Source organism: Dipteris shenzhenensis, chromosome 5, assembly GCF_047967505.1.
Source record: "Dipteris shenzhenensis isolate YYH24624 ecotype China chromosome 5, Dip_SZ_1.0, whole genome shotgun sequence".
NCBI lineage: Eukaryota > Viridiplantae > Streptophyta > Polypodiopsida > Gleicheniales > Dipteridaceae > Dipteris > Dipteris shenzhenensis.
This window is the reverse complement of record NC_141600.1, coordinates 54,872,700-55,117,108: the sequence shown is the minus strand read 5'-3', so window position 1 is coordinate 55,117,108 and position 244,409 is coordinate 54,872,700. Positions and strand designations below refer to the sequence as shown.

The 244,409-nt window shown below is 44.5% G+C and overlaps 1 protein-coding gene across 1 annotated transcript; it reads left to right on the top strand.

The window, feature by feature from the left end:
- The first annotated feature begins 57,557 nt into the window (after nucleotides 1-57,557).
- LOC147902213 (long-chain-fatty-acid--[acyl-carrier-protein] ligase AEE15, chloroplastic-like) lies at nucleotides 57,558-241,168 on the top strand. The gene is made up of 18 exons (XM_087374865.1): nucleotides 57,558-57,715; nucleotides 58,002-58,184; nucleotides 85,530-85,644; nucleotides 117,343-117,430; nucleotides 117,755-117,969; nucleotides 122,676-122,794; nucleotides 122,979-123,128; nucleotides 123,350-123,417; nucleotides 153,848-153,953; nucleotides 179,452-179,610; nucleotides 179,769-179,822; nucleotides 180,014-180,094; nucleotides 204,316-204,453; nucleotides 204,560-204,719; nucleotides 217,814-217,893; nucleotides 232,004-232,131; nucleotides 239,696-239,753; nucleotides 240,946-241,168. The coding sequence occupies exons 1-18, from the start codon at nucleotides 57,569-57,571 to the stop codon at nucleotides 241,039-241,041; spliced, it is 2,145 nt and encodes a 714-aa protein (XP_087230991.1). The 5' UTR covers nucleotides 57,558-57,568; the 3' UTR covers nucleotides 241,042-241,168.
- The last annotated feature ends 3,241 nt before the right edge of the window (nucleotides 241,169-244,409 follow it).

The window sequence follows — 244,409 nt, the reverse complement described above, 5'->3', positions numbered from 1 at the left end:
CATAGTGGTCATTAATGCATGACTCACATTGAGCCTATCCAGTGCCCTTTGGATGCTTATAGATCTTCTGAGTCCTTCCTCACAAGTTGAGGGTTCATCAATAACCTCACATTCTTTGAAGGTTTCATGAAACCATCTTGATATGATTCTTGACTCAGGTTCAACCTCACTAGGATCTTATGAAGGTTCTTCAATAGTAGCAAATGGTTTAGTCTCGCTTTCTATCACTTGCTCGGTGATAGGAGAGAACAATGTATCTTGCTATGATTACTACCTTGTAGGACTCAGGTTCATCACTATAGCCAACAAATAAACCTTTTAATTGATTTATTATCAAGATTTCTTTTGCTGGTATAGGAATACGAGCATAAGTCGTGCAACCAAGTATCCTTAGGCAATCTACTTTAGGCTTTACACTTGGAAAGGCCTCTTAGAGTTTTTTAAAGTATGGATTTATAGAGAAGCACATTAAGGAGTTCTGGGATAGGCTTGAAGACGTCATATTGGATGGGGACATCGCGGAGAAGGAGATAGCAATGATGCAAAAGCCTCTTGAAGAATAGAGATCTGAAAAGGAGGCTCTTTACAAATGGCTCTACAACATGCAGAACACATTGAACATTGAAAAAGACCTAAAAAGGGAGAACTCAAAAACCAGAGTGGTGATGCAAGAGCTGCGAGAGAGGTTCAAGGCCAAGAAGGATAGGGCAAAGAGCAGCCATGATAGAGAAGACAATGAGACAGCTCTCCAGGCTAGGAAGGATGCAGAGAGAAGGATGCAGAGAGCGGCCACACAGTGGAGCAATTCGCAATAGCCACAGTGGGGGTTGTTATCTAGAACCACTTTTGCAAGTTCAAAGATTAAGCTACAAGACCCTGGAACAAGATTATGATAGAGTTGTGCATGAGCTTGTAGCAGCTTTCGAGAGTTTTGAAAAGCAGTCCATCGTCATGAGAGATTTCCAAACTAGAGTGGAAGACTTGGAAACGGCCCATGTTGATGCTATGAGCAATTTAAGCAGTTGCAAGAGATGCTGAGGGAATTGGTTGAAGCTATTGTATGGAGTGAGCAAAGAGTGGAGAAGATGAAGGAGAACATCTGTAGCCTTAGGATGAGGGAGGAAGGACAAACATTGCTCTTGTATTGTTGTAGATAGCTTTCATAATAACTCGATTATGAAGGTACATAGCTGTATTTACTACTTTAGCCCACAAGTAGTTTGGTATTTTATAGGATTTCAACATAATTCTACTTTTCTCATTGAGTGTATGGTTCATGCGCTCAACGATGCCATTTTGTGGGGAGGAGAATTCAATAAATTTTGCTGGCTTTTAATCTCCCATTTATCTGATTTGAGTGCCTTAACACACTTGCTAGTTTGGTTTTTTAACCATGGCAATGAATTCCTTATACTTACGAGTCTTCGTCTTCTCGTTCAAGATGTACACCCATGTCTTCCTAGAATAATCGTGTATGAATGTTAGGAAGTAAACCTTACCTCTTGATTTGACATTCATAGCAACACATAGGTTAGAATGCCTTAGCTCAAAGATATCTTTTTTGCTTGAACCTTTCGTCCCGAAAACTTTTCACGGTTCTACTTTCCCATGATACATCCTTTGCAAATCATCTTCGCTTGATGAAGATGAGGCATTCACAAAACCTTTCTTGTCCATTAGGACTAGGGTTACATGTTCAAATGGCCAAACCTTTCATATCCTAGATTTCTTTCTTTCTTAATTGAGAGATCTAGGCCTTGAAGTCAAGTATACATGATGCTAGTTTATAAAGTCTTTCTTCGTCAATTCCCATTGGCCTTGTCTTGAATGAGACATTCACCTTCATCAAATTTCATCTTCTTTTTAGTAATAGTACCAACAAATAGAAGGTTCTCTTCAAACATGGAACTTTGAAAACATATGTTTGTATCATATACCTTTATTCAGAATCATATTGATATATTTACGAGTACCGTTGATTTGATGAAGTCTGGAGTCTTGTAGTTCTACATGGTCACTATCACTTTTTTCGAAGTGAGAGAACCACTCCTTGTGTAGAGTGAATTGGCTCAAGGCTCTGGAGTCAATGATCCATGACTCCCTGGCTTGGCCAGGCTTATTTGGTTTTGAGATAGTTAAGGTTTCTCAACATTACGAGTCTAATGCATCGCTATATTAGACGTTTTTTCAGCACTACATTTAAACCTGTGTTTAGCTAATTTTGCCGTTTTCTTGACATTCAAAAAGCAAAGCGACCAAGCTTCCAAAAGCAAGGTCCTTTATGCTTTGTGTTATTCCATTCATAATGATCTTGTTTATCATGTTGACATTGAGAAGTAAAATTCTGCTTTGGTTTAGGACTAGATCGAGGTTTATGATTTTGTCTTTTATTTTTTGCCATAAAGGTTGTATCATCTTGAGTACCCATCTTCTTATTTTCCCTTTTGATTTCCTTAGTGATAAGATAGCCACGCAATTGAGTTGAAGTGGGAGGATGCTCTTTATAAGAGAGTGCGGTGACAAAATTGTCCCACAAATCTAAAGACTATTGAGAAGAAAATCGACTACTTATGTGGATCAAGCATCTTCTCAAAGTAGCATTGCTAGTTGATCTGTCAAATCTTTGAGTTGATTCAAATGTCGTCTATATTTTTTCCCTCTCACATTCTAGCCGTCACAATTACTTTTAATGACTAAGGCTTTTTGGGTACTAGCTTCTTCATAGGTGGTTTGTAATGTCTTCCATGCTTCAATTAGAGTTTTTAGGTTTTAAACAATAGGGATTATATTATCCTTGATTCTCAAGATTATGAGAGTATGAGCCTTATTGGCTCTTCTCATCATAACTCCCATAGTTCTCCCTTGGATGTTTTTTAGTCCCATCAATTATACCCCACAACTTTCAAGCTTTGAGACTATTCTCAAGCTTCAATTACCAGATGCTATAGTTGGCTCTGCCAAACCTAACACCCTCTAAAAGTAGACATTAATTGGCTCACTCATCATGCCTTAGTTGGCATATCACATAGACTATCTGAGTGCAATTTGAATTTTGATAGGATCAATGAAAATAATGACGGCCAAGCAAATGATTGATAATTTCTAATTGAAGCACAATTGACCTAAATGCCAAATAGAAATAAGCGTTAATCCTTATCTCTATTCAATGTCAACTAGGAATGATGATGATGCTTCCCATCAAACGCCAAAGCACCTTCAATAAATTGGTGCTCTTCTCTTAGTGTGAGAGGATCTCCTAGATATCATAAGCCCTCCTCTTAGTGTGCTTTGTGCTGGTCTTCTTCTTTGAATTGTTGCATAGGCTTTCTTTCTCTTGTTCAGGCTTATAGAGGAGCCTCAACAAAAAATGTAGCATGCAACTAAAAATGTAGCAATTGAACTATAAATGCACAACAAACACCAAATGAAGTAAACCAACTGAGGAAGTGTAGGTGTGAGGAAGTGAGGAGGGAGAAGCTTCCCAATGGTTTCTCATGGAAGCCATCACATTGACATAGTGTACCCAATCAAAACACACCAAACACATGCAGAGAATCGAGTGCACAAGAGAATAGTGGATAACCATAGAATCAAATGCACAAGGCTAGCTCCTCCCAAGTTATTATACGGCATAGCTAGTGGATAACCATAGAATCGAATGCACAAGGCTAGCTCCTCCCAAGTTATTATAGGGCATAGCTACAATCTAATACTATAAAAAAGTGGCCCTTATAACATCAGTTTAAGACTGAGAGTCTTTGGGTTTGGATTTGAAGTCCCTAATCGATGCTTCCCCATCTCGATGAATTGCTCATATACCTGCCTTGCATGCTTCCTTTACTTTACTTTGAGCTGGATTGGGGTGAGATGAGACATTCCTTCCATGTTTAGGGTGGGTGTATGACTTACTTGGGTCATCGTAGCTCTAGTCCGATGCAGGGATTTTGCCAGGAGACCACGTTGCATAGTGCCACGGATATAGTCACAACAGTCTATCTATGACTTTATGTTACTTCTGCCTCATCGGGCGCTATGTCCTTCATGATCTTGCATTGGACTCCCTGGTGTATTCTAATGATCTGTGATGATAGTAGTGATGATGAGGGACACACTGACATGGACATTATGCTTTGGCTTTGTGTTGAGGTCTTTATGACTATGTAGCATGTACCGTGTAGTATGAGTTTTGATTCTCGCGTAGTAGCTCTACCCTTTCAACTTGTTTGTATCTATTTTCTCACAATCTCATAGACCCATCGCTCTTGCAAAGACTCTAAAAATCTCTCTCTCTCTCTCTCTCTCTCTCTCTCTCTCTCTCTCTTAGCCATTCATGGGCACTGAGCCATCAACCTCTCTAGTTCCTAGCCATCTCATCTCAAGTCGTCACCATAGCTCGCCGCGGCTCAACTCACCGCCACAGTAAGGCTCACAGGTTTACTCCAAAGTCTAGCCTCTAAGGTCCACAAGGTGCCACCATTTTAGCTTTCATTAACCCATCTTCTCTCATCATGTTTTCTCACAATAGTTAATTGCCCCTTTACCACTTGAGTTCACACACATTTAGGTTTAGGTCACTATAGGTTTGGGCTAACCCCTAGCCCAACCTCGAGGTTAAGTCAAGCAAGGGGCACTCAAATCTATGCAAGCCACTATGGAGTTCCCCAAGGTGATATCATTTGCCTTCTCAACACCCATGTGCAAGCCCTTGTACTCGGTCATTGCAGTGCAATTGACACCCCCCCCTATGCAAAGACACAAAGACAAAGGATCATCTTTGACCCATAGAAGAAAATATATTATTTGCAATAAGAAATTAGGATCCCAAACTTCAGCTTGTAGCCCTCAAGAATAATAAAAAGTAAGAAATTATCATGCAGGCCACTATGGAGTTCACCAAGGTGAAATCATTTGCCTTCTCAACACCCATACGCAAGCCCTTGTACTCAGTCATTGTAATGCGATTGACACCCACCCCCTATGCAAAGACACAAAGACAAAGGATCATCTTTGACCCACATAAGAAAATATATTATTTGCAACAAGAAATTAGGATCCCAAACTTTAGCTTGTAGCCCTCAAGAAGAAAGGATAGGATCTAGAGAGTAGCAGAAAGTGAGAAATAATCATGCAGGTCATACATAATGTATTGCATCTCCACCAGCACCAACACTTGTCTCCATCGTTAAGGATATCATCCCAATCAAGTGAGCTCAATCTAGCAAGAAATGGCAGCAGCAACAGCAGCAGTCTGATGCCAGCAACAAAGTCAATAAAGAGGATCTCTATACGGAAGTAAAAGAGCAAAAATCTAGAGCACGAAATAAGACGATCTTGCGCATTGGGGGTGTGAAAGATGGTTGCCTTTATGATGATGAAGAGAAATCCATTGAGGACATAATCATATGTCTTAACAAGTCGAATGGGATGAAAATGATATTTGCAATATTAGTCAAAATGGCACACAAGCACAGGTCTACTTCAGAGGGAACATAGCAAGAGTTAAGATTTTGAGACAAACACATAAGATGAAGGGTACAAAGATTTGGATATTTGAGGCGTATGGTGATAGCCTATGTGATTTGGTTGGAAAAAATCTATCATCGTGCTTAGGAGCTTGCCAGTGCATCTTGTTCCTACCTCCGTAATCTAAGTAGGTGCTCTTGATGTCTAACTACCTCATGGATGAAGGTGGCCAAACATCTCTGGTTTGGGAAGGCGAGGAAGTGGGAAAGGAACTCAAAGTTGTCTGTGAAGAGTCAATAAAGCAACTTCAGATCTCATAGTATATTGGAGACCTGAAGATGAAATGCTCCTCTGATTCAATCTCCTGTAGCTCACACAGAGTGCACATACGCCACTCCCTAGGTACTCCCTTGGCTCACCCACTCTCAATGTAAAGTCGGTGCAAAGAAACCCAAATTTTCCCAATAGAGATCCTCAATGAATGGGGGAGTTAGGCGCCGGTATATTCAGAAGGATCAATAAAACCCTTATTAGAGAAACATAGGCAGTGATCTTACAGCTTCACTAGGAGTTCCTCCAAATATAACTAGGCTCAAAATGTGTATAGCTGCTGCAGAAGGCCCTTGCATTATAATTTGGTTAACCTCTAAGGCACATCGATGTTGCTGGAATGGGGAAGTTTATCCATATGGAGTCCCAATCTCTCAAACCACCCGCATGTGTGCACATAGTACCAACATCTCTAATCATTCTCATAATAGCTAAAGCCATAGAGAAGGACAATGCCAGCCATGGCAATCTGCGTCATCTTAAGGTGCAGTCTCCATGCCCCTTGATATGATATAGATACATGATGACATGGATTGCTACATCAAGATATAGTAGGGGTGATCCACACTCGACCTGAATAATCTAATGAGGAACCGATAGCTTACTACAAATCTAATCTGACAACATGAGGACTTGGAGATGCTCCACTCGAGCCCTCTCTACCTCTGAAACACATCCCCCAACTAGGGTTGCCATACACGCCATTTGGTCAGACCCTTGGTCCAAGGGTCCTGAAAGTGTGAGTGGAAGCACTGCCTCTCTAATCTGGCTAGAGAAGCATACCCTCTACTGAGAGGGTATGCATAGCTAGTCTCATCATGAAAATAGGGCCAAAGAAGAGAACCCCTAGGTATGTGTAAGATGGGACAATCTTAACGGACGATCCATCAAATGTGAACTCCTCTCTATGCATGGCTAGCTGGGAGGTATTGTACATCATAACCTTGGTTTTGCCAATGTTGACCTTCAAATCATGTGACTCACAAAAGGACTATAGTGCATCTAAATGTCTTTGAAGGCATGAAGAAGATAAAAGCACCACATCATCTGCATCCAACAAGATTTGAATTAGAGTACCAACGAGAGAGCATCTAGCCCCATTGTGAGTCTGCATAAAGGTCTCAAGTTCATCTATGTAGAGGCCAAATAGGTTGGGTGAAAGAGGACACCCTTGTTTGACCCCAATAGTGCTCATGATCTCCTCTGTCCAACCAAATTGACTCTGGCTGAGACTCACTCGTCAAGTGCCATGACAACCCAAATGATCTCCTTGTCATAACTCAAATCCTGTAGCCATCTAGTAAGGCGGGCCCTTGGTACTGTACCAAAGGCTTTGCAAAAATCCACAAAGAGAAAATAAACCTTCCATGCCCTAGCCTCCTCAATGATACATCTGAGTGTGAGTATGTGGCCCATGCTTCTATCCGTCATGTTGGAAATTGGATGCCTCTCTGCCCTGAGCCCCTACATCTCTACAAAGCACCTGATCTCGTGACCTTGGTATCAAGTATTAATGCATAGATCTTGGACATGGCATGTCGAATCATGATGGTCTTGTAATTCCTCGATCCATGGGATCCTTTGCCTTGTGAATAGGTGAAATGGTGTTAAGGGTCTGGGTGCATGGGAAGCTAAGGCAAATAGCTTCATTAAACAACTTATCTAGGATCAAAGCTAGGATGTTAATCCCATATGCAATGAATTCAGTGCATAAATCGTCATGATCTTTCACTCATCCATTATGAAGCTTCATCACGGCGTCCTTAACACCACCCTTAGTGAAGAGGGTGTAGGGGGTGTATGTGAAGAGAGAGAGAGAGAGAGAGAGAGAGAGAGAGAGAGAGAGAGAGAGAGAGAGAGAGAGAGAGAGAGAGAGGGAGAGGGAGAGAGAGAGAGAGTTTATTAAAGTATTGAAAAGATTGAAGGGTCCATGAGACTGAAAGAATCGAGCATTCTCAGAACAAGAATCTACACCTAAGCAAGCACACACACTCAATATCTGAACCTATGGGGAGAAGGGAAGATCTATAGTGTAGTATCATTGTGGCGCTCCTCTGTATGATGTTGGAGGAAGACCCCACAGGGCAACTAAGAATGGATGGAAGAGGGAGGCTCTAGTGGTGATTGATGCTGGGAGGACGTGAAACCATGATAAATCATTTACGTCTATCATGATAGATCATTCACGGGAAACCATGATAGGTCATTCACATCTATCAATCTCTGTGGCTCCTAGTAAGTAGCTCCCTCTCAAACAAGTGCCATTTTCACCCTGGTTGATTGTGTCTCTATGCAGGAAAACATGGAGGAAGATGCCTCACCTATGCATCCGATACACTGGCCATTCTATCCCTAGGAACTAATGATTCATGCCATTCCATTGGAAAAACTCAATGATCATGCTTTGTGAGTCTGGTTGAGCCTCCTGATCTCATCTCTGTTTCTTGAGTAGCTAGTCTTTGTGTCGTGCAATATCATGAATGAAGATCACTAAATGTCTTTGATTTGGATGGATCAAGAGGCTAGAGAGGGGTTTGATTCTATGTCTGAAAAGAAAGTGGTGATGTTCTCATATCTCATAGTACACATTGACATCTGAAGGCAAAGTGCTCCCCTAACTCAATCTCGTGTAGGTTACATAGGGTGCAAATGCATCCCTCTCTGGGTATGCCCTCAGCTTGTCTAGTCTCAATTCATAATTGATATGAGGAAACACAAAAACTACTTGATTGAAATCCTCAAAGAGTCGAGGATGTGGACCGTGTGTAGTTGGCATGTCAATGAAGCCCTCCTTTGATATCTATGATAAGGCATGTAAAGCAATGAAGGGATGGCCTTAAGAGGCTCATGAAAGGTTGAGGCTTGAGGGTAAATGGGTTGTCTACAGAAAAGAAAGGGCTTGAAAACCCTGCCCCCAACCCCCCTCATCTTAGCTCACAAATAGGTATGGATTCTTGTGAGACGATTATTTTTTTATCAATTGAGCTTTAGAAGAACAATGGGAGCATATGGTCCTCATGCAAAAATTTCACAGAGACTGTCCTCACTCCACAACTTCATAGACTAACCACATGAACGATCTTGTTATATGCTAAGATACATCGAAGCCCAAAAGGGGTACTATTTATAGTACAAGGGTACTCATGGTTGTTGGCACATCAAATAGAGACCTACATAGACAAAGGGGTGTTCGGGTTAGGGGGAGTGGAAATACTATTCCATTGACATCCTAGTCACAAATCACTATCACATGGATGAGCATCCTAGATAGATGTGGATTCAGTTCAAGAGGTCATTAGCCAAAGACGTATTCATTACATCATGCTACTTCCCTCTTATGCATCTTGTGTAACAATAATTCGGAATAACTTTGGATGAAACTTTGAGAAAGATCACCATGTCCTATCCATGACCCTAGTCTTTAAAGGACTTTGTAGATATGATTATAACGGCGTTTGTGTGACAATCCACACGTAAGCTAGAGGCCATCCCCTATGCATGTTTGTCACCATAGGCCACCTAAAGAATCCATTAAGAATTTGCAAAATGACATGGTCAAGGATTGTCGGGAGGGCCTTCAAGCAAAACTCTTAACTCACTAATGAGAGTTCTTGCTCCAATCTTGGCTTGTCTCTTCAAATGAAGCCTTTGCAAAGTCTTTTCCACATAGGGCCACACAAACACTACCATTCTTGTTCACAAGGTCAAAGAACCCCATGGATGTAGACAACTAGACAAACTTGGGTTAGATCTCAAAGTAATATCACTGGTACACAGTGAATACATTGAGAGCACAATTATGCCACTACGGCTATGCTTAGTGAGTACAATGAGAGCATAGTGATATGAGTGATTGGGTAGGCAGGTTTCAGTCGAGATCAGAGTCCGAATTGGAAACATATAGTATACAAATGCTTTGCAAATTTTTTGAAGGCCTTCCATTCAACATCATCGGCCCACCATAGGCTCCCCTTGTTGCACAACATTGAGCCTTGTGTATTGCACATGGTGTTATTTGGGAAATCATGCCTTTACATGAGAGTCATAGGCAAAGTGCACACCACATATGGAATGTGTCAAATGAAGTGAGCAACACCATTGGAGTGAAAGATGGGCACCCCTTATCTCCTACTCTCTTTGGTCTCTACATGGAGGAATTAGCCTACTTTTTGGACACATGAGGTGGCCATGGATTGCTCTAGAAAAGATCCTCATACCTATTTCATTTTTACATGAAGGTTAAATATGATACAACAAAGGTCCTATAAATTCATTTGATTAATCTATAGACCTTGTGAGATTAAGGACCTTATGTATATTTTGACCTTATGTATACTTGGGATGTATTTGTGTAGGTTCCAAGTTAACCACATGAAATTTAATGGCACAAATATGCTTGACTAGAGGGTATGCATTGATCAAGATTAGAGAGATATAGCTTCTAGGCACACATCCAGCTCATGAACACAAAATCCCTCGTTTTTTACTTTTTGGTTTGACCTCCTCTCTATATGTAAGTGCATTTGTGGAAGTAGACCTTAGAGAGAATGAGCAGACTAGCTTTGAGAGATTTTAGGAGAGATAGTGCTTGTAGGAACACTTCCAATCAATTAATTGCTCTATACATAGATGCATTTTGGGCAATAAATTTAAGAGAGGATGAGTGGACTAGTTTTGAGAGATTATAGGTCATGATGCTATCTTACATGATTCTAGTGAAGAGATGCACTCCACATGGAAACTCTCTTGGCCAATTTTGCAATAAGAACCCTCTATATGGATGCGTCATTCCAAACCATCATATACTTGGATTGAGTCATGAAATACAACATGATAGCCATGGGTTGATAGATACTACCATGGAAAACTCTCCCATAATCTATGCAACTTACATCCGAGAATGATGAGAAGTGTTCTTATGTATGAGCCACTAGATCGAATTAGTAATGGGGAGCTTTAATCTATCATCTACCCCCATATTAGAATTTAGTAGATATCCCTTATTGCATCTACATACCAAGAAGTCCACTCAGTCATCCATTCAGGTCATCCAAGATGACCTATGGAAGGTTTACATTCACAAAACTTGGTATCCCTTCAAGGAACATTTCCTCTACTTGAATGAGGATGGATTCATTAAAGCCCCGGGATACCTATAGGTTCACCTCTCTATGTAGTGCAAAATGACCATGGGTTAGCTATGGCCTTGTCCCATCTATTCTAGATCAAGGCATGATGTGAGATTGCAACCACACACCATAGAGACTTGAGACCTTTCACTCTTTGTGACATAGAGACAGAGGAGTGTCTTTTGTTGTAATGCCCTAGAAACTATGAGATCAATGGGAGCTATCATTGTCTTTTCAATCATGGCTACATAGATATGAGTAGAGTTATTGATTGCCTTAACTAGGGTGCCCTACTTACCTTCTACAAGTCATAGGTGAAGTAAACCCAATTTGCAAAAGATCCTACCAAAGATGAGTTTCATCATTTTTGTGGTGTCACAATTGTCAAGAGGTAGTAGCTCATGAATTTAAAGAATGAGTTCATGGACTGATGGTTACCCAATAAGTACTTTCATTAAGTCAGGCAACCGAGAAAAAAGAAAACAAGAATAGTAGAGGGTCTCATGAAAAGGTCAAAGATCTATTCAAGGAAAAGAATGAGTTGGAGAGCCAAGTGCATAGGTTGATGGAGGCACATATAATCATAATGATCAAGTATAAGGAGAATAAGAAAAACTATGAAAAAATGCAAGGAAAATGTTATATTTTCTCATTGGATAAGCTTTCATGGCACATGGAAAAGCACTTATTATCCTAGATCACCTTATAAAGTAGACTACAAAATATCCCTCTCCAAGGAAAAAATGAAGGATCTATTCATTAACTTGACTAACCATGTAAACTTAGCTTAACAACAATGCCTTTATAGAGAGGGGATACCATTCTTTGCCAGTAATGCCAACTCTTTAGGGATTGATAAGGAGTTAGAGGAGCAAAAGGACAAAGAGGAACCAAACTCTCTAATGTAGTAAGATAATGCCTCCAGTTTAGCCAAAATATTCAAAGGCCAATATTTCAAAAGGAAGCTCCCCAAGTTAGTAGACCAATAGAATATCATCTAATCCACAAGACCAAGAGAAAGGTTATTAGTGCAAGCCTTGATTGAGATACAAGAAGAAGAGAAGGAGGTCTTGATCATAATGTAGGCACTTGCGTAGTGAGTTAGAGCCAATAATAGAGTTTTTCAATGAATTTCCAATCCAAACAAATGAATTATAAACTACTGAGGGCCTAAAATTAGTTCCGACAATTGAGATAGCTCGGTATATGAAGGAACTCTAGTACCAAGTGAGATGAATGTGTGCTAGAGAATAAAGAAAAACTAATGTCTATGGAAGGAAACATTTGACAACATGGACATATTAAAAGACTTTGTTCTAGCACCCAAGAATTGGTTAGCAAGCTCGCACCCTTATAGAGGAAGCCTTGTTAGTATTTATTCCACTGTTGGTGACAACAATCGATTGTACACTTTAGGATAAATGTAGAAGAGGTGATTTGTATTGTAATTTCTACAATGGCCTACATTAAAGGTGTCATGGCTTGGTAGAAGCTAGAACCTTAAGCTTTGCAAGATCACTATAAATATTGCAACTTGCACCAAGATAATCATTATACACATTTAGGATTAGCTAACAAATTGTGGACGAAGCTAAAGGGATTCCCAAACCTTTCTTCTTATAAAAATGGATACCCACATTGAGAGGCTCCGTGGTAGAAAAGACCTAATGGCCAATGCATGAGACCTTTTGGGAATTGAGGAAGATATAACTTGAAATTTGGGCGTTGAGGAGCTTATAACCCAAATTTTGGGTGAAGTTAATGGGCTGAATCAATGGGAATGGAAACATTCATTTGACATCAAAGATTGTAGTTTCACCTTAAATATATGCAATAAGGCCTTATGCCTAAATGGAAACCATGAGCAAGTTTATGTAATCCTAAAGTGAGGACATGACATGATTGGAATCCAAATCATAGAATGGACCCCGCACCTAGTCCTATATACCAAGAACAAGTAGCCAATTGCAAGTAGGACAAACCTCACTCAATATCTTACAAAGGTGCATTTTCATTATCACCTTTATAAGAGGATTATGATCACTATCTCTATACTCTCAAGGAGCATTGTGAATTTTCACGCCATATGTTCGCCACTAGGTCTTTCTCATTACGATCAATGGTCAAATAAATGCTCAATTTGTTCCATACCTTGGAACCCATTCTAAGTTACTTATCCCAAATCCAATGGTAGCATAGTGCATCCAATGAGGCAACAACCAATGTTGTAGGAGACAAAAAGGCACTAAGGCCATGTGTACATAAAGGTCTTAAAGATTCATGTGCACTTGAAAAACCATGACATCCAAAGAAGAATTGTCCTCCAATCTATGGTCTGGTGGAAAGGACATAAGCATCATTAGATGTGGGGGTGATTCAAGGGTGTTCTGACTCTGATCCCTTTTATAATAGTAAGATGTTTACCGTGAAAAAAAAAAAAGATGTTTACCGTGAAGACTTGGAGGTGTCATGATCATGTGTGAAATACATCTATGTCACAATAAGATCACTAGAATATAGGCATTTTAATGCCTAAAACCTTTTTTAAAAGCTAATACTTAACTTTCTTATGCTTGAGAATAGAAAAAGGCATCTCCAAAATAGGAAAAAGTTACAATAGCATAGCAAATAATTTTCAAAACACTTTTATTTTTCATCTAGAAATCACATATTTTGGAGAAAATTTATGAGAGTTCTTAAAGTTTAGAACTCGCATAAGAGGTTTTTAGAGTGTAAGAAATGAACATAAATATCTAGTGTAGGATACATGTATGTATAGAAGCATATATCATGGCTTATAATCTTTTGGGTGGTGCTAGCACCACACACCAAACAACACAAGAAAAAACACTTATAATGGTACATAAAATTGCATACATGTGATTGTTTGGACCATGCTATCATCATATGATGAATTAGAACAATCAAAAAACCATATTGGCACCACAAATTGTCACTCATGAAATTAGCTAGGTGATCCTAGCATTACCTAAATTCTTGCACCTTTAATCATCTAGGTGATGCTAGCATCCCCTACCTAAAGGAAGAAAAAGAATCTTTTCACAAGGTCGATGCTACCATTAATCTCCTATGTTGCAAAAACAAAAAAGGTTTTATGATCTCCAAGTCGATGCTAATGACAACCAAGAGAAAAAATCCCCCCAGAGTCCTTGCACCCCTCTAACTTTTTTGTTTTTTAATAGAGTATAATTTTTAACGACCTTATACTGTCTTAGGCAATGCTAACATTGCCCAATTTTATATAGAGCACGAAGTTTATTGCCTTAAACTCTCTTGGGTGATGCTAGCATCACCCAAGAGAGTCCAACAAAAAAAGAGAGGAGGAAATAGGCCATGGGTCAAGAGAACAACATTAAAATATGATTTATAATTGCCATTTTTGCAAATTTTCAATGCAGTATTGGCAAATAGTAACAATAATAATAATAATAATAATAATAGTTTGTTGGTATACCTGCTTGTGGATGCTACCATCAAAGAAGTGCAAAAATAGCACTTGAAAAACTTTTCTATTTTTCTTCTCTTGACTTGCACATTTTTCCTCTTCTTTGTTTTGGGTTTGTACTCTCTTGGGTAATGCTAAATTGCCCAAGAGAGTACACTAGCATTGCCCAAGAGAGTACAAGGCAATAGAAATCATGATGTACATAAAATTGGGTGATGCTACATGCCACTCCTATCTTGCAATGCTAGCATTTTTGCCTTCTACATCATAGTTTGTAATCAATGCTAGCATTGACCAACCTTTTACATTTGCCCTATATTGCTTGCAAGAAGAAGTTCCAAATGGCCATTAGTTTTGGGCATAATCTCAAACTAGATCATGTAGTTTCAGACTACACAAAACCATGATGTAAATTCAACGTAGCTTGAAAATAAAAGATTGATGTCATCAATCACTGTAAAGATTTGCAGCCATGTGTTGTAGAGCAAGATGAAAGTAGGTTTGTAATGTAGTAGGTCGATACTAGTATCGCCGAAAGAACCACTTCTATTTTAGATAGCACTAGGAGGAGGATGTTGATTCCTTCGATGAGGAGGAAAAACTATGAAAAAACCTATTTTATACCAATGCGGTACAAAACTTCATGTTTTTAAATAAATAGGATATACTACCTTGTTTGCCTCAGAATAAAGCAAGGATTTTCACACCATTTGCAAATTTTAGTACTTTACGAAATGTCATTTTTTAAATGCAGACTCTAAGTTGCATTTCAAATGTAATGTTATTATAAATTAGAGGGTTTTACCAAATCTAATCTTTTCAATAAAATTATTTAACACAATCAAGGAGATAATCCTTGTATCATTATTATCAATCTCAAGCATTTCAACACACAAGACCCAACTTTTAATGATTTATGATATAGCGCTTCCAATATTTAATCATGAAAACAAACTTGTCTATTAATTGAGAGGCTTAACGATGTGAATGGGGATCCTCTTGCACCCACTCACTTGGATGTTTCCTAAAAAGGGTTGCAACATCAATAGATGTAGCGATGTGTACATTTTGAAACATTTGAGATGAAGCACATTTAACGCTGATTCACTTGAGAGTTATCAACACCAACATGTATTGGACCCACAGTACCAACGAGAGTTGATTTCTCCTTGGGAAGCAAATGTCATGCACTTTGTGACTTGTGACCATTGTGAGTGTTGGATTCAATTATTTGGGCCACTTGAATGGCCTGCAAACGTGAACATTTTATTGACCATTGTGAGTTTTTTTTGGGCCACTTGAATGGCCTCATGGATTGCTAGAGAACCTTGATCCATGGTATGTCACAAGATGCAAAAAACTTTACTTCCTCTGACATGAAGGTCTTTCTCTCAAGAGAAGTTGATTCAACTTTACAACAAATAGTATGACTAGTTCATCAACATCTTGTTGTAGTGAGTAGAGTTGTTGAAGGCGAGACTATGTGACATTTTGTTGAGCAAAAAATTAAACTAAAAGCATTCTAAAGGCCTTATGATATGAGAGGGGTTTTGTGGGAAATTGTATTTCCCATATGCCGAAAGGGGAATTTGGTGGGAAATTCATCCTATGTGGCAGGTTGTAATTTCCCACCTTTCCCCCCAGCATTTGACCTTGGTGTATTTGTGGGAAAAGAGTGAGGGCTTCCTCCTTATGACATGCAAAGATGTCCACATTATAAGAGTCTGGAAATGGTGGGGAATATTACTTTTTTCCATGTTCCCAATTTCCCACCATATCATTATCCCTTAACTATAGCCAATTCCGCTTGATTGCATCATTTGTTGAACATACCATGTTTTGTGATGTCTATAAGCATAATTCAGACTTCACATGTGTGTCACTCCACAGACCAACCATGATAACTAGAAACATTGTTGAAATAATTTTAATATCTTCAGATGGGAGACTTTGAAAAGACTTGGGCCATTCTTTGTCATCAACTTCCCATTTACTTATTCTAAAGGCCTTTAATGTCGACAAATTATTCCTACATATAACTTGACCTCAGTTGAATCCTATGGAGAAATTGATTTCTTAGATGAAAAGGTGGGGATAGCCCAATTAAGGTAAGGTCAAATGGATCACTTCAAAACTTCATGCAAAGGGGAGATTTTGAACTCAAGACACCAATGGACTACATGAGAAGTGAAATTTTAATTGTAAAAGGCGTCAAAAATAAGAGGAGAGGGGGCCCTTCCCTCATAAATAGAGGGACATCCTCAGTGTTCACACTCCTTTACAATCCCTCCTTCCTAAGGCCTCCCTTTCTCCCTTTTCCAATTTTTGAATTATTTTCTATTGGTAGACCTATTTGCGCGGATGAGGATGATTGGGTGTTGAGAGAAGTGACAACATTGCCTGATGAGTGCAAACTTGATTGAAAGGTTATTGATAGGATGTATGTGTTAGGATTGAACATACATGTACACATACGCACGCATACACATACATGACATGCATAGAAATGCATACGCATATGTGTACCTATACATATTTACATGCACATACACATACACATACACATACACATACACATACACATACGCATACGCATACGCATACGCGTATACGTACACGTGCACACGCACATGCACAGACACATGCACATAGACACATGCACACGTGCACATGCACGTACACGTACACATACACATACACATACACAAACGAATACGCATACTAAGGGGCACACTCCTCCTGTTGATTCATCAAAACTTGGGGAGATGAACTTGAGAATTATCTAGATTCCATGGCATCTCCATAAGAAGTAGTAACAAAAAAAGGAGTAATTGTATTAACAAAAAGAGGGGGGGTCAGTCCCTAAATGCAAGACCCATTACAAAATTTGGTCAAAGAGAGGGCATAGCCCTTGACCTACGTTGCAAGCGACCTGGCCATACATTCGTGCCGCCACTTTGATGGCAATTTGGGAAATCAGGAACAACATAGTCTTCCGTCAGAATGTCAATTTAGGGTTTATCTTTAGGAAAGTTAAGGGGTTCCTAAAATTTTGGCAGATAGAGAGCATGTGTTGTGTAGTGCGCTTTGTGCAATGGAAGCGTGTCTTTTGGTAGGATCTCCATAAGAGAAACTTTAATGTGATGATGTACAAGATGGAAGACCAAAACTTGTCCTCATGACTCTTTGACCAAAAGCCCCTCATAGTGTGATTAAGGGCCAGTGAACACGAGAAGAAAAATGCGCAATTCTGAAGGAGAGACGAAGCAGATGATTTTGTTCACACGGGGAAAAACAAAACGCCATTCAGGAATTTAATCAAGCTCTGACTTGATTGGAATGGACGTCTGAGTACTTGCATTTTGTGAAGAGCTGGGCTTGTTGATTGGCCTACAGATCTTCATCTCTACCAAACCCAGAGCATTGAAGGGATTGGAACTCGATATAGCTCTAGATGGCAGAATACGATTGGCTGGAGAAGTGATGGCGCTTTGGTGCGTAAATCCTCACCCTAAAAATCCGAGTTGCAAAAACGAGCACCATGCGTGCTTCACCTTGTCTCGAAATTCGAGCTATTTGCCAGTGAATCGCCACCAGCTTCGCATTACATGGAGCTTGTGCACTGGCTCTAAGCACGAGTTAAAAATTGTCAAGGGTACAAACTCAATCTCCACCGTCGGATTCCATATCGAAAGCATTTCTAATTGACACGTACACATTCCACCACTTCGAAATGGGCCCTTGATGACATTTGCACCATGTCATCATCTACCGCTCTACACCATCTGCTTGCTCACACTCTGTAGACTTTGCCCGCTCTGCACCATGCAGTCTGCCCAGTCTGTGAGTCTGCCCAGTGCCGCGCACTGCAGTCACATAGCAGTTGCCACATGTACCCATCGCCACATCCATCGTGCTAGAAACTCCCAGTCGTTACCTCCCATTTAACCCCCGGAACCCTCTCCTGGCACCCCTTGACGCGGCCAGACAAGGACCTTGGTCGCCCTTTCCCGGTCGGGAAGCCGCCAAAGAAGGCGCCTGCTGAGCCGCTCGCTCCCTTCTGGGTGCTGCCGTCCAAGGAAACGGCTCCCTTTCCCTCCAACCTTACTGCCTTGTGTTCATCCCATATGTCGGAAATGCAAAGGAAATCAAGTTTTAAGGGGTCGTGAAGATTCCGGTTTTCAAGGGAATTGTACTTTGAAATGAGACAGGATTCAAGGGAATTGTAGTTGGGTATGAGTCAGCATTGTAGGAATTCGACATTTTCTCAATGTGGGTGATCGCAGAATAGGAGGATCACGGGATGCCTTGGATAAACAGGGAGCACCCACTTCTCCTTACGCTGTAGATTTGTCTTCTGATTGACTGTCTTTCACATCTCCTTGAACATGGTGCGCCTCGGTTGCTACATTGACGAGCAGGATGACCAAGGCCACTGCAGTCAAATCGTCGAGCAGAATAACCTATGCATCGCTGTTACAGCGGTGTGGGAATGCGCAGCTTCTCTCAGAGGGCAAACGTGTTCATGCAGAAATCGTCAAAACTGGAAACGATCAGGATCAATATGTAGGGAACCTCATTGTTCAGATGTATGGGAATTGTGGAAGTCTGGACGATGCACGCAAAACGTTTTACAGAATGCAAGAACGGAATGTATTTTCATGGAAAATTTTGATGGGAGCATACGTACAGAATGGGCTGTGCAACGAGGTTTTGCAAGTCTTCCAGCAGATGCAGCTCGAAGTGTCGATGCCAGATAGAGTCTCCTACCTCATTCTGCTTTCTGCATGTGCCAACCTGGCAGCTTTGGCACAAGGCCGAAGAATTCACACATGCGTTTGGGGGGATAATTTAAATTCAGATGTTGTCGTGGGCACTGCCATCCTGAATATGTACGGGAAGTGTGGCACCCTTGAGGATGCTCAGAGGGCATTTGATGACTTACACGAACGGAACGTCGTTTCTTGGAATGCCATGATTGCAGCCAATGTTCAGCATGGACGGAGCATGGATGCCCTTCAACTGTTTCAACAAATGCAGCTGGAAGGCAAAGTCCCAGACAGGGTTACTTTTGGCACAGTTTCCTGTGCTTGTGCAAGCTTGGCATCCCTTGCAGAAGGCAGGCGTATTCACGTTTACGTTACATGCAGTAAATTGGAGTTGGATGTTACTGTTTGTAATGCATTGGTCAATATGTATGGTAAGTGTGGTAGTTTGAAAGATACATGGATGGTGTTTAATAAAATGGCTGAAAGAAATGTGGTTTCATGGAGTGCCATGGTTGCAGCATGTGCCCAGCATGGGAAGGGAAAGGAGACCCTTGAACTGCTCAATCAAATGCATCTAGAAGGCGTCATCCCTAACCAAGTGACGTACATCAGTATTCTCCCTGCATGTGCCAGCGAGTCAGGCTTGGCTGAGAATAAACGTCTGCATGTACGCATTGTTGGTAGTAGCTTTGAGTCAGATGTCTTGGTGCAGACTGCCCTTCTTAGCATGTACAGCAAGGGAGGGAATCTACAGGATGCTCGATCTCTGTTTGATAAAATGTCCAGACGGAATGTAGTCTCATGGAATGCTATGATTGCGGCATACGCACAGCACGGGCAAAGCAAGGAGGCTCTCCAGCTTTTTCCACAAATGAAGTCAGAAGGCGTGATCCCAACTGCAGTCACATTTGTGTGCATTCTCTCTGCATGCAGCCACACTGGCCTGGTGGAGGAGGGTTGTGAATACTTTGTTTCCATGAGTCGAGATTATGGCATTATTCCAGGGATAGAACATTATGATTGCATGATTGATCTTTTTGGGAGGGCAGGGCGTTTAGATGAGATAGACAAAGTAATAACTAATATGCCATATCAACCTACAGCTACGTCATGGACGACGTTGCTTGGTGCTTGCAGAATGCAGTTTGATTTGCATAGGGGAAAATGCGCTGCAGAACGTGTCGTAAAATTAAATCCAGGTAATGCCACACCATATGTGCTGTTATCAAACATTTATGCTGCAGCTGGCAGGTGGGATGATGTAGAAAAGGTAAGAAACTTGAAGGGAGATAGGGGCATGAAAAAGCATGATGGCTGCAGCATGATTAATTTGCAGAGTGGGGTGCATGAGTTTACAGCTGGAGACAATTCCCATGTGTTGTAGGAGATATGTGCCTGATACAAGGTGGAACTGCCTGATCCTATTAATAAGGTTAAGGAGCAAGGGCTTTAGCACATTCCTTCCTGAGGATGCTTTAATCTAGACTGCTTTACGGGGTGCTATTCGTTTCTATTACTTCAAAGATGGGAGATGCTTATGTGCAGTTTATTGGTGATGCCTGTTAGGTTAAAGAGCTAACCTGATGAATTCTTAATGCTTATGAGCTTAGAAGAGCTTATCACATTTAATATTTGTTGGAATGCATGACTGCATGTGTGCTGTTTAGCGATGTTACCACATACCCGTTCAATCGATTTGAGAGGCTCCTGTTGAGCACAGTAATCAACATCAGCTTAACGTGTGCTATGTGATGCGAGCATGTGACCATATACCAGCATAAAACTCTCATCAAGCTCTATCTCAAACATTCTTCTGCACTACTCACTGAAATGTTTTTGGTAGAATTATCAAAGCGTTATCTCAAACACTCATCTGCGCTACCCTCTGAAAGTTTTTGACAGCATTTTCAAAGCATTTATGACGTTTGTGGTGCTTAAAACTGCCAGAGCAGCCTAAGGCTGCCACGTGTCAGCAGCTGGTGCTGGGGTCCCAATCCCTGTCCCATAGCCACGCCGCACCTCGAGAGCCTGTTACTCCGTCAATATCTAGCCAATCTCAACCGATCATGAATGGGGACAGTTGACGGCTCTCTGCTGCAAGTGGATCTCTTATGCAGAGCTCAAGCCATGTGGAAAGAGGCATCCCGATGGCTAAGGTTAAGTGGAGTTGGCCGGGTTGGCCAAAGGGGAGTTATATTTTTTTTAATAGGAAGGATCCTTTCTTACAATGAGCTCAGAAGCCTACGGAGTTTGAATGCTAATTGCCTGCCAATATTTATGATGTCCAGTTTCTTGGCCAGGGTTTCTTTCTTCTGCTTTGTGTTTGAAGCCATCTGAAATGGACTGGTGGGTTTTTCCTTCGTGTTTGTTGGTGTAGCTATACTCATTTTCCCTTGGCATCCTTATTTTAGTATCGATGAATTCTTTTGCATGAATGGCGAATGTCGGTTGTGTTCCCCGGTCTTCCCCCATGGCTCGGTGACGTGTTGGAGCATCTTGCATGTTCTCTTGGGAAGCTTTTGCCCATTCCTCTATCAGCAAGGACTCCTCAAGGGGTTAAAGGATCTTGGATCCCACATTGGATCTAGCCATTGATACAGTGTCGTGGTACTTTGCAGCAACAATTTATGCACTGGTTCCTCTCTGTCTTTGTTGTTTTTACTTAGCAGCTAGATTTTTGATCTTTAGAACAACAAAATTTCTAAATTTGTATGATTGGACTTATTCTAGTCTTACAAAGGTATATAATTGCTTTTTTTTTTTTTTTCAAGAAAGAGACTCCTATTAAGTAAGAGAAAAAACCTGCGAGAGCAAGCTCAAAGCGGAATACATCATGAAATCATGAGGATAAATAAAAAACCCCCTCAGAGTGAGGTGGAAAACAACCAAGGCTGAGGCTGAAAGTGCCACCTCAACCCTGTAGTAGTCTCAGAGAAGAAAGGAGAATCCTTCCATTCCCTGAAGAAAGAAGCCCTCCTAGCTGAGGTTGCACGGGAGTCTCCCTGCGTACCCGTCCATATGGCCATCAAAGTATGTACGGTGTCTGTCCAGATACTAGCCAATGTGTGCAAGGGATGAACCTGAGTATCCTCCAAAGCCTCTGTGCATCTGGCTCTCCAGATATGTCAGGATGCTACTCCCAAGAAGTATCCACAGAGGCATGTACAGCTGTAAAAGGAAGGTGTGGTACCACATCCAACGAACAGGACTCAGTCCGATGACGTCGAATCGAAATGGCCCGAGAGGAGTCAAATCTCTCATAGAATACCTAAGGCCCTGTAAGAGAAAGCCAAGCCACTGAGCCCCATGTCATAAAAAATGGGGAGTGGGCCAAGTGATTGAAAATCCTGGCTACCCCCATCCAAATCATCCTTGCCTGATTTTCTTTACAGCTTGTATGAGTGTACTTCTCATACTCTCTTCTAGAGCCTTTTGCATGCTCATGTCTTGCTGTTTTTGCTTTGTGATGTTAGTCTTAAGTAGTAGATCTCTCTTTTTTCTCGCTATAAGTTTATCTAGAGGAATGAGATAATTAATCTTTCCATTTCTCTTTGCTACTGTTATAATGCCATACTAGTGAATCGTTTTACATTTGTTGGCTGTGATGCTATATGATTTGAAATTGGTAGGCTTCCTTGCCTGTATTGTTGGTAGAAATTGCTTCTATACACCCATGGCGGATCTTGTCCCTCGCTGTGTGTCGTCTATTTTGTTGCTGTTGGAATAGTGCATTAATAGCCTCAGTGCCAGTCTCCTCTTGCACAGTGCGGGGGGATGCAGTGTGCATTACTGCCATTTCCATGTGGAATAACATTCTACAATTGCTCTTGGACCTAGGTCTATGGTGGTCCTTGCGGTAATAGCTCCAAACTGGGATTCAGTAGGTGGCTCTTGTTGTTGTTGGAACTCTTCCTCCTAGATTTACATCAAGGTTAATCAGGGTCTCTGGTTTCCATATAGGGGACATTAGGATATCTAATTTGCTTTAAGAAGCTCTTCAATCTTAGCTATGGTGGAGAAGTTATGCTCATTTGTATCACGCATGCTCATTTTGAGCTTTGTAACAAATTTTTTGATATTTGTATGAGGTTCTCTAAAGAGAGAGAAAAACTTAATCTCTATTCGCTAGTTTCTCTACTCTTTGGCTTGGTTGAAAGAAGACTCTTCTGCAAGCTTTAATGCTGTGAAGTCGTGGGTGTATACACAACAGAAGCCAAGCCTTCTCCGAAGGAAAAGTCATGAATTGTCTACATCCTTACATCTTCTGATATTCAATGTGGAGCTGCAATGAGTGAGGCATGAAATCTTATTGCCTCTATGACAGCTGCTATCGTTGTGGTAGACGAATAGTTTGTCACTTTGTGGGAACCCTCCTTAGAAGATTTATGTGACAGCCGACACCAACAGTGATCTCACATGGGTGAAATGTTTTTGTTTCGATGGAAGTTTCAATCCTAGGAGTTCATCATCCTAGGGGGAAAAAAAAAAGAGGGACGTGGTAGATAACACTGACATGCGCATCCATTACATCTTGCCATGTAGTAAGATAATGTAGCCACAATGTGTTGCAACATACATGGCAGATAAGGTGCCACCAACATCTACCATGTGGAGTGATAATACAATAACCTATAGCAACATCCACAAAGGACAAGGTGATGAGTTCAAGGCCTTGATGGGTCTTCCCATAAGGAATTCATTCAACCAACATCCACAGCAATAAACCCACAAGAACCTACTCATAAAACAGGAGTAGATCCACAAGAACCTATTGACGGAAGATATTGGAGACCTTAACAACACGTTGCTACCATGGAAAGAATCTCCTCAGTGAGAAAGAGTCTGCAAACCAAATAACTTCATCAAGGTCAAGGGCCAGTCAAAGATACATCAACCCCGGTGTCCCAAGGCACTCCTCCACATACAAAACAACAAGTGGTCCTACACTAAAAGCTCCAAGGGATGAGTTTGATTGCAGGGTGAATTTGATGACATAAAAAACGAGTCTAGATGAGCTTCTTATGATCCTCAAAGAAATTTTTCACTTTCATTTACTAACTCCACCCTTCATTAACTAAGTCTAAATCTACCTCCTCTTTTTATTTGTCTTATTCTTATTCTGTTTTTTGCTTAACACTAGTACTCACTTAACCATTTGAGCCTCCCAATGTAATATCAGTTGTAATTTAGAGGACTTTCCTAAATCAAGATGCTATAAACCCCTTCAGCCATAGTACTCATTTTAGGAGTTTGAATGGTGTATTATTAGACTCCTCTAGATTTGATGCCTACAAACAACTAAAGCTCTAGATGGTGCCACAACCTTATTGGGATAAAGAAAACTTCCAAGCAAATCCCTCAATGAAATATAATCCATGAAATGGATTTCAAAAGGACAACTATGCAGAGAAGCAAGACAAAATGTCATGCACAACTCCAGACATTCAAACATGGCATGTCAAAGACATAGTCTTAGAGAATCCAATAAAGTGCCCACTCAAAGTAATTATGGGACTTAAGGAGGAGCATGATAATACATTGTACTTACTCTGCTAACACTAACACGTCTTACTTTATCAAATGTGTTGATAAAGTAAATTTTTGAAAGACCAAGAAATGGCATAGCTATGGGTGTGTTGCACCTTGTAAAGATTTTGAAACTATTAGGTACCTCTTAGATTTACAGCAAAATGTGAGTTTTTGCTTGAATTTGGTAGTTGATCATTGGTTGCACCTATTCCCCTACCTTAACATTTTTGTGTTCCAAAGATCCTTTGTTTGCCAAATTTTTTGTGTTGGTATTCTTCCTTATATTTGCTTTGAATTTATGAAATTTCTTGCTATGTGTGAGAAGGGTGTGATTTTTTGGTGAGCTTTTTGTCACAAGCCCTTTTTCAATTTTCATGAATTTTTCAAGCTCTTCATTCACAAAAGAGAGAGAGAGAGGGGGGGGGGGGGGCGGGAGCTTTCATGAAATTTTCAAGCTCTTCATTCACAAGAGAGAGAGAGAGAGAGAGGGGGGGGGGGGGAGCATGGAGTGGGGTGGGTTGAAAGTTTGGGTTGTGGTTAGGAGGAGAGAGGGGGGGGGACACGGGGACGAGAGAGGTGAGATAAAGGAAATGGTGGGGAGGGACGGGTGTAGGGATAAGGTGGAGATGAAGGAAAAGGAGAGGGATGAGCGCATGGGTAAGGTGGCATGGAGAGGGGAGGGTCGGGGAGTTGGAATGTATATTCATTATGATAGTGGAGAATGGAGAGGGGGAAAGAGGAATGCAAGGAGGAGAGAGAGGATGAGGAATATGAAAGTTATGTTTATCTTCCGAATGTGAAGGGGAAGGGAAAGAATGTGGGAAATTTGTTCATTTTCAAAGTGTATTATTTGAAAGTTTTGACCTCATATTTGGATTCCTTGTTGAATTCCGGTCATTTTGAGTATCAACATGACCATATTCCGATAAAATTTGAAAAAATGGAGTTTTTGTCATGAATTCCGTTTTGGTCATTTTGGGCCTATTTTGAGTCTGCACTAGGCCCAAAATAGGCCAAAATGACAAAACCATCATTTTTTTCATTTTTATCGGAATATGGTCATGTTGGTACTCAAAATGATCAGAATTCGATGAGGAATCCAAATATGAGGTCAAAACTTTCAAATTATACACTTTGAAAATGAACATATCTCCCATAGTTTCTCCCTTCTACTTTGAATATAAACATACCTTCCACAATTTGTTCCCTCCTACTCCCACTCATATCCCCCCCCCCCCCCCCCCCCTTGTGCATAATATCCACTCTTCCACCCCTCCCACATGCTATGAAGATGAACATATCCTCTATCCTCTCCCCCTCTTTCTAACCTCCCCATCTTTCCTATAGCAAAAACACATATGGATTTCTAAAAGAAGCTCGCAAAAACAAAGAAAATGGTAAAAAAGCTCACATTAAAAAGCTTGCCAAAAGATTTACCCCATGTGAGAAGAGGTCCATTTTCTATGGATGTTGGCCTCCCAAGCAATGGGTCCTGTGCACTGCAAAATTCTTCAAATCCCTTTTGGTCCCAACACAAATTTTGGTGATTCTAGCTTATAATTGAGCCTAGTCAAGTATAATTCCACCATTCTTGTTCTCACTCTTTCAAATTCTAAAAGTGACCCAACTTAACTTTTTGGTATTCACCCACCTTTGTTTTTTTAAATTAGCCTCTTGCTTTTAATTAGTTTAGAAGGGTCCATTTTAAAAAACTCCAATACCATTGTCATGCATTGAACCTTCTAAAATAGTATTATCTACTTCTATTTCCAAATACCAATATAACTTTGCACCATTGCCTTTGATTATTGCTTCTTTAGGATCATCATCCCACTCAATGTTAATCATGACTTGTCTCTCTTCTAGCTCAATTTTGGTCACGTTTTAGCTTATTATTGGACCTAATCAAGTATAATTCCATCATTCTCTTTTGCACTCTTATGAATTCATTAAAGTGATCTAACTTTAACTTTTAGCATTTCCCACCTTTGTTTTGTTTTCTCAACCTTTTTCTATTGATTTGTTCAAGAGGGCCCATTTTGAAGAACTCCACTTCCATTGATATTTGGGGAATTTACAAGCCATTTTCATGTACTTGACCTTTATTAACAACCATTGAGCATGCTATCAGATCTGGCCCACCCAAAACCCTACGAGTTTTGAGTCACAAATGGCTCAAGATCAAGGTAGTCATCAGGATCACCCAAATTAGCAACGATAACACAAGAGCCATTTGGATTGCGCATATAAATTAACAAAAGATCCATTTGAAGAAAGAGGGAAGGTTGTGAGAATTAGCATATTCCTTGGCACCATATGGGCCCAAGTGGTTTGTAACAAGAGAGAGAGAGAGAGAGAGAGAGAGAGAGAGAGAGAGAGAGAGAGTGGTATAAGGAATAGGGTTGGCCCTCCCTTCAGAAGGTGACTTGTATAAAAAGGAGGGATAGCTCTAGGAACATATTATTTGACCCCCCCAAAAAAAGGAGGGATAGTCTAGGAACATATTATTTGACCCCCCCAAAAAAAGGAGCTGAATTTGAAGTAGCGTGTACCCTCGCAGTGATCTCATACATGCACTTGAGGTCTGAGAGAATTTTGTCCAAGGATCTGGAGCCCAAGGACAGCATTTCAAACTACTCACAACCTAACTTTCGTCCAGTTTTGGTTCAACTAAAAACAGGGAGTTCAATCCCCACTTAGTGTTAGGGCCCCAATGTATTGATCCCTCTAGTTAGGACGATACTGAGAGCTTGAACGAGGAAATGCAAGAACCCACTAGGCCAAGGGCTTTCAAAGCCCCCTACACCAGCATAGATCCACCTCATTCCCCTGCTCCTTTTGTAGCCTCCAGATTAAGGGGGACTATATCCAACATGTTTGGATGGTTAGGCCGATTGGATTTAGCAGAAATGGAGTACCCTTTTGCAAGCATGCCCACGCAAAGAGGAGGCTAGCACATCTGGTTTAAGCCACAGGCAGGGACTAAGGGCATCTTTGTGGACTCAGGTCCCGCAGTCTTCACGGAGCACCCTAACTTAGAGCACATGGAAGATGAATAACTGTGGATGAGGGACTTTGTGAGACAAAACCCCGGCCTTGGAAACTCACAGGATTTCCAAGGGGGGAACTCTTATGAACCTTCAGCCTTCCACATGCCCCCAACATTCACTAGCTATGTGCCCTTGCAAGTTCTACCTTACAAACCAATGCAAGGAGCGTCCATGAAGATGCCTGGTAACCCGCTTTCTCTTGAAGCCTGACAATTTACTCCCATAGTTATGGCCTCGATGTATGGGGGAGTAGGCTACATAGCCCCAATGTCGGTACTAGTACCCCAATGGACTTCGCTACTTGGGCAAGGCTTGAGGTCGTCTCTATGCCCTATTAGGCCCACAACAATGCAGCCTCCACAAGCTTCCCAAACAGTGCTATCGGATGAGGCGGTGCGCATCCTGGTGGATGCACTAGGAAGGGGGCGTCTCCACCCTCGGTTGTACATGTATTTTCCGCAGGGATCACCAATCCCTCTAGGAGTTGACCCATAGCCATATCTCGGCTAATAACTAAATTTCTTGGGGAAGGAAATCCGGTCTCCCACGTGGAGCAATTCGAGCAAATATGTGAAGCATTTGGTGCTTCCAAAGATTTAGAAATGTGTTAATGCATTCGACCTCAGCCTAGATGGCAAGGCAAGTTCATGGTATAAGGCCCTCAGCCTGAAGGAGAAAGTCAACTGGAAGGTGTTGCAGAAAGCCTTCATTGTAGGGTTCACCCCAATGGTCACAAATGGAGTCCGATTAATCAATTGTATGAGGTAAAATATAATGCAAAGGAATCCCTTCAAGACTACATCGCTAGGATCAAACACCTCAAGTCCCGCTACAAACCGCATAAGAGGATGAGCGAACGATTGTTGTCATGCTTCCTCATTGGATTGGCAGGTCCAAAGCCGGTGCATGACCACATCATGGTTATGAACCCCACTTCTTTTGAACTCTACAGCAAGGTAGCCATCCGTATAAGTGATAATATGATGGATAAGGATGTCAAGGACCAAACTATAGCGCCGTCCGAGGTATCACCATCAGTAAGGTCTTCCAGTATGGATCCTACCACAAGGAGGAGGATAAAGAGTCCAAGGGGTTAGATATGGGCAAGTTGGCCTCTAGTCTATTGAATCAATTGGGCCAGCAGTGGAAGGCAGGAACCTCCAAGGAAACACCAAGTAACCCCCACTTATTCTCAAGAATTGACAATGTGCAGTGTGGGGTATGCAATGGCAATCACCCCTCAAAAGAGTGCCCCCACCTTAGACCAAGGCAAGCCCTCTCTTGTGCACATTAGTATTGATGGGAGAACCATGATACTTCTCAATGCCAATTCCCAAAGGTCCTTCCCCAATCGATCTACCAGTTGAGGCCCTAATTGGCCTTGATGGCTCCACCCAACCCAATGAATGCTCAAAGAGCCCCTTTAGCCAATCCATGGCAATATATGGCACACCATGCTCCATTACCGCCACCCATACTAGGTTCACAATCACCCCCACCTCATATAACTCTAGTCAACCAAGTATTGGTGGAAGAACTACCTAATGATTGGGAAGAGCCGGAGCATGATCACAGACATCCCGACTATTGTCCTTATGAGGATGGGAGTGGCATCATAAGCCACTACCTTTTACATGAGGATCAGCATGTTCCAGTATATCAAACAGCACCCAATATCACTATGAGCTTTATTGGAAGTATAATACCTCACAATGACTTCAACACACCTACTTTTAGATGTTTGACATGCAATAGTGTATCAACAAAAAGGTCTTGATGATTAGATCAAGTACATATACTCCATTTGTAGATATTTCATTTCTTTTAAACGATATGGCTTTACCATTTTATATACTAAAAATTTGACATATCTTTGATCATGTCATCAAGGGCTTGATGTGTGATACAATATCTTGTAATTTAGTATATAATGCATGAGATGATTAGAGATCATCAAAATTTCTACACAATTTATGATTTGAGGAATAATTTATAAGTTACCTTGTTATTTGTTTATTTTATGTTCATTTCAAAGGGGACCAATAGTGCAATAGATAGATAGGTGGATGCCCACAACTCCTTGAGGCTAGATCGGGTCTATGTAAACATATGGGCTTGCAAAATAGAGGAGGGATGTAGGCATTGTTTTAGCTTCTACATTCTTTATTCATTCTCCCACCGTGATCATCATTTTAGAGAAAAATAGAGGGGATCCTTCAACTATCATGATTCTTGTATGCCTGAGGAGGTTTCTCTTAGAGAGCTCATCGAGGAGATTTTGAGATCAAAGGGGATCAATACCTCAAGATCTAGACTACTGCTTATAGGAGTCCAGTGCACTGCTTACAAGATTCGTAGCATTTCTTATGAGAGATTAGTGCACTTCTCCACTGTGAGGTTGAGACCAAGAGAGGGGGCACTTTTGAATAGAGAGGGCCTCTCATGCAAGCTTGGTATCCCTACAAAGATTGCAAGGAGTCCTTGGGTGGTAGAGAGGATGCTAATTGCTAGAGCAGAGGGCATCACTAGATCAGAATACAGATTTCATGCTAGTGTTTCTTTCTAGACTGCGAGTGGAGATTGAGTTACCAGAGACTTATTTTAGACTATAGGCTCTAGACATTCAAGGAAGGTCATCAAGATATTGAGGAGGCTAGATGGCACCATTGCAACTAGCCCCGACTGTAGGCTTTTATAGATCACTACTTGGCACTATTGCTTGACCTCATAGATACTTGGTAGCCAGGGAGGAGGTTTAGAGGAGTGCAAGGAGAGTGTTCATGGAGGAGACTAGTACTAGTCTTATAAGTCCTTCCACTACTGATGAGATCAAGAGAGTGATCATAACTCTTTCCCAAAATGTAAGTGTCTAGGAGAAGATGTTTTTACCACCACTGGTCCTTTTTCAATCTCATTGTAAGTGTCTAGGAGAAGATGTTTTTACCACCACTGGTCCTTTTTCAATCTCATTGGGAGATTATGAGATCATAAAATTTTCAAGATGTCATAAATACTGTGATTATGCCAAACAAACTTTTAGACGGCCGATTCACCTTATTCCTAAGGGAAATGGAGATAGGCTTGAGATTTCACAATGAAGGCACATTGCCTTGATTGGCTCAGCTTGCAAGATCCTAGCTAAGGCCATCAGCTTGATATTTTGTCCTTTCTTACTAGACATCATTCATTCCACCTAGACAAGATTCGTATGAGACCGAAGCATTTTTTATAACATCTTTACTTTTTGGGAGCCCATGGCATTGGCACAGTTCATCTAGGAGGAGTTATTACCGACCTACTGTCGATTTTTATAGCCCCAAGCAGGGCCTATATAAAGCCCCCTCTCCCCCCCTCATTTCACAGACTGCCTTGCACACAAGAAAGCATGCAAAGGGAGAGAAGTGGCTCAACACTTGACAACAACCTTTGGCTATTTGTACATGCTCACCCGGTGAGCTTTTGTTTGCCCACGATTGTGGAAGAATATATCTGAGTTTTGACTATCTCTTTCTCTATCTCTCTGAGTGATGTATGAGCTAGATTGAGAGTGAGGTGTGAGTGATTCTATCCTATATTTCCAACATGGTATTACAGCTAGGTTCACAGCTCTAGATCGGAGTACCTCTGCAAAAAGGCAACTCCAATCAACACTCAGGTTTGCTGCATGGTCAAGTTCTGTGCTGTAAGTTAAGTTTACTATTCTTTATTACAGCAAGGATGGAGGACAAAGATTCTTTTGTTGCCTTTTCAGCCCCTTCTCTTCCTTCCTCCTCCTCCGAATTCCTCTCATTCATAATCCCAAACTTCGAAGAGTCAGGGAAGCTAGACAGGTCGAACTACCCGATCCGGAAGATGAAAATATGGAGGCATCTTCTGGCCCGAAAGTTGTGGAAGCTAACAATGGGGGTGGAGGCAAAACAGGAAGACTTGCTAGACAGCAAGGGGAAGATTGTCATTCCAATGGATGGTGAAGAGCTTGAGAATTGGGAAGAGAGAGATGCCCACTCCCTAGCATTAATCATTGGGACATCAGACTCTATTCTTCCGCACATCCAGATAGCTGATATGTCTGTAGAGGCATGGGCTATCCTAAAGTATTTGTATGAAACTGAGAATACATCTCGAATTCTGATGCTCCATCAACTATAAAATATGGACATGATTGAGACAGACAATGTTGATGACCATCTGACAAAAGTCAAGGTGGTAAGGGACCAACTCGCGAAATTTTGGTCAGGAGGTAGATTCAAGTCAACTGGCACTGTTGATTTTACACAAGCTACCTCGAAGCTTTAAGAGTTTCGTGACTATAGTCACTGCAGGACAGAGGACCAAGCCTCTCACCTTTGAGGAGCTTGGGCCTTTACTATTACAGGAAGAGGCTCAACAAAATTTTTTAACTCAATTAAATGAGAAGGCTCTCATGGCAAGGTACAAGCCCGGCAAGGGTAAGTTCAAAGACTCCAAGAACAAAAGCAAGAGCAAGGATGCAGAGAAAAAGAGGCAGATGAAGTGCTTCTACTGTGAGAAGCTTGGTCATTTTGCTAAAGAGTGCCGCAAGAAGAAGGCAGACCTCAAGAAGAAGGAGTCCAAGTCCAAGGAGGAGCCAAAGATCGAATTGGCAAATGTCACGACTGGTGCTCTCTTCATCATCACTGAGTACTGCTCCGCTTATGCAATCAATAAAAGAGAGGAAGGTTGGTATGTGGACAGTGGAGCTTCAAAGAACATGTCCAACACGAAGGAGTGGTTCAAAACCATGAAATATACTCATCCTGATTCCAAGTTCACTGTTGGAGATAACCGATCATGCCCTGTGAAGGGTGGTGTCGATAGTATTCCATTCATCATGATTGTAGGAAAAGAGGAGTTGATTTCCAGTGTACTGTATGTACCAAATTTGCGCAAGAACCTATTGTCTATCAGTCAAATGGACAAGCACAATATGTCCGTCTTATTCGACAACGACAAGGTCACTGTCACATCCAAGGCAAACAGTTAGGTGGTGGCTAAAGGTGTCGAGGAGCATGGGCTATATCGGCTCAATGCCCTGTTGGTGCACGAGGACCATGGCAGATCTAGATTATGGCATGAGCAGTTCAGTCATGTCAACTATGGCACTCTCTCTGAGTGAAGGTGCAAGAATGGAATGGAAAGACATAATGAAAATGCTAGAGCAAAGCAAAGATAACCAAAGTACTCACATGATGGAAAGCTTGATGTAGATGTAGACTCCTCTGATTTGACACAAGGAAGTACAACACTCTTATAGAGTGCACACACAAACTAAAGTACCTAGTGTATATGGGATAATTCCCAATATGACACGTGGCACTCTCACACAAATACTAGTTCCTAGTACACACTAGAACACTCAACTTGACTTCATGTTCTAACACCCCCCCATGAAGGAAAGGTGAGTGATAGCATGAGTTCATAAAAGATGCAATTCCTTGATATTCCCAACAAATCCCCCCTCAAGGAAATGCCTCATACTGCAAGGATAAATCATAGGCTCATGGTCTCTCATGCCAGGGTCTCTGGTCAAGGATAAATCCACGGCTCTAGTCTCTCATGCAAGTTGGACATCCTTGGGTAGGTACATAAATATGGGATATACCAGGATAAACACACAAACATAATAGATACTTCTGAGAGGTTCAAACAGATAAGACAAGATACCTTTGCATACTCATAGCGGTTGCAACAGGTTTACAAAATCCTTTTTGGAAACATGATCCAGGCAGGGAACCCTAGAAACAAAAATCTTTATCATCTACCATATATGCTTTTTCATTACTTGTGTCCTCCACCATATTTGCTGGATTTTTCTTTGAGAAACAATTATTTTCAGAGTGGCCATTCTTGCCACAAATCCCACATGGCTTGATGCGAAAACAATCTTTCTCATCATGATTGTTTTTGCCACAATGTCTACAAGCTTTAAAATTCATCCTTTTGAACTTGGTTGCCAAAGCTAGTTCTCCCTCATCCTTCTGTTTCTCTTTCTTCCTTTCCTCTTCTTGCAATGCACTTATGATTCCTTCAAATGAAGGATTAGGACCATATTTCAGCGTGGTTACCAGGTTGTCGTATTCTTTTGGCATGCTTTTGAGAAGCACTGCCATAGAATCATCTTCTGTCACCGGTGAATCAACCGAAGCCAACTGGTTCATGAGACTTCTCATTTTGTTGATGTGAGCATCAAGAGGTGCTCCAGATGTAGCTCTAACTCAAAGAACTCAATCTTGAGTGACAGCTTAGAATGCTTGCTACTTGCACCAAATAAGTGGTCAAGCACAGCCCAAGCTTCAGCAGGATCTTCAAGATTGGCAATGTGATGCAGATAATTGTCTCCAAGACCCAATGCAATGATTGTGAATGCTTGCTCGAGATGTTGAGGTTCCTTTTCCCTCTCCTTTGATGAAGAAGTTCCCTTGACCAGATTCCACAGATTGTACTTCATCAAGTGGAACTTGATCTTCATTTGCCAGGTGTGGAATCCTTGGCCATTGAACTTTTCAATGGCAACATGAGTATTCATCATGATCAAGCTAGAAAGTACCCCAAACTCGAAGTGAAGATCATCAATATGCAACTCCCATGCACGCAGACAGTGAACTAAAAATGGCGGGCAGATTCATGGAAAGACAACGAACATAATCAGCACAATTTGGGGCAGATTTTGAGCAAGACATGGCGCACAGATTTCAGCAAGATGTGGTGCAAAAATTCAGCAGAGAATGGCGCAGATCTGAGGCAGTTTATGGCAAGCAGAATGAGAAGAAAATGGCACAGATTTTGAGCATAATGTGGCGCTCTTTTTGGAGCTAAATGTGACGCAGATTTGGGGCAAAACATGGCAAGAATAATGTGCAGAATGGCAGGCAGAATGCAGCTGGAAATGGCAAGGCAAAGAAGGATGAAATGGTGCGCTGAATATTGGAGTAGATCGTGGGCTGCAATTAGGAGAAGAACATGGCAAGATGATGGCGGGCAACTTCAGGAAGATGGTGGGCAGAAGTAGATGGAGATGGTGGGCAACTCATGTTGAAGATCGAAGGGAAGGGGAGCTCCATCATAGAGGAAGAGGGCAACTTCCTTTTCAGGCCACCCTCATCCTCTAGGCTGAGCTAGGAGAAAGGGAAAGGAGGAGAGAACATGGCTCTGATACCACATGAAGGTGCAAGAATGGAATGGAAAGACATAATGAAAATGCTAGAGCAAAGCAAAGATAACCAAAGTACTCACATGATGGAAAGCTTGATGTAGATGTAGACTCCTCTGATTTGACACAAGGAAGTACAACACTCTTATAGAGTGCACACACAAACTAAAGTACCTAGTGTATATGGGATAATTCCCAATATGACACGTGACACTCTCACACAAATACTAGTTCCTAGTACACACTAGAACACTCAACTTGACTTCATGTTCTAACATTGAGATGTAGAAGACAAAGATGGTGGATGGACTTCCACCGATTGCACACAATGATCGTGTCTACAGGGCTTGTGTGGAAGGCAAGCAACACAGGGATAAGTTCCCACAGGAGGCCTCATCATGGGCCAAGAAGCCACTCGAGTTGATTCACACCGACATCTGCGGCCCAATGTTTGACAAATTCATTCACAGATTCATAGTGTTCTCTCTTATTAGTGGATGATTGCAGTCGCATGACATGGGTATTCTGCTTGGCCAAGAAATCTCAAGATTTTGAGAAATTCAAAGACTGGAAGGCCCAGCTAGAGAAGGAGAGTGAGGAGGTAATCAAAGCCTTCTGCACCGACAGAGGGGGAGAGTTCACTTTTACTAAGTTTAATGGATTCTGCAAGAAGCATAGGATTAAGAGACAGCTCACTATAGCTCGCACATCTCAGTAGAATGGAGTTGTTGAGAGGAAGCACATGACCATCACAGAGACAGGGTTGACCATGTTGTGAGGGAATCTCTCGAAAGCCTACTGGGTTGAAGTCGTGAACACTGCCATTCACATCCTCAACAAAAGCAAGACCAAGGCTATTGATGACAAGACTCCATATGAAGCTTATTATGGTAAGAAGCCCATCATATCTCATCTAAGGGTTTTCGATTCTAAAGCATTTGTGCATGTACATAAACATGAGAGGACAAAGCTAGATCCCCATAGTCGAAGCTATATCTTTGTGGAATATAGCAAAGAGTCCAAGGCCTATCATGTATTTGACCCGCACAAGAAGAAGATCCTTATCAGCAGGGATGTGATCTTTGAAAAGACCGAGCCACAGCCTGTAAAACAGGTTCCAGAACTTCCAGCGTTACCCCCACCCAAAGTCACCATCCGAGAGGTGGAGCCAACTGAAGACCTTGAGGAGGAGGAGGAGGAGGAGCATGCCATTTCGGAGCCAATTCCCAACTCAACTCCATCAAAAGCACCTCCATCTGAGAAGAAGTTACCCCAATGGTATTTGAAGACGTTAGTGGACTCACGGGTCACGGACATTCCCAAGAGCAGTTCTAGAGCACGGCGGTCTCAACAAAACATGAAGACTCCCCCCGTAAACTATGCTTTGGTAGCACAACTTGCGGAGCCTCGTTTCTTCCAGGAGGCGAAGGATATTCCAGAATGGTAGGAAACCATGCAGGCAGAGGTTGGATCCCGTTTTGAAAAAGGAAACCTAGGATTTAGTGCCCAAACCAACCAAGCAGAAGGTCATCGAGACTAAATGGGTGTACAAGCTTAAGTTCAAGTTAGATGGGAGCTTGGACAAGTACAAAGCACGATTGGTGGTGAAAGGCTATGCACAGTCAGAAAGACTTGACTTCGATGAGACTTTTGCCCCCACAGCTAGGATGGTGACTATTCAAACAGTCATTGCCTTGGCTGCTCATCATAGTTGGCCTACTTTTTAGATGGATATCAAGTTTGTATTTTTGAAATATATATATCCATTGTTGTAAAAAACATTGCTTGGTATATTAAATCAAAGCATGTTTAGCCACCTTACATGGATGTTCAATGCTTCCATTCAATGAAAATTGCTATTATATCCACGTGCCTTTCCAATAAGTTTTTGATCTATAGAAGAAATAATAGTCATCACAAGGATGCCCCATTGGGGTCTCATGAATTCGCTTGTCATAGATATTGTGGCTCTGCTTAGCATGTGACTCCAACTTGAGAAAATCCGCCCCCAATTTCTCCAACAAAAGGTGATTGGTCAAAAAATATGATAACACAATTACATATCCATTTCAAAAGCATTGTGGACCCAAATCTCACGTCCCTAAACTATTAATTTCTCATGCATCCTTGCAATTGCAATAAGCAAATCATTAGTATTTTATTAGAATAATTACTTTAAGAATATTAAATTAAAAGAACTACATCTTTCTTATGTCCACTCATAGGAATTCGTATGCCTCATCCTCTCTCTCTCTCTCTCTCTCTCTCTCTCTCTCTCACACACACACACACACACACACACAGAGGAATCGTGCCCCCCCCCCCTCTCTCTCTCTCTCTCTCTCTCTCTCTCTTTCTCACACACACACACACACACACACATATAGAGGAATTGTGCCCTCCCCCCCCGCCTCTCTCTCTCTCTCTCTCTCTCTCTCTCTCTCTCTCTCTCTCTCTCACACACACACACACACACACACACACACACACACACACACACACACTATTAACTAGAAAAGAAATCAAGGCATGAGGCTAGATGCTAGGCATGGCGATGCTCGAGAGCCATGGAGGAAGAGGGAACATGAGGGGAGAAGCATTAACATAGGTGGGGAAAAGGGATTAAGAGGGGTGGGAATGAAGAGGGAGACTATGGCACAAGGGGGAAGGAAGAGGAGCATGTACATGATGGGAGGTGGAATGTAGAGATGGAGACATCAAGGGAAGAGAGTCATGCTTTATTTGAAAGGAAGGATGGGGGGGAAATCAAAGTACTAGCTAGGTGGCTTTACAAGAATGAGCGTGTTACATCAAGGAATAGCCCCCTCCTTTTATAGCCAAGAGAGAGTGTCTCTCCCAATAAATGCATCCTCCCACATGCATGGTGTGTGTGGAAAAGTCTCCCATGTGGGCTAGAGGTGGGTACGCACTCTCAATTGTGTGCGACAACCCTTTGCCTCATTTTTCCACATAAATCGAACCCCATATCCCAAGTCTAAGATACTCGCTTGGTCTACTCCCAATTTTATAATTTATTCAAACATCTAGGAGGACAAGTGGAGGGTTGGCACAAGAAGTCTTGCCACCTCATCCTACTTCCCCAATTATTTAACTTGCATTCTTTGACTATCTACACCCCCCCCACATGGGCCTATCCTACATGGAGGGAATAATCCAATATAATATCCATCTTTGCTTATTTTATATTACTTCTCCCATGGTCCTTGGTCCATGTCTCACTAAATGCAGGCATGGGGCCACCTAGGTGGAGGGGTGGCACATGGAGGAACCATGCCACCTTAACATTTTATAATATTACCACCATGGATTATGTACAACACACCTTATGGGTCCTCTTACGTGGAAGGGTGGCACATGGTCATGCCGTGCCACCTCAACCTTGGGCCCTATGCACAACATATTGTATTATATTGTTGCCACACATACAAGCACACACATATATTTATGCCTTTTACCTTGGTCAAATTTATCCATAACAGTTCCCCCCCCCAGGCAGGAAATGCACACCATTTCCATGCCTGGGACCATCACGAACAAAGAAGGTCTCGAGATAACGCTTGTTGATGACCTTCTTGCCATATGGCTCATGCAACTCTTGTACTTGTACAGACCCATTGCTACATTCCTTGATGACTCTGTATGGACTAGTCTAGAGTGGAAGGAACTTTTTATCCATCTGGTGGTCCAATCTATTATCAAAGCATAGCACAACATCCCCTCATCAAAGTGTCTTTCCCATCCCTTGCAAATCTTAGCATCCATGCGGGCCTTTTGTCGGTTCTTTTGTATTTCTATTTGATGGAGTGCAAGGCATCAAGTTTCATCTAGCTTCTCAAGTTGTACCAATTTGGCCTCTACATGTTCATCTTTTGTCATCCTCTGTTCTCGTGCCAATCTCAAGGCTGGAATTTCTATCTGTAGTGGTAAAACTACCTCAGTACAGTACAACTCAAAAGGATGTGACCTGTAGACATTTTATGGGTGATGTTGTAAGCCCACATGGCTTCAGTGACCTTCTGATCCCACTGGCTCCTGTTCCCCATGGCCATTTTCCCCATGGTTTTACAAAGGAGGCCGTTGGTCTACTCCGTTTGTCCCATGGATGCTGGATGATAGATGCTAGAAGTAAGGTGATTAATACCCATGCGATCCATGAGCAACTCCATTGCTTCATTTAAGAATGGACTCCCATGGTCAGATACTATTTCCATGGGTGTCCCAAACCTTATGCAAATACGTTCAAATATGAAATTTGAAACTGCCTTACCATTTGCAGCAGGGAGGGCGATAGCTTATGCCCACTTAGTGACATACTGAGTGGCTACCAGAAGATGGATGCACATCACTAGGTGATGTTGCCTAGGATGCAAATCCTTCCTACCAAATAATTGGCATGGTTCACAAGTTTTGCAATACATAGTGACATCCTTGAATAAGGTCGGCCAATAGTACTCAGCATGTAAAATCTTCTTAGCTGTATAGTCACCGGCATAGTGGCCTCCACAAAATCGATCATGATAATGCTTCAATACCTTAGGTACTTCATCTGCATCAATGGCCCGTCTTAGCACCCCATCCATGCCTTGATGGTACAACACCCCATCGAAGAGAGTGTAGTGCCTACTATCTCTGTGAATCTTCTTTCTCTCATAGCTAGTACTTTCTGGAGGAAAGGAGAAAGCGGTCAGAAATCTATAGATACCACCATACCATGGATCCCCAAATTCTATGGCCACTACAAGGGTTACATCGACGCAGTTCTCTAAATCAATCAAAGTATTCTTTAAGTTGGAACAACCCCCTTTTACAATTTTGAAACAAAAATCATATTCTTGTAAAACTGCCAACCATTTGGCCAACCGGCCCATGGGATTTGGTGATTGAAGAACCTGCTTTGCAAGACCATTGCTACAGATTATAATGAAGGGCTTTCCAGCCACATAATGCTTAAATTTCTCAATGCAGAACACCAAAGACAAAGCATGCTTATCAGCCTTAGAGTAGCATCGTTCAATTTTGAGCAATTGTTGAGAAGCAAATCGAACAGGATACATGAACCGATCCTCCCCTTTCTAGAGAAGAATACATGCTTGAGTATGCTCACTAAACCCAGGATTGATATAGAAAGTCTTTGACCAATCAGGATTGCATAGAATGGGTTCTGAAGCCAGATCACTCTTGATTTGTACAAACCCATGATCACAATCCTATTCCCAACAGAAATCAATCCCATCTTTTAATAGTGTGGTCATGGGTCGCATCAAAGCAACATATTGATCAATGAAGCGGCGATAGTATCCTACTAGATTGACAAATGAGCGTACCTGACATTTGGTTGTTGGTAGGGAGAGCTTGAGGATAGCTTCTACCTTCTCGGGGTTAGGCTTGACACCCTCGGATGAGACAATATGTCCCAGTAACCTCCCTTAAGTGGCCCCAATGGTGCATTTATCAAGGTTGAAACTGCCATTCACATCATTGACCCTTTGGAAGGCCAACCTAACCTTCATGGCATGCTCCTTACGTGTCGAGAATATACGGAACTCATCTAAAAACACCTCCAAGAAAACCCCCAAATAAGGAGCAAACACCATCTACATAAATCTTTGAAAGGTAGCAGGAGCATTGGTGAGGCCAAATGGCATTACTTTGAATGCAAACGTCCCCAGGGTGTCACAAATGTGGTTTTAAGCACATCCTCCTCAGCAATTCTAATTTGATAAAACCCGGAGTACCCATCACAGAAAGTATACATCTCATGACCACTTACCTTCTCAAGAATGAGGTCTTGAAAGGAAAGAGGATGATGGTCCCTCTTGGTGGCCGCATTGAGTTTCTTATAGTCGATGCAGACCCACCACTTGTTTTTCTTTGGGGTGACTACCACTGGTGGAACCCATTCAGTATTGTGAACCGGAACAATAAACCCAGCTTCTACAAGCTTCTACAACTCTGAGCGCAAAGCATTGGTCTGTAGGGACCCTAACCTCCAATACTTTTGAGCCACTAGCTTAGCATCAGGCTTCAGCTCTATCTTGTGTTCTATGGCAATCACATGGCGAAGGTGGTGGTCGCTAGTTGTGAAGAGGTCAGGGAAATCTTTGAACATTTCTAGGAACTCATCTTTCTCACTCGGAGTGAGGTCAGGGGAAAGCATAGTTTCAAGCTGTTGAGGACTAGTTGTTACATTTTTTTTGTGGGTGGTGGGGTCGGAGACACCCCCATCATGTAAACTTCTTCTTCTGAGAACTCCTCCCCCCCGTCTAAATCTTCCATTGACTCAGACACTGAGGATGAGCAAGTATCACTGTCTTGCTCCTCTTCTTCTTCTGGTTCAGTGGCACCTAGTTGCACAGGGATCTTCTCCTTTGAAGCGCCAAAAGAAATGTGTCCTGTCTTCCAATAGCTAATTGCATCACTCTTTCTCAACCACGATCTCCCGAGTATGGCTAAGTAACTCTTGCATGTATCTTCAATGTCCACTATATAGAAATTAATAGTGGTGGTCAACCCATTGATAGTGATGGGTAAATCCTTAATGACTCCCAGGGTGGCGAATCGTCGACCATCTGCTACCTTGATTTGAGTGGAGGAACGCCTAGTGCATTTCAAATTCAACTTCTTCATGATACGGGGCACCATGATATTACATGCAACTCCCCCATTAACACACACACTTTCGACACAACAGTTATCTATGATGACATCTATTGTATGTGGGTGCCAATCAACTTTCTTAGAGATAGAAGAAATCTCTTGTACCTTTCCCTTTTCCTTGCTCTTCCTTGTTGAGAGCCCCTGCTGCAGCTCACATCTCACCTTAGGGCTTAATGCTATTAGTTGAGGAAGCGTGATGCCCAAAGACCGATGAGCAAGGTCTTGAACGACTGAATAGTCATCTTGCCTTGAGCCGATAGGAAAATCCAAGGGCGACCACTTACTCCTGCAAGATCTTTTAGTCTTCTCTGTTGGTGGGTTTACCATCTCAGCATCTGAGGGCTATGAGAAGGACACCTTCTTCCTGGGGCGGCAACCCAGTCCATGGTTTAGAGAGGGGTCCGAGGTGGTTCGACTTCTCTTCCCGAGGTCAAGGACTTCTATGTCAGAATCCTCGGTGCCTGATCCACTTAGAAGATTCACCCTTGGAATATTGGGACATTCGGTGCAATAATGACCCTTCTGGTGGCACTCGTAGCACGCAACATTGGCACGTTCTCTTGGAGGGTGATTGGCTTGATTTTTGATGCCTACCACCTCAAGCTGAAGATCATTCAAGGCCTTGGCTAGGTCATTGACTCTGGGTTCTTTAGTAGGAGGGGCCGGGGGAGTAGGAAGGAGGGGGGCTCGTGGGAGAGGCTGGGAAAATCTTCAAGGCGGAGGTTGAGGATATACTCCTTGTTGAGGGTAAGCATCTAAGGAAGGACCATATATTTGAGGTGGAGGCAGTGGATACATCCCTGATGGGGGGTGGGGGTATGCCCCTGCGTTGGACCCCCCAGGTTGTTGTTGCAAGAATTGAGGGGGTTCTGGAGGGACAACCGTCTTCTTTGAAGCAGGGTCAGATTAAACTTTATCAAACTTTTGAGTAATCTCATGTGCTAGCACCATGGTTTCTGGATTCTCCCATTTAAGCTTGAGGCGAAATTCATCACTTGCTCCTACTACGAGGTAGCCCAGCACATGCTAAGTCATTCCAGCTCAAAATTCGGCATTGTCCTCTTGTGTGGCAACTAAACGGTCCAGGAGCATAGCCACTCGATCCACATATCGACGGGTCGTCTCACCTTTTAACTACTTTAGGTTTGCCACCCACATGTACACATTCTCCGGCTCCTCTTCTTTGCCGAAATACTCAATCATAACTGCTATCAACCTCGGCCAACTTTGGCGAACGTCTTCGGCTTGCTTCTCGTACCACACTTCAAACCCTCTAGAAATGTGGGAAGAACCAATAGCCATCTATCTTCAGTAAGAAAGTTGAGAGAAACACAATGGCACTTGAAGGCCACAAGATACTCATTTGGATTTTCTTCAACCCAACCACAGAACATGGGAATGTCAGCCATGCTTAGAAAATGGAAAAGAGAGAGACGAAATGAGGCTTATCTATTGGCAAACAATGGAAAGAGGTAGCTTGAACTAAAAATCAGGTGAAGATACATCCACAAAGCACACATAGGCAGGGTAGGGTGTGACTGGTGTATTGTGAAATACTACACGGGAAGAATCTTCAGCATAGAATAGCTCATATACAATCTTAAAAGGACCAACCCTCATGATATTGCATCCATCTTTACAAGCAAGGGTTAGAGATGCGGTGCTGCATGAGGTTGTTCATCAAGGCAAACAAGAATGCCATGACAAATGTCAAAAATTGGAGAGCTTGCACGTCACCTTCAACTTCTTCCAGTTCTTGTAGCCGCCATGCTCCATCAAATTGGAGAATCCAAGATGTCATCACACCAAGACTAAAATTTGGACAACCTAAGTTTCTCGGTAGTCCAAGATAGGTAGAAGGAGAGGGTGGGGAGAATTCAATACTTGAGCAAGCCGTTCAGCACCAAATAAACTTGCAATCCTTTGTTGATAGTTTATCTTTAGACCAAAAAGAATTACAACTTGAAGCTCAAAATGTGGCACAAAGGGTTGATTAAGTACAAAGGGATTCCTTGGTCGAAACATTACCGACTGTAGCCGAGCCCTAGAAACCTTTGTAGTGAGGTCAAGAAGAAATCATTCAAGACGAGCTTATCCACAGGAATTAATAAGCAGATGCGCCAAATCTTCCCCCAAGCTTGGGAAACATCCCACCCTTCAAAGAATGTCACCCTTTTAATTACCTCCGATGCAGCAAGTAGCTCGATCACCGCACAATGAGTAGAATTGAAATCAAAGTCCTCCGAGTGTATCACTAGTTCTTCCCCTTGAATCATCCACGATGTATCATCCCACCCATCGTCTCCTTGAGCAATGCATTGTACAATCAGTTGTTGAAGATCAACACGAAGATCAAGAAAGAGATCTCACCAATTGGTAGCCGTAATGAGCGGAGGACCAAGCACCAAATCCTTAAACTCGTCGAGAAGTGACATAAATATCCACCCTCCTCGTGTGGCATGCATCCAAGGAGTGAAGTTCAAAATCTGTGATCTAGTATGAGATATGAATAGAGCACATGAAATGAAGTACTTTTGCTTTTTATAGCAAGAGTAAAGTCCCTACGATTAGAGAGTTACAATTCATGAGATTTCACCATATAAGCAATATCATTACACTTGCATCACTTCCTATTTGCTGGCCCATTGGTAAGTCTTCCTTTTGTGAATGGGGACGTCTTGGGTTCCCACTCCTTAATAAAAAGAGAGGAGAGAAGAGGAGAAGAGAAAGAGAAGGAGGAAGAGGATAGGGGTGCGAGATCTTTTGCAGAAGCCCAAAAAGTCTGTCGTGATCTGTTCGCGAAGCGCAGATGTGTCAGAAGACGTTGGAACTCAGAAAAACAGTCGTGATCTATCCGCAACACGCAGATGCGCCAGCTACAACCAAGGGGCATGGAGGTGTTGCAGTTTTGCAGATGCGCCTGGTATGACCAAAAGATTTGCCAGCCAAAATATGCGCAGATGCACGGAACCACGAGCAAAAGGCATGCAAACTGGAGGTGCAGAAGTAGAGAACCGCACACGAAAGGTGCTGGCAGAACTATAGCCAGCTGTAGGAGTAACGAATTTTATGCCACTAGCCATGGAGATTTTGATCCCAGTAGCCACACCAATTCTATTAACTAGAAAAGAAATCAAGGCATGAGGCTACCCGCTAGGCATGGCGACGCTCGAGGGCCATGGAGGAAGAGGGAACACGAGGAAATAAGCGTTAACAAAGAGGAAGAGGTTGATAGCAGGAAGAATGGTTGAGAGGGGGAGGCTAAGAGGAAGTTGAGAGGAGGCTAAGAGGAGGTTGAGAGGAGGTTGAGATGAGGAAGAGGTTGACTATAGGAGGTTGAGAGAAGGAAGAGGTTGAGAGGGAGGTCGTGTGTTTAACATCACATGCCTCTATGCCCATTCTATTGACATCACATTCTAAAGGAATCCATGCCTCATCATTTTTTTCCAACACCTACATCTATACCTCATCTAATAGACAACCTAATACCCAATAACTACTCCCACCCATGCACAATCTAGTACACTTCATCAATGATTCACATTATAAGAAAAAGTTAGCCTAGCTAACTAAATACAAAAATTATCCTAAAGTGGTACACTTTGAAAGCATTAACATGAAAATTCACTCAAATTTCATTTAACAAAATATAGATGTCTTTGGTTGTAGAAAACATTACTTGGTATATTAAATCAGATGTTTGCTGACCACCGTGCTGGTTCAAGCAATGATGTTGGCATGGAGAGACACCACATTGGTATGAAGACCACCGTGGCATGTCAATCTCTAAAGGGGACCCCTCAAGGTCTATATCCGCAACCACCGTGTTGAATGTTGGAGCTATTTTAGTTCTAAACCAAGGAAAATAGTGTTATTTGGGAGATATTTTAGTCATATTACTCCTTGTGCAACAATTTCTCAACCATTGCATATGTTCTTGGAGCTATTTTAGTTCCAAGCTAAGGAAAAGGTAGACATTTGCAATTTACTATAGTTTCCTTGCAACCACCGCGCTGGTTATTGGAGTTATTATAGTTCTAAACCACAACATTGGTTATTGGAACCATTTTCACTATAGTAACAATAGTTTTTTCAACAATTTCTTGTGCAACAAATTCCTATGGTTGTAGTAAAATGTAAATGAGGGCAAAAATATGCCATTTGTTCTTCTTTAGAGCCACTTTCACTACCGAAGTAACAGTAACAATAGTTTTGGCAATAATGGAACTTAATTGAAATTGAAACAAAAAAAATTACATTTGATACTTTTTGCAATAATAGTATAACATTGAAATTGAAACAAAATAAATTACATCTGAAGCAAACATTTAACAAAATAGATTACATACAAAGATGCTAGCACTTTGTCTTTATGACACTTCTTTAAACACTTTTAGCACTTGTCAACACCACCACTGTGGCAAGACTGGGTGTCACATTTTTGCCCTTGTTAGCACTTTCTTACACTTTTGATCTGGTGCCTTGTATGCAAGGGACAATACGAGCACCTCATAGTGCTATTGTAGGTATGACTTTCTTACAATTTTGACCCGGAACTCCTCGTATGCAGGGGAGAATACGAGCACCTCGTAATTGAAATAACCTTTTTCATAGCTGGAGGTGAGCTCAATTGAGGACAACATTTGACAGCGGACATGGAACTCAATATGGTGGTGAGCTCTAGCACATTGACGCATGCTCTCAATGTGTTGGAGCTAATCACCAAGTTGATTTCCTTCCCCAGTGCTGAAGGTTGTGCGCAATTACGAGAGGCTCAACACCAAGTTGAGTTCTCTCAGTGCCTAACAGAACAATGACGACCCGTTTCCCTTGGCTCCCCATCCTGCAACATGGTTTCCCTTGGCTCCCCAACCTGTTTCCCTTGGCTCCCCATCATGAGGTTTTTCTTATGTTTAGCCAACTTACATGGATGTTCAATGCTTCCATTCAATGAAAATTGCTATTACATCCACGTGCCTTTCCAATAACGTTTTGATCTATAGAAGAAACTTAGAAGAAATAATAGTCATTGCAAGGATGCCCCATTGTGGTCATGAATTTGCTTGTCATAGATATTGTAGCTCTACTTGGCATATGACTCCACCTATGAGAACTCCCTCCCCAATTTCTCCAGTAGAAGGTGATTGGCTTGAAAATATGATAACACAATTACATATCCATTTCAAGAGCACTAAGGACCCAAATCTCATGTACCTGAATGATTAATTTCTCATGCATCCTGATAATTGAATTAAGCAAATCATTAATATATAATTAGAATCATTAATTTAAGAATATTAAATTAAAAGAATTACATCTTTATTTTGTCCACTTAATTTAAGAATATTAAATTAAAAGAACTACATCTTTATTGTGTCCACTCATAGGAATCCATATGCCTCGTTCTCTCTCTCTCTCTCTCTCTCTCTCTCTCTCTCTCTCTCTCTCTCTCTCTCTCTCTCTCTCCCAATTCTTTTCACAACACCTAACCTCTCTCCCTTGCACATCCCTTCTGAGCAATCAAAAAATGTCATCCTTCAAAATGTGCTCTACACAAGATTGAAGTGTTAGATTTGGTCTAGGGGAAGGGGGGTGCTTTACCAACGTAGAAAGAGTCAGAAGAAGGGCTAAGAGGAGGAGGTCGAGAGGAAGTTGAGAGGAGGAGATTGAGAGGAGAAAGAGGTTGAGAGGAGGAGGACATTGAGAGGAGGAAGATGAGAGGAGGTTGAGAAGAGGAAGAGGTTGACAGTAGGAGGTTGAGAGGAGGAAGATGTTGAAAGGAAGGTCATGTAGATAGTTTGGTGGAACTCCTAGGAGGTGGGGACACTATTTGGGTCAACATTTGCTTGGGTGTAGCCAATTGCGAAACTATTTTTGGAGCAATTTTGGGGTGGCGACACAATGCACTTCTGGGTAAATATTTGAATTTTGTGCGGACCCATGCTCTCGCTAGAAATTTTCCCGACATCATGAAGGCACACTGGCATAATAATGAGACACAATCTTATCATGGTCAATAGCGCAGAGCTCGACACATGGAACCATTACTCATGAGAATAGAGACTGTTGCTTTGCCTCTACATCACACAACCTTTGCCTTGCCTTGTTTGCTTGTGCAGCTTTGCCATCTGTCACTATGCAACACAATCTTTCATTGCGTGTTGGTTCGAGCACAACACGTTGGAGTGACTACAGCACAAAACGTTTGCCTTGCTACTTGTCATTGCACAGCTTTGCCATCTATCGCTGTGCAACACAATCTTTTGTTGCTTTGACTACTGTACTGGTTCAAGCAATGATGTTGGCATGGAGAGACCACCATGTTGGCACAAAGACCACTGTGGCATGTCAATCTCTAAAGGGGACTCCTCAAGATCCATATCCGCAACCATCGCACTAGATGTTGGAGCTATTTTAGTTCTAAACCAAGGAAAGTAGTGTTATTTTGGAGATATTTTAGTCGTATTACTCCTTGTGCAATAATTTCTCAACCATCGCACACATTCTTGGAGCTATTTCAGTTCCAAGCTAAGGAAAATGTAGACATTTGCAATTTAATATAGTTTCTTTGCACCACCACGCTGGTTACTGGAACCATTTTCACTACAGTAACAACAGTTTTTTCAAAAATTTCTTGTGCAACGATCCCTATGATTGCAGTAAAATGTAAATGAGGGCAGAAATATGCCATTTGTTCTTCTTTAGAGCCACTTTTACTACCAAAGTAACAACAACAATAGTTTTGGCGATAATGGTACTACATTGAAATTGAAACAAAAGAAATTACATTCGATAGTTTTTGCGATAATACATCGAAATTGAAACAAAATGAATTACATCTGAAGTAAACATTTAACAAAAAAGATTACATACAAAGATGCTAGCACTTTGTCTTTGTGACACTTGTTTAAACACTTTTAGCACTTGCCAACACCACCACTGTAGTAGGATTGGGTGTCACATTTTGCCCTTGTTAGCACTTTCTTACACTTTTGACCTGGTGCCTTGTATGTAGGGGACAATACGAGCACCTCCTAGTGCTGTCGTAGGTGGGACTTTCTTATAATTTATACCCAGAACTCCTCATATGCAAGGGAGAATACGAGCACCTCGTAATTGAAATACCCTTTTTCATAGCAACTTCTTTCAAGGCACTGGAAGAGGAAACTCAACTTGGAGGTGAGCTCAATCGAGCACAACATTCGACAGGCGAACAGGGAACTCATTATGGTGGTGAGCTCCAGCACACTAACATATGCTCTCAGTGTGTTAGAGTTGATCACCAAGTTGAGTTCCTTCCCTAGTGCTGAAGGTTGTGTGCAATTATGAGAGGCTCAACACCAAGTTGAGTTCTCTCCCAGTGCCTGATGGAATGACGACGACTCGTTTCCCTTGGCTCCCCATCCTACAACATGGTTGGTCATGAGCTTTTTCTTTCAAGTCTTTCAAGGAATTGCCTTCGTCATAGCAACTTCTTTCAAGGCACTGGCAGAGAGAACTCAACTTGGTGGTGAGTTCGATCGAGCACAACATTTGATAGTGGACAAGGAACTCAATCTAGTATTGAGCTCCAACACACTGATGCATGCTCTCATCTTATCACCAAGTTGCATTGTCCTTCCCTAGTGTCGAAGGTTGTGCTCAATCACAAGAGTCTCATCACCAAGGTGAGTTCTCTGCTAGTGCCTGATAGAACAACGATGACCCCTCGCTTCCCTTGGCTCCCCATCCTTCAACTCCCTTGGTCATGGCTGTGGTTGGTGGAGTGTTGCAGGATGGAGAGCCGAGGCAAACAATGGATCCCATGAATTGGACAGCATTATGAAGGGGCATCAAGGTTGCAGTTGAAGATTCATCATAGGGGTAGAAGGGGGCTTGGGGAGAGCATGGAAGGGGCTAGGAGAGAAATTTTCCTAGGTGTGGTGAATTGTTTCTCTACCCTTAAGGGATTTATATAGCTAGACTTGCCGCCCTCCCACTCTTTTCCCCTTCATTTCTTATGTCAGTTGTGCGACTCTGGGTGCCTATAACTACTAAGGGCACACAATCCACTTGCTGGATGCTAGTTCTCATTCTAAACTATTATTATTACAGCCTGATAAACTAACTGAATGCTAATCTAAGCTTGCGAACTAGATGCAAAGTCATTGTTATTACAGCCTGATTCTAGCTCAATACTAATCTAAGCCTATGAATTAGATGGTCCCTCATGCACAATCATTGTTATTACAGTTTGATTCCGACTGAATGCTAATCTGAACCTATGAATTAGATGGTTCCCTCGTGCACAATCATTGTCACTAAAACAAGCTTAGTGGTTGTTTGGGATTAGTATACTGTTTGGGATTTACATTTTCCCTTGTTTGGAATTTACATTTTTCCTTGTTTGGGATTTATTGATTGGGATTTACCGAAACAAGCGTGGTGGTTATTTGGGATTTACTAAATGTTATATTTTATGGGGTTTGCTGTTAATCCTAAGCCAAGAAAAATGCATTTTGTTGCTAGTGCCTACCTCCTCTAGCCTTAACTGGTGTTTGAGCTGACCCAATCATGATTGCATGATGTTCCAACCACTGAGCTAGATTAGGACAATCACATCAAGTCCAAGCCAGCTTGGTTCTGGTGTTTGAGCTAAACCAGCCACACGGTTGCATTATATTTCAACCACCCAATGGGTTTAGGACAATCACATAATTGGTGTTTGAGCTAATCCAACCACGATTGCATGATGTTCCAACCACTGACCTAGTTTAGGACAATCACATTAAGTCTAAGCCAATCTGGTTCTGGTGTTTGAGCTGAACCAACCACACAGTTGCATAATATTCCAACCACCGAGTTGGTTTAGGATAATCATGTAACTGGTGTTTGAGCTAACCCAACCAGGATTGCATGATGTTCCAACCACCGAGCTTGTTTAGCACAATCACGTTAAAGCCAGCCTAGTTTTGGTGTTTGAGCTGAACCAGACACACGGTTGCATGATATTCCAACCACCCAGTGGGCTTAGGATAATCACATTAAATCCAGGCCAACCTAGTAAACTATCCCAAAGGTCAATCACAAACAACCACAGGGCTGGTTTAGGCAACCACTGACTTGCATTGTTTCAAGAAATGAAACAAGTAGACTATCCCAAAGCTCTATCACAAACAACCATCGGGATGGTTTATGCAACCACTGACCTGCGTTGTATCAAGCATGTTATGATGTGCTCATTAAACATCTTGCATCCCGTCTGCTTTCTACAAATGTCCTTGTTATTTGGAGAAACTCTTGAGAGATGCACAAAGAGTGGAAGCAATGCCTGATCATCCCGATTCAAGTAGTCTATGGGCTTCAATAGATGCAAGAAAAGGAGGGACAGCTTCAGTGCAGAAGTCATTGCATAGTGGTGACGTTTTGTCACAAAAATACAAGGTGTTGGTAGGGTTGTCACTCTATGAGCTTTAGGGTGTAGGCTAAAGCTTGTGAAGACTCGAGACTAGTATTTACCTAAATGGCGTGATGTTGCTTCCTCGAATGCTACCACCAATCGTGACATTACTACTCATTTTCTTTGCTCTGATGGCAATGATCAAATGCGTGCATCTGCAACAATTGCTTCCTATTGTGCTGCTCTACAAGGAGTCTTCTATTCCTTGCGCCATAACCAAGTTTTTCAGCTTTTCTATCTCACAACCTCTGTTTGCTTCTCTTGTAAGCCATGGTGAGCTGCATGTTGCCATGGTGACGATCAGTGAAAGACGACAATTCCAAACCAAAATAGAGAGAAGCTAGCTTGTGAGGCAAGCAAAGAATAGAAGACAACTTACCTAAAAGATGACAATGGCAAACCCAAGTCTGTGCAAGGTCACGTCAAGGTGCGTGTGGGTTGCAGGGCATTTGCAGGGTGGGGGTAAGTTGCAGATGACAAAATATGAAGAGGGGAGAGGAGAAGAGTGGAGATGAGGAGAGAGGGCATAGCTAGAGAGCACACCACAAATGACTAACTGTACACTAGAATTAGTTGAAAAAATAGAATATATACAAACCCTTTTAGGGTTAGGGTTAGGGGATCTAACCCTTTCCTTTATAGCACTCTATAAGGTTAGTGCTATGCACATATGATCACGTGATGGTGCTATGCACACATGATCACATGATGTTGAGCGTGAACTCTCAACACCTTCCCTCAAGATCAACATCATGAAGTAGGCCTTCCCTCAAGATGATGATTCGGGGGAATCGAAGAAGGACTGAGCATTACATTCCATCACACCCCTTTAATGGGAATGTCCTTCCTCTGCATCAAACCAAGAGCTAGTCGGTGTTGCTCGAATAGCTCTTTACCGAGTGGTTTGGTAAAGATGTCTGCAACATTTTCTTTGCTATCACAATGCTGCAGGGTGATGTCACCAAGTAACACTCTTTCTCTGATGAAGTGCTCTCTGACATCAATGTGCTTTGTCCTGGAGTGATATACTGGATTTTTGGCCAATGCTTGAGCCGATTGATTATCACAGTATATTGTTGTTGGCTTTGACTCATCAAAGTAATCTGTTTCTGACAATAGTCTTCTGAGCCATATAGCCTCACATGCACCTGTAGTGAGTGCTCTATATTCTGCTTCAGTCGAAGACAAAGAAACAGTTGGTTGTTTGTTTGACAACCATGATATAGCACCTTGACCAAGGAAAAATGCATATCCCTGTGTCGATCTCCTGGTCTCATGATCTCCAGCATAGTCACTTTCACAGTATCCATGCAACCGTGGATGACTTCCTTTGTATTCTATCCCAAACTATCTTGTACCTCTTATGTATCTCAAGACTCTTTTGGCTGCATTCCAATGAGATTGTTTTGGATTTGCCATAAACTGTGCTAGTGAGCTTACTGCATAACAAATATCTAGCCGTGTGATTGTCAGATATATAAGAGATCCGATGAACTGCCTGTAGTATCTGTCATTGACTGTAGGCTTTTCTGAATATTTAGTAAGTTTCAAACTCTATTCCATAGGAGTGGTTGCAATCTTGCAATCTGCCATATGAAACTTCTTCAGGAGACTGTCAACATACTTGAGCTGACTCATGAATGTGCTATCTGAATCTCTCCAGAACTCAATTCCAAGACAATAGTGCATAAATCCAAGATCTTTCATGTCGAACTCTGTAGATAAGTCTTGTTTCAGTTTTCTGATGAAGCTATCAACTTTGTAGTAGAGAGTAAGATCTGCATTGGACTTAACGTATCCCAAATCAGCAAAATACTTGTCGATTCTGCTGTACCAACTTCTGGGTGCTTGTTTTAAGCCGTAGATACTTTTCTTGAGATGGCAAACCTTATTTTCCTTTCCTAGTTCAACATAACCTGCTGGATGTTGCATGTAGACTTCCTCGTCTAGAGAACCATTGAGAAATGCATTAATGACATTGAGCTGATACACATTCCATCTGGTGAGTGTCGTTAGTGATATCAAGAACCGTATGGAATCCATCTTTGCTACTAGAGCATAAGTCTCATCATAGTCCTGACCATATTGTTGTGCAAATCCTTTTGCAACTAATCTGGCTTTGTATCTCTGAATACTTCCATTTGGATTGTACTTCACTTTGTATACCCATTTGTTTGCTATGGCCTTCTTTCCTGGTGGAAGGTCGCATAATTCCCAAGTATTATTCTTATACAAAGCATCCATTTCTTCATTCATAGCAGTTTGCCATTCCGGCTTGTCTACTGTGTCTTCGAAGTACACTGGCTCTTCTGTAGCCATGATGGTAGTCGTAAGAGCATAGTTGGTGGTTTCCACCTAAATTGCTATGCCTTTTTGAGCATATATCAATCTGGATGGAGGTCTTCTTTCCCTAGTAGACCATCTGAGCTACTGTGGCTCTACTTGGGGTGTTGCTGGCAATTCTTGCTCTTCTTCATCAACCTGTTCTATAGATGACTGTGAAGTCGATGCGTCTATCTCCTGTGTAGGTGAGGTTTTCCATTCTAATTCCTCATCAAAGATTACATCTCTGGAGATAATGACTTTGCGGTTGATGGGATCATACAATTTGTGTGCTTTGCTTTCTTCATTGTAGCCAACCATGATGCATTTGTGTGACTTCGCATCCAATTTCTTGCAATGATCATCATGTATGTGGGCATATGCTATGCAACCAAATATGCGGAGATGCCCAATGTGTGGCTTGTGTCGAGTGAATGCTTCATAAGGAGTCATATCCTGTATTGGTTCAGTAGGAAGGCGATTAAGCAAGTAGTTTGCTATAGCTATTGCTTTTGCCCAATACTAATTCGGAAGATGCTTTTCACTAAGCATTGCTCTAGCACTGTTTGCTAAAGTCCCATTCTTCCTTTCAGCTCTTGCATTCTACTGAGGAGTATCTGCACATGTGAATTGTCTTCGAATGCCGTGATTTTTGCAAAAGTTCATGAATGCTGAAGACATGTATTCATCTCCTCTATCTGATCTCATGACCTTGATCTTTCTGCCTGTCTGGTTTTCTACCATGGCTTTGAATTCTTGAAATCTTGAAAACACTTCAGATTTCTCTTTTAGAAAGTAGACCCAGCAATATCTATTGTAGTCGTCGATGAAAGTCAAGTAGTAAAGTGAACCATTGATGCTGCGGGTCTGGGCATAAACCCATACATGTGTATGAATTAAATCAAGAATACCTCGTGCACGGGAGGTACTTCTGACAAAGCTGGTTCGCTTTTATTTGTTGAAGCAGCGTGCTTCACAAACTTTTCCAAGAAATTGTAGCTTGGGAATCCCAATTGCCATATTCTGATTCCTGAGATCTATCAAGTACTTGAAGTTGACATGACCATATCTCTTGTGCCATTTTGCAGATAGTGGCATCTGTTGCGGTTGAGCTGACATGGCAACTTGATAGCTGTAATCCTCTTTGGGATTGAAATCAGTGTCTAGGTACACTATATCAATTTGATGCAATTCCTCGCTTGCAAGAAACATATTACCATGTTCATTTGCAAAATGACTATGACTAGAATGTCCACCATGATGATTTCCTCTACCTCGAGAATTCCCTCGATTACTGCTGGATTGACCACCTTGATCATATTGCTTCTTGCGGCAATTTTTTTCATAGTGTCCAAACTTGTGACAGTAGTTGCACTGAATGTTTGACACATTGGTGGATGCATTCCCTTGTCCTTGGAATCTTCCTTGATTGGAATGATTTCCTCTTTGCTGATTCTAATGTTGTTGAGGATGATGTTGATGTTGATTCTGACTTTGATTTTGTTGCTGATGATGACCACTTTTCTGATATGATCTACCTCTGCCTCTACTTCTGTCTAAAGCTGTGAATGCCTGATCATTAGAATGACCTTTACGTGCTTGAATAGCTTGAGTCCTGAGTTCTTCACCAAGTAGGACTGACTGAAGTTCTTCTATTGTCGGAATTTGCCGATGGATGGCAATACTCTAGAGTAGATTCTCGTATCCCTCTCCTAGTCCATTCAGAATGACTTGAACCATTTTTGCAGGGTTCATAGTCTCTCCTACTGTTGCAAGTTGATTGTTGTAGTCTTTTATGTGGAGTACATAAGCATGACCGGTTTCACTACTGTTGCGAAAACTCTGGTTGATATGGTTTCTCAAGGTGAGAATCCTAGATGTGTTCTTGGACTCGTAGAGAGCTGCAAACATATCCCATGCTTCTTTCGATGTCTTGACTGTATTGAGCTGTCCTAGCATGACATCTTGCACATTTTGCTTGATCAAATGATAGGCATACTTGTCTTTCTTATCCCATTCTGCTTGAGAGCTTGGGCAATGGCAGGATCTGCTACTAGTGCAAAAACTATTTGTGTAGCTGTAGATCCCGATGTAGATCCTATTGCTGGTGCTGTGACAACAGATGGAGTAGAGCTCCTGGTGGCTGGATTGTCCAATGGTCTAGGTGTAGAACCATCGACATACTCCCATTTGTCCTGAAGTACAAGAATGGTCTCCATTCGGTATTTCCATGTACCATAATTGGAGTTGTCTAACTTAGCAGATGCCTCTAGATTGAGGTTGCTAGTCAACATGGTGTAAGAAATGTACTCAAAAGTGTCGTGAAAATCTCTGTATGAAGCAACTGCAAATACACTAACTATGCCAAGTGAAATCTCTGAACTGTTGGTGAAGATAGAACTACAATATATAAAATTTGATCTGTATTACAAGGCTTGTGGCAATGATGTTGGGAATAGCCAAGAGGCTTTACAAGGCTGAAGTGCACGATGCCGTGAGATAGCCGAATAGGCTTTACAATGGTGGCATGTGTGTGTGAAATCAAGTCCTATCTGCCCACTAGATACCAATACCAACAAATATCAATGTTTTGAGACCACCATGCAGTAGTCCCACTAGTTTGGATTCTAAATTTTCAATCCGTTGGTTTTCAATAAATTAAAAAAAAGTTATGGAGAGTGCCCTCAAATGGCATCACTTTAGCACAACATTGGAGGCCCTTTAACCCATGCCTAATGTTCTCATTTAGGTGTGCCTTAGGTTGAGGAGAAGCTCATGTAGTGTAATTTTGAATGATTACTTGGTTACATGTATGTATAGAATAAAATTTTAATGATTTTGAATAAATTGCTATATCCTATAGTCTTCAAGATGTATGCTTCACATGCAACATAGCACTTATAATGCTTTAACGGTCTCGTTCCAAATCCTTATTCCATAAATTTTGCTCTCATGTTCAAGTTTGGAATGTGTACTCTAACTTCAAGACAAAGTTTATTTCATTGAGCAATGCATAAGTTATGGGCCATGCAAGATACCTATATATAGAAAAGTCCCTGAACCTCACCAAAAATGGCTACACCCAAGCAAACAATGACCCTTTCCAAAAAATTAATATTTTTGAAGAAAAAAAAACCGCGATTTGTGAAGCCTGCCAAGAGAGGGAGGTGTGTAGGGGGGACCAGTCAAAGTCAAGGGGGGGAGTAAATGCCCTAGGTAGTGGTGGGGGCAAGAGGGAACCTAATGGGGATCAAGGGAGGTCTCTACATCAATGAGAGGCCAATATGGAATCCTCCATCCTTTTAATGCCCAAGCCTTTCCATTAGCTCATTTGCTAATCACAAATCTTAAGGGCCTAATCCAAGAGGCTATTTTTGATCCAAAATCTCCCTAATGGCAACCTATTTTGGACCGCTTTAGTGCCTCATGTTAATAATCATTTTGGTTTCGAGTTTTGTTCATTAGTTTATTTTCAATGGTGTAATTGTTACGCCATGACAAAAAGCACATAGTCTGTCTCAACTTACTTGCCCTTCCAAAAAAATTTGTCAAAATTAAAGGGCTTGGTATTTTTACACATTAAATATGTAGCCTTAAATCCATGCATGAAAGTTTGTGAATTTGGTAAGCTCTACAAATAGACTACTTGTGTAAATTTCAAAACATATGAATGCTACCTCTGATTGTATACCAACTATATCGGTTGTCTTAAATTTCAAAGGTTTTATGTATTCGGAATGTAAGAGCAAGCCAAAAGCATATACTAATGTATATAAGTACAAAAGCCAACCAACTAGCTTTGGAAATGCCAACAATGAGTGTAATATACGAAGAGTAATAGGAGCTCATCCCAAGCATTTTCTAATGCATTGATACAAAAGCCAACTAGCTAACTTTGGAAATGCCAACAATAAGAGTGTAATATATGAAGGGTGCTAGTGTTTGGAATTAAGAGCTCTCAATCAGATTCTAAGAGAGAAGTACAAAAGCCAACCAACTAGCTTTGGAAATGCCAATAATAAGAGTGTAATATAAGAAGAGTGCTAAGAAAAGAGGAGCCAAAAACGAGGAAAGATAAACCACACTGTGATCACCACATCAACCTTCGCCTAGTCTTTAGTTTGTGGGAGCTAACTTTGGAAATGCCAACCAACATGAAATATGAAGGATACACTGAGCTGCCACCTTCATCTGGAGAGCAGCTGCGCCAAAGATCACCACCATCATGCTCTCCTTGGCGAAGATCCACGTGCTGCCCCTTGCACATCCTCCGTCCGTTGCACCAAAATCATTTTTCATCTCGCCAGCCTCCCGTAGCCTTCTACTTCAACGCCCATCTCCTCGCCCACCCGGCTGCACCATCCAGGTGGTGGTAAGTTTTGTCCTGCCACCCTTAGAAATGCAATGCATACATACGCTTGCAGCTAAACGATTCCTTTGCCGCTTCCTTATTAAGGGAACACGACAGATTTTGCTGGCCTGCATACATCGTAACATCATATCGTGCAAGTAGAACACGTCGAAACGCAATGGATACACTACGGATATGCATTTCTATACTACGGATATGCATTTCTACGTCATATTAGTTGCGTTGGTCATGCACGTCCGCTTCTCTGTGATGCAAGTACTCTTAACAACGACTGTCTGCTTCGCAGCCTTTGCAAAAAGTGGATAAGAAGAGGAAATGTTCCCCTTTTCTGGAGGGTCGGGGTGCCGGGGATACAGGACAATGGAAGACTCTGCCCGACATCTGGAGAAGTGCTGCCGAAAAGTACGGAGATCGAATTGCGCTTGTAGACCCTCATCATGATCCTCCAATGGAGATGACCTTTAACCAAGTAAACCAATTCAGTCCTCTCATGGAGTAAGATCTGTTACATGTCGTTTACTGTTATTTGTCTTGATCTTTGGAACTTAGAGTCCTCTATTTAAATAGCCGTGTGTGTATTGATGGATATGGAACAACTCGAGGAGGAAGGCTGCTTTGAAGTGACGAAGCTATACATAGACCACTAGATACTACTGCCTGACCCGAAGCATGTACTCCAATGGCTGCATGTAACGAGCATCCCCTATTATGTTATATGATCGATTGACCGTAATAATTAGTTAAGAACTTTCCTGTGGCATGCAATATTTTCAGATCATCTCGACTTTTGGGAGCAAGTGACAATTGAAGAGGTTGAATCATTCTAGCAAAGGTTGCTCTCGATGACCCCTGCATGCTCGCCCAGATGGCCATCAAGGTAGGTATAGTATCAGTCCATATGCTGGCCATTGTTTGAGAGGGGTGAACCTGGGATCCATCCAATGCCTCTGTACATCTGGCTCTCCAAATATGCCATGTTGCAATACTTAGCAAGAATTTCCCATGAAGTGTCTACAAAAGCATGTGCAGCTTTGAAAGGAGTGAATGAGACATCCTGGAGACAACATGACTCTACTGTCGTCGAACGGAAAGAGCCCCATCTGAATCATGTCCCTCAAAGAAGGCCTGGGGCCCGTAAGAGATAGCCAACCAACTAAGCCCCAGGTCTTTTTTTTAAGAGTATGTAGGGAATCACCTTTCTTCTCTGAGTATGACTCAAGGTTGCGTGGCATTTTCAGCCTCAACCCTGGTTAATTGCTAGCTCTTTTTGAGCTTCGGTTTTTCTCATGCATGGCATGATGTACTCCCGCATTGAACTTGCTCCTACGGTTTTCTTTCATACTTAATAGAAGTATTTTTTTGCAAAAAAAAAAAAGAGGTCGAGTCATTGGAGATTGATCTGCCAGTGTCTACTAATAGGGTCCTTTCCCTAGACCTTTGATTCGATTGAAGGCAGGCAGGACAGTATCGGCAGCTTGTATCGCTAATTTATTCCTGGTTGTTGGATTCTATGAAGCCGACAATTGTACCTATGAAGATCTTGCAACAATTATTGAGGACCTTGATTCTTCAATTATGAGTCTCGAGTTGTTGGACTGAGCAGAATCTGCTAGACCTTGGCATTGTGGAATTGCGGAGGCCTATGGCTTATTATTCATTCCTAATGAGATGATGATCTTCAAAGAAAAGTGGTTATTCGAGAGAGGGTTGAAAGGATAGAAAGGGAAGAAAGGGAAGAAGAGGTAGTGGACATCACATGATGGTGTTGGGCCCATGAGATGAGAGCACAAAATGGATTGCTTATGGCAGTGTGCAACTATAATGGTACTCTCTATTTTGACCCAAGATGTTTCTCGGAGACCTACATCGACAGAGGTGTAATTTTCTATGTTGAGACATAGGAGAGCCCAAAGAGGGGACTACCCGTAGTGACAAGATACACCTGGGAGTCAGCTCATGGGAGGGAGATGCTGTGATGCGGAAGGAGGAGCGTGCATGCCATATGTGGAGACAAGTTCAGTTGCCTGAGACTTGTAGTATGCTACTTCCTCCTGGACACATCATCATATGCGCATGAGGTCACAACCAATACAAGATGATACATGGTAATATCATGGAGTTCTCTAGGCAAGGGAAGATCCTCCTCCTAGGCGACTTCAACAGGTTGGTTTGCTTTTTCGGATCTAACCCCCTCAAAGTACCATAGATAGATCCAATAGAGATTGGGATAGTAAGGCAGTCAGAGGATGCACCACAAGCCATAGGGACATGGCCGACACTTACTGGAGACTGGAATAGTGCATGATTTGATCGTATATATGGTCTTCACAGATGGCAAATTATTTGGAGGGCTCACTTGTTTTCCACATGGAGGGGAAATGAGTACGGTGGACTACTTGATGGGCTCCCCAGCCTTTGTGTTGCATGTAAATGATCTTGCTATCCCTTGCTCTCCCACTCAGCTCTAACCACTTCTATCTGGCATTCAACATCTCGACCGTTCCTCCGGTCCCCACTCGTGTCCAAATCTACTTCGACCATGTCCTTGATGTGGTTTAAATAAGCCACTTGTCTTGTGAGCTACCGACCCCCCTCGAAGATGATGCAGGCCTCGCCCATGCCTCAGACACTCAAGTATCAGTAGTTCAGGATCTGGCTGCTAGATCCTTCCCCATGGCTCATTCTACATAATGCTCCCTAGTTCGGAAGATGCCCCAGAACCCATAGTTTAATGATGAGTTTTGAGAGATGAGATTTACCTCATACGTGAGTGGGGTTTGGGGTACCTTACGAAACTTGAGACATGGCGGATATCACGCCGCTGGACACATTCTAATAGGCAGGCTTTCCTCTTGCATAGGATGGAGAAGTGATCAGATATTTTGGAGGAGGGTGTCCCACTATTACATGGGGGATTCTCTCTGAGGGTAAGTCACCCCTCCCCATCATAGATCCGGGTGTTTGGCACACATACACAACCTTGCTCTACGACATCCCGCTCCAAGTAGCACTTGATATGTCTTCTTTGTCCAGGTCCACCACATCCATCTTATTCACTGCACAGTGTGCGAGCTGCATTGTGTCGGCTCCACGACCAGAAAGCCCAAGACCATTAGGGGTTGTGGATTGAGTATTTTGCACATGGACAGGAGTTCTTGGCTCCAATCATAGCACAAATGTTCAATCATGGCATATGCTGCAGCTTTCCCCCCCTGCTTGGAGAGTACCACCACCATTGTGTCAATACACAAAGCAGGAGATCCCATGGACACAGGGAACTACCTCACCCTCATGATTGGCCGCACACTAGCCAAGATCTATGGATCAGTACTATAGAGGGAGAGATCAGCTCCTACATAGAGGCACACGGGCAGCGGGCCTTAGAATAGCTTGGTTTCCGGAGGTAGTACTCCCCTCTTGACCACATCTTCACCCTACGGGCCGTCATTCAGGAGGTGAGATCGAGATCCCAGAAATTCCACGCTTGCTTTGTAGACTTTCGGAAGGACTTTGACACAGTCCCACGAGCACACATGATCAAGAGACTCCAGCAGTTGAAGATCCTAGGAGACATGATTCGACAGATGATGAGCTTATATGATTCAGTTAGAGGGAGATTACACGCCCACAAAGGCCTGCCAAATTGGATTGAGAGCACGATCGGAGTGAAGCAAGAATGCCCCCTCTCACCGAACTCTTTGGGCTCTACATTGAAGTTTTATTGATCGCCTAGGAGGGGAGGAATCCTTGTTTGCTGATTTGATGATACAGATTCTGTTGTATGTCCTCGTATTCTCTTCGGCGGGGCAGGCCTATAGAGAAACCTAGAGGCCGTAGGGGTGTTTTGCAGGGAGGGACCTTTGACAAGCAACCTTGGAAATACCAAGGTTATGATCTTTAACACCTCACAAGTAGTGTGTCATCGACAAAGCTTCACTTACCGAAGGGAGCCGGTTGGAATCATCATACACCTATATTGGAGCAATCCTCACGGGACCAGCTTTCACGATGATTCATGCAGCTAGGGCACGACTTACACAAGGGCAAGGAGCTCTGTCTCGACTAGAGCAACAATTCTTTCAAGCACATGTCCAGGACCCTTTGACGAAGGAATGGCTTTTTGGTATACTTGTGATGCCGACAACCATGTTTGCAACACTCTTCTGGGTGAGCGACGGTCCTACGATAGCACTCAAATTGATGCCTTCTTTGAGAGGGTGATATATCTTCACAGGGTTTGGGCCTTGCCTAGGTGGAGACTAGTGAGGTTGGAACTAGTCATCCAGACGATGCTTCCCTAACATGAAGAGTCAACTATTTGGCTTATATGGGAATTCAGAGCATGAGGTTGGCGCAACTCACGCTGAAGAATTCTGAAGATTTGTCTAAGCTACAAGACATGGGATGCAAGTTTGATGTTGAGGTTCTCATTGGACAACGATCTCAATATTTATCATTTGGTGGTGAAAAAGAGATTCAAATCCTCAAACATCGTGAGAAGGAGGTTAATGATAAAGTTATGATGGCCACATTCAGGTTTGATACGAACTTTATCTTGGCATAGTATTTATATTTTGATTAAATCTAATGAGCTAATGTTTGTTTATTTTTTGGTGCAGTACAACTATATCTTGGTTTCCTACAATGGTAGGGAAGTGTGTATATATCATAGATTCCCTACTTTCTACATGGCTCAATAATAAGAAAAAGTCCATAGGAGATGTTTGTACTAGGCTGCGATCTCTCAATATGCACGACGTATGAGTTATCATTATGCCATATCATGAGGAGTAAGTGGCACCGCTTTTGCCAGAGGTAAAATGTAGTCAAATAATAAAGATTCTTAATTGGCCATGCAAGAAACATTGGAGTTTGGTGATTGTGGACCTTCATGCGAAGATATGTTATAATGGTAAAATGTCATGGAAATGTGTTAGCGTAAGGGTACTCTTAATGTCTTCTAACTTTCATGGAAATGTGTTAGCGTAAGGGCACTTCCTATGTACTTGCCCAGTCTACGATGCAATTCCTATGTACTTGCCATGTCTACTATGAGATCCCAGGACAATACCATTGTCTCTTTCGTAGGGGCAGGTTTTGGGTCACTCTCCCGACTAACCTACTTTCATGACCAGGTTTACGTTGGCCTCTATCTGATGGAGATGCCATGACATAGAGAGAGACTATTGCGGGAGATCGGACATCAGGAGGTGACAACACCACAGGAGACAGAGATAGATCGAACAGAGTGACATGTCACATATTTCTATGCATTCGAGTAAGCCCTGAGAAATAGTGGAGTAGAGGAGGTGGAGTTAGTTGACACGAGAGCAGAGTGGATTAGCGTAAAGTGATGACATGCAGTAGCTGAGCCAGAGACGCAGAGACCCCACACAATGCAGACCAAAGCACACTTGATGGAGATTCAGCTCTTCTTAGAGGGGACCGGAGCCGATGTGTCACTCTTAATATGGACCACTGGATATAGAGATCATGGAGACCATGCCCCCTGCCACAACAAGAGTTGACTTGTTAGACACAGATACAAGAAATCTTCCACATCCCATTGGAGAGCCACCATGGCACCTAGATATGTATTTTGAGCACTAGTTTTGAGGGTGAGGTTTTGAGATCATTAGCATAGCACTCAGCAAGGGCCTTAGCGAGCCCTTTGCCTCAGCCCACATGGACTTGTATCAGTCCCCTTTTGATTGTACTTTTGACTCATGGGCCCGTGAGGCCTCCTGAAGATGTTAATCTCTCTCTCTCTCTCACACACACTTTTTTTTTTTGGGGGGGTGAAATCCATGTTTTTTAAATTACAAGAGGTAGTCCCCACAGTGGAGACTAGAAATTACAATATCAAAAGGTTTCATTGTATGACAACTAAACAGTGTAATCTATTTGGCGAACAGACAAACAATCATAAAAAGATTGCGTGAGCAACATGCGGAAATAGTAGAACATGGACGAAGTAGGCTCTCCAAATACTTTGTGGTTCTTGACTTTCCATAGATTTTAGAGTTCCCAATGCGACCCCATGCAAAGAAAAGATCAAACTCGGGCTTCCGTGGGTGAATGCTGAAGAGCCAAAAAAGCTTGCCAAAGCAAGCAATAGGGAAGCGGGCCTGGAGGCACTATTGAAGAAATAATAGGAAGTCACGGGTGACAAGGAAAAGCTAGAAAATATGGAGCAAGGTCCCCTGAGAGCTTGACATCTATGACATAGAGCAGGAGCAATATGCCTCCGTGCCAAAAGTTGTCCAAAAGGAATAACACCAAGCATCACTCGCCATAAAAAAACATGTCGACGAAGAGGAAATTTGCAGGACCAAAGTTGCTGCAAACTTTTTCGTGACCATTTGACAGTGCGATTGAATGACCAAAGTTGATTTCCTCAATCTAAGGTGGATGCATCAAAATCCTGTATAAACCAGCCACGGAGATATCAGCTAGGCATAAGGGGCGAGTAGCAGAATCTTGGCAATGAATGGTCCAATCAGTAAGACGATAAGTAAGCTCCAACTTGGGCAATGGTAAAAGGCAATGAAGCATTTTAGAAAGATAGTGCCAAAGGGGCTGATAATGCATCCCCAATCCAAACTATTTGGCCGCCAAAGGAAAAGATAGCAAAGTACCATAAGCATGAAGCACATTACCCACTAAAGTAATCCCTTTGGATGAAATAAAATAAGAGTGCGTGGGTTCCTACAAGGGGACAATCAAACACCTTGGTCCAATGCATACTCTCAACATGCAAGGAATTCCCATCCAGAGAGTCGCGACCATGCCTTTTAGGATATTTTGAACCTGCCTTTGATAGTGTAAGCTTTTAAAGAACTCTTTAGAGGAGCAACCTTTATCTAGAAGGGCTTTTTGCCTGGGTTTAGCTTTCCATTTGACAAATTTCCTATGATCTTTTTTCTGTAATAGATGCTTTGCATGACATACGCATGCAAGCTCAGGCTGAGTTAAGTCCCTAACATGGCTGAGTTCTGTCAACTTTTGACAATTGACTTTAGTATCAACAACTGATTTCTTGAGGTCATGCAGGTAATTCTTGCCATAGTCACGAATTATTGATTGCATTCGAGAAATAAAAGCATTCCAGGCATAGTCAAGATCAATGTGGCATTGTTGTCAAAGGGGTACAAGGGCATTACCAACCATTTTCTTATACTCATTATGTTCCACATAACTATTATTGCCTATGAGGAATCTTTTATCTGGCAACCTGTCATGCGGCCACTCATGAAAAAGACAACCTTAGCCATAATGGAGCATGATCAGAATGAGGAAAGGCATAATCCATCCACATGTCACAAATAAGAGCATCATACTGCTGCACATTGACCATGTACCAACAGTCCAACCTGGCCCGATATGCAGACTGGGCATTATGCCGGAAAGTATATCTCGAAAGCGTAGGCTTCAAAGATCCACAAGATCAAGCTAAGAGATTAATTGGGACCAATGTTGGTGTTACAATGTCAGCATGAGTATTACCAGAACTATTATCTCCTTGTTGAGGTGCATTATCAAAGTCTCCACAAAGAAATGTGTGTTGCCTCCAAGGATAGTGCTGCATAGCTCCCCGAATTTGTGCCCTTCAATAAGAAGATTGGGGAGCGTAAACACATGCAAATCCAAGTATTTCACCCTACATAAGACACTCACCATCTTCCTTATCATTTAAAGCCACGACAGGGTGAAGAGCATGCCTCTCAAGAAAAAGAATACTTTGCAGCATACAAGATATCATACCCAACAAATTGACCTGCCTTGCCTGAATACATGTGCTGATTGTGCTCTTGCAAAGCCACTATATCAGGCGGCAACTCATTTACGTAATGCCCACACAAGCTTCCATTTTGGAGTGTCACATAAACCCTCTACATTGAAAGTCAAGCACTTGATTTGTTCAAGCATATTTACAGATGCTGTATATAGCTATGTACAGCTGAGGATTTTGGGAGATAGGAAAATGGATTAAGTCCGCATGCACCTCAGGGTGTGGGCCTCTTCTCTGAGGGGACACCACAGCCTGATGAGAAGACAACAAGCCAACAACTTCTTCCTCTGGAAATAGTGTACAGCTCGCTGTTACAGCAGCCCAAGTACTACCAAAACCTGAATTTTCAGCAGGAGTATGACCGCTGGAAGAATTACCATTCCATGTGTGAGGAGGAAGAGGTCTCCTAGCTGATACAAATTTCCTCGAAGTCTGCCAGGTTTCAGCAGCATTATTTTCCTTAGCTTTAGGCTGAGACATAGAAGGCACTGAGCCAGAGGCATTCCCATTATTTGTGATTGGAGCCTTTCCTTATCTAGGGCTGCATTCACTGTTTTATTCCCTTTATTTTTTACACTAGAAGCCCCAGGGGCATCCTTGTTCTGTAGTGGAGGAGGCATGGCATCCGGAGGCATTTTATTCAAAACCAAAGGGCATTGCAAAGCCATATGCCCCAACTTTTTGCACTTAAAGCAAGCTCCTACAAAAGACCCCATTTCAGCTTATAAAAGGTGTAGGCCATCTCCCGGTGGTTCTAGTGATGCCCTATAGGCCATGGTATGTGCCTTGTAGGCATAAATATAGGCACTTGTAGTGTTAGTGCCTTTTAGGCCACATAGGACACTTAGTCCTATGTGACACCTAGGACACTTAGTCCTAGGTCTAGGTACAAGTACCTTGTACTCTCTATTTCCATAATCTTAGTTGATGTGACGGCACTATCTATCAACTCTTTGTACCTTGCTCTCTCACTCTTTCTATTCATCGATCCTACAGTGGTATTAGAGCAAGGTTTGACTCGTCTTCTCCTGCACTTGGACTCACATAAGCTCCCTTCAGCTTCACTGCCCCTTCATCCGTACAGTCGTACGGTACGGACGACCGTACCTACAGCCTGCTCCGTACTTGCTTAGCCGTACAGACCGTACTCTGCCTGCACACAAGGCGACCGTACTTTGCCAGCTCCGTACTGCATTTAGTACTTGCATCGCCGTACATCGTACTGTGTGGTATCCTTACCCCATACCTGCATCGATGTACATCTTCCGTATAGGCATACGGAAGGACTTGTAACTGGTTCATACAGTCTTCATACTTTGTACATGTACCGTACATTGGATTCACGTACTTGCATCAGTATTGCCGTCGTACATCTTCCGTACATGCCTCCGTACAACCGTACACCCTGCATCCGTACAATTGTACATTGGATTTCGTACCTTCGTCATACATTTTGTATAGTCAGCGTACTCTGCATCCGTACAATTATACGCTCTGTACTTGCTCCGAGATTTGGTACAGCCTTTGCACGTGTGAAATGATTTGCAGAGTATTCTCAAAATTTGGGGCTTTTGAGGGCTTTTTCTCTCCTTATCTTCCTTCTACTGTTTGAAATCTTCTCAAGCCATTTCAACAACTTGGAAAGCCTACATATTGAGGTCCATACTTTGGGACAGGTGCACTTTTGCAGACAATTTGTGGACAGCAAGTCCTAATTTTGCAGTTGCAAGCCTTGAGGCTATTTTTGGGATTTGGTCTGCAATTTTGCTTTTGATTGCAATGCATTGGGACAGATTGGAGAACATTGAGTCACGTTTGCAGGACATTGAGTCGGATTTTCAGACATTGAGTCAGATTCGCATACATTGGGTCATATTTGCAAAAATTTCAGCAAAATTTGGGGCTTTTCTGCATTTGCCCTCTTCTTGGCCTACTTGCCCTCATTAAATTCGGGGCTTTTGCCAGATTTGCTGTTTTTGTAGTGAACGTTGCCTGACACAATAACATTTGGGTCAGATCTGCATTTGCCCTTTGTTTTGGGTTGGAAATTTGCAGATATTTGCTGTCATTTTTGGACAGCCAGCTTTTTGCAGTGATAGCCTTGAGGCTTTTGGGTTTTCAAGTCTCTTTCAGGGTATCACATTTGCTATGGCTGGGAACAATCAAGATCTATTTGGCGTTCTTCGTGAAGATGATAAGTTGGATGGCACCAACTATCCGATGTGGTCTTATCTCATGAAACATATTCTTGTTGCAAAGCATTTGTGGAATATTGTTTCTGGGGTTGATCTGAGGCCAGCCAATGCTACAGTGGTTGCCTCTACTGCTGATCCCTCTGCAGGGGGTACTCCTCCTGATGCCTCATCCTCTAGCACTCCTGTTGTTGCTCTTCCAACTCAGGAACAGTCAAGATGGGATGCAAGAGATGCAAATGCACATTCATGTATTGCTTTATCATGCAAGAGAATCATTATTCCACACATCCGGTCTTGCAGGACAGCAAAGGATGCTTGGGATAAATTGGCTTCTCTCTATCAAATTCGCAATGAGGCACGTGTTGCATATTTGAGAAGGCAATTACAGGAAGTCATTATTTGAGAATCATTATTCCACACATCCGGTCTTGCAGGACAGCAAAGGATGCTTGGGATAAATTGGCTTCTCTCTATCAAATTCGCAATGAGGCACGTGTTGCATATTTGAGAAGGCAATTACAGGAAGTCAGCATGAATGAAGGTGACTCTATGGATGCATATCTGACAAAGGTCAAGGACCTCATGGAACAACTTGCCAACATTGATGAGGTGGTGCCAAATTCACAGCTTGTCAGTACCACATTGAATGGACTGTCAGATACATATCAAGGGTTTGCTACAACCCTTCGATTAGTGGCCATGGGTAATCCAGACCACTATTCTTTTGATCAACTAGTTACTTTTCTTTTGCAGGAAGAGCAAAGTAGAGCTAATAGGCAAGCCATTATTCCTGATCATGCATTTGCTTCACAACAGATAGGAAGAGGCAAGGCTTCCAAGCCTATGGGCAAGCCAAAATCTGCGCATAGCAGCTGCAATTCCTCCCATGCATCTAAAAATACAGCAGATAAGTCAAAGAAGAAAAGATGCAACTATTGTCGCAAGCCTGGACATGACATTTTAGAATGCAGAAAGCGCATTGCTTCGGAGAAAAAAAAAGCAGGATTGACAGTTAATGCCTCTCATGCTATTGAATCTCCCATGAGCCAGAAGATGCTTCACATGCACATGCTCTACAGGATGATTGCGCATGGGCTGTCCATTGCTCATTTGATCCCTCCAAAGCTGATGCATTCTTTATTGCTAATGATGCTCAATCCTGGTACTTTGATAGTGGTGCTTCCAAGCATGTCACATCTTGCAGACAGTTGTTTCATTCTTTAGCTGATGCACCTCGAGGGGGGACTGTCACGTGCTAATAATGCTTCATATGCTGAAAAAGGAATTGGAGATGTGCAGCTCACATCCATTTCAAGCCATCCTGTCACTCTGACAAATGTTCTTTTTGTGCTTGGAATTGAAGTCAACTTGATTTCAATTTCAGCAATTGCTACTTCAGGTTTTAGAGTGATTTTTGATGGCTATAGATGCCTAGTTTATGATCTTCGTGATGACAATGCCATAGTTCTCACTAGCACTTTGCAAAAGGGACTTTATCACCTTGATCACCACTCAGCTGCACTTTCTATTGAAGCATTTGCAATTTCAGATTCACAGCTTGTTGAAACTCATCTTTGGCATGAGAGAATGGGTCATCTCAAATATAGAGCTCTTGCAAAGCTACATTCACAGTAGATGGCAAATGATGTACCTCAAACTCACACAGTTTCCAAACATGTGTGTGAGGGTTGTCTTTTGGGTAAGATGCATCGGTTTCCTTTTCAAAAGAAATGTCCAAAACTCTCACAAAGGAAATTGCAGCTAGTGCACAGTGATGTCTGTGGCCCAATGAGGACAAATGGCATTGGAGGGTACAAATATTTCATGACTCTCATTGATGATTTCACAAGATATTGCTGGGTATATCCTTTAAAAGCCAAATCTGAAGTTTTCTTATGCTTTCAAAGGTGGCTGAATATGGTTGAGAATGAATCAGAATGCAAGCTTGTCACCCTCAACACAGATAGGGGGGGAGAGTATATGTCAAAGGAGTTTGATGCATTTTTGTCTTCACGGGGCATTATTCACTCATGCACTACTCCTTACACTCCTCAGCAGAGACCTGTTTCTGAAAGGAAAAACAGGTCCACAATGGAGATGGCCAGATGCATGCTTAAGGCCAAGTCTTTTCCCAATAAATTTTGGCTTGATGTAGTGATGTGTGCCAACTATGTGCTGAATAGATCACCTACACGGGCATTGAAGACTGTTACACCTTATGAAGCATGGAAGGGAAGGGAGGAAGCCTTCACTTCCACACATGAAAGTTTTTGGTCTCTTGCATATGTTCATGTACCATTGCAGCTGAGACATAAGCTTAATGACAAGGCAATCAAATGCATATTTATTGGTTACAGCCAGGAGAGCAGAGGGTATCGGTTATACCAACCAAATACTAGGAAGATTGTTGTCAGTAGAGATGTAATCTTTGCTGAACATTCAGCTTCTCCTCTTGTGGACTGCAAAGCTAAGCCAGATGTTGACATGTTTGATGCCTTTGAATCTTGGTTACCTTTGCCTTCCTTAGAAGAGAGACTTTGACCAGCAACATGAGCCTCCTGCAGGCCCTCCACAAAGCAATAATCAGCCACTACCCCATGCTGATTTGCAGGTTTCTCTTCCAGCACAAAATGATCCCACTATTCATGATGCAGTCATTGAAGAAAGAGCTGTCAATAGATAGCAAAGGCAAGTTCTCAGATGGCTTCTTGATACATTGAGGGACAGCAAACAAGATCAGCCTTTTGCTGCCCGGACAAGATCAGGGAATAGATAGCATGGTCACTTTCTTGAGTTTGCACTCCTTGCTACAGCTTGCAATGAAGAGCCTCTATGCCATAAAGATGCTTTTGACAGCAAAGAGTGGATGGATGCAATGAGAGCTGAGTTATATTCCATTGCTAAAAATGACACATGGGAATTAGTAGATCTCCCTCCCAGCAAGCATAGATCGATACAAATTAAAAAGGAAATCAGATGGCAGCATAGATCGATACAAAGCCCGTCCTGTTGCAAAAGGGTATGCCCAACAACAAGGCATTGACTTTGAGGAGACATTTGCTCCCACATCTAGGATTACTACCATTAGATGTGTCATTGCCATTGCAGCCCATCATCATTGGCAAGTGCACCAACTTGACATCAAGACTGCTTTTCTTCATGGGGATCTGCAGGAAGAAGTATATTTGCGCAAAAAGTAGTGCTAGTTATATTGCTTGAAAACGAGAGTACAAGCGGGCCTAAAGGCCAGCGGGCTGTAATCACAAAACGGATACAGCCCGTGGTAACAAAATAGTAATTACAAGCCTCTCAGGGCATAATCATCGGAGTGTGGACAAATAGCCACGGTGGGGGGGAGTAATGCCACTGAAGACTCTGAGCAGAGTGCTGGAAGAACAGCTCTTGATGGTCCCAGTCGCGAAGGAAGCGCCGTCTCTTCTCCTTCCCTGCCCAGGACTCCCCCTGAATCTGATCCCACTGACCCTTGAGCGTGTGAATGATCGTGCTCCAAATGTCTGTTAGGGTCTGGGTAGCAGAAGAAGCCTGATCTCCTAAGGTCTGCGCGCATCTGGAAGTCCAGAGATGCCAGCCTACAATACTCCCTATGATCTCCCAAACTGGGTGCCGAGTCATTACTGCTGCATCTGTCTCTATGAGATGCCAAGGGAAGCTGTCCATGTATGCCCAGGTGGCGTGCGTGATGAAGAAAACTGGATCCTGCCTAGAGAACTCATAAGCCAAGTGATGTCCCATCTCGGTGCTGCACCAGCAAACGGCTCCCCAAGTGACTAGTCCTAGCTCACGGATGCAGCCCTCGCTAAGATCCCCATGACTCCGTATCACACTGTCTGAGATGCGCGCAGCTCCAAAGGCGGTGCTTCAGGGACTCCTCATCCTGAAAACACATCTGGCAGTGCCCCTCCTGCCCCATCTGCCTCAGCCATCTGCCAAGTGGTAGCCCCTTGTGGGCCACCATCCAAAGAAAGTAAGAGATCTTCCTCGGCCACCAGCTTGCCCAAAGAGTCTTCCAGAATGTGCGAAGAAAAACCAGAGATATCCTTTGGGCATACCAACTATGTGCCTGTGTGGGTAGCCTGTGCTGGAGAGCCCCAAGAGCACGCCTGCCAGTACGCGCACTGTATGAGAAGAAGGGGGTAGGGTTCTCTGAGGTCTCCAGTGGTGGCCAGTGCCACTTCCCTGGGTCCCACTCCACCTGTGTCAAGGAACGGCCCTCCCAAATCCAGAGTTTCCAGTCCTGGTCCTGCATAATCAGGGGGTCTATATGCCACGTTTTCCCTTGCAGCCCTATGATGCGAAGGCGCTGCCAGGGAAGCTGGGGGTCGATCACGGCCTCTCTGCTCTGGAGACGGCTACCATCGGCGACGGAGAAGAAGTGAATCGAGGAGTCTGAGAAAAGGCCTACAACCACCAAAGGAATGCCACGGGGTGTGAACTGCCCTAGCCACCTCTCATCTCCCGGGAGGAGCTGTCTAGTGATCATGGGAATCCTCCAACCTGCAGGAATGGCAGCATCGATCTCTGCTCGCCGAGCCTAGATCCCACGTGCCGTACCTACTGCTGCTGCCAACTCGCCTAGGCTCAACTGGCTATAGACGTCCCTCCAAACCCGGAGCGAGCGCGCAATCCCACGTGCCCAGAGTGCCCATGGGATATGGGATCTCTCTCCAAGCTGGCGACCTGTATCATCTGTCACGTGGCTGCTCCAGATCAGGGGTTGTCTGTCTATCTCCTCTCGGCAGCTGGGGGGAACCTGAGAGAGGCTGTGCCGCAACTTCCTCCAGACCGAGACGAGGCCACGGAGGAAGGGGGAGCGGGGCTGAGTCAGTGGGGCTGAAGTGAAAATCCACCGGATAGACGGCTGCCAATCACCCCCTCTCTGGGGGATACACGCACTGAGACCATGCTGAAGCAAGAGCTTCCACATCTTCCCTCCTCCTGCGGTCAGATTGCGGATGACTAACTTGCCAAGTAATGCATGACTCTGCAGTTTTGGACCCTTTGTCTGGGGAAGAATGACCGTCTGCCAGGCGACCCGGGCTCTAGTGGTGCCGCAACCATCTGAGCCAGACCAAAGAAAGTTCCGCACCAGTCTCCTCAGCTGGGCTACACACGATCTTGAGTAACACCAGCAAGATGCCACGTACCAAGCAGTGGCAAGAAGGACCTTATTGACCACAAGGGCCCTGCCTACCAAAGATAGCCGAGCCGTGCTCTAGAAGGCTAGCTGCCGTCGTATGGAGACTAGGACCGGTAAGAACTGCTGAGCCGGCCTGATATCCATATCCTTCCAGTCTTTGCGTGTGTCTTCAAAACCTTCATGCATTGCATCAAATACCAAATGAGCTTCATGAGAGACTTGTATAGGGTCATCCTGACCCAAAGTATGCTTTTGTTTTTAACTCTTATAAGCCTCGTCATACTGAGGTGTCATATGCACCAGGGTCAAGCCCAGGTGGCAGTGGCAGTGGCAACTAGCTGCCTATTCAGCAAATTGTAGCGTATCTGGCAAGCTTTGGGGGCTCCCAAGGGCAGCACACAGTGCGGACGGAGGACAAGAGGGGCACCCTGCATACACAGCCCCAAGGCCTCCTTGAAATGGCCCAAAAGGGCATGGTTTTATAGGCAAGGGCCAATAGCTTGGTTGGCCAAAACCGACCAGCCAGTTGGTTATACTGGCCCAAGGTTAGCTGGTTTCCAGCCCTGTATAAGGGGACTTCAGCCCCCTTTTCACTCACTCAGCCTTCCTCAGTTTAGGACTCGGCTCCCAGCCTCCAGCTATGCTTCCAGCCAGCATATGTGTGAGGTTTGGGTGTCCTATTCCAGCAGCATAGTTCCATCTCCCACATTTCGTAGTTAGGGGATTGGTCTCAGCACAGTTTTGTATGCCGATTTGGCAATCATGTATATCTAGGTAGATCTCTTGTGTCTCTCATGCTTGAGTTCTCTAATGTTCCGCTCAGCTAGTCCTACATGTTACATTGGTATCAGAGCATTATGGTCCCTTCTGATTAGAGCCAGGTTGGAGGGAGTCCTGGTAGCAACGCTTAGGTATGGGGACTCAGTTAGTAGAGGAGGGAGCATGTTGTTGGGTGTTGGAAGCAATGGAAGCTCAAAAATGGAGAATTCTAGTGTCATGGTTGCACATGTTCGTCCTATAGGATATAGCAACCTATGAGTGTACAGAGTACAACAGATCAAGTTACAAAAGGTACTAAGTTTAAAGCTTGACAAAAAGCCTCAAACTTAGGTCGAGGTAGAGCCTTTGTAAAAAGATCTGCCAAGTTGTCTTCAGTGGGAACATAAGACAACTCAATATCACCTATTGATAATCGCTCTTTGACATAATGATAGTGAACCTCAATGTGCTTTGTGCGAGCATAGAAAACTGGATTCCGTGCGACAGCCAAAACACTCTGACTATCAGTGAAGATTACGGTAGGAGCAGTCTGACATGCACAAAGATCTGCAAGTAGCTTCCGAAGCCAAACACACTCCACTGTAGCTGTAAAAGCCGTTTTGTACTCAGCTTTACAGCTAGAAGTAGCTACTGTACTCTGCTTCTTGCTAAACCAAGAAACACATGAAGTACCAAGCATAAAACAGTTGCCACTATGTGACACACGAGTGTCAGAACAACCAGCCAATCACTATCAGTGAATCCATGCATGACAAGTGAAGTATCAGCCCCATAAAGAAGGCCTAAATGCTGAGTGCCTTTAAGATATCTGAAAACATGCTTCGCGGCATGCCAATGGTGCATAGATGGGCTGTGCATATATCTGCTCAACTGTGAGACAGCATACTGTAGATCAGGTCTCGTATGGCATAGGTAAATCAAACAACCAACTGCCTACTAATAGAGAGTGGCATCACATGTACCGCTGCCATCCTCAGAAGAGAAGTGAAAACCAGCCTCTAATGGTGTGGATACTAGCTTGCAATCCTCAAACTGAAAACGCTGCAAAAGCTGTCCAATGTACTTGGATTATGACATCAAAATGCCCCTAGCAAATTGAATGCCTAGATAGTAGTGCAGAAGACCAAGATCAGACATCTGCTACAAATCAATTTTAAAATCTACAATTTGCTGAGCATGTGTCCCAGTTACAAGCATGTCATCCACATAAAGGACTAAAATCAGCAAATCTGTCCCACGTTTGCGGATGTAAAGAGTAGCCTCTGTAGGGCTGTTCTGAAAGCCAAGTGTGAGCAAATGAAAATGAATTCTCGAATACCAAGCCCGAGGTGCCTGCTTCAATCCATAGAGGGCCTTTTTCAAGCGGCATACCTTGCTTTCAGAACCTTTAACCTCAAAGCCGGGAGGTTGGGAAACATAGACCTCTTCCTGCAAATGCCCATGAAGGAAAGCTGTCTTAATATCAAGCTGATGTATCTGCCAATGAAAGTGGGCAGCAAAGGCAATAACAATGCGAATGATAGTGATCCTGGAAGTGGGAGAAAAAGTCTCCTCAAAGTTAATGCCATGCTGTTGAGCATAGCCCTTAGCAACAAGACAGGCTTTGTAACGGTCCACTGAACCATCAGCTTTCCGTTTGATCTTGTAAACCCACTTAGTTCCAATTGCATTCTTGCCATAAGGCAAATCACACAACTCCCAAGTGTCATTCTGATGGATAGAATCCAATTCAGCTTGCCTTCATCCAACAATCATTGAAAGGCATCTTGATGACATAATGGCTCTTCATTGCATGTTGTAGCAACCAAAGCATAAGCAACAAAACTAGCATGCTCTTTCCGGACAGCTGCTCTCGTACGGGCTGGCAGAGGAGTGTCTTGTTTGCTGTCTTTTAATGTGTTCAGGAGCCAATGGGGTACCTTTTTAGGCTCCTGAATTTCTGTTCTTTCTTGGTCAAGAGCCCAGTGCAAATGATCCTGATCAATGATAGGTATATCAGGCTGAATTTCTGCATGCACATGTGGCTGCAAAATGACCAACAGATGGAGGAGAGAAACCTCAGATGGAACATCATCCCGAGCATCTGACGGAAACAAAGGCATCAAACTGTCAAATATATCTGGGGCATCAACAACGGGCTGTTTTTCATGGTCCAACAAAGGCATAGTGGAAGATTCATCAAACACAACATCCCGATTGACAAAACACTTGCCCGTGCGGGGCTGATATAGCTTATAGCCCTTGCTCTCTGAACTATACCCAAGAAAAATGCATTTAATAGCTTTATCATCCAACTTAGTGCATCTCCGTGAAGGCACATGAGCATAAGTTAAGCATCCAAAAGTCCTCATGTGGGAAATGCAAGGCTTACGACCCGGCCAAGCCTCATAAGGTGTGATAGTCTACAATGCCTTTGTAGGACATCTATTCAAGATGTAATTTGCACACATGACCGCTTCCAACCCCAACTTATTAGGCAAATGTTTGCCTTTCAACATGCATCCGGCCATTTCCATCACTGAACTATTCTTCTGCTCAGCCACGGGATTCTGTTGAGGAGTATAAGGAACCGTGCATCAATGATTAATGCCATAGAAAGCCAAAAAAACAGCAAACTCCTTCGACATGTATTCACCCCCCCCATCTGTATTAATGTGAGCAATGTGTATTATCTAATTCTGTATTTTGTGCCTACCCCAGACTAGTGGTAGTACCATACTCCATTAGCCTCTCCCCCCAAACCTTCATTGCGCATTGGGCCGGCTCCCATCTTCACCCGTGTGCGTTTACACCTTGTGGGGCAAGGTTAGGGGGGAATTTTTGTTTCCTCTGGCAGTCATTATTGCAGCAGTTGATGGGTCTACTAGCCTTCCATCAGTTGATGAGAGCTGCTCTACTAGACCCGTCCAGTAGAGCAGCTTTCAGGCAAGCGTTGAAGGAGCAGGATCATCTCCTTGAGCAGAATATGCTATTTTCTGAGCAGCTCGAGTAGGACAAGAAGACAAAGGAGGATGCAACGACATTGGACCGTTTCCGGCTTTTGTTGGAACAAGAAATACTTGAAGCGGCTGTGCAACCATCCAGACGTCGTGCCGACTTGGCAACATATGAGGTCCAATGCAAGCGAGACCGAGAGCAGATGCTTGTACAACACCAGCAGTTTCTCATGGCCTACTCACAGTTCCTCTCCTCATCCGCAATACCCACAGACCGTGCATCAGCAGGAAGTCCTTTATCTGCACTGTAGTCTTCCATCTTCTAGCACAGTTCAATGGATTATTTTGTAGCAGCTTAGACAGTGGTTTCCCTTGGATCTACCAATCCAGGGGATCATTCAGTTTCCATAGTCTCGCTAAGTTATGCTCAAGCCGAGATAACGTGACCTCAAAAGGGTCAATGGACATTTTCCTTTAGAGGACCAACTATCATATTTTATTTTATAGCGCTTCAAGTATATGTTTAAAGGAATTAATGTCAAGGTCCTTGGTAAGAACGAATTGGTACTGATTACATGGTTCAAAGGTCAGGGGCCTACGTGTACCAAAATGTGTAATTGCCAAGGAGAAAACGGAATTAAGTGATACTCTAAGAGAGGGGTAAATGGTACACCTAAGGATGGCCCTAGGAATGTGACATGTGGCATGTAGAACCATCAAGGGAGTTGTGGGCTTTGTGTACAACACACAAGAAAATTAACATATGATTTAGAATCGAGCTTGTTGACACAAAGGTTGGTTGGGAGGATTAATTGAGTGCCATCGGCCGTGATTTGTAAGGAGAAATCGGGTTTGTGCGTACCATTTTGCAGTTGGTTACATTGTTTGTTTCATTTGGTATCAGAGCAGGTTGTTGCAGTAGTTGACGTGGTTTGTCATCACCGGACGTGATTATGTAACATGAAGGTTGAGATGTTGGCATTGATCAAGAAGCGAAACGCCATAGTGACGAAGATGAACTCTATTGTTGCATGTCTTTGCGCACTTGACGGGTAGGGCTTTTTGACAACGTCTTAGATTTGGAGACCCGCCATCAAAGAAAGTTTAGGACTCTGTCGTGAATTCTAGTTATGGATTTGTCAAGCATAGAATCCACCTTGTTAAGCAATGAGACCGATCGGAAAGGGTTTTAGATTTTATTTATGCTTTTGAGGTTCTCGTTAGCGACGCTGAGGTGTGTGGTGATACCATCTACGATTTGTGTGAGCAGAGCAGCCTTCCACCATTAAGTTTTTGTGTTTTGGAAGGGGTATACTAGTATTGTTGGGAACGTTGTCCGAGACCATAACCCCGGGGGAAAGGCCAAACCTATGCAAGGTATACCATAGCGGATGGTATGCTGAAACGAAATGCCAAGGTAGTAGTACCTAATTAGAATGATCTCAGGCAGAGAGTCATTCAACAGTGCCATGATAGTCCATGTGCGGGACATCCAGGAGTTGAGAAGACGTATGATCTTGTAAAACGAGATTTCTTTTGGCCAAAAATGAAAAAACATATTCATGAATATGTGACACATTGTTTTTTGTGTCAAGTGAGTAAGGCAGAGCGGCTGGAGCCACCTGGACTTTTACAGCCCTTGAAATACCACTAGGTAGGTGGGAGAGCATTTCCATGGACTTTATTGTAGGTCTGCCTACAATGCAAGGTGGATATCATTCTATCCTTGTTGTGGTTGATCGTCTTACCAAGATGGCTCACTTCATTGTGACTAGGGAGTCTGTTAGTGCCTCACATATATTTCGTCTGCATGGATTACCGAGATCCATAGTGTCTGACAGGAATGTTTAGCATTCATTTTTGGACTGCAGTGTTTGAGGCACTAAGGACTGAGTTGGAAATGAGTAGTGGGGATCATCAAGGAAAAGGATGGTCAGACGGAAATAGTCAACCAGACTTTAAAGGACATGCTTAGAGCATATGTTTCATTGAGGCAACAAATGTGGGACAAGTGGTTGCCATTGCTAGAATTTGCCTACAATCATAGAAAACATTCCTCTATAGAAATAAGTCCGTTCAAGCTGAACTATGATTATAGACCAGCAAATCCAACTACGGTTGGAATATCTCAGAAAGTGCCTAGTGCCGCGAACTATGCAGGAGATGCTAGCACTTGCAAGAGCTAACATCGGCGAGGCTATGGATAGAGCTAAGGCATATGCGGATGAAAATAGATCCGTTAGGGAATTAAGGAAGGAGAAAAAGTTTTCTCAGAATTCCTTCACACTTAAGTCTTTGACTGCAGGAGAGTGTGCTAAGTTACCACCTCGATATTGTGGGCCGTGGTTAATTCTTAAAAGAATAGGCAAGGTGGCCTATAAGTTGGAATTACCACAGGGCTGTAAGGTGCACCCAATGTTTCATGTTTCTCGTTTAAAGAAGCTTTTGCACCCAGGTGACTCACTAATCAATGGTGTTGTCTTGTTTCAGAAGATAGAGGATATTGCAAGGCGCAAACCAACAAGAATCTTGGATCGAGGAACAATGCAAGTACGCAATTGGAAGATACCCATGGTGTTGTCTATCTAAGGCTACTTGGGAATCCGTGTACCAAATGCAGAGAGCATCTCTAGATTTTATCATCGAGGACGCTGATGCTTGAAGAGGGAAGGAATGTTATGCTCAAGCCGAGATAACATGGAAGGGTCCGTGGACATTTTCCTTTAGAGGACCAACTGTCGTATTTTATTTTATAGCGCTTCAAGTATATGGTTAAAGGAATCAATGTCAAGGTCCTTGGTAAGGACGAATTGGTACCAATTAGATGGTTCAAAGGTCAAGGGCCTAGGTGTACTAAAATGTGTGATTGCCAAGGAGAAAACGGAATTAAGTGATACACCAAGAGAGGGGTAAATGGTACACCTAAGGATGGCCCTAAGAATGTGACATGTGGCATGTAGAACCATCAAGGGAGTTGTGGGCTTTGTGTACAAGAAGCGGGAAAATTAATGCATGATTTAGAATCGAGCTTGTCGACACAGAGGTTGGCTGGGAGGATTAACTGAGTGCCATCGCCTGTGATTTGTAAGGAGGAATAGTGTTTGTGCGTACCATTTTGTAGCTGGTTACATTGTTCGTTTCACGCTATATGTAGTGTCTCAGGGTTTTCCACCCATGGGGGGTGCTGCAACCATTTCCACAGCGTGCTCTCAGGGGTCTTCCATCCCTGGGGTGAGCTTAGCTCATTCCGCACGCCTAAATGATGAGACTCTTGGGTCTACCACCCACGGGGATCATCCAGCTTCAACAGCCCATTCTCTTGGAGTTTCCACCAGAGAGGATCAGTCAGTTCATGCAATTACGTTGGATGTGTCTTTTACTCGTCCAATAGCTTTATCATGTCCAGGTAGTTCCTCTGGGTCTTCCACTCTGGGAACTCAGTTAGCTGGATCAGCTTTAGTAGGGGAACAGATGGTTTTCACAGCTATGAGGGATGGGTCTTCCACCCTTGGAGATATCTCAGATTCATTAGCATATGCCATAGATGAGCCTCTTGGGTCCATTGCCCAAAGGAGTTGTCTATTCCCCATAGTTCCCTTGGGGCAAGGGGACACCCCAGATGCAGCAGATAGGTGTGATTGGGCTTCTACCCATATCAGGCCTCTTCATTAGCTCCGGTCAGAGTTCCTATGGGGCTTCTGCCCTTGCAGGTTAGTTGGCCACATTAGTTTTAGTCAACATGACTCACATTTCACCTTCTCATGATGAGGAGTGTTCACGACTAGGGGGCTCAGTTTCTAGTCCCGCTAGGCATGAAATGTCTTTGAAATGATGCTACCCCAGACAAGTGCAGTCCCGTTACTCCCCGATAACTACGATAATGTTACTCTGCTGTTATGCAGTCCGGTACAGCTCGTAATCAGCCTATTATGACTGATTTACTGCCAGCACATATGCCCATGGATGAGGCAGGTGTTAATCAGGCAGTGGACGAGGAAATGACAGCCATCCATGATCCAGTCATCCAAACGGATGCCTAAATGGCTGGTAGATACACTATGGGACAACAAGCTAGAAAATCCTTTACCTACACGGACGCGTGCAAATCCTTGTCATGCCTTTGATTTGCTCATTGATTATGCTTTTGAAAGCACATGCAGTGAGGTCTCCTTTGAGGATGCAGAGGAGGCTCCATGTTGGCAGGCAGCAATGCAAAGTGAATATGATTCCATCATGCAGAACAATACTTGTTATTTGGCTGATTTGCCTAAAGGCAAGTAGGCCATAGGTACAAAGCGGGTCTATAAACTTAAACGGAAAGCTGATGGTATAGTAGACCGTTACAAAGCGCAAAGGGCTATGCTCTTCAGAAAGGCATACATTTTGAAGAGACCTCTGCTCCCACATCACGCATGACCACTATCAGATGCATGATTGCTATGGCTGTCCATCATGGTTGGATTGTTCATCGATTGGATATCAAGACTGCCTTTCTACATGGGGATTTGCTTGCCAGAACAGTGTCAGGCCTAGCAAGAGGGATTACCCTCATAACTGGAGTCGCAGGTATAGCTATCACCAGTGCGGAGGTTGATGATTCCTCAGTAGTTTGTGAGGGTAGTCATGTAGCTCCCTCTGCAGCTTCCCTTCCTCAGCACTTTAGGGAAGTAGCAGTTGCACTACCAGTCAGTAGAGAGTTGACGAGGCCTTTCCATTATTGTGTCCTACACTCCAGGAGGCTAGTCAACAGTGTCCTCTCCATCAGATCGCGAGCCACCAGCAGTAGGAGTGACCGGTGTCTACACCGGCAGTTCCCTTGGTGATGACAGCAGCTCGGTCAATTCATCAGAGGTGTGCTCAGCAGCCTTAGTACTTCCTCAGTACCTCAGGGGGACATGCTTAGTCCCAGTATCCCGTTAGGAAGAAGCTATGCCAGCCATCTCTCACTTCTTTCAAGAGGCATACCAATCATTCATGGTAGACGAGCTGTTCTCAGCAGTTCTGGACATTGCACAGTTCTTTTAGGTAGCATCCCTTCAGTTGAGACATTAGAGGGGTGCCCATCCGCTCCTCGGTTCCTTCGGACAGCATCCAGTATAATCTCCTCCTTGGAAGGGTGCTCTATAGTGCCAGTCATCGCTGCTCAGCTCCTTGGAGAGACAGCCACAGTTCCATCTCTCTCGGAGTTTCTCAGTTGAATAGCTACAGTTTCCACAGCTCCCAGCATCATGCAGGTTCTTTGGGAGACATTTCCATCCACAGTTCCAAATTCCAGGGGGGTGGAAGAGTTTTTACCCTCAGCAGTTTTCACACCAGCAGGGGAGGCAGGTTCATAGCAGCTTTCCCTCACTGCAGTCATACAGACAGCAGTAACACAATTTTCAAGAGTGCATGTGAGTATTCTGGAGTTCCCAGGTGTTCAGTTTTGGTTGCCTAGCTTCAATCGCTTTCTCATCACCCCAGCAGTTCCCGCAGTAGCACTAGCATTTCTGTCGGCGGATCTTCCGCACTAAGGAGAATGCATGCCAACAGTTGGCAGCCAGTTTTATGCCATTGGACTTCCAGAGTGCAGTGCCTCCACATTAGCAGCCAGTCCTCAACAGGTTACGAGGACAGTAGTCAGTTCTTATGTCGAGGAGCCTTTCAGAGTGCCGTAGCACCGAAGGATCAGGAGTTCGCAGTAGTAGTGTGGTGGGATGACTGGCCTCAGCAGTTCGGTTTCCAACCTTCATGGCAATACCGGTTCTCAGGAGTTTTATTGAGCCACCGTGTTATCATAACAAAACATTCGTTCCTCAGTCTTTTGGAGCGGTGCCAGACTGTTATTCCTTAGTTCTTTGGGAGGACAGTCAAGTTTTGAGCAGCAGTTGGTGGGCATGATCACATTTTCTTCGCAAATTCACTCAGTCCCTCAATAGCTATCATCATCTAGAATTTAAGTAGGAGGGAATGCCTCATGCACACCTACACTAGGGAGCATGGTGACACACTATCAGACCCATTTGTCGTACGCCGCAACCCTGTTGTGAGCCCTAGTCCAAGGACGAGTCAAGCACAAGCTACGGCGCTCCCTTCCCAGTTCCCAAAATTACAAGCCACGGCGGAGCAGTTCGGGTCCCCATGGCAAAGCGTTGCGAGGTATCCACCTAGCAACAAGTTCAGAAGAGGGGAATGTCACATGCACCAGGGTCAAGCCCAGGTGGCAGTGACAATTGGGTGCCTAGTCAGCAAATTGCAGCATATCTAGCAATCTTTGGGGGTTCCCAAGGGCAGCACATAGTGTGGTTGGAGGGCAAGAGGGGCACCCTGCATACGCAAACCCAAGGCCTTCTTGAAATGGCCCAAAATGGCTTGGTTTTATAGGCAAGGGCCAGCAGCCTGGTCGGCCAAAACAGACCAGCCAGTTGGTTGTGCTGGCCCAAGGTTGGCTGGTTCCCAGCCCTATATAATAAAGTAGTATACTATAGTTAGGTAGATCTCGTGTGTCTCTCATGCTTGAGTTCTTCTGTATGTTCATCTATGTTTCCGCTCAGCTAGTTCTTGCGTGTTACAAGCCATGTTGGAAAACTCAAAGTTGAGCTATGTAAAGAAAGGGATTAGAATATAAACATTGAAGGAAAGAGAGGAGATATTTATACACAGCACTAAAGATCAAGCAAAACATAGAGATGGACAAAGGAGAATAGATATACGACCAAAAAGCAAAGGCAAGCATAGGAGCTAGAAGGGGAAACTGCTGGGTGTAACATAGAGCGGAAAAAGGGGGGAAAAGCAGTAGCGCAGAACTCCTTTGAAAAAAAGCCAAGAAAGGAGCTGAAATCACACACGTAGACACATAGGGGGGAGCAACCACAAATAGGAAAATATTATGACGACGAATTGTATGCAAGAGAGAAACACTGCAAGAGTAGAGCATGCAAGGAATGATCTCGACCAGCAAGAAGCCTTTCCACCAGAGGTCGTTTGTGTGATAACGAAGGTTAAGAAGGCTTTGGAACAGGTCGCGACTAACGTAAATATGGCTCTAATCAATGCTGATAGAAGTGGCGAAAGGTTTAGAGACACCGTAGTTTGCATTTTGTGGGATATGGTGCACCACATACCTTCATGTTTACACATTGATTATGGTTTCCCGCATCCTTTTCGCATTCTCCTACAGTTTGCTTATTTCCCCAATGCGTGTTATAAATATAAACAGATTGGTCATTTTGCTCGGTATTGCTCCTCACCCTCACATGCAACTCATACTGTGAAGGGCTCTTTACCTCTCCCTTCGGCTTCTCCTCCTCTCCATTCTAACAAGATTGAGCATCCCAAACATTAAAAAGAATGGAGACGAGTGCATCCTCAACAGAAAAATTTTGTAGTGTCTCGAGTGACCTTGTCAAATCCTACTCAAAACAAAGAAATCCTCCTTAGGGAGATGTAACACTCTTCCCAACAAAGATGCAATAGAAGAAATATGTGGTAGAAGAGGTACATGCAAGGCCTTCAGAGTAACCCATACTGGACAGAAATTCATAAGACGCTTAGCTAGGTCAAAAAGAGGATCCCAAGTCATAGCATACGTAAAAAAACTTGTACCATGGACCCCGTCCATAGTCACCAACTTGTACACAGTGTCCACATGAGCACATTGCGCATAGTAAAAACCTTTGCCAAGAAAGACAAAGGACTGAATATGATCAGTGCCAATTGTTGTAGACGTCCATGCACACAATGACGATTGACTCAAAATCCTGCCCATGAAGTATAAGCAAACTCCAAGTTGTTGTGCCTGAGCGATGCTATGAAGAAGAGATTCTGAAGGGAGACCCCGACACAACGGTGTCCCCAAATCCTGAACCTCAGAAATAGAATCCGCACATAAACGTTTGAGAAGCTCACGCTACAACGTTAGGGACGAAAAATTCTCAGAATCCAACTTAGGCACTTTATTTGGCTAAGAGGAGGCGAAAAAAAGAGGTGGCCTTTTTTTTTTTTTTTTTTGCAAAAGCTATCGTGCCAGCAAGTGGAGCCTCAACCGATTGGAAAACAAACGGAACGGCGAGATCAGCACATGAAAACAAAGATGATTGCAGCGCAACGGTAGAAGTCTACAATATGGCATCAGACGGATTGATGAGAGGCTCTGTGAATCAGCGAAGGATTCAAACGGAACGTTGGGCGAAGGTGGCAAAGGAACTTTGGGCAAAGGTGGAAACAGAACAGACGAGGGAGGGACCGGAACCTCAACGAGGAAGGCAAGCTGGAGGACGGACTGTCAAGGTCTATCCCGAAGCTACACACACACACACACTTTTTTTTTTTGTGAAATCTTTGATTGATTATATTATATGAGTAGCAACCTCAAAACAAGGTGCTACAATTACATCAACTGAAAATTTCAGTATATGCCAAAAAGACCTCATGATCTATGCAGCGGGTCTGCAAGCAATCAAAGAAAGATTGCTACAGAGAACGCCTAAAACAGCCAAACAGAGAGAAAGTAGGATCACCAAAGACTTTACAATTCCTATATGTCCATAAAGTCCATAGTGCCCAGTAGCGAACCCAAATGAAGAAAAGATGAAACTCCGGTCTGGATGGATAAAACCCAAATAGCCAGAAGCTACACACACACACACACTTTTTGTTATTGTTGTAAAAGTACCTTTCATTAAGAAGAATGTACATTCATAGCTGTCCCAAAGTGAAACAGCTACTACTCATAAACTAGCAGAAAGTGAAAAAAAGAGAGTGTCATAACAAAGGCTACATATTCATGAAGTTGGTCACACTTGTTATTTTGTCTGCACAGGCATTGCTTTACGACTTAATAGTTTAATAGCTATATGCATGGTTGTTCTTTGTAGTTGGTTTAAATCTAGATAAGCTTGAGAAATTTTGTTAGTCCCCTTGTTTTGCTTTTTTTAATTAGAGTGATTTTGACATTTTAAAATTGATAATACAGCTCAAGCAAGGGATTCTGGAGTTCTCTGAAGGATTAAGGCAAGCAGGAATATCTCCTGATGAGAAAGTTGCACTTTTTTCTGATAATTCTTGTCGATGGCTCATTGCAGATCAAGGTACTCCGCAATTATGTACATGCTATTTACTTTTGTATAACCTTTTACATTAAAGTATGATGTTTCTGCACCAAAATAATGCTGAGACTTTAGTGCAAATCATCATTTAATATGCAATGAAAAACTCTTTGTCTGAGAACCCTCACAGGGTGTAAATGTGCATTGTGGATGGCATCCTCTCTACCGCCGGAATGAATATTGACAGTTAAGGTGTTCCCTCCTCTATTCCATAAAATGGTAATCATCTGGCAGGGGATGCATGTACCTGAAGCCTATCCTCCAACATTTGTGATCTACTTTAAAGGGATGGCTGCATCAATCTGGATAATCTTCATGCTGCTGCCTTTGTGATGCTGTACTGTGTGAGATCTCTAATCCTCAGGAAGGTCCATAAAGTCCTTCCAAAATCCCACTGAGAGATGGGACCTCTTTCTCATTTGGACCACTAAATGTATCTTGAAAAACCAAGATGCATACCCTGATCATCTAAAACTGCATCATTCCACACGATAGGTTATCAACCATTTCATCCATTTTGGAAGGAAGAACCTGCCTCAGCAAAAACCTGAAACTTTTCCAGGATTGGAGTATAGCTGTCATAAGTGGAGTAGAAGGCAAAAGTAAAATTCCATGTACTGCTGTCTATCCAATCACCAACTGAGGTAGTAAAAGAGCGAGAAATCCTTCCAAATCATCTCTTGGCATCAAATCCCTGACAACTATCTTGCAAAGCAAGGCTCTACTATAAATATCTGGATCAATGATATTCAGCCCTCTCTTGTTAGTAGGAATGATTAAGGTCTCCCAATCCACCTTGGCTCTGGCATCCTCCAAAGCCATCCCAACCCAATCCAAAGAAAATTCAGATCGACCTCTTGAGCTGCGAAATGCATCCTTGTGGGTAGTGACGGGTTGTGGAACCCCCTTCTAAAGGGCCTTGGGATCTTGGAACGCTGGATCTATGAGGTGTTTCCATCAAATTTTTGTGATGGGATCCAAGAGACTGGGAGTGGATTTCAGCATTTGACCATTCCAACAAATCCCATCCCTTCTTGGATCTTATAGTAAAAAATGCCCGGGAAATCCGGATTTATGCTAGATCTGGAGACCCTCTAGAGAATTACAACGGGAGGGATTTCAGATCTCTTTGGATTTGCAGTGTCTTTTCTGGAGGAGGCTGTGGAGATCTCTCAGGCACAGGAATATTTCTCTCCTCTTTTGGCTTTCTATTCATGGCAGCTCCATTGCAGGTGCAAGCTCCAAGAGTACCTTCTTAGCAAAACTTCCCTCCATCCTCTCATCTTACTACATGCAATGGCTTGCTCTCATGTAAAAGGTGAGGGAAATAACTTGAAAGCCTTTAATATGATTAAGGCTCTTTCTACAAACTGACACAAGCAAAACACATACATGATTATGACATGTCATTTGGGGAACATCTTAGGCAGAGTACCCAGACTCACACACATAAATGATTTAGAAAACCTATTCATCTCATCAAGAGAAAGACCATGAATTTTTACGGGGGCTGTTATCTCCTCTATTTCTTCTTCATATACTTCTGATGCAAAGTGGGCATGGTGCTTTCTTATTCCTGCTGTTCCATTTTCTTGAAGCATTGAGCTTCTTTGTGCCCAAGTCTCTTGCAATAACGACACCTGATCTTGATCCCTTTCTTCTCTTTCCATTTGCTTTTCAAGTACTGTTAGGATCAATGCTTGTGTCTCCTATCCTCTTTGAGCCTCGTGTCTTTTTCAATAAGCAATGCTAATATGTCTTCATAAGATGTATATTCTGCTAACCGGAGAACAATTGGCATTTGGGAGAAACATGATACCTTTTGTATGCTCTTGAGGAGCACAGCAATCTTATCAGCATCTTCAACAACAACTCTAAGGCTGGAGAGTTGCTGAGTGACTGTGAGACTGCATCAAGGTGGATGAAGGAGAGCAACGTGGATGAGGAGAAGATAGGCGAGAATGGAGCAAGCTCAACTTGGTCATTCCAATAGACCAGAGTAAGTGATTTATAGCCTCACAGGCTTGTCCATCCACCTTACTGCTTAGGTCACCCAAGCTTACATCACCCACTCAATCTTGGCCATATATAGGCTCAAAGATCACTTGACTTTTCATACACTCCAATCCCACACCACACAATATCACTTACAAGACCATTCTCAAACAAACAATATAATACAAGGGATCCCTTGCACAATCACACATATAGCTCCGAATTCCTAACATTAGCTTCAGCAAAAATGGGATCATTTTGACAAGCAACAAAACAAGATGCAAACCTGAGTAGCCTATAAGTCATCCTCAATGTCGTCAAAGGGGCCAACCCACATTGATAGTTCACACAAGCAGATTGACAGTACACACAGAAAGTATGCAGCAATGATGGTAGGAAGGTAGCTTGAGAGGAAGCTCAAATGACTGAGCAATGTGAATGGCTGCAGTCATGCTCAGTAAAACGGAGGGAGCGTCCGTTCTCCCAATTCTTTGATAGAGCTCATCAAGCCCTTTCAGCAGGGTATTCCTGAAGGCAAGACAAGGCTCAACAAGCCAACGCTAGAGCTCCAGTTAATGCTCCAGCACAGATAATTGAAAGGTATAATGCAAGCAGCCTGAAATATTCAAGGAGCGATAATTCTTATGTGCAAAAATGACTTGGTGGGCACTTGGTCCATTCATCACTCAGCAATTTTTTGCACATTTCTGCATTTCAGGCCTGTTTCTGTAGACAGCCTGTTAAACTGGTATGAGTGATTGATTTGGTTCATGCTTTCATGGCTGGAAAGTGCTTCTAAGGCACTACTTGCTAGTTGATTTTGGGATGAAACAAAGCTTGGGAGAGGGAGATTTTAACCACCACACTGGTTGACCGCTTATCCAACAAGTAAGGTGGTTGATCGAACCAGCGAGGTGCTTGGTTGTTGACTGAAAATCAGCAAGGAGGTTGTCAACGAGGGAGGTGGTTGTCAATAAACAAGGTCATTGTCAATAAACAAGGTGGTGGTGAACAAGTGAGATGGTCGCCAAAGACAAGTGGCGTGGTTGACATCTGGGTCATTGTGCATGCAACTACGTGCCAATGGGCTGAAATTCAGCATGCTGGATGAAATAAATGGGTTGCTTGAAAAATTGAAAGAGATTTTCTACGAGTCTGCAGGTTCATTTCTTCTTCATGGAATGGTATCAGAGTGGCAGAGCAAGTGTTGTTTTTTTTCTAGTCCTACATCAAGACACCTCCATAAAGACAAACCCTCCAAGAGGAGACTAGAGGGATGTCATGTGGAGGGGTATAAATACCAGCCAAAAGCCAAAAACCCATTGGCTAATCAAATTTTTTAGCCCTCCCTTTGGGATGAATGAGACACTCTTTGTTGCAGCAAGGCGCTCTTGAATCTAAGCATCTACATGCCACTTCTGTTCTTTCCTGTGTACTACTGACGTATGCCAATGTCACCTCTCAAAATCTCACGTCTCTAGGTATTTGCAGTAGAGTGAAAGATCAGTAATACTAGAGAGAGTTGCTGCCACATGTGAAGGTGAAGGCACACCACTGTGTATATGAGATAACCCATCTATAATACAAACTCTAAAAGATCCCTCTATGCATATTGATAATATATGAGATACCCATCTATAATATGACCTAAAGGCATGACTGAAAGGCCTCCTAGGCATACAAAGCATAAGAGTCTCTACCATTGAACTGGAAAAGGGAAGCATCCCAGGCAACTCCCTTAAGAGAGTGAAGCTCTCCTTTTTTTCCCTCTTTTTTATCCAAGGGTAACTCCACCTTGTTGAAGTCACTCCCAATAATCGATGAGTCTACAATGTGACCTTAGGATAGTTGTTCCTTCCAAAAAGGCACGTTTCCCTCTATTATTGGGCATGTAGAGGTTGAGAAGACCAACCTTACGGTCACCAAGCAAAGGTAACATCCATTGTTCTCTAGAGGGAGTGATGATACTATGTTCAACCACTAGTAGAAGAAACAATCTGAAACCAAAATACAGGTCACTCCATTAGTGCCAAAAGAGAGAGATGAAAGAGTGTGACCTAAAAGCAATTTACTTGACTTTTTGCAGTCTGTCCAACTTGTGTTCTTGGATAAAAAGAATGAAGATTTGACCCCTAGTAACACCTAAATGAAGCTAATATGAATCATCGGCCTTCAGCCGCAATGAGGAATACCACTAAGGTCCTTAATGTTCCAACATGGGACACCCTTCAGACCTAGTAGCAGAAGCAACTCCCCCGTATGAAGAGGATCTCATGGTGTGGTTAAGGGGAGCGAGGGAGGACACCACACTAGGGAAAGGTTTCCCAAACCTGTGGAGGTCAATGCTCAGTCAATGTGAACTGGACAACAAAGGTGAAAGGCACAACTGTGCCAGGTCTCCACAATCAACCAATGGTGAAAATGTATTATTATAAACAAGTTGAAATGGAGCTAAAGTCCATAAAATCCGTGCCCTGGGAAAGGGGGGCCCACCCTAGGTTCTCAATCAAGAGTGAGGACCTACTGTGCTAAATGAGAGGGGGGCTACTCAGGTTGAGATGGTGGGTCAAGATTTGGAGGGGCAGCTTCTTAATATGCCAGAAAGTGTTCATAGTACTTGGCTGAGAACCACCGCTTGGTCCGAGTTTAACTATTCTTGGTTATTGTACTACCATAGGAGTGAAAATAAGTATTTTAGCTATGGTTGTCAAGGCTTGGTCAAAGTCCTCTTTGAATCATGAGAAGAAGGAAAAAGCAAGACAAGAGTGATTATGCTTTAGATGCCTTCAGCCATATCAGTGTGGGAATATTTTCAAATAAATAAAGGATGGTGCATGGCAGATGCTGATCTCAGAATGCGATGCGGAGATGAAGAAGAGTCTTGAGGCTAACGAGGTTCACATTCAGCTAGCAGGATCTTCTCACAAGGCCGGTTCTATTTTGTTATGTGCACGAAAATAGATGATGCACCTGAAAATATCCTTTCAAAACCTGTAGTTATGGGAAATCCTTTGTGGAGACCAAATTAATAAAGATGAAAGGGTAGTTAGATGATCATAGTGTAATTGTGTTGTTTGACTCTGCATCAACAGACAATGTTATTAATTCCAAGTTGGTAAAAAGCTTGAAATAAAAAACGTGTCCACCTGACGATGTCTACATGATTAGGATGGCAGATGAAAGTCTAACAAAAAGTGTATGACAAGAGCATCACACAGTCAGAAGTATCTAGGACTGTGTGAAGAGGTCGGATTTTGAAATGACCGTCTAGCCCGCACGGATATAGCTCTTGGTATGGCGTGGCATTGTAAGAAGAATCTAGTCATCAATTGGCAGAAACACATATATACATTTGTGTTTAATGGTGTGCCATATATATTACAAGTTGAAAAGGATCGAGGTCCTTTAATTTTGTGTATGGAGATAAAGAGGACTCCAAGAGAGTTTTAATTCCTTTGTTGTTTATCAATGGACTCATGTGAGATGCACCAACAAATTTCTTAGCTACCCAAGTTGGGAAGATGGCCTTGTTAGCCAATCAGGTTTTTTATGAGTTTCTTGATTGTTGTAGAGATGAACTATCTTACGGCTACCTCCGAAAAGAAATGCTCAACATAAGCCTATGATAATACCTCCGGAAGAGACCAGACCTCCCCTCTGACAAGAATGCAGCAGGATTTCACTTGCGTGGTGGCTGCATTGCTGATGGAGGGGGGTCATGCCTTGGCTATAGGATCCATATGCCATCACCAAAGAGCATTTCACACTGATAGAAGGTGTCACCATTGCGTGGACAATGATCTCGAGACGATCCCACACTTTCTATGAAGTTTCCTTGAAGCATAGAGGATTTGCAAAGAGTCCCTCCAGATCTTGGCTAGGACACAGAGGATGCAACGAGACTTCACTTGGGGGTATGGCAGCTTGGCTGGCAAAGGGGGTTCAGGCGTTCTTCATGGACACGGTTACACGAACTTACAAGATAATTAGGCCTTGTGAGTCCAAAGCCTTTCCATTTGCCAAAATTTTCAATCCCTCTCTCTGCATCGTTATGTGATAATACCATCTATGGCCTTGATGGCGAATCGTTGGTTGGCCCCTTTCCTTCCTCTTCTATCCCGTTGAGGTCCTTAAACTTTAGCATGTCTTCCCATGCCACTTTCCCCACAGGTGATTTGGTTTTGTGTAGCTTTTGGAAGAACTTTCTGGTATCTTTTTTAGCTCCTCAAAATGCTCAAACTCTTTTTCTCTTAAGAACCTTCTTTTCTTCTTTCTTACTAGCTGCCTGTATGCTCTTTAATTTGTTTCTGTTCCTGCTGTGTTTATTGTGTTTATGATTTGTTGGCTGTTTTGCATTCTTAATCATAGCAGCGGTTTTGCATTCCTCATCATAGCAGCTGTTGCAAGGCATCCAGTTGCTGCTTCCTTTGTTCTTTGTGAATATTGTGGGATGTTTTCTGCATGATTTATGTCATGCATTTGTTGATCCCTTACTTTGCATTGGGATATCGCCTATCGCCTTTTCTATTCCTGCTCATATATGTGAGCCTTTTTATAGTCTGTCCTCGAATGGATGCTGTGTCTACATCCAGTTGTGTTCCTTCGATCTTAAGAGATATGACCCTGGTCGGACTCTAATGTCTCATCATCAATCTTGCGGTACTTCATGATATGCCTTGTGGATGGACTTATAATTGTGTGATTGACCCTTGTGTAGTTTTACATGCACAGCCTCCCTTCTCTTGAAAAAGGGAGAGCTATTGCATATTTGAAGTCTTGAGCACCCACATAGAGTGACAATTGTTTTCTCATGAAAGTGGCTTCTCTTGCATCTTCTGATGTCTTCTTCCAGCCCTTCTTTCTTCACTATCCTCTCCATTTCTTCCATCCAGAATGAGTTTGATCAAGTAGCAAGGTCACTTAGTCAATCCATGAAGTCATCCTTGCACCATAGGTCATTGTCTCTTTTGGTCAAAGACGTCAACGCATCCCTTATAAAAGGTTTTTTTTTTTTTTTTTTCAAAGAAAGGAACCTTCTATTATTGAAAGATTTTCATACAAGACAGCAGCCCTAAAGGTGCTCAGTATGGAAAAAAACTGGAAAAGGCTGAAAGAAAAACCAGCCTGTTCTAGAGAAACCCAGCTCACTGCCTAGGGGATCTCTGGAACTGGGGCTAATAGCCAAGTGGGGGGACTATACAGCCAGCGAATCCCTTGCGGAGTGAAGATGTAGAAAACACCTGCAGGCCAAGCCTTGCAGGAATGAGCACGCCTCTCGATAGTCGCCCTAGAGCCTGGAGTCCTATGCTTCCACGTGGACCGTAGAGTATAAATGATATCCTACCATATGGCAACGAGGGTAGCCGCGGGTGGAACCGGGTGCTCACCCATCACAAGACTGCAGTGAGCCACCCAAATGTTCCAAGCCGTGATGCTGGCTACCACCTCCCAAACGCTGATATAAGGTTTCTTATGATCAGGGTCTTTATTTATTTATTTGGGCAGAAAAAAAGATATATTATATTATCATGAGTAACTTTTGTACATCATCAGAGATCTTCCAAAAGAAGAGAGCTGTCCTAAGACAGAATTAACCTCTTATAAAAAGAGAAGTAGCATAAAAAAACAGTAAAGTCCTCAGTAGTTGTTGAGAGATGCATCAGGAACATGGAAGGAGAAGTTGGTAGACTCTTCATTGAGGCCTGCTCTGAGATCAGCAAGGTCAATAGCAGGAGCAGAAACAGCAGGATTAGCATCAGGAACACCATGGGCAAGATCTAAAGACATCTCTTCAGTAGCATGAAGAGCACCATCAAATCTTTGATCAGATGGGAAAAGGGTGGAAGGGCCAGCACCACAAGCAGCATCACGGTAGGTATTAGCTGAAGTAGTTCCTTCTCTGCAGGAAGTGAGGAAGCTTGGTGTGTTCATCAGAAATGAAGCAGGATCGCTTGTGCTTTGCAATGTCAGCATTCAATCTTGAGTGTTCGAAGTTGTAAGCACTTTTCTGAAAATCAAGTCTCCTTTTTTTCTGTCCCACCATGAAGCAAACAAGGCATCAATACATATATCTTTATGGTTGAATTGAAAATATTTCTAGAGATCCATATGAACCATAGATCATGTGCCCTTATTTGGAACCAAGGCTCATGCCTTATTTTGCAAGCATCTCCTAGCAAAATAGCTTTCCAATTAATGGATTCTCCACATTCTATCTGTATGAATTTCCAAACTCTTCTGGCATGAGGACAAGCAACATAAAGATGAAAAATATCCTCCATAGTGTCAAAGCATCTGTTACACTTTCCATCTCCCTTCCCTATCCTAAGTCCTCTGGCATTAGTCCAAACTGCTTTGTGAAGTATAAGCCATGCAAGACAAGACATCTTCTCTGGAACTTGTTTAATTCATAATTTGTCAAACTTGACATACCATGCATCTCAACCATCCTTCAGCTTTCATCTAACATTAAGAGTTCTGAAAAGGTTATCCATGTTAGCAGTTGGAGTTGGTATAGGAAGTATAGAAGAGCACCCTAAGCAACTAAACTCTTTATGTATAATTAAGACAAAGCCACCCTTCCAGCTAATATCTCCCTTCAATCTATTCCTGATAAGTCCCTAGTTTTGATTTGTGAGAGAAAATTCCCTTCTGATTTCTTGCCATGTCTTCCATTTGAAAAGGTCTTTGTTCCAAATCTGACCCCCCTTCTTAAACAAAGAGGATGCCATGCTAAATTGCTCATCAGTTAGAATAAAGTTTTTGAAAATTGTTGAAGCCCAAACCGAGTCAATGGCCATGAAAGCACCTTTGTCAGAGAACTGCAGAAAGGCTTTTATCTCCTCAAAAGCACCCCAGATGGATTTCCACAGTGAGCTTCCTTTTGTTTTGCAAGGTTCAGGATTGAAAACAGCTGAAGTTAGAGGGTAGTTCCTCCATTAAGGAGCCCTGCAGGGTCTAATATGTTTCATGTTTCTCAACAACAGCTGAGCCCAGTCACAATCTGGGTTTAAAAGAGATTTAATTACCCATGTGGCAGAGAGCTTTTTAGCAGTAGCTGAGATATCTATAACACCTAATCCCCCTTCTTCCCTAGTTTTAATGTAGTAGCCCCATCTTACCCTGGAGATTTTGTTGTTACCACCCCCCACAAAAAGGATCTACACATCCTGATAACTCTGTCTAAACCAGTTTTAGAGAGAGACCAGCACGACAGATAAAAAATAGAGATAGGATAAAGGCAGTGGTTTAGCACTAATCTTCTCCTTGCCAGATTTGCCTGAAAGCTTCTCCACTTATCTAACTTTTTTTGAAACCTGTCAAGGAACCACTCGCATCTCTGTTTCATTGTTATCTCAAAGCCCATAGGGATCCCCAATAGTCTGAAAACCGTGTCCTTTTTAATTCAGAGACATCCCAGATCCTATAGTATTAGTTGATCTTTGCCACTTAACGTATCATAGCCTACTTGGAACGATTAATCAGGGCACCTGAGGCTTTGCAAAAAACATCAAGACAGTCCATAAAACATCTGACATCCTGCTCATTATTTCATGGGGTAAGTGTGGTGTCATCTGCAAATTGCTGATAGACTAATTGTTTACCATTTAACATCTCAATTCCCTGGAGGCTACCTTCTTGAATTTGATTTCTGAGCAGCCAACCAATAGCATCTACTGTTATGGCAAAAAGTAGAGGGGCTAAAGGACATCCTTGCTTGATTGATCTTTTCAAGAAGAAAGAGTCACTCATCCTCTCACTAACATTCACTTTAACTGAAGCATTGGTGAGTAAGAGCTTGACGCTAGAAACAAAGGAAGGACCAAGTCCCATGTCTTGCAAGGATTGTATTAGAAAATCCTTTCTAGCCTATCATATGCCTTATCAAAATCGATTTTAAGAAAGCATATATCTTGTCTAGTTTCTTTGACATACTCACACCCTTCCCAGATGTTTATAATGGCTTCAAGAAGATGGCGCTCTTTTATGAAACCCTTCCACTCTTTCATCTTACTTGGTATTTAAGGGTTAGAGCCTTTGCAAAGATCTTGTAACTGCAATTTAACATTGTTGAGGGCCTCCAATTTTTAAGTTTATCTTTGGGTCCCTCTTTTGGAATAAGTTTGATTATACCCCCATTGATATGATAGGGGAGAGCACCCACCCTCAGGATTTCTTGCCACAATAACAAAAGGTAAGGGCCAACCAGATCCCAGAAAGTCTTATAAAACTCAATAGGCAGCCCATCTTCTCTTGGTGTCTTACCATCTGCCATAACTGTAACTGACTCATTTAATTTTTCAATTATAAAAGGTTTCTCAAGAGAGGGTAGATCATACTGTTTAGCAGCCTTATCCCTAATGATTTGATAGAGCTTCCTGACTCTCTTCGTGTCCTCATTTGCTTGACCACAGAGGGCTCAACCTCTTCAGTCTTGCCCCTCTTTAGGGACAGTTCTGACTACATGTGTGGAAAGACCACACAGAAAACATGAGTTTGGCAGATTCTTATAAGGGTTGCTCCCTATAAGTACTCCCATTTCTATTAAGAATAATACGAGTCTTAGGCATCTCCTTAGCTATATCCATCTTGATGCAAATTTGATGATTATCCCTAGGATTGATGAAGTTCTCCTGCTCTACTCCAAGGACTTCTCCTAGACCACAACACAAAAAGGCAGTTAATTACAAAGATACAGAGGTAAATCAGGGAGTTCTACCCACACTGTAATTCTGGTAAATCTAGGGGCATCAGGGGAAAATTCCTTAGACCACCACTCTAGATATAATGGTTGATTCCTAATAGTCCAGAGACCATGTTGCATGGCTCTTGCAGCCATTTCAGGTTTCTCAAATAAAAAGGCAAAAAAGCCTTTCTTTAGAAACCTCACATTGAGCACATTCATTCCCTTCCTGACCCAATCGGTTCTTATCCAAACTGGATAAAGGCCAAAGGGGGTCTAACACCAGGGAGAAAACCAACTAAGGCATGAGTGCGCAGCCACATGATAGAGTCATTTAACAAGGGATCATCCAAAAAAGCCATGACTGTCTTACCCGCGCAAGTAGCTTCACCCGCTTCATCAGACTGTTGTGCTCGATCAACATCTTGTTGTGCAGCATGTCCAGATTCCTCGTTTTTCTGTGGCGGGACACCTTTAACTTTCTGTTGCCTGGTCGCAGGGAGCCTCGACTCACTCGGAGAGGGCTCATTATGCTCGTTTTTTGTTTTTCTGCTACCTGCTTGATCGTCTCTTGGAGAATCACCACTTGCTGAGGTAGGACTGGGCTCTGACTTGATCATCAGGTCCTCCAGAGGTTCCCATTTTTACGTTTAGTATTGCATCCTCCTTTACGATTGCGCACAGGTTCTGTGGCAGCTCTACTCCATTCTCCACTATCGTTTTTGCTCTCGCCTGATTGGAAATTACCAACTGCCTTGCCAGAGGTTCCCGAGAGTGTTCAGTTTTTACCAATACTTCCATACTCGTTCTTGCACTGGGAGAGCCAAAAGAAGAATGTGATCCTGGGGGGAGGCTAAAGAACCCCTCCCCCCCCCGTGGCTTCCGAGCTGCATGAGAGTATGAGGGACGTACTACACCCCCCCTTCCTCCTCGACCTCCTTGGATACTGTCCAAAGCTCCATGTCTAGGTGGGAGTAGAGCGCTCATTAGCCTGGTTTGGTGTAAGCGCAGGAGAACGAATCTCGTCCAAGGTATCCAAATCGTCAAACTGACGCAGAGGCAAACGATCCAAAAAAGATCTCGTAGCAAAGGGAATCTCCGTCAGGAAGTCGTGTGTCACATGCAGGTGAAAAGGTATAGCTTCAGGATGAATTGACATTGAGAGGTGAGGGTGATCTGAGTGACCATCACCCTCAAAAGCTCTATCCCCTCCGTCACCGTCACCATCATGTGTTTCCATCCGTACCCTCGATCATGATCATGGTTTTAGGTCATCCTTGTAGTAATGAATGACCTCACTCCATCTATGGAAATAGGAATATATAGGTTAGCACCTGAAATTTCATTCCACTTCGATATTACCACAACCTTTGCGGGACTTTCAGCTTATTGCTGTATCACATTTGAGATCAAGTTGGAAACCCATCTATGGAGGGCCCCCTATGTCTGAGAAAAGGTCTTGTCCCTTCCAAAGGTATTACCAAAGAACAAAGGCCATTGGTGTGAGGTGCGAGTAGTGCGTACTACTTGCAACTGTGGCTGTTGATGCGATACTACTAGTGACTGAAACTGGCCTTAAGGCCAACAAGAGGGCGATAAAAGATGACTAACCATCCAATGCTTTCGCATTTAAATACTCAGCAAACATTTCAAAAACAAATTGGAAGCTAGAGTGCTCCTACTCAAGAACAAGGACACAGATTGGCCCCAAACCCTTGGCGCCCCTTTCGGTATTTCTTTATTAACTGGAGAAACCAGCAAATAAGATACCCAATGGAATCAATCCTACTTGCATTCAATGCATTTCCGACTCTGAATTGGCCTCGGTATTCCAAACATTCTGCTCTCACACCCCAATGACAATAGGCATCCATTTTGGCCCATGCGGGGTCACACTGTTAAAGTGCGAGGAAGCTTGCTGAAAAATGAGATCAAAGAGAGAGAGAAGGAGAGGAGCGAAGAGACACGTTGAGAAGCCAAAAGAGTAACTTACGTTAAAACTGAAAACTGCATACATACATAGGGCGCCTAATGTTAGGGCCTCATTTATTCATACCACTCTTTGTACCTTAACAATTGGTACACATTTATTGTACTACCCTTCATTTATTTGCTGCCCCCTTGCACATTAGATTGACATCATTATTTTAACTCTCACACCCCCCCTTAATGATCAATCTGTTCTCTTTTACATTCATCATGTTTCTGAATTTTTCCAACTTATCTCGAGACAATGCTTTAGTAAGCATGTCTGCTGCTTGATCTTCAGTAGAGCAATAAACCAGCTCTATCTCCTTTGCTTGCACCTTCTCACGAACATAATGATAATGAATTTCAATATGCTTCGTCCTTGCATGGAATACTGGATTTTTAGCAATCTGAATACAGCTTTGATTGTCACAATAAATCACTGTTGCACCTGCCTGTACTTCATGTATTTCAGCCAATAAGCACCTCAGCCACACTGCTTCACAAACGGCACTTTTTGCTGCAATATACTCAGCTTCAGTAGAGGATAAAGCAACCGTGGGCTGCTTCTTACTCTTCCATGAAATAACTCCAGAGCCAAGTGAGAAACAATATCCTGAGGTAGATCTTCTGTCATCAACATTGCTGGCCCAATCAGAATCACAATAACCAGCCAGCAATAAATCACAAGATGCAACAAATTCGAGACCATAATTATAAGTGCCCTTCATGTATCTCAACAACCGCTTTGCTGCCTTCATGTGGCTTTCCTTTGGATCTGCCATATACTGACTTAGAGCACTCACTACATATGAAATATCCGGCCTCGTGATAGTAGCATAAATGAGACTGCCAACCAGTTTCCTATAACTTGTGCCATCCACTTTCTTTTCATCTACACGTGAGGTTAGCTTCTCATTCAATTCCATGGGGGTGTGCATTATTTTTGAATCAGTCATTTCAAATCTTTCAAGTACATCTTTCACATACTTGGATTGGGTAAGAAACATACTGTTTTCCTGCCTCCAAACTTCAATACCAAGACAGTAATGAAGCTGTCCCAAATCCTTCATGTCAAATTCAATTGACAAGCTCTTCTTTATGCGCTTAATCAATGAGGTGCTGCTTCCTGTGATTACCAAATCATCCACATAGACAATGATCAATAATAAATCTGCATTTTCATGAAAGACATAAAGGTTGGAGTCATTCTTACTCCTCATGAAGCCATTCTTTGTGAGATACTCATCAATCCTTGAGTACCATGCCCTGGGAGCTTGTTTCAAGCCATACAACGCCTTCTTAAGCTTGCACACAAGCCTCTCCTTGCCTTTGATTTCAAAGCCTTGGGGCTGTTGCACATATACCTCCTCTTCAAGAATGCCATTGAGAAAGGCAGACTTGACATCCATTTGTGCGACAGACCACCCATGATGAGTGGCCACTGCCAAAACCAATCGTATGGTTGTCATTTTTGCAACTGGAGCAAATGTCTCCTCATAATCAATCCCTTCTTTTTGCACAGAACCTTTAGCAACCAGCCTTGCCTTGTACTTGTCCAAGGTGCCATCTGCCTTGTACTTGATCCTGAAGACCCACTTAGTACCAATGGCCTGCTTCCCATGAGGTAACTCAACAAGTGTCCAAGTGTTATTCTTCATGATAGAAGAGTATTCTTCTTCCATTGCTTCTTTCCATTTGCTGTTTTTGATTGCTTCAAAAAATGAAGTGGGTTCATCATTAGAAAGAACTTTTGCCATCAAAGCAAAGTTCACATGTGACGTACCTTTGTCCTTGATTCTTTGTGATCTTCTCAGCCCATCATTGCCACTTTCAGCCTGCTCCAAAGTACTACTATCTTCAATAGTTGTAATATACCATCTGGGCAATTTCTTCACACTTTGTGGATTGTCTGCATCAACACCATTCATGGGAACCACACTTGGAATATTTGGGACTGTTTCATGCACATCTTGAGGCGGAATGCCTTCATTGATACTTGCTGGCCTGTTTTGAGCTGCCTTGAATCCTTCATCTTTCTTGTCGCCCGTCATCAACCTCAAAGAAAATGAGGGGATCTTCATCTTCTTCCACCAAATGAAAATCAGCGCTGTTCTTTGTCTCATCAAACAACACATCACGTGTGATTATAACTTTCTGACTCACAGGGTCATAAAGTTTGTAAGCCTTTGAACATGTTGCACATCCAATAAAGATACACTTAATTGATTTATCATCCAATTTTTGCCTGTTTTGCTTGTGCACATGAGCATATGCCAAGCATCCAAACACACGAAGATGAGACACATTTGGTTTCTTACCATAATAGACTTCCTCAGGAGTCATACCATCAAGCGCTTTTGTTGGAGATCTATTCTGCAAATATATGGCTGTGTGGACAGCCTTTGCCCAAAACTTACGTCCCAATCTTGAATCTTTGAGCATGCATCGTGCTCCTTCCACCCCAGTGCGATTCTTTCTTTCCGCTACTCCATTTTGTTGAGAGCTATAAGCTGTAGTAAGTTGATGAAACATACCACTTTCATTGCATAACAAATCAAACTCATTTGACATGAACTCACCTCCTCTGTCTGTGCGGAGAGTCTTCACTTTCATACTTGTTTCATTTTCCACATAAGATTTCCATTGCTTGAACACATCAAGAGTTTCACCCTTACTTTTGAGAAAATACAGCCAGCACTTGCGTGAATAATCATCAATAAGGGACATAAAATAATGTGATCCACTAAGTGAATTCACTTGAGCCGGTCCCCACAAATCACAGTGTATCAATTCAAGTTTTTGCGTTGCTCTCCATGAGCTTGCTTTTGGAAATGGAGTCCTTGCATGCTTGCCCAAGGCACAAGGCTCACATACACCCGGTATCTCACCAATCTTTGGGATTCCTGTGACCATGCCATTGTCAAATAAATACTTAAGTGCTTTCATATTTAAATGACCATACCTCCTATGCCAAAGCTGAGAGGTTTGCTCCGTTTGAGACATCAATACTTGCTGGTCACTCATAGTAATTAGCTTGTACAACCTGTCATTGCTGCGTATGCCACGAGCAACTTCTTTTCCCTCATTCTTGAGGTCTTTTATGATGAAGTACTCCTTGAAAAACTCAACACTCATGTGCTGATCTGTTATGCAGCCCACAGAAAGCAAATTTCTTGCCAAATTAGGAATCCACAATACATTTTTAAGAGTACCAATCTCACCATTTTTGAGCTTGATAGGTATGTCGCCATATCCGCGAATGTTTTGTGTGGAATCATCACCCAAAAACACTTTGTTACTGCCTTCTTCATCAACATACTGAGAAAACCAATCACCATTGCCGGTCATGTGCGCTGTGGCACCCGAATCGACATACCATTCCCCACGATAGTGGGACTGTTTTGTATGATTAGCCATCAACAAAAACTCATCCTTGCTATTTCTTTCATTATTCTGATTTCCTTCTCCCGCAAAGTTGTTGCTATTTTGCCTTTGCCAATTTGAGAAGCCTCTGCCTCTCCCTCTTGATTGTTGTGCATGCTGTTTTATGCGACATTCACTCTCCACATGACCATCCTTCCCACAATAGTAACACGGGCCTCTTCTTGAAGTGTAGGAGCTGCGTCCTCTTCCACGAAAGTTGCCTCTATATCCTCCTCTTCCTCGAGGGGTAAATTGCCTTCTTTCTTGATAGGAGGAGTTCGAATCTCCCCCTTCTTCATGCCTGCCCTGATTTTGCCTTTCATTGTTTCGATTCCATCCACCTCTTCCACGGCCACGCCATGGTCTTCCTCTCACGGTGAATGCTTCATCTTTGTTCTTGGAACTCTTCGTCCCGCTTCCTTGTCTTCTTAACTCTTCTTGTAGCAAGAGAGCACTCAACTCCTCAAAGTTAGAAGTGGTCTCCCTCACCATTAGGGAAGTCACCAAATGTTGCCATGGTGAATTGCTTTCATTCATAGTAAGCCCATTCATGGTTATGCTTACCATATCCACATCTGTTACAACCTCATCCACTAAGAGCAATTGGTCAGTGATATCTTTCAAACGAGTCAAATAGGCAGTGATTTGCTCATTTGGTTCCTTCTTAAAAGCATGCAACTTTTGTTTAAGGAACAACAACCTTGTTGTATTTACTGATTCAAATAGAGTTTGAAGAGTTGTCCATGCTTCATCTGGAGCTGTAGCACCACTTATTTGAGGAATGATGCTGTCCTTCACATTCATGTTGATGTAACAAAGAGCTTTTTGAGCTCTTTTATCAAATTTTGCTTGAACTTCAAGTTCTTCTTCATACCTTTTATCCTCAGCCCTCTTTTCTTGAGGTGTCATATTGGGCACCATTACTGGCTTCATCACATCAGGCCTTTCATCTTTGCCTTCTACAATCTCCCACAAGTCTTTCAACTTTAAGAGATTCTTCATCTTAAACTTCCAAATTGGATAGTTTTTGCCATCAAGCTTCCCACTTTCTGGGAGCACAAAATCAACCTTGCTGTCCGCCATTTTGACTGAATTACAGCAAGCAACAAATTAGAATAATCACCCCAAAATATACTTCAAATACGCAGCGGATACCTTATTGTTTTGGGGTCTTTAAATCCTCAATTTTAGAGGTCTTTGGCTGGTCTTTTGGGCTGCAAATCTTCTTCACTTTCATGCCTTCATGGCACTCAATCTTGGGCTGTTCTTGGCTGGTCTTTTTCTTCATTCATTGACACGTGTTGCAAACACATATGGGCTGCCCTCTCTTCGTGGCTTCACCTACCATAGGGCTGCCCCTTTTCTTATGTACTTGTTTCTTGCTTGATCTTCAATCAAGCCATGCGGGCTGTTGCATCTCTTCCCTGGAGTCAAGGGCTTCATTCTTCGTCACTTGTGTGGCGTTTCTACCCATCAAACTTGGGCACTTTCTCGCCATAACAGGGCTGATTGCTTTCTCACCTTCTTGGGGCTGATTCGCACTTCGTTCATGGGCTGGAAATTCAATCCAACATGCCCACGCTGTTCCACAAAACTTGTGGCTTCAAAATTCTTCACAAACAGGGCTGATTTCATCACAAAAGCAGGGCATATCTTTTCTCCATCATCTCGGGGCCATTTGCTTCCATTTTGGGGGTCAAAACCAGGGCTGAAACCCTAATTTCGAGATAGTTCAGATCCATTTACTGATTTCTTCCACTTGGGGCCTGATTTTTCATCACTTTTAGGGTTGGAAACTGCGCAAAAACCCTAATTCCGGGATCTTTTACCTCCTTGGGCTGATTCTCTCCACTTTTAGGGTTGATTTCAAATTTATTTCATAGCAAGGACCTTCTCCTTTGTTGCTGAAGCAAAACCCCTCTGATTTGGGGCTTATTTTCATCAATTTTATTGCAGAAACCCTAATTTCGAGATTTTCTTCAAAGTTTTTGAAACTTTTTTCAGAATTTCTTCTTCAATGTTGGTCGTTTAGCCTCATAGACTGCTGCTGAACAAGGGCGACCTAAAAACGCCTCCATTTTTAAGGTCAAAATGACAAAAAACCCTAATTTCGAGATTTTTCAGATTTCGCCCAAATTTTTTTTCTGACTTTTTCATACTGTTTTTGGTGAATGCTGATGCTGAAGACCTCTCCTACAGGGCAGCTACAATGCGATTTCAAAACGCTTGGTTTTAGGGCTCGAAACCCTAATTTTCGTCACTTTTTGGGTGCAAAATTTCTGCACGTGTTCTTCCCTTGCATCGCTTCACTTGGGCTCCTCCTTTCCTTACTTGTAAACTGAATTTTCTGATCAAATAACAGGCTGAACACGCAAAATCTTCATATCTTCGCTTTCTGGAATCCTCTTTTAACTTTCTTCGCGTCAAACCATGCGCAATCGCGAGGGGATCGCTTCTATCCAACTCTCATGCACTCTTCCTGCTCTGATACCATGTTAAAGTGCGAGGAAGCTTGCTGAAAAATGAGATCAAAGAGACAGAGAAGGAGAGGAGCGAAGAGACACGTTGAGAAGCCAAAAGAGTAACTTACGTTAAAACTGAAAACTGCATACATACATAGGGCACCTAATGTTAGGGCCTCATTTATTCATACCACTCTTTGTACAATAACAATTGGTACACATTTATTGTACTACCCTTCATTTATTTGCTGCCCCCTTGCACATTAGATTGACATCATTATTTTAACTCTCACACACACAACTTTCCAGAGTGCCACAAGTGTCCACTGATTGACAAAACTACCCAGGCAATGGGTGAGAGCATAGTTAGTCTGCCCACAATCCCTAGAAGCAGAACTTGAACTGCAAGCATCCATAGTGAACCACCCTTGCCCACAAATACCTCCAAAAACAACTCACAGCTGAAGGCAATCACAATGGGGCATGTGAGAACTCTCAATCAACCCGGAGTTCAAACCAAGCTCATTCACGAGCTAATGCATACCCATTTTGAAGCACACTTTCCATCTTGCTTCACAAGTAGCTGTTTGTACAGCCAAGATTCTCTTGGGCATCTATTTGCTTAGATCAGAGAGAAAGAAATCTTGTTTACCAAGAGGGGATTACAACAAGAAAAGAACCAGCCAATGAGAAGACTTCTCGCAACAAGAGCTCCAATGAGACCAGCCAGCCCTTCCTTGTCAATTCATTGTTAGAGAGGGAAGAGAATCCGTGTGCCCAGCCCAGCTCTCAGCCCTGCGTCTACCTATTCTCAGCCATACATACACAGATCATACACCCAGTCTGTACACAAACAATACCTCTGCAAACCGTACACAGTCCGTGAGGAGCACTCCATATGTACAGTCCATACACTGGCATCCGTACTGCCTGTACATACACTCCGTACATAGGCGTCCGTACCCGCAGCCAGCAATAGATTGGCTTCACCTTCACGTGATGACTCCCAGCCTGCACCTTAGCTCCCGTACCGAAATCCTCCTAACCAGCTCTCCGAGCTCACACCAACCCAAGTACAGGATCTCTTCCACGCCTACACCAAAATCACCTACAAAATTCCAGGTGCTTCCAGCCAGCCCTGGTGGCATGCACGTAGCCTTAGCCTTTTTACTAGGTCCCACGTGGCACCTACGTTTCATTTTTCCCCATGCCCCTCTAGTGGGGCACTTTTTAAGTTCAAACCAATGGCCAGCCTAAACTTCTAAGGTCCTTTGGCCTCCCTTGGGCATAAACCTCGCATTTACCCCCGAGGCAAATCCCCTAGGGGGAAATCTTGCACATCCACACCCCGTGGCCTTGCCAACTAGTTTTCTAGGGTTGTGCCCACATGCAAGTACAAAACTCACGCCCTAGTGATAGTGACTTTGTCGTAAGTCATGGTGTAATGGATCGCGTGGTGATGGTGTAACTAAGGAACCGTTGTAGAGTAGATTGTGATGGTGTAACTAAGGAACCGTTGTAGAGTAGATTGTGGTGTCGGTGGTGGTGCAAGTGCAGGATTGAACAAAAAGAAGAGTTTTGGAATGAATCATGAAGATCACAAAGAAAGATCGATGCTCGTGCATGTAAGAACTACAACATGGATGCACGTGCCAGATCGAAATAGAATGAGAAGTGGACAGCCAAGCTGACCAGGGTACATAGGTCCACTCCCTCCCAATACAAATGCTCGCTGACCATCAAAACTTTTAACCTCCTACCAATCGTGATGAAGAAAGGAACCAAAATGATATTTCTAAATGATAAACTATGAAAAAAGGAAGCCTTTGTCTTACTTGTTAGTCCACTGATTCATGCCTTAAATCAGGGATTCCAATGGACCTCTCTACAGCAATTGGTTCTTGACAACTTGCATGCCGTTTTCTACAAAAAGTAGGAAGGAACCAGTAATGGGAGCACTGGCATTGAAATCGGTGGAGTGAGGAGTGGGATCAAAATCCCCTATTCTTTTTCTATCTCTTCTCTGTGGCCCGCCCCTAATTTCTCATCGAGGGAAATTGTTGACCATGGTATGACGAGCCAAGGTTACCCATACTTGATTAGACAAATTCTGATTCGATCAAAGTATAGTATCCTATTAGTAGGTGCACCTAAGCTCTTAACAAATTTGGATACCTTGCCTACTTGGCAAATCTTATTGCTAGGTGCACCTGGGTCCTTCAAAAATTTGGATCCTTGCCTACTTGGCAGAATGTGGCGAAGAGCTTTCTGATCCAGTCTTGGAGAAGCTTTCTTAATTCCAGAGAGGAATCGCTACATGAGGTGCAAAGCCACAGTGTAGAAGAGAGCTTTTTGGGCTGAAGAGAGCCCTTTTGGAGAGAGTGCTTTAAGGGTCCTTCATTTCCCTCGAATCTCTGTGGCAGCTACAAACCCTCCTATGTGTTTATCTTAGTTTGCATTAGTCTTTTCGGTTGTTCCTGGTTTCTTCAAACATGTGAATTGCTGTTGTTCTTGATGTCTGATGGTCCCCTTACGATGGACTGTAATACAATCATGTGTGTTCGCTCAAATTATGCAACTCATAAGTGTTGCATTACTATGGTTGAGTAGAGCAGCTATTGCAAGTATGTTATTGATTATTTTTGGGGTCTAAAATTCAGGATGGACCTGGTGAGCTTGTAGTCATGTTAGGACAAGAATTTCCAAGTCTAGCTCCCATTGGATTGGTGACATCTGACTCGATAGGACAGCCAATTTGGAGATCACGATCTCCAAGTAAATGACCTGAGTTGGTGACCTGAATCTCCAAATGAATTGTTAGGCATCTACATTCATCTCTGTAAGGTAACTAGGGTGGTTAGTGTTGGGGATAGTGACCCCAATCTCACTAGTGAGTTGGGGATGGCGATTCTGATCTCATTAGTGAGTTGCATCCGTGTCTTTGTGAAAGAGGACTTCTTGGTAATGCTTTGGGAATACAAATGGATCATCCTGGTCATAACACATTTTAGAAGAGTCAATGTCTAGTATTGGCGATTGGTCTAATGGAGGTCAGCCCATTTTCCTTCTTTTTTGGCCACCTTTACCTTTGCAAGCTCTGAGGTCTTCGTCTGATCTTTTGTAAGTTCCTTTGCCATCCACACGCTTAATCCTTTCAGCTTATTCGATTGTCTGACAACCTGAGTTCTTTCATCTTTTGACTCAAAGGTAAGGATTACATGTGCTCCTACTTTCCAATATTAAACTCTAGGTCTTCCCATTCAACTCCTGGTAAAGCTTTTTTTATTTTCTCACGAGTCTCTTCATAAGAGTATTCTTCTATGAACCAATTGTTTGGAAAACCTTCAATCCTGAGCATTCTTGAGTTGCATAGTCTATCAGCTTACTCTTTAGCTTCCTTCTGTAGTCGAGTAGACATCTATGTATCTAAGGAGCTCTTTACTTATCCTTTGAGCTTCTCTTGGATCTCTCCCTTGTGCTTCTCGTGCATCTAAGTGACCGGGATGTTTGCAATAATTGCATCTTCCCTTCTTCACTTTAGGACCTGAACTTCCATTTGTACTTGCATTCCCCTCATGCTTGGGCTGATATGTATGGCTGGTCTTTTTCTGAAAATGACCTCCCCTTTTCTGAAATGTGCCCTTTCCATCGGTGGCAAGAGCTTGCTCACCTTGATGGGAGGAATAGGCAAAATTGGAGGTCCTCTCCTCTTCCTGCAACAACAACCCAACTAGATGATCAAATGAGAGAGGGGCCGCCCCGAGCATTATAGTCAAAGACGTAACAAATGTGTCATAGGAGGGAGCCAAGCTATTGAGAGGGATAGAGACCCATTTCTTGTCCTCTATTTCCTCATCATACTTGCAAGCTGATCTCTGAGTTCAGTGATCTTGGTAATGTGCTTTGTGATGGTTGACCTTCTTGCATCTTCTGCTCCTCAAGTTTATTGGTCAATGCAATGACCCTTGCCTTATTCTTGACATGATACATGTTTGCCAACTTGTCCCACGCATCCTTTGCATCTTTGCATGACTTAATGGCCATCATAACGTGCCTCTTCACTGATAAGGAAATCAAGGAACAAAGCCTGGGCATTTCTAGGATCAAACTTCTTCTGCTCCTCAGTAGCAAGAGTGGCAAAAGAAGTAGTAGAAGTGGCAGTGGTGGGAGAAGATGAGCTAGAACGACCACTCATAATGTCCCATATATTCTAGAATATTCTTGAGCATGAATGACCACAATGCATAGTTAGGTCCTTCCAACTTATCACCCTCGGTCATCATAAACCAAAGCTGTCATTTGAGACATCCTGACTGCAAAAATAACACTTACTGCAAATGCGCGTGCAAAGAAGAATGCAACTGAACAGGAAGTGCCTTTGATTGATCTGTACAACCACTGCAAAATAGAACTGATTGCTATGCAATCAATTCAACCCAATGCACCTTAAGTGCAAATGTGTGCTTGTGGGCTCACCAAAAATTCCCCAAATGCACCTGTACGCCAGAAGCCAAAGAAAAATTGTACGCCAAAGAAAAATTGTACATCAAAGAAAAGCTGTACGCCAAAGAAAAGTTGTATGCCCAAAAAAAGTTGTACGCCAAAGAAACCTGTATGCCAGAAAAGTGCACGGGCTGGAGCAATACACAAAAAGAGTGGAACAGAATGCACGAACCGGAGCAAAGTGCATGGGCCAGAGAGTGCACCGGAGCGAGTGGAGCATGAGCTGCGACTCAAAGAGCCCACGAAAGTGCTCCCACGAAGGTGTTATGTGAAGGGCCTAAAGGGGGAAGAAGAGTAAGAGGGAGAGAGTGTGAGAGAGAGAAGACACAAGTGTGCGGGTGTGAAGTGATGAGCCACACCACAAACTCATTAGTTTTATTAGGATTAGGTTTTATCCTATGACTGTCTTAAGACAGTCATAGATGTCTTATCTTTAATAAAGGGGTGGCAATGTGCCTTTACCCCAACAACCTCCCACCTAAAGGCCAATGTGCCTAAAGGGGAGAAAAGAATAAAAATTACAGCAATATACAGTTACTGTATACAAGACCATAAAATAAGAATGGTCTCATCCTAATCCCATGATGTGGCGGCAATGTGCAAACCGCTCAGTAGGCAAGCTCTTAGTGAGCAAATCTGCAGGATTATCATCAGTATGCACCTTCACAAGCTCAAGTCGCTTGTCTTCGAGTACCTCCCTGATGAAATGATATTTCACATCTATGTGCTTGGTCTTCTGATGAAAGACCGGATTCTTTGCCAACATGATAGCACTCTGACTATCACAATGCAAGACTGGCATATCTCCTGTAATGCCCAAGTCTCCCACCAGCCGAGTAAGCCATATTGCTTCCTTGCAAGCCTCAGTGGCTGCAACATATTCAGCTTCAGTAGTTGACAGTGCAATGCATTTCTGCAACCGAGACACCCATGATATAGCACCTCCTACAAATGTGAAAATATAACCGGTAGTAGACTTCCGGTTATCTGCATTCCCTGCATAGTCTGAATCTGTAAAACCATGCACCAATGCATCCTGCCTACCATAACATATGCACAAGTCTTTGGTACCTTTGAGATACCTCAAGACACCTTTCACTGCTTCCCAATGCTGCTTGCCTGGATTTGCCATATACCTGCTGATGACTCCCACCGCAAAAGCAATATCCGGACGAGTGGCAACCATGGCATACATCAAAGATCCAACTGCAGATGCATACGGAACCTTGGCCATTTCAGCCTTATCGTCATCTGATCTGGGGCTGTCCTTACTGCTGAGTTTTAAATGTGGAGGCAACGGGGTACTAATAGACTTCCCCCCCTCCATTTTAAAGCGCTGCAGTACTTTGTCAATGTACTCTTTTTGTGACAGAAACAAAAGTCCCTTGGACCTGTCACGAGTAATCCGCATGCCAAGAATATGATTTGCATCACCCAAGTCTTTCATGTCAAAAGACTTCTTCAAAGCACTAATCTCATGCTGAGATTTACTGGCAATAAGCATGTCATCCACATATAGAATGAGTAGCATCAAACTGCCATCCTTTGCCTGTTTGGTGTACAAGCAATGATCGGTCTCACACCTATGATACCCTTGGGACTGCATGAAGGCATCAAACTTCTTGTACCATTCTCTTGGCGCCTGCTTGAGTCCATACAAGCTCCTCTTGAGCTTACACACAAGCTGCTCTTTCCCTTTAACAGCCCTTTAACAGCATATCCCTCCGGTTGACTCATATAGATCTCATCATGGAGATCTCCGTGAAGAAAGGCTATCTTCACATCCATCTGACATAAATCCATGTCGTCATGAGCAACAAGAGCTAACACTGCTCTCAAAGTAGTCATCTTGACTATAGGGGAAAAGATCTCATCAAAGTCAATGCCCTTCTCCTGCTTAAATCCCTTGGCAACCAATCTGGCCTTATACCTCGGTAAAGCATTTGAATCCACTTTGACTTTGTAAACCCACTTGCATGGCAAAACCTTTCTGCCTGCAGGTAGCTGCACGAAGTCCCATGTATCATTTTGAAGTAGGGAGTCCATTTCTGACTGCATGGCTTTTTCCCACTTCTTTGTCTCTGTTCTTCCCATAGCTTCCTTGAAGCTGGAAGGCTCACCACAATCTGTCAGCATGATAAAATCAGCCACATTATTGGCTCCTGGAACAAACCTAGCAGGAGGCCGTTGTACACGGGTGCTCCTCCTAACAAAATGTTCCGGATTAGGCTGCCGTCCAGCCTGTTCTTCATGCATGACGGGTGGCTGTACCACCATATCTGGCTGTTCTACAGCCCCATCTGCTGGCATATCCAGTGGTGCATCATTGGCAAAATTATCTGGCTGATTTTCAGCCTGTATACCCTCTTGAACAGGGTTATCTGCAGCAGCCTGCTGCTGCATATAAATGGGCATTCTTTGCTGTCCAATATCATCATAAATAACCCTCCTATATTCCACAGGTTGCACGGGTTCCTTGTGTACACTATCCTCTTTAAAGATGACATCATTGCTGCGTATAATCTTCCGTTTAACGGGATCCCATAACCTGTACCCCATTTCACCTTCGTCACCATAACCCATAAAGATGCATCTAATAGACTTTGGCTCCAGTTTGGTGCGCAGTTCTTTCCGTACATGAGCAAAGCACTCGCAGCCAAATACACGTAAGTGCTTATATGAAGGTGGCTTGCCAGACCACACCTCCTCTGGCACTTTCAACTCCAAAGCCTTGTTTGGCGACCTGTTAATAATGTGAACTGCTGTTTGCACGGCTTCTGCCCAAAAGCCATGGGGTAATGCAGCATAAGACAACATACATCGAACCTTCTCCTGAATAGTTCGATTCATCCGCTCACTTGCACCATTTTGAGATGCATTATGAGGGGCTGTGAGTTCCTGTTTGATGCCCTTAGCTTGGCAAAACTGCACAAAGGCATGTGACACATACTCACCCCCATTATCGGATCTGAGGCATTTCAGCCTACGACCTGTCCGATTCTCAACCTGAGCGACAAACTTCTTGAAAGCATCTAAGGCATCGCCCTTATGCTTCAAGAAATAGACCCACACTTTGCGTGTGGCATCATCAATGAAAGTAATAAAATATTTTGCACCCCCTAGTGATAACTGTGGCATCTCACACAAATCAGAATAGAGCACCGCTTGATCTAGTGCACACTGGGGAGTTCTCCCCTTATGAGGAGTCACAGAATGCTTGCCAAATATGCAATGATCACAAGTAGGCAAATCTGAAAAAGAAAGAGACAGCAGATAACCCAAACGTGACAGTTCTTGCATTCCTTTAACAGACATGTGTCCCAACCGGCTATGCCACAATGAAACCTTTGGCAGCTCGGTTATGGCAACAACATGATTACCCACACTGGAAACATAAAGAGGGTACAAGGTATCACTCTTAAAACCCTCAGTCACTACAGCCTGGCCATCAGTAATCACCCATTTGGAATCCACAAATGTGGTGTGGTAACCACTGTCATCCAATAAGCCAGTGCTAATCAGATTTTTCTTGATTTGCGGCACATGGCGAACACCATCAAGCATAAATATGCGTCCACCAGGGAATACTATCTGTATACTGCCAAACCCTGCAATCTGACATGCATAGTTGTTCCCAAGATGAACAACTCCATAAGTACCTGTGTAGGAAGTAAACCACTCCCTATGAGGAGTAACATGAAAAGAAGCACCTGAGTCCAAGAGCCAGGTGTGCATGTCATGGCCATCAATAACCAAAGCATGTGCTATTACAGCAGAAGAGCATAAAACATCATGTATGTCACTGTCACTGTCCTCTGCTGCAACATTCACTGCATCCAAGTCATCTGCCTTGGCCTTGCCTTTGCCTTTGCTTCCATTGCCTGCATCCTTTGTTTCAGCCTTCTTGGCTTTCTGATCCCGTATGAACTTGAAGCACTTAGACTTCACATGTCCCTTCTTGCCACAATAAAAGCATTCAATATCCTTTTTGCCACGGGACTGACTGCGGGATTTGGACTTACTAGCAGATCTCCCCTTCTGCTGAGTCCTGCCTCTATCCTGTACCTGCAAGGCATTTGAAGACTTGCTGCTCGCATTATTCTTCCTGCTCATCTCCTCCATAAGGAGAGAGCTCTCTACATCAGCATACATAAGAGTGACATTCGAATTTGACAGGGTGGTCTTGAAAGTGTCCCAACTCTCAGGGAGGGTACACAGCAAGAAAGTAGCCTTGAACTCCTCATCAAGGTTCAATCCCTGTGCAATCAGCTGTGTAAAGATGGCATTGAACTCACTCAAGTGTGAGGTCATAGCTGTACCTTCCTTCATGCGAAGATCAACCAGCTTCTTCAACCAATAAACCTTACTGGCTGAGCTCTTTTGGGCATACAATTCTTCTAGCCTTTGCCATAGACCATAAGAGGTCTTTTCAGCCTGAACATTGAACACAAGAGTGTCAGAAATAGTGAGCATGATAGCTGCCCTTGCGGACAAATCAAGCTCTTCCGAGTCATCGGCTGCCATGTCAGATGGCTTGACACCCTTCACCCTTATGGGCTTAGAAATCTTCTTTAACAGAAGTACATTCAAACACTGTACTGCCCATAATGCATAATTGTGTGCTCCTTCCAGTTTCTTTATGTTCAGAATTGAAGATTCACTTCCCCCTGATGCCATATCAGATAAGGAAAGTATCTGATTCCCTGGAAGTAAAAAAGACTGAATAAAAAATTCTGATTTCTCAGAAAAAACCTGCTCTATCAAGAGCCAGGAGCACTCACAATAGTGCTGTTTTTTACTGTCAGGAAAACTGCAGCAAAACAGAAAATTCTCCCAGTTACTGTACCTTTTGAAACACTGTACCGTGCTCAAATAGGCATAAAAACAGTAATTTCAGACTGCTGCAGCTGCTCAACAAGTGCGTAACAGTGCATAATCAGCTGACAAAGCACAAACACTGCTGTAAACACTGCTGTACTGGCTGTACTGATCACTTCTCCCACCTCAGATGAGGTATTGCACTGAGTTAATATGCATAAACCACTTGGCAAACACCCAAAGAAAAATGACACTTCAGCCTGTCACAAAACCTGCAACAGAAAATGGGATAAATCCCAAGCAATCACCCTTCTGCCAAGGGGATAAAATGCATCTGAAGATCTCTGTCGGTAACCCAAGTGCTATTAAACAAAATCTGGGCAAAAGCCCCTTGATCTGACACCTGAACCAAGTGAAGAACACCTCAACACTTAGGTAGCATGCAATGTGAAAATCTCTCTGACAAAATCAACCAACAGTGTAATGCATATACTGTCCTGTGTAGAAATGACATACACAGATCCCAACGTACAAACACTCAATGATGAACCTTTTGAGCACTGTCAATGATGGACAGTTAGGGACCGAGTAAACTCGATGCGCCCTGGCCAAGCGTGGCTCAACTGAGGTTCTCTGAGTGTTGCACAAGAAATGTGACCTGCAAGAAAATGTCACCTCGATACTGCGGAAATCGAGGCAAATGTGTGCTCTGTGGCACCACACTACCTCAAGGCATACAAAGCATCAACTGCGAGGCAAAAGCCCTATGATCTGCTCACCCAAAAACTGAGATTCAAGCCCAGTAAAAGCATAAAAGTCCTCTGCAAAATCAAGGCATTTCCTTCACGAAAACAGACAACTGTGCAATCAACCACACAATGTGGTTCTCTTCACCTCAAGCACGAGGTAAATGAAGGCACTTGCTGTACTTTCAAGAAAACACAGTTTTGTGAACTGAAAGATGATCCTGAATCAAGAGCAGAGAGCTCTTTCTCCTTCTTTTTCTTCCCAAAAAAAATTCTGCCTGCTGTACTTGATGTACCTGCGCACGTGTGCAGAATCCCAGAAGAGAGAAGGAAAAAAAAAAAAAAATCGACGGTCTCCCTGATGCAGCTCCCTGTACCTGCGGAGTGTAGATCCATAAGGATGTACGGCTCCTGTACGGAGTCCGTACAGCAGGTACGGATGTCCGTACCTGAGCGCGCGCTGCGCGCTTTGGCCTTTGCGCGGCCTAGTGCTGTGCACTGACTGCCCCTGCGCAAGATAGCAGCTAGCAGCTACTGCTGTAGCCCGTGCCCTGATCTGTGCCTGCGCCCGCGCCCTGATCTGTGCCTGCGCCCGCGCTGCGATGCCTTCGCTGCCTGCAGATCTGCGACGCCCGTCCGTACGTATGTACGGACGACGTACGTCCGTACGGCGCTGTCACCTACTGACCTGCGCCTGCTGGCCCGTTGGCCCTTGCAGAGGCTAGGTAGAGGTCGAGGGGTGTGGGTAGGCAAGGGTAGAGGGAGAAGTGGCTCTGATACCAGTTGAAGGGCCTAAAGGGGGAAGAAGAGTAAGAGGGAGAGAGTGTGAGAGAGAGAAGACACAAGTGTGCGGGTGTGAAGTGATGAGCCACACCACAAACTCATTAGTTTTATTAGGATTAGGTTTTATCCTATGACTGTCTTAAGACAGTTGTGATGTCTTATCTTTAATAAAGGGGTGGCAATGTGCCTTTACCCCAACATTATGAAGTCCATGAGCAGGCTGAGGAGACATGAGCAAAACACTAACGTCGGAGAACTTGCTTGGCGACGGGGCGAAATACAAGAACCAGGAGCTAGTGAGTGTGGTTCTGATACCACATGAATGAGCAAATGGAGAAAGGTTGTGAACACGAGTGAACAAGAAGTGGTCACACAGAAACTCGAATAGAATACTCAATAAAAATAAGATACAAGTACTTGGTATATATAGTACCCAAGTACTACACACCAAAATAGACTAAGTCCTAATCTATCCTGTACCACCATATCATTGTATGTGTCTATTGTTTTTTCATGTTACTCCAATTGGGATGACATGGAATTATAGACCACCCCCATGGTTGTGTATTCATAATAAAAGGTCAAGGATAGAGTTCTCACTCTCCCACCTTTGGTTTAATCTCTTTTAAATGGAATAAACTACTTCTTACTATAAATGGCATAAAAACCATTTGCATGGACAATTTTTATGGGTGTATGAAAGAAAATGTTTTTAGTGTTATTGCGATACCAAGAATTGAATGTTTAAAGTTTCAATACTATGTAAGGATTCAGCAGATAGATGCAGCCATCCCAGTGGAAATTGGAATGGACAATTGAGGTGCCTATTACTTCCACCACTTGGATGGGAGCTTTTTCGAGGACAGTAGTTCCTCTACAGGTGATCGCTCTTCGAGATTTCAGGGAAGATGCTTTGGTCTTTGACGTTGGGGATGGAGGTATACTCTCTAGATCCACGGATGATATTCTTCTAGAGGTTGCCTTTCAGCCTATCAGGATTGCTGGTTTTGTGGACCACGGAGTGGGCTTACAGTGGTACTTAGACCCCGACCCTCTGGTCTTGGCTCTGGGATCCTAGAGGTTGTGGTTATATGGAGGTGCACCTATCAGGTGCTTGCAGTGGGACCCAGGAGAGTGGGAGTGGATAGATCATGGGCACCGAGAGAGGGGGATTCCCTTCTTTCATTTCAGTAATGCCAGGAGATTTCAGCTGAGCAGTAGAGGTTGGATTCCCTCCAGAGCCCCCCATTGGGATAGCTTCTTCATCACCGCAGATTTGTGTAGGAATTTCTGGAGGAGGCTTTGGAAATCCCTCAGAAATAGAAAGATCACTCTTTTCTTTTGGCTTTCTATTCATAAAGGGATTGTAGTGAACCTATGGAGATCACGATTTGGGGCTAATCCCACTTGCCCTCGTTGTCATTCTGCAGAGGAGTCAGTGCGACATTGCCTTTGGGACTGCAATCAAGCGAGAATTGTTTGGAAAGGAGTTACTCGGATACTCAGCATTTTTCATACTTCCCCTGTCTTCATGACTTGGGGCTTGGTCGCATGGTTATCCCTTACTGGACCCCAGGTGTTTTATGAAGGTGAGCCTTCTTCTTGGGCACTCTCGATCCGCCGACAGGAGATAGAGCCCTGCTCTCTTCAGGATGTACCACATACTCCTTTCAGAGCTTCACATGTTTCAGTGGACACCTCTTGGGAGATTTTGGCTAACATTTCCTCTTGGCACATTTGGAGAGCCAGATGCACATAGGCCTTGGATGACACCCAGATACACCCATCAGAGGTGTTCACTGGTATTTGGAGTGACACGGTTCACACTTTGATAGCCATATGGGCCCTTCACGGGCAGCCTCTTCTAGGAGGACTGTATTTCTTCGAGTTTGGAGGGGTTCTCCCTTTTTCTTGGAGGTTGCTACCGGATTGAGATGGCACTATCAGCCCCAATCCTTTCTTTTTGGCTCTTGAACTTTTCATGCATTGCATGGTGTATCCCGTATTCCCGTATGGAGCTTGCTCTAACGGTTTTCTTTAATACTTAATAGAAGTCTCTTTTTTGCCAAAAAAAATACTATGTAAGGAAATGATCTCAAATTTGTCAATTTAAAAACCGTCAGATTTTGTTCAAATAAAGTTTGAATTTCGTCGTATGTGTCTATCAAGAATCGGAACTTCAATTCCATATCCAATGTAACACTTTAGGATCTGCAGTTTAAAAAGCGTGTGGCTGTATTTTACAGGTAGATGAAGCAGCAATATGCTAATTAGGGGTTGCCTTTTTTGGATGCAGGTATCATGGCTGCTGGAGCAGTCAATGTTGTACGTGGCTCAAGATCATCTATTGAGGAACTCTTGTTTATATATTCCCATTCAGACAGGTCTGAATGAAGTCTTTCATAAGTAATTAAGTAGACTGTGCAGGTGGAGTTGTTTAAAATGGTGCATCTATGTCTGCTGTATTTGAAGGGTCTAACTTCTTTTTAAGATGTAAACTGATTTCTATGCAGTTATTTCATTAGGCGACGAAAGGAATTCTTTGCATGGACAATATTGTTTATACAATAGAACTTTGGAAAAAAATTAATGCATGTTTGTGCTCAAGGATTGCTTGAGCACTGGAAATCATGGCATATGCGTTGTATACATGTGTTCTTCATATGCAACAGGAAATTGAGCTGATCCCTTGGCATCTTTGATCACAGCATCGCTCTCATTGTCGAGGATGTAAACCTTTACAACAAGCTGATTCCAGCACTGGATTCATCCCTGATGCTTAAATTTGTGGTAGTTCTTTGGGGTGAGAAGTCCTCACTGCCAAAAGAGGATTCTGTAGCTAATTTTCCCATATACACATTTGAGGAACTTCAGACTGCTGGTCGTGAAGCTCATAATACATTCTGCGCTTTGAATGAATTGGGTGAGATTCATTAACTTGCTTACCCATTTGTTCATTAGTTCTCATGTTTATCATGTTTCACTACCTTGCTCATAGACTTGAACTTAAGTCTAGATTATTAATATGTATATACCCTCTATCATTCTTTTTGGAAAATTTACACAGAAGTTTCTTGTATTGGATTATACTTGCAGTTGTATTCCTGTTCTTTTTGTTTGGACACGCTTTGCTGCATGTTGAAGTGCGCAGCTTGGAAGCATAGCGAGGGAATACTCAGCTGGCTGCTGACATACATGTAGACACACAGTGGAGAGGGAAGAGACACCAGCCTGTTGGCTATACAAATGTACATACTCTCTTACAAAGTAAAATAGCATAATATAATATATATTGAACCCTAATGTGGGTTCAATAGGGTGTAACTACTTAGCTATAACTATGACTTAAGTCATTGGGTATAGCTATGAGTATTACTATTACTTAGGGTTAACTATCGACTACTTGCACTATGACTTAGGTCCCTTCTATAGTTAACTATATTCGTAACTATGTACCCCATCTATAAAATACATACACATATGTCCCACCATATATTATGTAGATATTTTACAATGACATGGATATGTAGGACATAGAATAGTCTTCCTTATTTTTTTATGTACTAGTGCCTGGGTATAAGTACTAGAGCCTGAGAAGAGAGGCTTAAGTCATAGGGTATAACTATGAGTATAACTATGACTTAGGGTTAATTATCGACTACTCACACTATGACTTAGTTCCTTCTATAGTTAACTATATTCCTAACTATGTACCCCATCTATAAAACATTTACACATATGTCCCCCCATATATGCCATAGGACATTTGACATGGCTGAGGCGTGACAACTTCTACTTTTACTACGCTTTTTGGTTCGGCTGTACATATCTTCCATGTCTTCTATTACATACAATGTTCAAGGTCTTTGTAATGTCAATAAGTGGAGACTTTTTTGGCACTATGTACATAGAATGCATCCCGATGTAATTTCTTTGCAGGAACACAACCAACACTTCTTGGCTAGCCAGCAAGGCCACTTTGCTGGTCATGACATATTTTATGCTGGTACAATGCACTTTTCGGGGGTATGCATGCTGGTCAAACATGATATGCAGCCCACGGTTGCTTACAATGACCCCCAGGGTCGCTGGATGGTGATCAGATGCATCTATCATGCTGATCTTTATGAAATAGCATCTGTCTATGCTTCTCAAACTTCTGCGACAAGAGCTCGAATGTGGGCCTCCTCCTCAAACAATATCCATGGCTGTCTAATGCCTTTTTGTGTGGAGACTTTAACAACTCGCCTGCCATTAAAGACAACACCACTCATCGTTCTCACATGATCCCCACTGAGCTTCGACATTGGGAGGATATGCTTTCTTTCTTGCATGCAGAAGATTTATGGCTCTCAACAAGGGATAGAGATATGGGCTATACATACCGTCACAATGCCTTTACTCATTACTGGGCTCTACTTGACAGATGGTATTTGTTGCATGCTCAGCAGTATGCTAGCTTCACATGTGCACTATGGGTTGATCATTCCCTTTTGCTATCTGATCACTTTCCAGTATGCTTGATATTATCTATAGCACGTTTGACAGATGATATGCCTTTTTTTGGTCGTCGCCTACTCCATGTTAATAGTGCTTATTTGCTTCATCAACAATTTCAGAACATGGTGAGAGTGGCTGTCCGCCCCCTCCTCTCACATGCTCAGGAGGACATGGATTTCACTTGGATCAGTCTTGTCCATCGTTTGCAGGCTGTTATTCAAGATTATGGACGGAGTTACATGAGAGACCTCAGGCTCAAGCTGAAATGGGCTCAATCTCACAAGCAACAAATGGATGTAATCAGCTCTTATAGGCAGCTCACCTCCACTGAACATGATTCTTGTGCTTATGCGGTTCATATCATCCATCAAAATGATCTTCGCAAATGAAAGAAGTGGCGAATCCGAGCTCGCATGAAACCCTTATTGGATAAGGGCTGCTCCTCCAAAGCCTTCTTCAAAAGCCTGCATGCGGATAGGCGAAAGGAGGATATTTGCAGGATCAAGCAAGATGATGGCACGTGGACTACCTCCAAATCAGAATTGGAATTGCAATGCTCTAGTCATTTCCAGCATCTCTTTTCTCCTCAGCCTGATCATTCAATGCAAGTGAATGCAGCTAGGTCTCAATTTCTTATGCATGTTCAGCCTATATTGTCTCCGAAACAGGCTCATGAATTGGAGCAGCCCTTTATGCTTAATAAACTGGATGATGCTTTGAATCATTTACGTAAAGGCAGCTCTCCTGGTTGGGATGGATTGACTGTTGAATTTTTTTGTGCATTCTGGGGTGATCTCAAGAACACTTTGCTTCTTATGATCTATCATGCTTGGGTAGAACAATCTCTTCCTCCTTGGAAACATGGCCTTGTCAAATTGATCCCCAAAAAAAGGTTGTGTGAGACAATGGCTGATTGGCGGCCCATATCTCTTATGCCAGTCACTTACAAACTCATTGCCAAAATGTTGTCCTCAGGATTCGATTTATCTTGCACGCAGGACTTCATCCCAGGCAGTATGGGTTTGTTCCCAGAAGACAGATTACTGACAATATCTCCAATGCTTTGCTTGCAATTGAGTATGCCAAATACTCCAAACAAGATGTTCTCATTCTGCAAGTGGACATTGCGAAAGCATTTGATACTGTCCATTGGGATTTTATTTCTCAGACTATGCATAAATTGGGATTTGGCCCTCGGCTGGTCCATATTATTTACTGGCTCTATTCGCATGCCACTGCGCATTGTTTGCTTGGTGGTGGGTTGTCAAGAACATGGACTAGGACCCTCTCAGTGAGACAGGGTTGCCCTCTTAGTTCGCTATTGTACGCCATTGCTACTCATCCGTTATTGCTGCATATGGACCATCTTGCAGATACAGGACAGCTTCATGGCTTGCAAATTTCAGGGGCACAACCGTTTCTTGCACAGACATATGCAGATGATTCATATTTCATGCCGAGGATTTCTCAAAATGATCTCTCTCATTTGATGCATACTCTGAATGATTTTGGCATAGCTACTGGACTGCATATTAACTTTCAGAAATCAATTCTTCTAGCATTGAAAGAAGCTGATTGGCATGCACTTCTCTGGCCAGGCCACATTATCTCTTCCCATACTATTGTGAGGCATTTAGGATATCCCATTGGCTGGAATATCACCCCTCAACAACAGCTTAAATGGGTGCTTCAAAAGATAAACAAGAAGCTGGAATACTGGCATTTGTCCACTTGGCCTCTACATGTTCGACTTCGGATAGTACAGTCTATCATTATGGCATATGTGCAATTTTATCTGCCTCTTCTTCCCTGGTCTTTTAAGCATTTGGCTTCCTATATGTCTCAGGCTATGGAGATATTTTGGAAAAGCAAATCTCATAAAAAGGCTTTGCGACTACTTCCCATGCAGTCTATTTGTTCTCCTAAGACTCTTGGCGGACTGAATATTCTCAATCTTCAGTTTCATATGTTGGCAAGAAAGAGCACTATGATTGCTGAATTTTTACAACAAAAACAGCCATGGGCTATTATGCTAGCAGCTATGTGTGGAAACATGACGTCTCATGCATATGGGCATTGGATTACAGATCACTGGGAAGCACTCATGACCACATGGATAGACTCCTTCGCATCCAGTACAGCATGGACGCTTCGTTTTCTCCCCTCCTATCACAAGAGGTCAACCAGGTTATCTGTGAGGATCTCTTACAGCTACACACATTCCGGACCTTGTTGAGACCGAGTGAAGCTTAGCTTCTACAAAGATCATTGCTTACATATCACAGAGAAGAGTTTCATTGACCCACCAGGATACACACAGATCTACTTACCCCCCACTCACTGAGGATCTCTCTCGGGCAGTTTCAGGTCTCTTCACATAGACTTCGTATCGAGAGCGGCAAAGCAAAGCGCCTACCCACTAGGGAGAGGCACATATGCACATTATGTGGTCTCTTCACCTTCCCCTTATCGGCTCCTTCTGGTTGGAAATCCCCTTCCCTGCTTCCTATTGGTTGTCTTCTTGTCTTCTCGTCTTCGGAGAACATACATGTTCTCATGGCCTGTGAGGAGGGGGAGGTAAGATTGGCTGCCATCACCAATGCAACACAGAAGGCTGAATTGAAGCTGAAAAAGGTAATTTCTGGTACCTGCTTGCAACAAAGGGGACTAAAGGGGGAGCCTGGAGGAGTGATAGGGGAGGGCAAAATGGAAGGGGTGGAGTGGTGGAGCAGGGTACGGCTTGTAGGGCCTATACGGACTGTCATAGAAGTCAGACACTAAAGGCATCATCACGAGGCCTACTCTCATGACCTTTTCCATCTTGGCACAAGAAACATTATTGAGCTACAAACAATTATCTTACTGTATTGCCAAAAAATGTGGGCATCAATACATCTTTTATTCTCTTAATAGTAGCAGCTTTTGTGATTCATATCGTAAAATACTGGACTTTTGTGATTCCAAAATTTGCAGGTGTGAGAAGTTTAGACCATGATATGAATATATGATTGTATTATTGACTGTCAGGGTATGCTTGATATATTAAAATACCCAGATGCTAAAAAGGGAAAGAATGTAGACCGGAGACAAAATGATATACTGATGTGCTTTTTAATGTTCCAGATGCAGATCAGAACACATCATGTAAAGGAATTGAAACACATGATGTGGCTACAATTGTATACACTAGTGGCACCACTGGAAATCCTAAAGGTGTCATGCTCACTCATGCTAACATCCTTCATCAGGTATTTTGTGGGGCAGTGACCTTGATCAGGCATTCATTTATCAAATATTTGTTCTTCTAGTTTTATCATCTTTTGAAGACAACATTGATCATTTTCCTAAATGCTACAACAAAATTTGTGGGACAAAAACACGTTGCCATTGGTTTTGCAATCATTTAGAGCTTTGGCATTCTATTTGAGTCAGGTTGTATATTTAGAAGAAGTTGTTCAACCAGATCCTGGAGATAGGTTTCTCAGCCTGTTGCCACCATGGCACGTGTATGAGCGCTCAGTAGAATACTTCTCTCTGGCACGTGGAAGTGAGCAAGTATACACAAATGTCAAGAGCTTGAAGGTACAGCTCTTCTTTTCCTTGGTAGTCTCTGATCACTTTTTGACATTCATTTATACGAAGATTTCTATCTTTCGTAAGTTTTCAGCTTTCTCTGTCTCTCTAGTCTGAAGATTTTGAGCTTCCTTGACAGAGTCTGAAAAAGGTCAATTGGTGCTATATCAAAGAGCCTCTCTTTAACACAAGGATTATAATACAGACTTGCTTGACTGTTCTCAATGCAGGAGGATCTCAAGAAATATCCGCCTCACTACATGGTTTCAGTTCCATTAGTTTTCAGCACTCTTTACAGGTGAGACATGTTGTTATTTGCCATCATGTGATTTTCACTTCATCAATAATCAATCTGGATTTTCTATCAGATTAAAAAAATGTAGCTATACCAACTGCTCGATTGAAGGAATAATAGTTTCTATGTGAAATGCTAAAGATTACAATGTACGTTTGGAGTGATCTTCAAGCTAGTGAATTTTATCCTAGACTCAATACAGAAAAATGCTAAGAAGTAGAAAGATCACTCTGACTACTGCAATCTCGAACTTAATGTCTTTCTATTGCTAGCGAAGGTCATTGCACTTGTAAGTTTCTAGGTTGTAGCTGAGCAGTACAATTAGACTGTGTACTAGAGATTCTTTCTGCTAATCATACCTTCTGTAGAGCATCTTGTCTTTATGCAAAACCCTTTGAATGGTTCATGCATGTCTGTCTTCATAAGACCTATCAAGAACAAAGCAAGCAATAGCAACCATGTGGCAGCATTACGGAGATGTAAGTAAAGGAGGTGGGGGACATCAATCCTTTACAATTTCTATTTGTATGGAGATATAAGTAAAGGAGGTGGTGGACTCTAACCAAAAAGAGGAGATACTCCACTCCTTGAGGAAAATAGTCTTCCTGACAAAGGCCACCTAGGAAGACCCCTACATGCTCATCTGAATGGCCTTTAAACTGTGTATCCAAATACTAGCCAATGTGTAAGAAGAGTGGACCTTGCAACCATCAAGAGTCTCTGTGCATGTGGATCTCCAAATATGCCATGCTGAAATCATCGCGAAGATCTCCCAAAAGGTACCACCGAGGCATGTGCAGGGCTGTTAGGAGAATGGCATCATCCAGAAAGCATGACTAAAGAGATCAAGAAGAGTCATGCCTCTCATAAAAGATTGGAGGCTTGAAAGAGAGAGTTAAGCCATGGAGCCCCAAGTCATAAAGAAGAGGGAGGGCACAAAAATACGAAAGTGTCTAGCAATCCCCTTCTAGATCAACCTCGTATGTCTGCGATTCCATAAACAATGCTGAATGGACTCCTCAGCTGAAAGGAAGTGAGGGAAAGTAAGACATGATCCCAAAAGTTCACTGTTATTTTTATATTCCTAAGGGACTTCTAGAGTCTTCTCCAAAAAGGTTTTGCAATAATGCAAAAATCTGAAAATTCTTCCAATGAGGAGCTCTAGTAGGTTTCCACCCCGTAAGACTAAGCTGAAACCTCTTGGAATTGCCAACTGTGTAGCAAAAGAAAGGGAGGAACTTGTCACGGTTCCTTGCCTCACCCCCTCTCTAGGGTATCCTTGAGAAATACATTATGGGGACACCTCCAAAAAGCCAAAAACCTTCATGAACCCTTGGGAATGTGAACCGGGTTTGCATCTGGGTACCAACCTGAAGTCAAGAAACATTGCCCCACATGACCCTGGTCTATGAAAACCCAATCCTAGGGTAGGGCTGCGTTAATCTGCCCAATTCTTCTTTCACTTCCTCTGAGGTGAGTTACCAATTGAGACTTACAATCATAGAGAAGGTTTTCTAATTCCTTCCAAGAACCCACAAAGGAAGTTGTTCCTCCCTCCCACCCGGAACACTACATGTGACCAATAGTACCAAGAGGGATGCCGGCCATGATCACCAAGTATGCTGTCATTCAACATGATGGGCTGCCTATCAATTTATTCCAGAGAAGGAAGAATTCTCTTTGGATTAATCTTGAAGCTGTCCCAAGCTTTCGGGATGGTAGCAAAAGAGGGGAGGAAGGAACCCTACAATGTGCCGAGGTAAAGATCCATCAAGTGCTGTCCATCGAATCCCCAGTTGGGAAGGGAGAGAGGACTGTATGCAAGGAATGAAGAAATCTTTCCAAGACTCTATCTTGTCTAAAGCCCCTTGACCAAATCCTTACAAAGCAAGGCCCCGAATTGCAAATCTAGATTAATAATATTGAGCCCCCCTTCTTGTGTGGTAGAATCAAACTCTCCTAGGCCCCTCTAGCTCTAGTATTTGCCCCACCATCAAGACCACTCCACCAAAAATTCGCTATGGGCCTTTTGAGCTGAGTGATGCATTCCATAGGGCAGGACCAATAACCCTCTGAGTTTTCTTCAGGCTTGCCAGTCTATCGCTTGATGGTTTTTCAGGGCTATTCTCCCAAGGACGACCTCTCTCTTTGCCAAGTTTGGAGGGCTTTTAGGCCCTTTCAAAAAGAGTTAGTAGGCTGAGAACTCTTTGGTTTTGGCTGGCCTCGAGCTGTCCCTTCTCTTCCTTCAGTTCTTCTCTCCCGCCATTCTTTTCCCTCTTCTCCCAGTTGGGGGTGCAGTGTTTTTTGCTTATTTATGGTGGTTGTGACTTTGGTGCCATGGCAACCCTTGGTCTGGCTAGAGGGGCTCCATGGCAACATCCTTAACTTCCCCAGCCGTCAAAGTGCTCGTTTTGCCAACTGACAAGCAACAGGTATAGCAAGCAGTGGAATAACTACAAGATAGGGTAGTTGTGGGTAGGATAGTCAACCTCACTCCCTCAAGGAGACGGATTAGAGACTGCTGGATCTAGGCCAGCTTGGCACTAGATGGAGACCACATCCAAGAGGTCACCATCCACGAATGTGGCGTGTCCTCCAGCTAAGTTCCCAAGATACCACTCCGGCTCTCATGGAGCGGAGCCCTATTCTCCTGGGCCCTCATCTCATGTACATTCTCCCTTGGTACCATAGCTTTATGGTGGAGTACATGGACTCTCGACTCACCACGTTCCCCGCTTCCCTGTGATGCTCCGCTTCCCGGGGCTCCCAAGGGATACAAGGCCTTTCTTCCCTCTATCGGACGGGCATTCAGCAAAGTACTAGAGTGTCCTTTGGAGTGCACAGCGTTTGTTGTGGCAGATGATGGAGTTCCTCGTCTCTGATTGGTTGTAGAGATCCCAGAATCCCTTCCAGAGGTGATTCTCTGGAGATGCTCGAGGGAGGTATACTTCATCAGATACTGGAGGTCTTTGGACTACCAGGCCAGTGTCTGAGATGTAGACAGATGGGGCACTTAGCCTGTAATTGTACGAGAGGCTTGAGACGGGCCTCTTTCCCCTCTCAGGATAGATAGGAACAATAGAGAGATACTTGAGCGGACATGACCTAGCGGCCCCCCAAGCAACTGCAGTAGTAGCAACGATAGCAGCAGGAGTCTCAGACCCCATGGCTTGAATCGTCTGAGGGAATGTGGACCAGGGTTAGGAAGAAGAAACCCAGTAAGTGGGCTAGAGGCATGCACATGCAATCACCCCCTCTTAGGGAGATCATGTTGGTGGCCCCCAGTCAGGTGGACCACGAGCTCTAGAGAGTGGGCCTTTGGCTCCAGCCCCTCTAGCAAGTCCTCCTAGAGGCAAGGTTTTGTGTTCATAGGTTTCACCCCAGAGCAGACTCGAGAGGCTTCTAGAGCCTCGACGACCTCTACCTCTCAGATCCGCCCCTCCTCGACACTAGAGTAGACCTATAGGCCCCAAGAACCTGAGCTGTAGCAACCCTACACTTTGACATCGGCTGACATTCCTTTGCCTCGCCGCTGGCCCCTCCGGACCCCTCTCCCCCGCCCCCCTCCTTATCCCATCTCCCCCTGTAGTAGCAAGCTTGCACGATGCCTCTTCCTCATACGTCCCTCTCGAATCCGGCTCTGACCCCCCGCCCTTGAGCAAGGGCAAGGCTGAACCCACCTCTCCATGACAACAGGTTAGCTGCTTCGGTATGCAATACACAGCTTCCTCGTAGGCCTTTAGGGAAGGGGAAGCATCTGCTGAGCCTCTAAGTCATTGCCTGCGAGCTGGGCTTCCTTTTTGCCGAGAGAGTTCTAGAGGTTGGGATCGTAGAATTATTTGGAAATCCCAGATTCGTATCCAATGCATTTGGAACTGACTATCCTGATCTTGCATTCCCAAAAAGGAGGTATTAATGTGCTAGCTCGCACCCACCCGTGAGGGTCCTCCCGTTTGCCTCCAGAGGTGTGGAGAAGTGGACTCTATCACTCTTTGACACGATGATGGAGCATCATGTATATCAGATGATGGACGAGTGGATGGGACTGCAGGGGATGGATCTAGTGGCTCGCCCATGGTGCTTCAACACACTTTCAGCTTGGCTTCTCCCTTGTGAGGCCGGGATTTGGCCTAGCAATAGGAGTGATTTGCCTTCCACCTGAGGTTGAATTCACTCAACGTCATTACTGGACGCTCTAGAAGTGTGCCGATCTATTTGGAGTATACAATTCTTTCATGATGTACTGAGCATTGAAGGTAGGGATTGAGCGAGTGGCGACTTTGCTGGTATGACGATGCATGGACACAAATTACTTCCCCTCCAAACCCCCTTCAAAGTCACATAGGTCTGGTTTCCTTGAGTAGGCTCTCGCACATAGGTGGGCCTTGTTCTCTTCCACCCCATCCTCATAAGCTGGACTATGGTGAGCTGGAATGTGCATGGGCTTCACAACCGTGCGCCCAACCAGCCGCAATATCTGATTCTTCGTCAGGAGCTGCAGCGGGCATTGGTGGGGCAGATAGTTAACTTTCTCCTGATCCAAGAGCATATGTTCTTAGCAATGGACATTGCACGTCGCCACCATCTCCTCCCTGGGAGGGGCCCATAGGTTTGGTCCCACGCAGTTGATAGGAGAGTGACGGAGTGTGCATTTCGGTCTCCCAAGAAGTGGTCTCAAAGGTCTTTGCTCAGGATGAGCTCATCCCAAGTTGAGCTATTTGGATGGGTATTTGGGTAGTTGAGGCCCGGATTGATATACTGAATGTGTACACACCCGCACCGACCTGCTTATTGGCGGTGACTCATAGTGTGCCTGTCACCTGGCTTCACACCGTATCCACTTGCTTGGTAAATTTTCTCTTAGATTTATATTTGATATGTTTTGCAAAAGAATAAAAATGTTTTTCTTACTACTAAGTTAGGTACATGGGGGTAAGGTCTAGCATTTGAAGGTGGACCGCGTTGGTTGGGGTTACGGGCATTAGTGTCCCACAGAGTTATGACCTCCTTTAGGAGGGACCTTGGAAATCACACTCCACCTAAGTACCCGATTTATGGGACCAATCAAATGCACAGATTGTATACCGACCTAGCAACCATTTGGGAGAATGTCTCTAGGCTTTGGGTGTGAGCCTAGAAGCATGCCAAAGAGCCAGCTCAGTTATGGCTCTTTTGTGACTTTAGAGTAGGTCATTCGATAGTACAAGCTGTTAGGTACCCGACAGTGAAATCAGAATTGAATTCAGACCACTTTGTATTTTTAGGGTTTTTGGGTGACGTGGCATGCTGACGTGACATGCTGACATGGCAGGCTTGACATGTGGCATAGTCACATGGCAGCACATGGGACACATGGCAGCCTGTGGGGACAAGTGGAGAGCCATGCATGGACCATGGCACCACTTGTCACTGCAGGAACTGCAGCCACCATGCAGCCCACCAAAATCTGCTGCCAAGTGTCCCTCCTTCTATCCTTGGCTGAGGGAGGGCCTCAGTCTATAAAAGAGGGCCTTCCCCCTCCCATTCTTGGATAGAAAAACTCGTTTTAGCCTCTCTCCCCCTCTCCCTTGATGCAGCAGTCCCTTCTCCACCCATTGGGACCAGCCAACTCCTCTCCAGGCCCTTCTCTCTCTTGCTGCAGGCTTTCTCTCTCCTCTGCCAGTCGTTCTCTTCTACTGTGCAAAAATTCTCTCTCTACAATATAGGCTCTTTCCCTCTGCAGAAATCAGCCTCTTCTCTGCACTTTTGAGACAGCAGCAGCATCTCTTTCCCATCTGCTAGCCTGGGAGCAGCCATGACACTCTCTTTCTAAAAGCATCACTCCTTTCAGATTTTGTCTCTCTAGTCTACAGGCCTCTTTTCTGAGTTGTTCTCACTCCAGCCTCTTGTTCTCACTCTTCCCATCCAAGGGGGCCGCAAAAGCATCAAAGACCATCTCCAAAGGAGTCAAGTCATGAGGGGAGTCTATAATTTCAAGTTTGTCTCATTTGCAGCACATTTCATGTTGGTATTGCTCTCTTTCTAGATAACTAGTCTTGCAACTAATGTTGGATGGAAGTGGTGATTGTTGCAGGCTTCTTCCTTGGGGATTGGGATATCCAGGAGCTGAATCCATTCTAGTCTCAGCCATGGAGTCATTCTCTCTACTGTTTCTCTCTTTCTACAATGTTCCTAAGTCTTTCATCTAGGTCATAGTCATCAATTGAGTTCAAAGTTTGGGAGGTGGTCTTGTATCTCTTTTTCAAGAAATAAAGTGAGCCCGGATAAGCGGGGGGGGGGGATGTCCTAGCCCCTCAACCCACGTGTACTATCAACAAATTTTGCAAATTTCAATTGTGTATATCTCTTTATTGCTATTCATATTCAGCAAATCGTCAAGCTTTGCAAGATCTCACATTCTCATGCAATCTCTTCCAGTTGCATCCATGAGCACCTTATAAAATTCTGAATAAAAAGTTTGTAACTCCCTATCTCCAAGTTGTTAGGAAGCACTGAGTAGTTTACATTGGTATCAGAGCCTAGGTAGTGGTCTTGTACTCTGTGCTTTCTCTCATTGAGTCTTTACTTATCTGCTGCCCATTGAGTCATTCTACCATTATGGCTACCCATGGTCCTGATCCTACCTCCAATCTCCATGAATTGCGTACTTCTTTGAATAATATAGCCCAACAAATCCAAGTCTTGGAAAGTAACCAGGTGGGAACTCATGAATTAGGGCCCCAATCCCAAGGAAGAGGTCGTGCAGACAACTGTGAAGTTGGCAGAGAACCAAGAACACGAAGGGAAGCTCCATGAAGAGTGCCCCTTGGAGGTAAGCTCCGCAAAGTTCAAGAGGCCCCGAAGAAGCAGCAGGAAGGAAGTCAATTCCCTCCAAAGAAGCGGAAAATATTTTTCAGCTGTCTCTCTTCTCAACAAAAGAAAAAGTACTACTCCGAAGGCCGGTGCTTCTAGTGTGTTGAGCGAGGCCACAACTTCTATGAATGTTCTCTAGCTGCCAAAAACAGTAGCAACAAAGAAGCAGCCCTAAACAAGGCAACACTAGTGGTCAATAAGGTGGTGGCTCTCCAGAAAGAAGGTGATGACAATGCCCATACTTCACCCGAGGTTTGGAACCACGTACAAGATAATTCCGCTCTTTCCTTGATTGATAGTAGTGCTACCCACAATTTCATATCCCATGAGTTAGCTCAAAGATTGGGATAAAATGAAGGAGCACATCAGGTTGTACAAGGTACTATCAACAATCATGAAGTAATAGTGTGTCCTCTCATTGATAAGCTCCAAGTACACATTCAGGGCTACCTGGATCACCTGTCCTTTATGGTGACTCACATCCAAGGTGCTGATGTAATACTAGGCATGCCTTGGATTCAGCAAGTCAATCCTCGAATCGACTACACGACTAATATCATCACCCTACCACATAGGGGAAATGTTGTGAGCATCTAAGCCGAAGTAACAAGTATTCTAGGAGGTTTGGCCATACCAGAACCTCAAGAAAAACAGAGTAAGGCCTCCAATAAAAGACGAGGGCATATGAGATTCCAAAAAGACAATGGGTTCTCTTGAAGTTTGACAAAGCTCGACTGAGGACCAAGGCCGGGCAGAAGAACATCTACATCAAATTGCCTTGTCGATATTATGGACCTTTCATGGTATTGAGGGTCATCAATCAGATATGGATTCAGCTAGAACTACCACATCATTGGAAGATACCTGATATCTTTCATGTAATCTTCATTAAACCCTTTATTGGGATTCCACCGCAAGACCCTATTCTGGATGATCGAATATAATAAGATCATTGTGGATCCAGAGCAAATCATTCTGCATAACTTCGTCACCAGTAGATGAGGCAAGGTCTGGAAAAAGTACCTTCTTAAGTTCAAAGGGTTTCCATCAACAGATGCTAAATGGATGCTAAATGGATGGCAAGGATATGGTTTCACCAATGTCCATAAATCCTTCATGCTTATGAGGAGGCATTTCAGTTGGGGACAACTGAATAAAAGACAGAGGGAATGTCGCCTGGCGTCACACCGTATCCACTTGCTTGGTAAATTTTCTCTTAGATTTATATTTGATATGTTTTGCAAAAGAATAAAAATGTTTTTCTTACTGTTGAGTTAGGTACAAGGGGGCAAGGTCTAGCATTTGAAGGTGGGCCGCCTTTGTTGGGGTTACGGGCATTAGTGTCCCACAAAGTTATGACCTCCTTTAGGTAAAGGAGGGACATTGGAAATCACACTCCACCTGAGTACCCGATTTATGGGACCAATCAAATGCACAGGTTGTATACCGACCTAGCAACCATTTGGGAGAATGTCTCCATGCTTTAGGTGTGAGCCTGGAAGCATGCCAAAGAGACATGGAGATACAAGATAAGACGACAAACTAATGAGCTCGGTTATGGCTCTTTTGTGACTTTTGAGTACGTCATTCAATAGTACAAGCTGTTAGGTACCCTATAGTGAAATCAGAATTGAATTCAGACCACTTTATATTTTTAGGGGTTTTGGGTGATGTGGCATGCTGACATGGCAGCCTTGACATGTGGCATAGCCACATGGCAGGACACATGGCAGCCTGTGGAGACAAGTGGAGAGCCATGCATGGACCATGGCACCACTTGTCACTGCAGGAACTGCAGCCCCCATGCAGCCCATCAAAATCTGCTGCCAAGTGTCCCTCCTTGTATCCTTTCCTGAGGGGGGGGCTCAGCCTATAAAAGAGGGCCTTCCCCCTCCCGTTCTTGGATAGAAAAACTCGTTTTTAGTCTCTCTCCCTCTCTCCCTTGATGCAGCAGCCTCTCCTCTGCCCTTTGGGACCAGCCAACTCCTCTCCAGGCCCTTCTCTCTCTTGCTGCAGGCTTTCTCTCTCCTCTGCCAGTATTTCTCTCTCTACTGTGCAGAAACTCTCTTTCTACAGTTTATTTTTTTCCATGAAAAAGACTTCTATTAAGTAAGAACAAAAACCCGCGAGAGCAAGCTCAAAGCGGAATACATCATGAAATCATGAGGATAATAAAAAACCCCCTCAGAGTGAGGTGGAAAGAAACCAAGCCTGAGGCTGAAAGTGCCATCTCAACCCTGTAGTAGATTCAGAGAAGAAAGGAGAATCCTTCCATTCCCTGAAGAAAGAAGCCCTCCTAGCTGAGGCTGCACGGGAGTCCCCCTGCATACCCGTCCATACGGCCATCAGAGTGTGTACGATGTGTCTGTCCAGATACTAGCCAATGTGTGCGAGGGATGAACCTGAGTACCCTCCATAGCCTCTGTGCATCTGGATCTCTAGATATGCCAGGCTGCTATGCTCGCTATAATCTCCCAAGAAGTATCCACAGAGGCATGTACAGCTGTAAAAGGACGGTGTGGAACCACATCCAACGAGCAGAGCTCAACCCGATGATGTCGAACCGAAATGGCCCGGGAGGAGTCAAGTCCCTCATAGAAAACCTGAGGTCCTTTAAGAGAAAGCCAAGCCACCGAGCCCCAAGTCATAAAGAGTGGGGAATGGGCAAAGTGACTGAAGATCCTGGCTATCCCCATCCAAATCAATCTCGCCTGTCTGCAATCCCATAAGCAATGCTGAATAGACTCCGAAGCAGAAAGGCAACGAGGGCAAGTAGGGTCGGCTCCGAATCTGGACCTCCAAAGGTTCACTGCAATCCCTCCATGAATAGAAAGCCAAAAGAAGATAGTGATCTTTCTATTCCTGTGGGATTTCCAGAGCCTCCTCCAGAAGTACCTCTGCTGATCCGCAGTAATACCAAAAGTCTCCCAATGAGGAACTCTGGAGGGTCTCCAGCCTCTACTACTGAGCTGAAATCTCCTGGCATTACTGACCGTGTAACGAAAGAAGGGGATGGTCTTCTCTCGATGCCCCGCGTCAATCCACTCCCACTCTCCGGGGTCCCACTGTAAATACCTGATGGGAACTCCTCCATAGAGCCAAAGTCTCCAAGACCCGGTGGAGAGTAACTGGGGGTCAGGGTCTAAGAACCACTCTGAATCTGATCCCTGCATCAAAAGGCCTACGACCCTGATAGGCTGAAAAGCAGACTCAAGCAATATATCATCTGTAGATCTGAGCAATCTGCCACCATCCTGGACACTGAAAACCAAAGCATCCTCCTGTGCACCTCGGAAGGCTAAGACCTGAAGTGGAACCCCGCCTCTCGAGAAAGTACCTGCCCAAGTGGCCTCTGAGATGTCCTGTCAACCTTGACTTGGTTTCCTCTGGAAGCCTACGGAAGGCTTTCCAAGATCCCAAAGAAGAAGCAGGTCCCCTCTCCCACCTGGCCCACTGCATGTAGAGTGAGGCACCCAATGGTCTGCCACGATCATCTAAAATACTGTCGTTCCACATGATGGGCTGCCTATCAATCTCTTCCCGGGAGGAAGGAGGAATCCTTCGAAGAGAGCTTCTGAAACTAGCCCAAGCTTTCAGAATGGCAACCATGAGAGGGGATGAAGGTGATCTGAGGTGTGCTGAGGTGAAAATCCATCTAACACTGCTCATCCAGTCTCCTCCTGAGGAAGGTGTGCACTTCTGTATGCTGCTGATAAGAAAGTCCTTCCACGGTTCCTGTCCTGGCATAAGTCCTCGCACCACTATCTTGCAAAGTAAGGCTCTGCACTGTAAATCTGGATCAATAATATTGAGACCCCCATCCTGTGTAGGGAGGATGAGGGTCTCCCAAGCCACTCTGGCTAAGGCATCTGCTGTGCCATCAAGCCCACTCCAGAGAAAGTTCCTGATCGGTCTTCTGAGCTGGATGATGCAGTCCCTAGAACGGCACCAACATGAACAAATAAACCAGGCCGTGGCCAAGAGGACCTGGTTGACCACCACAACTCTAGAGGCAAGATCCAGCTTGGCTGAGCTCCAAAAGAGAAGCTTCCTTCTGATGCTCTCCAACACGGGAGCAAACTGCTGCGTGGTAGAAATACCCAAGCCGACCTGGCAGCCCAAATACCTGATAGGCACACCCCTCTGAACCCAAGTGAACCCTATGTCAAGTCCCCAAACTGGAGTGTCCTCATCACTGATCCAAAAGCCATTGGATTTATGCCAATTTATCTGCGCCCCTGCCGCCAAGCAAAATAAATCCAATGCTGTCCTGAAAGAAGTCAATGTCTGTGGAGAGGCATCCAAATAAATCGCTGTGTCATCAGCCAACTCACTGTCAAGCAGCTCCTCTTCTCTTCTGATAGGAAGTCTCAGCCCAAAGATGTCAGCTTGAGATCTAACATAGATGCTCATAGCTTCGGCCACGAATAAAAAAAGGAAAGGAGCAAGGGGGCATCCCTGACGGACTGATCTCGAAATCTGAAATCTCTCACCCCTTACCCCACCAATAAGTACCTGGCTATGGGCTGATCTGTACAAAGAGGAAACACCTCTGATCCAAACATCAGTGAATCCAAAGCGTAGAAGGGTGCCCTCCAAAAAACTCCAATCTACTCTGTCATAAGCTTTTTCAAAATCCAACAGTAGAATGGCAAGATTCTGGCCACTCTGCATGGCCCACTCTGAAGCTTCCCAAAAAGAAAAAATGTTATCAAAAATACTTCTGCCATGCACAAATCCTGTCTGAGTGTCGTGGATAAGATCAGGGAGAAGTGGCTGCAATCGGAGGCTGATAGCCTTGGCCAGAATCTTGTAACAAGTCCCCAGAAGTGTGATAGGCCTCCACTGGGACAAAAAATTTCTGCTACCTCCTTTTGGGATAAGGTGGATGAGGCCCTCTGTAAGCGATTCAGGCATCTCGCCAGAGTCCCAAATGGCCTGCATGGCTGAAGTAATATAGTCTCCAATCATATCCCAAAATGCAATGAAAAAAGACGGGGTGAGGCCATCTAAACCTGGGCACTTGCCCTTATGAAGGGCTGAAAGTGCAGTCCTGAACTCTGTGTTGGTGAAAGGTGCGTCAAGTAGAACATGCATATCCGGATTCACCAACACTGGGATACTCTGCCAAATAGCCTGTCTAGCATCCTCTATATCGTGTGTCTCAGGATCAGCAGTAAGGAGGGTGGCATAGAAATCTGAAGCTATGCGTAAGACGTCATCTGGCTCTGTCTGTAAAACCCCATGTGAGTCAATAAGCTGAGATACACTCTCTCTACTATGTCTAGGGCCAAGAGTAGAGAAGAAGTGTTTATTGACTCTACCACCCATCTGAATCCAGAAGGACTCCCGTGCATGAAAGGCATACTCTGCTCTCTGATCAAGCAATAACTGCAGATGAGCCCTCGCTGCAGCAAGGCGCTCCTGAATCCAAGCATCTGAAGGCCGTTTCTGCTCTTCCCTCTGCAAAGCTGCTAACTGCTGGCGAACACCAATCTCACGTCTGAGAATATCTCGTCTCCTGGTAGAAGCAACTGAGCAGTAAAAGTCGCTAATACCAAAGAGGGCAGCGGCTAAATGTGAAGGATGTGGCTGCCCTCCCTGGACATGAGCAAACCATACCCGTAGGGCTGCCTCTGTAAGGTCCTCCTTTGTGTAAAAGGCATCTGGGATCCTGATGCTGGCAGATCGGCCTCTCAAGTGAGGCTCTGAGATAGCCAGAACAACAGGGAAATGGTCTGAGGTGGAAACCCCTGCAACAATGCATACCGATCCACCTCTGTCTAGTGCCCAGTCATCTACATAAAATCTGTCAATGCGTGCATGAATAGGCATCTGTTGCCTCCTGTTCGACCAAGAGAACAGGAGGGACTGTGGCTGAATAAGAAAGGCATCATCACACCAAGTATCTCTGCCACAGAAATGGAAAAGGAAGGCATCCCAAGCTGCTCTCTCCAAAGAGTGAAGTCCGCCTTCTCTACCCCCTTTTTTGTCTGAAGGTAACTCGACCATGTTAAAGTCACCTCCAATCACCCAAGAATCCACAATGGGGGCCCAGAAGAGCAAAGTCTTCCACATAAGGACACGTTCCCCTCTAATGTTGGAGGCATATAGGTTGAGGAAGCCAACCTTACGCCCTCCAATCAAAAGAATAATCCACTGAGCTCTAGAGGGGATAATGACTCCGTGCCCAACAACTAAGGGGAGAACCGACTGCGAAACTGAAATAGAAGTGCCTCCCCTAGTGCCCAATGCAGGCGACCAAAAAGTATGTCCTGAAAGCAACTTGCCTGACTTGGCACAATCTCTATAATCCAGCTTGTGCTCTTGAATAAATAATATATCAATGGGACCCCCAGTAACACCTGGATGAAGCTGATCCCGGATCAGCTGTCTGCGGCGGCGATGTGGGACGCCACCTAGGCCCTGTATGTTCCAACTGATAATCCTCATCGACGGGAGGATGTAGAGTGGAACACCTTACCCGACCTAGTGGCGGAAACAAACCCCTCAACAGGGGAAGACCTCCTGGAAGGAGGGAAGGAACCCAGTGGAGGAAAGTCAATAGGGGAAAGAATCCTGGCACCTGAAGAAGAAGCCCTGTCAATAGGAAATCCAACCACTGGCTCCCCAAAAGTAGCAGGCACAAACTCCTCCTCTGGGAAATCTGAACTCTCTGCCAAGGCTGAAAACGAGTTCCTGTGTGGAGCAATCCAGACACCGGAGTACGAAGGATCCCTTGTGAGGGAAGAGGATCAACAGTGTAAGCTATCCCCTTCCCCTTGTCCAAGGGAGGGAGTGAGGAAGGCTCTCTACCCGGTGTCTGCCCAGCCGCGGAAATCTCTCCGTCCTCAAGAGGAACATCTGGCAGTGCTGGATCTAAGGAAGAAGCTGCAACTGGGGAGGAGGTCGAAGCTTCAGCGTCTCGGACTGTGCAAGGTGAGACAGGAAGGACAGCTCGAGGTGAAGCAGAGTCTACTAAGGTACCCTCGTGAACTGAAGGAGGGACCTGCACACGTACTGGAACCCACTGTAAAGCGTCGCGTGTGCCTGAGGGAGGTGGGGGTCGAGGAGCAGGTGAAGGACCTATACCACCCCCCTGACGAGGCCGAGGAATAGGTACTGGACCTGTACCACCACCTGACTGAGCAGGACCGCCACGTGAAGAACGAGGAGCAGGAGCTGGACCTGTACCACCCCTCTGTCGAGGTCGAGGGGCAAGTGCCGGGTCTAATCCCCCCCCCTGTCCCCCGTGTCGATGCCCTGAGGCGGTAGCTGTACCAGAGGCCTTCTTAGGCCTTTTCTTCTTCCTGGGACAATCCCTGGCAAAGTGTCCCGAGGTCCTGCAAATCCTGCACTGGTCCTGCCTGCCTGAAATCTCCACTCTCTGGCGAAAAAAGGAACCATCCGGGCGCTGTATCATGACGTGGTCCATCTCGAGGTTAGGATCCTTGCAAAGGACCCTAACTCTAGGAACCCCATCAGCCTTGGTTGCCTCTGCTGCAGTCAATGGCAACCCAGGGAGGGGTGGGATCTCAGCAACTGCGCCAAAATGCTCCCCAATAACAGAAAGAAGTCGATGGTAAACCTGGGGAAGCCCGGGGAACCTGATGAAGAGCGAGAAGAATTTCTTATCTGCCTCAACTGGGTCGAAACCAAGGTGAAAGGCTTCAAAGAAGATCTTCCTGTGTCCCAGGTGTAAAAACTCGGCCTTGAGCACAGTGCTCGCAGCCTCTGGAGTGTCAAAAACAACCTGGAAAAAACCTCGTCCCAGAAGGCGAACATCTACCAATCGAGGAGCGAGGTCTGGGGGGAGAGCCGCAAGCATCCAGTCTCTGGCTTGGGATCTGGAAGGGTGAGACCCGAAGATGCGTGCTAGCAAAGTGGTAGAGCACTCAATCTCTACATCCTTCTTGAGCTGCTGCAACTCGTCTTTAGAGAAAGTGAGAGTTTTTGCGGCCGGTGGAGATGGAGTAGGATTGGCTGACGGGGAATCCATCGCCAATCAAGGTGAGGAGGCCGACTCGAACAGAAAAAACAAGCTCCTTCCGTTCCAAAAAAGCTGCGAGGGGCAAGGGAGGGGAAAGGAGGCTAGGAGGAAGCAGGGGGGAAGGGGAGGGAAGGAGGAGAGGGGCTGGGGCTGAGAGGGGAGAGGGGCAAGCTGAGAGGGAGGGAGGGGAAAGGAGAGGAGAAGAAAGGGAGGAGTGAGAGGAAGAGAGGGGGCGGGAGAGCAAGCAGGGAGGGGGCGGGACAGCAGGGGAGGGGGCGGGACAGCAAGGGGGAGGGGGCGGAGGCAGGGAGAGGGAGCGGAGCAGCAGGGGGGAAGGGGCGGAGGCAGGGGGAGGAGGGGAGCAGCAGGGGGGAGGGGGCAGAGGCAGGGAGAGGGGGCGGAGCAGTAGGGGGGAGGGGACGGAGGCAGGGAGAGGGGGCGGGACAGCAGGGGGCAGGGGGGAGCAGCAGGGGGGAGGGGGCGGAGGCAGGGAGAGGGGGCGGAGCAGCAGGGGGGAGGGGACGGAGGCAGGGAGAGGGGGCGGGACAGCAGGGGGGAGGGGGCGGAAGCAGGGAACAGAGGGAGGGAGCGAGGGACAGGCAGGGGGAGGGGGCGGAGCAGCAGGGGGGGAGGGGGGGGAGCAGCAGGGAGGGGCTAGGGACAGGCTGAGGGGGGAGAGAGACGGGCTGAGGGAGGGGGAGCAGCAGGGGAACGGGGAGGAGCAGCAGCTCAGTTCAACCTCTTTCTACAGTTTAGGCTCTTTACCTCTGCAGAAATCAGCCTCTTCTCTGCACTTTTGAGACAGCAGCAGCATCTCTTTCCCATCTGCTAGCTTGGGAGCAGCCATGACACTCTCTTTCTAAAAGCATCACTCCTTTTAGATTTTCTCTCTCCAGCCTATAGGCCTCTTTTCTGAGTTGTTCTCACTCCAGCCTCTTGTTCTCACTCTTCCCATCCAAGGGGGCTGCAAAAGCATCAAAGACTCCATCTCCAAAGGAGTCAAGTCATGAGGGGAGTCTGTAATTTCAAGTTTGTCTCATTTGCAGCACATTTCATGTTGGTATTGTTCTCTTTCTAGATGTTGGATGGAAGTGGTAATTGTTGCAGGCTTCTTCCTGGAGGATTGGGATGTCCAGGAGCTGAATCCATTCTAGTCTCAGCCATAGAGTTATTCTCTCTACTGTTTATCTCTTTCTACAATGTTCCTAAGTCTTCCGTCTAGGTCATAGTCATCAACTGAGCTCAAAGTTTGGGAGGTGCATTGCACCTTGGTCTTGTTTTTTTTTTCAAGAAATAAATTGAGCATGGACAAGGGGGGGCTCCGTCTTAGCCCCTCAACCAATGTGTACTGTCAGCAAATCTTGCAAATTTCAATTGTGTATATCTCTTTATTGCTATTCATATTCAGCAAATTGTCAATCTTTGCAAGATCTCACATTCTCATGCAATCTCTTCCAGTATGCATTCATGAGCACCTTATAAAATTCTGAATAAAAAGTTTTAAACTCCCTATTTGCAAGTTGTCAGAAAGCAGTGAGTAGTTTACAGTGCCTTCCAAAGGTTGACTCTTGGATTGTTGGAACCTCAACCTAGAGTTTATGGAGGACAAATAGGGAGGAGCCTCTTTTGCAGAGATGCCAACTGCGGAGAGAGCACTTGGGAGCAGATCATTTTTGTGATCAATGGTAGGGATCCATGGCCAGAGTTAGTATTTACTAGACTTCCCGGCAGTTGCAGTTCTCTTTCAAACAGCAAAGGCATGATGGGCTGCTGGAACATCTAGACAGATTCTACAGTAGGGGACTGGGTGCTACTCAGAGGCGGTTACCGGCATTCCAGCCCGAGCACCTTAGATGGAGACATGCTCTTCAGGAGCGGGGGAGAGCACTTCGTCGTGACCTAGCATCTATAGAGCGACTTAGGGAGCAGGATCCAGGGTCCCTGTGGCTCAGAGATCGCTTGGAGTGTGCATGGTTGGAGCTACAGGATATGGAGGTCCGTTGAGCTGAGTTCTCATACCACTCTTCCCAGGCCAGAGGGGTCCAGCAAGGGGACAGGATAGCTCTTTCAAACCACAGGACCACAGTCTGCAGGGATCCGACTCCAGTGTCTTGAGGACTCGCAGGGAAAGATGTACATGGATCTGCAGGAGATCATTGAGCTGACCACAAACTTCTACCGATAGCTGTTTTAGTCGGAGGGGGAGTCGCCCATGACTCTCCTAGCTCATGAGGTAGTGTGGGAGTAGGTTTCTTCAGTAGTCATGCAGAGCTTGAGCATACGATTAGAGGCACTTTCATCGATGAGAAGCTTTGAGAGGCTTTGCAAGCCCTACCAACCTAGAACTGCCCCGGAGAGGGAGATTTGATGCCGAGCTTCTTTAGGTGCTTCCGGGAACACATCTTTTGTTGGAATTATTGCTATAATTTAGCAGTGACCAATGTAATGTAATAAGTAGGTTAGGGGCACTTTTCCCTCACTTAGAGGTTTTTCCCCCTAACCACAGTTAGTTCACTAACTATGGTTAGTGAAGTGATAAGGTTTTGTCACTTAGACAAAACCCATCACTCCATTCAGTTGTAACTTACTCACTCATCTAATAGCAACTACGTTTTTCAGCTCTCACACTCTCCTGCTCTTGTCCTCACCTTTGCTCTCTCTCCCATTCTCACATTTGGTATCAGAGCGGGTTCTTCCTGCTTTTGCTCTTGCTGCACATTCGCCTCCAGCTCTCGTCCTCCAGCTCCAACCCGCAAGCTCCTTGCTCCTACAGCTCGTCGTCCGCACAATCTATACGGACTGATTTCGTACAGCCCGTCCGTACCTACACTGCCATTCCGTACTATCGCACCTGTGCCGTACTTTCGTTGTACGACTGCCATACAACAGTTCGGTTATTGTACCGTCTATACTTTGCACGTGCGAACCGTACATCTAGTATGTCGTCTGTACCAGTGATTAGTTCATGAGGCGTCCGTACAGTTGCCGTACACAGTCGTCCGTACACAGGAGGGCACTCAACCGTACAACTCGATCGTACATTCAGTACAGTTGTACACGCTGTTGTTCGTACAATAATACTGCACCCGTCCGTACAATCGCACCAGCAAGCCCGTACAAAGACTCAGCGCCATACTGCCCGTACAACGCTGAACCTGCTTCGTGCATCGGTTGTTTTCTTTGCAGGGTCTTTTTCAACAAAGGATTCTTTGCAAGGGCCACTTTGCAGGTGTAGTTTGCACTTTGCATTTTGTGGATCGGACAAGTATTGCAGGCAGATTGCAAATTTATCAAGGTTTTGGGGCTTTTGTAAAAATTTTGGCACACATTGCAAGCAAATTGCAAAGATTGGCCAAGAAATTGGGGCTTTTGCAGGAGATTAACTATTTGGGTGAAATTTGGCTCAATTTCAACTCCAAATTTGGGGCTTTTGTTCAGAAATTGCAGATTTGGGGCTTTTAGTAAATTTGACCCTTTTTGGTTGCAATTTCAAGCCACAAATTGGGGCTTTTGTGTTGGGAGAGAAATTTGATAGGTTTCAGTTCGCACTACCTTTCTGTGAGTGCTTTGAAGCGCTTTTGGCAGGTTTTGGGAGAGATTGGATGCTCTGGCAGATTTCTGACAGAGACATTACAGAGATTTGGGTTGCATTTTTAGCCAGTGTTTGGCTGTGTTTTTTTTGGGATTTGTGCACTCCATTCCCAGCAAGGGAATTCAGATTTGCATTTGCTGTATTTTCTTTCTTAGACATGGCCCAGCAAAATCAGAATGATTTCGGTTTCAATGGTCTCTCACAAGAGGATAAGCTGGATGGTACCAACTACTCCCTCTGGAGTTTTATGGTACGCAATATTCTGATTTCTCGTAATTTGTGGGACTATGTAAGTGGGGATGAGTTCCGGCCAGCAAATGTGGCACCTAATACCCCTCCCCAACAAGGAGGAGGCAGAGGTCGTGCACAGGGTACAGCTGCAGCACAAGTTATTGGTGCAGTTATACCTACCACTCCAGAGCAGAGGAGATGGGATTCACGTGATGCTTTAGCTTTGTCGTGTATTTCTCTTTCAGTGAAAAGATTCATCATTCCACATATCCATTCGTGTAAGACCTCAAAGGCAGCATGGGATATTTTGGAGAGCATGTATGCAGCTCGGAATGATGCCAGGGTGTCTTTTTTGAAAAGAGAATTGTCTCATACACATATGGAAGAGGGTGACTCCATGTCAGTGCACCTCACAAAGCTACAGGATTTACGAGAGCAGTTGCTGAATATTGATGAGATCATTCCTGATTCAGAGATGATTACCACTACTCTGAATTCTCTTCCTGAGTCTTATCTCAGCTTTCATACCTCGCTGAATTTGTCGTTGAGGGGGGGTGCAAATCCTCTCACTTTTCACGAGTTGATAGGACTTCTGCTGTAGGAAGAGTAGACCAGGAAAAACATGGCTTCACGAGCAGGTGAACATGCTATGCCCTCAAAATTCAAGCCTAAAGTAAAGGGACAGGCAAAGACTTCAGCAAATCAGCCTTCCAGTGGTTCAGGACAGCCTTCTCAAAAGGCTAAGGGTGATGCAGGTAAGCCCAAGAAGAAGGTAATATGTCATTACTACAAAAAGCCAGGTCACTACATTGGAGAATGCAAGAAAAGGCTTGCAAAAGAAAAGAAAAATAGCTCCGGTATGGCTATCTCAGATTCAGCTCCTCATGCATCTGACAATGAGCAAGCTACAGCCAACTTTGTGGAGCACGACTATGCCTCCTTGTCTTGCATTTCAGACTCTCAGCTGGCTGCTCGGGATAGTACAGCCACTTGTAATGATGACACTTATGCTTTTCTGACATGCAGTTATGATGCTTCCAAGGATGCATCAGCTTTTAGTGTCAATGAGACACATATTATATGGTATTTTGACAGCAGTGCCTCAAAGCATATCACTTCCAGGAAGTGTCTCTTCACATCTCTGCATCCACCACCTGTTGGTAAAAAGGTCACATGTGCCAACAACTCCTCCTATTCAGTCCGTGGTACAGGACAAGTTGAACTTATAGCCATTGATGGCTCAACATTCAGAATTTCTGATGTCTTGTATGTGCCTGGTATCACAAAAAATCTACTTTCAGTGTCCACTCTTAACAGAGCTGGATTTCAGGTCATTTTTGAAGATGATAAGTGTGCAGTCCATGATAGAGAGCATGACTATGCCTTGAGATTGTCTGGCACTCTGTTGCGTGGTCTTTTTCAGCTTGACATGTAAGAGAAAAGACCAGCACATGCTCTTGCAGTTTCCACTCCTACTGCTGCTATGCAGAATGCGGAGTTATGGCACGCGAGATATGGACACATGCATTATGGCAGCTTCATGACGCTTCAAAAACATGCCATGGTTGGTGCATTGCCTCCTTTTGAAACACCTCCTCCACACGCCTATGAAGGGTGCATTCTTGTTAAAATGCACAGATCTCCTTTTAAGAAGGATGGATCAGTTAAAGCTGTTCGAAAATTACAGCTTATACATAGTGATGTCTGTGGTCCCATGAGGACTCCATCATTGGGTGGTCATCTTTAATTTGTCACTTTTATAGATGACTACTCCAACTAAACTTGGGTTTATGGGCTGAAACGCAAATCAGAAGTGTTTATGGTCTTCAAACACTTTGCAGCCATGGTTGAGAATGAATCCGGACTCAAGATACAGACATTACGCACAGATAGAGGAGGGGAGTACTTGTCTGCAGATTTTGATGCTTTTTTGAAAGACAAGGGCATTGTATATCAGCTTACAGTGAGGCTAACTCCTCAGCAAAATGGGAAAGCTGGGAGAAAAAATCGTACTCTTATGGAGATGGATAGATGTATGCTGAAAAGCAAAAAATTGCCTCACAAATTTTGGCTTGAAGGTCTCATGTGTGCCAATTATGTTTTAAATCGGGCACCCACAAAAGCTTTGAAGACCAAGACTCCCTATGAAGTTTGGCAAGGGAGAAAGCCTTTGTGGATCATTTCCGTGTCTTTGGATGCCTTGCATATGCTCATGTGCCTGTTGAGTTTCGGCATAAGTTGTCTGATAAGGCAATCAAATGCATTTTTGTTGGGTACAGTGCAGAGAGCAAGGGCTACCGTCTCTACAATCTTGTCACATGCAAGATTATTGTCAGTAGAGATGTAATATTTTCAGAAAATTCAGCTCACACTCAAGCTGAATTTGATATGCCTTCTTCTTCCAGTGATATCTTTGAGGGGTTACTACCCGTTGCCTTGGGTTCCCCTGCTGATATATCTGATGAAAATCAGAATTTTCAGATACCTCCACATGCTCCGATTCAGCCACAGGATGCCATACCACCTCCATAAGCCATGGAAGAGGTTGTTCAGCAAGAAATTGCAGATATACATGCAGCAAAAACAGTCCCAAATTGGCTGTTACAGACTCTCAGGGAGAGTAAAATTGATGCTCCATTACCTGGCAGAACTCGGAGTTCAGTAAGGCATGGGGGAGGTGCTCTTTCAGTTGAATCAGCTTATGCAGGTACTCTTCTTGATGAAGAGGAGCCTGAGACATTTGAAGAGGCACAGGATAATGTGCATTGGATGAATGCCATGCACGATGAGTTGCAGTCCATTAAGAAAAATCAGACATGGGAAGTTGTCGATTTGCCACCAGGTAAACATGCCATAGGTACACGGTGGGTTTTCAAAGTTAAAAGAAAGCCAGATGGCACCATCGACAGGTACAAGGCAAGGCTGGTCGCAAAAGGATATGCTCAGAGAAAAAGGGCATAGACTATGAGGAGACTTTTGCTCCTACATCCCGAATGACAACCATCCGGTCAGTCATGGCAATGGCTGCAAATTTTTAGTGGAATGTTCATCAGTTGGACATAAAAACAGCCTTCCTTAATGGAGACTTGTTGGAAGAGGTTTATGTCAAACAACCTCCAAGCTTTGAAATTTCAGGTAATGCACTTCAGGTATGCAAGCTGAATAAAGCTTTGTATGGGCTGAAACAGGCCCCACGTGCATGGTATGCAAAGATTCATGCCTTTCTGACCAGCAAGGGGCTGCACAACAGTCCAACTGAAAGCACCCTCTACATCAAGAAGGATGGGAAGGATATTTTAGTCATCATTCTTTATGTAGAGGACTTACTGCTCACAGGGTCAAATGAAGATAATATTGCAGATTTTAAAGCTGAATTGCAGACCACTTTTGACATGTCAGATTTGGGGCTGCTACACTTTTATTTGGGGATCCAGCTCACTCAAGAGCAAAGTGGCATCGGTATGTCTCAATCCAAGTATGTGCAAAAACTCTTGGATAGATTCAACATGCAAGATTGTAAGCCCATAGCTACTCCCATGGAGCCAAGGCTGAAGCTTACAATGCATGAAGCAGGTGAATCATTTGATGTCACACTCTACAGTCAGGTTGTAGGATGCCTGATTTATCTCTGCAATACACGACCTGATATTCAGTTTGCAGTTTCTCAGGTGAGCAGATATATGCACATCCCAAAGACTATGCATTGTCAGGCTGTAAAACGCATCTTCCGTTATTTTCAAGGTACCAAGTCTTTTGGCTTGATGTTTCCCAGAGGGGGTGTCTTGCAGATGCATGCCTACAGTGACTCAGATTGGGCTGAAAATTATGACACTAGGCAGTCCACAAGTAGCAATTGTTTCTTTTTGGGCAAAGCTTGTATTTCTTGGTTGAGCAAGAAACAATCTACAGTGGCTACCTCTTCATGTGAAGCTAAGTACAGGGCAGCTTTCACAACGACAGTTGAATGTGTTTGGCTGCGTCGTTTATTTGCTGATCTTCATCTTTCATTGGAGGGTCCTTCTCCAATTCTCACTGATAGTCAGAGTGCTATTGCAGTGGCAAAGAATCCTGTGTTTCATGCTCGCACGAAGCACATTGAGGTTCACTATTACTACGTCAGAGAGAAGTTGCATGTAGGAGAGATCAGCATGATCTATGTGTCAACACATGACAATGTTGCAGACATTTTCACCAAAGCACTTCCACGTGAAAAGTTTGAGGCATTTCGCAGTGCCTTGAACTTATCTCCTTTTGGTGATTGATCATTTCCTTGTACATGACATTGGCACTGCAGGGGGGTGTTAGAATTATTGCTATAATTTAGCAGTGACCAATGTAATGTAATAAGTAGGTTAGGGGCACTTTTTCCTCACTTAGAGGTTTTTTCCCCTAACCACAGTTAGTTCACTAACTATGGTTAGTGAAGTCATAAGGTTTTGTCTAAGTCTATGGTTAGTGAAGTGATAAGGTTTTGTCACTTAGACAAAACCCATCACTCCATTCAGTTGTAACTTACTCACTCATCTAATAGCAACTACATTTTTCAGCTCTCACACTCTCCTGCTCTTGTTCTCACCTTTGCTCTCTCTCCCATTCTCACATCTTTACCCCGTGCAGCTTAGCCTACTAGGAGTAGGATCCCTTCCACATTCTTTGAGCAGAGGCTGGATATGTTTGATCCCGAAGAAGGGGATGGATTAGATATTTACCAGTGGAAACCGATCACCCTACTCAACATACAAGATCTTGGCCAAGGTCTTGAGCGTGCGGTTGAGACCCCACTTACCAGAGATCATTCATGAGACACAGACACGTTTTGGTCAGAAACGCAACATCCTGGACAACATCTTCACCTTGTGGGAGCCATAGTCTTCTCAAGCCCGGAGGGAGCAGTATGGCACCTGTGGCTTTGGGAGGGCAAACCATCCAGTGGGCTCAAGAGAGTAGTTTTGGCCATCCCAAGTAGGCTAATCAAATCAGGTGGTGGAGGTCTCCTTTTTTTCTTATACGACTCGCATTGGGCGCCGCCGATAGCTCGAGGTAGTAGCATGGACTCCCTCGAGGGATCGACATTGGATTGAGTAGGATGCATTGAGGGAGGCTATCTCTCGCTTCTGGCCTCGTCTCTTATTGTTGGCTTATGGGGCTCTGCCCATCGGCCCCTGGTTGGAGCAAATGCGGGTAGATTGCAGATGTAGCTATTGTGTGGAAGGAGTTCTAGAGACGATTCCCCACTGCCTTTGGGGATGCCCAGTCGCACAGAGGATCTAGCTGGCCTCCCTTAAGATTGTGGCCAGTACACAGTGGATGCAAAGGGATTTCACTTGGGGGATGGTAGCCTAGCTCACAGAGGGAGGATGAAACTGGCCTTCAATAAATTGAAGGGCAGTAGAACTAACAAATAACCAGTAAACATTGTTATATCTACAATTCAGCAAATATACAACTAGCAGATTAGGAGCATAATCTTGTGAGCTCTTGCGTGCACCATATGCCTGTTGTCCATCCCGTGAGCTCTCGCATGCACCATATGCCCGCTGTCTAGCCTGTCCCTACTCGTTGACTTGCTAGGAGTCTTCCATGGACCTCTTGCTAAATTGGTTTGCATGGGCATGCCATGTGGCAGCCCACGTCTTGAATTTCCCCCAAGGTCTTTAAATTGTTCCCAAGCCTTCTATATGGTCAACGCCAATGACCAACTTTTTAAAAAAAATCATTTGCCCCTTGCCCCTTCTAAGGGGTCCATTCCAATGGCCTAACCTTGGATCCTTAGGGCTTTTTTCCCCCTCTTTGGACCCAACCACAATTTTTACCCCCAAGGCATTAATTGCTAGGGGTTCTAGCACACCGAGCAGCCCATGACCTTGCTCCTTGTTTTGCCAGGGTCCTGCCTAGATGCATGGCAACATGCACGCGACATAAATCACGGCCGCGTGACATGCCCCTCTCTTGAAACATGGACCTCGATTGCATCTGAAAATACATGTGAATATACCATCATAGAAGCATGCATTACAAACTGGCATAGCATATATGATTGTTCAGAACCTAGGATAGCAATCCATATACACTGCAGAAACCATCTCATAGTGACTAGTACACTGATCATAGAAGTCCCAAGGTAGATATACTATCCGCAAGCAGTACCTCGGGTGAAACATACAATGTCACCAAGAGACCTCTAGATATCTAAGCCTATGTGGAAAAGCAGAGGAGGTACTACCCCTCTCTTGAGCATCAGCAATGCTCCAGACCTATGCTCTACTGAGCTTGAAAGAGCCACAGCCAAATTCGGCTCTAGCTGAAAAGCTTCTAGGTAAAGTTGCAACAACTGAGGTGTATTTGCCAAATCACCTTCCCACCACTTCACTTACCATGGTGAATGACTCCAAAACTTCACCAGATAGCGATAGGAAACTTTCCTTCCCTTCATGTGCCAATACTTGCTCTGGAACTAAGATCTCATCAAGTTCCTCAACCTCTAGCTACACACAGAAGGCATAACTTCTGATACATCTCCCTAGAAAGGTTTGAGAGATTCAATCAGTAAGCTACATCATTGATCTGCTAACACACGATGCAAATCCCTACAAAAGCATCCATCTCTTGTCACAAAGCTGGCCAAAGAAAGTCTCAACTGCTTTCACTAAAGCATCTTTACATCGATGCCTTGCACGCTATGCCTAAATTACTTGTAACACCAGAGACGACCATGCATAAGAAGGAATCCATCCCTGAAAGTATAATGCAAATGCTGCTGTCCATCAGACAACTGATCATAGAGCCTTGTAGAATCCCCATCCTCTGCATATATGTCCTTCTTTGCATCCAACTCAGGACTCAATGCCTGCACAGTGAAATCAGCCCCTAGCAAATAATGCTCCCATGCAGAAAGAGCATGAGCCACAGCCAGCCACTCTTTCTCATATACTTGCAAATTTCTTTCAGCATTCTGCAACATTCTACTCTCGTATCAAGGCCCTCTCGGCCACCTACCCCCTCTGAGTAAGGATAGAAGCATAAACATCCGGTTAGCATCCATGGAAGGTTGGACTAGGAGAAGGACTTCAGAGTGAGAGTTCCCGTGCTCAGTAAATTAATTAGAATGTCCGGCCAGCTCTTCCAAAAACAGCTCACCAATAGGCTGAGATTCCCTATGTGCCCATTTGAGTTTTCGGAGTAGCTTACAAGTAGCTCTTTGTAACAAGGCAAGCTCCCAAGAGCTATTTCACATATGTGAGCTGATCTATATGACCAGCCTCTCCTTCAAAGCTCAATTGAGACATTAAAACAACTGTTGCTGACCTGGCTGGTCTCAATGAGTAGAACCTGACCTGTGTCTTGTAGACCTTGCACAACCAGGCCCTTTTCAAAGCAGCTAGTAGCCAATGGGCGTGACTGTGCAGGTAACCATGCCCTCTACCAGCGTTCGCGACCAGCAAGGGGCCCTAACTCGTGCTTGTACGTGCCTTACTGGACGCTCACATCAAGGGATGAGGCTCGTTCGAAATCAGCTTGCTTGTTCCTGCCACTTGCCACAACGCCAACCAATCCAATCCCTTCAGTCAAGGAAAGAGCGTACTACAGCTACGTACAGCTCCCACAATACCTATTGCATCTTCGACTAAGGATTCAAAGGCCAGCGCTGGCATGCAGCAGCTCGCCAACAGCCGTGATCTCCTAACTAGCACACATCCGACGATCCAAATGGCCCCTATGCCCACAGCCCAAGAGCTCTTGTGTGCACCATATGCCCGTTGTCCAGCCCTTGATCTCCCGTATGCGCCCTATGCCCATTATCCAGCCCGTGAGCTCTTGCGTGCGCCATATGCCTGTTGTCCATCCCGTCCCTTCTCATCTACTTGTCAGGATCCTTCCATGGACTTCCTTGCCAAATTGGTTTGCATGGGTATGCCACGTGGCAGTCCACATCTTGAATTGCCCTCAAGGTCTTTAATTTGGCCCCCAAGCCTTCTATGTGGTCGATTTCTATTTGCATATCGCTCCTATTTGCTTTAATTAAGCCATGTATCGCGCCTCCTCATTCTCAATTAACCTTAACCTATGCTTTCTCTCTAATCCACCTCATCTCGCGTCACTCCCTTCTCTCTCCCCTCCCTGCCCTGCGCTCAGCCCTCAGCCCCCTCCTTCCTCCCTCTCCCTCTCCTCTCTCTCCCCTGCGCTCAACCCTCCCATCTCCTTCTCCCTCTCCCTCCCCTCCCTCTCCCCTGTGCTCAGCCCTCCCTCTCGCTCTCCTTCCACTCCCTCTCCCTCCACTGAGCCCTCCCTTCTTCTTCATCCTCCTTCATTGCTGCACAACAGTGGTTGGGAGGCTTTCACAGCCCCCCTTCTCCTCTACACGTCTCCCTTCAACCTTCAACCTAGCTTGCTCTTTATAGTAGGCTACAGAAGCTTCCAGAGAGTACAAGCTTCTCCAAGAAGCTACCCCAATGGTTCATGCGGCTTCTGGAATCATTTCATTTCTTAATTTGCCACTGCCTTACGTTAATTGAATTCATGTCGCACCACTACCTTACAATAATTGAGCATCTGCAGCTGCCGGCCGTCACAACTAATTAATTAATTGGCCCCAAATTCTCGTTGGGGGGCCCTATGTGGTCAATTCCAACTAGTGTAAACCTGTGGCAAGCCACGGGCTGTAATAGTGCAACTCCATGATCAAGGTGAAGGTTTTGGGCTGCTGCTGCTCCCACCTAGCTGCTCTTGCTGCCCCCCCTCAGCCCTTTCTTCCTCCTCGCAGCCCACCCCGCCTCCCTCCCGCCATCTCCTCCTGCCCTTTCTTATTTTGTAGTAGGAAGATGTGTTTGTTCAGAGAAGGAAGATCTTGGTGGTGATCTTTAGTTTGGCCAAAGGGGCTCTATGGCAGCACCCTTGAATCCCACAGCCGTTAAGGTCCTTCTCTCTCCAACCGCTAAGCAATAGGTACAGCAAGCAGTTCAGTCCCTCCAAGACAAGGCGCTCATGGGTAGAATTGTGGGCCTCACACCCACAAGGAGACATGTGCATGAGTGGATCAAGGCGCGAGCTTGGCACTAGATGACCACCACATTCAGGAGGTCACCATCTATGGAAGAGCCATCTTCCTCATCCAGCTGAGCTCCCCCGTTACTGCCTTGGCATTGTGGAGCAGAGTCCCATCCTCCTTGGCCCGCATTTGGTGCACCTCTTTCCTTGGTACCATGGCTTTACAGTGGAGGAGATGGACACGACACACCATGTTCCCCATTTTTCGGTTACATTCCGCAACCTAGGGCTCCCAAAGGAATATATCAGATTGGTGGTTAAGAGCCCAGATTCCCTCTCAGAGTTGATCCTCCTAGAGACTCTTGAAGAAGGGACACTTCCATTGCGAGTAGAGATTTTTGGGTTACCAAGCCAGTTTCTTCATTGGAGATAGATAGGTCACCTAGCTAGAGATTGCTCCCGTGGCCAAGGCCAAGCTCCTCACCCCATCCCCACAGAGCAGGCAGAGGCAGCAAGACAATGCCCAGCAGCCCCCCAGACAGGAGCAGCAGGAGTCTCAGACCCCATGGGTGACTCCTTTAGAAGGGAACTGGACCTAGGTTAAAAAGAAAAAGAAACCAAGCAAACATGCTCAAAAACATCGCAGGTAGAGGGCTAGATGTAGAGAGAGAGACAGAGTATTTCAAGAGGCACCTAAGGAGGAGCAGCAGTAGGAGCCCATTTGTGGCGACTCCCCCTCCCCCTGGCAAAAGGGACCACTGCTCAGCTAGGAGTTCCTCCCATATTGGAGGTCCAGAGGTTGCATTTACCCTCGTATCAGCAGCGAGCCCAAGGAGCTCCTGATGCTACGATGGTAGAAGCTGCAAACGCTAGCCCGGCAACGGTTGAGGAGGAGCGTATTCAGAGCCCCGACGAGCCTGATCATCAGGGGGGGCCTGAGGTTGCCCCTACTCCCCCCCTCCCCCCCCAGATCTCTCCTCCTCTCCACTCTCCCCCCTTCCTCCTAGGTTCCCCCCGCCCCCTCCCCCCCTCTCGCTCCTCCTGCTATGGCCATCCTCACCACCCATCCCCCTCCCTCCCCCTCCCCCTCCCCCTCCCCCTCCTTCCCACCTCCACCTCTCTAGCAGGTTCTTCAGACTCCCCCCCCTTGACTCCCCTGCTTGCGAGCAAGGGTAAGACATCGCCCCCTTCTGCTTCCTCATCGCAGCATTCCGTCCCCTCTCTCCATTCTCGGGGGGAGCCAAAGGGAAGGGGCTCGTCCTCCCGATTAGCAACTCCCAATGTCCAGCCTGGGCATCCCTTACCGCGGGACTTATGGAGATTGGGACCCTAGAACTATCTAGAGATCCCAGACTCTTACCCTCTACCCCTGGAGGTAACGCTTGTGATCTTGTAATCCTGGAAAGGGGGTTCGATCAGCGTAGTGGGATTCTAGACACACCCATTCCTGCATGAATCCAAGGAAATGTGATCTAGGTTAGGGTCTAGATACCAACCTGAAGCCAAAAAACACTACTCCACATGATGTAAAATCTTGACAGGCTGAAAGGCAACATCCACAAGCATACCCCCATCTATAGACCCTGATAATATGTTGCTGCTAGAATGAACATCAAAGACCAAGGCACCCCTGTCTGAACGTTGTAGTCCTGGGATACCTAACCCTAAAATCCCCAAGCCAAGTAGAGTCCGAGGAGTATGAACCCAATCCAAGGGTATGGCTACATCAATCTACCAAATTCCCCTCCACTTCCTTTAAGGTGACTTGCTAACTTCAGTTTATGATCCTATGAAAAGCCTTCCAAAAGCCCACTAAGGAATCATGACCTCTCTTCCATCTAGACCACTGCATATAATGAAGAAGTGCCAAGTGGTCTATCATGATCATCAAGTATGATGTCATTCCACATGACAGGCTGCCTGTCAATTTCTTCTTGAGGGAAAGGGGGGACTCTTTCAAGAGTAATCCTGAAGCTGGCCCAAGCTTTGAGGATAGCAACCATGAGAGGGGAGGAGGGAGCCCTAAGATGGGCTGAAGTAAAAATCCACCTAGTGCTATCCATCCAATCCCCACTAGTGGAAGGAGAGCAGGACTGTATGCAAAACCACTATATTTTTGAAAGGAGGGATCAAGCAATCAAAAGAATTTTGCAAGTGGACCTTGGCTATAAAGGGATTTTATGCATCGCTCCCATGAATGTCCTCCCCCTATACCCTCCCCTCGTTCCCAATGCCCTCCTTTTCTTGTATCAATCATGCAATTCTCCTCTTCTTTTTCATCCTTGCCTTCAATGCTTAACTCATGCTCAACAGTTAAGTATGAGAAAACCGATAAACGATTACAATGACTCAAGGTACCAATACACCATGTGAAGCATGAAAAAGCCAAGAAGGTTGCTGAAAATGGCAAAAACAAACCAGAGGTTGACTCAAAGAAGAAGTCTCCATTCTCTGAGAAATTCTTCCTCTTTGCAATTACTGATTTGTAAGAGTCTATATCATCAACCATGCTGATCAGTTTTGCATTTTGCGTAGGAGGACTTGATAGGTTGTTTATCCTCCAAGTGGTTTTCTTTTTGTTGCTAGAGTTGACAGGGTATTTCCAATCTGGTATTTTATTATTTTCATTTGATAAGGGGGAAAGCATAAACCCCATGCATATGTAATGCTCATACATCGAGTGCTATTTACTTTCTTGTCTGATAACGTGATTGGATGTTATTTCCTGTTTTGACATAGGTATAAATGTATTCACATGACCTGTGCTTCCAATGCTGTTGTAGTGGTGTTCAAAAGGAGATCTCAGCCAGTTCAAATGGAAAGAGGTTGGTTGCATCAGCGTTGATTGGCACAAGCATACTGTACATGAATCTCAAAAGGATATATGAGGTTTGTGTTTGTAAATACTAGCTTTATTATTCTGTTCAGATAATTCTACATGCCCAGACATAAGGATTTTTACCTATGTAAATACTCCTAAAACTCCAAGGTTGCAAGAATACTTTCGTATTGTTGGGATTACAAGGGATTGCAGATTTGTGGGAACTGCAATATAGCATAAATATGGGAATTGCAATATAGCATAACTATGGCACGTGTTGTTAAGAATATATAGGATTTTAATCATAGGAGCGATTTATTATCTGTTCTTAATTGAAGGATGTTGGAATTTCACTTTTATTATAACTTGTTCTAAATATGCATGGACTAAAGCTAGTTTCCAGCCACTAGACTCTTTTCTTTTTTTTTTAATTTATTTTTTTATAGCCACTAGACTCTTAGTTAACGTGCCCCTTAGTTGACATGCCCTTGCAAGCAAGGCTAGAAAACCCTTTGTGCTGTAAATTCATTGTACATGCCCCTTCAGTATGGGTTGAAACCCTTTTGCTGTACATTCATTGTACGTGTCCCTTTAGTTTGGGTAGAAACCCTTAGTGCTGTAAATTCATTGTACATGTGCTTTTAAAATGGGTAGCTAGTAATGCTACAATAGAGAGTAAAAAGAAATAATTATCATTATCATGCCATTTACAATAACCCCTTTCATGGCCTTGAAGGGTACATGCGAGTAAGATGAGTAACAAGGGCTTCCTCTTTATTACTCTTTCTTTTCGCATGTAGCCTTGATTCAAGGCTACATGCGAGTAAGATGAGTAGCAAGGGCTTCCTCTTTATTACTCTTTTGGTCGCCATAAAGGCACATACATACATCAAAAGGGAGATTGGAAGTCCCTTTTTTTTTTTCGCAAAAAGATTACTTCATTAAGTATGAATGAAAGCCACAAGAGCAAGCTCAAATGCGGGAGTACATCATGCCATGCATGTGTGTAGTCTCAACGGTGACTCACGTGTCGTGGGGATCTTGAAGGAATGCTAATGGAGCCTCCACTCCAAGCTACTTCTTGTGAGAGCAATGCAAAGCACGAGCCGCCGCATGTGTCACTCAAGAGGTTCCCAGATTGTTGTAATGTGTTTTGACGAGAGAAAGAGGGAAGGGGGAGAAGGGAGAGGAGAGGGAGAAGGGAGAAGAGAGAAGAGAGGAGAGAAAGAGGAGGGAAGAAGAGAGTGAAGGGGGATGGAGTGGCAAACACAAAAAAAAAGAACACCCAAAGACACTCTTGGAAGAGAAGAGGGAGCTTGTATTCCAAACTTGTGCATACAACAATGAAGACCAAAGTCAACAACTTGGCCTTTTATACATGTCACCTTTTGAAGGGAGGGCCAACTGTAATCTCTTCATACCACTCTCTCCTCATTCTTTTACCATCCTCTTGGGCCCATCTAGCTCCAAGACAATCGTGGCTCTACGGACTTGCTACTGTCCATCAAATTACATCACTAACCAACGGTGACATGTTGTTAACCAATCGGTTAACAACATGAAAGAAAAAACAGCTCAAAAAGAGCTAACAAAAATCCAAGGTGGAGGCTGAAAATGCCACCTCAACCGTGAAGAAGACTCAGAGAAGAACGGAGATCCTCTCCAAACTTTGAAAAAAATCTCTCTCCTGGCTGTTGCTACTCTGGAGAATCCTTGCATGCTTGCCCAGATGGCCATCAGTGTGTGTATAGTATCAGCCCATATACTGGCAATAGACAGGAAAGGGTGAACCTGTGAACCCTACATCGCCTTCGTACATTCGGCTCTCCAAATATACCAAGCTGCAATGCTAGCCAGAATCTCCCAAGCTATGTCTACCGAGGCATGAGCAGCTCCGAAAGGAGTGAAAGGAACATCTTGGAGAGAGCATGACTCCATAGAGTGTCGTCCTATAATAAAGGATGAGTCTTAGTCATGTCCCTCGAAAAACACTTGAGGGCCAGTAAGAGATAACCGTGCTACTGATCCCCAAGTCATGAAGAAGGGTGTTTTATGAAATATGCAAAGAATCCTGGCAACACTCTTTTAGATCGTCCTCGCCTATCTGCACTCTCAAAGGCAATGCTGAACTGACTCAACTGTTGCATGGCATCGAGGACAAGTAGGGTCACTGGATCTACAGAGGTTCAGTGCTATCCCTCCATGAATAGAAAGCCAAAAGAAGAGAGTGATCTTTCTATTTTTTAGGGATTTTCAGAGTCCCCTCCAAAAAAATATATGCCCCTCTACAGAAATATGAAAACTATCCCAATGAGGAGCTCTGGAGGGCTATTGCTAAGCTGAAATATCTTGGCATTTCTGACTGTGTAGCGAAAGAAGGGGATGCTCTTCTTTCGATGCCCTTCATCAATCCATTCCCACTCCCTTGGGTCCCACTGCAAGAACCTAATGGGAGAACCACCATATAAGTTATAACCAGAGTCTCCAAGACCCAAGTGCCAGGAGAACATGGTTAGGATCAAGATACCAGTGTGAGTCCGTGTCCCACTCCATGTAACTTGCAATCCTAACAAGCTGGAAGGCAACCTTCAAAAGAATATCATATGAAGATATGATAAGTCTGCCTCCCGATTGAGCATCAAATACAAGGGTCTCCTCATGTGCACCTGCAAGGCAATGACTTGTAAGGGAACACCCGTCCCTGTGAAAGCTCCCAACCAAGTGGACTTTGTGATCGGCAAGTCATCTGTATCTATCCACTATGCTGGTATGGCTGCCTCTATCTGCTGCATCTTGACTGCACTCCCTCTGAGGTGACCAACTGATAAGAGTCTATGATTCTCTCGAAGTTATCTAAAAGCCTTCCAGGCACCTTTAGTGAAAGCAGTCCCCTCTCTCGTCTAGACCACTGCATATAATGTGACACTCCTAGTGAACTGCCATGCTCATCCAATATGGATTCATTCCACATAACTGGCTGCCCATCTATTTCTTCGCGAGAGGAGGGTGTAACTCTCCAAAGAGTGTCTCTAAAGCTGCCCCAAGATCTCAGAATGGAAGCCATGAGAGGGAAAGAGGGAGATCTAAGATGGGCTGAAGTAAAAATCAATCTCGAGCTGTCCATCCAATCTCCCTCGTGAGAAGGTGTACAGAAGGTGTACAAGAGTGAATGCTGCGTAGGAAAAAATATTTCCAAGGCTCCTGTTCAGGCATCAATCCTCTCACTACAAATTTGCAGGGCAAGGCCATACACTGCAAATTCGGATCGATAATATTGAGACCTCCTTTCCCTGTGGGGAGAATGAGGGTCTCCCAAGCCACCCTGGCTACAACATCTGAGGTGCCATCTAACCCACTCCAAAGAAAGTTCTTGATAGGTCTCATGAGCTGAGACATACAACCTCTAGATTTGCACAATAAGAGCAAATGAGCCAGGTAGTAGCCAATAATACCTGGTTCACAACCACTACTCCGGATGCAAGGTCAAGTTTGCCAGAACTCTAAAAAATGAGTTTCCTCCTGATGCTCTCAAACACGGGAGCAAACTGCTGTGTTGGAGAGATGCCCACCCCAACCTGGCATCCTAAGTACCTGATGGAAACACCTCTTTGAATCCAAGTGAATCCTATGTCAACTTCCCAATCCGTAGTGTCCTCATCCCTAATCCAAAGGCCATTGGATTTGTTCCAATTAATATGGGCACTACTGCAGTGCAAAAAAAATCCAAGGCTATCCTGAGAACAAGGTGAGTGTCTATGGTGTGGCATCCAAAAAAACAGCCGTATCATCTGCCAAATGACTATCCAAAAGCTTATCCTCTTGCCTGAACGGAAGACTCAGCCCTATAATATCAGTTTGACCTCTAAGGTGATAGCTCATAGCTTCAGCCACAAATAAACAGAGAAAGGGGGCTAAAGGGCGTCCCTGACAAACCGATCTGGTAATCTGAAATCTGTCTCCTTGACTTCACCAATGAGAACCTGGGTATGGGCTGATTTGTAGAGAGCTAACACCCCTATGATCCATGCATCTGTGAATCCAAAGTGAGCGAGGGTACCCTCTAGAAAACCTCAGTCTACTCTGTCATAAGCCTTCTCAAAGTCCACGAGTAGAATGGCAAGCCTATGGCCATTATGCATGGCCCATTCAGAAGCCTCCCAAAATGAGAGAATATTATCAAAGATGCTCCTGCCATGCACAAATCCCATCTGCGTATCATGTATAAGATCTGGAAGAAAGGGCTACAGAAGTAGGCTGATTTCTTTTGCTAGGATTTTGTACAAAGTGTCAAACACTGAGACACTAAATTCCTGCAACCCCCTTTTGGGACAAGATGAATGAGGCCCTCAGTAAGTGAGTCTGGCATCTCACCCGAGTCTTAAACGCCCTGTAGGGCTGAGAATGTGATCCCCAATCTGAGCCCAAAATGAAATAAAGAAAGAGGGTGTAAGCCCATCTGAACCAGCGCACTTGCCCTTGTGAAGAACAGAGAGACCAGTCCTGAACTCTATGTTGGTGAATGGTGCATCAAGTGAGACTATCATATCTCCAGTCACCAACATAGGTAAGTGCAGCCAAATAACAACTCGAGCATCATCTCTGGCCTGAGTGTCAGGATTTGCTGTAACAAGGGAGGCATAGAAATTTGTGGCTACCTGCAAGACGATATATGGATGTGTCTGTAAAACTCCGTCTTAGTCAACAAGCTTTGAAACGCTCTCCCTACTATGTCTGGGGCCAAGAGTAGAGAAGAACTGCTTGTTGACCCTATCTCCCGTCTTTTGGTGGTTTCTTTATCTGGCTGGTTCATTGTCTATTGATGAGTCTGCACATCTATTCTATGCACATAAGTTAAGAAGTTTGTGATTCCACACCCCGCATGACACTGTGTGAGCTCCTAGGCATTACTATCAGTCTTCCGCTGTGCGTACCCTCTGTTGGTCATTTCTAACACTCCTCACATGAGGATTTGAAACAAACAGAACAATTGGAAGTTACATGAAGTAGACAGCACCCCAGGTGTAATGCATACTGTCCCATCTCTATCCAAAGCCCAATCATCCACATAAAATCTGTCGATCCATGCATGGATAGGCATCTGCAACCTCCTGTTCGACTAAGAAAACATGAGTGATTGCGGTTGAGTGTGGAAAGCATCATAATGCCAAGCATCTCTGCCACTGTACTGAAAAAGGAAGGCATCCCAGGCTGCTCTCTCTAGGGAATGTAAACCACCTTCCCTACCACCTCTTTTGTCTGTGGGTATTTCAACCATGTTGAAAGCACCCCCAATGATCCAAGACTCTGCAATGCATGACCAAGAAAGCAGATCCTTCCATAAAAGGACATGGTCCCCTCTTGAATTGGGGGCATGAGGTTTAAGAAACCAACCTTATGCCCACCAATCAAAATAATGATCTACTGAGCTCTAAAGGGAACTATGATCCCATGTCCAATGACCAAGGGAAGCAACAAAGAAGAAATAGAAATATAAGTACCTCCCTTGGTGCCGAAGGCGGGTGACTAAAAAGTATGCCATGCCCTGAGAGAAGCTTACCTGTCCCTGACATCCAGTTTTTGTTCCTGAATCATGAGAATATCAATGAGGCCCCTAGTAACACCTGGACGAAGTTGGTTAACAAATTAGTTGCCTATGGCAGCGGAGAGGTACACCCCCGAGGGAGAGAAAGAGGTGGGATGAAAAACCCTACCCGACTTGGTAGCGGAGATATCCCTCTCCTGGTAAAGAATCCTCCTATCAAGAGGAGGGAAGTCAACTGGGGAAAGCACTCTCACCCCTGCAGAAGGGGAAGTTCTATCCACGGTGATCTGAACAAGGTGCTCCCCAAGGGTAGAGGGTACAAACTCTGCCATGTTTGCCAGAACCGCAAAAGAAATCCTGAATGAGGCTGGCGCAAGTGTGCGGATGATGGAGTAGAAAGTATAACCCCCTTGCCTCTGTCAAGAGGTAAAGAAGGTGAAGCAAACGAGAAAGGGGGCTCCTGATGACGGGCCTCGGCCAAATAAATGTCACTAGAACGGATTATATCCTCTTGCTAGGGTTCTACTCTAGCTGCCTTAGTCTCTCTATTTGTCATATTGTCCCTCTTACGTGCAATAAGGCAGCTGGTACAATATATTCCATAACCAGTATAAATACAATGAGCTACGTGTTTAAGGGTGATCCAACTAGCAACCATCTGTAACCAACTTGAACTTGTAGAAGAGGGGGTCAGGACAAATTAGGGAAACAGGATGGAAGGGGTGGGAGAAGTGACAAGGGAAAGGGTACAGGGAGACGAAGAGAGAGGTAGAGGAAGAGAGAGAGGGAGAAAGAGAGATTGAGAAAAAATAAAGAAAGAAAGTTTATCAAAGTGTTTGGAAGACCGATGGGTCTATTAGACTGTGAGAAACCTAATATAATAAGCTGAAAGGGTGGAGGCACTAAAAGGAGCATCATCACCCATGCTAAATACTAAGTACTACATAGTCATAACATCATTACTACTACGTGGTCATAACGTCGTCGTCATCATCATCATCATCATCTCAAATCAGATCCAATGCCAAGTCTGATCTGATACAATAGATACTGCACGCCCCAAAGGAGGTCATGATGGACCTAGTGGTGGGTGAGGCTGTACTGATATAGGGTCAGAGATAGAACACTGGCAACTATCTGCGGATGCGGTCCGTTGCGGCCTCCTAGTGGTGGCCTTGCGTCTGACAAGGGCCATAGTAAACCCAATCGGTTGTGATCTGGTCCTCAACATGCATGGGATGTCCAAGCATGGTCTATGCATCCTCCCTCTTTCGAGTCTGTCGTGACAATTGCTTTGGATCTCTACCTTGCCAACCACCCACGATATGGTGGTCTATGTGGTCTGGTTGGAAGAGCTATGTGATCATACTCTAAGACGAGTCTGCCTGTGTGTCTTGTCCTTGCCTCTATGATCTGAGTAACCGCTCTTTGTGCCTAACTACCTCATGGATGAAGACATCTAGGCATTTCTGATCTAGATAAGAGAGAAAACGGGAGAGGAGTTCGAAGCTATCTTGGAAGATCTAATGATAGCAGCCACGGATCTCATACATAGGGCATCTGAAGATGAAGTGCTTCTTTGACTCGGTCTCCCATAGATCGCAAAAGTCACATATGCACCTTTTCCTGGAATCATGTGAGCATGGCCCCACAATCTTTCCTTGTCATTGGATACACCAAAGTTCAACCCACTGACAACAAAATAATCAAACACATTATTTGAACCTGTTTTGTTAGAACAAGGAGTGGACATTGGATGAAGCAAGCAAATGTTAGATCCTATTTGACCCCCATTCACTTCAGGCGAAAAGGGTTAGCTGTCCATGTTATAGACAGCACAATGATGCACATTTGCACAAAAGCTATCAGCCATGTGCAACCCAAAGTGCATGTGCTGACCCATAGTCATGGATATGCATGCCATATTGATTGCAGCTGAGCACCATTGAGTAAGTCATCTCTGCCATAATGCTCAAATACCACTAACCAAGATCCAATCAAGCACTCTAACAAATACCCCTTCTATCTTGAAAGGTGAGGCATTAACTTGCATATGTTGATATTCAAGATATGCTACAATAAATATGTAACAGAATTACCATTCATTCGGGGCTTGTCTTGCTGGCTTATGTCTGCAGCTTGCTGCACAAATGCACAAATAAATTTTAAACATATTTCTGAATCTCTAGCTCATAGACTAGTGATATTGGCATGTTACTAGTAATAGTCCTGACATTACCCTCATAGTTTTGTTCAGCCTCATCATGTGCATATGGATTTGCTAGTGGAAGTTGGTTTTCTTCTTGTTGGCCATACATATGAAGACATAGATGAAATATTTAGTGTTATCTTTTTGAAGTCAAGGGATGTTTTAACTATGGATGATACGTTATTTCAAATTGGAAAAAAGTAAGAGGTTCTCAAAAGGAAGAATAAGAAGTGGCTATCTTAGAGAGGATGCTAGATTGGAGAGCATTCATGGAGACTATGGATGATACGTTATTTCAAATTGGAAAAAAATTGGACGTTCTCGAAAGGAAGAATAAGATATGGCTATCTTAGAGAGGATGCTAGACTGGAGAGCATTCATGGTGCCACATTTAAAACAAGGAGATGATGCATTAATAGGGCACACAAACCACACTACTTTCGGTTTAGCATGCATGAAAATACTCTAGTGATGCAATGAAAGCACTACTCAAATGTTCAAAGTTTTCAAATTCAACTTAGAAATGGAGCTGCTGTTCCTCCTCGACCTTGCTGTTGCTCCCCCTCTCCTCAGCCGTACGATTGTGTGGCCTGCTCTGCCTCTCCCCTCTACTGTACGGCCTACTCTCCCTCTCCCCTCTGCGCTCTCCTCTCAGCCTTGCCACCCTTTCCTCTACCTCGCTCATCTCCTCTCCTCTCTACCCCGCTCCCTTGTTGCTCCCTTGCCGTACGGCCGTACGGCCTCCTCCCTACCTGCCCTCTCTTCTTCGCCCCGCACTCCTAGCCTCTCCGCCCTGCCCTCTCCTCCATACCCCTCTCTTCCTCTCCACCTACCCTCTCCTCCCCCTTCCCTAGCCTCTCCGCCCTACCCTCTCCTTCCCCTTCCCTCCTTACACCCTCTCCTCTCCCTCCCTGCTGCCCCCCTTCTTCCCTTGCCCTCACTCTCGCCCTCTTGCTGCCCCCTTCACCCTCTCCCTCTCCCCCTGCTGCCCCTCTCTCCCTCTTCCTCCTTGCTATCCTCTCTTTCCTAGCCCTTTCTAGCAGTATTGTTGGTCGGACGGAGCTTTTTGTGTTCAAGTCGGCCTTCACACCTTGATTGACGATGGCCCTCTCTTCAGCCGATCCTCAGCCGCTTCCACTGGCCACGAAAACGATCATTTTCTCAAAAGACAAGTTGTAGCAGCTCAAAAAAGATACTGAGCAGGAGAGCTCGACATCACTCTTTGCTCGCATCCATGGGTCCCACCCTTCCAGGTTACAGGCCAAAAACTGGATGCTCGCCACTCTACCTGGAGACCTCGAAGGGCACTTCACAGATGTTCGTATGCTTGAGCGAAGTTTCTTCCATACTGTTTTTGACTCCTCAAAGGTAGCACGTACAGTGCTGCAGGCTAGCCTGTTAGCACTGGGCTCCAGGAGGATTTTTTTGACTCCTTTTTCTTTGGGGTTGATCTTGTCAAGGAAGACAGCCGGACGACGTCACTCTTCATCAGATTTCCAGGCATTCCTTAGGTGTACCATCGACTACTACATTCTATTGGAGCTACCTTTGAAGTGGTCACTGAGATCCCCCCTCTCCTGAGATGCCTACTTCAGCAGCAGAGGCAGTCAGGTCCGATGGGGTTCCGCGTGTTAGGGTCATTGTCTTCGACCCTAACATCTCGGATGATCACATTATGCTTCAACGTCTAGATGGCTCCTTCAAACAGAGAGTTGAGATTGGAGGGAAACAGGATCAGTGTAGGATTTGCAGGACCCTTGGGCACTTTGCCAAAGATTGCCCAAGGAAAAAGAAAAGACCAAAAAGATCCACGGGTGCCCCTCATATCTTCACCCGACCTGGACCTTCCTCATGACCAGTTCCTACCGCCTCAGGCGCTCCTAGACCTTCGACTTCATAGCCAATACCATCAACCTCCCGTCCTGGTACTTATACAGCACGGACAGGACAGTCAGCACGTCCTGCTTCGGTTGTCTCCCGTTGGATGCATGTCAGAGTTGGGGAGCTAGTACCTCAGGCTACCACTGATGGGGTTGCGGACCCGTCTCTTCAGGCAGGAGACATTTCTATCTTGGTCCATGTGTAGATGAGACCGGGAGCGCTCACCTATAGAAAACCTTTTGACAGAGACCTGTGCCTTACGTGAGAACAATGCCAAAGTCGTGGCTGAGGTCATGAAGATTCATGCAGAGGTCATGCAGCGACAACCCCCTTCTTTTCTTACACGTCTCTCTACACCTGACAGATGTAAGGGGGTTATTGGCTCCACTCCTCCTTCCGCAGGGCTTCTTCACACTCCTGCGTTAGTGGTACTTTGCAGGAATTCTTTTTTTTCAAGAAAATTACTTCATTAAGTATGAATGAAAAGCGCAAGAGCAAGCTCAAATGCAGGAGTACATCATGCAATGCATGAGGAAAAAATAGCTCAAAGTGAGCTAATAAAGAACCAAGGCGGAGGCTGAAAATTCCATCTCAACCCTTAAGGAAACTCAGAGAACAAAGGAGATCCCCTCCAAACTCTTAAAAAAGTAACTTTCCTGGCAGTGGCTGCTTTGGAGGATCCTTGCATGCTCGCCTAAATGGCCATCAGAGTGTGTACTGTGTCAATCCAAATACTAGCCATAGTCTGGGAAGGGTGAACCTGGATACCCCCCATCGCCTCTGTACACCTGGCTCTCCAAATATGCCAAGCTGCAATGCTAGCCAAAATCTCCCAAGACGTGTCTACTAAGGCATGAGTAGCTCTGAAAGGAGTGAGGGGAACATCCTGGAGGAAACAAGACTCCACTCAATGTCGCTGTACAATGAAAGCTAGATCTGGATCATGTCCCTCGAAAAACACCTCTGGGCTAGTAAGAGATAACCAAGCCACTAAACCCCAGGTCATATAGAAAGGTGTTGTATGAAAGATGCTGAAAATCCTAGCAACACCTTTCCAGATCGTCCTTACGTGTCTGCACTCCCAAAGGCAATGCTGTATTGACTCAACTGCCATGTGACAACGAGGACAAGTAGGGTCAGCCCCGAACCTAGATCTCCATAGGTTCACTGCAATCCCTCCATGAATAGAAAGCCAAAACAAAAGAGTGATCTTTCTATTCCTGAGGGATTTCTAGAGCCTACGCCAAAAGTTCTTCCGCACAGCTGCGAAAATCTAAAAGCTATCCCAATGTGGCGCTCTGGAGGGCCTTCAACCTCTACTGCTGAGCTGAAATCTCCGGGCATTTCTGACTGTATAGTGAAAGAAGGGAAAGCTCTTGTCTCGGCACCCCTCATCAATCCATTCCCACTCCGCGGGGTCCCACTGCAAGAACCTAATAGGGGAGCCACCATATAGGCAGAGTCTCCAAGACCCCGCGCAAGGAGAATAGGATCAGGGTCAAGATACCACTGTGAATCCCTGCCCCACTCCATAAATCCTGCAATCCTGATAGGTTGAAATGCAACCTGCAAAAGAATATCATCTGAAGATCTGATAAGTATGCCAATATCATCTGAAGATCTGATAAGTATGCCTCCCGACTGAACATCAAAGACAAGGTTATCCTCATGTGCATCCTGTAATGTAATGACCTGTCATAGAATGCTCATCCCTGAGAACGCTCCCCACCAAGTGGACTATGTAAGCGGCATGATGTCATCTGTGGGAATCCACTCTGGCGGAATGGATGCCTGTATCCATTGTATCCTAAGTGCACTCCCTCTGAGGTGGCCAACTGTTAAAAGTCGCTGATCCTCTGGAAGTCTCATAAAGGCCTATCAAGCGCCTACAGTAGAGGCAGGTCCCCTCTCCCATCTAGACCACTGCATATAATGTGACACTCCGAGTGGCCTGCCCTGATGATCCAAAATTGAGTCATTCCACATGACTGCCTTTGAATCTCTTCACGAGAGGTGGGTGGAACTCTACGAAGTGTGTTTCTGAAGCAGCCCCAAGCTTTCAGAATAGAAGCCATGAGAGGGGAAGGGGGGGATTTGAGATGGACTGAAGTAAAGATCCATCTACTGCTGTCCAACCAATCTCCCCCATGAGAAGGGGTGCAAGACTAAGTGCTGCGTGAGAAAAAATCCTTCCATGACTCCTATCTAGGCATCAATCCACGTACTACAAACTTACAGAGCAAGGCCATACACTGCAAGCTCGGGTCAATAATATTGAGACCCCCTTCTCCTGTGGGGAGAATGATGGTCTCCCAAGCATCCCTGGCTACAACATCTGAGGTGCCATCTAAACCGCTAGGTTTGATGAGCTAAGCGATACAATCTCTACATCTGCACCAACATGAGCAAACAAACCAAGCAGTGGCCAACAATAGCTGGTTCACAACCACAACTATGGATGCAAGGTCAAGTCTGGCTGAACTCCAAAATATGAGTTTCCTCCTGATACTCTCCAACACGGGAGCAAACTACTGTGCCGAAGAGATGCCCAACCCAACCTAGCATCCCAAATATCTGACGGAAACTCCCCTCTGAATCCAAGTGAACCCTATGCCAATCCCCTAGACTGGAGTGTCCTCATCATTGATCTAAAAGCCATTGGATTTGTTCCCATGAATGTGTGCACCTGCCGCAATGCAAAAGAAATCCAATGCTGTCCTGAATGAATTCATAGTCTGTGGAGTGGCATCCAAAAATACAGCCATGTCATCTGCCAACTCATTGTCTAAGAGCTCATCCTCCTGGCTCAGAGGAAGCCTGAGCCCTACGAGTCTAGCTTGAGATCTAATGTAATAGCTCATAGCCTCAGCCACAAAAATGAATAAAAAGGGGGCTAGGGAGCAACTTGACGGATTGGTCGTAATCTCAAACCTGTCTCCCCTGACTCCACCAATAAGAACGTGGCTGTGGACTGATCTGTAGAGGGATGACACCCCTCTGATCCATGCATCTGAGAAGCCAAAGCGAGTAAGTGTGCCCTCCAGAAAGCGCCAGTCTACCCTGTCATAAGCTTTCTCAAAGTCCAAGAGTAGAATGGCCAGCTTGTGGCCATTATGCATGGCCCATTCCGAAGCCTCCCGAAATGAGAAGATGTTATCAAAGATGCTCCTACCATGCACAAAACCCATCTGCATATCATGGATAAGATTTGGTAAAAAGGGTTGCAGATGAAGGCTGATAACTTTAGCTAGGATTTTGTAAAAGGTACCCAGCAAGGTAATGGGTCTCTACTGAGACACTAAATTCCTGCAACCCCCTTTCGGAATCAAATGAATGAGTCCCTCCGTAAGTGAGTCTAGCATCTCACTCGAGTCTCATACACCCTGCAAGGTTGAGGTAATATGATCCCCAATGTGATCCCAAAAAGTAATAAAAAATAAGGAGGTAAGTCCATCTGAACCAAGGCACTTGCCCTTGTGAATGGCAGAGAGAGCAGTCCTGACCTCTACATTGGTGAAGGGTACATCAAGTGATACAGTCATATCCCCTGTCACCAACCCAGGTAAGTGTCGCCAAATAACCACTCTAGCATCATCTGTGGCTTGAGTGTCTGGATCTGTTGTAAGAAGGGAGGCATAGAAATTGGTGGCAACCTGCAAGACGGCATCTGGATGTGTCTGAAGAACTCCGCCTGAGTCAACAAGTTGTGAGACGCTCTCCCTACTATGTCTGGGGCCAAGAGTAGAGAAGAACTGCTTGTTGATCCTACCTCCCTTCTTTGTCCAAAATGACTCTCTGGTGTGAAAGGCATACTCTGCTCTCACATCTAAAAGTGATTGTTGCTCAGCCCTTGCTGCAGCAAGGCGCTCCTGAATCCAAGCATCTAGGCCTCTTCTACTCCTCCCTCTGGAGGGCAGCCAATTACTGGCGGATACCTATCTCACGCTTGAGGATCTCATCCCTTCTGATACAAGCAACTGAAAGAGAAAGCTGCCCATCCCGCAAATGAGATACCCAGGTCCTCAACACTATCTTTGTAAGGCCCTTCTCTACATAGAAAGGATCTAGAATCCTGACACTGGCAGAGCGGCGCCTCACACGGGGATCTGAGACCATCAAAACCATTGGAAAATGATCCAAAGTGGACACCCCAGTTGCACAATGTAAACAATACCACCTCTGTCAAGAGCCCAATCATCCACATAAAATCTGTCAATCCATGCATGTATAGGCATCTGCAATCTCCTGCTCGACCAAGAAAACAGGAGAGAATGTGGCTGAGTGTGATCATGCCAAGCATCTCTGCCACTGTATTGAAAAAGGAAGACATCCCACGCTGCTCTCTCTAGGGAGTGAAGGCCACCTTCCCTACCACCCCTTTTGTTTGAGGGCATTTCAACCATGTTGAAATCGCCCCCTATAATCCAAGCATCTGCAATAAGTGATCAAGAGAGAAGTTCTTTCCAAAAAAGAACATGATCCCCTCTAGAATTGGGTGCATAAAGGCTTAAGAGACCAACCTTATGCCCATCAATCAAAAGTATAATCCACTGAGCTCTGGAAGGGACTAGGATCCCATGTCCGATCACCAAGGGGAGTATAGAAGAAGAAATAGAAATGCAAGTACCTCCCCTGGTGCCCAAGGCGGGTGACCAAAAAGTGTAGCCTGAAAGAAGCTTACCCGAATCCCTGGCATCCAATTTGTGTTCTTGAATCATCAGAATGTCCATGGGACCCCTAGTAACACCTGGATGAAGTTGGTTACGAATCAGCTGCCTGCGGCGGCAGCGAGGTACACCCTCGAGGCCCTAAATGTTCCAACTGACAATTCTCATCTGCAAGAGGAGGAGGCTGGATGGAAGATCCTACCCGACCTGGTAGTGGAGAAAACCCTCTTTTGCGAAAAATTCCTCCTATCAAGAGAAGGGACGTCAACCAGGGAAAGAACACCCCCCCCTGATGAGGGAAAAACTCTATCTTGGAAGATATGCTCCCCAAGCTTGGAGGATACAAACTCCTCCTCTGCCTCAAACTCAGCTAAGTCTGCCAGAACTGAAAATTAATTCCTGCGAAGTACCTCTGGCGCAGGAGTGCGAAGGAGTACCTCTGGCGCAAGAGTACGGAGAAGCCCTGTGGAAGGAGGAGTGGAACCAATAACCCCCTTACCTCTGTCAGGTGTAGGAAGACATGGCAACATCTGCCTGACCTCAGCCACAATTCTGGCACCCTCCTCAAGTAAAGCACGGGCCTTTGCAGAAAGGTTCTCCCTAGATGAGCGCTCCTGTATCCGAACAGGGTCAGGAGCAGTCTCATTTGCACATGGAACTAGGACAGGGATGTCTCCTGCCTGAAGAGATGGGTCCGCCTCCCCGTCAGTGGTAGCTTGAGGTACTGGCTCACCAACTCTGAAAGACACCCGAGATGACCGAAGTAGGACATGCTAACTGTCCTGTCCGCGCTGTAGAAGTACCAGGACGAGAGGCTGATGGTCCCTGCTATGAAGTCGAAGGTCTAGCAGAGCGTGAGGCGGTAGAAACTGGTTGTGAAGAAGGTCCAGGTCAGGTGAAGCTATGAGGCGCACCCATGGATCTTTTTGGTCTTTTCTTTTTCCTTGGGCAATCTCTGGGAAAGTGTCCAAGGGTCCTGTAAATCCTACACTGATCCTGTAAATCCTACATTGATCCTGCCTCCCTGCAATCTCGACTCTCTGTCTGAAGAAGGAGCCATCTAGACGCTAAAGCATAATGTGGTCATCCTAATATGCGGTACTCCATCGGACTTGACAGCCTCTGCTGCTGAAGAAGGCATCTCAGGAAGAGGAGGGCTCTCAGTAACCACCCCAAAAGCGGCTCCAATGGAATGCAGAAGTCGATGGTACACCTATTAAAAAATTCTCCTGGAGCTTTGTGCTAATGGGCTAGCTTGAAGCACTGTACTTGCTATCTCCGAGGAGTCAAAGACAATCTGGAAGAAACCTTGCCCAAGCAGACGAACATCTGTGAGGTGCCCTAAGAGGTCTCCAAGTAAAGCGACAAGCATCTAGTCTCTGGCCTATAACCTGGAAGGGTGGGACCCATGGATGCAAGCAAAGAGAGATGTCGAGCTCTCATGCTCTGTATCTTTTTTGAGCTACTGCAACTCGTCTTTTGAAAAGGTGATGATTTTCGCGGCCGGTGGAAGTGGCCGAGGATTGGCTGAAGGCAGAACCATCGTCAATCAGGGTGGAAAGGCTGACTCGAACACTAATGAGCTCCGTCCGACTGATAAAAACGCTTAGAAGTGGAAGGGGGGAGAGGGGATGAAGGAGGAAGGGAGGGGAAAGGCAGAGGTAGAGGAGAGGAGAGAGGAGGGGGAAAGGGGGGGGAGGGGGAGGGGGAGGAAGTCGGGGCTGAGGGGGCGGAGTTTAGGGGTAGAGGTAGGGGGCGGGGGATAGGGGCTGGGGCGGCGGAGAGAAGGGCAAGGGTAGGGGCTGAAATGGCGGGGGGGGAAAGGCAGGGGTAGAGGGCGGGGGAGAGGGCTGAGGGAGCGGGGAGAAAGGGCGGGGGAGAGGGCTGAGAGAGCGAGGGTAAAGGGCAGGGGTAGAGGGCGGGGGAAGGGGCTGAGGGAGGGAGGGAAGGAGAGGTTGAGGGAGGAGGGAGAGGTGAGGCAGGGAGGGGAGGAGAAGGGGGCAGCTAGGGAGTCGGGGAGGAGCAGCAGCTCAGTCAAGGAGACTCAGATGCTATTTCAAGAGGCCTACTTTGTAGGAATTCATTTTCGGTTCTGGCAGACTTGGCTGAGTTTGAGGTAGAGGAGGAGTTTATACCCTCTACGCTCAGGGAGCACATCTTTCAAACATCCGTGGACAGAGTTCCCCCCTCAACAGGTGTGGGTGAGCTTTCCCCAGTTGACTTCCCTCCTCTTGATAGGAGGATTTTTTCGTAGGAGAGGGATTTCTCCACAACCAGGTCGGGTAGGATTTTCCATCCGGCCTCCCCCTCTCGTAGATGAGGATTGACAGTTGGAACGGGCCTTGGAGGTGTACCTCACCGCAGGCAGCTGATTGATAACCAACTTCATCCACCAGGTGTTACTAGGGGTCCCATGGACATTCTGATGATTCAGGAATACAAATTGGATTTTAGGAATTGTGCCAAGTTGGGTAAGCTTCTTTCATACCATACATTTTGGTCACCCGCCTTGGGCACCAGGGGAGGTACTTGCATTTCTGTTTCTTCTTCTATACTCCCCTTGGTGATTGGACACGGGATCATAGTCCCTTCCAGAGCTTAGTGGATTTTACTTTTGATTGGGGGGCATAAGGTTGGTCTTTTAAACTTGTACGCACCCAATTCTAGAGGGGATCGTGTTCTTTTGTGGAAGGAACTACTCTCTTGGTCACATATTGCAGATACTTGGATTATAGGAGGCGATTTCAACATGGTTGAAATGCCCTCAGACAAAAGGGGTGGTAAAGAAGGTGGCATTCACTCCCTAGAGAGAGCAGCGTGCGACGCAATCCTTTTTCAGTACAATGGCAGGGATCCTTGGGACAATGATGCTTTTCACACTCAGCCACTTTCTCTCCCGTTTTCTTGGTCGAACAGAAGATTGCAGATGCCTATACATGCACAGATTGGGCTCTGGACCTGTTTGCATTGTAGCTCGGGTGTCCACTTCAGATCATTTTCTAGTGGTTTTGATGGTCTCAGATCCCCATGTGAGGTGCTGCTCTGCCAGTGTTAGGATTCTTTTTATGCAAAGGAGGGCCTTACAGAGACAATGTTGAGGACCTGGATATCTCATTTGCAGGATGGGCAGCTTTCTCCTTCAGCCTTAGCTGCAACCCTCTCTAATTTAGTGACTTTTGTCTTTTAGTTGCTCATATCAGGAGGGGTGAGATCCTCAGGCGTGAGATAGGTATTCGTGAGCAATTGGCTGCCCTCCAAAGGGAGAAGCAGAAGAGGCCTACAGATGCTTGGATTCACGAGTGTCTTGCTGCAGCAAGGGCTCGGGAGCAGTCACTATTAGATCAGAGAGCAGAGTATGCCTTTCATGCCAGAGAGTCATTTTGGACTCAAACAGGAGCTAGTGTCAATAAGCAGTTCTTCTCTACTCTTGGCCCCAGACATAGTAGGGAGAGCGTCTCATAGCTTGTTGACTCAAGCGGAGTTCTTCAGACACATCCAGATGCCGTCTTGCAGGTTGCCACCGATTTCTATGCCTTCCTTCTTACAGCAGATCCCGACACTCAGGCCACACATGATGCTAGAGTGGTTGTTTGGCAGCACTTACTGAGTTTGGTGACAGGGGATATGATTGTTTCATTTGACGCACTCTTCACCAACGTAGAGTTCAGGACTGCTCTTTCTGCCCTTCACAAGGGCAAGTGTCCTAGTTCAGATGGACTTACCCCCTTATTTTTTATTACTTTTTGGGATCAGATTGGGGATCACATTACCTCAGCCCTGCAGGGTTTATGGGACTCGGGTGAGATGCCAGACTCACTTACGGAGGGCCTCGTTCATTTGATTCCGAAAGGGGGCTGCAGGAATTTAGTGTCTCAGTGGAGACCGATTACCTTGCTGGGTATCTTGTATAAAATCGTAGCTAAAGCTATCAGCCTTCATCTGCAGCCCTTTCTACTAGATCTCATTCATGATATGCAGACAGGTTTTGTGCATGGCAGAAGCATCTTTGATAACATCTTCTCATTTTGGGAGGCTTCGGAGTGGGCCATGCATAATGGCCAAAGGCTGGCTATTCTCATCTTGGACTTTGAGAAAGCTTATGACAGGGTAGACTAGGGCTTTCTGGAGGGCACACTTACTCGTTTTGGCTTCTCAGACACATGGATCAGAGGGGTGGCAGCCCTCTACAGATCAGCCCACAGCCAGGTTCTTATTGTTGGAGTCAAGGGGGGGACAGGTTTGAGATTACCAAATCAGTCTGGCAGGGATGCCCCTTAGCCCCCTTTTTATTCCTTTTTGTGGCTGAGGCTATTATCTATTACATTAGAGCTCAAGTTGGGATTGTAGGGCTCAGGCTTCCTGTGAGGTAGGAGGATGAGCTCTTAGACAGTGAGTTGGCAGATGATATGGCTGTTTTTTTGGATGCCACTCCACAGACACTAAATTCATTCAGGACGCATTGGATTTTTTCATTGTGGTAGGTGCACACATAAATTGGAACAAAGCCAATGGTTTTGATCAGTGATGAGGACACTCTAGTCGGGGGGATTAACATAGGGTTCACTGGGATTCAGAGGGGAGTCCCTGTCAAGTATCTGGGATGCCAGGTTGGGGTGGGCATCTCTCTGGTACAACAGTTCGCTCCCATGTTGGAGAGTATCAGGAGGAAACTCATCTTTTGGAGTTCAGCCAGACTTGACCTTGCATGCAAAGTTGTGGTTGTGAACCAGGTCTTATTGGCCATGGCCTGGTTTGTCTGCTCATGTTGATGCAGATCTAGAGGTTGTATCTCTCAGCTCATGAGACCTATCTGGAACTTCCTATGGAGTGGTTTAGATGGCACCTCAGATGTTATAGCCAGGGTGGCTTGGGAGACCCTCATTCTCCCCACAGGAGAAGGAGGTCTCAATATTATTGACCCGAACTTGTAGTGTATGGCCTTACTCTGCAAGTTTGTAGTAGGTGGATTTATGCCTGGACAGGAGCCTTGGAAGGATTTTTTCTCACGCAGCATTCAGTCTTGTGCCCCTTCTCATGGGGGAGATTGATTGGACAGCAGCAGATGGATCTTTACTTCAGCCCATCTCAAATCTCCCCCTTCCCCTCTCATGGCTGCGATTCTGAAAGCTCGGGCCTGCTTCAAAAACACACTTCATAGAGTTCCACCCACCTCTCGTGAAGAAATTCAAAGGCAGCCAGTCATGTGGAATATGACTCGATTTTGGATGATCATGGCAGGCCACTTGGAGTGTCACATTATATGCAGTGGTCTAGATGGGAGAGGGGACCAGCCTCTATTGTAGGCGCTTGGCAGGCCTTTATGATACTTCCAGAGGATCAAAGACTTTTAGCAGTTGGCCACCTCAGAGGGAGTGCACTCAAGATACAACAGATACAGGCAGCCATTCCACCAGAGTGGATTGACACAGATGACATGCCGCTTACATAGTCCACTTGGTGGGGAGCTTTTTCAAGGACGGGCATTCCATTAGAGATTATTGCATTGCAGGATGCACATGAGGATACCCTTGTCTTTTATGTTCAGTCAGGAGACAGACTTATTAGATCTTTTGATGATATTCTCTTGGAGGTTGCATTTCAGCCTGTCAAGATTGCAAGATTCATGGAGTGGGGCAGGGATTCACAGTGGTATCTTGACCCTGATCCTATTCTCCTTGAGCTGGGGTCTTGGAGACTCTGGCTGTATGGTGGTTCTCATATTAGGTTCTTGCAGTGGGACCGAAGGGAGTGGGAATGGATTGATGACGGGCACCGAGAGAAGAGCTTCCCCTTCTTTTGCTACACAGTTAGAAATGCCCAGAGATTTCAGCTCAGTAGTAGAGGTTGGAGGCCCTCTAGAGCAACACATTGGGATAGTTCTCAGATTTCCACAATTGTGCAGAAGAAATCTTGGCGTAGGCTCTGGAAATCCCTCAAGAATAGAAAGATCACTCTTTTCTTTTGGCTTTCTATTCATGGAGGGATTGTAGTGAACCTGTGGAGATCCACTGATCCTACTTGTCCTCATTGTCACATGGTAGTTGAGTTAGTACAGCATTGCCTTTGGGAGTGCAGACAGGCGAGGACGATCTGGAAAGGTGTTGCTAGGATTTTCAGTATCTTTCATACAGCACCTTTCTATATGACCTGGGGTTCAGTGGCTTGGTTATCTCTTGCTGGCCCACAGGTGTTTTTCAAGGGACATGATCCAAATCCAGCTTTCATTGTACGGCGACACTCAGTGGAGTCTTGTTCCCTCCAGGATGTTCCCTTCACTCCTTTCAAAGCTGCTCATGCCTCAGTAGACACGTCTTGGGAGATTTTGGCTAGCATTGCAGTGTGGCATATTTGGAGAGCCAGGTGTACAGAGGAGATGGAGGGTATCCAGGTTCACCCTTCCCAGACTATGGCCAGTATTTGGATTGACACAGTATAGACTCTGATGGCCGTTTGTGCAAGCATGTAGGGATCCTCTAGAGCAGCCACTGCTAGGAGAGTTACTTTTTTCAGAGTTTGGAGAGGATCTCCTTTCTTCTCTGAGTCTCCTTCAGGGTTGAGATGGTATTTTCAGCCTCCGCCTTGTTTCTTTATTAGCTCATTTTGATTTGTTTTTTCCTCATGCATTGCATGATGTACTTCCACATTTGAGCTTGCTCTCTCGGTTTTCATTCATACTTAACGAAGTAATTTTCTTGAAAAAAAAAAAGCACTACTCAGTGGATGGAAATTATTTACAAAGTGAGCAATATGCTTTATTACAATTAATAACTCCATTGGAGGAAACTATATTTGTTCTTGCAAAAAACAAATCACTTGACGTAGATGAAATGAAAGGCTTGGAAGCCTTTATAAAATATCTTGAAAGTATGATGCAAAAAAATCTTGAGCAGTCAAGTAAGAATTTGGAGATAATCAAGTCAAATGAGGCACTTGTCAACTATAAGAGATTATTAGCCTGCATTAGATCAGTTTAAGACCAAGAGTCTTTGCGTTCGATTTGAAGTCTCTGATTAGTGCTTTCCCATCTTTGTAAACAACCCATTTTCCTTCCTTGTGAGCGTCCTTCACTTCGGTCAATTGTGTGGCTTTCATCTCGAGCTGAGTTTGAGTAAGCTCTTCTGACATCCATATCTTGATACCTCTCATTTTATGGGGAAAGAAAGAAAGAAAGAAAGAAATTTTATTAAAGGTCCACGGAAGGCCATACATGGCCTATGGGACACAAAATCATCCGAAAGGAAAATACATCATCAACGATGCGCCAACTAGGTGGCCTCATCGTAATACCGCTAAGATGCCAAAAATGGCTACAAAAATCCTAGATACAAAATGAAATGAAATAGAGTACCAAAATTGCCTAGATACAAAATGTAAAATATGGAATATGAGGAACATCGTCTTCCCTAAGGGGTCTGTGATCCAAAGAAATGATGGAAGTCATGGCCATCGACCATGCCTCCTGCCATGAGTGTGAAGATCTGGGCAAGTGTCAAATGGGCTGCTGGCGGTGCCAAGTCTCCATGGAGCAATCTCCTCCGAAAATCTGCCATCATCCTCCGTCGTCTAGAAATAAAGCGACGGGTACGGCCTCTGTGTAAGATCATCCTGCGGTGCTGCCGGATCATGTCATATGTACATCCTCGGGGTGGAACCATCGGTGCTCTCTGGCAAGATGGGCTATCTCTGTGCTCATGGTCCTGCGCCTCGTCCTGCTCCTCATGAATAACCAGGTCTCTGGCAGGGATGCGACGGTGCTCTCTGAGGAATCTCTCTCTGTATCTGGTGATCTCCCTGATGAACAACGCTAAGCAATACTGATCCTCATACTCCATAATCCGAGAGAGAGGTCCAAATCCGTGCCCAAATAAACAGTGAAATCTGCCACGGATCTCATAATATAAAGGGCATCTGCAAACAAAGTGCTCCTCAGTCTCCACCTCCCCCATAGGAGAGAGAGAGAGAGAGAGAGAGAGTATAGGCATATAGGAGGAGGAAGAGAAGAGCAGATAGGATTAGATGTCACATGAAAAGGTAAGTACAAGGGTGGGGAGGTGGACTACCACTCGAAGAGTTTGAACAAGTGAAAAACGAGATGAGAACAAGGACTGTGGCTGGAAATGCTACGTCACCCTGTAATGGTCTCAGAAAAAGGACAGCTTCTCCACTCTTTGAGATAGACCGTCCTCCTGGTCAAAAAAGACCTAGAAGGACCCTCCGTCCTAGACCAAATAGCCATTAGAGTGTACTATCCAAATGAGGGCCAAGTTAAGAGCTGGGTGGATTAGGGTGCCATCAATAGCCTTTGTGCATCTAGATCCACAAACATGCCAGGCAGTGAAGCTTGCTATAATCTCCCAGCAAGTGTCCAGTGAAGCGTGTGCAAGTATATACTTAGAAGAGGGGAAAAATAGTGTGTGCAAGTATATACTTAGAAGCGTGTGCAAGTATACACTTAGAAGAGTGGAAAAATAGCCTCGTTCAGCACTGCATAAATAGAAAGTATTGATCAAGTATGATAATTTAGCTCAGACTGACAAAAAAAAGTAGGGGCGGACTTGCAAGATTGAGGACCTGTTAGCGAGTGCAAAGGGGCCAATTCACTTCGTTCCTGCGTGGCTCCTTTTGCCACTCTCCCTCCTTTTCCTCTTATGCCTCAGCCAGACCTCACAACATTTTGTGTCAATTCTCTCTCATCCGTCGTCCGCTCATCCGCTTGTCCGTTCGTTGCTGCTTCCTATTTCTTGCTCGTCGTCCATCACTGCTTCTTGCTCATTGCCTCTCTCTCTCTCTCTCTCTCTCTCCCTCTCGTCGTCGCTTGTAGTCAGCCCGTCAACATCTCCATTCGTCAACTTCTCAGAGATTCTCTCCGTCCCCTAACCCCGAGCTGGGATTGAACCCCCCAGCCCAGACCGGGGGTTAGCTGCAGCCAGGGGGTGACTTGTAGATATGGCTCAAATGGAATGGCCTGACCTATCCTCTGCTGTAACCCCAATACCACCAACTTCTTCAAGGAAACCTCTTTATTCCTCAGTCACCAGGACACCCTCTCCCTACACAAAGACATACTATTGAGGTGGTTTTGATCGGGACAGTAGGATCAGATTTATTTTCTACAACACATGAGAGATCTACAGCAACAAGTAGACGCTCTCACAGCTCGAGTACAGGCTCTCGAAGGATCTGGTAAACAGGACGTGGATGATGAGGCAATGCAGACATACAAGGCTTCCCCTCCTAACCCTTAACTACTTTCTACAGTGAAGGATCTTGTACAAGCTGAGGTACAAAACATTAAAAAAGATGTGATTGTAGAGGTAGAGACAAAGGCAAGCAAGACTGATCTCCAAGCAGAACTCAAGGAACATGAAGCCAAAAGAGAGAATGCATTGAAGATCAGGAGTGGGGGGCTTCCGGAAGGTTGGTTCAAGGTTGAGGACTACAATGAGACTTTAGCAAACATCAAAGCAGCTACTCCTAGCATTGAATGGGCGGGAGATGATGACAAGGATTCCATGACTAATATTCATAATTCTAATGGACATGCTGTACTCACAGTTAGTTCAAGGGATATACGACTATAGCTTCTACGCCAATCATACAAGCTGAAAGGTACTAAGCTTTGGATAGCCAAAGAACTCACACAAGCCTAACTAGCTCAAAAAGCAACGGAACTAGACAAGGTCAGGGCTGCTAGGAAGGAGGAAAATGAGCAGTATATTGTGAGGGTATAGCCCTCATCAAGGAGTTTAAATCAAAATCAAAAGACTCTCAGTCTTAAACTGATGTATGGCCAATTATATCTCTTTTATTTCAGTCTACAATGTAGGTAATCTAAATAACTTGGAGTTGCTCTTTGCACTCCTTGGGAGCTGCCTTGTGCCCTCCTAAATCAGTTGTATTAGTTTGGAGGTTTCTTTGCTGTCCCATAGACCTATGGTCTCCCATGGACATTAATAAACTTTCTTTCTTTCTCATCCTTCCGTCCATCTTCACCCCCTTTCCGTCCCCTCTCAGCCTCCCTTGTGGCATCCTCTGCTGCAAACCCTCCTTTGCGTGCTTTCTGTCCTCTCCCTCCCTCCCCCTAGGCCACTTGAACCCCCGCCGGGGGTCTTCTTTGTTTACCCCCCCCCTTTCCCCCCGCCCAGCAGCCCCCCTGGGCCCCGGCGGCCCACAACTTTACCACTGGATTTTCATGCTTTGCGTGCTGCATTTTCACCTAAGTTTTCTCTCTCTGTCATACTTAATAGAAGTCTACTTCATCAAAGAATATTTAAAAATAAAAAATTAGGCTCGTTTATTCCCACTTGTTCTGCTGTTCTTGCAGGTTGACGATTGCTTGATTCATCAGTGACATATCCATCCTGATCTGGTAGTTGTCTGCTAGTGTAGCTTGCGCCTTCTGGAAATCCAGAGACTTGAACAGTTGCCATAACGTCTGCCAATACTGAACCTCTCTTGCCTTCTCCTGCACTCTCTGGTTTTCAGTGCAGAAAGCAGTTGAGTTCTGTAATTCTTGGTTGCCAAAGACCTGGAAAATTATGTGACCCCTTGATATTATTAGGAAACATGGGGAAAGTAGAGAATCTCACCTCCTGCTTAAAACTACGCACTCCATGCCAGCTTAATCTCAAGAATTGTGGGCCTGGTCCCACCTTTGCATTATTGAACTGCTTTTGGAGGAGGGCAGTACAGTACTTTGCCAAGAGATGCTATATTGTTAATGACAAAGACCAAAGTCCTTAAAACTGAACACTGCAATAGAAGGTATCTACTGCATTTGGGAAAAGGTTGAAGGCAACGGGCTTCACAACTACTACTTGGTCCTTTCAAATCATGGTGCTTTATGTGACAGATTGTCTTCTAGAAAGCAGTAGCATTATTTTCTGCCAAGATCTCCCTTTCAGCAGTTACAAAGTCATCCTGTCAAAGATCTTTTGCATATTTCTTCCATGTTCCTTTACTCTTTCTCACTTTCATATTTGAGAGCCTAGGGAAATGTGTAGCTTTCAGACTCTGTCCCTTGATGGAGGGGGCCTCCAGTTTCTCGCCTCTTCCTAGAAGTTGGGAGCATACAAATTCTCAAGCACTCCTTGGTTTGACATCATGCAAATTTGTTAACATCTTGAGAAAACAAACAGAAATCTAGTTGATAATTAGGGAAATGGTACATCAACCATGCTAGTACTGTTAGGCATATTAGGATATTATTACTCATCACCTCGCATATACAAATTTATCCATCTTGTCTGGTGTGGAGTGGCTTGCAGGGAAGCGCCTTGTCCCAAGAAAGAGTCCAAAAAAATCTAATTAAAGCAGCTGTTGAGTGGCTTTGTGCAACACTTGGTGCAGCATTACTACTTCCTTTGCACAAATTGGCGCAAATACTCGTCTACAGGAAAATACTTTCTTCCATGGGGATTAAAAAGGTTAGCAGACTCCTCTTCTCATGATTGCAGATGCACTGAAATTCGGGAGGCTTCTCTTTATCATTTATTGCAACTATTCTTTATGGATTCCCATTGCATTGTTGTATTAGAAATCATGCTTCTGATGCAAATTGACATGCTTACTTGAGTATGTTCAGGCAGGAATAAGTGGGGGTGGGAGTCTCCCTTCACATGTTGATAGTTTTTTTGAGGCAAGTATGAGTTTTCTTTCATTTTGAAGCTGTAGAGTGCATTGAACACTGTTGCATTTATAAATTATTCTCAAAATCCTAAGTGCAACAGAAAAGAATAACGCATCATGGTGGGCATCATATGCTAAAGAAGAAATGGTTTAGGATATTTGAGTGGCATTGTATGCTAAAAGAGGGCTTCCATGTTTCAGGCTATCGGGATCACTCTATTGAATGGATACGGCTTGACAGAAAGCTCCCCTGTTGTGGCTTGTCGGAATGCACAAAATAATGTACATCCTTACTCAAATTTTTCTTGCGATTTAAAAAGGCCTTATGCCCATCATACTTTTACTTTTCAAGAGAAAAAAACAATTAAAAACATGCATAGAAAGCTTCTTAAAATCATATGGAAAGTGTTAAGAACTAAACCAGAAAGTAACTTTGCCAAAAAATAACCAAGTCCTCATTTTTTTAAAGAATTTGATCGATATTATCTTCCTTTTCGTACCCATAGCCTCCAATTTATCCATCTAGACAACACCTCATATAATTGCCTCCCTTTGGGTTTTCTGTCAGAGGGGTGATTGTTTCCATAGGCTGGCTTTCTTGACAACAGAGCTTCGCACTTGTGACACTTAGACAGCTGATTATCTTCCCTGTGTATGTCTTTCCTTTCACATCTTGTTCACCACTCTCCTTAGCACAAAAAAGGGCTAGTATGGACATGCATATTATTAACTGCTTATGTACAAGTCATTGGTTATGAGAAATGGGTGTCTGATCTACTTCAGGTGCAATTATAAACGAGTTGAAAGAAATCGGTGTCTGATCTACTTCATGTGCAATTATAAATGCGTTAGCAACATGACACATTTTTAATTTCTAAGTGCTTGTTCTAGTGCGCATAGGTAAAATCTACTGAAGAAGAGAAAGAAAGAAAGAAAGAAATTTTATTAAAGGTCCACGGAAGGCCATACATGGCCTATGGGACACAAAATCATCCGAAAGGAAAATACATCATCAACGATGCGCCAACTAGGTGGCCTCATCGTAATACCGCTAAGATGCCAAAAATGGCTACAAAAATCCTAGATACAAAATGAAATGAAATAGAGTACCAAAAATGCCTAGATACAAAATGTAAAATATGAAATATGAGGAACATCGTCTTCCCTAAGGGGTCTGTGATCCAAAGAAATGATGGAAGTCATGGGCATCGACCATGCCTCTTGCCATGAGTGTGAAGATCTGGGCAAGTGTCAAATGGGTTGCTGGCGGTGCCAAGTCTCCATGGAGCAATCTCCTCCGAAAATCTGCCATCATCCTCCGTCGTCTAGAAATAAAGCGACGGGTACGGCCTCTGTGTAAGATCATCCTGCGGTGCTGCCGGATCATGTCATATGTACATCCTCGGGGTGGAACCATCGGTGCTCTCTAGCAAGATGGGCTATCTCTGTGCTCATGGTCCTGCGCCTCGTCCTGCTCCTCATGAATAACCAGGTCTCTGGCAGGGATGCGACGGTGCTCTCTGAGGAATCTCTCTCTATATCTGGTGATCTCCCTGAGAGCTTAAGGAATCAATGGGGTACCTAGAAGCACATGTTGTAGGTCATGTAGTGCAAGCAAGCATGTGCCATTGTTCCTTGCCCCCCTGGCCGGTTAGTGTGGGCTAACTAGCAATGCTGTGCTAGGACTTGACATCATTAAGTACGAGCTTAGCAATGATGTGCACCTGCTCCCAGAGAGCCTATCATAGCTGAAGCGCTTGTTTCATCACTTCTCCTCTGAATGGCATCTGTTACCCATTTGACCCAATCGTCTAGAACAAGATCATCCTCTTACGGTCATATCCATGTTATGGTGTGCTGGACCTCATCCTGTTGCGCATCCGAACTTCGCTCCCTCTTTTGAGGGAGTGCTTTATGGGGCAACTATAAGTGAAGCACAATGAAGGAGTGGCCTGACATTGCCATGCTTGCCAAGATGCCCGTGGCACCCCCTCTGTGCATACCCTAGTCCCCCACATAAAATTTATCTAGTCTCTCAAGTAGTCAGTCATGATGCTACAGGCCTTCATACATGTGAGTCTAGAGAACTCTTCCTCTCACCGAGGATCTAGCCGCTAATTGCGAAAGTAAACAGCTCCCATGTGCCGTGCAACCCATAGTCGAGAAGGAGGCTCTACCTTGCTTCTCATCCTCCAACTCTAGATTGTTGAAGTCTCCTCCAACAATCCAAGAGTCTATGTTCAAAAGGCATCTCCAAAAGGTGCATGCTACTGATGACGACATGTGGGTGTGTACACATTGAGGATCCCAAACCGATTCTCCACCCTCAAGCTTATCCACACAGCCCAGCCTTAAATGAGCTCAAATACCCATGGGACTACTGAAATTTAAAACCCCTGCTTCTGCAGGTAGAGAGAAGCCTCTCCTTCTTTCGCTGCACTGTCAGCTATGCCGGGATATTTCATCTGAGTTGTAGAGGTTGAAGGCCATCTAGAGCTCTCCATTGGGAGGGGTTAGATATTCGCACGAACATATAGAAGAACTTATGAAAGAGACTCTGGAAATCCCTCAAGAATAGAAAAATCATTCTTTGATGGTGACTTTCAATTCATGGTGGGATTATAGTGAACCTGTGGAGATCCAGGTTCCGAGCCGACGACCCTACTTGTCCTCCTTGCCTTTCTGCTGGAGTCAATTCAGCATTGTTTATGGGACTGCAGACAGGTAAGGATTACTTGGAGGGGGAGCCAGGATCCTCATTACTTTTTTTCGTTCCCCCTTCTTCATGACTATGGGCTTGGTTGCTTGGCTTTCTTTCAAGGCATCAGGTTTTTTATGAGAGACATAACTCCTTTTGGGATTTATCGATTCGATGCCACTTAGTAGAGATATGCTCTTTGGATGATGTTCCTGCCTCACCATTTAGAGTTGTGCATGCCTCTGTGGGTTCTTTGTGGGAGATACTTGCGAGTATTGCAGCATGGCATATTTAGAGAGCCAGATGAACAAAGGCAGTGGATGGGTCCCAGGTTCACCCTTCTCACACTTTGGCCAATATATGGACTGAAACCATACATACATTTGGGCAAGCATGTAGAGGTCCTCTCAGGAAGCTTCTGCAAAGAGGTTGCGTTCTTTAGAGAATGGAAGGGTTCACCCATGTACTCCGAGTCTACTACAGGGTTGAGACATTTTCAGCCTCAACCTTGGTTGTTTTTCACCTCTTAGTTTTTTTAATCGTGCATTGCATGATGTATTTCTTCTTTGAGATTGCTTTCACGGGTTTTGTTCATACTTAATGGAAGTCTCTTTTTTTGGGGGAAAAAAAAGAGCAGGGGAGGGAAACCACAAATGGAAATTGTGAAGAAATATCACAGTTTCACCTAGTTCCTATCACGAGCAATTCGAATCTTTCTTGTGGGGGTGCTCTGAGCTGCTCCTCCCCCCACCTCTCCCCCTGCTGCCCCGCCCCTAGCTCTCCCCTCAGCCCCTCCCCTCCCACCTCAGCCATTCCCCTTCCCTCTCCCTCCCTCGCCTTGCCTCCTCCTGCCTCAGCTGTCCTCTCCTCCCCCCGTGGGCTTGTCCCTCCCCCCTTGCAGGCTGGAGCATGCGCCCTTTCTCTACCTCCTCCCCCCCCGTCCCTCCTCCCCATGGGCTCTCCTCCCTGCGGGCTGGCCTGCCCTCCGCCTCCCTATCTCTGCCTCCTCCCCTCCTACCCCCTACTCCACTCCTCCCTTCCCCCTACCCCCCCCCCCCCCTTCCTTTGCCTCCTACTTTCCCTTCTCCGCCTCCCCTCCCTCCCCTACCTCCTCCCTCCTCCTTCCCCGAGTCCTTTCCTTCCTCTTTCGAGCTGATACTGAGCCCTCCTCTATTTTTCTCCCTCTCCCTCTGCCTCTCTCAGCTCCCTTCTTCCTTCAGAAAAGATACAAAAAGTGGACACTCAGCTTACCCTTTCTGTTGTAGCCCTCCTACAGGTAGGGATTTGTCTAACGGATCTTCTTAGTGTTTTAATCGGCCCTTCCAAGCAGCTCAAGAAGGATGTAAGGCTTGAGAGCTATTTACACTCTTCGCATGCATCTATGGATCTCATCCTTCCAAGTTACAGGCCAGAGATTGGATGCTTGCGGCTTTACCTACCGCCTCACCCCTCGACTTAAAGACGTTCACTTTGAGCCGGGGTTTTTTCCAGGAAGTTTTCAATTTTCTAGAGGCTGTGAGCACCTTGCTCAAAGCAAGCACCTAGTAGCTGGGCTACATGAGGATTTTTTCGTTTCTTTCTCACTGGGATTTGACCCAGTAGAAGAGGATAGGCATGGCACCTCCCTCTTCATTAGGTTTCTTGGACTTACTTAGGTCTATCATCTCCTTCTTGCCTTCATCGGAGAGCGGTTTGGGATTGTCATTGAGATCCCGCCCTCCCTAGGTTGCCTTCTATTGCAACAGAGGCAATCAAATTAGAAAGGGTACCTAGAGTTAGGATCACCGTCGATGATCCTAACATGTATGATGACCATATCATGCTACAATGCTCGGATGGTTCTTTTTTTCAACAGATAGTCGAAATTGCGGGCAGACAAGATCAGTGCAGGATCTATAGGACCTTTGGGCACTTCGTTAGATATTTCCCGAGGAAGAAGAGGCCTAAAAAGTCTTTTCGTACAGCTCCTCCTTGACTTCATTGGAGTAATCCACCACAGTAGAGTGCTAGTACAGCTCCTCCACGGCATAGTGCTTCTCTGGCACCGACTTCATTGCTACACACGACTAGCACCTCTGGCAGGTGCCTCAGGCTGCTCTCTCTAGAGGGTGAACACCACCCTATCTACCCCCTTTTTTATCAAAAGGCAACTCAACCATGAGAGGAGAGAGCAAGAAGAAGAAGGGAGAGGGTAAGGTGTAGGGGATAGGGAGAGAAGTGTGAGGGGGAAGGGGAGGCCTAGGGTGGAGGAGAGCTAGATGAGAAGAGGGATGAGAGGGGGCACGGAAAGGGTTGAGAGGTGAGGGAAGTGTAGATATATATGCAATGATATGGTGGTGTAGGATAGACTAGGACTTAGTCTATTTTGGATTTTTTGTGTGCTCTAGTACTTGAACTATATATACCAAGTACTTGTACTTCATTTGGTTGAACATTTCAGTTGGAGTTCACTTGAGTTCACTTCTTGTTCTCTTGTGTTCACAACTCTTCTCCATTCTTATTCCTACAACTTCGTTTTGCGTCGCGCGCGTAAATTTTTCAAGCAATTTTGTATACCAGGAGTTCTGTAGCTGCGTCAGGAAACCGAGAGGATTTCGGAGCAGTTGTACTACGATTTTACCTCCCTTTTGGAGCTGTTCATGCTCTCATAATTTAATTTTGAGCAACAGATCAGAAGATACCAGCAATATCATTTACGTTTTGTTGATTTTTACTGATTTCCGTACAGTTTGCCTCTCCACCTTGCCTCTCCAGCTCGCCATTTGATTGGCCCGCTTGCCCGTTGCCTCTCCAGATCACCACTTGCATCTCCAGCTCTGGATTCGATTTGGTGATTTGGCTTTTGCTCTTGCTCCAGCTTGAGATCCTTGCTTCAGCTCATTTTCAGCCTCTCCCAGTTGGTTCTTGGGGAAAGCATTGCGCAAGTGTCTTGTAGATTGCATTGCACAGGTGTTAGTGCATTTGGGACAGTTTTTGGCTACATTGAGTGCAAGTCATTGCTCAGGTGTTGTACATTGTTGAAGCCAAGTGTTGGCTGTAAGTTGATGCACTTTTGAATGCCTATTGAGCAAGAGTTTGCTATTGCATTGTGAGCCATTGTTTGGCTGAGATATAGGCTTGGGCAAAAGCACATTGCATTTGAGCTAGTGTTTGGCTGTGGTTGAGGACAACTTTTCGGGGCAGAAATATTGTGCTTGATTGCATTTTGTATTCCGGAAGGGATTGAGGTTTGAGAAGAATTTTTGGGGCAGATTTATTGCTATTTCAGAGCAGCCACTGTCAGTGAATGCCATTGCAGTGATTGCATAGCAATATGTGGTCTTCCAGTTGTCCATTTGCTGTCTTTTCCTTTGCAGGCACACTTGCAATTATTCTTGAGCTTGCAATCATCTCTCTCAATGATAATTTTGGCACCATGATTGAGGTAGATAAGTTGGATGGACCCAACTATGGTTTGTGGTCATTTACACTTGAGAATATCTTGGTTGGAAAGGGCTTACGGGACATCATGAATTGTGATGAGGCTAGACCTGCTGCATCTAGCACGAGTGCATCTTTCACTTTTGGCACTACCACTCAGTCTTCTACTACCGCTCCCACGGAGGATCAGAAGAGGTTTGATCGAAGGGATGCCCAAGTGTTGTCTTTGATTGCATTGTTTGTGAAGACACACAGTAAGTCCACCATCAAGTCTTGCTAGACTTCAAAGGCAGCTTGGGATAGAGTACAAAGTATGTGGAATGTGAAGAATGAAGCCAAAAGCATTGCTCTGAATAATAAGCTCAATGACATGTCCATGCAGGAAGGTCAAACTATTTCAGCTCATATTGCAAAGATTACTGGCATTCAGGATGAGCTCGCACCTATTGATGAGGATATAGAAGACAAGAAAGTGGTCTCTATCACCCTCAATAGTTTGACACCCTCATATGATAGGTTTGTTACTTCCTTGACTATTATGCTCAGGGATGCTCCACTTAATTTTGAGGAGTTAGTTGGCTTGCTCTTACAGGAAGAAATGTGGACTTCCAATTCAGCCCGTTCGAGTGACCAAGCACTTGCCACTCATGGAAAGGGTAAATTTCAGAAAAAGGCCAGCCATGCTTATCAGCCTAGGAAGGAGGGGAATGCAAACACAAATGCAAGGAATGCAAATAAAGGTGCAAAGGTGAAAAAAGGCAAATGCAATTATTGCAAGAAGCATGTTCATTACATTGCAGAGTGACAGAAAAGGATTGCCAATGAGAAAAAGAGGCAATGCACAAGTAGTAATTATGTGGCACCATCTGAAAATGCCAATGCTTCACCATCTCATGCAAACTTTTCACAAGAGGGAAAGGATTATGTGTTTACTGCATTTCAGGACAGCTTTGGTGCTAGGGGGGATTTAGTTGCACATGATGCTTCTCTTGCTTCATGTGGGGATTCTTCATTTGCTGTCATAGATACTTGGTATCTAGATACTAGTGCATCAAAGGACATGATTCACAGGAAAGAGTGGTTTGAAGAAATCAAACCTATTCATGGCAGACATGTTACTTGCGCCAATGGTGCCACGCAGGACATCACAGGAGTGGGAGATGTTCCCATCCTTGTGGATTGAAGAAAGAAAAAGTATATCAGTTATGTCTGGTATGTTCTTGACTTGAAAAAAAATCTTGTTTTCGTTCCATCCATAGCTCATGACCAGCACATGCTTGTGAAATTCCAGGATGATCAATGCAAGATCAAGGATCCAAAGAAAGGGTATGAGATTGTGGCTACATGGTCTTATGAGGCTAGCATGGGTCTTTACAAGCTCGATACTCAGCCCTATAATAAGCATGCTATGGCTCTCTCTTCTTCTACTCCAGGTAATTTATGGCATGCCAGGTTTGGTCGTGCACATCACAGAGCTTTGGCATACAGCAGCCCACTCAAGAGGTGTGTGAATCTTGTGCTCTTGGAAAGTTGCATCGTCTACCATTCCAAAAGGATGGTCCAAGTTCAATAAGAGCACAATGGGTGTTGCAGATTGTGCATAGTGATGTTTGTGGACCAATGAATGTCACAACCCATAGAGGATATGGGTATTTCATCACATTCATTGATGATTATTTTAGGTTCACTTGGCTCTTTCTCATGAAAAGTAAATCTGAAGTATTCAATTGGTTTAAGGAGTTCAAAGCATTGGCTGAGAACCCAAACCAATCCTAGAATTGGAACATTTAATTCTAACAATGGGGGAGAGTATACTTCACATGCTTTTGAGGGATACCTGAAAGGGCATGGGATAAGGCATCACAAAACAGTGCCATACACGCCTCAGCATAATCCAATTGGAGAGAGGAAGAATAGGACTCTCATGGAGATGACACGGTTTATGCTGAAATTTAAGAGAATGTCAAAAGCATTTTGGGGTGAAGCAATTGTTACAGCCACATATATTCAGAATCGCTGCCCTACACAAGCATTGGTTGAGAGGACGCCTTTTGAGACATTTTATGGGTACAAGCCCAGGTGAATCGCATAAGAGTGTTTGGGTCTGTTGCATATGCTTTGATACCAGCAGAAAATCGATCCAAGCTTGATGATAAAAGCATTAAATGCATCTTTGTGGGGTATAGCACTGAAAGCCGAGGCTTTAGGATTTATGATCCAACCACAAGGAAAGTAATCATAAGCAGGGATGTTTTGTTTGTAGAGCATGATAGCATGCAGCCCATGAGTGAGGAGTTGCATCCATATGATGATACACCTTTGGACATCATTTAGTTTGAGGATGATGCTGATTTGGGTTCTCCAGTTGATGTTCCCTCTACCTCTCAGACTGTAGCAAGGTTGCCACATGTTGAGGGTTCTTTTCCCTCAAATGTTTCAGATTTGCAGCCAGCTCATGGGGAGGGATAGCCCAATATTTGGAAGCATTATCAACGCCGTGCAAAGGATGTTACTCTAGATGCACTTCTAGATGCTATTCTTTTTTTTAGCAAAAAGAGACTTCTATTAAGTATTAAAGAAAACCGTTAGAGCAAGCTCCATACGGGATACATTATGCAATGCATGAAAAACTCAAAAGCCAAAAAGAAAGGATTGGGGTTGATAGTGCCATCTCAATCCTGTAGAACCCTCCGAGAAAAAGGGAGAACCCCTCCAAACTCGTAGGAATATAGTCCTCCTAGAAGAGGCTGCCCGTGAAAGACCCTGCATGCTAGCCCAAAAGGCTATCAAAGTATGAACCATGTCAGTCCAAATACCCGTGAATACCTGTGAAGGGTATATCTGGGTGCCATCCAGGGCCTCTGTACATCTGGCTCTCTAGATGTGCCAAGAGAAATGCTAGCCAGAATCTCCTAGGAAGTGTCCATTGAAGCATGAGAAGCTCTGAAGGGAGTAAATGGTACATCCTGAAGAGAGCAGGTCTCTATCACTTGCCTTCGGACCGAGAGTGCCCAAGAAGAAGGCTCACCCTCATAAAACACCTAGGGCCCAGTAAGGGATAACCAGGTGACCAAGCCCCAAGTCATGAAGAAAGGGGAGGTATGAAAAATGGTGAGTATCCGAGCAACCCCTTTCCAAACAGTTCTCGCTTGACTGCAGTCCCAAAGGCAATGTCGTACTGACTCCTCTACAGAATGACGAGGGCAAGTAGGGTTAGCCCCAAATCATGATCTCCACAGGTTCACTGCAATCCCTCCATGAATAGAAAGCCAAAAGAAAAGAGTGATCTTTCTATTTCTGAGGGATTTCTAGAGCCTCCTCCAGAAGTTCCTACGCAAATCCGCGGTAATGAAGAAGCTGTCCCAATGGGGGGCTTTGGAGGGAATCCAACCCCTACTGCTCAACTAAAATCTCCTGGCACTACCAACCGTGAAACGAAAGAAGGGAATCCCCCTCTCTCGATGCCCATGATCTATCGACTCCCACTCTCCTAGGTCCCACTATAAGCACCTCTATATAACCACAATCTCCAGGATCCTAGGGCCAAGAGCAGAGGGTTGGGGTCTAAATACTACTGCGAGCTCGCTCCATGATCCACAAAGACAGCAATCCTGACAAGCTGAAAGCCAACCTCTAGAAGAATATCATCCGTGGATCTAGAAAGTATACCCCCATCCCCAACGTCAAAGACAAGTGCATCCTCCCCAACACCTTGAAGAGCAATCACCTGAAGAGGAACTGCTGTCCTCGAGAAAGCTCCCATCCAAGTGGCAGAAGTAATAGGCATATCAATTGTCTAGTCCACCGGGATGGCTGCATCTATCTGCTGAATCCTGCGTGCTACCCCTCTGAGGTGACTCATGGACTATAGTCTCTAATCCTCAGGTATCCTGATAAATGCTTTCCAAGTGCCTACTGTGAAGGCAGGGCCTCTCTCCCATCTAGACCACTGCATGTAATGCGAAGTGCCTAGTGGTCTGCCATGCTCGTCAAGAATACTGTCATTCCAAACGACCGGCTGCCTATCAATCTCTTTGAGGGTAGAGGGCGGAACCCTGCGAAGTGTATTCCTGAAGTTGCCCCAAGCTTTGAGGATGGCAACCATGAGAGGAGATGCAGGAGATCTGAGAGGGGCGGAAGTAAAAATCCAACAAGGGCTGTCCACCCAATCATCTCCCAAGGTAGGTATGCAAGCCTGAATGCGTCCAAAAAAGAAGTCCTTCCAAGGTTCCTGCCCAGGCATGAGACCCCTCACCACCAACCTTACAAAGCAATGCCCTACATTGCAGGTCTGGGTCAATGATATTAAGGCCCCCTTCACCCAGGCCACCCTCGCTGCAACATCTGCCGTGCCATCGAGTCCACTCCATAAAAAATTTTTGATTGGTCTAATGAGCTGAGTGAAGCACTCTCTAGACCGCCACCAGCATGAACACACAAACCAGGCGGTGGCCAAGAGAACCTGGTTTACTACCACAACTCTAGATGCAAGGTCAAGTTTGGCTGAGCTCCAAAAGAGAAGCTTTTTTCTTATACTCTCCAGTCCTGGGGTAAACTGCTGTGATGGAGAGATGCCCAACCCTACCTGGCATCCCAAATATCTGACAGGAACACCCCTCTGAATCCAGGAGAGAAGCCAATGTCAACTCCCTAGCCTGGAGTGTCCTCATCGCTGATCCAAAAGACAAAGGATTTATGTCAGTTAATGCGTGCTCCCAATGCTGAGCAAAAGATATCCAAGGCTGCTGTCCGGAAAGCATCCACCAGTGACTGCGAGGAGGCCTCAATAAAAATGGCAGTGTCATCAGCCAACTCATAGTCCAGAAGCTCCTGCTCCTGTCTCAAGGGCAATCTCAGCCCATATAAACAAACGTGAGATCTAAGAAAGATACTCATAGCTTTAGCCACAAAAAGAAAAAGGAAGGGGGCTAAAGGGCATCCCTGACGGACTGATATGGAAATTTGAAACCTGTCACTCCTTACCCCTCCAATCAAAACCTGGCTGTGGGCTGATCTGTAAAGGTAGGCCACCCCTCTAATCCATGCATCTGAAAATCCGAATCGTAGAAGAGTGCCCTCAAGAAAACCCCAATCTACTCTATCATAGGCTTTCTCAAAGTCCAAGAGTAGGATTGCCAGCCTCTGCTCTTCATAGCCCACTCTGAGGCTTCCCAAAAGGAAAAGATGTTATCAAATATGCTCGTACCATGCACAAAGCCTGTCTGAGTATCATGGATGAGGTCTGGAAGAAGGAGCTGCAATTTGATGCTGATCGCCTTGGCAATAATTTTTTATAGAGTGCCCAAAAGAGTGATGGGTCTCCAATGGGATACAAAATTCCTGTTGCCACCTTTTAGGATAAGGTGTATAAGTCCCTCGGTGAGTGAGTCTGGCATCTCACCCGAGTCCCAAATGACCCGTAGGGCTGAAGTAATATGATCACCTATCATATCGCAAAAGGCTATCAAAAAAGATGGAGTAAGACCATCTGAACCAGGGCACTTGCCCTTATGAAGGGCGGAGAGAGCAGTCCTGTGCTGGTAAATCGTGCATCAAGTGAGCATATCATCTCTGGTGTGACCAACACAGGTAAACGCTGCCAAACCGCATCTCTAGCCACATCTCTGGCCTGTGTGTCAGGGTCTGCAGAAAGAAGGGAGGCATAAAAATCTGTCGCTAAGTGCATGACGGTATCCGGATGAAACTGCAAAACCCCATTAGAGTCAATAAGTTGCCTGACACTCTCTCTACTATGTCTAGAACCAAGTGTAGAGAAAAAGTGTTTATTGACTCTCCCTCCCATCTGTATCCAAAAAGACTCCCATGCATGGAAGGCGTACTCTGCTCTCTGATCTAGCAATGTCTACAAGTGAGCCCTTGTTGCAGAAAGGCGCTCCTGGATCCAAGCATCTGAGGGTCGTTTCTGCTCCTCCCTCTGCAGGGGTGTCAACTGCTGGCAGATACCGATCTCTCGCCTAAGTACCTCACCTCGCCTAGTACGAGCGACAGAATGATAAAAGTCGCTGATACTGGCAATTGCTATGGCCACATGTGAAGGTGCGGCTAACCCCCCCTGCATGTGAGAAACCCAGATCTCCAAGACTGCCTCTGTGAGAGGATCATCTATGCATAAGGCATCGGGGATCCTGATACTAGAAGATTGTCCTCTCAGATGGGGCTCTGAGATGGACAAAAATACTAGAAAATGATTGGAGGTGGAAACACTAGGTGCAATGTAAACTGTCCCCCCTCTATCAAGAGCCCATTCACCCACATAGAATCTGTCAATCCGAGCATGGATAGGCATCTACACCCTGCGGTTCGACCACGAAAACAAGAGTAACTGAGACTAAATATGAAATGTGTCATCTAACCAAACATCTCTGCCATTGAATTTGAACAAGAAGGCATCCCAAGTTGCTCTCTCAAGGGAGTGAATACCACCTTCTCTTCCCCCTTTCTTATTTGATGGTGCCTCAACCATGTTGAAGTCACCTTCAATAATCCAAGAATCTGCAATGTCAGCCCATGAGAGCAACTCTCTCCAAAAAAGAACATGGTCCCCTCTGTTGTTTGGAGCATAGAGATTGAGGAAACCAATCTTACGTCCGTCAACCATAAGCAAAATCCACTGGGCCCTGGAGGGGGTGATGGTACCGTGTCCAATGACCAGAGGGAGGATAGAGTCTGAAACTGATATGCAAGTACCTCCTCTGGTTCCCAAGGCAGGAAGCCAAAACGTCTGGCCTGAAAGCAGCTTACCTGACTTGGAGCAATCTCTGGCATCCAGTTTGTGTTCCTGTAGAAAAAGAATGTTTGAGGAACCACTTGACACACCTAGATGAAGCTGATTCCTTATCAGCTGTCTGTGACGGCGATGAGGGATGCCGCCCAACCCCTGTATATTCCAGCTGGCTATCCTCATCGGCGGGAGGAAGCGGGTTGGAATACCTTACCCGACCTGGTGGCGGAAAAAGAACCCTCTACCGGAGCTGACCTCCTGCCATACACACGAGGTCCAAGGGGAGAAAAGTCCACTGGTGAGAGAGAGAAGGATCTCTCAAAGGGGATGCTGATAACTGGCTCTCCGAAAGTGGAGGGTACAAAATCATCATCTGGGAGGTCAGAGAGGTCCTCAAGAGCAGAAAAGGAATTTCGCTGAGCCAGTCCTGGGGAAGGGGTCCGAAGGATTCCTACCGAAGTAGGGCAAGAATGTAAGACCCCTTTCCCTTTCTCAACAGAAGGAGGCACCTGTGTTGCGTCCTGATCAAAAAGTGTTGCGGACGAGGTGCCAACAACTTGGGCTGCTAAAGGAGGCACAGCCTGATCCTGTGGTGGAGTGGAAGAAGGCTCCTGAACAGTAGGCTCCATGGAGGTAGCCTCTCGAGGCTCCTGAGGGGTAGTCTCCAGAGTGGCAGAAGTATGATCTGAAGTAGAGGGCCTAACTGCGACTGGAACCCATAGGGGGCCAAAGGTAGTGCGGTGTGTAAGAGGGACTCGGGCATCCCTAGGAGGAGGGGGAGCCCATGTCTAAGGCGGTGCCTGTGGAGCGCTAGGTCTTGCTCCTGATCTCTATCGTAACCTAGTATGAGCTAGTTGCTTTTTTTGCCTTTCTTCTTCTTTGGGCAATCTCTGGCGAAGTGCCCAAAGGATCAGCAAATCCTGCACTGGTCCTGACGACTTGCAATCTCAAATCTCTGGCGAAAGAATGACCCATCGGGTCGCTGTAGCATGATGTGGTCATCTGAAATGTTAGGGTCCTCGACAATGACCCTAACCCTGGGTACCCCATCTATCTTGACCGCCTTAGCTGCCGAGGAAGGCTCGCCAAGAAGAGGGGGGATCTCTGCTACCACACCAAACCTCTCGCCAATAACTGAAAGAAGCCGGTGATAAACTGAAGGTAGACCAGAGAATCTGATGAAGACGGAAACTCCGTGCTTGTCCTCTTCAACTGGGTCTAAGCCCAGTTTAAAGGGAAACAAAAAAATCATACTATAGCCTAGAAAGAGGAACCCAGTCTGTAGCAAGTCTCTCGTGACGTCCGGGGAATCTAGGCACACCTGGAAGAAATCTCGTCCCAACAAACATACATCCTTAAAGTGGGGAGCGAGCTCTTGAGGAAGTGCCGCAAGAGTCCGATCTCTAGCCTGTGATCTGGAGGGGTGGGAGCCAAAGATGCATGCAAAGAGAGTCGTGGAACACTATGCTCAAAATCCTTTTGCACTCACTCTGAGGGGTTTTTTATTATCCTCATGATTTCATGATGTATTCCGCTTTGAGCTTGCTCTCGCGGGTTTTTGTTCTTACTTAATAGAAGTCTTTTTCATGGAAAAAAAAAAAACCCTTTTGCAACTGCTGCAGCTCGTCTTTTGAGAAAGTGACGGTTCTCGCGGCTGGTGTGTGCGGTAACAGATTGACTGAATGGGTACCCATTCGTCAATCGAGGTCGGAAAGGCCAACTCAAACACAAAGAAACTCCGTCCGCTTTCCTGAAGCCCAGGAGACCCCCAAAAAACAGGGGTAACACCTGATGAAGGGAGAGGGTGAAAGGAGGGAGGGAGAGAGAAGATTGAGCAAGGAGGGAGAATGAATGAGGGGGAGGAGTCAGAAAGGAGAAAGGGAGGGCAGCAAGAGGGAGAGGGGAAGGGAAGGGGGCAGGAGGAGGAGAGGAGGGGAGAGGAGGGGAGGGTAGAGGAGAGGAGGAGTGGAGGAGAGGGGGGGGGGGAGCGAAGAAACAGAGCCCGGGGGGGGGAGGAGGGGGGCTGTGCAGGCAGCAGCACGAGGGGGGCACGCAGGCGGGCAGCAGCGCGGGGAAGGGGGGGGCTGCGCGGGCAACAGCACAGGGGGTAGGGGCTGCAGCAGCATGCGGGGGAGGGGCTGGCAGCAGCGCGGGGGTAGGGGCTGCAGCAGTGCGGGGAGTAGGGAAGGGGAGAGAGAGAGGGGAGAGGGGGGGAGCAGCAGGTAGGGGGGAGGGGAGGGAGGAGGCAGCAAGGAGGGGAGGGAGGGGGCAGCAAGGAGGGGAGCAGGAAGGAGGAAGGGCAGCAGGAGGAGCGGGGAGCAGCAGTGAGTTGGGGTCCGAACACTTTATTCTGATGTTCCAGATGCTATTCCTAGTGGGACAGCTGAGAATTCAGTTCCTAGATGGGCTACGTTGACACTTGCAGATGCTAAAGATCAGCCTATATTGGGGAGAAACAGGGCAAGCACTCAGAATGCTAACAACCAAATGAATTTTGCATGACCGAAGTAATGGAAGCTGAAACTAAGCCTCAGCGCTTTGAGGATGCTCAAGGCAATGCGGCATGACAGAAAGCCATGGAAGCTGAGATTAGATCCATTCAAAAGAATGCTACATGATGGGACTTGGTTGATGCGCCCATTGGCAAGAATGTGGTTGTAAAATGACATCGTTTTCTTTTGTACTCTCATAGGTTGCATAATCCACATGTGGATGAATTTATGCAACCATGGTACTTTAAGTACTGCAGATGCTTCAGAGATGATTCTAGAGCATTTCAGCCATATCATTGAGGGGGGATTTGTACAGATATATACAATGATATGATTGTGTAGGATAGACAAGGACCTAGTCTATTTTAGAGTTTTTGTGTGCCCTAGTACTTGGACTATATATACGAAGTACTTGTACTTCATTTGGTTGAACATTTTGGTTGGAGCTCTCGGTTGGAGCTCACTTGTGTTCACAACTCTTCTCCATTCTTGTTCCTACAGGAAGGGGGTGGGGGAAGGAGGGGAGGATGGACGGGGCAGGGGTTGAGAGGAGGAGGTAGGGGGCGGGCGTAGGGAGGGTAGAGAGGTAGGGGACGGGCGTAGGGAGGGTAGAGAGGCGGGGGTAGGGGGCGGGGGTAGGGAGGGCTGAGAGGCGGAGGTAGGGGTAAGGAGGGCTAAGAGACGAAGGTAGGGGCGGGGATAGGGAGCGGGATAGGGGGCTGAGAGGCGGGGGAAGGAGGCAGGGTAGGGAGGGAGATAGGAAGGGGGAAGGGGGCGGGGGAGAGGGAGAGGGAGAGGGGGAGAGGAGGCGGGAGAAGGGGTAGGGAGGGAGGGAGGGAGGAAGGGGCTGGTTGAGGGGAGCGGGGAGGCTAAGGGGGGGACTGAGGGAGGAGGCTAGCTAAAACGCAACAAAGGAGCTCAGGGAGGAGCAGTAGGCTCTCCACTCCAAAATTTCAGTTCCGGTAGCCACCACTGATTGCCCCGGTTTTGGAGAGCATATGGCAGAAGCTTCTGTGTCAGAGCTCTCGGCAAGCTTTCCTTAGTAGACAGGGCCCTAATGGTCAATCCCATGTCCTTCTAGCCACGCCCTGGTACATAGACCTCCTACTGGTTTTTTCATAGGGGCTGCATGGGACATAGCCTCTTGTTGGTGCTTTCATAGGGGCTACATGGGGTAGCTTAGGCGCCTAGTGTGCAAGTTCATCTAGGTCAGTTTGAATGGCATGAGGGACACCAAAGCTCAAGTTGCTTGGCAGACACCGTAGGTACGAGGAGGCTGTGAGAAAACAGAATGGAAGCAAGAGTGTGCAAAGAGAGAGTGAGCTGAACGTAGTTCACTCCCGAATGTCAATTGAACTGAAGTGAATGAAGTGTAAGTACAAGGAAAGAGATAAGGGTTTTGTCTAAGTGACAAAACCCTATCTAATCACTAACCGTAGTAGTTAGAGATTAGACCGTGGTTAGGGAAAAAGCCTCTAAGAGGGAAAAGTGCCCCTAACTCACTTATTACATTACATTGGCCACTGCCTAGAATATATTAATAATTCTAACACCCCCCTACAGTGCCAATGTGGTGTACAAGGTAGTGATCAATCACCAAAAGGAGATAAGTTTAGGGCACTGCGAAATGCCTCAAACTTCTCACGTGGAAGTGCTTTGGTGAAGATGTCTGTAACATTGTCATGTGTTGATACAGAGATCATATTGATCTCCCCTGCATGCAACTTCTCTCTGACATAATGATAATGAACCTTAATGTGCTTCGTGCGAGCATGAAACATAGGATTCTTTGCTGTTGCAATAGCACTCTGACCATCAGTGAGAATAGGAGAAGGACCCTCCAATATGAGATAAAGATCAACGAACAAACGTCGCACCCAAACACACCCAATTGTCGCTGTGAAAGCTGCCTTGTACTCAGCTTCACATGAGGAAGTAGCCACTGTAGATTGCTTCTTGCTCAGCCAATAAATGCAAGCGTTGCCCAAAAAGAAACAATTACCACGAGTGGACTACCTGGTATCAAAGTCTCCAGCCCAATCTGAATCACTGTAACCTCCTGGGGAACATCAAGCCAAAAGACTTTGTGTCTTGCAAATATTTGTAGATGCATTTTACAGCCTGCCAATGTGTTGTCTTTGGGCTATGCATATATATGCTCACCTGAGATACTGCATACTGAATATCGGGCCTGGTATTGCACAAGTATATGAGGCATCCAACAGCCTGGTTGTAAAGTGTGACATCCACTGATTCACCTGCATCATACATAGTAAGCTTCAACCCTGGCTCCATGGGAGTGGCAATAGGCTTACAATCATGCATGTTGAACCTATCCAAGAGTTTCTACACTACTTGGATTGAGACATAACGATGCCACGCTTGTCTTGTATAAACTAGATCCCCAAATCAAAATTTAACATGCCCAAATTTGTCATGTCAAATAAACTCAGCTTTGAAATCTACAATTATATCCTCATTTGACCCCGTGAGCAACATGTCATCTACATAAAGAATGATGACCAAAATATCCCCCCCATCCTTTTTGATGTAGAGAGTGCTTTCCGTAGGACTATTGTGTAATCCCTTACTTGCCAGGAATGCATCTATCTTGGCATACCATGCACGTGGGGCTTGTTTCAGCCCATATAAAGCTTTGTAAAGCTTGCATACCTGAAGTGCATTGCTAGAAAGTTCAAATCCAGGACGTTGCTTGACGTAAACCTCTTCCTGCAAGTCCCCATTAAGGAAAGCTGTTTTTATGTCCAACTGATGGACATTCCACACAAAATTTGCAGCCATTGCAATAACTGACCATATGGTGGTCATCGGGGACGTAGGAGCAAAAGTCTCCTCATAATCTATGCCCTTCTTCTGTGCATAGCCTTTGGCAACCAGCCGTGCCTTATACTCGTCAATAGACCCATTTGACTTTCTTTTTACCTTGAAAACCCACTTGGTACCAATGGCATGCTTACCTGGTGGCAAATCCACAACATCCTAAGTCTGATTTTTCTCTATGGATTGCAACTCATTGTGCATGGCATGCATCCAATGCACATTATCCTTTGCTTCTTCAAAAGAGTCAAGCTCCTCTTCATCAAGAAGAGTCTCTGCATAAGTTGTCTCAACTGAAAGAGCCCCCCCTGCATGCTTACTACACTACGAGTCCTGCCAGGCAATGGGGCCTCAAGCCTACTCTCCCTGAGAGTCTGAATCAACCAATTCGGGACTGTTTTGGCTACATGTATCTCTTGAATCTCTTGCCTGATAACTTCATCCACACCCTGAGGTGGTACAAAATCAGCCGGTGGCTGAATCAAGGCATGTGGATCTGGAGGAGGTTGCTGTAAATTATGAGTTTCAGTGGGGGAACCAAATGCTATAGGAAGCATCCCCTCAAACACATCATCTGAAGAAGCTGGAATCTGAAATTCAACATGTGTATGTGCTGAATTTTCAGAGAATATAACATCTCTACTAACAAAAATCTTGCGTGTAGCAGGATTGTAGAGACGATAGCCTTTGCTTTGTGAAGTATATCCCACAAAAATGCATTTAAGTGCCTTATCTGACAACTTGTGTCTAAACTCCACAAGCACGTGGGCATATGGAACACAACCAAAAACTCTAAAATGGTCCACTGAAGGCTTTCTCCCATGCCATGCCTCATATGGAGTGATTGTCTTCAAAGCCTTTATAGGAGTCTGATTCAAAATATAGTTGGTACACATGAGGCCAGTGCGATTCTTCCGCTCAGCTTTGCCACTCTGTTGAGGTGTAAGCCTCACTGTAAGCTGATGCGTGACGCCTTTCTCCTTCAAAAATGCCTCAAATTCATGAGACATATACTCTCTCCCTCGATCTGTGCGAAGTGTCTACACCTTGAGTCCTGTCTCATTCTCAACCATAGCCACAAAGTGTTTCAAATGTATAAACACTTATGATTTTGCCATGAGACCATAGACCTAAGTGTAGTTGGTGAAGTCATCTATGAATGTAACAAAATAGAGATAACCCCCAAAAGCAGTTGTCCTCATGGGACCACAGACATCACTGTCAATAAGCTGTAATTTCCGTGTAGCTTTCACTGCACCATCCTTCTTGAAGGGAAGTCTATGCATCTTGCCAAGGATGCAACCTTCACATGCATGAGGAGGAGGCAACTCCAAAGGAGGCAATGCATCAACCATATCATGCCTTTAAAGTGTCATTAAGCTGCCATAGCTCATGTGCCCATACCTGGCATGCCATAACTCTGCATTCTGCATCGCAGCAGTGGAAGTGCTTACTAATAATGCAAGATCGGATCTTTTTTCATATGGATCAAGCTGAAAAATGCCCCGATACAAAGTTCTAGACAACATCAAAGCATAGTCATTCTCTTTGTCTCTGACTACGCATTGTCATCGTAAAAAACAACCTGAAATCCTCCTCTATTGAGTAAGGACACTGAAAGCAAATTCTTCTTTATGCCTGGCACATAGAGAACATCTGAAATTCTGAAATCTGTGCCATCAGTGGATGTGAGAATAATGTCTCCCACTCCACACACTGAATAAGAAGAATTATTTGCATAAGTCACCTTCTTTTTGGTGGGTGGAGGATGTAGAGATACAAACAGACTCTTCTTGGAAGTGATGTGCTTTGAAGCACCACTATCAAAATACCAAGTATTCAGTGTCTCATTGACACTGAGAGAGCATGCATCCTTTGAAGGATCATAGCTGCAAGTCAAAAAAGCATATGGGTCATCATCATTAGTGGCTGTAGCATCTGAACTACCCACTGAAAAATCTGAAGTGCAAGATAGAAAGGCATAGTGCTTTTCCACAAAGTTGGCTGCAACATCTCCCCATCATGAGAATGTGGAGCTGATGCATCTGACACAGCCATACCTGAGTCCCTTTTCTTCTCTTTGGCTATGCGCTTCTTGCATTTTCCAATATAATGACCTGGCTTCTTGCAATAATGACAGATGCCCTTCTTTTTCTACTTATCTATATCACCCTTGGCCTTATAAGAAGGCTGTCCAAAATCAGCTTTATGCTGATGTGTGGGCTGATTGGCATGTGGCTTTTGCTGCCCTTTACCCTTGGGCTTGAACTTGGAGAGCATGGCATGCTCGCCAGCCTGGGTTGCCATATTTCTGCATGTCTGCTCCTCCTGAAACAGAAGTCCTACCAACTCATGAAAACAGAGAGGATTGCTGCCTCCCCTCAATGGCAAATTTAGCGAGGTGTGGAAACCCAGATAGGACTCAGAAAGAGAGTCAGAGTGGTGGTGATCATCTCTGAATCTGGAATGACTTCATCAATATTCAGCAACTGTTGCCATAAGTCCTGAAGCTTTGTGAGGTGAGAATTCATTCAATCTCCCTCATCCATATGCGTATGGGAAAGCTCTCTCTTCAGAAAGGAAACTCTGGCATCATTTCTTGCTGCAAACATACTCTCTAGTATCTCCCAAGCTGCCATAGATGTCTTGCATGACCGAATGTGAGGTATAATGAACCTCTTGACAGAGAGAGAAATCACTGAAAGAGCTTGTGCATCTCTAGAGTCCCATCTTTTCTACTCTGCTGTGGGAGCTCCTGGAGCGGCTGCTCCAACTACTTGTGTTGCATTTGCACCCCTACCCCTACCTCCATCTGTAGAAGTGACAGGTGTAGCCGCTATGTCCGGTCTTGCTTCATCTCCATTGATGTAATCCCAAAGATGTTTGCCAACCAAGATATTGTGAACCATGAATCTCCACAAGTAGTAGTTGGTGCCATCCAACTTATCCTCCTGTGTGAGAACTCCGAACACCTCATTGGGGTTGTTCTGAGCCATTTTCACTAGATAATACAGCAAAATGACCAAGTAAAATCCCTTTCTGGGATGTCAAATGCACAAGTAAAATCTGCAAAGAAAATCTGCCCACAATGACAAATAATGTCACAGCCTATCAAAGGCTCAAAATGCACTTCAATGCTCTATTGAATGCCCAAAAATCTGCAAATAGAATCTGCAAAAACTGGCAAAAGTCTGCAAATTGATTCGTATTGAGTCCAAAACTACTTGCAAACTTCCAAAATGCTCTTTTACCTGCAAAATTGCAACCCAAATGCAAAAGCCCTAATTTCTTGCGGGAAATTGCATACAAAAGAGGAAAAATTATCTTAAAGCCCCAAATGTTGCACAAATTGCACTCTGCCTGCAAAAGCCCCAAATTTCACTGCCAGATTGCAATGCAATTGCAAAAGCCCCAAATGTTCTCCAAAACATACAGATCTATCACAATGTCTGCTACAGCTTCAAATGTGCTCCCAAAAGCGAAGCCAAACAATGGCTGATGCACTAGTGAGCCTGCAAAACGCCTTCAGCCTGTAAAAAATCCTGCAAGTACAGAATTGTACGGAATCATACGGACATTCTGTACGAACTGTACGGACAAAACTGGCGCAAAAGACGAAACTATATGTACGAAAATTGTACGGACGGCCGTACGAAACTATACGGACGAAAACTGGCGCGCAGTATGGAGCTGTACGGACGGTCGTACATAACTGTACATACGAAATTTGACGCACAGTACGGGAATCCGTACGCATGTACGGTCTATACAGATGAACTGATGCGTAGGTGTACGGACGGGAGTAGACGTTGTACGGAATCCGTACAGGAAGACAACCTCGAAGAGTTTAATCTGGGCATAGCAGAAAAGATGCAAACATTGAAAATAAGTGTTCATATATGGCAATTCCGGAAAGGATTGACTCACTTCCTCACAGAATTCAAAGATTTTTGCTTGGGATTTATACAAATATGAGAGGAGTAGATCCAAGGTTGTGTGTTTGCCGGATTAGTCTTAAAAAGGACACTATAGTAGTGGTGTAGCAGAGGTACCGAATAAACCCCAACTTTGCTGAACAAAATTCAGATGAATGAGGAAATTGACGAGTTGTTAAAGGTTAGGTTCATATACCCACTGGAGAAGGTTACATGGCTATCACCCATTGTGATCGTTCCAAAGAAGAATGAAAAGCTACGATCTGCATGGACTACAAGAAATTGAATGCGGCCACAATCGCCAATGCATTTCCCTTACCATTCTAAGACACCATATTAGATGCCATTGCAAGGCATGGGGTATACAACTTTCTGGATGGTTTAGTGGCTATAACCAGATTCAGATGGTCGAGGAAGACAAAGACAAGATAGCCTTCGTCACGGAGTGGGGAGTTTTTGCAAGCAACGTAATGGCATTCGGATTGAAGAACGCACCCTCTACGTCTCAATTGTGGAATCAACAGCTGTTTACACCGTATCTGACCACGTTCATGAGGGTCTTCTTGGATGCTTTTAATGTGCGCGATAAAGGAAACGAGCATGTCCAACACCTTTGGCTGTGTTTTGAGAAATGCAGAATGGCTAGACTGAGTTTAAATCCGGCAAAGTGCACATTCGCAATCTGCAGTGGAATACTTGTTGGGTAACTTCATTTCCGCGGCATGTTGATTGATCCTAAAAGAGGTGGAAGCCCATTCAAAACGCTAAGGCACCCCGAAATGTAAATTGAGTTGATGAGATTTATCAGCTAGATCAAGTGGCATAACATATTCTTAAGGTATCTATCTTATGCCTGTCAACCACTCACGAAGGATGTTCAGTAGGATTGAGGGGAAGAGCAGAACGGGGCATTTAACCTTCTAAAAAAGATGCTGGTTGTTGCACCCATAGTGCTACCGCCGGACTGGAACCTAGAGTTCCATATATTTGTGGATGCATCTGACATAGCAATTGGAACAGTCTTGATGTAGACAAGGAAAACAGGTTGGTATCAACCAATTACTATGCCAGCCGGACACTGTCACTAGCGGAAAGAAATGATTCAATCATGGAACGTGAATGTCTAGGCATGATCTATTCCATTCAGAAATTCGACACTATTTATAGGGAAATAAAATAGTTTTTCATATGGATCACTAGGCTTTCATGTATTTGGTGATCTAGCAGCAGCTCACAGGAAGGGTAGCGCACTGGATACTACTACTACAAGAATTTGACAACAGGGTAAACCATACACCTGGAAAGCAGAATTTGGTTGTGGACTACTTGAGCAAATTGCAATCTATTTGAAATTTTGGTGGGAAGGTATACCGGATGATTTACCAGATGCATTTATGTTTCAGGTTGAGGCCCTCTGAGGAGCTGATTGGTACAATTAGTTGTTGCAGTTCCTAATAGATGGAGTATTTCCCCCAAATATGACAACAGATCAAAGAAAAAGGTTAGCACTAAAAAGTAAGCCATTCATGGTAATAGTAGGTATTCTATATAGGCGAGGCATTGATCATGTAATCCGAAGATGCGTACTAGATTCATAACAATGAAGTTACAGGCAAACTGGAGCCCATAGTGGAACATCCTATTACTGATGATTTTACTGACCAGATCAGTAGCCATGCTATTGATGTGAATTAGTGTTGTTTTCAATATTGTCTAAAACATCATAGTTGTCAACCGTGTTTTCAAACACTGCAAATTATTTTCATAACATTCAGTTTCTAGTTTTTGTTTAGCTCCAGCACCCAATTTCGCTAAGGCATTTCTTTCTGATGGGTGTGGTAGACAAGCTATGTATGGGGGTTATCAAAATCTTAGTACTGCACCAAGCTCATATGTCAATTCACCACATGGTCTTCAACTCTTTGAGAGGTTGCATCAGGGGAACGGCCTACTATATTCCAAAAGATAGTGAAGGTGCATGGTGGAGAGGGAGAGAGAGAGAGAGGGTAGGCTAGGGAGAGAGATAATGATACTCAAAGAGAGACATAATGAAATGGAAATGAAATAGCAAGAACAACGAACAAAATGAAAGTACTCACATGTAGACAAAAGAGCTTGTAGGCTTGATACTTGATTGATTTGACACTAGACAAGTACAGCTCTCTAGCAATTCATTCTCATGCCTATGAGCTTATATTCTTTCCCCATGTATTTCACTCCTTACTGAGTTTTTCCAGGCAAAGCGATGTATACAATTCTTCCTCTCCCAAATTTATCAAAGGGTAACGTTAACTTTGTTAATGTATTCAGATGTGAACATCCTTGATTGTGGTTGTCAACAATCTCTTCCAACAATGTCCTTTTTCTTTAACTGGCAGGTCCTTGGAACTGTGGGTAGAGCGCTTGGTAAAACAGAGATCAAAATTGTGGATGCAAATTCCGGGGAAACCCTTCCAGATGGTACAAAAGGTCTTATAAAAGCTCGTGGACCACAAGTAATGAAAGGATATTATAAGGTACTTGCTGAAATTGTCTGGTAAGTCTTAGGTACATTGATTTTGAGATGCTATACATCTTTTGTGTTAACTATGCTAATTTTTGGATGCATCTCATACATTGCAGAATGATGATGCAACAAGCAAGGCCGTTGATGCAGAAGGTTGGTTGGATACAGGGGACCTTGGATGGATTGCACCTGCAAGAAAGTCAGGTCCAAGTTGCCTTTGTGGTGGAAATTTGGTACTAGACGGTCGTGCAAAGGATACGATCGTATTATCAACAGGTGGGATGGAGAACTTGCTCTACTACAAACAACCGCATCATCTTTTTGACTGCCATGGGTTTTGAGCCTTTTTTGCATGCCGATAAATCATGCCAGCATTGGTAGAGGATCAAAGAAGAGAAGTTCTCTAAGTCTAAAAAAGAATAATCATCGTTGCAACTTCTCCCGTCTGGTTCTCTCCCCCCATCCCCTAGCTTCTGCTGCGCCTCTAGCTGCTGCCCACGCAGGATGCTCCCTCTCCTGCAGCCTCTTCCTTCACTTCATCAAGTCTTTCCCCCCCTTGCAGCTGCTCTCCAACACCCGCATCTGTCCTCTCATGCCCCACAGGTGCACTTTATCCGCCAGCAGCTGTTCTCCCCCTCCATAGCTACTACACCTGCTCCTTCCAACCCCGCAGCTGTCCTTCTCTCACCTCCAGCTGCTCCTTCCTTTCCTCAGCTGGTGTGCCTCTTGCCTGAGATGTCCAACAGCTAGCTCCCTCCTTTCTCAGCTCTCTCAGTCCTCTAATGCCTCTCTCATCCCTTTCAGCCCCTCCCTCATCCCCAACTCTAAGCCCCTCCTTTAGCTCCCTCCCTCCCCTCCTTTCAGCCCCTCCTTCAGCCCCTTCTCACCCCTACCTTCATCCCCTCAATTTCTAGCTTCAACCTTCAACCTTCTCCAACCGACGGATGGATTTTAAACAGTTTGTATCGGCCTTCCACTTCTGATTGATGAATGACAACCCATTCAGTCAATCCTTGTCCACTTCCACCAGCCGCTAGAGTGTGTATTTTTTCAAAAGACAAGTTGCTGTAGTTGCAAGTTTGAGGTCTCCGCCACCCTCTATGCATGCATTAATGGGTCCCACCCTTCCAAACCATAGGATAGGGACTAGATTCTTGCGACCTTACCTTTGGAACTCACCCACCACCTTTTTCATTTTCGAATCTTCTTCAAGCCCTTCTCCTAGAGATTTGATCCCGTCAAGGAGGACTGGCAGACGACTTCACTCTTCATTAGATTTCTAGGTTTGCTTCAAGTAGTGGAGCTACTTTTGGGCCGGTCAATGAGATCCCCCACCCCCTGGTTTACCCTCTTCTAGTGTAGAGGCAATTAGATCGAATGAAGTTGCTGGAGTTAGAGTCATTATTTTGTGACGACATCATGCTCCAGTGTCATGATGACTCTTTTTAGGTAGAGTCGAGATCGTAGGCAAGCAGGATCAATGTCTATTTGCTAGAGATCTCCCAAAGAAGAAGAGAAGGCCCAAGAAACCTTCTAGTACAGCCCCTCCTTGTCCTCGACAGAGTTTCATTTGGCATCTCATACACGCCTGCCACCAGTTGTGCAATTGCTCATCCTGCACCTGCTGCCCCACATTGGGTTGCAATTAGAATCGTTGTTCCTCCACCAATTGTAGATCGAGAGGGCACTGGTGCCTCAGACCCTTCACTGATTGGGGCTAGTGATATTCTAGTTCTGGTAGGGGCTAGTGATACCCATGATCCTGTTGAGGTCACATCCATAATTGCCCCATACCTAGCTTTGGATGAAGCTATTGATGCAGTAAATTCATATCCTCTCCCAAGTCTTGGTCTTCAGTCTAAGCAGCCCCCTTCCACTTTAGTTCCTCAGTCTCATTCATTGATTAAGGGAAGGGTGTGGCTCCTTCCTCTTGAGCAATTCTGTAGGCAAGGATTTTACGCACTTCGGTGCTTGGCTCAAAGGAATTCTTTCTCTCCTCTAGCTGATCTTGGAGAGGTAGAGTTTGTACCCTCTACTCTTGGTGACAGAGTTCTTGCTTTCCTACGAAAACGTGTCATCTCCCATAGGTATGGGGTTCTCTCCCCATTGGATATTTCTCCTCTCCATTATCCTAGGAGATCTTCAACTCAAGAGGGAGCTTTCTCTACCACTAGGTCGGGTAAGGTTTTCCAGCCTCTTTAGCCGGAATATTCATGACCTTGGTGGTGTACCACGTCATTGTGAAGGCAATTGATACGTAATCAGCTTTGTCTAGGTGTCACTGGGGGCTCTATTGACATGTTTTGATTCGAGAACACGAGTTGGATGACAGAGATTGTGCAAATTTAGGAAAATTGCTTTTTGATCATGCTTTTTGGTCTCCTACTTTTGGCACTAGGGGAGGAATACTCATTTCAGATTCCTTTCTTTCCCTTGTGGTCAAACATAGTACTATTAAATCCTCTAAAGCATAGTGGATCATACTTTGATTGAGAGATGTAATGTTGGTCTTCTCAACCTTTATGCCCCCAACGGTAGAGGGGATCGTGTCCTTTTCAAGAATAAACTTCTCCCTTGGGCCCCCATTGCAGATTATTGGATCATTGGAGGTGACTTCAACATGGTAGAGTTACCCTCATACAAAAAGGGAGGGGAAGGTGGCATTTATTCAGTCGAGAGAGCAGCTTGGATGCCTTTCTTTTCTAGTTCAAGAGTGGTAGAGATGCTTGGACAGGTGATGCCTTTCACACTAATGGGCCTTGCCATTGGCCAATATTATGGAATATCTCCAGCCCCCATTATGTTCTGTGAAGCATCATTGGAACATGTAGCTTGCCTTCCAAAAGCAAATTTGATGCTTTCAAACCACTCCTTGAAGCACCACTATCCAAAAACCAAGTATCATTGACTGAAAATGAAGTGAAGGATTTTCATGTCCAACTTGCCCATGGGTGTCCCTCCTGCAAGAAATCTCATCAATTGTGGCAAAGAAAAAATGCTTCTCATATTGCACACTATGAGCGTGTGGTTGCAAATTGGCATTCTCACTAGTAGGTGCAACAAATTCGGTGCCACAAAATAGGCATTCTTATTGTAATTGCTAGAAGCTCCCTATCTCTTTCTTTCATTTGCAATTCTCTTTTGATGTTTCAGCAACAAGGTGACCAAGCTCTGCTTGCAATTCTCTTTTGATGTTTCAGCAACAAAGTGACCAAGTTCCTTTTTTATCTTTCCAACCTTTTTTGGAGCTTTGCCAGATGCATCACTTTCGTTGCCTTTGGTATTGTTGTTTTTCTGAAAATTTCCCGTACTATGGTCAACAAATGCTTGCTCACCATAGCTGGAAGCATGGTAGTTTTTGAAACTCTTTCCTCTTCTTGCAACAACATACTCACCAACTCAAGGAAATACTCAATGAAGTAACAAACACCTTGAGCCAAGTGTTGAGAGTGATTGGACAAATTTTTCTTCAACGGGCTCATCGGTACTATGAAACCAATCTCTCAAATCTGCAATTTTTGACACATGCTCCAAGATGGATTGACCACCTTGCATTTTGACCTCTTTGAGTTGATGGGTCAAAGCAATGACCCTTGCCTCATTCTCTACATCCATCTCATGGTAGAGTATGGAATGACTTGGCATTATGCACTTTCTCATTGGCTCATTTAGTGTTTTGCTCAAGATCAAGACTCACCAATGCTGCCTTCCTTCTGTTCACAACCTGTCTCCACTTTGTTTCTATATTTGGTATCAGAGCGCTTTCGTCTCTAGAGCCCATTCCCGTGCTTGCTTCCAGACACCCGCAAGCTTGGTGCTCGAGTGCGCGTTCCTGGCTCTCCAGCTTTCGTTTGAGGTAGCTCCAACAGTCCAACGGTTGTTTTTTGACCTTTTGAGGTCCGATTTCGACGTTTTTTAAAATTTCGGAGCTGCCCGCATACAAACAAATCTGTCCCACACCATTTCAGGCGAAAAACCTTTTTCCCCCCCGTCCATACAATCCGTACGGATCTGTCTGTATAGTTGCGTAACAGTGCCGTAAGTCCGTACGACTTGTCGGAACCTGGTTTCGAGCCCGAACAACTTGTTAGAAGGCGATTCGAGCAGTTTTCGGCTGTTTTTTGGGCATTTTTGCTTAGATCTGGACTTTTTCAGCTCAAGCCTCTCCCGAGTGTGTTCCAACAGCTCCAGGCGTCTCCATACTTCTCCAGTCTCTTCTCTACACACGTATTGTGTTAAGAAGTACTCCCGACAGCTTCATTCAGTGCCAAACAACTCACTTCAGCTCCTTTGTCATCTCCAGCTTGCCCACATAGTCAGTAGATTGTTTTGCACGTGTTTCAGGCCAAGGTGCACTTTCAATAAGTGTTTTGAGCTGTGTATTTCGTTTCGGGACTGTTTGTGCACTCTCATGTGCATTTGCAGATACTCTGCATTATTGGCTGCATTTGCAGTTACTTTACAGTTGTGGATACCTTTGAGCTCCGGTGGATGCATTTGAGCACTGGTGGGTGCACTATTTCAGATTTGAGTTGTGCATTTTCAGTTTGGAATTGCACTTTAGATTGCAGCAGAGTGCAATGATTGGTTGATGCCATTTTTGCAGTGATTGCATTGTGCAATCAATGACATTTCAGAGCAGCCAGTCGTACTTTGCATTTGCAGAGCCAGTATTAGTTTGGGATTTGCAGGCACATTTGCAACCAGTTGCACTTTTGGGACTTGCGGTTCTTTTTGCAGGTACATTTGCAGCTTGTGGGTATCCCATTTTGCATCATGTCGACTCTTTCAGACAGTTTTGGCAATTTGTCCGAGGGTGACAAGCTGGATGGACCAAACTATGCCTTGTAGTCATTCATGCTTAAGAACATCTTGGTTGGTAAGAGCTTGTGGGATATTGTTAGTGGGGATGAGGTGAGGCCAGCAGGCTCATCTACATCCAGCACAGCTTCTTCGGGTCAGACTACTACAGGCAGACAAGAGACTGCTACATCCCCTCCTACTAGTCCCATAGCATCGACCGAGGAGCAGAAGAAGTTTAACTGCCGTAGTGCCCAAGCGATGTTTTTGATTGCCACAAATGTGAAGAGGCACATTATGACGACTATCAAGTCGTGCAAGGATGCAAAGGCAGCATGGGAAATATTGGAAAACATGTATCATGTTAAGAATGAGGCAAGGGCCATTGCCTTGACAAATCAGCTCAAGGATCTCGAGATGCAGGAAGGCCAGGCCATCACTGATCATATTGCCAGGATCACTGATCTACATCATCAGCTAAGATAAGAAGCTCGTCTCTATTACTCTCAATAACTTAGCGCCCTCATATGGCACATTCGTGACTTCATTGACCATTGTTCTCAAGATAGCCCCACTCTCATTCGATGAGTTAGTTGGGCTTTTTTTGCAGGAAGAGGAGAGATGCTCAAATTTTGCCGAAGCCTCTCGTCAAGGTGAGTAAGCGCTTGCCATGGATGGAAAGGGCAAATTTCAGAAAAAGTTTGAGCCAAAACACAGCCATACAACTCAGCTCAAGGAGGGAAATGCAAGCAGTTCAAGCAAAAATTAAAAAAATGACAAATGCAATTATTACAAGAAGCCAGGGCATTACATCGCAGAGTGTCAGAATAGGATTGCCAATGAAAAGAAGAGGCAACGGGAGAGCTCTAGTAGTAATTTTGTTGCTCCCACTGAAACTTGTGCTTCATATGCACATGGTGAAGCTCATCTTGCCCAAGGTGATAGAGATTTTGTGTTTGCTGCATTTGATGAGAAGATGGATGCCAGGGGGGATTTGAATGCTAAACTCCTCACCAGGAGTGATTTGAGAGCATCACACCTGTTCATGGCAAATAGGTTACATGTGCCAATGATGCTTCTCAAGACATCATCGGAGTTGGGCACATTCCTATTCAGCTTGATAATGGGAAAGTTAAGTATATCTGAGATGTTTGGTATATTCCAGAGTTGAGGCAAACAGTTTCAAACATTGCTTATGATCAACATATGTTAGTCGAATTTCAGGATAACCAATGCAGGATCAAGGATCCAAAGAAAGGGTATGAGGTTGTAGCAACAGGCATATATGACAGAGGCTTATACAAGCTTGATGCTCAGACTTATGATCAGAAGGTATTGGCTGTAGCAAACACTTCCCAGGCTGATTTATGGCATGCCAGGTTTGGACATGTCCATCACAGGGCATTGTCCTACTTGTACAACAATAATATGACTTAGGGAATGCCAAAATTACAGCAACCAGCAAATGAAGTGTGTGAGGGGTGTGCACTTGGCAAATTGCATCGCTTGCCATTCAGTAAACAAGGCAAGAATTGGGTCAAGGCAACCAGAGTGTTGCAGATAGTGCATAGTGATGTATGTGGCCCCATGACTATTCCCACGCATAGAGGAGCAATGTACTTTGTGACCTTTATAGATGACTTCTCCAGGTTCACATGGCTTTTTCTCATGAAGGAAAAATCTGAGGTGTTCTATTGGTTTCAGGAGTTCAAAGCTATGGCCGAGAACCAAACCAATTCTAGAATTGGAACACTCAACTCAGATAGAGGGGGAGAGTACATGTCACATGCATTCCAGGGATTTTTGAAGCAACATGGGATTAAACATCACTTGACATGCCCTTACACACCACATCATAATCCAGTCTCTGAGAGGAAGAATCGTACTCTCATGGAAATGACGAGATGCATGCTGAAATTCAAGAGAGTCTCAAAGGCCTTTTGGGGAGAAGCAGTTGTAACAGCCACTTATATTCAGAACAGATGCTCTACTAAAGCTTTGGTTAATGTGACTCCATTTGAGGCTTTGTATGGCTTTAAGCCAATGGTTAGTCATTTCAGAGTTTTTGGCTTAGTGGCATATGCTTTGGTTCCAGATGCACATGGGACAAAGCTTGATGACAAGAGTGTCAAATGCATTTTCGTGGGGTATAGCATTGAAAGCAGGGGATTTAGGCTTTATAATCTCGCTACTAGGAAGGTAATAATCAGCAGAGATGTTCTCTTTTCTGAAAATGAGTGCATGCAGCCCGCTAGTGCAGACTTGCCACCATACGATGACACCCCTTTGGACATCATCCAGTTTGAGGATGATGAGATGGAGTCTCCTGATGCTTCCCCTTCTACTTCTCATAGTTCAGATGACTTGCCACATGTTGAGGATGGCTCTCCCTCAAATGTTTCAGATTTGCAACCAATTAATGAGAATAGACTCAATGGAGATCTTAAAGAGGAGGTCTATGTACATCAGCCCCAAGGTTTTGAGGTGAAGGGATGAGCACAAGGTATGCAAGCTCAGGAAGGCTCTATATGGGTTGAAGCAAGCACCTCGTTCATGGTATCAGTAGATACATCAGTTTTGCTGTCCCAGGGCTTCGTAAACACTCATACAGAGCCAAATCTGTATGTTCTGCAGCAAAAATCAGAATTGGTCATGTTGGTACTATATGTGGATGACATCATATTCACTGGCAGTGATTTGCAGCAAATTACAGCAGTGCAGTCCGCTTTATGTCACAACTTTGACATGACAGATTTGGGCCTATTGCATTATTGTCTTGGCATTGAGTTTTGGCAGACCCATGATGGGATCTCTATGTCACAGACAAAGTATTCGAAGGGGTTGTTGCAGAAATTTAAAATGGAGAACTGTAAGCCTGTGGCTACTCCATTGGAAAAGGGACTCAAGCTGAGTAAGCATGATACTGCTGAAAAGTTTGATGGCACTTTGTACAGGCAATTGGTTGGCAGTTTGATATATCTATGCTCCACACGGCCTGATATTGCCTACGCCACAGGGCTTTTGAGCCAGTTCATGCATTGTCCCCCCACGATCACACATTAGAATGCAGCAAAGAGGGTTCTCAGATATGTCCATGGCACTCTCTCTCTTGGCTTGCATTATGCTTCAGATTGTGATCTAAAGCTGAGTAGTTTCATCGACTCAGATTGGTCAGGGGACATTGACGATAGACGGTCCACTACTGGCTATTGCTTCTCATTGGGTTCAGCCTGTATCTCATGGCTCAGTAAGAAGTGAGAGCGAGTCTCTTTTTCCTCTAGTGAAGCAGAGTACTGTTATGCTCTAGCCAAGATAGCATGACCTCGAAAAGATCGGTGGGCATATTCCCTTAGAGGACCGACTTCTGTAATATTTTATGTGCGTAAATTAAATGGTCAAGGGAAGTAACTGCCAAGGTCCTAGGTGAGGGTGTATTGGCATCGACTAGGTGGTTCTGAGTGCTCAGGCCTACGTGCACCTAAATGTGTAAGAATGCCAAGGGGCAAATGTTTTAATTGTGCCCCAAGAGAGGAGTAAATGGTGTACCAAGCTAAAGGTCTAAAATGATGACATGTGGCAGGAGGGAACCATCTAGGGATTTGTGGGCTTGTGGATAGGCATGAAGAAAATGAATTACGTATCTTGTGTGCATGCAATCCACGAGATAGGCTGGGAGGATATTCGGGATGCCATCGCATGTAATTGTACTCGAGAATCGACACTTACATCAGTGGAAAGGTTGTTTACTAAACAAAGACCGTCGCACAGCCAATATGATAATATCTGAATGCGACACGGAAATGCAGGAGAGTCCCAATGCGGAACATATGCAGATGCAATTGGCGGGACCTTCTCAATGTTGTTAAGTGTGCCTGTTACTAAGTAAGCACTAAGTAAGCAGTGCACTTGATAACATCCTTTCAAAGCCCGCAGAAACGGGGTATATGGTTTTCGATGAGCTTGAGTTGATTAAAATGAAAGGACAAGTAGCCAATCATGATGTGATTGTATTCGTTTGACTCAGCGTCAACGCACAATGTAATTAACTCGAAGCTTATTAAGAGGCTCAAGTTGAAAACTAGTCCGTTTGACTATGCTTATACGGTTAGGATGGCGGACGGAAGTTCAACTGAAGTATGGGACCAGAGGGTTACCCAGTTGGAACTTCGAATACATGACTATGTTGAGAAGCTAGAATTTGAGTTGACCAGGCTTGCTCATGCAGATATAGCCCTAGGCATGGCTTGGCATTTTAGGAAAAATCCAACCATTGATTGGAAAAAGCATATTTACCAGTTCAAGATGAATGGGTTAGAATATGTTTTGCGAGGTGAAAAGGATTTACCTCAAGGATCATTGATTTCAGCCATGGAAATTCGAAAGACTCCGAAAGAGTTTCTGTGTCTATGTATAGCATCGGTAGAGTCGATTGATGATGCATCGGCTAGCATTGAGGCTACCCAAGATGGGAAAATGGCCGAGTTGGCTAAAGCGATATCGGAGAAGTACTCTGATTGTTTTAGGGATGAGTTATCTTATGGGTTACCTCCAGAGCGGAATGTTCAGCATAAAATTGAGCTTATCCCGGGGGCAGAACCTGTAAATAGACCTCCATATAGATTAAGCTTTACAGAAGAAGCTGAGGTGTGAAGACAACTGGAAGAATATCTCAAGTTGGGGCAGATTCAACCCAGTTTTTGACCTTTTGCTTCACCAGTGATATTAAAGAAGAAGAAAGATGATACTTTTCGTCTCTGTATAGATCACAGAGCATTGAATAATATCACTATTAAGCACAGGTATCCGATGGCTCGGATCGATGATTTGCTAGATGCATGACATGAGGCCATAATTTTCAGTAAGATAGATCTTAAGTATGGCTACCATCAGATCCGTATTAGAGCAGAGGATGTGCATAAAACGGCTTTTAGAAGTAGGTTTGGACATTATGAGTTTTTGGTGATGCCCTTTGGACTTACCAATGCTCCAGCTACATTCGTCATGCTTATGAACGATTTACTATGTCCGTATATCGGAAAGTTTGTAGTACATTTTATTGACGATATTCTGGTATTCAGTAAAAGTATTACTGAGCATCACGAACACTTAAGAATAGTGTTCAGTACTTTGAGGAAAGCCAGTTTTTATGTAAATAAAAAGAAAACTATACTGTGTATGGTAAGACTTGAATATTTAGGATTCATAATTACTCCTAAGGGGGTAGAAATGGATCCAAAGAAAGTGGCTACGATACTGACTTGGCCAATCCCTTAGAGTTTGACCGCTTTGCGATCATTGTTGGGATTTGTCTAATTTTATTGAAGGCATATCAAAGGATATTCTGAAATAGTATCGCCATTGACTGATCTAACCTCAGATAAAGTACCTTTTATATGGGGACAGAATCAACAGGAAAGTTTTAACACCATAAAACAAGCTGTGGTCTCAGGACCGGTGTTAAAAATAGTTGATCCCCAGAAACCGTTGTTCCTTGAAACTGATGCAAGTGGCATTGCAGTTGAGCAGTTCTCCTCCAAGAGGGAAGGCCAGTGGCCTTTGAAAGCAAGAAGCTTTCTCCCTCTCAACGAAATTGGCCAACTCATGAATTAGAGTTGTATGCTGTTGTCCATGCTTTGAAAACATGGAGACATTATTTGTATGGATCAGAGTTTTATGTGGATGTTGATCATGATACTTTGAAACATTTTTGTAAACAACCTGGCTTGAGAGGCCGCCAAGCTAGGTGGGCAGAACTCATGTAGGAGTTTAACTTGATGATTCGGTACCGAAGAGGGAAGGATAATAAAGTTGCTGATGCATTGTCACACATTATGCATAACATGAGTTTCACGGTGTTATAGAGTGCTCTAATGGCCGAGATTAGAGAAACTCAAAAGGTGGACGAGTTTGTCCAGAGCCTATGGCCTAAGGCTCATATGTTAAAACCCGGGGAAAAGGATAACCTGGCATTCAGAAAAGGCCAAACTTATGCAAGATATGCCATAAGGGATGGTATGCTGAAAAGAAATGGCAAGGTAGTAGTACCTAATCAGAATGATCTCAGGCAGAGAGTCATTTAGCAATGCCATGATAGCCCATGGGCGGGACATCCACCAGGAGTCGAGAAGACATATGATCTCGTGAAGCGAGACTTCTTTTGGCTAAAGATGAAAAAGCATATTCATGAATATGTGACACGTTGTTTTTCGTGTCAGGTAAGTAAGGCAGAGCGGGTGAAGCCACCCGGACTTTTACAGCCCTTGGAGATACCACCAAGTGGGAGAGCATTTCCATGGACTTTATTGTAGGACTGCCTACGACACAAGGTGGGTATGATTCTATCCTTGTGGTTATTGATCGTCTTAACAAGATGGCTCACTTCATTCCAACTAGAGAGTCTGTTAGTGCCCCGCAAGTAGCGGATTTGTTTATTAAACATATATTTCATCTACATGGATTACCCAAATCCATAGTGTCAGACAGAGATGTCAAATTTACCGGTCATTTTTGGACTGCGGTATTTGAGACACTAAGGACTGAGTTGGGAATGAGTAGTGGGGATCATCCAGAAACGGATGGTCAGACGGAAAGAATCAATCAAATTTTAGAGGATATGCTTAGAGCATATGTGTCATTGAGGCAACATACATGGGACAAGTGGTTGCCATTGTTAGAGTTTTTGCCTACAATGATAGAAAACATTCCTCTACAGGGTTCAGTCTGTTTGAGTTGAACTATAGTTATAGGCCAGCGAATCCAACTATAGTTGGAATACCTCAGAAAGTGCCTAGTGCCGCGAACTTTGTGGTTCAGATGCGGGAGATGCTAGCACTTGCAAGAGCTAACATCCGCCAAGCTATGGATAGAGCCAAGGCGTATGCGGATGAAAATCGATCCGCTAGAGAATTTAAGGAAGGAGAAAAAGTTTTTCTCAGAGTTCCTTCGCACTCTAAGTCTTTGATTGCAGGAGAGTGTACTAAGTTATCACCTCGATATTGTGAGCCATGGTTAATTCTAAAAAGAATAGGCAAGGTAGCCTATAAATTAGAATTGCCACAGGGTTGTAAGGTGCACCCAGTGTTTCATGTTTCTCGTTTAAAGAAATTTTTGCATACAGGTGACTCACTAATCGAAGGTGTTGTTTTGTTTCAGGAGATAGAGGATAATGAAAGACGCAAACCAACCGGATTCCTGGACCGAGGAACAATGTAAGTGCGCAATCGGAAGATACCCACGGTGTTGGTTGCATGGCATGGTCTACCTCTATCAGAAGCTACCTGGGAATCCGTATACCAGTTACGGAGAGTGTTTTCCCAGATTTCATCATCTAGGATGCTGATGCTTGAAGAGGGAAGGAATGTTATGCTCTAGCCGAGATCGGTGGGCATTTTCCCTTAGAGAACCGACTTCTGTAATATTTTATGTGCGTAAATTAAATGGTCAAGGGAAGTAACTGCCAAGGTCTTAGGTGAGGGTGTATTGGCATCGACTAGGTGGTTCCGAGTGCTCAGGCCTAGGTGTACCTAAATATGTAAGAATGCCAAGGGGCAAATGTTTTAATTGTGCCCCAAGAGAGGGATAAATGGTGTACCAAGCTAAAGGTCTAAAATGATGACATGTGGCAGGAGGGAACCATCTAGGGATTTGTGGGCTTGTGGATAGGCATGAAGAAAATGAATTACGTATCTTGTGTGCATGAAATCCACGAGATAGGTTGGGAGGATATTCAGGATGCCATCGCCTGTAATTGTACCCGGGAATCGACGCTAAGAAATCAGAGATTAGAATTTGAGCGTTTCAAGTACAAAGCTGCAAATTCAGCCACTGTGGAGTTAATGTGGTTAAGGAAGCTTTTGCATGACTTGCATCATGCACAGGATGGCGAAGCAAACTCTATCTTCTGTGACAGCCAGATTTGCATTGCCATAGCCAACAATCTTGTCTTTCATGCTCGCATGAAACACATTGAAAATCATTATCATTATGTACGGGATTGCATTTTTGATGGCTTCATTGATCTCATCTATTGTCCATCTGAAGACAATGTGGCGGATATCTTCACCAAAGCCCTATTAACATATCTTTTTTTACGACATCGACATGGCTTGGGTATCAGAGACATTCTCACAATGTCAAGGGGGGTTGTGAAGTGATTCACACATTATTTTCATGTACTCCCATAGGTTGCATATCCATCTGGATGTATTTGTGCAACCATGGTACTTTAGGTACTGTAGGGTACACCTGAGATGTTTCGAGGGTACTTTCAGCCATATCTTTGAGGGGGGATTTGTAAGAGATTACAAAGATATGGTGTTGTAGGCATAAAGTCAACCCTATGGTTGACCAGTAGTACTTGGGTACTATATATACCAAGTACTTGTATTGTTTCATTTGAACATTTCTATTGGAGCTTTCTTGTGTGTGCACTCTTGCTCACTTGTGTTCACAACCTGTCTCCACTTTATTCCTACATAAGCAACTCTTTAAAATTTTAACAACCACATAGGTAGACTGTTTATACTTTTTTCTATTTTGGAAGATACTAATTTACTACACAATCATAGCAGGTGAGAATATCGAACCAACCATTCTAGAGGAAGCTGCAATACAGAGCAAATTTATTCAGCAAATTGTAGTGATAGGGCAGGTATATTACTGTCTCACTCCATCCCTCAGAATAAAAAACATAATGTACTGAAAAACCAGTAAAAAATTTCTCTCCTTGATGTAACCTCTGTCACAAATTTTGACTTAAAAGTAACTTGATGGGGTTTCAACATCTTTCATGATTGCACAAGCTATAAGGACTGTATATGCACTTGTAACTTTCTCATTCTAAACAAATCTGTAAATTTTTCTCAAAACTATTTTAAATAGTCCCTTATGTATATTTATTTCTGTAAATTTTAGGGGGTGGTGGAGATGGAGGGGGGAGGGGGAGGGGGAGGTGGAAATGGAGGGGGAAGGGGGAGGGGGTGGTGGATAAATGTCTGTACTTTACAAGTTACAATTGGGTATCCCCTCTGTCTTAATGGACTTGTACTCAAGAATTGTAGTATTATACAACACAGAAGTTTCAAGTCGACAAAGGCAAGACTGGTCTTGGAAACAGGGATGTTTATGTTCAGACGTGCACATATCTGCCCATCTACAGCATCCATTCAAACCCAGCAAGAAAGTGCTCCTAGAAAATGATATGTACGTAAATATAGAAGTTGAATCACTTGCTATGACAGAGACCAATAATTTCAACACAAAACTCCAGAAAGCATCAGCAAGGCCAGGGTCACCACAAAGTTAAATTTGAACACTGCAAAATGGAATCTCACTTCTATATATTTTGTCTCTCATAAAATCTGCAAACCTTGCTAAGAAGGGTGCAGGTCAATCTGTCTGCATCTATGTTTAACTGAATAAGGAATCCAATGAGAACATGTTGTATAACTGCTGTCATGTCTATTTTGTATTGGGATTGCTGCTATGTTGTGGATACTAGAGTAAACCATTGAAACCCATCTGGTGCATTTATTAGCAAATGACATCATCCCTATGATTCTGTTCCATGAAGGGAATGTGATCCCGGCTTGGGTCTAGGTACCAACCTGAAGTCGAGAAGCACTGCTCCACATGACCCAAAACTCTAGCAGGCTAAAAAACAACGCTCATAGGACATCTCATCCATAGACCTGGATAACCTGCCCCTAGAGTGATCTTAAAAAACCAAGGCATTCCTATCTGAACCTCGTCAAAGCCCTATGACCTGAAGTGGAATACCTGACCTTGTAAAAGCCACAAGACATATAGAGTGATGCTAAGGCCTGCCATGTGTGGAGACCCAGGCCAAGGGTAGGATGCATCAGTCTACTCAATTCTTCTTTCACTTCCTCAGGTGACTTACCAATTGAAGCTTATGATCAACCAGAATGTTTTTTAAATCCTTCCAAGAGCCCACAGAGAAAGCAGGTCCTCTCTTCCATCTGGACCCGTGCATGTAACTATAAGCACCAAGAGGTCTGCCATGATCATCAAGTATGGGGTCGTTCCACATGACACGCTGCCTATTAATCTCATTCTGAGAATTGGGTGGGATTCTCCAAAGATTAATCTTGAAGCTGCTCCAATGGCAGCCATAATAGGGGAGGGAGGCATCCTAAGATTCATTGAGGTAAAAATCCACCTGGTGGCACTGTCCATCCAATCACCACCGGAGGAGGGGAAATAGGACTGTTTGCAACAAATGAAGAAAATTTCCCATGTCTCTTGCCCTAGCAAAGCCCCTTGACCACAACCTTGCAAAGCAAGGCCCTGCACTCTCAACAGTTAGGCTCCCTCTTATGGAGTATTTGCTACTTCGTTGAGTATCTCCCTAAGGGCAGATCCTATCTCATTTTATGAGATGATAGGGTGGTGGTTGCCGCAAGAGGAAGAACGGGCCTCCAATTTTCTCAAGCCTCTAGTCACAATACTTGCTACAGGAAGCACAATTCCTTAAGCACCTTGAGAGCTTCCCAGAGCAAGAGCTGCTCCTCTCCCTGTGAGCTGCTGCCCCCCCCCCCCCCTCTCCTCTCTCAGCCAATGGGGCCCCTTGTCCCTCTCCCTCACCCTCGCTGCCCCCCCCTCCCCTTGCTGCTCCTCCCCTCGCTCTCTCCTCGCCAGCCCCCTCTCCCTCCTCCCTCACCCTCCCGCTCCCCTTCCTCCTCCCCGCCCTCCCTCTCCCCCACCCGCCAGCCCCCCCGCCCCCTCCCTCCTTCTCCCCCACCCACCCTCTCCCCCCCCGCCTGCCTCCTCTCCCTCCCCCTCCCCCGCCCACCCAGCCCCCTCCCCCTCCCTTTCTAACCCCCGCCACCTCTCCCTTGCCCCCTTCCTCCCCCCCGCTGCTACCTTCCCCCGCCCCTTCTACCCCCACCCCCTTCCTTCCCCCCCTGCCCCCTTCCTTCCCCCCCCGCTGCTTCCTTCCCTCGCCCCCTTCCCCCGTCCCCTTACCTTCCCCTGCCCCCTTCTACCCCCCGCAGCCCCCCCTGCCTCCTCTCCCCCCCCGCAGCCCCCCCCGCCTCCTCTCCTCCTCTTCCCCTCTCTCCTACCCTTTCTTGTTCTCCTTCCTCCAGCGCCCGTGTTCTAGGGCGTCCTGGGCAGTAGTTTCATGGACGGAGCTTTTTCAGGTTTGAATCAGCCTTTTCACATTGATTGGCGAATGGATCCCCATTCAGGCAATCTTCATCCACTTCCACCCGCCGCCAGAAACCGTCATTTTTTCAGAAGACAAGTTGCTGCAGCTCAGGAAAGATGTGAAACTAGAGAGCTCCACATCACTTTTCGCCCACATCTTTGGGTCACACCCTTCCAGATCACAAGCTAGAGATTGGATGTTGGCGGTGTTACGAGGAGATCTCGCCCCACACCTGAGGGATATTCGACTTTTGGGACGTGGATTCTTCCAAGTGGTTTTCGACTCCCACGAGTCCATAGCCCTTGTTCTCAAAGCTAATCCTCTGGCTTTGGGTTCGAGGAGGATCTTTCTTTCGCCCTACACCTTGGGCTTCGATCCCCGGTCGAGGAAGACAGTCAGGTCACATCACTGTTCATTAGATTTCCACGTCTTCCTCAGGTCTACCATCGACTTCTTGCTACTATCGGAGCCACATTTGGAGTGGTCACTGAGATCCCCCCCCTTCGTGGCATGCCTTCTTCCTCGGCAGAGACAGTCAAAGCAGATGGGGTGCCTCGAGTTAGGGTCATTGTCTCTGACCCTAACATCTCAGATGACCACATCATGCTTCAATTTCGAGATGGCTCTCTTTCGACAGAGAGTCAAGATTGCAGGTAGATAGGACCAGTGCAGGATTTGCAGGACCCTTCGGCATTTTGCTAGAGATTGCCCAAGGAAGAAAAAAAGACCCAAGAGGTCTTCTGGTGTGGCTCCTTCACGTACTACCCCGACTGCTCCTCCCCAACGCCCTGTACCACACACTCCAGGATCACCAGGAGTAGCAGGCGCCCTGCTTCGCGTACCCCAGGACCACCAGGGGCAGTAGGGTACCCAAAGCCCGCAGCACACCCAGTACCACGATGGAGAGCAATCAGAGCGGCTCTCATACCTCAGGAGGAGACCTTTGATCCAATTCAGACAGATGCCATCCAGACTCCAGAGATGGATGTTGTTGCAGCCCCAGACACTACAGTTCCACATCTGGAGAAGCCTTTAGATGCACCAGCCCCTGTCACGTTGGTTTCTGATCACGAGGGGGCTACCGATACTTCTTCCCCACAGACTGTTCCTGCCACAGTCAAGACAACTGAGGGAGTGTATGCACAAATGAGGACTCCAGGTTCCTCTTCATCCCAGCCACAGGCCTCCTCAGCCCCCAGCTCCAGTTCTGTTGATAGAGGCCTGACAGAACCTTCTCCTCCATCTTCCACGAGTGTAGGTCTTCTTCGCACGCCTTGGCCAGACTTGCTTCTCAGGAACTCTTTTTCGGCACTGTCAGATTTGGGAACTTTCATGGGTGATGAGGAGTTTGTGCCCTCCACCTTAGGGGTCCCGGTCATTGGGATTCCTTTTGATAGGGCCTCCCCCTCAGCAGGTGTGGGAATCCTTTCATCTGTTGAGTTTCATGCCCTCAGCAGGAGTGTTTCGGCCCAGGGGAAGCTGGTCTCCTCTGCTAGGTCGGGTAAGCCTTTCCATCCAGCATCCTCCTATCGATGAGGATAGTCAGCTGGAACATATAGGGCCTAGGCGGAGTTCCACACCGTTGCCGTAGGCAACTGATCTAGAATCAGCTTCATCCAGGTGTCATTGGAGGTGCTATTGATATCCTTTTTATCCAGGAACACAAGTTGGATGCCAGTGATTGCTCTAAGTCTAGCAAACTGCTTTCAGGACATACCTTCTGGTCGCCTGCTATGGGCACAAGGGGAGGTACTTGCATTTCGGTCTCTCCTTCTATTCTCCCCTTGGTTGCTGGTCATGGTATCATCTCCCCCGCTAGAGCTCAATGGATCATTATTTTGATTGGAGGGCGTAAGATTGGTCTTCTCAATCTTTATGCCCCCAACAATAGAGGGGAATGGATCTCCTTTTGGAAGGAGCTACTCTCTTGGGCCCCCATTGCAGATTCTTGGATCATTAGTGGCGATTTCAACATGGTTGAGTTGCCATCAGACAAAAAGAGACGCAGACAGGGTGGAATTCATTCTTTGGAGAGGGCAGCTTGAGACACCTTTCTCTTTCAGTACAGTGGTAGGGACACTTGGTTTGATGATGCCTTTCTTGTTATGCCACAGTCACTCCTGTACTCTTGGTCGAATAGGAGACTACACATGCCCATCCATGCACGTATTGATAGATTTTATGTAGACGATTGGGCACTTGCCAGAGGTGGATCTGTATGCATTTCTACTGGGGTTTCCACTTCAGATCATTTTCCAATGGTGTTGCAGATTCTTGAGCCTCATCGGAGAGGACGCTCTGCCAGTGTCAGGATTCTAGATGCTTTTTATGCAGAGGAGAGCCTCACGGAGGATATCTTACAGATTTGGGTTTCTCACATACAGGGTGGAGTTGCCCGCCCATCTTAGGTAGCCGTAGCCTTATCCGGAATTAGTGACTATTATCATACAATTGCTGATTCTAGGAGGTGTGAGATTGGTATACGCCAGCAGTTAGCGTCCCTTTAGAGGGAAGAGCAAAAGAGACCCACAGATGCTTGGATTCAGGAGCGCCTTGCTACAGCAAGGGCTCATATACAAACATTGTTGGATCAAAGAGCAGAGTATGCCTTTAATGCACGGGAATCCTTTTGGATTCAGATGGGTGGCAGGGTCAACAAACACTTTTTCTCTACTCATGGGCCCAGACATAGTAGAGATAGTGTCTCGCAGCTTGTTAACTCAAACGGGGTGTTACAGTCAGATCTTGATGCCGTCATGCGTGTAGCTTCAGATTTTTTTGCATCCCTTCTTACTGCAGATCCGGGCACATAGGCCATAGATGATGCCAGAGAGGTTACTTGGCATGTATGCTAGTATTGGTGAAGGATGAGATGTTTGTTTCTCTTGATGCACCTTTCACCAATGAAGAATTCAAGAGTGCATTACTTGCCCTTCACAAGGGCAAGTGCCCAGGTTCGGATGGACTTACCCCTTCTTTTTTTATTACTTTTTGGGAGCAGATTGGTGATCACATTACATCAGCTCTGTATGGGTGTTGATGCCGTAATGCGTGTAGCTTCAGATTTTTTTGCATCCCTTCTTACCGCAGATCTGGGCACATAGGCCATAGATGATGCCAGAGAGGTTACTTGGCAGTGTATCCCAGTATTGGTGAAGGATGAGATGTTTGTTTCTCTTGATGCACCTTTCACCAATGAAGAATTCAAGACTGCATTACTTGCCCTTCACAAGGGCAAGTGCCCAGGTTCGGATGAACTTACCCCTTCTTTTTTTATTACTTTTTGGGAGCAGATTGGTGATCACATTACATCAGCCTTGTAGGGCGTGTGGAACTTCGGTGAGATGCCTGACTCACTTACATATGATCTCATTCATCTCATCCCAAAGGGGGGTAATAAGAATCTAGTGTCACAATGGAGACCCATCACTCTATTGGGCACTTTTTACATCAGTGTGCGGCTACAGGTTTTTTTTCCAGATTTGATTCATGTATTTTCGATAATATTTTCTCATTTTGGGAGGCCTCAGAATGGGCCATGGAGAGCCGCTAGAGGTTGGCCATTCTACTCTTGGACTTTGAGAAAGCTTACGATAGAGTAGACTGGGATTTTTTAGGGGGTACTCTATCTTGCTTTGGTTTTTCAGATGCATGGATTAGAGGAGTATCCTCTCTCTACAGATCAGCCCATAGCCACAGTCTGCCCGTACTCTCTGTCCGTACAGCTTGCCCGCTTCTCTTCTCTATCTGCTACTGTTCTGCCCGCCATTTCTTCCTCTCCTACATCTCCATTGTGCCCGCCATTTCTCTCATTTCTCCCATTTCTTCCTTTGCCCGCCATTTCTCCCATTTCTTCCTCAGCCTACCATTTCTCCCTCAACTCACTTGTGCCCTTCATTCTATCTCTTCTCTCTTCTAGCTGCCAGCTTTATGGGTTCACTTTCCACCAACTCTCTTCTTGTGGACAAATTCAAGGGGGACGGATTCCCCACATGGCAAACATAAGTGCAACTCCTTCTCATGAAGGAGAATGTTTGGGATGCCATCGAAGATGATGAAGCACTTGAAGCATCAACGGAGCCTCAAACACGAAAGATTTAGAAGCAACACAATTCGAGGGCCATCACAATCATCGGGCTTTTCCTAGATGATTCATTGATTCATCACATCGACTTCAAATCCAAGGCAAAGGAGATTTGGGCATGTCTCGAGAATATATTTGGTAACAAGATCATCAACTCCAAGGTATTTCTGAAAATGCAATTTTATAAGCTGAAAATGGAAGAGTCTGATGTGGCCTTTGAGCCATGCTCACTTGCCTCTGAGATTGTGTGGGAGCCATGTCTAGTTCTAGATCGGATGCACAGTTTTGATGACCATCATTGTCATTTAATGTTCTTAGTTCCATTCCAGTTGTCCCTCACCTTTCCTCCATGGGGGGGTGTTAGGAAATGGAGTCAATTTGAGTGACTTCTAGTGTGTTCTAGAGTAGTACTATACTACTTTATATCCTAGAGTGCCATGTGTCACTATGGGACTTATCCCATATACATTTGACACTTAGAGTGTGTGTGCCTATCCTATAAAGGCATTGTACTTTCATTGTTATAATCATCAAGCCTTATGCCTTTCTTGATCATGTAAGTACTTTGCTTGGTTGCATATTTCTCTCGCATTATTTCATTTCATTATGCTTTCCTAGTCTTTCTTTTCCTTTCCATTCCATTCCATGTCTTGCATCTTTAATCTCTAGGAATGGAAAGAAAAGATTACAAGCATAATGGAAATGAACTCAAATGGAAGTAGGCAATAGCAATGAACCAAAATACTCACATGTAGAGAGCTTGATGGTGACTGACATGAAAAGACTCAAGACAAGTACAACAGTATATAGTGTGAGCCTCTAGACTCTAGAAAGTCTCCCATATGACACGGGGCATTGTCTAGGACTCATTAGACTATAAAATAAGTCCTAGGGACCTAGGACACACAAATACACTGACTTTGACTTCATATTCCAACATCTCCCCATGAAAGAAAGCTGAGGGACTACTGGAATGAAGCCAAGAACAGAACATGACAATGATGGAGTCTACTTCTCTGTGCACCCCAAGTAGCTTAGAGGCTCAAATGAAGCATGGCTACCTGACCAACACATCGGTCTAGGGAATGCACCAACATCCTGGAACTCGGCTAGGCCTGATAGGGAGACCCATCAAAGCCAATAGAAAGGCTCCCACAATACATCCCCCCCTCGCTTCATAACAGGACTTGGTAGGAAGCCACACACCACTCATAAAGGAAATTAAACATCATTTGAGAAGGACTATCCAAGGTTGAGAACCTTTATTGACTCAAGGACACAAGACTCATTATTTACAAGAATTTTTGGGGGACTACCCAGGGCAGAGTACCCAAGCGCACATAGAATATATCAGAAACAAAAGTCTCGATCATCAGGTACATAGACCTCTGAATGGAGAGAGAAATCTCTGATGTCGGCAGTGAGAGCATGAGATGGTGTCGAAGCATCATCTTCTTCTTCGTCTTCACTTGTTGCAGCCCCAACCAAGTTGGCATGATCCTTGTTTCGTTGCTTGGCAAGCTTCTTGAAGCAGCGATCCTCGGTGTGACCAACTTCCCACAATGATTGCATTTGAAAGGCTTGAATTTGCCTTTGCCCTTGGAGTACAGTGCACTGGAGTCCGGAGTGTTTGCATACCGTCTTTCATGATCAATGAGCATAGCAACCATAGGCTCATAACCCATTTGTGTCACACGCAATGTTGGTATGATCTCCTGGTACATAGAGATTTCCTCAATGCTCGAGAGAAGCACAACAACTTAATCATTTTCCCCTACAAGGGCCTTTAGACTAGCAAGTTGAGTAACAAGGAATTCCATATGATTCAAGTGAGCAAGAAGAGAGTCTTCATGCTTCATTTGCAGCTTGAAGAATTCTTGTCTTAGGAATACCTTTGAATTGATGACTTTGTTGCCGAACAATCCTTCAAAATTAGCCCATAATTCGTTAGTAGTGGAATCAAAATCAAAAGTAGGCTAGGGAGAGAGAAGATAATAGTCAAATGGAAACATAATGAAAGTGAAAGGAAATGGAAATGAGCAATAGACCAAAATGGAAAGACTCACCTTGATAAAGCTTGATGTAGACTCTTTGATGTGTGTTGATGTGACACACAAGTAGTACGATCATATATAGGATAGGACACACACTAGAATACCAAAGTGTATATGGGATATCTCCCAATATGACACGTGGCACTCACACATAAGACTCTACTAGAACTCCTAGTAGAATACAATAAAACACAGTCAACTTGACTTCATGTTCTAACACAGATGACTTCTCTCGATTCGCATGGGTTTTTCTCATGAAAGAAATATATGAGGTGTTTCATGGGTATTGTGAATACAAAGCTTTGGTTGAGAATCAAAGAAAAAAGGAACCTTTTATTAATGCTTGGAAAAATCAACCATACAAGTCAACTATCTTTGAAGCACTGACCATGCGAAACTCAAACAAAAAATTGGCTTAAAGAAGACCAGCCTATTGCCATAGAACCCAGCTCACTACCTAGAGTATCTCTCGAACAAGGGCTATATCAGTGCTATCCCTCGTGGCGTAAAAGTGTAAAAAATGCCTGTAGGCCAAGCCTTGCAAAAACTATCTTGCATTTTGGCAGTCACTCTAGAATCCAATGTCCCACGTTCCCATGTGGCGCATAGGGTGTAAATGATCATACTAGATAGCAACTAGCATAGCCGTAGGGGGAACGCAGTTCGCACCCATCACTAGGATGCAGCACACAGCCCAAATGTTCCATGCCCTGACGTTGGCTATTGTATCCCACACTCCATCCTTTGGAGGGGGGAGAGAGAGAGAGAGAGAGAGAGAGAGAGGACGATGCTGTGCAGGTGGGGTCGCTTCATGTAGCTCGATCCAGCAGATGCTCTGTCCATGAATCCTATAGGCTAAAGAGACCTCATAGATGTGGTAGGTATGTCTTCCCTCTGTCAACCAGGCCACCATGCCCTTGGTGAAACCTCGCTGTATACTCTGCATCTGCACCACAATCGGTAGGGATCCCAACCAAATCCGATAAGTGCTTGGGCAACTCCATCAGTAGTGCGGGGTCGTCATCATAACTTTGTCCATTGAGTAGTGGCATCGACCATCTTCCCCCATTTGCTCCAGCCATGGACCTATGGGTAAAACCCCATGGGCAACTGGTCAGAAGAAGTAAGAAACCATAACCGCATCCACAACCTAGATTTGACCTCTTGGGGCATCTACTGCTTAGCCCAATGTCTCTCTCTCTCTCTCTCGGGAGTCCACAGTACTACTCCATCTGGAGCCTCCAACCTACCCGTGTCGTGTAGGAAGAGGAGGACACCTCATCCACTCGGTCTATGTGGCCTACTCTAGATGTCCAAAACTACTCCTCGGGGTCGCATTGAACCTCCTGCAAGGGCCGGCCCTTCTAGATCCAAAGACGCCACCGGTGTGCATCATGGTCCAATATGCTAGGAGGGTCTCTGAACCACTCCTTGCCCAAACGGCCCACTACCCTGATCATCTACCAATGAAGCGAATCTAGGCTCCCATCCATAACTTGGTCTCTCTTGGCCACTGGCTGGAGGAGCCCTCCCTGCCTTGCTCTATAGAAATTGGCTCGGTCTCTGCCTCTCTTGATCATATTCCTCAGGGGTACTGGAAAACTATCCAAGCCATCGGCTATTTGCTCAAGTTTGTAGTCCTGCCTACCATGACTCAGGGATGGATGCATCGATCTCTCACACCCACTGCACCATAGAGATGAGAGATGGCTCCCAACCTTGTCTTTGTCTTTACGGGATGCTTGCTCCAAGCCTCACAGGAGTTGGCTAGGCCATTGTTCCGTTGAGCCCACCCGATGTGAGTCCGTTGCCCTAGAATGAGGCCATCTTGATTCCGAATCTCAGGGTGCCAAATAAGAGGCTACTGCTCAAACTCCTCCCCGCAACAGAAGGCCAAGCCTCCAAGTCTTGGACCTCTTGAACCTCCTTTGGCTATGCATGAAGAAGCCAAAAGATTTGATCTAGTTGATCCGAGTGCCTGAGGCCTAACAATAAATAGCCAAGGCACCCGGGACCACCTCCAAGCTCGATGTTGGTCCCTCCACGTACAGGGCCATATCATCTGCAGACTCTGAATCCAGCAACTACTCCTCCTGCTTGATCGGAAGCCTCATCCCAATCAAGCTTGTGGCGCGAGAGCGTAACCTAGTGCCTCAATGAAGGGGGCAATGGACTGCCTTCTCCCAATCTAGAATGCAGTTCCATGTGTTTTGCCACTCAGCTTTGGCTATACAATCTTGTACTCAGTTCTACTCAAGAAATAGAATACCTTTGGGGGGTTCCAGCTGATAGTTTCTGGGCCCTAATGTGGTGTCCGTGTGTATGCATTTTTCTCACTCACCCTGTAGCAATCAAAGATTCTCCATTCAAGCTGTTGAGGTTCTCACATAGATCCAGAGTGGATTGTTTTCAATACACCACTGTGATGTCACACAATCCAAGCTAATCCCAAAGGTCAAGTGACCCTTCAAACTCACATAAGTCACAAACCCAAAACCCCTTTGACACTAACACACTAGAAGTAAAACCATGTTCACACTGAAGACTCCAAAATACCCCAACAAACCGCCCTTGGAGCAAACCAATGCAAAAGAAACAACCAACGTCCAACTTAACCACGTCACTGCAAAGAGGTGACCTAGTCATGGGCACCTTCCGTGCCATGCCATCCCTCAATCAACTTATGACCGAAGCTGGGCTATTACTTAGTCACCCCCCCGGCATCTAATAGGGCACAAGGTATATCTCAAAAGCCTAGAGCTAAGGCTCTCACAAAGTCAAATACAATCATTTTTTAGGGACTACCTAGGGCAAAGAACCCTTATCGATACTCACACAAAGAAAACATAAATAATCTTCAAGGTGATAGATGTGACTCGTACATCTTTTGCACACGTGTGCACATTCATGCTCTTCTGGTGATGTGTCGGTGAAGCTCTTGGCATGAATGCCCTGAAAATGATGTCAATGTAGTCCAGGGGAACAACTGCTTAGGGCATTCAACCCATGACTCTCAAAATATCAATGTTGGGAGCTTCAATCCAGGTCAATTTCACTGATTTTTATCAGAGCCCCAAATTCTCTCAAATGTTGGAGTAGTCACTACTCAATCAGCATTTGTTGAGAGGAAAGAGTGAGCCGGCCAATCCATGCCTTGTGCATCTAATGCTGGTCTAGAAGCAACAATGAAATGTACTTATACTTACAAAGTAGGTAGCCTGCTACAGGAGAAAACAGGCCAAGGAGAAAGCCGCGAGCAAATACTCCTCACTAAAATTCAGAAAAAGGGAGACAACAACAAAATCTACCAAAATTTCCCTCAGAAAGCAGGAGGAAAAACAGAGAGAAGATCGATTCTTCAGTGTTATAACAGTAACAGAATTGACAGCTCCATTGTGGGCAGCAACATGCTGGAACAAAAAATGGTGAGTTGCATGACAGATATGACAGCTACCAGGTCTAGGATAGATATGATGCAAATTGTCCAGATGAGCAGCAATGTAGGAACATTTATTTCGAGTGAATTTCCTCAGTCCTTGGAACGCTTTGCATAGAGGAGGCAGCTTGTGGGCAGCAACATGCTGGAACAAAAAATGGCGAGTTGTATGACAGATATGACAACTACCAGGTCTAGGATAGATATGATGCAAATTGTCCAGATGAGCAGCAATGTAGAAACATTTATTTCGAGCGAATTTCCTCAGTCATGACCCTTGAAACGCTTTGCATAGAGGAGGCAGCTTATTCCATGATCCACTCATGGGATTCCACATAAAAATTCGCTTTCTCATAGGCGCATCTATGTACCATAGCACAGCTGAGCCGGCATGATAATGTGTCAGTCGGTGTTGACGTGGCACTTTGGGCTGACATGGCAGATGAGACAACGTGCTGACATGGCAATCAGGTGGATAAGATGACATGGCAGTCAGCTTACCCAGCAGATATGGGTGACGTGGCACCTATGGGCTAGCTGTGATGATGTGGACTCTTGATTGTAGTGCCACGTGGCAACTGTGTGGTGATGCCACAAGTCAAGAGCATTGGTGATAAGGATTGATGGAATCTGTGGAGATTTTGTTAGAATCTTGTTTGATTCCGTCCGCGTTGGACGCTGTGTGGTCGTTTGGAGAGCTATGTTGTCGGGGCTTGCAGCGTTGAAACCCCGCAGGGATTACCAGTCATGGGAGAGGCACTATTTCACTTGATAGGCATTTTTTTGGCATTGAAACTGGTTCGTCGCCATAGCCCACCGTGCAGGCTGTGGCCACCATATGACTGCTCTTTCTTGCTAGCAGCAAGGTTGATCCATGGCACTAGCCCCACCAGCCCGTGACCATCAGCCATAGCACTCTCCAGCCCACGACCTCCAGCTCGCTATGTGGAGCTGCTTCTGAGCACTAAGGCGGGCCCTCAGCCCACTGTGGGTCAGCACATTGTAGCCTTACTTTGCTTAGTGCTCGCTCTGAAGCTGCAACACCTTTACACTGGTACTCTTAGTGTTGATATTTTCTTGACATCGATCGCTCACGATTGCGCCTTGCTATGTTGGAGTGCATTTGCCATCAAGAGTTCATGCTTGAGGTTGCCATAGCTGTGATGTTGCAGAGAGAAAATTTGCAAGACAACGGCCACTTGTAAGTGATGACGCCGACACGGTTGAAGAAAATGGTGGACAGCAAAAAGACGAGTGTGTCATGATAATCTAGAAGTGCAGGCAGACACACTCTAGTGCCTATTGCTCCACTAGCGCCATTCAATCCCATCTGCTTCCAATTTTGCAACTGAGGTGCCCATCGAGCTTGAGATTTACAAGAGTGCAAGAGCCTGTAGAGGAAAGGGGAGGAGGCTGAAGAATACTAGGTAGCAAGAGATGTCGCTCTAGAGGTCGAGCACAAGGGGAGAGCAACGAACATGCATGATGGACCTTGTGCATGATGGAGCACCCACTCTAATATCATGCTGAAGTCACATGGAGAGAGGATGAGAGAGTCAGAGAGATGGAGACTAATGCAGAGGCAATTGCTGAAGTTGATTGATATTGATAGCAAAATATATGCCTCATTTTATAGGCAAGAGGATACCTTGTCTTCCACTACTAATGATGTCAGTGGGGAGATTTTCCCTGACATCATAGATGATGTCACACAAAATCAAATCAAATCTAATTAAACCCAAACGTCAAGCCAAAGAACTTCCTAAATGATTGTTCCATTAATTTCAGCTAATTATTTGTAATTACCCTTTGGGGTGCTTTGCTCACATCATAGGAGTTTCTTCATGTTTATAATGTTTGTCTTCATAGAAGTCTCTTTTCTCGAAAAAACATTTTTTTGAACAATACTTGGCACCCACTTGCTTAGACCTTGTTTGATTTTAGGGATACATACTTTGGTAAATGTAATAGGTATATGTGCTCGATCGTATTATATGCCTTTGCCTTTTTTTCCAGGATCAACGCCGTCTGGGAGCATTGATTGTGACAAACAAAGAGGAGTTGAAACTTGCTGGTTTCATGGATGCAGATAGTTCAAATCAACGGAATTTGAGATCATTAATCCACAATGAGCTCAAAAAATAGTTCTCTCTCTCTCTCTCTCTCTCTCTCTCTTCTCTGCATTTCCCTAATTGCTCTTGTTTTTGGCAATTCCAATATTTTGAAATACAAAATATTATCCCATAGAATTTTGGGGAGAGTACATGCCGTCTTCATAGAGTATATAACCATAGTGAAGGTTGTGGTTTTGAGATGGAAAAATAAAATTATTGTTATTATTTATGCTCTCTTACATGTTAATTTGTGGTTGGTGCACTTGTTGGGTGGATTCGTTGTTATTTTGGGTGTTCTAAATTCCCATTGGCTGTTCCCAACCTTGGCAGAGAGCATTAATGATTTGGGGTCCCCTTTTATGACTTTTGGGCCATTCGTATTTATTCCTCTTTGCACACTCTTTCCTTTTCACCCTGGGGCCTCCAATTTTATACGCTCTCTTGGCATTCCACTCATGCACAGGCAGGCCTAATGAATGATAGATATATCATTCACCTTGTTTTTGTAAGTTTGTGGCTGATCCACCTCATTTCCAGCCATTGACTTGGTTGTCTCTTCAGTTTGAGCTGTCCCCCTTTAGAATTTGCTGCATTTGTGTATTGTATCTGTCTAAGGGAACTGTGCAATCAGTAAGATAGAAGTTCATCAGTTGTGTGTATTATCTGACCACAAACCAGTCGCCATTTATCTTAATTTTTGTTTGAGTCAGAGACATAGGTGCTCCTGGTTTAAGGCTCTAAGACTAACCCCATGTTCTTCAAACTTCATCTTGTCAAGCAAGAATTAAGGTAAGTTGGGATTTGATTTTTGCAAGCCCTGGTTTATGCAGTTGGAAATGGGAGTTAGCAATTTATAAAACTCAGATGCTGCCACAAAATTAGCTGCCTCTGCAAGTTCAAGGAATTGGGTGTCCGCATTGAACAGTACGAATGATATATTAATAGAGGTTAAGTCTCAGCTCACACATAGATTATTAAAAGAACAGTTTGAATGATATATTAATAGAGGTTAAGTCTCAGCTCACACAGAAATTATTAAAAGAACAGTTTGAACAATAGGGATTTATTTAGCTACAGCATGCTCAGGTCTATTTCAGAGACTTGTGGTCTGGTAAAATTGGCAGACCTACAAAGGAATGATGTAACTTTGCTTCGGATGTGGAAGAGAACCTTCAACTAGTGTTTTAAGTATTTCTCTGGCTTTTGGCAGAGGTTGCAAACTTTTTGCTTCAGAATGTCATTCTTCAACATAGAAGCTAAAGAAACATGGAAAAAATGCTAGACAGTGAGAAGAAAGACCTTATCCAGCTTGGAGGCAAGGAATATGGATGAACCATAGTCACTTGAGGAATTGGAAGAAGCATGGCCAATGTAAAACCATAGGAGGAGATGGGCTTGGGATATAATCTTACAAAGATTTTGGGACCCAACCTGTTGAGTATCTGATAAGATTTGTCCAGGAAGGTAAAATGTTTGAGCAGATGATCAGAGATGTTGTCATGCACATTCTGAAAGAGGGGGAGAGGTAGCTGCTAATAAATTGGCTCTCCCTAACAATGCCTAATTGAAGTTATGAGATTTTTGTTAAAGCCTCAAGAACAAAATCAGTTCTGGATTAGGAACAGAAGGGATTCATTAAAGGAAGACAAATGTGTGGGAAGGGAATGGGTATGCAAAAGCCTCCTTATAGTATTAAGTGTGAATTTGGCGGTGGATTGTTGCAATCGGTGTCAGCAACATTAGGTGTGACTTTGTTGTGGGCAGAGAGAGAGAGAGAGAGAGAAAGAAAGAAAGAAAGAAAGTGTATTATTGTCCACTAAAGGCCAAAATGGGCCCATGGGACATCAAGAACTCTGCATACAAGATAGCACAAAATCAACGTGCCACAAAGAAGAGGCATCGTCGAATATCATCTAAGTGCTACGCAATACAATGCAAGTGAGAGAGAGAGAAAGAAAGAAAGAAAGTGTATTATTGTCCACTAAAGGCCAAAATGGGCCCATGGGACATCAAGAACTCTGCGTACAAGATAGCACAAAATCAACGTGCCACAAAGAAGAGGCATCGTCGAATATCATCTAAGTGCTACGCAATACAATGCAAGTGAAAGTACATACTGTCAAATCCGAGCCTAAATACAAAGTAAGCTAGATGCAAGGAAACTGCCCCTGGGTGCAAAATGGGGGGATGAGTACAATATGTCAATGCAAAGATACAAGTCCATGTATCACGGAGTCTGAGAACCAAAATAATACTGGAAATCCTGTCCATCGACTCTGCCTCCTGCTATGAGAGTACAAATCTGAGCAAAAGTGAGGTGAGCGGCTGGTGGGGCGAGATCTCCATGAGTAAGTCTCCTCCGAAAAGCTGCCATCATCCTGGATCGTCTGGAGATGAAGCGGCGAGTACGTCCCCTATGTAACAAGATCCTGCGGCGTCTACAAACCATCTCATATGTACATCCACAGGGTGGAGGCATGTGTCCTGTGTGAGCTGTGACCTCCTCGTGCTCCTCCTGATACCTATCATCTGGTATAGCGTGTGTCTGAGCTCTATCGGGCTGGGCTCTATCACGCTCCGGTCTGTGCTGATGGTCTCTGAGGTAGTGTCGTCGAAGCATAGTGGCCTCCCTGACATAAAGAGCTAGGCAATGCTGATCCTCATAATCCATCACTCGTGAGAGAGGTCCAAAGCCATTCGTGAAGAGACAGTGGAATCTCCCTCTGATCTCATAATATAGCGGGCATCTGCAAATGAAGTGCTCCTCTGACTCCACCTCTCCCATGGTGCAACAAGGGCAGATCCTGGTCTCTCGGCCTGGACGCCGTCCATCCTCCATGCGTCGCATCCTACCAGCCTCTATCTCGAGCTGATGCGAAGAGACTCTAAGCTGGCCAAGGGCAATCCTCAGTGAGTGGGACATGTGGATACCTGTGTAGCCTGGTGGAATGACAAATCCATCCTCTGAGATCCGAAGGAAGTGGTCACGATATGTGGCCATCTTCGTCGGAAGCTGCGTGGGATAAATCCAAGTGCGGTACGTATGAAGCTGCAGCAAGTCTGCTCTCGTGACCTGACTAAGCTCGTGGCGAGTCAACTCGAGATGAGGGGCATCTATGCTGTATCGGAAGGGAGGCAGTCTATCCATGTCTAGTCCAAGAGATGTGAGCCACCTAGTGAGTCTGAAGTACCAGCAGTATCGGGCCCCAGATCGTGCCAACTCCATAGAAGATGCAAGTGCTAACCATGGCAACCGAGCCCTGCCTGCTGCTGAGTCTCCAAACTCCCTAACCCTGTGAAATACATGACCGACTGAAACGCTGCATCCAATGCAAGGGGAGTAGCTCCAAACTCTGCTAGCATGATCTCGTGCGGAACTGTAGCCTTGGCCCTAATGAGCCGAGAGAACATGATGATCTGTAACCTCTCTACTCGTCTCCAATCTGCAGCGCCAAGGTCTCCTGCCCAGAAAGGAGCTGCATACATCGCAGCTGGTCTCACCAATGTGTCAAATAGCAGGGATTTCGTATCGGGATGCTGAAAGTGGGACTGAAAACACTGACGCTCAAGATGAGCCAACGAAGCATACCCTTTACTAATCCTATCTCGTGCTGCATATGTCATGGTAAAGATCGGTCCCCTGAAAACCGTCCCCAAATAAGTGTACTCTCTAACAAGCTCAATGGGCTGTCCGTCATAAGTGAAGCAAAACTCATCCGTGCTGTAGATACGATCAGAGGTGTTGAAAACCATAACCTTGGTCTTGCCAAGGTTTACGGTCAATCCCCTGTCCTGGCAAAACCTGTGGAGTGCCTCAATATGTGCCTGGAGGCCCTGAGCAGTAGAGGAAATGAGAACCACATCGTCCGCATACAGGAGGATAGGAATGGAGGATCCTGAGAGAGTAGAGCCCACACCGCCTGTCATCTGTACGAACATCTCTAGCTCATCAATATATAGTCCAAAGAGAGTAGGAGAGAGCGGGCAACCCTGCTTCACCCCAATCGTGCTGCATACCTCCTCTGAGAGCCCCTCACGTGTCCGAACCCGACCAGTGACCCTCTCATACAAAGCCATGATAGCCCACTGTGTTTCTCCACTGAAGCCCATCTCGCGAATCCTCTGAAACAATCTGAATCGCGGAACTGTATCAAATGCCTTCCTGAAGTCCACGAAGCAACACTGTGTGGCTATGGGGCGGGGATTAGGACCCCTGCACCTGGCGCACCCCCTGTTTGACACATGTCTGCTCAACAGTTATCCAACCCGTTTTAGCTGAAGTGCTCCATCTGACAAGCATGTTCTATTTCACCTCTTCTATTTGCTATGGCTGCTGGTACATTGGGTGGTTAATTGAGACCGAAGTGACGTCAAGTGCTCTCAAAGGTGTTGTTTTTCCATTTGGAGAGCAATTGGTGCTTAGACCGGATTTTGTCCAACTGTCCTTGGCTAACAGGGTTTGATCCTCAGTTTATTGCATTTGCTATCCAATGCAAATGCAAGAGTTTATCTGAATGCACGCTATCCAACCCCTTTCAGCTAAAAGACTCCATCCAACAGCATTTCGTATTTCACTTCTTCTATTTGCTATGGCTACTGGTGCACTCCAAGGATTACTGACGAGGACCTCAACAAGATCTTAGAATGCATGAAGACGTTAAAGAAATAATCGGAACTGGTTTTCATGCCATTTTTGGGTCAAGACGCCCCTATTTTGGAGCTTATGCAAAGAATTAGAAAAAGGGTGGGTTTTCAGACTCTGGGCATTACCATGGGCTTTAGTGTGTCAATGGAAGAACTTTGGGAGTGGGTGCTGCTCTATTTGGACAAGTCTAATAGCCTGCCATATAAGGAAATCTGATAGTTTCCATAAACTTTGTCCAGGGTCTTGAGAGGATGCTTTCCACATAATCATGGTTTGCCCTCCAGCTAGAAAACCTTGAAAAGCGGTCAAAAAGTTCATTGCCATTCAATAGGTGATGTCAGAGGCTGTTTGGGGAAAAGTGAAGTGCCATTCATGCATCAGTTTGTGGATTTTATGGCTGCCAGAAATAAATATCAGTTCAATGAAGAACTTAATGACCCTTCTTCTCAAATACATGCTATGTTTAACAGGATTTGAGGATTATGGGAGAGGAAAGACAAGTTCCGCTTCCAGGGCTACAGGTCTTGGGTAACAGCAGACCCTCTTGATGGATGCCTGCTGATCTATCAAGAGGCTGCTATAGATTTACAGGAATGGGAGCAGAAGTTTTTTGTCCGCCGTCACCCGAGGGTTGATATGCCGTATATCGTGCTTTGGCCTTTTCCATCAGCTCCCTATGACATGCAGAAATTATTATGATGATCAGGCATCTCTTTCCATCTCGTACTGGGTTGATGTATTTTGGTTGGCAGTTGTCTCATTCACTTAATATATAAATCATTTTTGCTTGGCATCAAGCGGAATCCTCATCTCATGATGACTCTCGTGAAAACTCAGCGCTTTGCTCCTAGTGTACCTATTGGTGAGCCCTTGTTGCAACAAAATCCAAGAGAGAAACTCTTTCTGGAACAAAATACATTCACCTTCAATAAACTTATGTCCAGATGGCTCCCCTTTCAGAGAGAGGATGGAGATTGCAGGACACCACCATTGCTTCTGCATTTACAGAGTCTTTTGGCATTTTGTGAGAGATTGCCCAAAGAAGAAAGGGCATCCCAAAAGAAGAGGATTCATCTTGTTTAAAGTGGTAGGATGTTACTACCGCTGATGCGCCTCTACGCCAAAGATGGGTAGTACTTCGAGATGGCAAGATTTCAGCATTTGATCCAGCACATCAAGATCCTCATGCTTCAGAACAGATCCAGCCTTCTCAGCCTCAGCCGCTCTCTCCATAGTTGGTGTGATTAGTGTGCGTGGGTAGAGTACTTTGTGAGTGACATGAGGTGTACGATTGTGATTGGTTGAGATGATTGTAAGAATGATAACGGCGAGAATGTGCTCTTTGAAGAGTGGCGAGAGTGTGGCTCGCTCGTTTTGGTCCTTGCAATAGCTTCTCTTCTTCAATGAAGACTCTTTTCCAACCTCCTTGAGGCTTCCTTCTCTTCTCCACCACGTTTTTCAACATGGTATCACCATGTGGCCCAGGTATGGCTTGAAGCCTCATTCCTAAATCCCTTGTCAGTATATATGGCAAGTATGGGAGGCTGGATGATTCAAGGGCTGTGTTGTGGAGATGCCACTGCAGGGTGTGGCCTCCTGGAATGCGATAATTGAAGCGTGTGCTTAGAAGTTAGAATGGGCATGGTATGGAGGCTTCAGAAACGTTCCATCAAATGCAGGCTGTAGGCATCCCCAGCCAGACAAATTTTATTTTATTTGGGTTCTCCTTGAGGACCAAGAGGCATCCAGCCAGACAAATTTTCTTTTATTTGGGTTCTCCTTCATATTCACTGTTAGATCCCCTGTGCTGACAGGCAACAGCATAAGCAGTGAGATATCTGCATCTTATGTTCTAGTTTGACACCAGAAAGTAGCAAAGGCTTGATAGCATGTGTGGGATAGTTTTTCAAGTGACTTCCAAGCCACTGTAGATTGAGCAAAGAGGTCAGGTGCAGGATTGTGGCAACTTCTTCTGGCTAAGGGGTAAGCATGAGGTGGCATTACGTGCCACCACTTCTGCACCATAAATATTTATTGGAATTTGGGATATAGATTGGTTTCATTCGCTCTCTAATTTCTTCTATCTGATTGATTTTAATGTTATGTCTACATAATATATGTTTTGCATTTGGATTCAGGACAGGACAGTCATTTCTGCTATTTCTAGAAGTAGTATACATCACATATGCAATAAAAAAGAGGGCTGGCTCATTTTGGAAAATTACATACCAGAAGGTCCCTAAAAGACATCTTTATTTGAAATATAGGTCTTTGTTTACATGCTGCCAGAGTCCTGAAGCCTTAGATCAGTTCGTGTTACTGTGGAAATATAAGTCAACAAGGGTGATAAAATCCAGTAGTTATAGCTAGTGTCACAATGTTTGCATCCATTATGGAGCAATTTTACACTTTGGACACTAAATCTTAAAAGATTTTACTGTGGTGCAGACCATTCAGAATTTCCTTAACAGTTAGGCATTCTCATTAAGCAAGAATGTAAAGGTTTGGGACTGGCTTTAGAACTAGGCACCCCGTTACTCAGATGTCATCGTAGTGTTTATGCAAACAGAAAATATGGTTTGAGGGTCTATTCTCCACAGGGATTTTCAGACCCGGGAGCTTTTGCTTTCCCCTTTGTTAGCCGGGTTTGAGATGTTCATTCAATCGTGTGTCTCTTTGAAGATACCTAGCTGACTCACTTTTCCTTTTTCTTGTATACGATGCAATTAGCGACATTAGGAACATGTGCACATGTGCTCTGTTTGTCATATGCATAAATACCTTTACTACTATGTAAAAAGAATTATTACTTTAACCAAGTGCAAGGGGCTCACATGTATGGGATACAAAACATGATTTGTCAAATTGCTGCGGAGTTTATCAATAACTATAACTAATCTAAATTGAAGTGGAGTTTATCAATAACTATAACTAATTCCTTTTGTGCAGTACATCAAAGTGTCCAGCTACGATCGGTCCTTTTCTCCTCCTTAAAGAGGCCTTTACAGTAAGTTTGCTCACCCTTAAGTCTTCCAAATCCATTTATCATAATTTCCAGATAAGTGCAGCTTTTATGTTCTTTTCCGGTTAAACTTTCCTGAGTTGTGTTCTGCTTGCATACAGCTCCATAAAGCTCTGTGAATCATTCCAGCCCACAATAATTTGATACCTGTTTTGAAATCCCACCTCCTGTTATCTTGAAATTACTTTTCCTTATGCCTCCTTATTTTTTATATTGTTTTCTCTGACACTCTATAAACGTTCTCTTCAGTGAAGAAACACTAATTTGTTACATGCTTAGACACATTGTTTGGACCCATCAAGTGCATTTTTGTATTTGCGTTTGTCTATTTGCATGCTACTGTGGTGCGACCATGTGTGTTCATGTATGGACATGTATGAGTAGAAGAATGACGAGTCAATGTGAAAAAAAGGATAGGGTTGGATTTTTTGGGTAATTCCTCTTGTTTCCTCGTAACAAGGGTATAATCAGTTAATGCATGAAAAATGATATAAATTATTCGATTTTTTAGCTTGACACCCAATCACAATTCATAGGGAGGTATCTTCAAGTTTCTCCAGCTTTATTAAATAGTAAATATAAGTCATAATCAAGTTGTGTTGGTCCAAAGTGTAAGCTAATCTCCACATTTTAAGATACTTCTTGAATTTCACTCCCACAAATTGGGACAATATTTAAAATCCATGATAAGAGTAAAAAATGAGCTTAGTAGCCACTGTAGCATTTTGTTACAATTGTCCTGTAATGAAGACATGAACATTAAAGAAAGATTGACATGTTTGTTGAAACTTGTCTAGTAGTCTTATTGTTGGATCTTTTTGTTGGTCTCAATTATCACTGGTGTTTTGTGAGTCATCGTTAACCGGTTGACATAAATACGTTAAGACCTTTCCTTTTATTGGACTCAAATCTACGGATCAAGATGAAGCTAGAAATATGAACATAAGCACATGGTCACAGATCTCCATAAGCATACGACCCTTCAGCTAGTAATATCCTTATGCGAGTGTGTGACTTATGGAGCAATGAATGCTTTTTGTTGTGTTGAGAATCACAATGCATATGATTGGGTGTTTTAAGTGCTGTATAGAATTTTTCAAAGCCATTCAATGATAGTTATGATTGGAGAGAGGAGAATGCAAGTTTAGAATTATAAGTTTGGATTTTCCTTTTGTAGGTTGAAAATGGGATGCTCACTCCTACATTGAAAATAAGGAGAGAGATCGTTGCCTCAAAGTACTCTTTTGAGATAGAGAATCTATTTAAACCATGATTAAGTCATACGAAATTAAAGTTATGCATTATCTCATAGGTTGTTGCAAATTGTATATGTCAGTTAGTGTTTGTCAAAGGAAGGCAGGAGAAGTGGGAATAGAGATATAGAGGATGGAGAGTGCATGCAGAAGATCAATAGCTACATACTACTTTTATAAACAAATATATAGAGTCCTTCTAGGGTTTTGCCATCATGCTCTCTTTTAAATTTTCCATGCGGCAAAGTACCCCTTTTAAATGCTTTATATACATTGGTTTTACATGATGTTGAGATTGGCATTTCTTAACACCTTCCCCGAAGATCTGAAGGTGTCATTCCCTTGAGGTATTGATTTTGAGGTTCAAGGGGTGACCATTTTCTATCCATTCAATGTGAATGCTCTTTTTGGTGAGTGGAAGAACTTGTTGCCATTTTCTCAAAAAATTATTTGTTCAATGACTTTGTCAAGATGTCTCTGATTTAATCTCTCTTGGCATAATGTTGTACCAAATTAAATCATTTTTTAATAATATCGTGTCATATGAATGCGCTTTGATTTAGAATGGCGTACTTGACTAGGTGCCAATCTGGGAGCTGACTGATTATCGTGGCATATCATTACAAGTTCTATCATCAAAGTAGTGTGTCTTTGAGTGTTGCCTCCGTCTTAAAGCTCCACAATTAACTCGATGAGATCATCACGCAAACCTGAGCATGATTCTGCCTAATGAAACCTATGAATAAGGCAAAAGCCAAGCGGCAGGGAGACAGTCAGAAATCACGCATGAAGACCAACAAGCACTTCAGAGCTTCTTCCAGTATCAATGTGCACAACTTTTAAATCTAGCAAGTAGAGAAGATGTGAAGATTTTCTAAAGACTTAGACCACTTTTGAGAAAGTGGGTTGTTTGTGATTCAAGTGTATCGGAGTCGTGGAAATCTTCTCTGTAGTCGTGCAAGAGATTATAATAGGGAGACACAAAAGGCTATGCATTTTTTAGCATGGTATAATATCTTAGTTAAGTAACCACCATGTCCTTAATATTCAACACGTGGAATATAAAAGCTGATGTCATTGCGACTGCTTGAGTTCAGAATACTAGTAGCGTATCGCTTCATGAAAACACATGTTGCACGATGGGAAGCGTTGCCAAATAAGGGAACTTGAGAGACTAGGAATGCAAAGAAGCTGTCTCAAGAATTGGTAGGCCATTTGAGTTTTTGCATAAGTTGCCTTGTTGCTTGGATCAATGAAGGTCCCAGGGTGGCTGGAACAATTGATCAATCAATCAATCAAGTTCCGAGGGTGGCTGGAACAAAATCTCAGCCGTCTGATCAAAGGTGCTTTTTTGGACGTAGTATTCGATCATGCCGCAGCATAGCCATCACTTTTCCCAGCTTGTCCGGTCGTCAAGGTCGCTAGCCGGCCAAGATTTAATCCTGGCCGTCCATCTGTGACCTCCTAAAACTCGGAATCCTCCAACCAAAACTCACTGGAAATCCTCCACATGGCCTCCCAGCTCACCTTGACGGTCGGGAAGGGCCACGTCACCCTTTTTCGATCGGGTTCCTCTCGGGAAAGGACTCCCCATGGCCCTTCCCTACCCTATCAAGGTTGAAAGATGGCACGAAATGAAGCAAAGCCGACATGGCAAAACATTAGATGAGCCACGTCTCTTTCAAGGTCATTGTCAAGTTGGTTCCAGTTGCCACTGTGACCTCGACGCAAATGCCCTTGGTTCCATTTCCTACAAAGGAGCCATTTTCCTTTATAGGAAAATCCTCCCGTGGGCATTTTCCTAAGAGCATAAAGTGACTACCCAAGGAACAATTAGAGGGACTAGGTGTACTTGATTTGCATCATAGGCTACAAATGGCAAGTAAGGAAGGGGTTATAAACTAGAGTAAAGGGGGGGGGGGATGCAAATGAGCGCCATGTGTTGGGGGAGTGGTGGGAGACAAGAGATGCATCATGACAAGAGTTGAGAACACAAGAGAAGACCAAAATGTGTGTTCTATTGATTGTGTGAGAGAAGCCTCTCATTTATAGTGTGGGAGAGAGGGTGGCCTAGATCATAGGCACCTCTCTTACATCAAAGGCAATTAGCCCTACATCATATGGACTTCCTAAATCATTGGCACCTCCTTAAGAGGATGCCTTCTACTGCATCATCACTAGTGTCATGGTCCTAGATAGCACTCACATACACATATACACAACTACATTCGCGCAAGTAGCTGTATTGACAAAAGATTGTTTCATTTGAATTTTTAACTTTAGCATATAACTCCAAGCCTTGATTTACAAAATTGAATTCATCATATAGCAGTTTGAATTTAGAACATAACACTCACATTCATCACATAGCACTTTGCATTCTGCACATGGTACTTTACATTAACTACACATTTGTGTGGGGGGAGAGTTAGCACACTCTCTCTCCAAAAATTATAAGACCTAGGAACGTGCCTTTCCTTGGGTTCATTTCAATTTTCATTTAGCATAAAGAAATTTTAATTTGGCACATAGTACTTTGCATTTGGCTTATAGTACTTTGCATTTAGCACATTACCACACATTTGTGTGGGGGGAGAGTTGGCACACTTCCTCTCCAAAAAATATAAGACCAAGGAACGTGCCCTTCCTTGGGTTCATTTCAATTTTCATTTAGCATAAAGAAATTTGAATTTGGCATGTAGTACTTTGCATTTGGCATGTAGTACTTTGCATTTGCTTATAGTACTTTGCATTTAGCACATAACCACACATATGTGTGGGGGGAGAGTTGGCACAGTTCCTCTCCAAAAATTATAAGACCAAGGAACGTGCCTTTCCTTGGATTCATATTGATTCAAATTTAGCACATAGCAATCTGTATATAACACATAGCAATTTGAATTTGGCACATAGCACTTTGCATTTGGCATAAACCACACATTGGTGTGGGGGGAACAAGGGTTTCTTGAAGAAAGTTATCCCTAACAAAATCACTTTGCTACCCGACTAACCCCTTCCCATCACACTTTATAAACTCGTTAGGTAACGTAGGAGAGCTTTGATATTAAACCATAGGTGGTTGCCAACCTTGAAGTGGAGTTGGTTTTTGCGTTAAGTAATGAGGTCAATAAGGGTGGTTAATGGCATGCAATCTGTTTGTCAATGATTATGTAGATGGGCAAGATGCAATGCGGCTGAAAATCTTCACACGTATATGTATGAGGCTCCAAATGCTTCTATTCGCACACGTTCCTCGTGCATTTGCTGGAAGAGCCAAAGAGCCTCCTTTCCAAGTCCTTGGGCATACAGTATAATCATGCCAGTCCAAGAGACTACATTGTGGCATTGCATTTTGTCAAACAACATTCCACAGCTCCACAATTCTGAT

What these genes read in the sequence shown, in the direction of transcription:
- LOC147902213 (XM_087374865.1), top strand. Translation starts at nt 57,569, where the DNA reads ATGCTCTCCTTGGCGAAGATCCACGTGCTGCCCCTTGCACATCCTCCG. An exon ending in ATATATTCCCATTCAGACAG is followed by an intron (nt 117,431 to 117,754) that starts GTCTGAATGAAG and finishes CTTTGATCACAG; the next exon opens with CATCGCTCTCATTGTCGAGG. An exon ending in GTTTTCAGCACTCTTTACAG is followed by an intron (nt 123,418 to 153,847) that starts GTGAGACATGTT and finishes ATGCTGTTGTAG; the next exon opens with TGGTGTTCAAAAGGAGATCT.